General features: G+C 40.9%; 1 protein-coding gene across 4 annotated transcripts; it reads right to left on the reverse strand.

The window, feature by feature from the left end:
- Window positions 1–5,528: 5,528 nt before the first annotated feature.
- Window positions 5,529–122,087, reverse strand: SEMA6A (semaphorin 6A). 4 transcript variants are annotated; one of them, XM_087741524.1, is made up of 20 exons: window positions 121,468–122,087; window positions 70,815–70,952; window positions 68,026–68,143; window positions 62,836–62,896; window positions 61,273–61,335; window positions 60,314–60,415; window positions 57,418–57,508; window positions 54,324–54,443; window positions 53,180–53,268; window positions 52,056–52,273; window positions 49,052–49,183; window positions 46,092–46,247; window positions 44,405–44,581; window positions 43,548–43,688; window positions 43,372–43,452; window positions 41,341–41,399; window positions 39,488–39,508; window positions 39,305–39,355; window positions 32,148–32,312; window positions 5,529–9,627 (listed from the first exon to the last, which is right to left on the reverse strand). In XM_087741524.1, the coding sequence occupies exons 2-20, from the start codon at window positions 70,912–70,914 to the stop codon at window positions 8,438–8,440; spliced, it is 3,135 nt and encodes a 1,044-aa protein (XP_087597650.1). In that variant the 5' UTR covers window positions 70,915–70,952; window positions 121,468–122,087; the 3' UTR covers window positions 5,529–8,437. The 4 variants fall into 4 exon arrangements, with proteins under 4 accessions (XP_087597650.1, XP_087597651.1, XP_087597652.1 ...); XM_087741525.1 differs by lacking the exon at window positions 121,468–122,087 and adding an exon at window positions 119,642–119,957; XM_087741526.1 differs by lacking the exon at window positions 39,305–39,355.
- Window positions 122,088–288,358: the final 166,271 nt, after the last annotated feature.

The raw sequence follows: 288,358 nt of genomic DNA on the forward strand, positions 1-288,358 counted from the left end.
GTAGTCAGGTAAATTCGGACATAGTTATCTCGTTTGGATAAACAGCTAAGTTTTCCCAGTTAGAAACTTTGCGTTTCTGGGGACACATTACTTCCACATAGGGAAGGGCAAAGTGCTTCTCTCAGATGGGAAGATTATTAGGCTTTAATTAAAAGGAAGATCTGGACATGTGTCTGATCTTCCTATAATACACATGTCCAGATCTCTGATTAGCATTGCAGGGTGTTGGTTTCTGCTCTACTCCCACCAATTTATATTGTGTAGTATAGGCTCCATACAGATGAGAAAATACACTGGGTCAGGCATGAGGACTGTCGGAAACTTGGAATATGGCTCTGCGAATTTTCAGTTATTGTTTTTTTCCTTATTCTGAAACCATGGTGCTACGGATGAAAAGGCTTGGTTTTGATAAAAAATTTTCTTTTCTGTTTAAAGAAGACATTTGATTATCAAAGAGAAAAATGTCCTTCAGATTGTGGGTTGCTGTGGTACAGGCTTGTTCTGTTCTTGTGATACCATAAAAAGGTAAAATTGGCCAGCAATACCATACACCACACCAAAAAAAAAAAAAAAAAAAAAAGAGGGTCAGGAGAAACACACACTCGCACACACAAGTCCTTGAACTTCCACAAAGAGATATCACGTTACATTTTGCAGTGTTTCCTAGGAAACCACTTTAGTGTAAAAGGAACTCTTTGTCTCCTGCTCTTTGCAAAATTATTTGAACCACTATATCTCATAAAAGGTTGCTTCACAGGCAATTTAAGCAGCATTAAAAAAAGCTCAATCTGCAGTTTGCTGCACCATCAGAGGCAATACGTTTATCATCAGCCTGAATACTTTAGATTGTATTTGTTGAGAATTGATAAGTTTATGTCATAATATCTAAACGTCAGAGAAATAAAATCTTCTTGTTTTCTTTTTTTTTTTTTTCTTTTCCAACATGGAGTGCCTTTCTCTACACGACAAGGCAGTATTAAAAAAAAAAAAGGGCAGAAATTGTTTTGGGAACCTCTTATCAGTACCTTTTCACTTGCATGTTGGCTGAGGCAAAGATACATTTTTTTTTTTTTTTCCTTTGACCACAGAAGAAGCTGGAACAGGATTTCCGCAAGCACGGTTCTTACTCCCTGGTGTTAGCTATCGTGTGGCTGTGCCCACGTGCTGATGTATGCCACCTGCGAGCCCAAATCCAGCAGATCAGAATGAAGGACTCGTCCACCCTGAATTACTTGTGCCCTTCACTCCCGCAGGCTGAGCTCCTTGGCTGTGCAAGGTGCTGCCTCAAAACAGGGCAGTTTCTCATCTGGTGCCGGGGGTGGCAGTTTTGCCACACCAGGGGCAGCCTGACCTGGCAGCATGACCTCACTGGAGGGTGCAACCATACCAGTCCTGGGCTGCAGATGGGGGGAAAGTGCTCCATGGGGCTGAACGCTAGGGCAGAGCTTGCAGGCCAGAGAAAGAGCTGGGTTTCCACTGAGCTCTTTGCCAGCGACCTTTTGTTATTTATCATCTTCCTTTAAATCCAGCGCTAGACGTCTGCTATTTCATCTTAAGGAGGATGAATGTGAGGGCACGCAGTGCCTCCACCGCTGCCGGCAGGCTGGCCTGTGCTTCCCCTGCACTTTGCTTAAAGAGCTGACCTAATGAGTTTTGTTCCCTCCTGTAGTCCCTGTCATTTATAGTTGTTATAATTTCCTGTCATAGCTACTTTTTTCCTCCCCCCCTTGCAATATTGCAGGGTTCAGCTATATGGCTGATGTGCTCTGACTGCAGCCTGCTAGATTTGTCTTCGTCTTAATATATTATTTATGATGCTATTATTCCTTGCAGCGGACTGCCAGCCACACTCTGCATACAGTTGCTGGTCTTCCAAATGCATCGTGGCCAGCAAAGGAAAACACTGATCTAATTGAATTAACAGTGGTGCTGTTAGCCTTAATAGAGTTTGTCATGAAACACTAAGCAGATGTGACAATGATCTTGGTTAGTCATATTTTTGTCCCTACTCCCAGACACAGTAACTGTTAGCCAGATCAGTGGGGAGGATAATTCTCCTTTGCTGATCAGTAATTGTGCTTACCTTGACATGTGGCAATCGCTTTGGACTGATGGTTGAAATAAGCCAAGGACTTGAATAGCAGAAAGTTTTATATTCTGATAATAAACTTGGCTAATTAAAACAAGATGCAGATGGTACTGCCACCTAGCAATTTTCACCTCACTTACTCTGACTCCAATTATAGCCTTTCCCTACTGACTTACACTGTTTAAATTACAAAGTCAGGGGATAGATGACTGTTTACCTGTTTCTATTCATACAAAGAAGTCTAACACATCATCGTTCTCCTGCACAAGGCATGTGATGATGGTCTTAATACTTACTCTGAAAAGTATCTATCTTCACTCCTTAAAAAAAAAAAGGAAAGAAGTAATAAAAAGACTACTTAGAGACTCATTAGCAGACACACGCATCAGCAGGAAGCATATGAATATTACACACACAATGTGTTTCTCTAACACTTGTTGGTTGGAGCAGGTGCCATACTTCTGGGAAATTAACTTTAATTGGATAAATAGAAAACTGGCCTTAACTAAGCCAGTCCAACCCACTTTCTTAGCTTATTATTTTCTTTAGACACTCTGAAATGCTTGACATTGATCCCTTGGGTGACTTTCGCTTCTTCCCAGGATAAAACACATTTACAAGGAGAGGTTAGACAATTAGTGGGGTAGACAAGAGTACCACTTGAGGTCCTCCACATTGCTTTAAACAAGCTTTATAAGCAAGCTTTAGGGAGCAAGAATCAAGGTCCAGCCCTGGGAGAGAGCCCAGAGTAATCCTGCCATGCTAATTCTGTGACAGAAGAATCATCTGGAATTGCATCCCAGAAATGACTCTGGCCATCAGCTGGACCACTGTTTTTGTTCCTAGTGTTGACGCATTACTGTTCTGGCACTTTATTCTGGCACGCCCTTTCACGCAAAATCAGCCCTGGGTATTGCCATCCTGCTGGCAGTAAAGTGCACTGAACTGCCCATGGTTTTCCTGATTGTCTAAATTTTTTTTCATGTGAGGAACTTTCAGGTGCAAAGTATTCCCTGCTGTAGAAGCTACAGTGGGGTAGGATTTGCAGTTATCTTTGAAACGACACTCCTCTGTAGTTTGAAAAGGTATGCCTATTGGAAGGAGAAGGAAGGAACAGGGTGGTGGACCAGGATTTATTTACAGAGGCCTCTTGTTTTGAGTCATTCAGCTGGGTTCCATTTAGTGTAAAAATATGTACGCAAAATAATGCTGATTGGAAAGGAACTTCCATGCATCCTTGACGACATGCTAAATGAGGTCAACATGAATACCATTATTACGATGAATAAGGTGATGTTAACTTGACTGAAGTGCTCAAAGCACCCCTGCTTTCTCCTGGGCATCTTCTTTGCCCTGTTTCTGTGGTGTGGCACCAGTGGCCCCTGCAGGGGACGGATCTCATGATTCAGGTAGACAGCAGGTGGCTCAGAGGTCTCCTCCCCCATCAAAAGCCACCATACTGGAGGCTGAGGGCACTGCCTCTTCCTGGGGGGGGGAGCTGTGGGTGCTCAATGGATGGACCTTTCCTTGGCTGGGTGCTGCTGTGGGTGCTCAATGGATGGACCTTTCCTTGGCTGGGTGCTGCTGTGGGTGCCTGCACTGCACTTGGCTGGCCAAGACCCCACCAGGTCAGTGGGGTCTGATGCACCCTGTTTCCTTCATTTCCTCTCCTGGTCATTTCTGCACAGCAGTATGGTAAGACAGGTCTCCGTCAGAGACTACGTGCGTGCCAGTGCAGAGATGCACATTGCTCTAAGAGGCTAGGTTCACAGCTTCCTTTGGGCAGCAGTTTGTGGCCACACAAACAGAGCAGTTACAGACCTCATATGGCTCGTGCATCAGGGCATCCCCCTTCTCACCTTCCCCCCTTCATGCCCATGCTTTAAATGGACCTTCCTTTCACTGGCAACAGATGGAGGCAGCCAGTGCCACTGCTAGAGGTGGTCTTGGGTCCCGTCCTCCAGGCAGCAGCCTGCAATTGTTTATAGAGGAATATGAATATTAATGTTAAAATAGAGGTATATCAATCTTTGAATAGCTTCACTAGGCGCTGCTTATATGAAGCATTTCAAACAAACCTGGGCAAACTAACATCACTAAGGACTGGCTGCAGGACTGGAAATGATGCATGTCTCTAAGCTCCTGGAGTGCATTTGCTTTCCCTTTTGCTGTGAGTCTGGGAGCACACAGGTCAAATACAGCAGAGTGCGGAGCACTGTGTGACTGTACAGTGTTCCCCCGTCCCCAGGCTAAGGGTCCCTCAGCATCACTCTGGGCAGCCTGCCAGGTCCCAGCCATGGCAGGCATCATCCCCACATCCATGCTGCACATCTGCATGCCAGCGTGCCTGGCTCAAAGGAAGCCTGCACCTGAGATAAAAAGAGAGATGTGTCTGTGGGCAAGGCACTGGAAAACGACGTTTGCAACACTCTGCTCTTGTGTGTCACTGCTACATCAAAGCCACCACCTTCAGAGCCCTGGTGTCCTTCAGGGCAGAGAGGGGGAGATGGAGCTGTAGAGGGGCCTCCTGCTTTCCACTGAGGAGAGGATGCCAAGGCTTTGTGACTTCTCTTTTTAAATTCATCATATCCCACTCCTTGAGGAAAGCTAGTACTTCACCACTTTCTGCTGAGCCAGTGTCAGGGCTATCCGTGGTGCGAGGTCAGGGACCAGCACATATTGGTAAGGCTCTAGGTCTGGAATGAGGTGTCCTGGCAAGGCAGGAAAGCTGAGTATGACCTGAGCAAGGGTAAATTACTGGATCGGATCCCTCGTTTCTACAGGGTCACACAAAACTTGTGTCACTAAACAAAATCACTAAGCCCACTAATTAACATGACCAAGCGTTCACCTGTACTGTAATGGCTGAGCGTAAGTGAGTGATCCACAGTTACACAAAATCAATGTGGAGAATGCAGGTATGTTTTAATGATTCCCAGGACTAGGGAGATTATATACTCTTTTATCTGTTCACTACCATTTTCTTGCAGAATTAAAGTCTCATGCAACATCCTCTAAAGCAGGCCTATGAAGCACAATAGATTTATGCCTGCTAAAAGAAAACACAGGCTCCTCTGTTATTAATATGTAAAGCCTGGAGATGAAGTCACATCTGTATGATGATCTATTTTGGTGGACCATGCATGCTTAAATCCCAGCCTTGATCTTTTAAACTATCAAGTCTGCCATAAATATTTGATGATGAACAAGCTCATAAAAAGAAAATGCAGAATATGAATAGAGGGAGAGCAAATGTGTGATTCAATTTTTAATTACCATCACCTTATTCTAAAGTCAAGTTCATCTTCTGTGCAAGACAGAAAGTAACAAATTTCTTTCTCACCATAATCTGATCTAAATGATCATCACTGCATTTGCCTGTATTTTTTAAGGAAAAGGATAAGTCATCATAGAAACAAAAGAATCAGGACACAAGAAATAAGGTAGAACAGTCTGGTTTTATTACCATATGTAATCAAGAGCTTTTATTTCCCCTTTTCTCTTCCTTCTTGCTTTCTTTTTCTTTCTTGCTTTCTTTTTTTTTTTTTTTTTTTTTACAACATACATTAAGTTGTGAATCAGATGTTAGGGGGATGTGGAAATGAAGGGAAACTGGTGACATCACAATACTTTACAACTTTACAACAAATGAGAGTCTGAATTTGTTGCATCTACCAGTGTATAGCAAGGGTGGAAAGCAAAGGCACACATAGGTTCATGAACCCCTCGAAACAAAGGGTGGAAAGGAACCGGGAGTGGGAAAGGATGAAAACAGAAGACCCACCGAGTACAAAACGCATGTTTCAAGGTCAACCTGGTAACTGGCGTGGTGTACATCGCGAAGGCAGATCGCTGCACAAGCTGTTGCCATAATTATTCGCCTCTACGTTTTTGGGAGAACGCTTTGTGGGGTAATATAAACGGGACCTGCGCATTTGGTGCACCAGGGGTTTGGAGCTTGGTAAAAAGGTTGCGAGTTGGTTCTTTTTAAAAAAATGACCTTGCTACCTACTGTTTTCAAAGGGGTTTCTGTTTGTTTTTATTAAAACAACAACATTGCTTTGGATACAGAACTATCTACTCCAGTCTGCATAGTTCACTAAGGGTGAACAAAACTGTTTCATAAAAGAAGCCATGATGAAATGAAAGAACATGCAAGCACCCTTGTTACACACTTTGGTCTAGACCATCCAGACTTTATATATACCATCTATAAGCTAATGGACTTAAAATCTGTCTTTTCAGTCATTCAGAAACAAAACCAAAACCCTGAAAAACAAATGGAAGTATAAAATTTTAAAAAACAAATTGAAACAGAAACAACCACCTTACTCAAACAAACTGTTCAGTAGATATATATATATATAAAAAGCTTAGAAGCGATCCCCATCATTTTTCTACAGTATGTTGACACAGTTATTGTAACAGATTAAAAACACGTCTACGTTTTTGCATAAACTGAAAGACTGGAAAGGAACTTACACACCTGCGCGCACACACACACGCACACACCTGTGCGCGCGCACACTCCCACGCTAGCTACATGCACAGTCACACAAAAGAAACAAAGGAAAAAAAAAACCACGTTTTTCCCCTAAGAAGTATATGCAGCATCCTTCTGAAGCAGCAGGTAGCTATAGCAGGAGCCCGCCTGCCTGTCCTAGCTCCGTGTGCCCTGCGTGCTGCGCAACATGCAGCTGGGCTTTCTGCGGGGCTTGGCCCCTCTTGCCGGCGCTTGTCCCCAGCCAGGGGACACACCAGCCCCATGGACAAGGGTGTTGGTCACTTCCCTGCCGCCCCGTGAGAATGATTCCCATGCTGATGTGTGGTAAAGGGGGACCAGGAGGTGTGGGAAGGCAGAACCCCCAGCACGGTGCCTTGGGATCATCGCTGCTCGTGGGTGGTTTTGAGAGAGGACTTGGCACAGCTAGAAAATCAAATCGAAGTGGAGGGTATGGTGCTAGCCTAATTTCTTGAGGGACACGCGGTTATGACAATAACCACCACGTTGTTCTTTGAATGTCTTTACTCCAGTTCTTGAAGGGGCTCAATAAATATTTGCATTACTCAAAGGGGAAAAAGAAAAAGGTTTTACATACTACAGTTCACAAGTATACACAACTGAGGGTGTAAGGCACAAATTTACATGTGGAAGAAAACAGGCTATTCACAGATATATTCCCACGAAAAACCCGTGTGATAAGACCATAATTTATGCATGGTAACAGCCGGCATATTAACTAGTTCACACTGTTTGAGGATTTTGTTTGCCGTCTCACATGCAAGGTGAAATGAGATGGCACATCACAAGCTGGTGCCTTCACAGAAAGTATTAGCTACTGACAAAGCCATGTTGATAGCAATGGTGCACAAATGTGCGGCTTTTAAGAGTTTCTCTTGCAGTTGCGTTAGAAGTTATGAACTTGCGGTATTTGTTTGTTGCTGTCTTAGGTCAGAGGCCCAGCCAGCTAATTAGCTGAGAGACTTAAATAGATATCCCCTTTTTTTTCAGCTAATCAGGCAGTCCAGGCACAAAGTTCAGAATTCCAGCTCCAACTTATCTAACTCAATGAATTCATTGGAAAAATAAAAGAGTTTTAATTACTCCAGTTAATGGGTTTCGCGTTAAATAGGTATAACTTTCAAGATACTTCTGAAGAGCTGCTCACAGATGATATGCAGAAGTCATTTCCTTAGGAAAAACAAAAGTTGAACAATAAATAAGAGGAGTTATTTGCGTTAACAGTCATGTGTTATTCATTAAAAGAGAAGGGTAGCAGAAATCTATGACATAGTTTGCCCAACATGGCATTTAACTGCTGTAACCAAACGGCTGTAACACTGATGGGCATCATCATTTCACAGTACCTGCACATAGTAAACTTCTGCCATTGTTAAGTCAGAGTTAGCTTTATCAATGGATTCTTTTTTTTCTTTTTTTTTCTTTTTTAAATTTGTTTGCTTTTGTAATTATTTGTTTTGTTTTTCAGAGCACTCTTTCCCAGTTCAGGAATGCGCTGTGCAGCTGTGGGGCGGGGTGAAATGTCACAGTCATCTTTCACCTGTGTGCTTTTGGCTCAAAGTTTGTGATGGAGGGTTAGTCTTTTGAGCAAAGAACTGGCGGGTTGTGGGGGAGAGTCCTGCAATTGCAAACCTTCAACCATGGGTTATATGGCTCGGGTTTAAAAAAATATTCCACTTTTCCCAGAGAGCAGAAATGCAACATGTCTTCAGCTTGCAACAACCGGCTTCTCAGAGGAGCGAGTGATAACAGTTGCAGAACACTGGCTTTCAAGGGCAACCTCTGCTTAATTGCTGTCCTCCACCCCCCCCACCCCCCCACTCTGATTATGTACACGCGTCGTTGGGCTTCATGGATGTGGAGAGTGGAGCAAAGGAAGGTTTGGGAGGTACGTCTGGCTTTAGCGAGGGCGTGCGTTTCAACCCCGACCTCGTCAGCGAGTTGTAGGTGGTGAGACTCGGCTGCCGAGATACAGTCACAGCCTGTGCCTGAGCAGCGTGGACTTGTATTGAGTCCACTCGCTGCGGGGCCGGCGGCGGGTTGTCGCCCCGGCCGAAGCTCTGATTGCGGGAAAGGTGGGACGAGTTAGAGGAGTTAGTGTTGTTTCTTTTGAGGGTTGACGTCTGGTGACTTCTCGTGAGCGAGTTTGTAGGGTAGCTTCTCTTGTAGTCCACGTTGTAAGCAGAAGAGTGCATCTCCAGCCGCTTGCTCAAGCCACTCTGTGACAGCGAGGTGCTCGGGGGCCCAAGGGAAGCTTCCCGCTGGGGTACTTTTGGTGGCATGCTGTCGAGATTTTCCACCAGGTTAACCCCGTGGCTGGGGCTTTTGCTACTCAGATGGTCCTTGATAGTTTTGTACTCAAGGGTGGCATTCTGGTCCTCCATAGACATCTGAGCCCCATCGCTCATTTTTGGCTGGTCAACGTACTCATGCTGGTAGCCTTGCTGGGCTATGGGCAGGACCACAACACTGGGAATGTGGCTAGGAGAAGCCCTGAGCGGCAGGTCAGTTGGGATCACGGGCGAGGCCATCGGGGGGATATCTTTTGTGCAGGCATTGATGAGGTTCTGGTTTCTCTCCCATTCCCTGCTGCCACGGCTGGGCTTTCTCTTCTGTTGCAGTGTTGGGGTGGACTCAGGGGTTGGCAGGGCTGCCAGGTCCAGATGGTGCTGGTCAGCTTTGATTAGCATCTTGGCAGTGCTGCCTGGGGTAGCCAGCTTGCCATTGTGCATCAGAGGTGTGAGGATAGCTTCAGGCTTTGGCTCCTTGGACTGAGCGTCCCCAAAGAGGCCACTGAGCTTGGTGACGCTGCTCATGGAGCCACGGCGGGAGTGGGTCAGCTCCTTCTCCTTCCTCTGCACAACAGCCACGTCTCTGCGGCGATGGTCACAGATGCAGTACACTATGATTCCCGAAAAGATGGCCCCCATGACAAAAGCAAGAATAACAGCAATGGCCAACAGGGTGACCGGCACCAGCTGATCGTGACCCTTCAGGTAACTTTCACGAATCACTCCTGTAATAAACAGCATACAGTGGTTAAATAAACTAAGGACGGTGAAAAGCTACTTATCATTAACTACTTTGTTCAAAGGCACACCCTGGGAGGTTTGTTTGTGTTTTACAAGGAGGAGACAGAAACTCTGCAAATACCAGAGAAGTGCACCCCACATTGTTTAAGGCTTCTTTCTCTGCTCCTCATTCTGTTATCTTTGTCATGTGTTTTAAATGTCAGTGTCACATGCCTGAGCTTCAGGAAGATGCTTAAATAACTATGAAAGACAGAGCACAGTGTTGAAATCTATTGAGCCTGCTAGACGACTGTCCTTGCTATTTTAATTTTAAAAGCTCTCTCTTGTTTTGAACAAATGAATAGGTCAACCTCTGTGCTGAAGCCTCTGCTTTCTCAGCTGAAAGCCCTGACTCGGAGAGCCTCATCTTGTGGTCCTGTGCTGTGGTCAGAGATCACTGTCAAATCCTACTTGGCCCTCCAAGCACCTGCTGTCAGAGAAGGCATCTTCGGCAGTGTGTGCCTCCTCCATCTGAAGTACCTAATACAGCATTCATCAATACCCTGATTTTCTGAAGAAAACAGTTTTTTCTGACATAGTTGGGCACCAAGCCAGCAGCACTAATGAAACACAAGCACAGAGCCTCTAGTTGGCTTTTTTTCATTTCTGGTTTTGTTCTTAGTGCTGAACAAGAAGCAGCCACAGCCTGACAAGGAGCTGAAGGAACATCTCTCCCACCTCCTTCTCCAGAGAGGGTCCAAGTGCCAGGGCAGTAAAAGCTCCACATACTCTAAGGAAATGTAATCCTTGTCCTTATTACAGGAGAGACAGCAAGACAAAAAAATGTACCTCCAAGGGCTCTCCTGAGACTTTGTGAAGATACAAAACTTTCATGTCATAAATCAACTCTTTCTAGAATAATGTCTTTTCATGTATTTAGCAGACAAGGTATTAGTGGCCCAGAATTAGAACCAAATGCAAAATATTCCTCAGCAAACTATGTTAAAAGAGCATGGAAAAGTTGCCACTTTCTCACACAAACCTTTGACAAGTATTCTGGCTAGGTATACTATTGCTTCTGTAGTATATATTTTTCTGTTCCCATTTAATTGCAGCATTTAGGTGGACAAGGGACATTTGCTTACAAGATACAAACTTCATATTTAAAAGCAAAACAGCTCTTGAAATCATAAGCCCCTGTGTGTGACATCACAGCTGGTTGCCACGGAAATTATTGTGCTGTGACAAATAGAGGATTATGATTTCATGAGGAGAATAAATAGCAAGAGGGGATGATTGCTTAAGAAAATAAGATCCTGCATTCATATAAATGTCTTAATAGTAAAAAAGGGGAGGAAAGAAAATCTCAGAAAACGATATATAATTAGAAACAATCTTCAAATTAAGTATTTCTAAGAGAACCCTCTTTTAAAGGCCAGCAGCTTTTTAAGAAGCAGATTTGTCTATTCTTTGTCATCAGCACTTAATAAGTGGTGGTAGAACCTACCCCTGTAATTTAAATCCACATACGAAATTGCTGTATATAGACCAGAAGCACAGTCTAATGGTTATGGCACAGTCAGCAGTAACTACATTTCACTGCAAAGGTGTTGGTCTTCTGTGGACCTTACACCTGCTGATATTTACATGCTAGATTCTGCAGCATTTTGAGACCAAATTTATTTACACTTGTAAAACTGTCTGTGGTCATTAACTGGAGAATTGGAAATAGAGAGTCTTAAATGGGTGGGAAGGATGGTCAGGGAAGTATTAAGTCTTATCCAGAAATGCACCGCTGGGCATGAAGTTAAGGAAAGCTTGAACTTAAAAAGCCTGATTTCATGGACACCTTCTATGCACAAACTTCTCAGAGATATGCCCCTTTGAGCACTTAAATCCAATTTTTTTTTTCTTTTTTTGTGAAAAAGATTCAAAATCCCTGATCAGTGCCTACGTAAGGGTGTAAGCACCTACAGTCAAAGCCAGCATGGGTTCATGAAGGGAAAGTCATACCTTACTAACTTAATATCCTTTTATGTATAGACTAAGGGACAAGAGGCTGGAGTGCAGCCATGCTGAAAGGGATCTGGTGTTTTTGGTTGATGGTAAGCTCAATAAGAGTCAACAATGTGCCTTGTTGGCCAAAAGGGCCAATCACATAAAAATATTAGAATGTATACAAAGGAGGGCAACAAAGATGGTGAAAAGGCTACAGGGCATGACTGATGAGGAACGGCTGAAGATACTCGGTTTGCTCATCTTAGAGAAGAGGAGACCTCGCTGATATCTAAAACTTCCTCATGATGGGGAGTGGAGCGGGAAGCGCTGGTCTCTCTCTCAGGTGCCTGGTGATAGGATTTGAGGCAATGGCTTAAAGCTCACATCCATGCCTGACATTTCCTACTGGCTAAGTGAGGTTGTTCTCCACCCTCAGCCTTCTCCTTTAGTCTAAGTCCTACTCTGCAAATGATAGCCTTAAGCACAAACCTGCATCACTGCATACAAAATCAACATGAAATCTTCAGTTCTACATTACCAACGGATATTGAATCATTACTACTCATTTTACAAAATTACCACACAGTTCAGACTGAGTGACCACGTGTGTGCAAGAAAGGGGTAGCTAAAATGATGTTGCTCACGCTGCAGGTGTTTTATCAGCAGAAATTTATGAGGGCCTTAAAACAGCTAGTTCTTCTTGAGTTCAAACTTTCTTGATGTTTATTATGTTTTCTGTACTAGAGTTAAAGGATATTTAACATTAGTGGCTTTGCTCTAGGCAGGCAGATTTTCTCTGGACATAATGTCAGGTTAATGATATAATTTATTTTTTATCATGGATCACATCCATGTGCCTTTAGTTATGCAAGCAATCCCAACAACTTTAACTTAAATGAAACAAGATGGGCAAGATTTGACCCTGCATTAATGTTTATGGAATAGATACAATTAAGTAATGGAAAAGTACAAGGAACGTTCAGCATCCTACTGTAATGACCATGGGGGAGGGAATCTAATATGAAATAGGCTAATAATTACAGTCATTGTCAATCAACATCTCAAGCCCCTAGCATCAGTAGTAACTGCATTCACAGACTGGGATGAATAAGTGAGTGTGTGATTGCAACTATGTCCCCAAAACAAGCCAGTTTGACAGCAAAGAGATAGGACAGTGTTTGTGCCACTTTACAGCCTGCATTGTGCACACTTCCCCTCTCCTGCAGTTCTTAAAAAACAACACAGTCCCCAAGGGTCAGTCCAGCATCATTCATTAGCACTCACTATTCAAAGAATTAAAATAAATGGAGAAAATAATCAGAAGAATGTAGGGCCTACATTTTTGAAAGTCAAGTAAAGTATTTGGACTCCCAGCTTTGAGGAAATATAAGCTGTTGAAAGGTCTTATAGCTATATATTATCTGACATCTTTCTAAGACATTATGTACTGGAAAACTGACTGGGTTGCCTGCATAACATGCTATGGAAACAGACTGTAAAATATGATTGATATAAATACCACTATATTATTTTTATCTTATATTTAATAATAAAACAATTATTCTAAATTAAATACTTTTAAAATATTATGTCTAGCACTTTCTTGTTTGCAATATGTTCTTTCCAAGTGTGAAAACACATTGCTTATTTCAATTTGTGGGGTCTGAACTGCTCATCCATACTCTTGACTGTTTTCTGTAGCATGTGGAGACTTATCACCATGGATAATAAACAACTATTCTTTGCAAAGGGATATTGTTGACAGAATTACCTGTATTAACATTATACTTGTGAGAGGTCTGGTGGTAAAAATAGTAGTAAAACTGAAAAAGCTTCAAAGACATAGACGAGGTTAAATATCTGCACCTTCAAGGATCAGACCTTACGTGTCGCTAATGTCACAAACATGCTGACACTTACCTATCTCCCTGAAGTCTTACAGTTTAGTCAAGCTCTGTCCCTTGCAAATCACGACTGGGCTTACGACTTCAGGGTCTTCCCACATGTGATGTGCTATTATTTCTGGCTACTGAAAGAGCCAGGCTAGTCACCTGATATCCTTCGCTTTTCATGGCCATTCTGATTCCTGCAGACAACCTGATCCTTCCTCCTCCACTAACTTTCTGTAATTTCATCCCATGTCCTTTTGTCTGCATCTCCTAACATCACCATTCATTTTATCAGTCAGTATGCCCTGTACCGTAACAGTCTGGAACATGCAAAATCACCTCTTCTTACTCATCTAATGAGAGAGAAGACCTGATATGGTATTGTATTATTCTGCTATACATAATTCATTCTTTCTTCCAGCAGAGCTTGTAGGTAAGGCACACAGTGTTGGCTGGCTGGTTGGTTAAGAGGACATTAAGAAAAGTGTTTCCAAATCTTCAAAGTGTTTCAATTCTGAAATGAGCTAGTGCTTAGATAAATCATGAGTAGAGTATTGATCTAGCTTGTTCACTAAAGGTAGGTGGGGAAAAAGCAAGGAGATGCTATATTTTATTTCAATAATACATATACTTTTTCTAAAGTTCTGGTAAAGGTGAGAAGCAGACTTGCTGAATGTCTCTGGGTGAAAATAAGAGAGAAAAGAAAAGACCAGAGGTGATAAAATGATACAGATCTACTGTATACGAGATCATCGTAAGCAGAAAGGAGATGAGGCTTCTTCTTTTCACCAATTAACAAAAGTATTCAAAGGTTAGGACTGTACCTCTATATCTGCTAAAAAACAAGTTAAAAAGGAAGGTGAAAGTATTATTGTATGAAAATGCTGATGAAGCTGTTCTGGGCATGTTCTGCTCCTTCTAATGCTAAGAGGAAAGAACTTCCAAGGGCAGAAATGTAATTAGGATGAAATAATCACAAAGTAATAGAGTTCATCATTCTAAAGAATACATGGCATGAGCATAACTAAATAAGAATAATGAATATCAGTACCATAAACTTCAAGAAAGGAGGACAGATAAGAAAAGACATGGAGACTGAAGCATTTACTCCTTTTCCTGCTTCACTTTTCAGCAAAAATCCCCACTCCGATCTGTGATCAGAAACGTAACAAAGTCAGGGAATAAGTGTTGACCAGAACCGAAAAAAAAGAGGTTAAAATATCTAGATAATGTAGATGTTTTCAAGTTGCCTAAAGGAATTTGTCCCTGACTGTTTAAGGAGCTAGTCAAAGCAATTTCTAGACACTGTGCAGTATCTTGGAGAATGCTGGAGGAAGTATGAGCATCAAGAGCTCTGGAAAAGCACAAGCATATTACCTGCCTTTGAGATGAGCCAAAGGGATGACCTAAGAAATGACAGACCTGCCAGTCCAATTTTTAGAATGGGAATGACACTACAACAAGTGATTAAACAATCAATTTTATGAGCATCCAAAGGATGATAAAGTAATTAAAAAAAAAAAAAAAACCAAAGCAAATTTGCCAAGAATAAATTACATTAAACCAGACAAACTTCCTTTTTTGACAGGATTTATGGCTTACTTTTTATGGCGAAACATTAAGTATGATACCCTTTGACTTCTGTAAAGTCTTTGACTTATTTCCTCAGAAGCAAATGAAAGTGAGCTAAAAACCTGCTGAAAAGCTGCAGTTGAAAAGCATTGATCAAAGGTCTACCTGGAAAGAGATCTGAAGTAAGGTGTCTCTCTCAGGAGAAGAGCAATTAACAGGCATCTGCAGAAGGGAGACCTCAACTCCAGAGGCCCAGCAAAAGAGCTGTGTCCTTTTAGCATGTACAGTATAAAAAGAAATATCCCATGACAAAGCCTGAATTTCTTTCTCATCTGTGATCAGGGACAGGGATGGCAGAACATCAAGAAGAGCCCCACAGTCACATTCCTGTAAGTCTAGGTTCTGGCGTATGCTTCGCAGTGAGCATAAACTGAAATTCCGGCTTATAACCCTCACAACTGCTTGACAAATGAAAACAAACAACAAACTACTTCCCAGTTTGAATAGCGTAATGTGAGAATGTTTTAGTGGTACAATAGTCTGGATGCTGCCTTCTGTCACAACCAAGCTGAAGTCAGTGAGACTAACAAGAGCAGGGCAGAGAGCCATACCTGGTCCCATAACTACAAGTTCCTGTGTGTCAATAACCTAGTTACCTGTCACCAAAAATAACGCCTTTCAGTTTAAGCGCTACAGTTAGCCGTAGTGTGGACGCAAAGACACCTCTGTCCCAGAAATGATGTATGGCCGTGAGAGGCGTACCCCGGACCACATGCCATGTGCATCAAGAACGCTCTGTGATCACCTCTGCAGGGAACTGTCATTGTCTAGCTTTCTGAAGTTGCCTGCAACAGATGGTAAAGTAATCACCCAAAATGGTGGCACACACAAAACTGAAACACAGAGGTGGGAAATGAAGAATGATGTTTTGGCAGGAAAGTCAGCGAATAACTATCAGGGAATAAGGTAGTATTTATGTCTAGACCACACATTAACAGCAGGCAGGGAGTGAGTGTGATTGCTCTCTTAAACTTCACCTCTCTAGCTAAATGGGAATGAGCCCATTTCCATCTCCAACACCTACAAAATCACTTGATACTTTCCACAGAACAAGTCATTGTTCCAGAAAGGCACAATGATTTCTTTACTGTTATTTAAGGGGAAAACCTTGCAGTTAAATTCATTCTTCAGTGCAAGCTTCTCTGTCTGATGTACGTCTCCCTCTGTTTAGACTTGCAAGAAATGCTGGTATAGACTCATTATGAATGGAGGTTTTTATGGGCTTCAGAATATCTTTTTTAAATACCACTGAATAGGTTTTCAACATGTGTCTCCAGGTGTTAGAACTGTGTTTACAGGCAGTCTCATGCTGCTAAAAGACTATTTTAGCCTGGAAAATCCCCGCAGGTATTAACAAGCTTTCTTCTTCCTTTTTAACCAGCAATAGGAATAAAAAAAAAATCAGATTAATTTAGACTGGACACCCTGACTTAAAGTGATAGCAAATTCAGGAATGACCAGAGTCTACCACGCATTTCTGAGATCTTATTGTTTTTCTTGAAGGAATAATTTCAAGGTTTGACATAAACCAACCACGTTATAATCCCAATGATTTGATGTTTGCCACTTTATTGGAACTTCTTTGTTGAAAACAGTAAGTAAGCTTTTTCCTTTATCTTTGTTCTGGCTGCCAGGACTTGTTCTGCTGACTCAGTGCAATTCTACCCAGTACTTGTTTTTCTGGACTCTTGGTGTCACCAGCTAGAAAAAACCAGCTCAAACATTCATAGTTAAAGCTGCTGGCAAATGCTTTTTTTTCCCTCCCCTCGCAGTAAAGCTGTATTGTTGATTTGTAAAGGTCTGCAACTGTAAGTTTTGCACAACTGTGCTAAGAAGAGCCATCCACCTCCCCCCAGACTCTGCCCTATGGCTCTCAAAGCCAGTTGCCCAAGCTAGCAGCCTGAGATATCCAGCAAACAAAAAGAGGATGCATGCGCTTGGAGAAAAGAATGAATTGGGTAAAGAAAAAAACCTTGAGTTACAAGAGGCCTGGGGATCATTAGAGGTATGAGGAGAAACTGTACTTCAAAACTAAGAAAAGAAAATCAATATATAATGTGCCTGAAGTAACACGTAACAAAACCTTGAAAAGGATCTAAACAATCAGATCAGCCATAGTGGCCTCTGTCAGGATTTTTTGGCCCTTAATCAGACCTATTTCAGAAGCAATCCCTCCAGGATAGGTTCAGCTATTGATCTCTAAGGGTGGTTTTATTTCTCCTTTCAAATGGTCCAAATTATATCACCTCTCTGCACTTTTTATGAATGACTGTTCACATGACTCTCTATAGAAAAAAGATGGTTGTAACTTACTAAAAGAGGGGAGATCAACAGCTGGCTTTGGTCTCAATGGGAAGATGGAGAATTTTCATTCTTGTATTTTTTTAAGCCAGAAAAATTAACCAAGAAAGGTGAGAAAAATGACTCTGCTATGTCCATATGAGATAACCTGTGAGTCTTGAAGTAATGCTTTCAGAACAGATTTCAATTATCTGTTTTTAGTTCAATTATGAGCCTGCAATCCAATTTTTCTGCATGCCACAGTGGCCATACAAAATCTACACCATGCCCACACTTGTGAATTTTGAGAAATTAGAAACAAGCAGCTCTTTTTTGAAAGGGATTGTTATAGATGGAAATTACAAGATCTGAACCAGCAAATTCATGCTCAGACAACTCCCACCTCCACCGAAACAAAGGGGAAGCAGACCTGAAAAAGACTGGAATAGCAAGCTCTTAGACATTTTTTAATTGTGTTACTTCTAAGCAGTATCTCTGTAAATAAACCAGTTTATTAAGTTTGCATGTATGGGAGAAGGTTTAAGAACCTCCTGGATCTGTAATACAATGATGAAAGTCACTAAAGTCCTGAAGCCAGCCCAATTCTATTTGTCCCAGCAGCTAGGCTCAAGGCCAGCTCTTGCACTAGAAAGTGCTTGACAACCTTTCTCCCACTGGCAGGTGGTATGCAGTGGCTGATCATTTTGAATTTTCCTGATTTCAGTACCTTCCTTCACCTCTCACCCTTTCCCAGTGAGCATTGATAATTTTAGACGCCTCTGTGTGACAGCGAATAAGCAAACATAGCAGGTCCTTCAAAAAAGTAAAACACAGGCATTCATACTAGTTAAAACAAGATGTATAAAATCCAAATGTCAAGGAAAATTAATTCTTTTGTAGCTTGTCTCCGCAGAGGCAAAGTTTATCCTGCTTTGCATCTTAAAACACAGATTTCCTTTAAAATCTACTGCATTTCCTCCAATGACGTAAAAAAAGCTCAGTGCACATTCTGGGACCTTTCTATTATGCCTGGGATGAGCTTAAACATATCCAGCTGCTGTTTATTAGTTTACTTCAGGGGATCTTTCACAGCTGGGTTAAACCAGATTTACATATGTTTGGCTGAATATGAGTCATAGAATCACAGAATCATAGAATCACAGAATCACAGAATAGGTTGGGTTGGAAAGATCATCTAGTTCCAACCCCTCTGCCATGGGCAGGGACACCTTCTGCTAGATCACCATCTAACCTGGCCTTGAACACTTCCAGGGATGGGGCATCCACAACTTCTCTGGGCAACCTGTTCCAGTGCCTCACCACCCTCAGAGTGAAGAATTTCTTTCTTATATCTAATCTAAATTTACCCTCTTTCAGTTTAAAGCTGTTAATCCTTGTCATATCACTATGGTCCCTTGTCCCTCCCCAGCTTTCTTATAACCCCCCGTCAGGTACTGGAAGGCTGCTATAAGGTCTCCCCAGAGCCTTCTCTTCTCCAGGCTGAACAACCCCAACTCTCTCAGCCTGTCTTCATAGGAGAGGTGCTCCAGCCCTCTGATCATCTTTGTGGCCCTCCTCTGGACTCACTCCAACAGGTCCATGTCCTTCTGATGTTGGGGACCCCAGAACTGGACGCAGTACTCCAGATGGGGTCTCACCAGAGCAGAGCAGAGGGGCAGAATCACCTCCCTCGACCTGCTGGCCACCCGTCTTTTGATGAAGCCTAGGATATGGTTGGCTTTCTGGGCTGTAAGCACACATCGCCAGCTCATGTTGAGCTTCTCATCAAACAACACACCCAAGTCCTTCTCCTCAGGGCTGCTCTCAATCCATTGTCCACCCAGCATGATTTCAGGGATCCAGAGAATTACTGTAGCCTGCAAAGTGAATCTCTCATCTTCACAGTTCCCATTTCACTGCATGGAGCTTCTCTGATGGCGCAGAACAAATGCCTTTTTTTTTTTTTTTTTTTTCCGTACTGTGGGCATTATGTATTCTGGGCAGCCCAGTGTCTTTCTGGAAGCAGTTTTTATGAACAGTGTCAAGGAAAGAGAAGCTGTCACTGAGAAATTCTGTGGCTTTTTCTCTCCTTTTTTACAGCCTGTTTTGAACTATGACCTTTCTGCACAACAGGGAAAAGTGAAGTTTGCTGATGTCAACATAAGCAGCTCTGCTTAGCAGGCTGAAGCTCAAAGCAGCCTTACGGAAGAATTGAGGTTAAATTTCAAACACTGCATACGACCTAAAAGCAAAAATTGTTTCCTCATCAGCTCTGATCTTCTTTAAAGACACAAAAATGGAAATGCTAGTTTTGAGCTACTAGTGTGACTGAACATATTACAGCTGAACTAACAACGGAACCACCTATTAAACATCCAAGGTATTTAAATAATAAGACCGTACCCTATATATCCTATTCCCTGAGGTCTCTGGAAATGATTATTAAGCTGCTGAACAACTATGTGACCAAGCCAACAATGTTTACTCATGCACACAGACTGTATTTCTTAGGGATAGTCCCTCTGCCCACAGCTGGGTTGCTGGTGCATGTTAGGAACATGGCTGGACCGCACGTTAGGTCTGCGCTTACAGAGGGAGGATGAAACCTCTTCTGTCCTTAAAATGCAAGCACTGTGTATTTTGTGACAGAAAGCAAACACTGTGGATTAACTCTTTGTTTCTCCTACATTCATGAATACTGCAGGTGTAGTCAAAAGACCTAGTCTTAAGAATAAAAACATGCCCCCAGTGATCAGTAAAAGACAAGACTGCTTCTTCTAGAAATATTTGCAGGACTGGTGCTGTAGGCAAAAAATAGCTTATACATGTCTGATGTTATTTTTATCATTTCCCTCCACATTGCAGTCCCATAGTCTCATCTGCCTTTGAATATATTAAGTGACTGAGGAATTGCGATGAGTTTGAAACACTGGCCGTAACAGTCAGCAAGACTAATTTTACTGCTATTTCTTTTTCTGTATCTCACTGCTCTTCCAATGTAAACACCAGAAGTCTTCTTTCCTCTCAGTTACATTCACTCGAATCCGCAGTATCTCCAGTAAAGCAAGCAGGGTTACTCCAGCCACATCCTGAGGTAAAAGACAGCATTTCCCTGATGGACTTCTTGTCCTGGTGCTGCTATCATCTCTTTCTGACTTACTTCATTTTCTGTCTCCAGGCGTGGCTTCCTTCATGAATTTTTCTGTCTGTCAGTTTTATAGTTCTTTGCATTTTTTGACCTAATTTTTTTTATCGCCTCCCCACCTTACAGGCACTGCATGTACATTTACACTTTGATGCCATCACTTCACTGATGTTTCGTCTGTGTATTTTTTCATGTGCTCAGTGATTACTCCGGCCAGGCTGCTTCCCGGGCTGAGGTGAACCTATAGCTTTGTCTCAGAGGACATACTTTAGCAAGCAGGTGCCCAGCCCAGCTCCAAGAAAGCTGCCCTGGGGCCAGCAGCAATCTAGCCACAGTAGTGTGTGCAAACCAGTGTCTTCTCCGACATACATTCAAAGCCCATCCAGACACCCTCTTGACTGTCCAGCAGCAGGCCAGGCAGATGTACCTGTATATTTGCTCTATCATAGATCTCACAAGTAGCAGTGTTCCTGCTACAACAACTCCCCCAGCCTTCCACTCAGTTCTGGTACTGGATCAAATCTCTGTTTTCTGGATTTATTGTAGTGTTTGTTCAGTTTCTGCTCATGCTCTTTCTTTAAGCCAGTATTTTCCACTGCTGCAGGCAAGCCAGGCAGCTTGCACAGCTAGTTAATCCACATGAAGGTAGGTGCTATAACAAGGAACATGACTGGCTTTTTTCATATCTGTAGACTAATTCTCAAGATATGTTTACTGATCTACAGATATACAAATTTCCATGTGAGAGGTTAAAGCCTCATTTTTTTTCCCTAGCATTGTGAACCTAACAAATTCTATCACAATCTCTCTTCTCTCAGTAATACATATTTACTCTCTTTCTTCCTTTCTAAATACAGTGTAGGTGAGACCAAAGCTTTCGCGGAAGCACAGCTGGTGTTATCAAGTTGTCTTGCCATGAGCAAGTAGAGATAAACTGTATTGTCTTTCCAGGTCTTGATGCTGGGTATATGAAAGTACTCACTGATTTGATATTAGTAATTTAGTTCAATGAGTGAGAACTGCACACTGAGATATACAAATCCCCCTGGGTATGGAAAATCAATTGGTCTTACTGGATGAGTGCCTCAGGGCATTGCCTGTAGCTTGGTCATATTTAGGCAAAAAGCATATAAAGTGCTGCAAGACTGTAAGACCTCTTTAAGACACTGAATAGAGACTAGTGTTTTGTAGAGATAAAGCCGAACGCTATCTACAAAAAAAGAGCAGTGCTCTTTAAGTTCTTTACTATGAGCCGTGATTGCCCAAACCTCTGGGCAGGCCCTGTGGTGAATGCAAGAGGTTCAGTGGGGAGTGCAGGCAGAAGAAGGGACAGAGGGCACTCCTGCTCTGTGCCCTCCTTTGAGAGCCTCTGATTGGGACTCATTCAGCAACGAATACACACGGAGAATTGTTGAACTGTTTGATGGGAGCTATAAGCTGGTGGCAGGAATTAGATTTGTCCAGTGCTGACCACAGGCTCAAAGAAACTACCAACGGCCTTTTCTGCACCACATGACAAGACCACTTCTGTTAGCTTCTTTAAAAACAAGCGGTACTCAGTGTGTACCCAGCATTATGGCTTCTCTCTCACTCACCCAGCTTGCTTCCGAACAGGAATTCAGTATAGTTTTCTGATTTAAAGAATAAGGAAACATCTGGAAAATATGTGCTTCTCAAAATACTTTTGGAATTATTTTATGAAGGCTTTGGTGTGCTGCTGCTCAGGAGGTGTTTCTGTGCACGCTTAAATTCCCTGTCTGTGCTGGTACTGTTTGTGTTTAGTAATTGCAGATCTTTCAGGCTCTCCAAAAAACCCTCTCTGTTTCTTTCTACAAGAACATGACACAGAATAACAGTAGCTTTGTAGGCTTTAAAAATGTGCCTGCTTCTCCCCCCCCCCCCCCTTTTTTAACAGCTGTTCTTTTATTTTCTATCACAATTGTGGGTAAGATGGGATGGAGCATGAACAAGATGGCATATTATTGACAGCATGCAGCTGGTGTTATTTTCCAATTAAAAAAATCCTTGTTGGGCATATGAAAGAACTGTCTAGTTTATGCCCAGTTGTGACAATGCTATCAAGCTGCACCTTCATCTGAGATTTTATTTCACAGAAGATAGCAATCTTTGGTTGCTGATGGGAGAACTACAGTTTAATATCCAGGGCTAACCACTTTGGTAGACGTGGGAGGCTGGAACTGGTCTGGAGGCTATCCACTGGGACTCACTATTTCAGAGTATTACAGGTATTCTTCCCAGCCAACACAAAGTTGGTGATGAATGTGCTGTTAGCCATTTCCAAACGTTTGCTGTATTGCACAGCTGTGCCAGAAATGCCTCTTAATGCTTCCTGAGCAACTTCTCTATAAACTGCCCTGAGCTCTTCTAATGCCAATGGAGCTGTTAAAATCTACTTCAGCAGGGACCCTGACTTACTCTGATCTGCTGGGGCAGGGAGAACTGTCAGACTATCAGCTGGTGGTTAAAGTGCTTATCAGTCACAGCACCAATGCTCAATGTACATGGAGTTGTCTATGTATTTAGTTGCCTAACTGTGACAAGTCTCTTCTGGGTATAAGGGCCTGAGATTTTTCAAAAACTTACAGCTTGGCCAATGAAGTTCCTTTTTCCCTCAGGGGGATGTCAGGATGCACATTTTTGATCTAATGGTAAACTTGCACTATCAGCTTCAAAACTTTCTCAATAAAATGCCCTTAAGACTCTTTTTTTGTAACATGAGAATAACAACATATTTTTCCCTATCCTCTTTCCCAGCTACTGGCACAGAGAATCTTAGAACACATGATTAAAGTCTAGCAAAAGTCACAGCAATGGTAATCGGACACCAGAGACTACAGTGTCTCACTAAATGACTGTTAAAGAGCTCGAAGTAACACCTGCCTAAACACCTGACTAAACTAAGGATATTCATAGAAACGACTACTTTCCAAACGCAATGACATTTGTTATCTGTATTTAATGTTCAATAAAATTAACATGGTAAAACCTAAATTATGCCCTCGCCAGGTTTTTCTTTCTTTAATTAAGTGCATGCTGTTAATCAGTAAGCAGCAGCCCATCCTGATATAAAGAATTAAGCCCACCTTTTTTACAGTCTTAAGGAAAACTAAGAAAAGAAGGAAGAGAGTCTGTCAGGATCCTTCCTACTTACTGAAAGGGATGATGATACTATTCACTAAAAGGTTATCTATATGAGAAGAATGTAGGTGGTGTTTTGTACAGAGGCATGTAATTAAACAGTTCATAGTCCACAGATAGTATTAAAGGTGATCTGAACCAGGACTGTCAATGTTTACGTCGTTGTAAAATTACTACAGGACATCTTACCTATTAATTAATATGATTATTGAAACTAGGCACATCCTATATGAGAAAAATTAATTATTCAAATATCTTTAACAGCATATTGACATTTTAATTGTACACTGGCATTAACTTAACATCAAAAGGCACTTTAAGCATCTTTCAGCTACTAAATTTTCTGCTCTTAAATCCCTCCAAGTTTCAAAGCAGTTTCAGAAATCTGTTATTTAAACAGCTAGGTTGCCCTCCCAATTCAGCATCTTTGTATGGCACAACATCTCCCTATACTCAATATAAATGCCACAAAAATGAAACTTGGTGTTACTTAACATCCAATTATGCTTTGCTATTTCCAGACAGAGCAGTGGCCCTGTGGGGCCAGCATACCCTAAAGTGAATTCCCAGCTCTTGATAAATATGTCAGTGCTACAAGGGTCAAACAAGAGCACGAGGCAGTCTGTGTTCCTCCACCGAGCTGTCCTCACCGGGTGATGTGGATGAATGCAGCTGGGGATCTAGTCCATCACACAGGGCTCTAATGCCCTGAACCCTGAGCAGCTGCCTTGACAAATTAGATGTGCCCTCTTTTATTGAAAAAGGAGATCAAGGTCCTGGGGCAATGACAGTTTTTCCCTGTTTTAGTAAGACAGGCTTCTACTGCTCATTGCAGCCTGGAAATGGATAGCCTGACTTGAAATCTATGCAGGCAAACAACTACAGGTCAAGGATACCTGCTGTTTCCTGCAGCCACATTTGACATTTGATGAGGTCTACTTTAAACTTCACCCTTCTTTTATTTGTAGGGTCCAGTAATTTGGGGACATTCAGAAGGAAAAGCTCTGTTGATAAGTTTTCATAACCTATTAACATTACCTCTGTTGATAGTTTTCAGTTGCACATTGACACAACCTCTTCTACTACCAATGATGTCTTTTTTTGGCTACTAAACAGCAAATTTTTCTTGGTTCTAATCTTGTTACTCATGTTTCCACTTCTGTTAGTTAAATCTGAAATCTGTACTGTTAGCAAAATGTAGAAACAATTTGATTTCTGAAAATTTTAAGTTAGTGCCAGTGCTGAAATATAGGCATTTCTTTAGGTGTGGCACAGGCAGTTGGTGTGTGTTGGATTATACCCCATCCATTATTTTGTTTTCCTCATCCTTGCCTATCTTTTGCAGTGAAAACTGTTCCTCTCTTTATAGTTTCAGGTTACTATAGAAAATCTGTGACTACATGAGCTGGGGCTTTTTATGTAAGGTTTGAAATGAAGATTTAGTCACAGAGAAGACGATACACTAAATCACTGCCCTGTATTCTATTACAATCCTCATTTTTTATTAAAATTGGCTTAAGGATGTGGATCTGTCCAGGGACTTAGTTTCTGTCATCTTTTCCACATGCCTTTTCTCTTCTCCGTCTCTTTGCTCTTGTTCTCATAGAAACTTACAAAAACATAATGAAAACAAGTTTGAAGAAAGTCTGTTGTCAGAAACATCCTTCCAGCATTCTTCTTTCACCAATTTTATATACAATTTCCATTTTATTAATTAGCATCTACTTTTCTACTGCCACTGTTTGAACTTGAGGATGCAATCTGAGATGATTAGCTGTCTCTAGCCCTGGGAGCAGACAGTTCGTACATGCAAGACAGAACAGAGGAAGGATCAGTGTCTTTCCTCTGGACAAGTGTGGTGTGTTCCCTTAATCCTGACTGCACAGCCCTCTGGTGCATGCCACAGGATACCAGTGACTCCAGGATGGTGAAGTCGTCAATCTTCTGGCACGTTTGCTAGTTATTAGCCTGGTCTGGTGACACAGGTATCTGGCCATTAAAAACTCTGCTGAGAAATATGGTCCCATTTAACTGTTAACAGTGGCTTTCTGGTATTTATCCGATACAGAGCTAAAATGGTGCTCCACAGAAGGTATGCCGTGATTAGTCTGTGAGACATTCAGTTCCTGGACAAATTACTCATTAGAGCTATTCTAGACAAATATAAGGTTGTTTGTTTGTTTTAAAAAAAAAAAGATTTTTTTTTAGTATTTCAGCTAAGCAGCTAGTATATGTGACAAACCTAAATAAGCCCTCCTCTAGAAACAGGGATGTTTACAGTAAGCTGATGCTAATTTACCTAAGAACATTTTAGGGAAAAAAATCTATAGGGCTTTGTTTAGCATAGGCTCATCCAACCAACCTCTGTTTAAATCCTAATGGGAAAAGTAAGTAGGTTTTAATCTAGACGTGGATCTATAAAAGTTTAAATGGACTAAGTCCTGTGTCTTCTTGTCTTGTGTAGCTGAAATCCCTTTGTGAAGCACTACAGCTTTGAGTAACCACACCTCTCACTTCAAACCTCAGCCAAATGCTACAGAATTGTAGACAGAATCAGGGCAAATTCCCTACTCCCTTCCTCACCGCACTCTCTTACTAAACTGTGGGCAAAAGTATAGTAAGCGAAGGATCTGGTCCGATTCGATTTTCATTGTTTCCTCAGCACTTGAAACTGTTAGTGAACTGCAAAGTACTTGCAATCTGCTTTATGCTTGCATGTACAATGGTTTGAGACATGGGAAGTAAGAGCAATGTTTGTGTAGCTTCCTCCAGGCATGCATGCTTTGAGTTTATCACTCTTCCCATGTCCCATCCAGGCAGAACTGACTAGGGTGCAACTCCGGCTCCCATTAGCCTAACACATTTTTACAATCAGTCAGTTCCTTCTGACAGTGCCAGGCCGACGATACAGATCAAATACAGAGTATTTGCTTCACCTTTAAAATCCAAGCCCTTCCCCTCAGACCTGCAAACACTGACTCAAAGGGTAAGTTTTGACAAATTTTGTGCCACTTTAAATCCTCTTCTGAATTATTACAAAATGCTAGCAAGATAATAACAACTTCTCCCTGCTTCCTCTGATAAAACACACTTTGAATCTTTCAGATCCTTGCACATATTAGCATATAACAACATTTTTGTGTAAAAACATACTCTGCAAATGTACTTCCTGGTGCAAAACTCAGCCCTCCCATGATGAACACCAGTTGTTTAATTTATGCAAAAAAGAGTCCAAAGCTTTGCTTTGTCACAGATTTTTTTTTTTCTCTCGTTTCATGTCTACTTGTAAAGTATCTTGTTAAATCAGCACTTTACATTCTTTATCATAACTGTACCTGGAGTTTCATATAATTCTGTCTCACTGCAGCAGAATCTGCCTGAACATTTGCAGACTCTCCAGAGACAAGCATTGTCAGCACTTGGCAAATCTTTCAAGTAGTGATAATCACAGTAAAATTTAGTAACGCTGCCACTTGTGTACAATATGAAATACCTTCTGGAGTCAGGTTTTGAAATGAACAGCCCTTGGGCTTCCCGATAGCACAGCCCTCTCCAAACAGAGGAGTTGACTATTGCTAATGAGGTCTAATTCTGTACCAGAGGAAGGGCTGCCGTTATTATGAGTAATAATAATAATAATAATAATAATAATAATAATAATAATAATAAATAATAATAATAAAAATATAGATTCTACTCTATACAATAATAGGTTCTACCAGATACTGTATCTACAGGAACATTCTTGAGATCCAAATACACCAGCAACTCTTAGCTTTCTAAACTCTGTCCATCACATCCCACTTCTAATCAGCTTTTTACCATTGTTACTTGGATATTGACAAAAGGCTTGTTAAGGAATGGAGATACCACGTCATAGTCTTCACTTGTGAAGTGTTGAAATAAGTAAAAATACAAACATTAAGCCCGCTAACAGCAACGCTAGGCTTTTGTCATTCCGTGCCCAGCTCAGCCACGTCCACCTGAATGCTGCAGAGAAGCTGTAGCAGAATCACAAAATTGTAAGCTGAATTTGTGACCAATTTATCAACACTGTGATTAAAAGGCAAGCTCCAGGCATTTAGGGAGCGAGTGAGAGAACTGAGCAGTTGGCTGCATTTGTGCTAATGAACCCAGGACTTGAAAGGCATTTCTGAAGGGAAGCAGGAAGGACAGGAGGCAGCAGAGAAAGGCAGCAAGGTAATGAGGGGCAAGGCCAGCTACTCCTGAAGAAAATCACTTTGTTTTCTTCACATAGGCCTCTCTACGAGCACTACGTGTCTACTCCCCCATTCGTTAGTAGAACAACTACAGAGAGACACAGCGCTACAGCACTACTGGCGTATAGAGGGTAAAGCCTTGGAGCGCTCCACAGGAGGAGCTTCATGACTGCAGAGGGAGGGAGACCAAGTACAATGGCAGCAGGGGGGGAGGTTAGATGGCGAGGTTAGGGAAACTTTCGACAAAGGTGAGAAATACACAATTAAATTAACACTAAAACACAGCAAGAAAGGAAACAAAACATAAACATACTCTAGAACATGTTTTTTTTCTTTTTTTTTTTTCTGGGAAGGAGACGGAGAAGAAGAAAGAGGGGTGCAGTTTGCCCAATCAGAGCTGATTTTTTTTTTTTTTTTGTTCTGCAATAGGAAGGGCAGGTTCCTTAATGGCCAAACTGAAAATGCCAGTGGGATGGCAACACATAGTTCCCTCTCTATGGGTTGCACTACACATTTTCATCTTGGCAAGAAATGTGATGTAGCTCAGAAACAACAATCCCAGAGTATATTTAGCTACTAAAGCTGTGGCACACAAATGTCACATTCCCGTGAGTCAACCCTTTTAAAGAACCCCCTCTTCACGCCCCCACAGATATTCCCCAAGATGCCTGCACTGAATTAAAAGTGAAGCATATGGATGGATGTGACATCATCAAAGCACCCATGTTACAGAAAAGAAAGCAGCAAGTGGATTCTCTACAATTAGTACAATCACTAAGAAGTCATTTGTGAGCACAGGAAAAGAAAGAAAACACTATCCAAAGGATTAGACATAACCAATGAAGAACACCACAAAGCACTTTGCAAAACAAAGAGAAAATGTTAAAAAAGAAAAGAGAATATTTGTTCTCTGTGAACGTGTGAAAGTAAGAGAAATTACAGCAAAAGTGAAAACAAAATCTTGATAAAAGGATAGTAAGCGTAACATTTTCTGATTTAATTTTGTGTAAGAACTCTTTCCTTTGCCCTTTTAAAACAACAAATCAATAGCAATTTTGGAGCCAACCGGCTCTGACTGGGCAAGGCAAGGAGGAACAACAGACAAGTAGATGGTAATGGTAAACAACCATGCGGTCACCTCTGCCGCCATTGTTCTGATTGCGTGTAGACTGCTTCCAGCTTTGTCAATATTCATAATTAGGCACCAAAGAATGCATGATATTTAAATGACCCTGTCAAGTGTTAATAAGGCTCTCTGGTAACCATCGCTCCCTGGGGAGGGCACTATTGAATGTAAGCCACCTCATCAGTCAGTGAATTGAAGCGAAAATTATTAGAATCCAACAGCTACACATTTATTAATGTTTTCACTGCATGCTTTTCTGGAAGCTGCTACCAGCATACAAGATGCTTGTAAGAGCTAGCTTTCCATCTATTAAGCATTGCTTCGCACATGATTTGTGAAGTAGGGACCCACACATAACAAACAGTGCCATTAAAACGCATACACATCTCCACATAAAGGGCCAGATCTTCCACTATGGGTGGTTTCTGATACCGCTCCCCTCTCTGACGCCAGCAGAAGAGCTGGGTTCAAGGATCTCTTCCTTCCTTCCTCATCAAATTTGCTTAATGACATCCCCTCCTCTCAGGGTGGAGGAGAGAAAGATACCACTTACTTTCAGAAGAAGAAACACTGGATTTTCTAAGCAATGTCCTCTCACCTCAAGCATTTTGAATAACAGATGTTACTAAATGACTGGACAGAAAAAGAAAAAAGCCTTATTTTTTGGCTGTCAGCATTATCACTGATTTATTGCTAGGAGGAAAGAGAAGTGCTAGGTAAATCCCATGCCATCTTTAGAAGAGCGTACAGGCTTATCTGCCTTCCCTCCTCTACATACGTTGTACCCAGAAATCACTTTTTCTGAATTGCCCTTCTACGGCTGAAGAGCAAGGGCTGAGGAATTAAAAAAATGAGGTCAATATGTCAAACTGAGCTTAAGCAGGAATTAGGAATCTGAGCTTTCATCTTCAGCACCCTCAGCCCCTTGCACCCTAAGTTACAGTTTTGAGTTTGAGTATTGGAGCTGCCTGAAATTCTTCCTCTGACGAGGCTCAGCAGCCCATGAGTCTGCAAGGTGCAGAGCAGCTCTGTGTTTAACTCACATGTAAGCCTGATCAGGTTCTAGAAACTCATTTTTTTGCTTTAGATTTGCAGTTATTCTCCCAGAATGTCTACAGGATCATGCTCTGAAATAAATTTTTCGAACAGGGGCCACTTCTAAAACCCAGTTGAAGGAAGAAGAGCAAATGGCAGTTTTTCCCTTTTTTATAGGAAAAGCTTATTGCTGGGAGGTGGGAGACAAGTTCACACCCTCTGCCTGAGGGAATTCAAATCTTCATATTCCATTTCCTGTCACCAAGCCTAAAAGCCAAGGCTACTAGATTAATGTTTGCCATGGCATCTCAGGAAATTTTACTGCATCTCCTGCCTAATTTGACCAGCCTCCTCAGCTGGAAAAGCGCTTCAGGCTTCATCTCTGCTGGGCCAGCCAGGTGATGCCCATTGCCTTGATGGCTAGAAACCGTGAAGGCTCTTTGAGGTCAATCCTGAGGAGTTCAGTGAGAAATCCAGGATATCACAGGACTGTGGGAGGCACTCTTTCTGGGGCTGTTGTGCATAACAGGTGCTGAGTTCATAGTCAGGGTCCAGACTGCCACCAGCTGTTCCTGCAGCCCTGCTGAAGACTGTTCTGCAATGATAACGTGCTCATTACCCCCTGCTGAAAGTCTCCACAGCCAATGCAGAGAATTCAAAATTCACTGGGTCAAATGGAAGGGATGGAGTATGATTTAGTAACCTACTAGTTTGGGCAGACAACGCAAAGCAGCAGGTCTGGCATGCCAGTAGCTTCTCCAGGAACAGCTGATGCTTTTGTCTAATGAGTTTTTCATGTAAAATGCATGAACAATAGAGACTGGAATCCACATTTCAATTAATATTTTAAGTGTTTTATATCAAGTATTCATAGCAGAAAGGACTGAAGCTCATGTGTGTTCTTGCCCCTGGTGAGTGCCCTAACCACTCAGCAAGTGAGTTTTGTTCATACCCATCCTCCTCCTGGCCCACTGAGTACTTAATTAGTCCATACAGAGTGAAACATCTTCAACAGAGAAGAGATTGAAAGAAGCGATCTAAGAACACCCTGGAGAAGAATAACAAGGACTCAGATCTCTCTAGGCAGTGGAGCTATTTGAACCTAAGTCCCCTATTTAGAAAGGAACCATTTTAACCTCTTTGAGACACAGACTAAAAGGAGCTGGGAGAATGATGGAGCACCAAGATGGAATGAGGGGGCACTGCCATCCTTACAGTGGAGAAAAGCTTCTCCTTCTCTAAGCACATTCAAGTGGCAAATTTAGGTAATTCTCTGCCTAATTCTGCCTATGTATAGCAAAGGGGGACTGGAGACCAAATGACAGGGCTGTCACTTGTATTAGACCCAAGTGTGCTTCAGCACAGGGCTGAACACTGTGAAATGACACCTAAATCCTAACCTTTTGGTGCTTTAAAAATGCAACACAGAATCTCTCCCCACCAGCAGTCACCTCTGTATCTTTTAAAATACGCTAGCGACCTCCTCAGCCCCCACTCTCAAAGGTATTTGATGCTCAGGTCTCACTGAAGACAGTGGGACTTAGGCCCAGTGGCTATGACTAGTGTCAGTTTTACTTTAATGGTTAAACTAGAGCAGCCTTTCAGTGTCTTTGTCTTTCGTCGCGAGACAGAAATAACGCGAAATTAGCCGAGATCTGCTGCGCTGCCCTGGGAATTCAGACAACAAGGCAATATAAAAGTGCATCCTTAAGAACAATGGGAAGCCACGGATCTTCCTCTGCCAGACAACGGGGGAGATCAAGTTTAAAGAGAGCTAAATCCACACTGTTTCCCTCCTTCCCGTACACATGCACAACACACACTGCAAAGGCATATACTTCTGTTTGTTTTGTGTGGTTTCCTCAGGCAGTGAATTATCTAGGACTGAGTCTGAGATTGGCTGTTTAGTTTCAGGCTTTATGATAAGCTTTTAATTATAGCACAGGAGTTTTATTACATGTTACTATGAGCCAGCTGGAAGCAGTTACACTTTAGTCCTCCCCCCCTCCCTCACCACAGGACGTCATTTCCAAGGCCTTACCCTTCTTGTCTTGATGATTATGGGATGAAACTGCCACATATGGATCTGTATTTTCAGATGAACCAAGCGGATCCTTCCAATCCAGCATGCGTCCCCTAGTATCATAACCCTGTTGAGCGCGAGAGTCAGAAGTGGTGGTGCTTGGGACTAGGGAACTGGAGTGTCCTGTTTACATTATAAATACAGGCAGGGAAGACAAGTCTCATTAGTCACTTACCACGCTACCTCACCACGCTCAGGAATGCACACACTGCTTTTCTTCCATGACAGACGAACGTCTTGTCTTAGGCTGAGCAATGTTTCAAAAGTCCTTCAAAGCATTGCCCCAAGGAAACGGGATTTCAACCTTCCAGATCAGTCAGGCGGCGGGTGTTAAGAGGTGAGCACATGCCCTGGGCTGCTGCTGAGCTCGCAGTTGCATGCTCTTACTCAACAGACTTAAATGCATGTGGAAGAGGGTGAACACACTTTATCGGAGTCAAGCATCCTTTGCTGGATTCAGTACGCATGCCTGACTGACACTGAAGTGTCAGCCCATGCTGTCTGGTACTGGCTTAGTTAAAAAGCAATTTTAAAAGCAATTTTAAAAACAGTTTAAAACGGAACAACTTCTAATACAGCCGAAACTGAAGGGGAATGCCAGCAGAGCTACAAAATGGCAATGTCCGTGGCTTTCTGCCCTGTGCCCTGGGGGGATGAAGGACTGCCCAGCACCGGCGTGCTTGCACCATGGCATCGCCTTCCGGATGGGAAATGTGCAGGTCCCATCAGCTGCTCGCACCCGCTAGCACCCTCGCCATCGGTCCTGTGTGAGCTGATGGTCCAAAATGGCTCTGAGATAAGCATGAAACTGAACATCGTTTCTGCTCAGAGTGACAGTGAAGACGCCTTGCTAAGTGGATCTGCCCAAGAACCCATGACTCCAGCAGCTGCTGCCACAGCCTCCTCTTAGGACAGAGGTCTTGCATGCCCTTTTTCCATTACAACTACTCTAGACTTTGTTACTGCTGTCCTGAATAAGGCTGATGAGCTCCTCACCAATCAAATACACCCCAATATACGGCACGTTCACAGGATATGCCCTGCTGGAAACACCGTACAATTTTAACAGTGGTTTGGCTGGGGCAGAGACGTGTTTGTAGATTCATACATCCTTTTCAGCTAGATGCTGAGAAGTATGTCAGCACCCAAAATTCTTGGAGTGCTTGGAATCTATGGTCTCTGAAAGATGGCTCCAACCTGGACTTCCCAGTGGCCCGGGCTGTTCCCTTGCTGCTGGGGAGGGGGCACCAAAACTCCATCCACACCACAACATTTTGACCTTAAAAACACACGTCTCTGAAAGTTCGCTTTTGGCACATGCAACAAAATGTTACTTTCAGCAGGACTCAAGCAGCTCTGGGCCTGGTTAATTTGATGTGGAGTAACTCTATTTCCCTTCACCTACTTTCCTGAAAGAGCTCATCAAAAGAGGGGTTTTTGAACATGATGAAACACAAACTAACTGAATTGGATTATTCACAGACAGAATGGCAGATAACGCTTTCTCTGCAGATATGGCTGGACAGACTGACAGCAGCCCGTCCTTTCTCCTGCCTCCTTTTTAACAGCCCCGCAAATTAATTTTCCTTCCTTAGATGTGAGTCTCCCTTGGAGAGGAGTCCAATCACCAGGCTACAGACTGCCCTAGCAGGGACCCACTGCCCGCTCCTTCCCTTGATGTTGTTTCACTGCTCAGAAAAATAATTTGAGACTCACTGGGGCAGAGATAGAGCAACACAAGGAGCCCAAATTTAGAGCCTCACAGGGAAGGCACAGAGCTGGGCAGGTAGAGGCCGTGCTTCTGTATGTTATTTTAAACAGTCACTGCATAAGCATTAAGTTTTTGGAAGCTGTATCTCAAAAAGCCTGCTTTAGATGGCTTCTAAAGAAGCACACAGATTGCTGATGAACCTAGGTCCCCAATTTCACTCTAGCAATCAAAAATCTAAATGTTGGCCACCAATGCTCCCGAGCTTTTTGATGCACCCATATGTATTCATTTATCCAGCCCTTTCAGCAGCTTCATAGGGTTGAACTACTGATGAAGTCAGCAAAAAAGCTGCAGCTTCTATTAAGATGCTGCTATGATTTAAAGAAGTCCTGCTGAATATTAATCATCTTAGAGAGGAAGAAAATGTCTGTGCTCCTCCATATATTTTTGAGGAGCCCTTTTGATTTACTGCACAGGATTATATATGGCAGCACTGTGGACTGTTTTTTGCAGAGGACATGGATACAACTAACTCCTGTGACTGGTATGCTTAGCAGGGAAAATTGGTCAGATTCACAGGGTTCTCACCATGGAGCCAACCTTCAGCTACTACAGCTAATCATTAACACAATTTAGCTCTGGACCTCAGGCTGAAGGCTCATACTGACAAGGGCACTATATTAATTTTTACCTTTCATGATAGGAAGTGTGGTTTCCCCCAGTCATCTTTCTTTAACATGTGAATTAGAGGCTGTGTTTTGTTGAAGACAGAGCATTTTATGTCACTCAAATAGAAAAGAGAAGCCAAACATTATCCACTTCTAAAAAGTTTCCATAAGCTACAGCATGGCTGGGAGCATTGATTACCACACAGTTAGATGGATGATGGACTCCAATCCAAATGTGCTGCCTGCTCCACAGCAGTCCTGCAACAGGGCTGCCTCTTTCCAAAAGTCCAGCGATTGAAAACACATGCCCTCCTGAAACAAGAATACACTGGAGCGTGAAAGCTTTCACCTCTATACCATTTTATGTTTGTCAATTCCTGTGCTCGTCCCCAAGAAATAAGAGAAATAATGGGACAGAGAACAGGCCAGAAAATGGAAATTATGAGATTTCCATGTCTTCTTTTCCCTAAGGACTAAACCACAGTGCCAGCATTCATGGGGTTCCAGTCTCCAAGTTAATACCCCATTCAGCAGCCGCAATAATGTGTACAACATTTGGTCAGCCTACAAACAGTGCTGCACCCAACATAATAAAGCAATTAGTCATAGCTTGATAAGGAGGTAAAAGAGAAGAAAATCTTGCCAAGTAGCAATCATATTTTATAGCTGTGTTTGATACGCATTTATATGCCCATATCTCTGTCCAGACACTTGCACTTTAGGTGTGCTTAAAGGGGGAATTCTAAGGAAAAGCCATAAGTATGGCTAAAGAAAAACATTTCTTAATACAGTAATCTAGAGGAAATATATGCCTAAGGGACACATTTTCTGAAAAAAAGATTTCCTGAACCATATGCTGCAAATACATAGAACTTCTTCGTAATGGAAAGCTAAGGCTTTGTGAAGATATTAATGTGTACCAGATGGTCGTTAGGTAGAGAAGGGTTTCACACAAACGCAAGAAATCACTCTATTCACTCTGTTACTAATGCGTTAGTCTAGTACACACTGAGAAACAGCCTTCCACACGTAATTGAGATAAACTTTCTTCCATTTGATTTTGCAGAAGCAAGGCAGGAGCTGATCAGACCTTAATAGCCTGTCCCGCTTGTGTTAGAGCTGTATTCTGCGAACACTTACTACTGGGCAGTGGCTGCTCCTGTAAGCAGAGCAGACACTGTGTCCTGTAAGTGCCTGAACAGCCAGTCCCACTGGGTGAATTTCACCTCTGAGCAGAGTGGCACCACAAATGTATGAGCTAGTTAAGTTTCTCTCATAAACAGAGAAAAGACTGAAGTGGCAGGCAACCCAGTCCTGGCCCTCTCACACGCAGCCATTATTAAACCTTTACAATGTGCTGTATAGTTTGCAACACGTAGTGGGCCTTTTTTTACCATTACACCGTTTTTAGCACTCTGACTGTGTAAATAGGCTTCACTGCAATTTAAAGAGGCTTAGCATATCTGAGATGTGGCCAGTACCTCTATGTTAATATTGGTTAATACCTAAACATCTAAAAAGACAATACTGCCTTTGTTTTAAAACAATCCATCTGAAAAACTGCAGACAGTGCTTTTCAAACTTCTTTGTTTAAATCAAACACGTAAAAACCAAAATAGACACACTTCTAAAAAATCTGTTTTAGGTGCTTCCATTATTTGCAAAAACTTTTCATTTGGAGTGCTGTAATCAAGTAACAGAAGGAGAGTAAAAGCACTCAGTGTCTACAGGCATGGGTAATGATTCAGAAGGGCTGCACTTCTGTAACTACAGCTCGTTCTGAAGTGCACTTGTAAAATATAAGGAGGTTTTTTTCAGGTTTAAAACAAAGACAGGGATTCAATATGTATTTGATAGTTGCTCTAATATGCACAAGTCATTAGGATCTCAGAGGTTAAGATGTCTGCACACTATCCTATTAACAGCTATAGCAACCTAATTAGACAATTAGAGGGAAAGGCTAAATCAATATTACAGAGGGAGAAAGAACTATGGCTACAGGGTAAAATAAGGGCCCAATTCACTAAGAATTGATGTTTCCAAAGGTAATTGAAGCTGCTTACAATTTTGCAGAGGAATCTAGCCTAATCTCCTTGTTTAAATATGTGTCTCTTGCATCATTTCTCTCTGACCTTCTGCAGCCAGACCTTCAGCCTGCTATCTTCTACTTGGGTGTCAAAGGGATGCACTTGAACAGTCACCTGTGTGGACTTTGCACTTTACTTATTTACAACTGATCACATGAAACTGCCCTGGAAAAGGGAGCTCATCTGCCAAATTGAGGAGGAGGCTGATGCCAAGAATACGAAGATTAAGGGCTTGGTTCTCCTTTCATTCATGCTGCTACAGATTGGTAGTAAGTCTGTTAAAGTGAGGTGATTTATAGTGGAGTAAATCAAGGGAATCAGGCATTAAGACTGCTTTTGCAACTGGAGTTTCAGATGCCTTTGGATATATTTAGCCCACTGGATCCAAAAGCACCCTGAGCATTCACTTGTTTGGCATTCTGGTATATCCCAGTGTTCTGAGATTTAATCTATTATTAAACACGATTTACTGATGCATTTAACTGTACTCAATAACATTAAAATGCACCATTTATAAAATTTTAGTTTTCCTTAAGAAAAAAGATGACTCAGAGCATTCACTACAGTTAGCAAACATGAGCATGTTTACTGAGACTGGTTTACTACCTCATGCTGGAATTTTTTACACTCCTCATGTGGCAGATCAATAGAGGAAACTAGCACATTTCCTTTCGTATTTTGCCATGGTAGGTGAAAAGAAACACTGGGTATATCAGAAGGGGTATTTCAACTAAACCCATGAAAGGAAGAGCTGGCTTGCCTAGAGACCACATTATCAGGATGTACCTGAGGAGGGTCAATGAAATTATCTGCAAAGGCAGGGCATTAATGGGAACCAATGTTAATGTTGGCTCACCATTTCTCCATTGCACCTGGCAGCAGGGTCCTACTTGAAGAGCTGGCTTAATTCATGGAGTCCTGTCTTTGGGCTTGACATGCTGGGACAGTAGAATGGACCCCTTTTGTAACCTGTACTCCCTGAGACTGCAGCTTTTTTTCACTTTTCTGCTCACTTGAACCATTTTTATGCTTTCGTGGTCAGATTAAAATATCAGCTTTTCCTGATGTCCCTACTAATATGGTAGCTGATGGGATCCAGAACCACAGCCTCACAGCTATAACTCTGCAGCCGATGAAGGAAGCAGGAAACCTAGGACGTTTCTGGCACATCAGCACTATGCCCAAGGCCATTTTCTTCTTCTTTACATTCAGCAGTACAGATTTTATTATTACTGTTCTTTAGTTACTACTCTGCCTTGGAAATACAGCAATTTTCAAATGAAAGAAAGTACAAGCTGCATATGCAGACGAAACCATGAGTCTTCTATACATTATGAAGTCTCAACTTGTCTTTGATTTTGTACATTCCCTTCACTGGTTTCATTATCATACTTTCAAACAAGTTTCTCCTGCACAGTTTCCATTTCCTGGTAATAAACAACATGGGGAATTCGATTTTATTTTTACAAATGTTGAACAGTATTACTGTGCGTCCAGTTATTTATATTCTGCTGTACTGCGCTGTCATTGGTTCTGCTTTGTACCTACATATTTTGCAGGCATGAGATGAAGGGATCAATTAAATGTTCATCGCAACTGCACACTAACCTCTTGCTACATTCAGCCAAACATATGGTGAATTTGCCCTAGCTCTGATGAACTGCTAGCATTGTACAGCCCGAAAGTAACTTCACAAGCAAGCTCCCATCCCACATGGAAATTTGTCATTTACTTTACTGGGAGCAATACCACACATCCTCTCAGCTTGTGAGTACTTGTCTTTGTTCAGGATATCTGTAAAGAGAAACTATTGCGGTATCAGTCTAGGTTTGAATTTAAAGTGATTATTTATTCTGCAATAATTCCTCACGAAGACATATATTCTGCACTCCAAGTACCAGGGTAATCCACTTCCAAATATATAGAACCAAGTGGCAGAAAGAACTGTAAGCACAGATTAACAGCTGCCTTATGGGAAACTGCTACACTAGGCTTGCAGAAATGCTCCTCTTCAGCTCAGGTCATTTAATTTGTTATGTGAATCCTTTTTTTTTTACAGACCAGGCACCATTCAGGCATTAAGATACTGCAAGCATGGACAACATAAATGGCTCACCCTAGAAGTGACAGGAACTTTCAGGAATCGAGGCATAACCCAGTCTCAACTGCCACGGGTAACAGGTTAATTTTCCTTATGAGAGGTCTTTCTGTAATCCAGGGACAGTTCTGCTCCTTTCCCTAAATTATCTCTGACTGGCTGCTGTAGCAGTCATGACACCAGCCTGGACGCCTCGTGAGTGGGATGTGAGCTGCTATCTTGTTTTTTCTGGCAAACAGATAAGATGCATCACTATACCCAAGTGTTTCTTTGTCTGAGTGTCAGATGAAGCATGCTCTTAATCATGTCTGCTGGCATGCCATTAAAATAGGCCATATCTGACTTTAATTCAATGGAGACAGTTTTGAGGGAGGACTAGAAAAGAAGGATTGAAAATCAAGAGGTATGCCTTAGTCCTAGTTGTGATTAGTGAATCAGGCCCTCAAAAACAAGACAAAACAAGTAAAAAAGGGTAATGGTTATTTGAGTACAGGAACTACTAGCTAACACAAGGATCTGAGGAGAATTTTTAAAAACACCCACGAACTGACCATACACTGTGTCGTAAGACATTTCATGATCAGGTGAAGCAGTTGAAATGTCTATGAACAAAATAAATTGGGAAGAAACATTAAATAAAACAAAAGTATGAAAATACTTAAAAGTTTAGTAAAAAGTGATTCCTCCAAAACGTATTTGCTGTCAGTAAATAATGAAACTAAGAACTTCCTTACCATTCAGGGCTACGAAGGAATCTGAAAAACAAATAACAGGGGAAAAATCATTATTTCTCTCTCGTTTTTTCTTTTTAATAGTTTGCTGCTAGTAACCTTCTATGCTTCAGCTGATATTTATATGTATGTGATTAGCACCCTAAGGACCCAGGCAAAACTAATATTCAGACATACCCGAAAACAATGTCTGGCTTTGAAAGTGTTCATGACCAGCCCTGTGCAAGGGATACCAAATGGGAAGGCCAGTGTCCTCCCTGCCATGGCTTTCTTTGCAAGATCAAGTCCTGATCTAATGCAAGGCACTACAAGTGATACAGCCAGCAACGTAAGTCAATGAGGACAAAACTCACATGACCTAATACCACATGAAGTAATAAGATCAGCTGGGTTAGCAGGGAGTGGAATCTACCCCTGTGCAGTGTCAAGGTTCAATGCATCATTCTGGGCTAAAGAGGGACTTAAGCAGGGTATGGGCTTTGTTGCTCTCTGCACAGGAGCAGATCTCTCTCCATGAGCACAATGTGCTGTTTCTGAATAATTTCCTACCTTTCTTTTATATTTAACTGGTATCAGGTACACTCTGCTCCTCTCTAATGTCTTTGCTCAAGGAGAGCAGAACTGGCTGAAAAGGGCAAAGTTGCACCAGCTGGGAACTGACCTGATTTTGGTGCTAACCCGTTTTATAGGGAGCACAGGAGGGACTATGTGTACACCTTCTTCAAAAAACTTAGAGACAGCCTACATAACCCTGTCTTAGGGCAGAGGCAGAGGGAGGTGTAGCTGAGATGGAGGGCATGCAGAGGCTGAAATCCTTGTACTCCCTCAAGCACAGTGATCACAGTAATAAACGGCTCTTGAACAAGGATGCACAAGGCATAAGAAGGCTCTGGCTTTCTCCAGAGCAGCTGGCCTGCACTGTATCTCATGGCACACCCTAGCCCTCCATTATTTTGTTCTGTATTCCAGAAGTAATGACTCTCTCACTGTATATTACGTTCTCAGCTTCAGCAGTTTTATTGCAGCTACAGGCATCAGTGCAAATTGCACCGAAAAGAATGTGATTCTTGATTTCATAGGGTTTATAAATAATATTTGGGGATCAGAATTAAACCAACCTTGGCAAGAACATTTGGAACAAGAGCTGTCGTGAACACAGATGTTGGTATTCCTGAAGGCTCAGAAATCAGCATGCAAGGTTTCTTTGCATGCAGTGCAAGCTGTGCACTTTTAAGCACCTCAGTGCAAAACGTAAATGTTTAAAGACTGTGTTTAAGCTTCCAACTTATGCTGTCAGTACCTAAGGTTTAACATTAAAATTTCTTAGGCAGGGTCAGTAGTGCCTGACCCTTAATACCACTATGTTGTCTTGTGTGTAAAATCCGTTAAGATTCACAAACTAAGTAGTTCCCACTTCATGATCTGGATCCAAAGCTGAAGATGTATTTCACTGTCTCCCTGTCCTGCATGGGTATGTAGTCCAAGTCACAGCCTACACCAAGAAAGCAAGCCACTTCTGTACATCTACATAAACAACCCAACGACCATGGCTAATAAAGACAATGAACACTCAATTTATTATGTCATTGCTATAATCAATATCCTCTGGAATGGAGGTTTTCTCTCTACACAACTGCTATGAATTCCGGTGTTTGTATATATCACACCAACTGCGCTATTTTCTTTAAATACATTTAAACAACCATTCCTCTTCTGAACCTGCATCACTAGCCGCAGTTGCTATCCCTATTGTGGCTTGCATTGCTACAAAAGAACGCCTGACAGGTAATGGTGATTTGAGGCATTCAGAAGGATGCTGTGACACATGGTAAATAGAGGGTAAAAGCTTTGCTTACTTTGGCAGTCACCCAGGCCATCTGTATTGCCATGTTCTACGTCCTGTTCAAATGCCAGTCTAAATAATAGAAAGAAACAAAACAGTATGAATAACAACAGTCACAGGCACTACCAGAAAGCAATTATCACATGCGCAAGTGAAATAAAGCCCCGCCATGAAACTGGCCATTTCTTTGGAACTTCCAGACAAAGGCTGAAAAATTGCAACATAAACATTCGAGTTATTTGTCATTGCTTAATGATTTCTTGGCTTCTGATGATGTTTTGTCTTTTTATTTTTACTTTTAAAAAATCCACTGCATTGTCAAGGGAGGCAAATAGATTCAATTTTTTGAACTGTTAACTCTATAATATATGACATTATCAGTAGTAATTATGATCCTACCTTAACTTGTCCATATAGCAGACAAGGTCCACTGATACTTTGACATGAGAAGGAAGATAACCAATTGGGTAGGTACTGTGCTGGGGGAAGGCAACCTGCATTTCAACGATCGTTTAGGTACTGTACTGGATGAGGCTGCAAGGCATAAGGTCCAATCCACAGAAGCCACTCCACTGAACTCAAGGGGCTCTACTGAAAAACACTCACAGGCTTTTCTAGCTGCCATGCCCAGTTTATGCTCCTAACCTCTGCCTGTGATTTTGGATAACCAGTGAAGCTGTTCTTCCAAGTTCCTGTATGGTCAAAGGTGAATGTCAAAAGCCTTGGAAAACCACCAACCCAAGCCCTTGTCTACATTAGTTAGGATCCTGCCCTTGAGGCATAATTACCCTTGCAGGCACCTCATTCCCAACTCTGTTCTTAAAACTCCTCCTCAACTGTCACCTAGTCCAGGAGGGCACCTAGCATCTCTGCCTCCTGTTGGCTAGTTTAGAAGTTAACCAGACATCTTCACAGCTCATCTGGATCCCCTTCCTAAGGGCTGTGGGCTGGACAGAGAGTGACCTGCCTTGCTTGCCTCTGTACTGCACCACTGCAAGCTGCACTGCCTCTGCCTTGATGGATCTATTGATAAACACAGAAGCTGCTTTTAAGAGCAAGGTACAGAAGTCCCCTACAGGTTGCCATGGAAGTGCAAAGACTCAAGGCCCTTGGGAATGCTGAGGAAACATGATACGGACACAGGTGCACTTTAACATTATTCTACCAAATGTCCAGTCAGGAATAGTCCACACTCTCAAGGTAAGGCATATACAGACAAATATAGCTATAGCATCCCCAGTGGACAAATAATTTGAATTGAAATAGCAATTTAGGAACAAGACACAAGCACAGGGATGGTAACTTATCCATTATATACTGAAGACCTATACAGAAGCAGGGTTAAGCAGGGCTGGCTGTGGGGCTATGGAGGTTGTGTGATGTTTGTGCTGCACTTCCACCACTAGCTTGAAGAAGCACAGCTGTACCTCAGAGTGAGCAAGCATGAGGTGTGCCAGATGTGGCCAAGAACTGAGAGGTCTGAAGTGGGTCTGCTCCCTGCAAGGAGGCTTTCGTAACCACATTTAAACAAACCTTCACAGACCTTCATTATTATAAAATAATTAAATTCTACTGTTAAGCAAGGGGAGATCCAGCACTTCTCTGAATCTGCTTAAAGCTCTTACTGTGCTCTGTGATTCCTCTTAGTAATGCACAGTAAATTAGAAGGACTGGTTTTGTTTTCAGTGGACAAATTACTTCAGTAATTTAATTTGGATTCTATTGCCTCTTTAATCAGCTGTGATGGCTCCAGTGTGGGCTGCTCCAGACATACCAATCCAGTTCCCTCCTTTCAACAACATGCGGACCTTAGTACAGCTCTTTCATTTTCTTCTTCCTCCTCTTTGAGCAGTTACCAATCAGCTGAGAGGTCACATCAAAAAAATTTGTGAGACATTACAGAGTTGAATGCAAATAAGGTAGAAACAAACACTTCCCACATTTTTCCTTCATTAAGAGCCCCATGTTTCAAGTAGCTCTGCCCAAGACCGCCCGGCACCACTGCCAGAGCTTCACGGCCCATCCAGCCAGAATCCTTACTCACTTGGAGCCAAGGACCAGCTGTGTGCACGTCCCGCTCTCCTTCACCCATCCACAGTAGGGGTCTCTGGACGCTATGCAGGCCCTTGAGAAAGAAGAGCACAAGGTGGCATTCATGAGTGCTCCCGCCTTCCCCACGCCTGGCGCATAGGCTTCTGACAGCCACCAGAAAACACATACTTTTTGCATTTGCCATGACGCTCACAACGTCCCAGGGGAACCTTGATGACACAGGTGGAGAAGGCAACGTACAGGGCGCTGCTGGGCTTGTCAAGCTGCATGCCCACTATCCGTTTGTCCTCCATGCCGTCGTAGCTGCACCTGATTTGAAAAAATGTGAGATAAAGTTATAAATGAGTTCTTCTGGGAAACCAAATGAAGACTTAATGATTCCTCAAGCTGAAAAAAAACCCCCAAAAAACTCCCACAAAAAAACTCTGAGAAAGGTAGAATTGAACAAGCCAAGGAAAAAGAACACACAATAGCCACTAAAATCACTGAGAGACATATAAGTGAGTATTAAAAATGCATGGTACAGGGGAATAAGAAGTGGAGAGAGACGGCACACCAGACAAGCTTTCTGAGGGCCCTTCACTTTTTGTGTTTATTCTTCTCCAGCACTCAAAGTAGTTGAAATTTCTGCATGATTATGGCCCACTTCAAAGCCCCCTTAGGCATATTTGAGGAAGGCTGAAATGTGGGAAATTTCCCTTGGAGCGCAGCTTGCTGGTTGTTGAGTTATTTGGAGAGGAATCAGGTTTTTTATAGGATTAGAAAATTAATCTTCCTTTGCAGAATTTCACTTTTAATTATCCATCAACTGCTGCATAGGATGGGCTATTTTCTACGCATACTGAATAAAAAATATCTTATTGCAATGTAGAGACTGATAAGCAGACATCCCTTCCCCAAACAATTTAAAATTACTCAAAAACTTGGCTTGTCTAACTACTTCCCTTTTCATGGGACAACCTACTCTCTGGGAAATCCAAAGTTCAAAGTTGCCCATACATGAGTACAAAGAATCAGATACACACTTTTCAGGATTGTAAACGTTCATCTCCTCCAGGAAAAGGCTATCATTTAGGAAACCACTGTTTCTTGTCCGTGCCAAGAACTTCAGGATGATTCCCTTCTCTGATCCTAAGAAAACCACAGTGTAGTTCTGATATGGCCCAGCAGCAGAGTCCACAGCAATTTTGGTCAGCCGGTATCTAGAATAACAATACAGCATTTTTCATTTGGGATTAGATTGCCATTTAATTTGCCACTTTTTCCACTTCAGATAACTGCGTGGTAGCCTTCTAGCAACCATATAACATATTTAAGCACTTTTCCTAGCTGAATAACCCTATAAGTCAACGCAGACTGTACCAGTTTGGCTCCTCAAATGGTGGGGAATTTTCCTGTGTTGGTCTGCATGTCCATATGTCCAATGGAAGCTAGGTTAACGGTTAGACTTGATGATCTTAAAGGTCTTTTGCAACCTAAACTAGTTTATGATTCTATGATTCTATGAATAGCTACCAGAAGTGTTTGCAGAAAGCTGAAGGGGTGCTAAGAATCTGGGGCCATTTAGGAATTATCCTTCCAACCAAAAGCACAGTACTAGCCTGGTGACTTCTTGAGGCAGGGAAAGAAAATCCGCACAGTGAAATTTTTGATTAATTTCAAGCTTTGTCACATTAAATGCAGCAATAATGACAACTGATCTACATTCAGCTTTTTTGGCAGGAAAGGCTGTGCGAGTGCAATAGTGAGATGCTAAACACCATTTTACCTCACTAAAAATAACTACACAACCACCAGTAAGTGAGTCCAGTGTTGAGATGATATTGAACCTTAGGATGACACAACTTATTGAAAACGAGTACTGGTAATTTGATACCAGTTATCTGGTACTGGCGATCAAAGGAAAGCGCTCTGCAGAGCTTGCTGCTCTTGTCTTTGGTTGGAGGTACAGAACCTGACATAAAAACCTGACAGAAGATACATTACTAAAACTAAGTCAGACCCTTCCAGAGCTAAACACTGCCTGGCACAAAACTCTACCCTTGTATGGAGGAAGGGAAGAAAATATGGCAAAAGTTAGTCACGTTATTCTGTTCACGGCTTGAGGGTAGATAAGTAGTATAGTGACCACAGCAGAGAGTGAGAATGTACTTTGATAGGAAAGGGATGGTGTATTTGAGGCTTGCTGATTTATGAATCTTTGTTCAAATATCTTCATTGTTATTTTTCTCTTGTTGCCATAGAAAGGATACAGATTATGTAATCACTTCTGCCTGTACACTTCTGTAAACATTAAAACATACCAGTATATATCCCAACAGACATCTTCATATCCTCTGAACATATCCTGGCAGGCATGTTTGTATCCTGTATACATATCCCTGGGCTGTCTGCTGGTCCTTGCCCAAAGTTTTCTACAGAGCTGTCTCAAACACTGACCCATAAGCCAACAGGTGGGTCAACCTTCCCCACACAGCATGTCCTCCAAGATCCCGGTTCAGCACAGAGTAGTTGGAAAGGACTGAGGTTTTTTCCTATCTTGAAAGCTGCTCAGGGAGTTCTGCAGCATTTGCTCAGCGCTGCCATCATTCCTAGCTGGATTCATGCCCAGCACACCAAGGATGTTTACAGAGCTTGAGAGTATTCCGAGCAAGACTATTAGCACAACGTGACAGCTACAATGAGGACAAGAGTCCACCTGGAGGTACGTACCTGACCATTGTTCTTAGGAACCAGGGTCGATTGACAATGGAAGGTACAGCCTCGTCCATCAGTGGATGTGTTTTGATGAAGTTCAGAGTATCATCCGGGAACTCGTTAGAGGTTACATATTTTTCTAATGATGTAGAGCCAGCACAGCAACCAGGCCTAAATAAAACAAGAGCGTAAAGCCAGAATACTTATTTGATGCCTAGCGCAAATCTCCTTTTGTAATGAGGCCCTCAGTGAGATCTGATGTGCATTACAAGGGTTTAAATGGAGGATTGAGAAGTCTGGTGGACTTGTTCTGCCCCTCAGGGGAAGCCTAAAATCCTGCTCTGTCCTCCCCTCTAAAGCACTTAACATGTCACCTAAAAGCAGGAGCATGACACACACAGTTTGTAGTTCATCCAGTCACATGGAACCTAATCACTGCATGTGTGCATTTGGCTTGATGATGCCCACTGGGCACAGGTGCTTTGTGATCTGCAACTTGCCTAGTTGACTGCTCTTTCTTGGAATAAAAGCAGTCCCTAACATACAGAAGGAAGTTGATTTTTTTAGCATGTGTGAAAGAACACTGCTTTCAGTCCTGTCTGGTACAAAGTGGATTATTGGAGAAGACAACCCAGCGAGCATCCATGTAAACATTGGTTTTACCCTTCTTTCAATTTGGATGAGACGATTTAAGTATGGTAGCACATTGAGGACTTTCACTGAAATGTTATCTAATCGTTCTTCAACAACTTAAATGCAAATCTGCTCACCCTGTCCCTAAAATCTACCCTGCTCCTCAGAGGTAACTTCACCTTCCTGCCTGGACAGGTCATCTCGTCATCTCTACACAGGAAGCAGCAAAATGCTTTGCCTGTTATTAATATTTTGTGGGTTATTTTCTCCAACAAAAGGTCCATTTGATCCCATTTCCTAGAGCATTATGATTCTTCAAGCCTTTGAGCCACTGTGAGATGGGAAGATGAAAGACAGACCAACCACCCATAAACACTCTGCAATGTCCAATTTTCATCCATTCTATTGTGGGTAGAGCCACTGACATCAACGGAGTAATGCCAACTTGAACAAAATATAGTGCTGGTCTTATCATATCTGTCACTCAGATTTAGATGAATATTCAAACCTTAGGTAACTAAATGTTATGTAGGAAGGTAGCACAGGACTGGAGGGGACTAGCTGTGTCAGTGAGCCTGGTCCCACATAACTGCACAATGAACACTACATGCACAGACTGTGTGCTCTGCCTTTTTGTATCCAAAATATTTTGGTTGTCTTGTACCGCATACAGAATTAGCAATAGAGGGAGAGAAGGAGAAATCAAGGGCATCGCTGGTCTCCTAGGTCTTTGCAAGGGCACTGATTCATAAGGTGGTATTCCCAGGAACTCTAGCGAGCAGCTTCCTAGCACTGTGGTGCCTAGGGTTTCTGTATATCTAATCTGGAGGCCTATTTCCACCTAAATCCTAATCACATGATTGGATTAATCCTGTTTTAATCTCAAAACCAGTTTAATCAAGTAAACATAAAATCAAGTAAACCCTGCTGCGCACCTCAGCCAAAAAGGCCCCTGAAGGGGTCTGGTATGTTTCTGAGAAATGCTAGGATCAATAGGAGCACTCATGTTTCTGCACCATATTGAGATATCCAAATAAAAATGACCTTATTTCAAAGGCATCTTGTGCCTGTCATGCATTTCAACATGAGTTAGAAGTAATGATTATTTCTATTAAGCAGATTGATGGCCAAATGTTACATGAAACAGCATTCACCAATTCAGTTCTTGTTACCTCCTACTGGCTTAGAAGGAGCAGTATTATCTTCATCATAACTGTTAGCCTGCTATTGGCTCACCCAACAAACTCACAATACAATTTTGTCTTCTTTGTCCTACTGAAAGAGATTTCTCTTTCTCCTTTCCCCCTTCCCTGCCAGGACTCTTTATCTGAGTAAGTTCCAAACAAATGAACTTGGAGCCCTCATGCAGCCTTGCACTACCAAGGCAGCCCATCATGTCAACGAGTTGTTGAAACACTGCAAAAAGGAGAAGAAAATCCAGCAACAGTGCTAGCAGGTGCCCTATTAAGGCTAAGACTGAAAAAAGACACAGAATTCACCAGATTTTCCAGTCACCTCCAGGCTCTTCTCTTGAGTGACAACCTCAGAATAAAGACAGCACGAATACTATACTCAGCAACTCTAAAACATGATGGGCCAACTTTGCATTGAGGTAGAAGCTCAGTTGCCACCACAGAGCTACAGATGTGTTTTTCTTTTGAAGTTACGCAAGATATCACAGGCAATGTAAAACATACATTAAAGTGGTAGAGCTTAACTGAGATAAATGAATTTGCTTTATCTACGTTCATATCATATTCTCAGAGCAAAATGCCACTGGTGTGAATGAGTTAACAAGTGGCTGTCAACAGCAACTTGTACGAAATGGGTGCTTGTAGGAAATACGAAGAGAGTGTAACAGAGGAGCCACATGCAAAGAGGAGGGAAGTGGAAGAAGGGAAAACAGCTCATAGGAGGAATGAGGTAAACTGCATCTCCATTTTGATGGAATGCTGTTTTTTCCTCCCCATGATGTATCCTCTGTGGCACATAAATTGCATGTTAACTGCAAAACAGCAAACCACAGAACTGGTGCAGGCTTTGTAATGAGATATATCCACTACCGAACCAATTTGCAACAGGTGTGTAACTCACACCACTCTTAAGTGATAGATTATTCTGACCAAGTAGATCTGACACTGGCCTGATTTATGTTACGCAAATCTTGTTTAAGTGGAAAAATTCTCACTTGCATACCTTAGATCCAAATGCAACTCAACTTCTATTTTACTGTTACAACATGTATCTTCAATTGTATCTGCACCTTACAAGGCTGTTTAAATTGTCAAAAACGTCTCTGCTGTGTGCAGGAACAGAACAATATCACTATACATGAAACGTACCTGGGCTTGGGCACTCGTTCGTCAGGAACTGGTGTCCATGTGGAATCTGGAGACTTTTGTTCTTTGAATCTCCCAGTAAATACATTGGCAATGTCAAGCATGTCATAGGCACAGACTGCAGAGCCAGGGATGCTGCAAAGTGACATTTCCCAGAAATTGTTACTCATTCTGCAGTTATGCATAAAATCTTGAGTGAAAAACATGCTGTATAGAAGTCTTCCTGTCACAGGCTACTCAATCCTGAACTCTGTAACCTCTGAGTATTGACAGGAAAAGCCAGCCCCATGGAAAAGCCTGAAATATACCAATCAGCAGACAGCTCCTGCCAGTACAATTTCTTTCAAAGCCTCTATAGAAAGAAGTAATTGCAATAATCTTGAAGAAGGGAAAGAATCTGGGAAACCCTGCGTACCACTGGCAATGCATGAGGAGTAATAGCCAGTCTCATTCAGAGCCCATTATTTGGAAATGTAAGCTCTTGTAAGTCACAACATCTCTCGGTATTAATTCTCACAGTCCCTGTCATGCCTCAAAAATACACTGCAGACAGTTCAGAAGTTGGTGTTCATCAAACTGGGAGCATGCTGCAACGTGCCATAGACCTGGCATTTACACATTATTACTCCATCCTCCCACAGCCTGATCTCCACCAATTTTTCCCAACGGAAAGGAGTTAAGTATGCTCAGGAATTTCCTTAACTCAATGAGGTGTAAAGAGCTTATAGAAGCAAATTCAGTTCTATTTTTAGATGATAAAGTTATAAATTTCAACTTTTTTATTATTTGCATGCAACTGCACGATAACGTTTTCTAAATGTAATTATATCCTTCCTACATACTTTCTGAAAGGCTTAGGGGTTTCCCATGGTCAGTCACTTTGAAGCATGAATTATGCATTTATCCACCTTTCATTTTTTTACACATGAACTAGTGTATTCGTGTCTGACTTTCACTGCTTGATTTTATCAGGTAAATAGCATGAACCCAGCTGGCTGAGGCTTTCAATTCTGCTTTTAGCTAGTAGGTTATTACACACCAAAGAAAAAATGTAGGAACTATAATACTGTTAGAGAGAATACAACTAAACTCATAAAGGTATATAAATTGATAGGAAAATAACTGTTTGAATATTAAAAGGTTTCAAAATGCTTGTTACTGAAGGAAACAAAGACTAGGGAGACAGTGTTAGTCTTATTTTGATCTTCACAGATTTTGTTTTCATATGGAAGGAAACTTCAAAGCTCTATATTAATGTGATACTACACAGCAAGAGTTTTAAATGGAGGCACATGTATGTTGATGTAAGAGATTGTCAAGGGTATATTTGGCCACACACAGGACTTCATCCTAAAATGTACATCAAGAACCACTCTAGCTAGAAGATTTTGCACTTTGCTGAATCAAGCCCTGAAGAAAAAAACAGTCCTAAAATCTTGAGGTGTATCATACAGAACTAAAAGCGCTGAGAACTGTGCTCAACACATAACTCCACAGTGATGGAGAGATCGCTGCAGTGAGAAGACTGCAACAGCTTTTACTCTTGAGGATGGCAATTCACATGTCCACAGTGTGATAAAGCTGTACAGGTGGAGTGCTGTGGGTCACAGCCAAGCCACCTCCCAACCACTGGACTACAACCCATCACCAGCTCCTACCCTGGATGACCTCAGGTTAGACTGGGGAATCTCTTCCCCCTCACTCTAGGGGGAAGCTTTGTTGCATAGATCAAAGATATTTGTTGCAGCTTTTCCTCAGCGGAGGAAGAATGAGAGATGCATCCACATCAGAGGTAGGTCTGTTAATGAGGTGTCTCCAAGCCTATGTGCCTTCCCGTCATCCTGAATGTCTGGCAAAAAATGGGGCCTATAAAACAGTACCTTGATTTTAACACCAAGTACTTTTAGGTTTTAAAATGCAGGGTTTAAGGAAAAGTATTATTCCTGACACACCGCAGGAAATACTAGCAGAGCGGGAGGACAATCTCAATTTTGAGATAATCTCAAGATACAACCTATTCTCTGATGCTGAATCTCTGTTCACTTGTTTTTATTAAGCCAGTTTAAAAAGAGATCATCTTAATTTAAGCCTGTATTCCCTATTGGTGGCATAATTATTCCATTCCAGTTCCTATCGTTTTGATGTCAAAAGCAGCGATTATACATTACAGGCCTGGGCTTACTCTCATTTGAAGTCAGTTCTGTGCATGACCTCACTGAGGTCAGGCTTTGGCAAGAGGTGGTGAGTGTACAGCAAAACCAGATGAATTTCAGCAACAAAGTTTCCCTTCCAGCCCAAACATTACTCTGCGAAACAGCCATGTATTTTTTAATTAGAATGCTACTATTTTTTTAAGTTTTCTGGGAGACCTCAATAATTAGATACAGTTACTCCTTGAATAACTTTTGGAGAAAAATGTTATAATGTGTAATGGTAATAAATTCTTTGCAGACGAACTGATGCTTTTGGAAAACCACATGAACAATGAAATACAGGTGTTCTGGGGACTCTGTTCCCCAGCCGGCAGGACAGCATAGGATCCTGGCTTTCCCAGGAGAAAACGCAAGAGTCAGCAGGGATGCATGAAATAGAGGGAATGAGTACTAACGTGGTTCTTGGGGGTTTAGATGTAAATAGGACAGACCAAGTCCTTTCTCTGTGACAAGAAAAACACCCGTATTTTCTCTTTGGAATAACATTCTGCAAGTTACATGCTGCAAAACTTTTTGGTGGCCGGTCTGAATTATTCCCATGTAAAGAAAAGTATGTCCAAGGAATGTGTCCAGATAGTAAATGGCTGAAAGCTGCTCTAAATTATCAGATATAAAATGCAGTAAGCAATACTAGGGTATCTTAAAATGAAACACAAACTATCAGTAAGCACGTGGTACATAATAATTACATTGTATAAGCAATCATTTCTTGTACCTTCATAAAGTAAAAAGAAACTGCAGTGAAAAGCAAAACATAAAGGAAACAGAAGGTAAAAGGTTATTGCGCCTATTACCTATTATATGGAGTGGAGAACGTTGCTAAAACAACATCCCGGCCATTGAAATGGATAACATCTGTAACTGCCTGCAGTATGTTAAAGTAGAAGTGTGAATCGCCAGGAACTGAGCAGTTCAAACGAGCCTTGAGAAAGGAAGTCCACTGTTTCTCCAGCACTCTCTGAGATCCTCCCATGTCATTTTTGCAAACCTGAGCCACCCTTGGGAAAACAACCTGGAAGGAGTAGAGCAAAAATAATGGAGAAAATGAAATGTTTGTTTGAACTAAAAGACTTCATTGGAATTCTGCTTTTAAAACATTTGGAATAACACAGCAAGGTGCTTAATTTAATCCCACATTTCCATAATCAGTGACAAATAAGAAACAGAGAAAAACTCAGTGTTGGAACAGTGTGCTATAAAAGATAAGGCTGTGGCATTTACTATACAGCCATAAATCCTTCAGGAGATCTGTTCTCAATTCATATAAAACTCATTTCCATACAGACTGCTTAGCTTTCTATTTCCCCAAACAAAAGCACATTTTATATTCACAATCCCTGCAACCCACGCTGCCTGCTCTGACTCCTGTGTTTTCAGCACTTAAAAACTATGCAAATCTTGCTGGGCTTTTATTCCTGCCCTCCACCTTTGTGACCTTGGTCAGCTTTTCTGACTGCTTAGTCAGAAAGCTATTGTGAAATTAGCAGAAATGCAGAAAGTGTTTAATTATTCTTTGCAGAACGGCAGAGCACAAAATTCTTGCCCCTGTTTACTCAGCACTCCAATTCAGATTTCTTAAAGAAAAATCTGTCTCTGCTTTGGAATCCATTTTTAACAATTACCTACTATGCTGAACTAACTACATTTGCCTTGTGCTTTTTATGATTCGAGGAAACAGATTCCAGCATACACCATCACTGTAAGAAACCACCCTGTTTCTTTTCAAGACAGTGCAATGTTTCACTCCAACCAACTTTCTGGCTTGAGCAATAGGAATCTTCTCAAAATGATGACCTTGTCATCATGATTTATGGTTCTCATTTCAAGGTCACTCCTAACAGCATTGGTCCAAGAATAGCATATGTTTTCCTCCTCCTGAATCTGACAAAGTCATTCATAGCAATGTTTTTGCCCTTACCTTTCCCATGCTGTTGTACTCCACTGCTATTTCCCGGAAGAAGAAGTAAATGTAATTGCCATAGTCCACTGCCTGGACAAAGTACGGTTCTAGAAAAAAACCCAAGACCTCCTATTTAGGCACAATGTACAGCACATATCATGCAAAGAGAAGCCAAATACATTCACACTAAACAGTCAAAGGTGAAATGCCCGCATTAGGCAAACTCGCTCCATTTTCAGAACTAGCAACATCACCACTGCAGAAGAATCACTGTCTGGGGTCAGGACAGCTGGGGACAAATCTGTGCAACATCACTGCAAGGTAGTTAAGTGTTTGCCGCTAATATGTCTGCCCTACATGGTGTACGAGGAACAGCAAAGAGGCAATATATAATGGTACGCCTGAGGGGTCCAAGCAGTGCTCTTTATGGCATGCAGGCTGTGTGGAGAGAATAACAAACCATGTAACTGTTTCTGCCCACACGTGTCTGTAGCAGCAAGCAAAGTGGGACAGCTAAAGTTGACACCTGGCAAAACATTTCTGTATGTGGAAAAAGACTTCAAACTATGGCTTTGCTCCCTGTTAAAATCACTCCAAATGCTAACTATTTATAATGCCTACGTGAAGCTAAACAGCACCGTTCTTAACAATGAGGGCATTTAGAGCACAGAAATTGCCTAATTCAATGGCAGCTGTACAGTCCCTAAGAACCATAAAAGAAAGGCTTTGTGCAATATTCCCATAATTTTATTTTCATTGATGAATCTTAATGTTACAGGACAAACCCTCTATACTTCATGAAGCCTTGACTGTTACCTAACACAGTCCTGTGGCAGGAATATTTCCAAACACAGCCCAAACACACCGAGCCCTGCAAGTTCCAACATTTACATCCAACAGCTGTAAACTGATGAATTTCAGCTTGGAAAGCTTGCTGGAATACATATTCTGATCTACCATGCTCACAGTTTCTGTCAGGTCCAGTAATTTGGGGTCAGGAGAAGAGGGAAAGAGACAAACAGATCAGTGGAAGTAAGAGATGTAGTTTAGTTCCTTCTTTCTGCCAGAAAGCGTTGGTGAAATGAAATGACAGAGAGGTCTGTCAGGAATCTAAGACTCTCATGAGAGATGCTGCTTTTTTTCATTTTGTTTGTTTATCTACCTTTCAACCACTTTGAGTCATGTTTAACTGTCCGCAGAGTTGGGCTGTCTCCAAGGCTCCGGTATATAACTGCATCTATTGCAAGGAAGTCGGTCACTGTGGCAGAATACAGCTTTCCCTCTGGGGAGGAAGGAAAGAAGAAACAAGAGGGGAGGAGCATTAGAAATAAAATAATTGCTTTCTCTTATCAGTCAAATGAGATGGGGCAAACGAAATCATCACAATCTCCTTAGGAACACTGAAGGGAAAAAGTCCAGCCAGGTAAATGGGGCTGAGCACTGAACAAGCAAGTCACCAGTTTTCAAAATGATAATTTCAGAGAGATGCTGTGGGAGATGAAACCTTATGGAGTGATTCTTCTCCAGTTCAGGTAAGTCATACTGAACTATCCTATCCAGTTTCCTTGCATGTGACTCTGGTTCAGTGCTCATAAATTCTGCCTACATATGTGAGCAAAATAAATATAGGGAAGTCACGACAGAACTGTTAGTTTTAACAGGGAGGGCAAACCAGACAGGTCTTAGGGACTGCCAGCTAATTGACACTTATGCAAATTTCTCCCTTTGAGAGCACTTCTCCTCTGCCAAAGATCACTAGCAAAAAATTAAATAGTGTGCAGGGAGCCCAGGCAAAACAGGGATCCAAAGAGATGAAGGAGGAGTGCCTATCTATATTTCTTTTCTGAAATGTGTTTTAGGCATTTCCTGCATGAATTATGCATTCCTCTCTCTTAAAGAAATGGATGACAAGCAAAAAGAAAGGGTCTACAAAATGGCACCCCAAGGACAATCAATAGATGCAAAACTATCAGGACGCAAAAAGCATGAGCTCCAACAACATCTTTAAATTATATTTGTTGTCTAATCTGTCTGTAGGTCATGGTAACTGTACAGGGCTGTTTCCATGTGTGAGACAAATGATGCAAACACGATGTCTGATAGGAGCACAAGCATCACGGCTCAAGGACAGCAACTTGTGTCTCTGTTGTGTCTACATAAAAATCAGAATGGCCTACATCTCCTTTGACAGAGATTATGTTGGGTGCTGGGCCCTGGAGGCGCTAGCACTGAGGACATACCCAGGACAAAGCAGAGAGGCTTCTACTGGTCAAGATCTCCTCATTGCACTTACAGACAAAGTTTAATTTCAGCTGAAGATTTAAAAATCAGACTGTTTTTTGTTAGTCGGACTGTACTCTTTGTTCTGAGCCCCACAATTCGCATCATTTTTGGCTATTTAAAAATGGGCTTTTTTTCTTAGCAAAACCAGAAAAAATAATTACAAAAACAGCAGATACTAAAACCAATTTTAAAATAGAATAAAAAGCTGAATTGTTTAGATATGGGTGTCTGAACTCATGTTAATACAATCACACATTTATTTTCTTTCCTGCCAAGTTCCTGAAGACCATGTGATCAATTACAATTTGCGCATATCAGCTGTAATAACTACAGGCTGCAAGAAGAGCCATATTCATGTAAGTGCACCCAGCAGACTCAGATGAGCTGGATTAGTGCCCTAAACTGCTCTGAAACTGCTTTTCACTGCACTCTGAAAAGTTATCATGGGTATCAATACGTATGGCATATCAAACAGTGATTTTCTGAAGCTAGCAGATTTACAGAGTATATTCTACAAGAATTCATTTGAACAGTATCGAGTTTACTCTGAATCATCATGAAAGAGTATGATCATTTCTATAGATTTTCCTTTTATTTTCAAATAATGCGAGGACTTCTTCAGTGACAGAGTGGGAGCCATCTTACCAAACTTCAGCTGCATGCAAGGTAAATGTCTACGTTAAGTTGGTCATAAACGCTTTCTTGGCCAGTATAGTGAGAAAGACCCTTCTGAAAGGTGATTCAGGCTGCCCTAAGGATAGGGAATCTGAGACATATGAGATAAATCTTTGTCTGAAGGTGTCTGTCTCTTTCCATGGTTTATGAATTACCTGCTACAATCAGAGAATTTCTATTTTCTGTTCTTTTGACTGTAATTAAGAAATTACATACTACCACCATCATCATCACCATTATTTTTGAAACAAAAGGACCCACCTATTTACACTATAGAGAGTAAAAAAAAAAATTGCAACCTGCTATAAAATCTCTCCTTTGCAAGGCAGATGATGCCACCTCAAACACAGTAGTGCTTAATACAGCCTTTCGGTCACAGACTCAGTTGAGAGTGGCTGGAATACTTGCACTCTCTTAAATCTTCAGAGGAATAGCTAAAGTATTTCCACGTGAGCACCCAGGCTCTGCTTTCTAGCATCACACCTGCTGAAGAGGACTGACATTATCATGGGTGACTTCCATACTATCTTTACCACCTATTTTACAGCCAAATCTAAGAAAAGATCAGTAGGGTTCACACTAAGAGAAGTTCAATAAAGAAACAATTTTAATCAGGAATTCATGAAGAGAGGTACAAAAATACCATTTCACAATCAACAGCCTAAACTTACCCCATTAATAAGCACTGACTTTTTTAAAGTATTGTAGTAGAAATCAGAGTTAACTGTATTCTGCTGCATACAGCATAAACCATTATTAAGAGACAAACTTCTCTCCTTTGTCTACAACAGCTAGTAACACCACATTGAGATGTTTTCTGCTTTAAACAAAATCACCTTCCCTTTCCTTCTAGATCTAGAAAAGGGGACATCACAGCATGTTCCCTAACTTCCTTTTATTATGAAGGTTAACTTAAGCTTGGAGTTGTTAAAGAGCACATCCTGCCCACTCCTCATTAAAGTTCACACAGGCCCTGACTTTCCTTGACTTTTGCAGAAGCCGGATGCAGCCAGAAATGGTGCCTCACACTGGTCTGGCATCATATTATCACGAATTCAGGAAATACTGAAATATCGAACCAGGAAACTGAGGCTTCAGGCAATGCTTATGGTAGTGAAGTTAATCCCAGAGAAGGAAAGGCTTCCATGCTAGTGATTTCCTTATGCCCCTTATTTTTAGTCATTATTCACTCCCTTTGCCACCCTTCAGATTTTGGCATTCTGGACTCAAGAGACACAGTGCTATGGCGAGCCTGCATTGCAGGACAGAAAGCAAAAAGTTTATCTCTGTCACTTTACCTGCGAACAATGCAACGTTGGCATGCTTTGCATCATAGGGACACCTGGCCATTCCACTGAATTCATCTCCCAGGAACTCCAGGGTATCCGTCTGAAAAATGAAAGGTAGCTCCTCAGATGACAGAGAAACAAAACTTCTTACCCAGGATGAGTCTTATCACATTGTTTCTTCTTTTCTGGGCAGGGAAGAAGGTCCTTTCTCTAACTGTGCTCATGACTATAAATTAAGAACCTGACAAAAACCACGGTGTTAAATAAAATCAGTCTGAAGAAAGTGCATCCAATAAATCAGGCATTCTTTTGGAGTTAATCACTCTTACCCCGACACATTTTACAAAAGTCTTCAGTCTATATTTTATCTGTACACAAGCTTCCTGTTGAACTGTAGCAGGCTATGTGGTCTGTGGTTCTGGCAAGGATTCAAAATTTATCCTCAACAGTGATCCAACAGAAGCGCTCTTATACACAGAAAAGACCACAAGCCACAGCAGTCAGAAGAAACAACACTAGGACAATTATCTGTGTGTGCATTTTTCTCCCCAAAGTCCGGAGATCCTTCTGCTCTAGTCTCAACAGTGGTGCTCTCTTCCTTGATTTGCATACTCAGAAGGATGCTCTCCAAGTCTTACTGTATCAGTTGAGTCTGTGTCATGCAGAAATCCTCTTACCATCAGGCAAGAATTAATCTGTGCAGGAACTGCAAAATCTGAGGATTAAGTGTAACTCCTGGGAAACAGATTCACCCCAGGCACTGATAATGATACAAATATTACAGATCAACTTTACGGTAAGTTCAAGAGGGTTTAGTGAGCTATGGGGGAAAGGTACAGCTCTTACCTCTTTAAGATTCTTATACTTCCATATTTTGGGACTAAGAATCTTTCAAGCATATTCAAGTAACTTGAGCAGCTCATACTGTATAAATCATATGCGGTGCAGATTCACAGAGCATGAAAAATAACCCACCCAGTACCATCAACTACTCCAATCAACTTTTAGCTCATATATTATAGCACCCAAGACGTCCAGTGGATGATTTGTCATCATTTGTTTTCTGTCATGTATCACTCCTGTCAAAATCCACTTTGAAGGGAATCAGTTGTGTTTACTCAAGGGCTTTCACGTGATAGTGAGAGGAAACGAGTTACAGTCCTGAGCAACTTTCCTTGCACCAAGCCCCACACCCCAGGCTCATCCCCACTTCCACTGGCAGTGTGGAGGGACAGCCCTGTTTTGTGTTTGGCACATCTTTAGTGCTCTCTCTATATAATGCAGAAATACATGGAGGAAAAGCCAGGGCAGGTGTTGGAGAGACCTTCTGCTGATTCCCAGAGGTATTGTTATCCAGCCCCCGCAGTTCAGCAACAGGTAAGGCAGTCTGCAGAGGCCATGCATCACAGGGAATGAAACACCTGCAGTAAGGGTAAGGAGGGCCATTATATCCCTCACATCAGGATGCCAAGGAAATCTATATTTGTATTAACAGACAGCTTTCTAGCAAGGGGACTGGTTGAGATTTGTTAGCTGCATTAATGACATTGAGAGGTAAAAAGTGACAAACTGTGCTGGAAGACTAAGTACAGCACTGAGACCAAGAAGCTTCATTGCATGCTAGGAGCGGGATGCAAGGAAAGGAAGAAAAGAAGAAATGGCTGTTAACAGAGCAGCTACCTGTACCACAATTACCATGATGCAGGCTTGTATTTTTATTCAAATTTGATTCTTCTTCCACAGACTGAAAGAAAAGACTACGCTGAGCGTCTCTCCTGTGTTTCCTAGCCTATAGCCTTCATGGTCGTTATACAAGGTAAAGCAGCATTGCAGAAAAAACAAAGAAGAGGAGCAGTCACAGTGAATACCCCTAAGGAAGTTGCTTTCCTGGATGTTAATGTCTTTACTCTGTTTTTTACAATAACTCAGAACCCAATGAAATGAATGAGAATTGTGCCATGACTTTGTCAGAAGCAGCATTAGCAAAGCTGAATTTTCTTTTTCCTGAAGTAGGATGAGAATTGACCTGTGGGACATAGCAGTGCCTGGAAAAGGAGAATCTGGCTATCAAGGGCCTAAGTGAATTAATTTCAAAGTTACTCCAGAGACATCCACTGTTGGGGGATATATCAGATTATACTGGTGCAAGCCTGAGAAAACGGGAAATATTTGAATAAATGGGCCCTGTTAAAATGCAGATGATGGGGACACACTATGTCAAAGGAAGAAATTGGGGTCAAAGAACTATGTTGAGTACCCCTGGACCAGCACAGTTTTCTACACTGCTCTAGACAATGTTTTGGCTTTGCAGATCTCCAGCTAGTGAGGAATAGATCACCCTCCCTGTGATCACCTTTCCCTGTGGAGATGGGCTGTCAATCACTTTTACAGCACACCATGCGATAGGATCTCCCCAGCTTCCATATCTGCTGGGTCCCCAACACTGATCCTCCCAGCTTTTTCTGTGGTAAGCCCCCAAGTGTCTTGAGAACCAGCTTTGGGATTGAGAACAGTACAACAGAGACATTTAAAAGATGCTGCCCCAGAAGTAACCCTCAGCATCAGTCTGTGACTTGATGTGGGTGTCAGTGACAAGATGAGGAACTTTCTGAGGAGTGACCACATCCCCAAGCAGGGATCTGAAGGACTCTGCACCTATGGCAGGCAATGCAAAGTGGCAACCAACTCTGATGTCAGGAGTTGCAAAGAAGTAGGTAATCAACCTGAGCAATCCTCAGAAATCCAATCAACATTGAACTCTGTAGCATTGAAGCAAGTCAGGATAAATGTTACAGAGTTAAATGATGCACTGTTGAATGACAACCTCATGCTGTTGCGAGCATAGTCACAATAAATCCAACAGAAAGACAAGGCATAAATGAAATCCCAGAAACACATCACATACCTTGTAGTTCCTGCAAGAAGGGTTGAATGCATTTGTTCCACAGATAAACAATGTATCCTCATTTCTTTTTAGGAGAACCTTAATAAAATTATGACATTCATCCTGAAGAAGAATAATAAAAAGTATTTCAACTACTGCATTTTGGGTGTCTGGTTTTATTTTTATGCCATGATATTTCATTGTCAGGTCTAAAATGAAATTGGCTGGTAGCCACTGTGATATTCTGGGCTTTATTTCAACTATGTTTAACTGACAATGAGCAAGATGCAATTGATTTATATTCTAGTGGTTTAAAAATGGTTACAAAGAACTGAAGATATGATATTCATATTATAGCTCAGATTTTGCTATTGTTCACATAGGTGAATTTTGTTTGAATGCTGTTGCTTTCATCAAGAGTAAAAAATCTGATCTTCTCATCTATATTGCTGTAAGACAGTAGCATCACCAATGCAATGTATTGGCATAAAGCATCTGTAACTAGATGGGGAAGCAGGTGTAAAGAATCAGAGTCTGCATCTAATTCTGATACCACTTGTGCTAGTCATAGGGTAGCACAGTAGGGTAACATTGATGTGAGAAACAGTCCTTCTACAACTGTACACATTCATGCTTTCTGATGCGTTACACAAACTACTCAGTAAATTCCTGCAGGAGGGTAGACGTCAGCATTTAGCTTTTGAGGCAACGGAAAGCAAAATCAGTACACTAAGCATTATGTCCAAAGTCCCCAGTGCTTTAAGTATTTCAGGATATTGCTGTGGCTCCTGTCATAATGTTTTATCACATTAAAAGTAAACCATTTTTGCAAATTAAAGCCTTCAGTAAGTTGATGGAAAAAGAAATTACTGGCAAGAAGTGAATGGCATGATCCATTCCACATCACAGACAGCAGCCCGAGATAATAGTGAAGCAACTAAACTAAAGTGGCAGATGCAGAAGAAAAGAAAATTGCGTACCTTATGTTTTCCCTTCATTCTGCATGTGTCTACATCAGCTTGTCTAGATTTCCATGTCAATTTCTGCAAGGATCAAGAAAGAAATCAATTAGAGCCCAGAGGTTGTTGCATTTGATTTCAGAAGTCCCTTAGGGGAGACTAGCTGTTGAACATATATTTATTGAAAGCTTTCTGCACCCTTTCTCCATGATTAATTCACCACAACAATGAAAAGATCAGTGATGTGGAGCATTCACTTAATTTTGTATTGCCATCTATTCATTAGACTAGAAACCTATTCCATTTTTTTAAAGCCTAAACCAATGGAATTCAGCAATAGGCCAACTTTCAAAAATATGTGCGCTTTTCTTAAAAGTACTAGATGCTCTCTTCTTTTAATTTGATATTGTTCTGCAAACCAGAATAAACATTTACGGGCTATAAACCCTAACTGGATTCTAAATGAAATACGTATTCTGGAAGACGACATTTTAGATTAGCAAAGAAATCAAATTCAGGTAATTCTTATCACTTCAAGTCAGCTAACAGGCTCAGAGAGTCCTCCACTTATCAAGATGCTGCTGACTTTATCTGCTAATACTCTTCCTCCAGAACATATACAGGTAAATCCCAGCCTGGACTTTTTTGCGGTGAGTTTCAGGAGTGGTCAAATGTGGTAGGCCAATTAATTAAAATAAAACTTTATTTAAAAACATATGGCCTAAGATAGTATCACCTTAGACACTATAGCGACAACAGTCCTGACAGTGTTTCCCATCAGTAAACTGAGGCACTCGTGCATTCATGAAGGGCCCCAAGCTCAAAGAGTAATCATGAATGTTTATTTCCATTACAAGCCTGTGCCCTCACTTTTTCACAAGTAATTGGTCATAAGCTCATCTTCAGCATCATTCATAGTTATGACGAAACATTCTCTATTCCTACAGTGGAATTCATCCAATGCCCAAATTTGTATGATCTTCTGCTGGACCAAGGCTGTGTTTGGCACATGTTACACAATGTGTATGCAATGCAAAGGAGCTGAAGGGAGATTATTTCTGGTATGTTTATGTTAATATACAACATGGTAATGCAGACAAAGCTCTTTTAGTTTGAATGTAACTTCCCGTGGAGATAATGTGAGTACATCTACAAAGTGATATTATAATAAGATTTTATTTAGTGAGTATTTGCATGAGTGAATAAAATTTGTGTGCATGAAAATATGTAAATATCACTTGCTTTTTATGATGAAAGTCTCAGTATACTTAATTGGGATAGTATAGCTGTTACAGAAAACTGCTGAATATAAATGAATAGACGTTTGACAGATGTTCCATCAGGGACCTCACTGTATTTCAGTATGGATTGCTTATCAGCCCAGCTAAATCACTTATCAGAAATTCACAGAGGACATGATTGCTATTCTAGCTTTCCCCAAATATGATTAGCAATGCCATCTTACTTGCTTATTACAGTTTTTACAGCAGAGCTGGCAAGTTGTTTGAAACAATGTCATCTTCCTATTTATTTGAAGCTTGTTCTAGTGTCCTTGGTTTCTGGATGATGATAAAAGCTACTTACTTTGCTAAAATAAATTTCTTCTGTATGTGATGTGTCCATATCAACAGTATAAATATGGTCCCTGTAAACAAAGGCAAATGAATGCAAAGTCAAATGGAGTAGTCAGACAGTTCATTTTCTATGAAGAGAGCTATCTATCACAAGATAATCCATAATCCATTCAAAAAAAGATCACAGGTCTTACCAGGGAACATTACTGACAGCATTGCCTGCTTCTCCCAGAAAAGCACTTTCATATATAAATTATCTTCCTTCCCATTAAGAAAAAAAAGAAAAATGCTACAAAACTTCAACGCAAGATTCCTTCCCAAAAGCAATTATTTGAACAAACAAGATTTTGGAAAGGAGATGAGCCTTATATCATTTCTGCTCTATAGGTCCTACAGCAGACGCCACGATCTAGCATGCAGAAGTTTTTGTGTATCCTGAAATCAGTTACAATAGTTCTTAGGCAGCCTTTGCCAGATTCCTGGGCTAGCAGTCACTGTGCCATATTTAGCCATGCAGGGTTAAAAAGAGGTTAATGCTTTTTTTTTTTTTTTTTTTTTTTTTAAATTATGCATCTAACCTCGGATGTGATAATTTGATTGACAATATGGTAGGCAAAAGGCTGACAGCCACAAAAATATTCCCAGAAATCATTCTTCTCTTCACACACTGGTGGCCAAACTAAACTGTAAAATACTCCTCTGAAAAAAGTTCAGATTTCTTGCTTGCATTTACTTTCCTGTTTTCCTGAGAACCTGTCCCTCTCTACAACTAGCTGACAATCTCTCCTTGGAAAGAGGAAATACACTCAGCTACTCGGGTAAGAGGTATTTTTGAACATTCTCCTCTGTGAAAGCTGAGAACAAGGACATCTCTGCATGGAACCTAAAAATCTGAAAAAACCCACAACGCTGTAGTAACCGCCACATCAAATTGGGACTGACCATCTCATTTTTCCTTGAAATAACGTTGGCTTTTTTCAAAATGCAGGAAGCTGTGCAGCTGGTGCATGATCCACAGCATTGGAGGGGTCTGCTGAAAGTAGGATACAGACTGTTTCCATTTTAGAAATCCCTGCTTTCAAGGTTAGCTTCATTTTATTGCATTTTGGGGAAACAGTGCTATTCTCTTAAATAAAGAAAACACAAAACACTGCTATAAAAGGAATAAGCAACGCTTCTCTCATGTGGAAAAAAGAGGCAGCATTGTTGTGGGGAACTGGCTTTTGAAAATCTACTGTCTGCTGCGGCGCTTGAGGCTGTTTGCTTTGTAAGATGCCAAACTGAGGAGTTGTGGGTTTTCTGCTCTTCCAGACTCTGTCAACCGAGAGCTGTCATTTACTTCCAAGATTGGTTTAATGCTTCAGTTTATTATTTGCCTGACTTTATTGGCAGAGCAGTGGTCAGGGTTGGGGCTGGACTAAAATTACCTATTAGCGTGATATCAGCTTCATAGATTACTTCACGGTTCCCTTTTTATGTACATCACTCTTTGTTGCTGTCACTCCTACTATATAAAAGTGGGAACAAAATCTCTTGAATTGCAAATTAGGTGTGGCTGAAGCTCTAAAAACCTTCTTCCAGCACAGCTCTTGATTTTAATCATCAGTCTTTCTTTCCAGTGGTTATGATTTTTCCCTTTTAAACAAGACAATTAGAAAATGCAGTGGTGGTATTCAGAATGAGGCTTGAGTTATTTAGTTCCACTCTCAATAAAGCAGCTTTCAGGGGACTTACTTTCTGGTTCAAGAAACAGTTCAAAGAAAACTCAGATGCTAAGTTACAGGATCATCTGAAAGAGGTTTAGTATCAGGCAAATTACATATCATTTTCTCATGCCTTACTTGAAACATAGTTGCTGCAATGTCAGCAGAGAGTGAAAGAGCTGTCAAATTCAGGGGAGGGCTCCCTAACCACAGACAATGCGGGATTGTCCTTGCCCTCCTTTTCCCACTGCTGCCCAACTCCTACTATCTACTAGCTGTGGTATGTGTACAGCTCGCTGCTAATCAAGTTATTCTAACACAAATTGACTTAATCCTAGAGCTTCCGTTTCTCCCACCTCCAGTCAGCAGAACCGAGTTTTGTTGCCATGGCATAATCTTGTGGAGGAAGGGAATTTAAATAATGCCACCGGCTGTGCATGACCCTTGGCCACTCAGTGCATCGTCTGGAAATGTGTAACTGCAAATGAGGAGGGAGCCATCCCGATGCTTCGTGGGCTCAATAAACGGTTTTGTACGTACCCATGAGGGCTGACAGATAATGTGAAAAAAAGCTGCCACCACACAAGACAATGGGAGGAGGAGACATGGCAAACTTAGAAAAGGGTGTGTGTGCGCGGGTGTGGGTGAGTGTGAGAGAGACAGCAAGGGAGCACCCTTCCCACGAGAAAAAAGAAAACAGAGCTGGTCCTTTGCAGACTGCAAGCCCGATATTCAGACAGCATGGCTTCATGGGCTGCGGCTGAGTTACTGTCATTTGTACTGGCTGGATATCTCTGCCTGATAATATAAAATAAAGCCTTTCCGGATGACACAAAATTTTATTCGGTAATAGCTAATACAGGAGTCACGTATCCCATATGACAAAATAAGCAACTGACAGACAGAAATTTTGTTCTAGGCCAGTCGCTCAGTAATAAAGTGTTAGCGGTTCTCAGAGTTGGTCGTCTCCTGCACAAGGAAACTGTCTGCAAAGTAAATGCTGGATTTTCTAAAACAAGCAAACAAACAATAAAACCCAACCCAAACCCAACAACCCCAAAATAAAAACTCTCAATGTTTAATCATTTGTTTCGATTGATTTTCAGATAATTGGGTACAAATGTAAACTTAGCATTGCTATATTTCAATGTCTAAAAAAACCAGCATGAAAGCAACATCTGATATGATAGCTAAGCGATTTATGTTAGCTACAGTTTTCAATGAATCTTGTTACAAAACTCTTTGAGAAACATCTTTGATTGTGTATACATTTGCTTCAGTCTCTAGATTTCCTACTACCTCTAAAGGACATGCGGTACCGCAGTTATAAACTTTCATTCACACTAGTTATCAAACGATGACTCATTTTCTGAAGTTTATTACTTGAAGATAAAAATGACCTTTGAATTTTAACTTGTATCGCATAGCTTCTCAGCCCAGCAGGGATCTTATTCAGTAACATGTGGAGGGGGAAAACAATACGTCAAAGCATTTTTGAGTTACCATAGGAAAAAAGCGTAAGAAGATTTTTTGGGCTTGTGTAAGTACAAAACAGACCAGGTCTTTATTCTTTTTTGTAGGTCACCAGACCCTAGGAGTATATAAGCACTCTCATCGTAGTAAGCTGTTTTATACAAATATATAACCACATACTATGTAAGAATGCATATTCACATACCAGTACACATACTATCTCCCAAATATTAGCATTCTTTATATAATTTGTGCACACAGTGGTTTCATATCCCAAAATGTTTTCCCAGGTTTTCCTGCTGTAACACCGGTTGCTTGTGCGCTGCGACAGTCTAATCACGTCAATCTCAGTCTGGGAACAAACTATGAATACAGCAGAGCAAAATCCACAAAGCGGATTTACCACCTTCTCACTGCAAATGATTTCCTAATTTAAAGAAAAACAAATAAGGAAAGCAAAGGGAACTCAGCCATGAAAAGGAGGAAATCCTGCCACCACCTTTCAAACCCCTTCAGCCCACTCCCCCGCCCCGCTCGTTATCCCACTAAATGCAGCAAAAATACTAAGCCTGGAGCTCAGGCAAAGCACAGGGAGGCCTTGCTGTAGGGCTGCTCACTCTTTATGCCCTACAACCAATGCCACCGCAGCTCCCCATGGAAAGACGTGTGCTCTTTGCCTGGACTGGATGCAAGGGCTTGGCACAAGTGAGAACCCAGAGCTCTGCCACCCAGACTCCGTACAAACTGGCATACGTGCAAAACCCAAAGAAGATGCGCTTAGCTGGTAAGGCTGCAATGCCTGGGTAGGTCAACAGGTAGAAGCGTGGTCTTCCTGCAGCCAGGGATACAACTATGTAAAAACAGCACTCACTAACTCTGCTGGTGTAACACAACTAATTACTTGGTGCTGAGTGGAGACCAACACGCAGATCTCCACCGCAGGACACATCCGATCACCCAGAAGATGGGGAGTGGTTTGAGTTGTTTGAGAAGGAAGCCAGGCAGCTACCGGAGGCTGCCAAGGGCTTTGACAACAGGGCTGGTGGCGAAAGGCTGCCTATTCAGCAGCTGTTCCCTTTCGCCTCCCAGCCATCCCACCCACCACTTCTCCCATCTGCAGCAACAGCCTGGCTCTCTGTGGCACACGCAGAAGGGTGTGTATTTCTCCAATGGAGAAGGACCAGGAAACCAGCAGGAAGCAAACGGCTACCAGAGGGGCAGCTTGCAGGGAGGTCCCAAACAGTATCTGGGTCCAAGAGCTCCTAAGCTGGACTACCCACCCTTGCTAATCTGTACCCTTCTTGCATTTATCCTACGCCCATCAGGTAATCCCCACTCTAAGATCGTCAATCTCCTTCACTAACAACAGGCAGGGAGAGGAATTGTTAACGTCTGATCTGTGTCACATTGGCAGCTGTATAAATCTGTGTAGCTCCACTGAAGCTGATGGTGCCATGCTGAGCTACGTGAACTGAATGGGTGGCTCTATATGCAATTTTTATAAAAAGGCATGTGCTGCACAGTATAGCTCTCCAAGCTATACATGAGTACATCAAAAGAACAGCAGCAAAACATGTTTGCCTCTTTTTTGTCTTAAGATATTAAAACTATGCCTAAAACAGCCATGTTACAGTTTAATAACTCTTATCCAAACATGCATTTGTGCAACAGCAGAATCATTCTCTAAAATATGTCATTAATGGTGTGCACAAACAAAATTACAGGATGAGGATGGACTCTCCCCTCCATGGGGCTGAAAATTTCTCTGGCAACTTCCCTCTTGTTGGACTCAAAGGAAGGCAGAGGTCTGTAGTCCTGAAAGGACTATCTCAGCACCTCGCAAAACTGAACCTTAGTTGATCGACTAACAGGGTTTCCAATATGCCTTACTAACAGGCTGAAAAGCTCTCTCTTGAGTGTCAGAAAATCCTAAAAATAACCAGCAGAGAACTCAGAGTATCCATCATCTTTTCCTTCTTCCTGAAAGCAGCAAGTGAGGAGCGGCCAAGCAGGGGACTACTGACCTAGCAGCAACGTAGAGGGTCCTGTTCATGACCATGACCAGCTGGATGTCCAGCCGGTGCCTCTGTGTGGTGTTCCGCCCTGGTTTGTGACCCACAAACACTGGATACTGTCTTGTATCTGCAGGAAGGGACAAAAAAACAGGGTCAAAAGAGAATCACAAACTGAAATCATGCTAACATGGAGCACTATGGGGCCCAGCTATGGCCAAAACCTGTGGTTTCTGTTTTGTCCTGGCACTACAGCTTGGGGTTGGAAGGCACGAGCACAGACGGCTGGAGAGTTCTTCAAGGTTATAATCTTCGCAGCGGCGAAGGAAAAAGTCATCACCTTTGTGAAAGACAAAAATTCTGAGTTTTTACAGACCGTCAAGCTGTTCTGGAGCTCTTGGCACATAGGTACACAGCACTTTCTCACAGTTTTTCTTTCACTGCTTGCAGAGCTTAAATGCGTGCTCCTGGCTGCCAGAGGGTGTCTAGCAGGACAAAGCTGTTTCACAGTGGCCCATCAATCACCACAATGACTGGACTGGTATTGGTTAAAGCAAAAGACTTGGCTCTCCTTGGTTCAAACTGCCAGCTCCCTGGGTTTCCTACAGGATTGGACTGTCATCGTAGAACAGCTGCGGGGATTTCTGAGAAACGGTGGGAAGCCACCACTTGAACTTTATAAAATGAAAGTCACTGCATATTATTTTGGCAATCAGTCTGATACTCCAGTTCTTCTGGCAACTGGACAACAATACTGACTGGAAGCCCAATACTGAGCTTATGCTATCAACGAGTCAGCTTCCCCCACTCTATCAGTCAGCAAGAGAATTTATTCACTCTATTCCCACGATTTTTTTGGTGAGACCTCAGCATACATGGGGTGTGCTGCTGCTCCCCAGATGATCTGTGTATACAACCTAAAACAACAGAGAACACTTCTGACCAAGGGGCACCGTGCTGTTAGACTTCATATGTATACATGATCATGACATCTAGATGCACAAACTAGGGAGCTAGTTAAGTAAACAAAATGACACTTAGAAGAAGGAGGAGGAGGATAAACCTCTGATGAGCATCATCATCAATGCAGAACTGCTGCGGGTGCATGTTATACAGAGCTGACTAGCATCTAGCTATGCCTGTGCCTTTTCCCCATCAATATGCTTTTCCAGAAACCTGGAGCTGTTTGAGGGAGTCTGTTTCTTCAGAAACTGAGCAACTGCTGTACTGTTTTCAGCTATTGTCCTCTAAAAGTATTTTCCCTATTAAGCTTGGTCAAAGTATTGATTCACACTATGGTTTCAGCAAAGCACTTGAGAGTACCATGCGTCAGAAAGCCTGGTGATAAAACTGTATATAAACAGACACTTCCCTGCAAATCAGATGCTGAGAACTCTTGGAGAAACAAATTAAGATACCCAGCCAGGATTTATGTTCAGAAGCTTAATCCTTCTGACCGAGTCCTACATGCAAAATGCCAAATTTAACTGTCAAGCTGTTCTCTGTCCTGTACCGTTTCTTCTGTAACCCATGGATCTAGCATGAGCTGGGGGCTTGTACGCTTATGTGCATTTCAGCATGCCGTGCTGCAGAGGAAGAAATTACCCCATGTTCTGTTTCTCCAAAAAGATCAAGACTGGTTATTTCTGCATTAGCAAGGACGATTAGCATCACCCTTCTGGAAGGTGAAAATGTTGGTGCTGTTCACATTAGACATGTTTCAGCAGGGTTTGCTTCAGAGCAGTTCTGCCCTGTTCTTGTATCCCAGATGCCTATTAGCACTTGAAGCACATCAAGTCTGCCCCTGGAGTCTGTGTTTCAGCTTAGTCATACCCAAGACAGACAAGTTTATGGGTGCCAAGGCCACCCCAAAGCACAGTAAGAAAGGACAATCAAGAGATTCACTTGAATTCAAATTCCTGACCCAAAGTAGGCTTAAACATAAGTCTACCCATTGCTGACTCGCCACTCCTTTAGCATACTTTTACAGACCCAGGCGCTAAAGACTTCCTTTTAAACATCTGAACCTTTGGGACTGCAGAAGACTTTTCTCTGCAGTAATCGTAATTGAGTTGAGATAAATGTGAAAGAATCAGTTATGCTAAGCCTGACTTGCACAGAGAAATGCACAGAAAGCTCTTCACCTGTTTAGCCAGCAAATCTCAATACTGAGTTGCAGCTGTCTGTGTTACCCTAGATTTTGGAGAGTTTGCCAATTACTGCTGGTAAGAAAGAAGAGAGATTCTGTTACAAAAGATTCTTTGTCTTGATTTGGTTTTTAGATACATTTCCAGCTTAGCAAAAAATGCCTAATGCTAAAGCAGAATCCATCAGAGCTTAAAGAAGTAAGTTCAATTACTTGTATTAGATCAACAAATTATGTTTTCAGAGCTCATTTACTTTAGTGTGCTATGCTTGATACTCTGAGGTGCTTCACTGGTTATTCAGAACTACATTTTCACAAGTCAGGTGAAGGCCACTTTGATTATGGGGCGGTGGAGGGGAGAAGGCTTCCTTTGCTGCTGGATAGAGCAAGATATTTGGTTTGATTATGCTACTGAAGTGTCTGTGAGAAGAAGAAAGGCTATGGTTTTGGAAGATCAAGCAGTTTACCACCCAGTAGTTGTAAGTCAACATGAAAAAGTCGTGTTCTTATATTAGTATCTGAGAACGTAAATTGGCTGATCTGGGAGACATAAAGAAAAACAACTTTATTCATTGCAACTGTAACAAAATACTGTTGATTTGAAGTACCTTGATCAGTATTAAGCAAATGAATTCCTCTAGCCTCTTATACTTACAGTTGCCATGCGAAATACTGATCGGCTCAGAATCTTCTGGGAAACCAGCCCCAGCAAAGTGTAGCAGTGTGAAATATAGCAGCAAGGCTTCTGACCTCATAGTAGTTCAGCTGGGAGGCTTCACTTCTTCACTTCACCCTGTGGAAGACAAACAAGGGCTTAAGTGCCTTCCATCGATTCAGTTTTAACCACTGCATACAGAAAGCTAAAAAGAGTCAATGGAAAGTAGAGGGAGCTTTCCTTCTCCTCAAGCCTCTCACTGTACCTGAGGACATATGTATGTTTCTAAGCAGAAACTGCCCTACCACGCCAGTTTCCCTTTAGCCCACGCCCCAGCAGTGCCACATCTTGCTTGAGGATAGACTTAAGTATCTGTGAGTTACGAAGAATTTTCTGCCTCAGCTGCTTATATGCAATAAAGAAACTTCATCTCCTGCACTGATCGACAGCTGACAAGAGTTTTTCAGGAAATATTTTGTTTTCCCCTTCTTTGGTTTATATAATTAGATGATGACACGATGATACACACCATAAATAAAAAAACCCCACACTACATTATTCTGGTTAAAAAGAGATTAAGGGTTATACTACAGGACTGATTCATACCCTGCAGAGTTGTGAATCAAGTGAAGAAACACTGAGAGAGCTTGATGGAGCATGCAGAACATGTCATTGGGCTTTACCATAAAAATATGTACCCATAAATTTAGGTGCCATAAAACCAATACTCCAACTTGCGATAAAATAAGGGAGAACAGAACTGTCTAAACCCAGCATTTTTTCCATGTTCCACTGACGCATTCACTCATTCACATTTCATGTACAAAAATATCCCTAAATCTTGAAGATAAAAGGAACCACAGGGGCCTTTGGATACAGTGAAAGAAAACAGCACATAATACAATAAATAGCTCATAATTCCCAGGCAAATTTCACACAGACGTTGATCTGCAGGGGAAATCAGTGTAAAAGTGGGGTTTTCTTTTCATCCCTTCCAGAGTTTCAAACCTTTGATGCTGCCTGCCAAAGATTCCTTTTGAACAAAGCTATTTTACAGTAGTCTGTCAGTCATTCAAGATTTACGGGCAGAAAGTCAAACTTCATAACCTACATAGTCTTTGAAACTTAATTTGGCAAACAAAGTGCTAGCTTGCCCTTCTGCAACACCATTTAATATTAGATACCTATGTCTCCTTTCTCAATGCCAAAAAAAAGCATTAAAAAGTCTTGAGTGTTGTGTTTTCATTTGTAATTTCACAGAGACAGCTGATTCCTCAACTTTTACCCAACTGAAAAATGTCACAATAATTAATTTGTCTTATCAGATATCTGCTTGAAAATAAAATTTCAACTCCTGTAACTGGATTGGAATAGAGACTCTGTTGCAGGGCGATACAGTCCATAAGGACTAATGATTTATTATAGTCTGTGTTTACCTATTATTATTCAAACACACAAATTGGAAACTTGGCTGATTCTCTATTAACAAAATAACTGACAGACCAAGTTAGACTGAGACTAGAAAAAATAAAATTTAATGTAAGGCAATGACTGATACCTTAACTGAACAGTGTCAGGTAGACGGCAAAGGATAAAAATAGTAGGAATAAATGCAACACAATGCAGACACGGTCTGTCTATTACATCTTATGTGAGAATGCATTCTAGAAGATAGTACATACAAGCCTCAAGAGAAGCATTTCCGTCTAGCACTGGTTAGGCCGATAGCTGTGTATGATTACTGACACAGCTGTGTCTGCCTGCAGACACTTTCTTTACCTGTTTCCTCCATTTGTCTCTTTAATCACCTCTTACATTTTCTCTTGACTGTTAGCTCTCTGGGGCAGGAACTGTTTCTTTCTATTTGTTTCCACGCCCAGCGAAACATCATTTGAGGCCCTTAGGAATACCCAAAGTAGAAATAAGCAGAAGTAAATATAACACTTGGAAACACAGTCTCCCTCAAAAGATTTGAATTAGAAGTAAGATATACACATTAAAGGCGTTAATTCCTTTCTCTCTACACAATTTTTCAAAATGTAATTTTGCGGCTTCAAAAATTTTGCCCCTGTAAGTATAATGCAAAGTGACAAAACTAAGTGCCTTATCTTAATACACAAATAGAATTAAATTCTTTCCTTCTTGAAATTGTTACAGTCCAATGCAGAAGTCTCTTCTGAAACGCACACGAGGAGCAACAATTTAATGGGAAGAAACTTATCAAGCAATCCAATTCTTCCACTTAAACCTTATTCATCCACAGTATCAGTCTGCAGGCTGACAATTCAAACCACTTGGCTCACAGTGAGACTCTGGAGCATAAGAATAACTGCTTTCTGCTACTCCCTATCAGCACATCATCCACTATCTAACAATGTGTGTATGCTATGAGGAAAGCATGACGGTACTGCAGACATATCGCTGCCACTCCACTTCAGAGCTTGAAAAACTTTTCCCATGGGTGATTCTGCACCATCATTCCCTACTTCTCATTCAGACATGTGTACTGCTCTGCGTAAATATATACAGGAGACAGCTTCCAGGAAAATGAACAATGCCCAACACGCTTACTTTGTCATTTTATGTACATGTTATCAGGCCAGATCTTTTTTCTTTTACCTGAAAAGAATTAACTGACAAGTGAACTGACATATTGCCTTCTAACAAAGACTAGATTAGTAAGTTTTTAAATATACGAAATTCTTTGTCATTCTTAAGGGTAGCTTCTAGGGAAGAAAAGAAGGAGAAGGGAGAAAAAAAAGCATTATTCTCTGTTGCTCTAGTGCTAACATAGTTGTTCAAATTGATACAAAGTAAATGCAGAATGTCTACTTTGATCTATCACTGATTCAAGTGGACTACACATCTGTATCAATGCTTGTGCCAATAAAGTAACAACGAGTAGGTCTCAAGTTGCATCCAAAGGCAGCTTTTCACTAGGAGGCAATTATTCAAACATAACATTACTTTTGCTGTTCTTACAATGGTGGAAAGAGCCGTACTGTTTCAGTGGAATTTCAGAAAAGTGCTGATTCGAGAAGGTCACGCTTATTTTTAGCACAAATTTCCTTTTCAGCAAATACACAGCTCTGGTTGGGCTCCTGGGAGTGATGCAAATGTTCTCACTTGCAACTGTGCTGAAACTACTTTCTAATCAAAAGTGCTTGCGAACGCAGTGTCTGATGAAGCATGAGTAGCTAGACAGTGATGCCGAGCCAGTACAGGCACTGTCTCCAAATAAAAGGTTTGCAAATGACAATGGAGAGATCTTCAGTCAATGTAGACCACTGCAGTTCAATCTGGCCTGCATTAAGCTATACTGGTTGAGAGAGAACTGGTTCCAGGTCTCCCTGTTCGAAACATGAGTACCGCTCCTGTTGAAGGAAAGTAGTGGTGACAAGAAGAGTGAGTTTTGGTGGTGTTCTTTTATTAGCAGACATGCTAATAAAATATATCCCTGCAAATGTTTAAGAGCATGTTTATAATCTATGTCTAATGCAATGACTTGTAGCCATTGAGTTTGTGGAGTAGATCAGATTTCTTCCAAGCTTCAAAAAAACCCCAACTAATCTGCTTCTTGCATGCTTAAGACCAATGTAAACACAACTTTATGCAAGATACTTTGGTGCTCTGATTCTTCTTTCTGAAGTTTATGGTTTCAAATACCTATGCAAGATGACTTGTTCTGGTTACTTCCGTGTCCTCTCCTTTGTGTCATATTATGATTAAGTATAAATAAACCATATGATCTCTTAATGTATATAGAAATCAAAATCATGCCTTCCTAGATGGAATCTGTTTTTCTGTTTGTACACTGCAGCCCAAAGATGAACCACTTCTAAGTAAGATGTTTGGATACTAGTGCAATATAGTTGCTATTACTATTATATTTACTCACTCAATGCCTATGTATACATATAAATACACATATACATATTCATATTCATATACCTCCCCATAGATGCTCGACATAGGGGCATTTAATTTTGTAAAAATCATGCTGCTGGCATGAAGGAGTTTCTGAAGCTAAGAAAGTAACAATGATTCCAAATAAAGGAGAAAAGTCTGATTTTTCCGTGACAAGTGCCCTCTGCTATGGCTATCCATGGCTATCTGAGCCAACAAGAAGCCACCATGATGAGCTCTGCTTTTTGCTGATATTTTTAGCATTTAGTGAACAACAGTCTGAGTGGAAATGCATATAGAATAGCTGCTTGGCTATGGAAATGATTACACGGCTGCTGCCATAATACCCTAGTAATCAGGTTATTGTATCTACAGCTTGTAAATTTCAGAAAGGTTATACAAATCACATGAAAAATCCTAAATGGAAGAGCTAACTTCCTGGTAAACACCATGAAACTGTAAGGCCAGATTTGATCCGGAGAACAAATTCAACAGCAACAGCAATGACTGCATAGACATATCTATAAATAACTATTGAAAGGGATGCTCTTCCATGTTAGAAAACCTCCCATCTTGTTGCTTTGGCCTCACTGTACATTCAGCTAACCCCAGTGTAACTCCAAGTAAAATCAAAGTATGTAACCTTGTCAGAATTTTCCCATGGCACAGTAAGCCTGCTCAGTAACGGATAGATCTTGTTATATTCATTTATTACAAACCTTCTTTATACCATGATGGGTTGTTTTCATACACGACAGCTGCACTTCGATCCACAAATTATTAAGCTTAATGTGAGAATTACCAGACAAAATTCAATGGTCTGTGTTATGCATGAAGCAAGGCCAGAAAACCTAATGGCCATAAAAAACCATGACTGTCTTAAACAAATTCCTTTGTTTTTACAAACATGTAGAAATAACTTATTCTTCAAAAACACAGGAAGTCTAGTAAGATGGAACGGCATTTAACCAAACAGTGAGGAAACTAAGAACTGAAGCCAGATGAATTTGAACTACTGCATAAGAAAAAATGCATGACCAGAATAAGTAGCAGCCTCTGTGAACTGACCCTGGAAATACTCAGCAAAAAGCCCTCCTCATCACAATCAGCATTTCTTACCCTGGGAAAAACAGAAGGATCATAAAAAAGCAGGGAAGAAACTGATCTGAGTTGCATAACAGAGGTAACAAAAAGATTTGAGATTCTCCTGCAGTAAGAGCTTTACAGGCATGCAAGTGAATCTGAAACTCACATCCTACTTCAGTGTGTCATTGAAAGAGACTTACAGAGCAAAATCTATCTACCCATACATAAAAAAGCACATATTGATCTACACAGCACACGCTTTGCCATGCTGAAGGCAGTGTGCAGAAACCAGTCGGCTGACCTGACTGCTGTTCCCTGCTATGGTACAGATTTGCCATGCGATGCTGGCAAGCATCATTCATCTCCTTTGGCTAAGCCTTGGGAAATCTCTGAGTGGAAGACGATGTCACTGCTATTTACCCCTTTAAATTCACAGTTCCTAGACAGTGAAAGACAAGAGTTCTGTGCAAGTCAGAGAAAGGAATTAGGAATAATGCAATAACAACAAAAAGAGAGGAATACAACCTGCAGGCTGCAGCTCCCAGAAAACGAGGAAAGTTAGGCCAGCGCAGCAGAGCTGTTCAGGAGAGCATCCTTTATCTATGCCTGTTTGGGTGGTGGGCTAGCTGCTGTTCAACCACCTTGTGCGGCTGAACCTGGCAGCAGAAGGGATCATGCAAAATGCCCAGGCTGAGTGGTGCCAGGGGGATCAGACAGATGTGAGTGAACAGAAGCTCAGCGGGTGCTTGGGGAGCTCAAGAGAGAGGAGACACAAGTGGCTATCAGCAAGACACAGAACAGAGTGCCAGACATTACAACTGAATTGGCACGTGGCAGGACAGTGTCTGGGATGGCCAGCTCTTTTGCTCATATTGTCCTTTCTCTACTGATTGCTGCTCAGTCACCTGAATGGTGGTGCAGGTGGCCACAGAGACTTAATGCCAGCTCTGTGCCCATCATCACTACCAACCTCCAACATCTTTTTGTTACCAATGGTGCAGCCATCATTCATCTTTCCTCTCCTGTCCTGCTCCTGTTGTCTCTACAGCTGGCCATTCATTTAATGTGGCCAAAAAAGCACTCTAGCACTCCAGGTAGCTGGCCCTTATGCCAGAGAGGCTGGTGCATGAATGCATTGGGGTAATCACCTGTACTCCTTCAAATCACACAATAACAAGGGGTCACTCCTGAATGCTGGTGGGGGGAGGTAGGCAGCGCCCAAGGGAAGCCCCCACCTCTCCAGCATCCCTGTTGACCCTAAATTACGTGTATGAAGCACACTCCCTCTCATCTTTTGTGTGTATCAAAAAGTTCTCCCTGACCATAAGTGGAATGAATGGGTGCCCTCTGCTATGCATGCTTTACTACCATTTTAATTGGATTCAGTACTGCTTACTCATTGCCCAGCTGCTGTGGGCTGCACGCCAGACGTGACAATTAGGCCCAAGGGAAAGACACCAATGAGAGCGATTTTGCCTCATATAGTAAGCAACAGCATCTACCTTCATTAAAAAGAATAATACAAACTTCATTACTAGATTGGTGAAACGCAGATACATGGACCATGTGGATCTTCCCACTAAAACTTGCAAAAATGCATGTCTAAAATAAAATTTCAGCCGAAATACAAAGTACTTTTCAAGCAAGTTTCAGGGGTACTTGCTTATTTTGTTCAGGTTTGTGCAAACATGAGTCCTTACCAGCTTTCCTCTCTCCTCGTTTGCAACTTTACAAGGCCATACATCACGCACAATAATGTCAGCTATGATATGTAACATCACTACCTCCTGCTTCAGTAAGCGATAAGCTGAAAAGATCTGGACAAACCCCAGGCAGCACTGACGAGCCTCGGCCTGCCGAACGGTAGTAGCAGGTGTCAAGTCAGTAGGCAAAACTCAGCATGCTTAATGCTGGCAACCTGTCTTGTCAAGATCAACATTACTGCTCGATGCAGCGTAGTGCAAAAAGAAAATGTAAAGAACAAATGGAGGCCTAAACAGGAGAAACCTTCTGCTGACCCGAGTGAGACATCCCCGATGACTGCAGCATTAATAGGATGCTGCTGTTCAGAGAGGGAACAGTCAGATGGAAGATGAACATCTCCCAGATGGAATTAGAAGCATCTCAGGCCTATCGATTTTGGTTGTAACCTTTACTGTAAACAGTCCACGGGGGCCTCATCAGCCACCTGTTCAGTGATATTTGCATTGAAATATAGAGCCAACGCAAACGAGAAAATGGCCACAGTTCCTTGCTAAAGCATCTGCTCTGTTCCATCCCTCTGTCTATGCATCACCAGCAGCAGCAAAGGTACAGGTTTTAGAGGAAAGGGTAATGCAGTGGCACTAGCTCTCTCACACAGCACCAGAAACAATGAATGCTCCATTTGTCACGATGTTGATGGTGGCGGTAGTGGTATTATATCATGCAATATTTCACTTTCTAATAATTGCTCAGTTTCATACTGAAATCAGGCCTGCCAAAACTGGGAGGAAAGCCATCTGTGCCTGGAGGATGACTGCCAGAAACATTTGCAATTTTATTTTAGGGTTATAAACCTGCAGAATGGAACAAAGGCAATGCCTAAATAACCCCTTTCACTCACCACCCCCAACCATGCAAAGCAACAGACCTAACTCTGGAACAGCTTGGTCGGTCGTTACAAAGATGTCTTTATTATTTTTAAAAGCCTCACTCATTTAAGAGATAAAAATAGCTCTATTGATTATTTGTGGGACTTCAGCAAACCTCTGTCAAGGTTTTGAATTGATTTAAGAGCTAAATGTAGCAATCACTGCCTTTTGACAGGAGAGAACGCCATCTCTAATATAGACTTTGCTGTTTCATCTCAGCATGCTTAATAGAAAACAGATACACTACCAGCAACACCATTACTCTCCCCAACCCTCACTTTGCCTGGGAAATATCAGTGCCAGTCAACTGACCTTCCATTCTCTCATCTGAGGGATGGAATAAAAATTATGTAGTTGCAGGTGACCCAAAGCTGTAACTGGAAAGAAATGTGACCTCCCTTTGTTTTCCTCTTCTTTTAGATAACAAAGGTGAAATTCGAAGCCTGATATGTTTTCACAACAATATTGACAATTGTCACTGATTAAAAGTTTGACACAGCCCTGCAGACATTGTCTCAGCTGCCGCATGCCTGCTGTAAACATAACATTAGGATCAGGCAGTAATCCTAAAACAATCCCTACAGCTCAGCCAGCTCTTCAGGTCAGATTCCCTCAGATACCATTTGCTTCTGGTGGTACATACTTAAATGGATTGCAGCCCTTCTTCACCCTCTAACCAGGAAAAAAACCTTAATTTCCAATCCTCTTACATCTGTGTAACAAATCAGATCGATACACAAGGGCATAGGTTAACTTTGAAGAAAAAGTTAGGATCCCATAGAACATAACACTGTGTTTAAAGCTCAATGTAATCACAAAAAAATCTCCTTTGCTTTTTTTTAATGTAAGAAACATTCATGCATTTAATACATGGACCCCAACTACAGTTGGTTGGTTTCTTCAGGAAACTTATCGCATTTATTTGAAATGAAAGTGTCCATTTTTTAAGGTGATAAAACAGCAGAAAAATGCAAATCCTCACATTTAAGTCAGCTGTTAAGTAATCAGAGCACAGTGCTTAGCTTTCATGCAATTTGGCCAGTTCTGGCCCTAAATCCATTTATGCAAAAATTGACTCATTAACCTGGCTTCATTTACCTTGAGTGAAACAGCAAGTTTTGTCAGAGTATTTTTTCAAAAGGCACCAACCAACTTTGTCAGGAAGTGGTTTGATACAACATCAAGCTACATCCCTACCCTCAAAATGTGAATGAAATCTACTGTAACACTGCAAATGCTAAGAACAGATATTACCATTTTTGTATTAATTACTCCAGCTGTGGACACTGTACTACGCAAAATTGCTTTACCCTGACAGCCACCTCTGGAGAGCCCACTGCTTGTTCCACACTGCAATAGTCCAGTCATGACAGCAGGAAAACTCAGGCCAAACCTCAGCATTGTATTCTGGGGAAGGCTGCTCAGCACAAGGACATGCAGACACACTGTGGTCAGCCAAGCTGACTCCTACAGGTGGAAAAAAGGGTAAGGCTTTTCCCTCCGAAAATCAGGCAAACTCATCAGGATAAGTTATGTTTGTCCCTGACAGATAAAAAATGCAGGTAAGCAAAGAGTTCCCCGTATGTATTTATAATTTTAGCCCCTAATTTGTTTATGAAATCAGTTTTTTCAGATTTCTCTGCACCTTGCAGAAGAGCATGAAATAGACTACTGCAAAAATGAAAAATGTCCATAAAACAAACATAATCCCTGACGGAAATTTTAAAAATGCCTATGGATAAGCACTAGCAGGTAGGGAAAAAAAGAGAAGACTCCAAGTGCTAAGAAAAAAATCAAATTAACTGGGAACATTGTCTCTCAGCACTTCCTCTGACATCTCTCTCCCTCAGACATCCATCCATTCACATGTGCCCATACACTTATAGACATTCACCCAAATTTAAAAGGCTCAGATATCACAGGAAAGGTTTTTATTAAAACTTTAGAGAAATTTCATAGATCTCTATCTTTCATGATTACTCTTTGTTGCCCAATGTTTTTTGCTGATATTTTTGGAAACCTTAAAGGAGTAGAATAAATTTGACTCTGAGACAGAAAATCTATATAGTTTGCTTTTCCTCTGAGATGAGCACAATGCTTGCAATAATCCAGTTCCTGCAGTTTGCTAGTACTTGCTAGCTGCAAGTGGCAGACTCCTAGCTTTCCTCTGCCTATATTCATGCCCAACAAATTCCCAAATTTTACATCATATATAATCCAAACAGCTTTATGGACAAGTTAATACAAGAAAGTACATTATCCTCAAGAATGCTTTTTGAGTAAAGGGATCACTTCAATATACCAACATGACACATTTTTCACTCTTCTCTTCATTCCACCACTTCAGGGTTATGAAGAAAACAGAAGACAAAGCAAGAAGCCAACAGATACATAAGAAAAATCCGACTTCCAGGACAGTGCTGAGACAAATTATATTGTCTGTTAACCTGGACATAAGGTTAATTACTGTAATTAAATTTATTTTAAGGGAAAATGCTATATGCAGATATCATCAATTAACCTCTGAATATAAAAATCACAATTCCTGTAATTAATAGAACAGTGCAAGATCACTCTAATTACTGGGGGTCTGTTATTGAGAGGAAACATGAACTATCTAATGTGATTTCAAGGGCAAACTTAAAATTGAGGTGGTGTAGGTCAGAAAAAGTAAAAAAAAAAAGATTACAATTACACAGAGATGAGCCCCTGCACCACATACATACACTACTCTCTTCTCCTGACACACATTTACCCACATACTGAAGAATACAAGCATCCTTACACATCTGTTCACACCTGCTTCTTGGCACAGCATGAGGGAATTAGAGCAGCATAGAAAAGGAAGTCAAAGCAGCATTGACAAATGCCTGTAGTACAAGTTACAAAAGCAATAGCTCTGTTATTATGTGCTTTACTTCTTTGGAAAAACTGTGGAGAAAAAGGTTCAGTGTAGCAAGAGAGAACAAGCCCACTGAGCATGACTGCCTGAATGGGGCATGATGGATGAGCTTCCTTGCAGATAGGAAAAGCCTCTAATCTGTTCTCCGGCTCATTGGTAGAGCAAGGCAAAGTCGTTCTCTTCTGCAGGAAATATCCTCTGCCTTTTCGATACCACGTGCAAGGGTTTTGCAAAGGACAATCCAGACTGTCACCCAGATGAGACAGCAGCCTGTTTCCAGGTCTTGTACTAGGGCACGCTCAGCTATGCAGCCCAAAACCCTGCAGCAAGACAAAGACGTTTCTATATTGCTCGCGCTTCCTACGGCTATTTTAGGAATGATTGGCTGCATTCAGGTTCCAACTGCAAATAATGAGATACACGGGAAGAGAAGTCATTTTCACAGCACCAGCACACAGCTAATGACTGATACTGAAAACATCATTACTAATATTCTAGCTAATTTTGTGGAGTAGAAAAAAACCATGCTGTGTGCAACAGACAGAATGGAGGTATCATCCCAGCGATGAAATAACATCCACCAGCACCAGGACGGGAAAACTCTTGCTCTGGTGTTCACTGTGGCTTCAACTGAAATACTAAGGGCTTTCTCAGACAACCAAAGACCTATTCCCAAACCTCCTACTCTTCTCCCCCACCCCCCTGCATTTTAATTCCTTAAAGGTGGGGAATGCAGGAAAAGCAACAGTTCATTAGCTGAGTGCATCTATGTGGACTAAGCAAGATTGCTTGATTAGTAGGCACACACAGTTACAGGTTTTTAACAAGTCTGCCAGGTGTTTTTGAACCCAAATGAACCCTTCCTAGCTTGCCTGACAGAACAGAAATTCCTGTGCAGGAACAGAGAAGACGACAGCGTAGCTGGCAAACTGCTGCTATTTCTTACTCTGCAGTTCTGCTGCTTATGTGATTTATATCAAATGCTGCAGAGAGAGTTTCCTCTAACTTTGGGTTGCCCTCAATAATGTGGACATTCAGCTGATCAGCCGCCAGGAGCTGATCTACAGCCAAGACCCAAATTCCTGCCAGCAGATAGAAGAGGAAAAAAGCACAAAAGACATTAGACCAGAAAATCAAATTACTTTTTAATGAGACTGAAGGCTGCATGCATGGACCATGCTGAACTAACTAGAAAAGCTTGAAGAGATCCAGGTTGGCATTAAGGTGTGACGTTCTCAACTGGACTCCAGTCCAGCAACCCCATGTCAAGCCTTGCCTATGTGTATGAATGATGTCTCACAGATTATGCTTCCTTGCACCACAGAGCAATGACTCTCCAGCTTGCATCACAGTCACACAGTTAGCAGTTAAAACTAAAGGGCATTGGCTTGTTTTTATTTATGCCAGTGGAAACGCTGACACTGACATCTGCTAGATTGTGGCGTACTGATTCCCACCAGACTCCAGAAAGACCTGTAGCTGCTCTACAGCTCATATGATCTGCATCAGCTCATGGGTGATGTTGCTTTACCTATTTATAAACCTTCCACTTAAAAAGAACTGTATATATTCAATACTTTCATCCTCACAAAAGTACACATCCTTACATAAAGACTCAGTTAAATTCTGCTAACTTTATATGGCTTTTGGTCAAAGTCTCCCATCTCATGTGAGGAAATGGAAGTACCACATCCAAATTTAACGTGAAATTTGAGGTTATACTTATTCTTTTAAAAGAAGAAATTCTTCTTTTGGTTTGAATTCTTGCTTTCTTAGAGTAAGCAAATTAGATGCTCTTGGTCATATTCCACACTGTATTTCTTGTTAAAATTTGCCTGTGAGCAATTCAAAACAGAATCTCATGGGTATTCTTCTGTGGTAAACACCGCTACATCAACTTTAAGTAAGAGACTATTCTTTGCACATGCATACCCCTATATTCAACCTGTGCTTGTGCAAAAGTCAATTTTGCAGTGTCTATGGCTATATACATTAATAATTTCTGGTATGCTGAACAACAGGACCAATACTACCTACAACATGGTCTGTGATGGCTCAGTGAAAAAGCTTTTTGGAAGAAGACCTCTCTCAATGACTTGCAGCAACAAAGAAATCTGAAGGACATTCCCTCAGGCTTTTCCCCTCTTCTGACGGAAAAATGTAACTTTGAAAGAAACCACTTAACCTACAAAATCTTTTCTGGAAGCTCTGAGGGACCCTGTAACCTGACATTTGCTTTACCTCAGGGTTGTCAGCAATAGCTTTTCCTAGTCACTAGCCATAGAGGTACATCAGTGGGACAAACAGCCCAGAGCTTCTCCACACTCTCACAAAACTTCCAGCAAGGAGAAAGACCTTTATTTAGTTCACTTACCAGTAAGCTACACTTACTGTACGTGGAGTAAGAAACATGTCCAGCCACAGAACAAATGGCACTCTCGGAACATGCTGAAGAACAATTTTATTTAAAAAAAAAATATTGAAAATTGAGTATGTTCTCACATATTTAAAAAACAGGAAAAAGGTGGAAATTCATTAATAATTTACAATTAACTCATTGAATACCAGTGCCTACCACAACTCCCCTCCTTTATTAAGAGCTAGAAACCAATTTTTTTCCCCTCAGCAAATTACCATACTTTTTTCCCTGCTGTCCTGAAAGTATTACTTTCTGCCCCAGACAGGATGGAACAACCTGCACAGGGTCTGCAGGAAGGAGCATGCAGCCAGGAGGGCCAACACGAACCTCTGAGTAGCAAGACGAAATTCCAACCTGACAATGCTCTACAATAAAGTGCTTTTATGAAGAATGGAATTGGTTTGTGAGACTGAAAACTCTGATGTCTCCCTGGAACAGGCTGTGAGAAACGTTTGTATGCTTCCTTTCTGAATCCCAAGGAGCTCCCCACAATCCCTTCCCTTCCCAGCACTTACATACAGGGACTCTCTCTCATCAAAGGACTTGGCTTTCCTCACGCAAGAACAGATTTGGCTTTCCTTACACCAGAACAGATTACTCCCCTTACTCACACACACCCTTACGTTCCCCAAAAGCTGAGAACGTTATTTCTGCTGCAAGCTCGTGGGGACAGATGGTATCTTCCCTCCTTTTTTGGACAGCTTTAAGAAGATCGCTAGTGCTTCACATAAATAAAAAAGCAGCTCTTCATGATCAAAGGATAACTAAACTTGGCATATACCTCTTAATGTACATTTTAATAAAGCTGACTTGTGACATTACTTCTCTTAGCTGAATGCTGGTAAGCTCTGAAGGCAGGCGTCACATGGAGAAAGCAGGATAGAGAGATGTGGTAGCTTTCTCCCAGGCGTTGGACAATGAAGAAAATGAAGAGGAAGCTGCTTCCTCCTGGAGCTCACCAGGCATGTTCCTTCTTTCTCTGTCATGGAAACAGATCAACTGCTATGCTCTTTCTCAGTCAACAGAGCTAGGCACTGTCTTTTTCCTTGACCCACCAAACCAGGAACGGGGCAGGTTGCCCCTGCTGTGCATTCCCCACTGGCAGAACACAGCCATTCAGAAGAATTTTGCGTGACTGGAAATGCAAATAAGGACAGAAATCTTTTCATCACAACTTCCACTTCAGTCTCTTCTCTTGTTGTGTATGCTTAGCAATGCACAAGACAGAACACATAGGACCAAAGTGCTAAGCCACATGTCCTCCATACGGTCCTCCTGGCTAGATCTCTCTCAGGTAGGATTAATTGTACTGCATGAACCAACACACACAAACTCTATAAAAAACTTTCATTTCCAATATGCTGCTTTCATGGTATTTCTAATGTAAACGCAGACAAAAGGTATGCTCTCTTATATGACAGGCCTGAAATAAAGCAGCTCTAATTAGCAAAACCAGATACAACTTCAGAGTTGTTGTAACATAGTTTTGAATGCGAGGGTAAGAAACCCCTCCTTTGAACTTCTTCAGCAGCAAGCAGTCTTCCACCTTTTCTCCTTCTTATACCCTTTTCTCTTTGACTCTGCAAAACCATGCAGTAGATGAATTGATGATTTCCTACAATAGCAATTTGATTACTGATTACTGCTTTGTCACAAAGCAACCGAACATCATCTACAGTCAACCAATGTCCTGCATCAGTTGAACAAAGTAGTGCACTCAGCAGTCCTGTCCACACTATTACTTCCATTGCTGGCTGGACCCAGCTATAAACTAGAAGACTGTAACCTAGTTTCTGTCCGTCACTGGTGCGATTATAAAGTTTGGGCTACAACCCCTATAACAAAATACTGCTAGGGATTAAAGTAGCGCTACCAACAGAAAGAAAAAAAAAAGTATCTTCACCAGCAGAAGATACTACTGCACTCAAGCTTCTTGTAGTTATTTTTTCTAACTTGTATTTACCCCAAGAATGCTAGGTGGTGTGCAATTTTTAAGAAAAAAAGGCCTTGTCCTGAAAAGTTTACAATCCACATAGACAATGCATGCATATGTGGATAAAGGGTTTTTTTTCAATTTTTACAGGTACAAGAAAAACCGTTTCCACCTACAGTTCTTGATTCAAACACACAAGTCTTCTTTGGCCCTGTTCTTTCCCTAAGCAAACATTTTAGTTACCAAACTGTAAAAATATTGACAGCATTTCTATAGCATAACAGCCTCAGAAATAATTGACTTCCAACATCCCAGATTGTTCAGATCAATGTTTTGGGCTTGAACAAATGCATTCAATTGCTGATCTCCAGTCCAGCACCAAGTCTTTTAAAACTGAACCACTCACACATGCACACACGTGAGATGCATTCCCCAAGATAGATCAGTTATTGCTTGCAGTTTCTGTTTTGGCAGGGACATGGCTTTGGAGCGCAGTTTTGCAGTTCAAGGAGCACAAATATGATTCACCTCACTAGAAATATTCATGTCATAATCATGCATTTGTTTAGTTTTTCCATCGTTACCAACTGGTCAGTCAGAGCTACATTTTTTCCTAGCAAACCTACAAAAGTTACCCAAATAACAAAAGAGTTGTTATCAAAACTTTTTCCTAAACAGCAGACTTTAGAAACACTGATGTTTGAAAAACCCTGGGCAGGGTCTGGGAACAGACTGCAAAATTTACCACTCAGTCTTGGCTCGATACCAAGAGAAATAGTGCCCCACATTTTTTCAGTTGTCTTATGAAAGTTTTCTTTCATTCTGTCTAATCAATCAAGTTAAATTACATTTAATTATTAGACTCCAACAGCTGGGCTTAACCAGAATAATCTAATCATTACAACAAATTCACACTTAAAAGCAAACCTCAGTCACAATGTCTTGGACAAATTGAAGGTTTAACATGCAGTTACCAGATGATACAACTAAAAGAATATGGCTTCACTCAACAGTCATTAAGTTTCAATTCTAGCAGTAATGAAAAGTAAAAGATATTAAAAATTACCTTTCTTCTTTAAAGAAAGAAAGACAGAAATTCAGTACTGAAAGAGGACAGTGTCATGAGCACCAGGGACAAAACCAAAGAACAAGAACAGCCATCTCAGTACATTACGGCTTTTTGTTAAAGCCACGGCCAGATCTGGTACGGTATGACCAGCAGCAGCAATTCCCTTGGGACTGCAATGTTGTGTGAAGCTACACACAAAACACTTCCCTGATGTCTCTCAGGGACTAGAGGAGGCTGAAGGTCTATTTTAGCTAACTATTCTAATCGTCCCATTGCCTGCTCCCAAACCGACACTTACCTTCCCCTCCAACCACATCAGCGGCTAAAAGCGTAACTATGCCCTGCTTTGAAAATCCTGCACTTAATAAAGCTCTGTAAGTTTGATTTCTAACTAGAGGTTTCTAAAAATAAACTTTATAAAGCTTACTAGTCTGTAACTTTTGTATCCAAAAGCAATGAAGGCTCCTGAGACACTCGCAGGTATCTCTGAAAAAAGGAATAAACACTATCACATCTAAGTCTTGCATTGCTTACCATTTACTCCTCCCTCTCCCCTTATTTTGCTGACAGCAAGATGGACAATACATGAAAATTTGATTCTTGGTAAGCTGAGTCATGCAAATTAGCTTAATGAAATAGATGACTTTGTGTATGTCCCTTTGATACTGATTAAGCTCAAGTATCCACTCAGCTAATTACTAAAGCAATACCATGAGAGCTCTTGTAGAGGTGTCATAGCTATACTTTTTTTTTTTAAACACCCTTTAGTCAGCACTTATTTCTATCTGAGATCCCCCTGGCCAGGAAAACAGGCCAGCTTCCAAACAGCAGACAGAAGCAGTTAACAGCTTAAGACACAACTGACGTAACATAAAAATCTGCAGCTACTTCGCACAGCTTGAGCCTCAACATATAAAGGAGATACGCCTTTGTGCCCCCAGTTTTCAAAGCAGATTACCAGTGCACTGCAAGGGGCTGCTTTGACTCTGTAATTATAGCCATCCTAATAATGATCTGTTCGATGGCTGCCTACCGCTGGTGCCCAGACAGTTTAATCACTATGCATTCGGCTGTAGAGAACTAGCTATCCTTCCTGTCATTTGAAACATGGGACATGTTGTGTGAAGGCGGTGTAAATGAGCTTCCCCTGAACTAGCTGGCTAATATACTTTCATCATTTAAAGCCTAAATTATAAAACAGACCAGTAAAAGTGATAATGCATTGCCTCTTATTACAAAAAGATGTTTCACCTCAGCTGCACTAGATGAACAGTCACTCCTTACCAAGCGTATACATATATTATTTATTGAGCACCAGCTGTGTGCTCGGTACTGCACAGACACAGAGAGACGCGCTCCCTGCTCCTGGGAAGCTTTTATACTCTAAAGTAGTGGAGTTTGGCATTCATTCTGCATATAGAAATCCCATTGACTTCACTAAGGGGAGCAGTTGCAGAAGCAGGTATTAAGGCATTTGTACAAGCCAGTATAGTATCAAGTGGTAGGTACAGTGAGAGATGAAATTCAAGCAGTGCTTCTACATGGGCTATGTTCTAGGCCTTGTGGAAACTACTGTGAATACTGACACAGAAGAGGTATGAATATACCTCAGCATATGTGAAGATGCAGAAAGATGATGCAGTGTAACAAGTTCCAACAACCCTTTGTGCTGATGCTGGCTGTGTCTCTCCACACCCCACCGCTGTGTGGTTGCTGTCTTAATCTGTTCTCACACTATGATGCTTTCAAGGCAACACTGACCCAGTAACATCCATCAACAGAGGAACCAATGTCCAATGTCCTCCAGTGCCAGAGATTTGTTAGGACTCCTAGGTAAACACAAGGAGTGGGCCTAATGTGAGAAGGAGGCATGAATCACCACCACAACCACCAAAATGTATTTTATACTTCAGACGAAATCCTACTCTCTGATTCCTACAAAGATTTCCCACACTAAAGAACAGAAGTGGCTGAAGGTGCAGTTATATTTACACACAGTGGATGGAATAACCTGGAAAAGAAATGGGGAAGAGCAAGGCTAAAGTGGGAAAAAAAGGGAGAAGACCTGAGTACAGGCACTGGGAAGCAGTGAACAAAGACTGTGAAAACTGGGAAGCTGGAGGTTCAAACAGGTGAAGCAGGCTAGGGAGAGAGAGCTGTTGTGGCATCTGGGCACAGAGGGAGAAAAATCATCAGTGAGTGGGAGATGGAGCGAAAAATACAAAGATGAGAAGGACATTTCAAAATGAATATAGCTGTAAAAAGACTGTGAGGCAGAAGGACAGATGCAGATATGTGTAAAGGAATCTTTAGAAGTGAAGGAAGGCAATTACAGACAAAGGGAGAAGAAAGGGAAAAGATTCAGAGGAGATTCATAAGAAAATGGAAATAAGGACATCAGCTGGATGAAAGGAATTGAAAGAGTAAGACAACACATCATTACCGCTACCATTGTGTATCACACTCATTTTCATTTGGAGTCCATGCTTGGAAATTGGGTCTCATGGGTGTGTGTTATTTTGTTCCTTTACTAACTCATCAACTTTTTAATCTTAGAGAAATAATTCAAGGAGAGGGAAGGACACAAGGAAGTCTTCTGCGTATTGACTGATGCCATGTATTAAAGGAGGCAATGATGCTGCCCTCCCAGCAGCTGGCTCACAGGAAGGCTGCAGGTCCCAATACTATGGCTACATCCAAACACAGGTTCACAGTTTGTGTCCCATGGGTCACTACTGGAAGAAAAGACAATTCCCCATCACTTCTGTCAGCACCTCTCTGGTCACAAGCCATCTAAATACATTAAAATACATTAAATACATTCCTAAATGCACTCTTCCATGTGAGCAATCACTGTAGTTCTCTCAGAGATGCATTTTAATCATAAATGAAAGGAAAAGTAGCTTTTAGATCATGGGTGGGAAGGCAGGTGGTCCACCAAACAACAATACCACTCTTGTGACCTCCACACTAAAAAAAGCTGGAGACTTGCTGAGCCAAGAGAATTTTTCCTGTGCATGAGAATCGTCCTTATGTTTCAGAGATGAAGGATTTGGAGTCTGGGCCCAGCTCTCTGTGTGTATCCATGTGTGGCTTGATTTATACAGTAATTGTGTCTGTTGCCTGCAGCACAGGGACTTGCTGTAAAAGCACAGGAAAATGTCCTCCTGTAGAGCACTATTGCACACCTCAGTCAGTGGCTGCATCAGAGAGGACTGACAAATGGCCCACAAGGAGGGGAAAAGACTTCTAAGCCTCAAGGTGGAATGGCAGAAGAGCAAGATGGGAACGACAGAGTTGGGGGAGAAGCACAGGCAGCGGGAAGGGAACCTGCAAGAAATAAGAGGGAGCATGGATATATACAGAAAGCCCAACACAACATGTACCTAACTTGCCTCATGGGAGTTGGGTAGATAACTCTAAATGGAATAGACCTCTATTTTCATACAGTTGCAAGGATAAACATCTTTCCCATGAAACCATTATAAATCCCTCATCTTCAGGGTTGATTTAAAAATTGTAACTCAGCTGTTGCAATTTGTATCGGACTGGAATTTGGCAGTCCCAGACATCAAATCAATTCCACATGAGAAGGGGATCTACAATGCTCCATTTTACAGCCTGAAATTGTAATTTCAAAGGTTTTAAATGTTTTCTACACCACTCCAAAGTGAAAAAAAGACTAGGTTAATTTTTAAAATGAGGGATCAGTTCAGCTCTCAGTAGTCAGTGGAAAGATTCCCACTGGATTTAAAGGATCCAGTCAGAAATACAGATGACATGCCTTCAGCATTCTCCCTCTCAAAAACAACCAAAAAAATGAAAAAGCAACAAACAAAGCACAAATATTTAAGGTGAGAACATTTAAGTCCTGAGCATATACAATAGATATTTGACATTGGTATATCACTTACCAGCCTGCCATGCTGTTATCCAACACATTGCTCTTGCTTGCATACATTCATTCATTGATTTCCATGCATTTTTCCATGCATTTTTTTCTAATACTGTCTTATTTTAATGGGGTTACATCTCCCGCACAAGACACACAAGGTTAGTATCCCATATGGCAAAGATCAGGAGCCATGCACTGTTATACTTTCAAACTGTTAAATATATGCAAACTGTGGGTCTGGATCCTGAAAAACGTAGGCAGACAAAACTGCCATTTAATTTAATAAAGTCAATGGGAGTGTAGCCAGCAAGTCAGACCTTACGAAATTAATATTCTGCACTAGCTAGTCTGCTAGTTTATGTTATAGGATGTGTCGGGCACTGCGAAATGCAACATACCAAATTCAGCCTCACACAACCCTACAGCAAGAACGTTCTGTTTATTTATATGGAATCGTTACTACTAAACAAGCACTGGAACCAGTGAAGCCTGGTTGTTAGGAATTTCTGTCCTGATGCTGATGTCTTTAAAAGGACAGAGTTCCCTGCATGCCCTTCACCTCTCTGAAGCCACACTCTTTTACCTGCTTGCCTGGTTTCAGGAGGGACCTCGGAAAACCACTCTCTTGCAGCCTGAGCTAAGTCAACCCAAAAACTCACACGTTACTGGGAGCTGACAACTGCGTATACACAGACAATACAATCACACAAGTCTTGTTTCTTTAGGATGCCAGGCTAAAAATATAGCCATTTGCATTAATTGCTCAGAAGAATTTCAGCCCTGAACTACAGCGGGAATTATACCCCCAGTTGCACAGAGCCAAATTTAGCCCTGGAGGCTGAATGAGGCTGAGCTTATCTCTGACCCCTCTCCCTTCTGTGGATTTCAGACACTTCCTTCACCCTGTCCTCACACAGTTGTTTGTGCTTAATTGGAAACAGTTGAATTTCCTGTTAACTCGTAAGCAAACAAAGCACCCTCTCCACCAGCACTGGGATCACTGCTTGGCTGACTTTAAATAGATGAGGCTGACCAGATACTGACCATCAGTTCAGCAAAGAAAGGGCTGTTGTGCGAGAAAGCCGCATCCCCCCACTGGGGACCCAGGCGGCACCATGCTGCCATCGCCCATCAGAGCCCCACTGTCAGCTTTGGAGAGGTGGGTTTGGAAGACAAGAAACATGGACTTTCATCATGTCAGGAAGACATCATCGTGCAAAAATCCTGGAACAGATGCTGGCGGGTGGACAAAAATTTGTTACTTATTTACAAGGATTTTAGAATGGGAAAGGCGCAGGGGGAGAAAATGCCTCGGCTCTCCATGCAGGGATCTGGCAAATCCCCAAGCCCAATTCTTCCTGAAAAGCTCAGTGAGCCAGTGTTTCCTGCAGGTACTACTTCAGTGTCAACAGCAAGATGTTCTCAGCAGCAGAATAACAGCTGCACAATACAAGCAGCAACTGAATGGTTGAACAGCTCTTTATACAGGCATGGTGTGATAAAAACCTGGTGTTCTTTTGTGCTTCACAAAGCCTCTACTTTGCTGACTCCAAGTTCAAATCTCACGGGCTATTAGGAGAAGGAAGAAGGACAATGCATTAACATGCATGGTACAAAAGAATGCGCTTTATTCTGGAAACCAAGCCTGAGCTAGGAGCTGTGTTACATCCTAAATACCAAGCCAGAAGCTGCTTTCATGTCAATTAGAAGGTATGTATTTTGGCATGCAGGGATCAAGCACTTAGTCACAGTGCAACTCAAGCCTGCTCTTCATGATGAGGCGTAAGTGGAGTATTTTCCCCTAACTAGCTGTGGTCCCCAGTAGGGGCAAACACAGGAGATATAAAGCTGTCACCAACTGGCGGTCTTGCAGCTTATTTTTAAAGGCTGGGAAATGTATGATTTTTCCCAGTTCCCAATCTTTTCTCCCCAAAGAATAAATCATAGCCAAATAAATGAGAGGTGGGAAATTCCCTTTAGAGTGCTGAGTCGAACCCTGTGTTAGCACAGACAGTTAAGCCACTGCTAATTCATTTGAATTGCACTGAAGGAACAAGAAGAGAAACAAAATAAAGTACCAGGAGAGAAAGGCAAAGCAGGAGTGGAGTGGCTGTTCAAAGTGGAAAGCTAGTAGCCAACTGAAATACCAGGTCTCCAAACTTGTTCTTTTTTGGGAGGGTTCTTTAACGTTCTCCGCTTAACATTCAAAGCCCATTTTCTCCAGGAGAGGGATGCCAGGCAGCCATGCCAAATTAAGACTGAGCACTGTATGGGTGGTTCACCGGTAGATACCAGACCACGGTATGTTAGCCCGTCGTTGCTACGCCTTCCCAATCTTCTCTTGAGAATATTTATGACTTTGCTGAGAGTCCCAGGATTGCACCTTTGTTTATTCATCTGCAAATCAGTATCGTAATGCAGTACCTGCCTTACAAGGAAGCTATGAGGCTCCATTAATTCTCGTAATGCGCTTCAAGATAATCAAATAAAGGATGCTAGGCAAGTGCATGGTAACGTTATTGTTCCCTGGAAATTCTCCCTTTTCCTAGTTGGCACAATTCTCCCTTTTCCCTGCTTAATTTTAATCTCTCTTAGCCCTTGGGCCACAGTTTATTGCTCTGTCTCTAAATTGAGGCCAAAAACTCTTTGCAAATAAATTTCCACTAGCAAAGTTGAGTCAGCGTCAGAGTTTTTAGTGTAAACTATGGGAATTAAAACAAGCTATACCAACAGTAACATAAAAATTCAGTTCTCTCATCCCTGCTGCAAAAGCTCTTTATAGAGCTCTCTAAAAGATGACAAAACGTTTGAAGATCAACAATTGGTTTTGTGCCATATGGGCTGAAGGCTAAATATCCCTGTGAACACTTGCACTGATTTGGGGGAAGGGGGGCGGGAGGGGCAGGTGCAGAGCATAGTGAGAAAAAGCCCAGCAGTAAAGGAAAGCTTCAATTAGACACTGGCCTTGCTGAAGCAAATTACTAATTAATTGGAATCAGCTTAGTCTAAAAATCCTGAACTTTTTGGAAGTGAAACCAGACAACGCAGTCCTTCCATCTATCAGTCTTATAAAAACAAGGTGTCCATTTTGAGAAGAAAAAGAACAATGGCAGAGAGATTTCATTTGAAAGCCATGATGTTCTGACTGAATAAATCATACAAGACAGCATACTAAAAATATAGTTGAAGAAACTGCTAAAAAAGAAATTGCCATGGACACAGGAAAGGGTTAATGATTATATACTGACGAAGGTAGTCCTCCCACATAACTTTTGTCTGCCAGTACTCAACACATTATTGTCACTACAGGTTGAAACACTGCAGTAATTCTAGCACGCTTGCTGCTATCTTACATGCGGCTGGGTTTCTAGGACAGGAAAAAGCTCTAAGTTCTGTAAGCCTTAAAGAAGATTGATTTATCCACACAGTAATTCTCCTGTGTAGCTGTACTGCACCCTTGTTTGCATGTTTTTTGTTTTCTATAACCCCCATTACTAAATTAGTGCTCTCTTATTTCAGTGACTTATTTCACTCTGCCAGATTTCATAAAATCCCTTCCATCACAAAAAGAGCATTCAAAAATGTGCAGCAGACCCTATGCTGGCGGACAGCAGAAAGCACTTCTGAAGGCTCAGAGACTCTGAGGACAACCTCAGCCCTCATGGACATTTGTTCACTGACATGGTGCTCCTTTCAGCAGAACAAAACAAAGCACTTTAAACTTCAGTCTACTGAAAAATATGCATCCTGCTAGTCCCAGCAAAGAATACAATGCCAGCAGTAGTGAAAACTATGCAGGGACTCTCACTGTTTAAATTCTGCTCTGCAGGAAAATTCCACGTTAGGTTCCCACTGAAATAAAAGATCCTTACCTAACTGCCACCAGGTTGATTCATACGCAACAATTGTATTGGCTTCGGTGGTGTAATTCCTGACTTTCTCTGCTGTGAGAGTGAAATGAGGTACAACATGCTTTTTACTAGAATTCAATGGACAGCTAGCTAACCTCCACGGTTCTCATTAGAAAGCATACATTTTTAGCCTTTGCAGTGCTTAATAACATGGTGCTTTGCTAAGCCAGCTTTGGGGGCCTTTCCCCCTGAAATAATAAATAATATAATGCATACTGTCTATCGCTCTCACACTCCAATTTATCTGCTATTTTTCTCTTTGCCTAAGGAACTGGAAAGCCTGGTTTACAAATGAGTAAGAAGAATACCTAAGTTCAAGTATAAAGCATTTTTTTTGTCAAGAATCGCACACATGAAGGTCATGGCATTTCCCACATCAAGGAACATTCAGAATACCTTAATTTCACTTTTTTTTCTGACAGGTTTTGGACTTTATTCTTTGCTTCTTAAAAACTTCAGTTATCCAGTTACAAGGCTCCCATCTCAAGACTTTCTGCACTCACATTTGTTGACCCTGCTTGTGATGAATAATCAACATGTTAAAACAAGCTAATAAATCTGAGTTTCCGTAAACCCCACCATTGTGACTAGAGACCTGTTTGAGCCTCAGTGGCATTTCTATTTACTTGAAGATTATAAAAAGTTGTGCAGATGAACCAAGGGGAAAAGCATATGCCTTCACCTTTTAGCAAAACGTTCTTTCAAAGGCAGTGAAGGTGATGACAGGTTTGAGTAAGTGCCAGCTGCAACTGGCGCAACTTTAAAGAGTACCAGAGGGCGTGCTTGTTAATTTTTTCTGGCCAGACCTGAGCAACTGTATCTTGGATACACTCTTTGTTAATGTACTGAAACAACCCCCGTCACTAGGGATTCCAGCTGGACTGCTTCTGGGATCCACTTGCAAGCTGAACCTGGGGCATGAAAGGTGATCTGACTCTTCCCGTTTTTCTCATCCTCCGTTTCTCTTTCCCTTTTGAGAATTTATTTTCAATCGAAGGGTTACCTCCATCTCTACTGTCACCTTTGTCCATCATTAGAACAACAGAACAAACTGCAAGCTATGTACACACCAGAGTTAAAATAAAAATGCTTCAACTACTACAGGCTTTCCAAACCATGAAGCAGTATATACTGCTCTTAGACACAACCCCCCCATGTGTGCGCTAGTACTTCTTCTGAATTTCAGCTTTCAGAACAGGAGAGAAAGCAGCCTTGATCCCGACGTGAGCAAGAAGAGATGGATCTGCACCAGAGGCAGCTCTGACTGCCAGTTCAGAGGGCTGAGAGCACAGACCACTCTGACAGGGAGTAATGAAGGGCACCCCAGCTGTTTCATCCCTGGATAAATCCATACGTGTTCAGAATAGTCTGGCAAGAACCTGGAACAAAATCACAGTTAGTGAGATTTTTTCCACTGACCTCACAAAAACAAGTATTTCTCTCTTGCTGTGAGGTTCACACTCACTCTGATGCCAACAGGAAAGCATCCATTTTTTTATTAAGATGAAGAACAGGAAAGCACCCATTCTTTTAAGATGGAGATGTGTTGGTCTATTTTGTGGTCTGCCTATTTTGTACATAAAGGTTAATAACCTAAACAAAAGTTTAAAAAGGTACAAGTTTTGCAGCTAATCATGTAGACAGACCTGCAGATGACTGATTCCTCTGACGCTCATTCCCAAGCACACACTATAGCTAACACTTTCTGTTGCTGCAAGAACAGGCATTATTAAAAATGATTTAACTACCAAAACAGCTCTGCTAGTGATGATTCTGTTCATATTAGCAGGTTATGTATTGGTCCAAGTATTTTCAATGATACAGAAAAACGAACACAAGTCTTTTCCTTCAATACAGCATTAAATTTTTGGTTGAGTTAGCAGTAGTTGCTTCTCTCTAGAGAAAAATTAAGAACCAGCTGCAGCTGGAACTCCAGCTCAAATCCTGAACCCCATTCACATTTTCTACACATTTGCAAAAATAATGCTTCATCTCCATGCCAGGCTCACTACTTACAAATAAAGTATGTTCATTAATACAACATGGGGATCAGCAAATACAAAGTTGTCTGCTTCTCAAAGATCTCCTAAATCTTAGATGATTCAGGTGTTCCTCAAAGACTGACGGTACAACGTACCAAAGAGCCTGAAGATCAGACTTCCTGAGATGTCACACACTGGAAGACAAGGGCAAACAAACAAGAGGTAAAGAGTCAGAAAGCAAGCAAGAGAAAGAAGAATACAGAGGAGCAGGCACCACTGCAATCTAGATGTTGAGAGAAAGGCAGCTGCAATTACAGAGAAGAAAGGAGAAAGGCTTGAAACATGATCCTTCAGAAGAAGAAAGGATTTGGTTGAACTGCAGTGAAGATCAGAAGCTTGTCAATACTGGGATCCTAAGGAAAGTCAAGACAACTGAAGAAAGATGTGAATTTGAAGTTAATTCTTAAAACATACTAATCTTCCAAAGCATGCAGAGTTAAACTGAGGTAAGGCCACTTCAGAATAAGATCACTCATACAGGGATCAATGCACTTTAATTAAAGCATAGTTGTAGATAATGTGTCTTACCTATGTATGTCCTGGAGAATAAGGACATGGTGACATACAGAAAAGAAGATATGGGAAGATAAAAGACACAGAGAAAAGAAGAGATCTGAAAAAGTTTGGTTGGAAAAAAATGGTAAGACTTTATCCTAGCTGAGCAGATCTCTGACATCCTCATCTGTACTCAGTGCCTCCAAAACCTTTATATGTAGGAGTAATATTTGGCATTGCTGGTAAGTTGTAAAAGTTTATTCTGGAGATTCAGCAAGAGATTACATCCTAGAAGGTTCCTGTAGATGTTGTGAAGATCACATAGCCTGCTAGGGCTAATCAGCTGGATATCCTGTGCGTTACTACAGGAAATAATGAAAGCAGCAAAGGCATTTCAAGTAAGAGAACAGGATATTTCACCTCCCTTGTTCCTGTTATTTAAAAATTTAGCTGAGGCAGTAAGACTACAGGACTTTGACATGCACCGGACTGTTCCTTCACACACGAACCCACTTTCCACCTCAATCCTGCCAGCAGTGGTTTGCAAGTTCCCCTAATTCCTTTCCAGCTACCCATATGGCATCTGCACACACAAGGTGTTGGTTTCCCTTGCTCCTTTCAGACAAAAGCTTTTTGAGATGTTTTTCAACTATAAACTACAAGAGCTCACTGAATAAATAAAATAAAAGTACCTTTTCTTAAGTAACTGTTGTTGAATTCTCCGATAAGGATAAAGCTAGTACAAACAACTGCCTCACGTGGGCTACCTCTTCCCACCGTTTCCCGCCAGCCATGTCTCTGTTTACCCTGGTAGAAGACGGCTCCAGCCTTGTCAATGGAGAATTCAGTCCTGTGGAGTGCAGGTGTTGTACTTCCACAAGGCATGCAAAAATGCTGAGGTCTACTGTAATTAGTTTTCAGATTAAGCCTGGCAGTTTAGTATGTTTTATGTGCAATAAGTAACAAAAATAAAAAAACACGTTCTAAAATTAAAGGGAGTTGAAAAAAAAACAAAACAAAGGTAAGAAATATTTCCTTATCCCTTCTTGTTTCATGATAAAGAACTATCTCTGCTTTTGAACTGCAAGCATGAACAGCACTGTTTTGGCCAGCTCATAGGAGTAGTTTTTTGGTTCAGACCCTTTCAGTGCTGGAACAAGACTTTTTCAGAAAGGGAGTTGTCTGATGTTGGCACAGAGCTGCCAAGCTGTGTCCTTAACTATTGCTTCCCAAAACACCACTGTACAGGAAATAAAGAAGGGAAAGAAGCCATAAACAATGTGTCTTTGCATCCTACCGGTTTCCAGGAATAGTACAGCTGGCCCCTGGCTGTGACACGGTTTTCACACACTTCTCCCCAGCACATCTCCAAGCCAGGCTTTCGTAACTGAGGGCTGCTCTAAAGGCTCATCATGCCACGTGCAGGATTCCCACAGGTTTCTGCCACTCTCAGGGATCTCACAAGCTATTAAAGGCAATGCAAACTTTCTTCTATGGAGTCTGCAGTCAGGGTCTATAGCTTCCCCCCCTCCTTTCAAACCCTGAAAATTACAGTATTGTTACTTCTCCAAAGCTGGAGTTTCAAAGAGCTGCAAATTAGCTATATGAGACTGGGTTGAATAATACCTTCTAACCACTATGAATTCCAGTAGGAAATTCATTCCCACTAACTGACTTTATTTCAAAAGTGTTCATACACTACAATGGTTGGCTGCAAATATGGTTTCTATATGAACTGAAGTACGTTTTTTTAAATGACAAGGAATTATCAAATATTTGGTCTTTCTGTAAGGAAGCGAGATACCACTTAGCATCGATTTAACATATCTACTTTACCTGGAGGCTATATCCTGTTTTTGAAAGCGGGTGAAAAATCTTAATATCCCTAACATCCATAAGCCTACCTGATTCATTTGTGAATGTCACCAGAAAATATTTCTGTTTACAGTTTTTATACTCCTTTTCACTTTCTATACAGAAATACTCAAGTAAATGAGTTAATTTCCTGGAATATTCCACAGGAACAGTAAGTATTACTTTGTGCAAGCTTCACATATACCGATAAGGTAAAACAACAGTGAGCCTACATCAAACAAGGGAGTGAGTTTATTACAAGACCCTGAAAAGGAGAGTTTACTCACCCTGGCAAAGGCCTGTGCTGACAAAGCCATAGGGCTTCTGCGGAAAATCACCAAGCGCCAATTGGTAAACACATTCTGCACATTGAGCCATGATGATGCTCCTCCTGTTTCCACATTCCAGTGCCTGCATAAAGGGGGTTAAAAATGCTGTTCCTTGTCAGTTTGCTCTACAAGAGCACCTAGGTGGTGCAGGCACAGAGCTGCTGCAAATCCATTCACCAGACAGTGAGTGTACTTGGAGCAAATTTACTGGACCAATTCCCAGCTCTTTAGCAGATTTTTTTAATAGGGTCATTGCTAGATGTGCTGGTGACTGTGGAACTACTCTCAGCCTATTCAGAGCGACCTTCACTTTTTCTATTTTTTTTCTTGGTCAGCCCTGATTCAATAGCTTTGGTTCCTACTTTCAAACACAATAAGATTGGCAATCAGATACAAGTTCTGAAAACTCTTCTTTTTTTTTAAAAAAAGGGTTCACTGCAGATGATACGTCTTTTCCCAGTGACAGTCTGATTGCTGATGACAACCTAAATTTCTTGTATAAAGTTCAAGAATCAAACTGCAATGTTACTGCTCTTCATATTATTCATGAGTTGTAAAAAACTATTTCCCAAGAGTCACGCTCTTCCCAATTTCCCTCTCGTGCTGCTCTAGCACTCCTGATTTTTTAAAGTTATCCTTAGTTTCCTCTCAGAAGTACATACTCACTGTCCAAAAGACCCACAGAACTTGAGATGCTTTTTTTATTTTGCATTTAAATATGCAAAGCAGATGCAGATGTCTGCTTGCATTTTTCAACCATCTGCTTTAATAACTACAGGATGGACTCTACACTGACCTTGCTTTCCAGTCCCATAGTCTATGAATAAAGCTGTTTAAAACATGACTTAAATTCAATGGCTGATTTGCAAGAAACCCACCACTACACAGGCCTGGAGTCTGAAGGCACACCATTATTTTCACACGCTGTCTGCTCACATGGAATGTCTCCTTGTTTACTCTGACATACCTGACAATGAATGAACAGTAGCACCAAAGTTTATAAACCATTTATTTCATTATTCATCCACTCATCTTTTGTATTAAGTGGCAGCTGACAAAAACATACACCTTTTTGAAGATAACTTAAGAATAACTAGAAGATTACTTGCCAGCTAATGCAATGACTATTTATACCTTTAAAGAAAAGTCTTCCTGTGTGCCAGCGTTGCTAACTCCTACAACTTTTATCACAAGACTATATAACATTGGGTATTTTCTTTGATGCTCTGGCTTCTGGAATCACGATATTAAATGTATTTCCAGGAGTAAGAGAACTCTTTGGTCTCTCAGTATGTGTTGCAAGCTTCTCTATTTCATCATTTCGAAGGCCTGATCAGTAGAGCTTGGCAACACTGTGTCTCTTCGTATTTCCAGAGACTCCAGAAAAACAGCACTCTCCTATGAGTGTTACGAAAGACTTGGTGACGTATTTTATCGTCACTTGTCAGACCCAGGTTAAGGAATTCAAACCACTGATAAAAATAAGCTTTTCGAGTACCACTTCTTGCAGACAGAGGTGAGCTTGTTCTGGCCCTTGGGCAAAGCTCAGCCCAACCCAGCAGATGCAGGCAAGGGGCAGAGTGGGCTCGGATGGCTGCACCAGATGGGCTGATTCCACCTGATGCCAACGGTCCACGGGGATTTTGCATCAACAGAAGCTGCAGGATCTGGTTAAGGAAAAGATCTGTGGTGCCTATTCTTGCAAGCAAAAAGTACAGATCTGTGGCCTGCCCTTTGAAACCTTCCAGTGCCACCGACTGCACCAGGAAGTCTTGAATATTCAGCAGTTCTGAAAGTCGTGACATCTCCCTTAAGCCTCCATAAATGCAAACAAAGCTAAACCGTATGAGCAATCCCCTGGAGAAAACAAAACATTAAAATCTCTTTATTTGTAAGAGGGGGAAAATTATCAAATGCATCTCAAGTAGAACATTCCCTCTAGCACTAACCTTTATTATTAAGCAAAATAAGAAAACTTATCGCTCCTTAGTATTTCCACTAAAAATACAAAGCAGGCAATTAATATTATACCTCTTTATGTCCCTATATAGAAAATATTTTCTTCTGTTTTGAAAAAACTAGACAATATATTTAGTAGTTAGCATCAAGTCATGATCATTGAAGGGATCAGAATGAAAATAATGATACCCACAGCACTTTTCCTGCCAGTCCAACTCTCCCGTGTACAGCCTGTAAATAGGTCTCTGATAATTAACTCACGTTCCTCTTCTACATAATAGTACAAAGAAAAATTATTTAGCCATATTTCCATTTTACTTTACAATGTCTAGATCAGTTCTCATACATACTGAATATTAATGAACTACCAAGAATAGAGATCATCCTATACAACATACATCTATACTTCAACACCTTTCACCTGAACACAAATTTTAATGTTTGCAAATTTTCATGATCTCTTTTAATACAATCTGTCCCTACTCCCCATTTCTGAACCTGCAGTTTTCTCACACAGAAGACACAAATGTAAGCAGCACTTGTTTCCATTTAATGAGTGTGGCTGAAATGAGCATCTGCCCTGATGGTGGCCACACATTCAACACCACTTACAAGGATTGCCAAAAGGTTACAGAGATCTCTCTCAGGTACTACTTGATACAAATAGACCTGCAGTCCTTTAATTCTTGGGCTTGAAATTAGCACTATGAAGTAACTGTGGGAAGTCACGAATCATTCTGGAAAGTTTGTGAAATTACTGTGTCACCAAGGTGGCATATGGTTATCTCAACGTTTCCTTTATTTTGTTGACTTGACCCCAGCAAAGAGCTGGAGTCATAATATTACTTTTTTTCGTTCAATCTGCATACAAACCTCTACCAGTAACTCTTTTGCTGAACAGCAGACCAAGGCATGTGTCCGAAACTCTCCACACCATCACAACATTAGAATGGACATACTGGCCATTGTGACCAGAATTGCACCTACCCTGGTATCCCATCTTTAGCAACAATCATGAACAAACCTCCAGAGAAGAGCCATGAACAGAAGGCATCACTGAATGCTTGTAGCATTTCACATATTTAAACTGCCTTATGGCTTTGTACCATTTTCCACATATTTTTGTGAATATCCAACTTTAGCGCTTTAGCTACCTACCATCTATCTACAGAGGTGGATGGCAGGGGGGAACCGTAACTAATTAAAAATTATAAACCTTGGAACGACCCAGTCTAGGTTCTTCTAAGCGTGTTAATGTTTTATATTCTGATACCTATGTAAGTCACACAACTAGGAGTCAAGTAGCATGTTTCTCCTCAGAGGTATGGAAATCTCCTGCTCTGCATATTGCAGAGCATTGATGCTTGATAGGGAACAGTGAGTGAGCAGATACAAACCCCCTGGGGGTCCAGCCATCTGCCTCTCACCCTACCAGATCAGAGGATCTCAGCTTTAAACCTATTTCCTACCTCAGCAAAAAAAAATGTGTTTTACCCTTGGCAAATGTACTTCCAGATAGGACACTCTTCATTTGCTAGGTAAAAAGGCAACCCTCCTATTCTGGGCTGGGTTTTCTGTTTGGTTTTGTGGTTGGTTTTTTGTTGTTGTTTGTTTGTTTGTTTGTTTGTTTTGAGTTTTTGTTCGTTTTGTTGGTTTTTTTTTCCTTTAGGAAAATGGCAGCTGCCTGAAACTGTTCAAGATGACTGAAATGGTTAAAGTAATCTTGAGGGAGAATTAGGAAGCAAAGTGCAAGTAAGGTGGTCAAAAGTGTGTAATAAATGCTATTTAACCTCTTGACCATCATTCATCATGGATGTCACTGAACATGTGTGGCATATACAAAAATGTTAATAAATTTCAAAAGGACTTTCCCACATGGCGTTTTTGCTTCTAAATTGTAAGTTTGGTCTGGGTTAAGCTGTACTTTTTAAAAATTATATTGTATTATCTGGCTTAGAAGGAACAAAACAATATTTTACAAACTTTATTTCAATGTTGATAAAGCATAATACAAACTCAGCAATTGCTTACCAAATCTCTTCCCTCAAGACCACCCTGAAACTCTAAACAAGTCAAAAGGGCCACACTGAGAATAAATATCAAAGACATTGCCAGCTTCGTCTTTCTATTTAATTAGCAGACAAGCTCATTAGCAGAGCTGCATAGGAGAGTATGCCTGCAGCCCTTGCTCACATCAAGGATTGCGGAGAAGTAGGTTGCAGTCACACATGCAGAAAGCTGCCCAGCGCTGGCAGCAATAGCAGTATATGGCAGAACTGGGGACAGGGAAGTCTGTCCTTCTAGCAAAGGTGAAACTCTGCAGCACACTGTGCCATAATGTGAAATTTGGCATCTTTGAGGGGAAGCCAAGTGATGGGTTCAAGAAGACAGAGCACGACTGGCAGACCATATCCTTGCTCCATTCACCAGGTATATTTTCTGCATGAGGGAGGAGTGGGTGGGAAAGACAAGCGAAGTCCTCAGCATCTGAACGCTGTCTTGTCCCACAGAGCACTGCTCAGTGAACAAACCAACATAGACACGGGTGGTAAACACACCACCATCAGAAAACATATGCGATATATGTGTGTATGGGAGGGGGTGAGAGTCTGTGCCTAGCCTGCGTGGGGTGTGGGGGGTAATACACAATGCAGTCACGGCAGCCTGCTTCTGGGTTCAAACAGCCTGTCACTAAGCAGCACTGTTTATAACTAAGTTAGATTTTAGTACTTGTTCAGCATGCAGCAACTAATACTCACAAAGTGCTCCAGGAACTGAAAAGACTGTTCGAACTAAAGGCAGTTCATTGCAGCCTCTCCAAGCAGGAGCGTGTCCACCTAATTATTGCTGGGATGTTGTCAAGCACATTTTAGCTTAAAGTACAAACAAAATCTTCATTTACAATAATTTGAGGATTTCTTGGGGGGCTTGAGGAGTCACAGCTGTTACTAATCAAATTTATTTAAGAGAGTAACGTGAAACAGCATGTTTGCGAAAGTTCATAATCACAGCAGAATTAAATCATTTTTACAGAGCATTTATTTGAAAAGTTCTGTACACAAACTTTGAATATGGCAGAGAATATTTCCCTCACAGTTTAGGTTTTATTTCATTCCTGGAAACCGCTATAAAAATCCTGCTCGTTTGCAGCAGGGTTCTTTATTTACACTCGGTTTTAGTTTTAAGACCTGTGACAAACACCAGATTGCTTATGTTCATCACTATGCAGGCAGAGCTGCCACACATACTGCCCTGTCTCCTGGTACTACCCGGCTGGCCGGCATGCTGTACTCCTGGCTCACTCCGGAGCAGCCAGCCCGGCAGGTTTTTCCTCTGCGGACATCCAGGTCCGCAGCTGGAAAAGAGGCTTTGAGTGTCACACATCTCCTGGCACATCAGCAGTTACAGTTACAGCATGACAATCACACCTTAAAATGATGATCCTTGCGCCGATGTTATTCTTTCCCCACTACAAAGACCAACCCTACACTTGTTGCCTGCACAAAGACAAGTCCTGCTCATCTCAGCAAGAGTTTTGGGTCCAGCAGAGACCTGGGGGCATCCTGCCTCCAGAACCACCATCTTCTCCCTTTCCCTTCCCCACTCATAAAATCCCTACCATCAGAAACAGAGGCTGCCATTTTTTTAAAAAGGTATAATATACCAAAATCCAACTTTTATGGATTTTAACCTCTGTGTTGAGCTACGCTTTTGCTTCCCCACTGAGGCTACTGACAATTTTCCTAAACAGTGCCAGGTGCAGGGATTTTTTTTTTAAAGGAAGTTTTACTAGTTCAGTGGAAACTGGCCAAAAGCCATGAACTTGTTTCAGACAGCTGACCAGCCAGCTGCAAAGGGTAATGCCAATGCCCTTCCCTCATGGCTGCAAACACATTGACTCACCGCTGGCCTGGCAGCAAAAAGATCATACAGCCCATGAGCAGCTTCCCTCAAAATGCACATATTGTAAATCCTCCTTCCACCTCTTTGCCCAAGATTTATTACAATAAAATTGCTTACTGTACTTCTTTTCTGTGCCTCTTCTCTCTGCACTGCTGTGTGTCAATCTCTCTTCCCCACAGAAAAAAAAAATGCCTTTCCAAGCCAATCACTCGAGATGTTTGGCAATGATGGAAAACCTTCTTCTTTTCTCTACCAATAGCTTGTGAGAGAAGTCGAAGGAGTCTCGTGAGATTTCCCAGGGGCAAGGAGGAGTGTGTGGTGACAGCGGAGAGTCCCATCTGGGCTTTTTTCCTCCCCCACCTACCAAATTCTGTATGAAGGGTAAGGAAATCAGGCAGAGAGACAAATGATGTCACTTGCATCTCCCCTGTGCCATCTGTTTTTTCCACTCCAAGCTTCCTATATACTTTAGATGGTGACAGCTCATCAGAAAGGAATCGTCCCATGGCATACTGCCAGTTTATAAGGTAGACAGAGCAATGAAATACAGCACTTTCATCCTACCCTCCCCTCCTATACCTCGGCACTTTGGCTATCCCTCTGTACCAGTATGGATATATGCCTACAGCTATTCCCTTATTCCCTCTGTTTCTAGAAACCTTCCATGCCTCAGCCTCGACCTTACAGCTACTTTCCTTGCTCCCTATAACCATTTTTTCCTTAGAAGTTACTCTACATATCTGTGTTTATCCTACCACTTGTGGAGGTAGTTGGGATCCAGCAAGAACAGTATTGTACCACAGCTGTATCTGATCATAATTTCAACGTTTATGGGTTTCTTGTTGACTTAGTCATGATATCATCTTTTCAAAGATAAAGTTTTTGAGAGATTACACATACCAAAAGCACTGATATGCCTCCATTGATTTAACTTCAACTTAATTAACTGGGGAGCACCTATCAAAAACATCTTTCTCTTAATTAAAATATTTTGAGTGACGCTTCAGTCAAAAAAATGTGGTCAAAATAAAGTGATACCTCAACCTGGACCATCTTAATGGTTTTGCTATGGGGGGAAAAAAAAATCTGCAACTTATCCATAGCTTTCTTGCAATCTCTCTCACAAGCTCACAGAGCAGGCATTAACGTGATATACAAACTTTTCCAAATATTATTAACATTGTTAACAACGTTATTAACATTGAAATAGATAAATTCTCTATTGCTTATTCTCCTCCAATGTATCCTTCAGCAGGACAACACAGCTTCCCACCTTTTGCCTGCTGAGTTAATGCTGAAAATATGCATTAGGTATGAAGTACTCGCTTCAAGAAGAGGGTTTCATCTAAAGTGATAAAAAGTAAGGATTTTTCCTGCACTTAAGGGAGACATCTTGCCCTTACTTTTCCATTTAGTCTTGCAGGCTCCAGAAAGATGTTTAACCTTTTTATATCTCACACTATAACATAAAGTTGCAACAGAGTTTAAAGCAGAGAATGACAGCAGTGACTTTAAGACGTCCTAGTGTTTTCTGAGCCAAAGCCATGGCAAAAGACAGCGTCCTTGTTTCACACCTGTTGATGTCAATGGAAATACTGCATATGTTCCTAGGAGATCACAGGTTCCATCACGAGAGTGTAACATAATATTTTACAGAGTATCCCACCTATTTCTTATAAGTTAATCTGTCTAGTTAGTAAGAGCTGCCTTGTCACTCAGTGGCACCTCTGTTTGATCCTAACTGGTTTCACCACAGAGTTGCAGAAACCACCTTTCCTTGTCTGAATTGGCAAGATCTAAGCTGGAGCTGGCAGTGTGTCTACAGAGCCAGGGCTGCTGAGACACCACTCTCGGCAAGATGACTTGGTGCTACAACACATTCTCCATCTCTTTGCACCTTGTGTTGGTCTCACTGAAAAACCCAACGCCCTCTCCAATGTACAATCTCCCTATTTTCCAGGCTATTCAGTGAGTATTGAGATGGGCTTGGGACTGATGACTACAGAGCCTGTGGTTTGTACTGGAAGCTTCCAGTCTTAACTGCTCCAAACCTGAAGCTACTAGCTCACACAAAGTAGAAATCTAAATAAACAAACGCCTGGTCTGAGAAGTCTGGTTTACGAGCAGGTAACAGGTGCAAGTGAAGCAATCAGGCAACATCTTTATTTGCAGATGAATTTCCATGCATCACCAGAGCATTTCCAGCGCATCACCTTCACGATGTACCCACGAAGAGAAAGCTTGGAGCCTTTCATAATTCTTTCAGCACATCTGATTTATTTATGTATGCATTTGAGTTGTTTCTATTCTAAATCTCCAGACATTTTAGCCAAGACACATTTTAAACACACACCACTCACTTTTTTCTTTAAAAAAGTGAGACCTGATCAGATGAGACTGAAGAGCTGAGTGCTTTCTTTGTGAACGTATCACCTTCCTTCTACCCACAATGCCAGCTGCTTGACACCAGCTTTCTACGCAAGGCTTTGCCTAAAACCACCTCCAGGCTTGCAGATTTTTTTTTGCAGGCTGATGTGTGCATTGAGCAGAGGGCAAAGGTGTGAACAGGGGTCAGAAGCATGCATCTATCCATACAGCAATCACAAGATGCAAATACAAACATGCCACCTTTTCAGAAAGGTCTTCCCCAGATGGGAGTCCACTGTACCCCAGCAAAACAAATTTGGGCCAGGCACAAATTTAAAGACACAAGGGAAGTCAAGAGGCCCAAAATCAGCACGTAAACGTAGACATCTTAATCAGCCAGCTGTGCCCTTCTGCTGATTTCTCAGCCTGCGTTGATCTAAAGAGATCAGCAGGAGTGGGAGCAGAATTACTCCAAAACATACAAAACTGTCTCTGTGGGTATCTTGCTTTGAAGTAAAAAAAAACAAACCCACAACTAACAAAAAAACCCCAAACGTGCTAACCCTGGCAAGTTCTTTTTGTTAAGATTTGACCACTTAGGCTTGAGTCCTTAATACAAAAGTAACTCTTGGATGGCTAAAAGAACCACTTCCAAAATCTGCATTTTACCTGTTCCAGATCCATAATATGACTATTGTTAAGAAAACAAGGCTGAAAGATGCTGTGCCTCCAGCAAGACACAAATTAAATGGTTTAAAATGAGCACAGAGTTCACATGGGACTGACCTGAGGCAAAATCCAAATCCAAATCCAAAGGCACACTATTTCGCAAGAAGTTAAAAAAATTGATTGGAAAATTGAAAATGAAAATGGCCTTAGATTTGTGGGTCAAACCCATTTCTAGCACATTTCTAAGTCACTTCTAAAATAAAGAATTACTTGAATTACTATTTCATTACTTTTCTCAACACTGGGACAGCATACAGCTGCTGCGGCCTATTTTTCTGCATCTTGCAAAAACTTTATATAATTTGAAATTCTGGAAGCTCTTTAAACATAAGATAGTATTTACATACTCTTTTGAGCTACAGAAAATATACTTCATATGAGCAAGGGGAAGTGCTAGAACTACTGCCAGAAACTATTTAATAGCTTGAAGCAATTTCTGCCCTCTTGTTTGAACAGGAGAAAAAAAAATATTGTTTAAAGGACATGGAATCTCTTTCTATCTTCCCTTCTCTCTAAAACATCCAACTAATTTGCCTTAATTTAATCTGTGCTTTTAGCCTCCCTTCCCTGTGATTATTAAAGAATTACGCAGTAAGAGAACAGGAGCTCAAGATACACCAAGCAAATGTTAACCTGGGACACTGTTTTGCTAATATGCACAGCCACAGTTTCTGCTCAGTGCAAATTGTATTATTCTGTGTTCAACTGGTTGCACTTGTATAGTTTGATTGTCTTATCTATCCTGTAGGGCTGAGCAAAACAGTGCAACCACTGAAACTAAACATGAATTTATTTTCTGTAAAAGCAGGGCTGAGACATGAAAGCTGTGAAAGAATCTTGTTAGCAATTCCTTGTGTAGGCAGCTTGTCTCACTTTAATCATATGCATTACGGCCTTTACCCATCGCTGAGAATTCACTCCTAGAGCTTTTCTGCACATCAGTTTGGCTAACCCACTTTCTAATGTCTCTGTCTCTGCATAAGAAAGCTGAAAACTATATTGCTTCTTATACTGCAAACAGCAAGACAACACACACACACACACAAAATCAGTGCCTTTGAAGTGCATGGCTTGTGTCCATCATTTCCTGTTTTTGTTCCATGTTTTCCACTACCGTAGCTATCATCTGGACGCCTGAAGCATCTGCACTGAGATTCTGAAACACAAGAGGGCAGGCTACATGCAAAGGAAAAAGCATAGTGCATTTCCCTATTAGGTTTCACAATGTAAACAGCCCAGTTGAACAGGCTGTCGGAAAACTTTGAGAGGTGCATTTCTCACTTTCAGCATAAAAATACGTGACCAAGCTCTCTGTCTGTTTCTCTAGACAGTATTAGACTATTAGTTACAGCTGTACCCCTGCATTTAGAAACTGTGTCAAAAGGTGAAAGGTCTTTTTCTCTTGAAATCTGTAGCAATTTCTAAGGCTGCTATGTAATGGTAAGAAAAGTTACTTGCCCTCTTCCAGGCTTTGACATGCAATGTAGTGAAAATGGAATGGATTCTCTCTCAGTAAACTCCATCCGTTGAAATCTTTAAGGCCCTCGCCCCCCTAAATGTATTTCAGTAAATGTGTTCTGTTCATTCTTACACAACCCTGTTTTTTAAGTGCGGGTAGTTGTTAGAGCAGGCTGTCATACGATGGTTGTCTAGAAGTGGGCAGCGCAGCTGTGCAGTAGCACTCCAGCCCCCTTACTAACACGTTCTCTGCTGGTTTACTGTTGAAAAATTTCCAGTACTAGACTCTTTCATGCTGAAATATCAATTCAATGTACAGATGCCATTACAGTACAATATCTTCTTGGTGGTTTTGATATTAATTTGCTCATCAGTTAAGTTCCTCCAAAAATTTTATATTTCAGTAATTAACAACTCCTACTGAAGTCAGCAAGATTTATGTCACTGATATGAACAAGACCGATGTTAGCTTTTCTAGACAAATCCCACGCCTAGTGAAATAAATATGGACATGCAATCTGAAGCAAAACTGTGCCCTCATTTTTCTGTTTGATGTTAGCAGATCAAAAGTTAGATCCTGCTAACCCATATTTTTGTGCCTTGCCCCAGCTCCTCTACACTTATCTATGTGAGCAATGTAATTGGTTCTGATGACATATTCATGTAAGCTAAGGTGACTTGTTCGAATAGAGGTTTACAGCTGGGAATCCAGATATTTGGATCTTGAGAGCCTGGCACAAAGGAGGAGGTCAGGATTAGTCCTTCTAAAAAAAACAGTGGTGTAAGCATCAGTGTAGGTGCTCCAGGTTTTGAAAAGTTCTTTAAGTTCTTCGTGACAACAATGAATTCTTTCATCTGTTTCAAACTAAACCGGATTACTGACCATTTATGGGGGAAAAAAAAAAGTCTAAAGAACTGCTTTGCTATTCAAGGTAAATCAATGCAAGCATTCTTACAGACCCCTTCTCTGACATTAGCAGTCATTATACAGTCTACATTTTCCACCCTTCTGCAGCACATCACCAGCATTTAGTTGCACCAACATGTTACCAGAAAGGGCCTGGCTGACTTGCCTTTCTCACATAAACAACACTTGAGTTGGGCGCTACTTGGGTTTTTTTAGCAAATTATGTTACTTCCAGGATTTCAACTACACAAGAGCGCTTATGACATAAACACAGATGAACGCAAAACCAGTTGGTCAAAAATGTAAAGGGTGCACCGAAAAGGAATTAGAATTTGTCTGTCAGAGAACTTATTCCATCCCAAACTTTGCGTTTTATTTTTGAAGATTTTCTCTGATAGATACTTTAACACATGTATGTAGCACTCTAAGAAAAAAGTTCTGATGAATCAAAACTGCATTATTCTTGCAGTCAGCTAGTCAGTCACCAGCCTTCATCTCACACCTCCAGGCTATTAGCTCCAGGTTGGCTAAACTTGCCTTTCGGACTACACATGCTGTTGAACAAGAACAGGATCTTTTTTTTTTTTTTTTTTTAATCTTGGGAAAGGAAGTGTTCTGGCAGTATCTCTAGGTCTTATGCTTAGAACAGGATAAAGCAAAAAAGACGACACCACCCTACAAAATGCGCGTCTCGTGACGGAATTAATCAGTGTATCTGAACATGCTGAACTTCCCTACCACAGAATTAAAAGGAAACACCTTGCAGATAATAATGAAAAAGTGTAGTAGATCATGCAAAAATCTTTCCTCTTCCCACGGCAGCTCTTTAAGGATTTGGTTCTTACTATCTTTTTAAACAAAAACAAATTCCTATTCAAATTCAAGAATAATTTCACCGGGTGAGAAAAAAAAGCATCCCAAATAATCATTAGAAAAAAGTTTGTCTTCTTACTTCTCCACAAAATCTGAAGAGACTCTTCTCTTTAATTCCTTTCCATGAACAAAAAAAATTCTGCATATTGCATTTCTATGAAAGAAACTCTTACTGCATTGACACAGTTCTTAAGACATATGTTATATAATCACCTTCCTATAACAGACTACAGCAAAGTTAAAAAAATCAGTCTAAATGTGGTCATTTCTGATTAATATGGTTAGGAAGTTGTAATTGCAGTAAGCTGTAATTGCAAAACCTGTGCATTTGTAATTAATAAGTACCAATTATTCAGAAGCAGAATGGGTTGAACACTATTAGAAGTTTATACACATAGTACCAAATTCTGTTCATACATAAAACTAAATTCAAAAGTTGATTTTAATGCATTATGCCCTTCTTTAATTAGAGAGCTATGACAAAAAGCCCGTACTATAAAGACTATGACCTGAGGTTCAAGATCGCAGTTAAATAACCTGTGATCCTTTCTATACAATAAAAAAGGCATTTTGAATCAAATACTAGGCTTCATTTATCCAAGCTCATGGAGTGAGTACTATTCAAGAAGGATAGTCCCATGGGATTCAACCTCTACTTTGCCATCAGGTGACAGACACTGGGCTGTACCCTGCATGTAAGGCACATGGCGGAAAAGCAGCTCCAGACGGCACAAAGGCATCCCATCCCATCTTCTTCCTTGCTCTGGTGTTTTGGGACAGGATGCAGTAGTATCCTCCTGGCCCGTGCCAATTGCAACCGCAGCATTTCCCATGCAGACCCAGGCGCACGGGCCAGGGATCCGGCCACCCTCCCATCGCTCCTCCCCATCCACCTGCTCCAAAGGACCAGTGGGCAGGGGTGTACTCTGCCCACACGCGGGGACCGGCTGCAGGCACCGGGGAGCTCTGCAGCTGAACGGGAGACAACTTTACTCTCTCTCAGGTCCCTTTGCACGCATGCAGCCCAAGCCAAGTCTTAGTCTTCCAGGAATATGCAAGCAGTAAGACGCTATTCAACATGTGCAAGACTTGCAAAGCAAAATCCATAAAATTGCTATATGGACACAAATATAAAAATTACTTTCCCAGAAATGTTTATTTTCTATCCTTGATGAGATTAGTACATTTGATGCTAAAATTCAGCTGCTTGGGGATGCAGAAGAACTCTTATGACCAACCATAAATAAACTGAAAGAACTATACTGAACTGTAAATGGAGTAAGGGCTTGTTGCCGAGGTGTTCAGTAGAAACTTTTCTTCACTCTCCAACAGAAACAAGACTGGGCCCTATACTGACTATACAATCACTTATCACTCATTTCTCTGTATCTTAGAGGTAAAAAATAAATAATAAGCAACAAAAATAATTAATTAATGTTAATGAAAGCACAAATATACCTTACAGAACTACTTAAATTAATTTCTATACAGAGTAATTCTATACCTAACCTGAAACTAAATGGAGTACAATAAATTCTGAGAAGAAAAACACAACTGAATTTGTACTTCTACAGCTTTTGACCTAAGAAATTTTTTCACTGTAACAATTTTCTTACACAATCACCAGCTCCCTTCCAAAGGGAACTACAAAATGACCAGAGCAATTTTTTTTTTTCTATCAGACTGTCAATCTGCTAGATACATGCACATTGTGAGTTTAACAGGAAAAAGGCTGGGATTAATTTCATGTAAAATACGCATATACAACAGAGTACACAAAAGCCAGACTATAAAACAGAAACTTCCCTACTATGCAAGAATATAAAATTACAAATACAGCTTTTCTGTGCATCTACCAGCAAACAAAGCTTTGTCATCTTTAAAATTAATGTGAAATTTTTTTGCTTTAATTTGTTGATAGGACTCCTGAGGGTGGATTACAAATAACAGGCACGTGTTCTCATTCTGTTTGTTGATCTCACTTGAAAAATTGACAAGATTGGGTAGTAAAGTCCCAAGCTGAAGCTTTAAAACTCATCTTTGAATGCAAGCTAACCATCTGAAAGTAAAAAAGTGGCTAATTTTCCAGATTAGTTCCAATTATACTGAATTCTTTAATCTAAACTGCACAGCTTTTAACATGATTCCTTGCTTGATGTGAATATTCAAGGCTTTTTTTTTTGTGAACAGAAGATATGTATCAAGCTTAACTGTGCAAGAACCAAATTGCTTTATTAGAACTGGAGGGAAATCACTTAATTCTGGAGACACTGTAATGTAAAGTGCAAAAGAAATGGGATTTAAATATCTGCTAAAACATGTGGCTTACTCCTGCTCACACAGAAGTGATGAACATTTTTCCTCAATGGGAAAAGAAAAAGGAGACCATGACGTGCTTAGTGAGAGATGTCTGTGCATTATTTTATATTATGCATAACTGACAAAACAATTAATGTTCAGCACTATAGTGACAAGTCAGTCTTCCAGCTACTTTCCTGTTAGACCTATTTACTACTTTACCATTTTTCTCATTTGTCAAAAAAGCTATTTCTGACTACTCAGCTCCGCATTTCTGAAAGTATGCACGTTTTAATGCTGAATTTGTGAACTGATATTGAAACATTATTAAAAAAAAATACTGCCAGTGCCAACAGAGTGCTGAAAGAGCACTGGTTCTGTCTGAAAAAAAGTTTACTTCCCCTTTTCTACTTTGTAATTCAAGCTGCTCTGCAGCTAACAAAAAGGTACTTATTGTCATTCTATTAAATTTAAGATAACAATAAACATTAACTCAGGCTCAAACATGATGTCATGCTTTATGTAGATAGGTTAAAAGAGAATGTAAAACAAATTACCTGGATTGCTTAGGAAACGCTAAATGCCCTAATTTACCCAACCATTTATCAACAGAACTAATGAAAAGCCTTTCTTGCTATTGCAATGGGTAAAGGTAGCCATTAGTCTCTGAAGTGTACAATTTTACCAGCAAGACAAAACAAAAAGCAAATCTAGGGAGTAAATATCAGCTGGATGTTCACATAACAAGGTCCAGAGAGAGATATCCAGAAGTTTCCTCTTTTAATCCAACTCTGAATAACGTTGGATGCTGTTCTCTGTTCCTTCAGAGCTCTACTACTGCCAAAATAACTGCAAGGCTTGCAAGTCCAAGTATATCTCAAGCCTTTCCCAAGGCACCCCAACACTATCTGAGGCACTGAAACTATGGCAACCGAATAAGAAAGCAGCTTCCATGATTAATAGATGAAGATCCCAGCGACAGTGCCTAGCTAGGCCATAATTCAGGAATGCAGGAGGAATTAGCATAGAATCCATCTCAACCTACCAATAAAAAGTAGATTTCGAAAGGCATCAACAAAACAGCATTTTTTTTCTGCTAAAAAAATATCCTATAGAACTATAAACTGTTCAAATTCTCATTAACATTTCAATGAACGGCTGCCTCGAGTGCAAGTAATGGATAAATGTTCATGAACAATGGTGAAGGAACCAACATAGCAAATTTCCCATCTGACTATCAAAGCCCGACGTAGGAACACTCAATATATAGAACATCTAAGTGAAGCTGAGCAGGCAGAGATAAGAAAGTAGAAATAATGTTTGCTGCAGTCAGGAATATATTTGGACACAGTTTTTCCCATTGTGTTGGGGATTCATATAAAAGGGTACTTTTTCCATTCGCTGAACTGGAACACCCAACCATATCTATTATATACTCTACACATTTTCATTACTAGAAGGCCCTGTGAGTCTGTCAGGGTCATTGCAAAATTGATGAGGGTTAGGAATACCTTTTTTTTAAGTGCATAATCAACCTCCTGCTATTATGTCCAGTAAAACTACTAGTATTATAGTCCTCATCCACGAGATGGTCTCAGACTAGGGTGAAAGGGCATAATAAAAATATCCTTTATTTCTTTCTACTTTCATAAACACTAAGTTTTCACTAAAGACAACTGGCATAGACAACAAAGCATAGGAATGCTTTTTTTTGTCTGTATCACACAAAGGGTATAACCCTGCAGTCAAGGCACGGCTTTACCTGCGGAGGGTGAGGGAGAAGGAGCCAAAGGCTTCCCATACCAAGGACAGCACACATGCTGCCATGTCACACGATGTGCTGCACTGCTGGGCATCTGCCCCATCTTTAACTTCAGCATTGCATGAATGTTGTAAAACTATATTCCTGTATAAAGTTCCTTGGTAGCAGTTTTGTTGGTAGCTAAAAAAAAAAATATGAAAAAAATGGCATGGGGTAGTCCATGATATGTGAATTTCAAGTATCTAGTATAAATACTCTATACAGAAATGCTTATTATTAACAATACTTTTAAAGGAAAGGTCATCACTGAATGTAGTGAATTACCATATGTCTTCACTCTAGAGATACAGCAACTGGCAGTTCTGTTAATAGCTGGTTTATCTACTTCATTTTACATCTCTATTTCAGCCACTAAAGAAACACTCTGGGGCTTGGGGAAAAATTCCTTTCATACAAAAATGACTCTGTATTCACATAGAGCATAGTACACCCCTCCTTTTGGCTGATAAATAGCTACACTTCTATACTGGGAAAGACTTCAAGAGGTTTTGCAGTGAATTACGGGATAATTCATGTTGGGTTTTTCTCGTTTTCTTCTTCCTTTTTTGAAAGCTGTTTTTTTTTTTTAAAAGTGATATCTACTTCCTTTTTTTATTAAACTATAGCTGGAGCTAAACTTTAGATTTCAGAAGGCATAAGTCTGGCAGCCTCATTTACGTTCATCTGGTGCATGAAAGCTGAGAATATGATTATTTTATGGGGGGAGGCATAGATCTCTCATCGCCTTCCCTGTTTCCAGTGGCTGCACTATTAAATGTTAGCAGCCTTTATAAGTCTGAAGCGACAACTGCAAATGCCTCTATGCCTGTCTTTCACTGAACCCCTCCTAAGACTTCCAGAATACCCTGATGTTGTAGGTGCATACCTCTTTTCTTCTATTTTTTTTCTCCCTCAGTTCCCATACTACATTTAATTTTGAATCCTTTTGCATCTTCCAGCTGCTAAAATAGGATAGGCAGGCAAGCAGCTTGGGAACTCCAGAAGACATGCGGGGCATACAGTATGTATAATTATAACACAGTAGGTGGCACTCTTCCCTTTAGATCCTAAAGCAGTGCCTTGGAGCTGTGCTGCCATACTTGACACATTGCAAAAGACCCAAAACCCAAAGCATCGTTCACCATGGACAATTAAAGATCCCTTAACACTATATAAACGTGGACATTCAGTATTTCCATGGCCATAGGTAATAGTTTAGTTGTCTCACAAGACAGCATATAAAGAAAATAAAGACATGTAAACTCTGGTCTGACAGGTTTGCACTTGAACTGGGGAAGTCCACTTCTGCCTTCGCAGACCCTACACATATCTAAGCAGTTCCTCACTCAAGAGGCTGGTGTGACAGGCCAAAAATAAAAATATTCCTACAGAGAGGTGTCAGGCTCAGGCCCAGGCTTTCCCGCAGCTGCTTGTATGTGCCTTTGAACACTGTTCATGGCTGCTGTATGCTGTTGATCAGCAGCCGGACTCCATGCCAGTACTGTCTGTATCTTACTGCCAAAATGATCTCTGTGTATTAGAGCAATCCCGATACACAGAATTAACGAGCATAAAATGCTCAAAGTCACCAGTAAAAAGCATTGCTTATTCCTCTTACTTTTTTGTTGCCCCGTCAAGACAAAGCTTGTCACAATTTGTCAGACGCAACTTGCTCTGTAACACGCAGACTTAACACTGAAGGTCGATCCAGAGCAAATGTACAGGCACCATAGCTTCCTCACCAAGTAGTGATTCCCAACAGAGAACAGTATTTTCAGATTGGGGCCTAAGCATGAAAAAAAGTCCCTTTTTAAGTAATATTTCAGCAACTGCCTTTACTCTCAGAAAATTACTCAGGCAAGCAAGGCTTCGCTGGGTGAGCAAAGCTTACTTGGGTGAATGAGTCCGGGAAGGATAAGGAAGGGCTAAACATTTACCTCCTCAATAAATGAAGAGTAGGAAGTAAAACACTGCAGCATCTGTATCAAATTAGGATAGTGAAAACTTCTATTTTAGTATGGTTCAACTTTTGCCTAGCGTATGCTGCGTCTAATAGAGTTGAATGTTATTTTCCAGAATTTACCCGGTTGTTTGTTTTCAGCACTCTGCTATAGTGTATGGGAATCAGGTACTATACACAAAACATTTGTTTGGGTAGTATAACAATGTGTTCTTGCAAACAAGTTGGATGCGAGGCATGTATTAGCTCAGGTCAATTTAATCCTAAAACATTTTATGTCTCCCCTGCTGTAAACCATGTGAACTCCTTTTATGTGTATTTATGTATGGCTCTTCAAAACAAGATGACAAATTTCCCCTTCCCTTCACAAAACATGCACAAGCAAGTTCACAATCACCTACTTCCTTTTTAATGCAAACAGTTCTAGTCTGGATTTATCACAGGTCATTAATTTGATTTCTCGCCTTTTCTTTTTCTTTTTCTTTTCAAAAATTCAATGAAGGCAACTTCTCATCCTTAGCCGGACCTCAGTCTTAAACTCCAATAACTGTGTTCCTCTATTTAGAAACATTAAGAGTGTACTATGGCTAATATTCACTTTCATCTTCAAGTAGCTAGTCGTGTTTCTCATAGATGTTAGTGCCCAATTATTTTTTGGTTCAAGTAGTATGAGTTCAGTTGATAAGGTTGGTATTGCCATTAAGTAAGAATATACAGTTTTAATGTAGACTAATTGAGAATACATAGAACATCTGTGACCATATGATTCATCTTCCGTGAAAGTATTCACCCATGCTTCAAGCATTTGATTCCTACTACATGAAAAGCAAATGTTGCAAATATACTTCACAGTATTACCTAGTATTTTAAAACTCATTTAGCATTCAGACAGAGACCTCATCTGTGCATTCTGCTCCTGAACTAAACTTCCATGAAAGCCAGAGATTTTCTCCAGTGAAGGGTGGTGGGGAATGGAGATCAATGTTTTTATGCATAGGAAATTGTTTGCCTTTAAAGAAGGTTAGTATATATTCCCTTTGTCTTATAAGAAGCTACCATATTAAAAATGGGTCCCCTTTAAATAAAATTACACCCTAGACAGTGAAACGCCTTGGCAACTGTAGTTTTTTTAAGAGTAACAAACCTTCCTGATCTTACTGAAGCTAGTATTTGCTTCCAACAACGTACGAGGCAATTCCATGAAGAAAGGGGTTTGCTGGAGCAGACCCAAATTTCCTCACAATACACTAGATCAGTCTCATTAAAACAAAACAAAACAAAACAAAACAAAACAAAACAAAACAAAACAAACCCCCAAAAAACAGAAGTTAACCAGAGCAAGATCATTTTGCTTTTCTGGTCTGAAAATAAATGGCAAAGGAAGCCCTGAACATGATAACAGCTGCATAAATCTTACTCTGAGAGAAATGCCACAGACGCCTCAAAATCTCCATGAGTTCTGCAATTAAAAGAGCCTGACTCTGCTGGACTTTCTCACGTTGATGCCAAAGGATCTACCCGCCAAGCAAAGATTACTTGCGTGAGAATGGCTCACTGGATGACACTTAGATTAAATGAATGCAAACCAAAAGCAGTCACTGAACTGATCTTTGCAAAGACAGTAGGAAAATCACGCCTCTAACTACTATCTTTAAGGTTAGCTTAATAATTAAATATCGCTGCTGGATGATACTAAACAAAAGTTAGCAGAATCTATGTCTAATAATAAGCCACCGCATGCAGCCCTGTGACAGAAAATGGTTGTGGAGATTTACAACACCTGCAAGCCGTGCGTGCTCCTTTGGAAGATCACGCGTTCACCTTGCAGAGTCAGAATGAGCGTCTTTTACAATTTATCACAGAGCTGACTACAGCCTTTATTTTTGCCGTTCTATTAGTGAAATAATTTTCTGTCTCCAGCAGCTACAGATCCGCGCTGCACAGACGCTGGCACAAACGCGCATGTTTACAAACTTCAAAAGCAGCAATTAGCTCGGGAGAGGAACGGCAGAACAAATTTCCCTCTAACCAGCGGTCAAGGTTAGAAAAAGAGCCATTCGCCGAAGGAAAACCCACCGGTTACCGCCTTGCGACTCACCCTGGGAAGAGCCAGGCAGGACGGAGGCGGTGGCGGCGGGCAGAAGGGCATCTCCGCTGCGACTGACGGGGCTCCAGCCTCAGCCCCGCTTCCCCCGCCAGCCCCCCACCCGCACGCCGGCCGGAGCCACCCCCGGGAAACGCCCCCCTCGGGCGGGCAGGCAGGCAGGCAGGCAGACAGGCAGCAAGGGGCGGCGGGACGGCCAAGCCCTCGCAAGAAGCAGGTACTTTCTCCACGCGTGATGACGGAGACCTAAACTTTTCGCCGCCCTGCCCGGCGGCGGAGCGCGGGGCGGCGCTGACCCTCCGCCGGCCGCAGGGGCTGCTCGAGCCGCCACCGCCGCCGCCCCCCGCGCCTCGGCTCCCGGTCCCCGGCGCTCCGCACCGCGGCTCCGAGCGCACCTTGCCCTCAGCTGGGAGCCCTCCCTACCCGTGCATATACGGGGACGGGGTGTGTATGTGTGTCGGGGGAAATCCCTCCCCTCCTCAGCATCCCTTCTCCCCAGCAGCATCCCGTCCCCACCTCAGCATCAGCGGCAGGAAAGCTCCCCGCTCCCGGCCCCTGCCCTGCCTCGCCGCGCCCGGCCCGCAGCCCCTCTGGCAGGGCTGCTCCAACAGCAAGTCCGTTGTGCCGGCCGGCCTTGTTATCCCCCCATAGAAAAACTTTCTCTTTTCCGCCGTTTCGCCCGGCTCCCCCGGGGCCGGAGGGAGGAGAAGGGCTGAAGGAGCGGCAGGGCGAGGGCGCGGGCGGAGGGAGAGGAGCCGGGCTGCCCCGCGATGCTCCCCGCCCGCCGGGCCGCCCCGAGGGGTCCAGTCTCCTCCAGGCTCGGCGCCGGGGCCAGCCCGCCTGCCTGCGCTCCCCCGGCGGGGAAAGGCGGCCGGCAGAGCCACCGGCCGGCGGGGCAGAGGCTGGCGGCGCCCGGCAGAAAGGGGCGGGGAGCAGCCCTGCCCGAGAGCCACCCTTCTCCCCGGGGCTGCGGGAGGGCAGCCGGCACCCCGCTCCGCCGGGGACGAGGCGGAGGGGAAGGCGGCCGCTGTCCGCCGGCAGCGGGCGGGGAGGGGAGCCCGCGGCCCCAGCCCACGATCGCGAACAAAGCCCGCGACAGCGCCGGGGGCTGCGCCGTGGAAGAAGTTTCCTCGGTTCCCGGCTCCTTCCCCCAAAACGCAATCCCAGCCTTGAAAAAAAAAAATAAAAATAACAAAAATTAATAAATCAACCGCAACCTAACTACCCCTCACGGAAGAGCGGAGACCGCGGGGTTACGCCTCTGCACGGAGCGCCCACATTGTCCCTGTAACAAAGACCCCCCCCGGCCCAGCCCTGCACGATGCCCGGCGGCCCCGGGGTGCGCGGGCGGCGGCCCCGGCCCCAGCCCCGCCGGCGGCGTCCCGAGGCCGCCCGGCTCCCCCCGGCGCCCCGGCGGGTGCGACCCCCCGCCGCCGGCCCGCTGCCAGCGGGGCTCGGGGCCGGGGAGGCGGAGAGGAGCCCGAGGACCGCGCATGCAAGCCGTGCCAGGGGGCGAGGGAGGAGGGCTAACACCTTAAGCACTTGGGGGGGGGGGGTTAGAAAAAGAACAAAAAAAGAAAAAAAGAAAGGCGAAGCCACGAGATGCCTGGAAAGTGGCAACAGCAGCGCGGCGTGTGCACTTGCAGGCGGCTCTTCTCCTCCTCCCTGGGCGCTGCGAACGCTGTCGAGACAGAAAGCAGCAGCCAGCCTTAAACCACGCACCATCCTCGCTCCTCCCGAGCCTGCCGAGCGACCCGGGAGCCTTCCCTTCCGAGGGCCCCAAAACATCAGAGAGGGATACGGACGGGGGAGTACTGTACCTTTTCGGTGCATGTATCTAGGCAGCTACAGGACAGAACTAGCTGATGTAGTGTCCCATTTAGTAATCCATTTAAGGGGATCTCTCTGGGAAACTGAAGCCACTCTCTCCTTTGCAATCCTTTGTCATTACTACATGTGTGCTTCCCGGGGGATGGAATATTTAATATTTCTACTTTCTGAATTGCAAATGCAATTTGTTCATTTCCAATGATGGGCGAAAAGAGGGGAGGGAACAGGGAGAAGAAGGAAAATAAAAAAAAAAAAGGCGTTAGCAACTCCTCTCCAGACCCAAATTCCACTACGGTTCCACTCCAGTAAGTCCCCTTCAGTCGCGCCTCGGGAGGTAAGTCATTTCGGGGTCTCCTCCTGCTCCCTCTCTACCAAAAGTGCTCCCGGTGTGACGGCTGCTTCAGGAAAACTCCTAGGCTGGAGGCACTCGCCGTGCCACGGCAGGAAAGCGCAGTCGCTCCTCGCCCCGGGCTGCCGGGCATTGGACTGTGCGCGGCGAGGACCGGGGAGCCGCTGTCTCCCGCTGCCTGCCGCTGTCTGCCTGCCGCTGCCTGCCGCTGCCGCTGCCCTGCCTCCCCTCGGCGCCCGCCGCCCGCCGCCCTGCCCCTGGGACGCGGCTCCGCCGGCGGAGGCGGAGACAAAGCCCGGAGTGGACCTCGGCGGGCGGGCGGACGGGCGCGCCCCGCTCCCCGCCCCTCTTTTCGCCCCGCCCCGTCCGCCGCGACGGGCGGGGCACGTGCGCTGCAGCCCCGCCCCGCGGTGGGCGGTGCCTCCGAGGGGGCGGTGCAGGGGCGGGGCCTCGGCGGCGCCGGGCGCGGCGCGGTGGGGCGGGGCGGGGGGTGGCCAGGCCGCGGGCGGGGGCGGCGGGAGCGGGGCCGCCTCCCCTCCCGGTGCTCTCTACCGGCGGCGCTGCTGCCGGCGCCGCCTCCCCGCCGGCGCCGGGGCGGTGCCGCGCGTTACTGGGCTCGTGTCGAGCAGGTGCAAGCGGAGGGGCACCCGCCGCCCCCGTTCCCCGCCCGTCCCCCCGGAGCTGCCGCCGCTTCCAGCCACCACGCCCGTTCCGCGCCCGCGGCGGGGGGGGGGGAGGGAGCGCGAAGCCGGGGATGCGGAGATGCCCGCGAGCGGCCAGAGTAGCCCGGACCGCCCGCGGCGGCGGCGGGGCCAGGGTGCCCGGCGGCCGCCCGCAGCCGCCCGGGGGATGCGCGTCTCTTCCGCGGGCTGCGGGCGCGGCAGCAGGGGCCGCTGCGGAGCCCGGGGCGGCGGCGGCGCTCCGCCTGGCAGAGGGCGCGGGGCCGGGCCGGGCCGGGCCGGGCCGTATCCCCCGGGGCGCATCCCCGGGGGGCGCGCGGCCGCAGCTGGCGGCTGGCGCAGGTCTGGGCTGGCCGCTTGTCTTCTTTTCCCCCTTCCCTCCGCCCAAATCGCGCTTCGGTGGTCGCTGGCTGCGCTAATCCCTGTCTCGCAGCCGATCCGGCCAGGGGCAGGAGCAAGCGGCGCTAATACATTAATCCCCCTCTCCCCGGCCCCGCGCCGAGGCCCCCAGCCGCTGCCGGCGGTAGCCCCCCGGCCCGACCCCGGTGCGCCGGGGCGATTCGGGCGTTGAGTCGGGGACCGCTCCCCGCCCGCCGCGGAGGGGGGCCGAGCCGGCCGCCCCGGCTCCCGCCCCTTCCCCCCCGCCTCGCCGCCGCCACCGCGGCCCCGGGACGGCGGCCCCGGGACGGCGGCCCCGAGAGCGGGAGGCGCTGCGAGGCCGCCGGGCCGCCCCTGGGTCCGCCCCTTCGCGCCCGTGGGGCGCCCCCCGCGCCCCGCTGACCTCTCGGAGCATCGGGGGTCGGACGGACAAGCTGCGGGAGCGGACTACGGTATAAACCCGACAAAATAGCCCAAAGTCGGTGAGCTGGAAATCCGCGTGCACGTTTCTTTGGCGGCGGCATGCAATCCCTCAAGAGTTTTAGCAGTAATTTCCACCCTCTAGATCTCGCTGGAGTAACGCTGCCTCTAGTTATTTCAGTGCGTCGGTATCTGGTTTCCAGAGGATTCATTTACATGTGCAACTGCTTTAACATGATTTATACTTTTTTTCAAACCAGATAAGTGAAAGGACAGGCTGCAACTAGGGGATTTGCTGTCAGGCCACGAAGTGTGGCATTAAAATTAAAATAATTACTTGTTTATGATAGCTGTTTTGCTGCCTTTTATTTTCAGATAATGAAAGGACTCTGAGAAATTGGTTTTGGTTCGGTATTGATTTGGGATCTAAAATTACACATGCATTCATTCAATTTCTAGTTGTTAGATTACAAGGGGAAACATTTATCTATATCAAGGAAAAGTTTCTTCTTTCTTTTCAGACAGTTTAAACTGAACGTATACTTAGGGTAATTTTCTAACCAAAGGAACTGAGACTTAATATATATTTTCTTTCTTTCCCTGAAAATCTAAAACAGAAGCAAGTTCTGCACCAAACAGAATAATTGCTGAGGACAGATAAATTTTAGTGAAAGAAACTTACCCTAGATCTGAAAGCAATTAGAGAAACAGAACTGGTACAAATAATTTCTGGGTACCCAAGCGTGTGTCAGGGGGGTAAACCAGATGAATGTACCTTGATTTGCCAAGACCCCTAACCCCATTTCCACAAAGAGGCCCTTGATCATCTCGTGGTACGTCTTCCTCTGTCAGGAAACGAGAACAGACTGAACGCAGTCTGGATTTGTGGGAAATACCCTTTCAACAATACCAAAGGCTGATATTCAATCATTACATTATGCTCAATCACTACATACGTTCTGAGGTGTTCAAAACTTCCACTGACTTTGTTGTGGGTTTGAACTGTAAGCAGATCTAGATTGGGCCCTTGCTGTGTGCCTCAGATACTTCACAAATATTTCCGCAATACTGAATGGTTTATTTTACACTTGCATTTCTTCATTTATCAAAAAAGGCTCTCTGACAGAGAACATTTCCCCCCCCAATATTTAGGGTTTTGAAAAATAGAGACCAGATTTTTGTATTATGAAAGTTCTGCAAGAAGCAGAAAGCACTAAAAAATCCTATTTTCCAGACACTGGTACTAGCTAAGGCATCAGTTGCTAGAAGTTTTATATTCAGTTTCTTTTACAAAAGTGTTTTCCATTCATTCGCTTTCTTTCCCTGTCTTGAATTTCCAAGCCTGCGCCTAATTTCTTCACTTAAAACACACATTGTAGCCCTTTTTCATTTAGCCCTCTGCCAAATGAAAGTCAGCTCTTCTGTCCTTCATTCCCTTACTGCTCCTTCTGCTCTTAACTTACTAGAATCAATGTGCAAAATCAGACATGTCTTCATGGCTTAAAAAAACCACCCTCTTTTCTTTTACCTGACTCCCTGTTCCCTTTCTTTCTCTGTATCCAATCCAGTAAACTATTCTCCTCATCTTTTCTCTCCCACCAAGTTTTTTAGGCTATTTTTGTGGAACTTTAATATCAATCTCAATTCTCCATGCTGTCAGATTTTCTGAAAACAGAGACACAACCTTATTTGTTTTGCTTAGACTAGTTAACAACTGTGGGCTACTCACACTGGCTTGGGGAAGGGAATTGTTACCCTTATTGATGGGAAAAGACATATTTTTTCACTGGCTGCTTTTTGGCAGCTGCAGAGGTAGAGTGCAGTGGGTTTTCCAGTCAGGAATTCTTGGTGAGGTCTCCATGGAGCTGTGCATTTTAAAAGCCTTATCTGAACAATTCACCCAAGCTACAGAGAAGTTCTCCAACTCACTCCAACCCCTCTTCAGAGCAGGTCTCCACCAAAGATTTGACTTCAGTTGGTATGAAAATGTTACCTGTACCCCTCCTTCCTAATCGCATATGAAATACGTTGACTTGAAGTTCGTGGGACACCTGGCCTGTATGGGAGAAGGGCGGTTGGGTCTCCTTCACTGGCAGCAGCTAACTCTTTCAGTTGGGTTGTGTGAAGCGCGATGCCAATTGGCGTGCTGAGCCCCGCACTGTATACATATGTATTTTCTACTCTACCAACTTCCCAGAGCCATGTGATACCTTTTTTACCTATCCCATTAGATACAGTTTTGAGGAGCTAGGGTACTGCAGGGGTGCAATGGCACCTTGTTGTTGAGCACATCCCCACTCATTATCTTCCCACGTCAGAATAACCTGTGCAACGTTTCCCAGTTTCTGTATCGGTTGTTATAGTTAGATTCAGTTCAGTTCCTTCTTGCCCCTGTTTCAAAGGTTCAAAGTGCAGCAGACTTTTACGTCGACAAGAAACAACACACAAGAGTGGCAGAGCTGAGGATTTTGACAGCTATCTGAGAAGCACTAGGGGGTTTTGCCCCAAGGAAGGTATGAGATGGTTTCGCTGTCCAGGAGGCACTTGAAGGCTGTAATCTTGGGATGGGTTATAACTCCTTTTTCCCCTCTCCCATTTTGGCATCAGAGGAGATGCCTTTACCTCTGGGGATGTACCTCACCACAAATAAAAACAAAATGTTGAATGCAGGGACATCTTAATGCAAAGAATTGTTGACTTGTTTAATCTTACAGCAATAGTGAAAACTCATCAAACTGTAAATATGATTTTTATCAAGACAACGTTATTGAATGCCTGGCAAAGTAACTTCTCTTCCACAGAGAAAAATAAGATCTTTCTTTTAATCACTTCAGAGGAGTTGACCAAACTCAGCTATACTCTGAAAATGTGGTTGAAAGTGGGCAGATTTTTAATCAGCACATAGCTGTTCTTGGGCACAGTACAGCTAAAGGAAAGAAGACTCGTAAAAACCAACACAGACCCAGTTCTCAGTCTCTTAACGTAAATGGCAATGGGTTTTCTACCCAATTAACTCCTGCAGAGTCAGGCTCATAGTTTAAAATTATGAGCCGGAGACATTTTACAGACTGCTGTAAACACATAAAATGAGATTAGATTAAGAACAGGTAGGCCATGAGTTTCCTCCATGGATGTGATTTTTAATGGTTGGTGAATCCCTGCAAAATTCCTTCCGTAACTAAGGACCTTATTAGAAATGCCACATTTTTAGGTTGCTGGATGGCATATATGGATTTGCTTTTCTTAATCACTTTGTTCACATATCTTCCAAATGGATACCCAGATGACCATAGACTGACCTGGGGTGTGCTAAGAAGGGCCACCCAAAGTATTCAGTATGCAGGAAAGTAGTTTGAAATATTCACTGGAAATACTAGGGACTCCACTGAAGGATTTGCCTCTGCCTGGGGACCCAAAGGGAGTCTCTTGGTGCCAATTCTGTGCAGGTTGATCTTTACAACTATGGAGGATTTCGGAAGGCAAACAAGGCTGCAGAACAGATGTTTTATGCAGGAGGCTGCCCTGGTCAGCCCCTGCTGTACTGTGCCAGAAAAATCAGCAGAAATTCATGTTGCGCTCTGAGCAACATTCACATGTCACTGTGTCATCTAGTTCCCAGAAGAGGAGAGTGTTACATGATGGTGAAATAAGCAGAGAATACTGTGGATAGCGGCTGGACCATATGGTGAAGGGAGTGGTTCCCTGTTAAAAAACCAAAACAACAGAGCATGGAAGATCAATATGGGAAAGTGATGTAGAATTTAACAATTGTTAAAACCAACAGAAATTTGCAGAGATTCATTACCAAATTACTCTAAACTCACGTGGGCCAGATCCTCCTCTGGTGTAAATTAACATAATCTTATTGGTTAGTGCATCCATATCGATTTCACCTGCTGATGATATGTTTTGTAAAATCTCACCAGGAAAGGAGCGTATGATAATTTTTAACTAGCCTATAGAGCTCCACAACAGGAATATAACTGATCTGTTGTATTCCATAGGCAGTTGTTTAAGTCACTAGAAAAATTATTTGCTATTGAACTCTATCGGATTTTCCATAAAGGGAAGGTTACTTTCTTCGCACATTAGATGTTGATGATCTCACATGAGTCTCTTCTAGTTAGAGTCTCTGAGAGGAAAATTAATCAGAAACTGTAGAGAGAGCATCTGAAGAGAGTTTTCAGGGTTTCTTTCCCATCAGTTTTATTGTGGGAGAAGACAGTATGGTCATCAGTTACTTCATGGTGGTTTAGTTTCAAGTATTGTGCTCTACATTTTTAGTTCACTATTTCAGAAATTCCACACACACCCCCCCGCCCAGCTTTTCCAGCATTGTGCTTAGATGTTGCATCCTTTTTGAGTACATTGAGGAACTGAACAGAATAAACTATGTCTCTCAGCTGCAGTTTCTCTTTATATGATTAAGGTTTGACACTAACTACTGGGTTGTTTGGACAGCAAGCGAAGAGGTGTAGAGGGACTCTCTGAAAACATGCAGAACATATTTTGATTGGAAAGTTAAGTCAAATTCATACAGTTTTCTTGGGTTAAATCCTCTGTTCTCATCAGGACTCTGTAAAATCAGGGGCTTGATCAAGAGCTGAAGGAAAACAGTGAGAAAAGAGATTTATTTTGGTTTTGCCTGTGTTCTTGCAGTGGATAAATATGGTCCAGAGTGAACCATTGCAGTGGCTCCCAAAAAAAGCAATGAACATTTTGAATCTAGATGGGGGAATTAAGTGTAAAGTTATCATAATTGAAAAGACAGCACTGAAAGAAGTCAATATTATAATAAAAATGTTTTAAATACAATTACAGCATCAAACTTGAGAGAAAGTCCAATTTTAAATAATAAGAAGTGGTTAGTTTAATAAGTCAAAATCATTGCTTTCAGTGTCCCTTCATCTGAATTGAGCCCTTAGGAACACTCAGTAAATGGAATTGCCAGGCAATACAATATTACCAAAGAGAAACCTTTAATGGTTTCAGAATCTGAAAGAAAGAGGCTTTATTCCATCCTCCTCCCCAACACACACACTTTAATTCAGAACATTAAATCTCATCCAGCTGACTTTTTTTTTTTTTTAACCCTCAAATTGATGGCAGTGGGAAGAAAAAAAGGGTCTGCAACTGGCAGACAAAAGAAAGAGGAAGGAGAAGAACAGAGGGGGAAAGAGCAGCCAGGACAAAATGGAAGAGACGAGGAGATTGTGAAGCAGTGTGCAGTGGGGGAAGAGGGAGGGAAACCAGAAAGAAGTGATGGGGGGAAGGAGAAGGAAAGAAAGAGGACCAAAGAGAGAGGAAAGCGAATAGTGTCTGTGTGCAGCAAAAGATTAGTGAGATACAGTAAAGCAATGTAGGAAAAATGGGATTGGTTAAACCTTGACAAATGAGCAACTGATGGAAAATGATCTTTTAGTCAGGTTTTATCCTTTGATCCTGCAAGATTACTGAATTAAAACAACAAGAAATAAGACGCTGAGTTGCTCTAGGTTTACACTTGCTTTTAAACTATATGAATATTTTTACATACTAAAGGAGAAATTAATGTCAAACACATGGCCTGCTAAGATACAGAAGAGTGACTGAAAATGTGTTGAAAGACATGACAAAGTATTTGGGAAGAAAAGAGTGTGTCCTGCTTTTGGCAAAGCAATTTTCATCAGTGTCAGTCACCTCCCCACACAGCCTGATGAGCTATTTGGACCTAATTCTGTGTGGAAAAAGTGACACAGGATAGCCAGGAAATAACAGTGCTCCAGGACACAGGTCGGATGGTGGATCAGTCTAGAAAGGCACCAGGGCAAGCAGTGGCCATCATCCCCGGCTGTGCTGGCTGGAGTTCGGCTCCCCTTGACTCACACCTGTGAGCAAGGCGAAAACAGGAGGCGAGTGGAAGCACATTTCTTTCATGCTCACTGTGCACCTGCCCTCACCAAGGGTGAGTTAATATCCCTGGTGTCTGACAAGGAAGAGCAGAAAATGGTTCCTTTCCAAGGGAGGATGAGGGATGAGCCATCGCTTCGTAGCAGTGTTGCTTTTACGGAACATGGTGGGGAATTGGCAGTGGGGAGTTGATGGAGTCTTTTCAGTGATTTCTGAGTATGCTTTATCTAGCAAAGATGTTCCTCAGGAAGAAGAGCTCAAATGGATATTTTCCTTTGTCTGCTTGTCTGTAAAGGGCTCTCTTTTGCTTTTCCCTGTATTGCATTAGGCCAGGACAAGTAATAATAAGAATGCTGGAGATGCAAATTCAGTAGTCTAGATTTTTTCAGATAACTATCTGTACTCTGGCAATGGTACTTGTATTTAAAGGGGTTTTACTCTACAAGAAGTTGCACGGAAGCTAGTACAGGTAGCTGTGGAGTTAGGCATTTCTGACTGTGTGCTGAGGTTGATGATGACAGCAGCATTACTGCCACCTACAACCCCTCCCTCCCTCCGGGCTGGTTATCGTCTGGAGTTTCCTGGTGATTGTTAGAGCTGAAAAGCATTTGCTAATGAAGCCTGCACTATTACCAAGGAATGAGGGAAGGGGAGTGGAGACTTCCCGTGTTTGCTCATTCCTGGCAATCATTAGCTAGCCCTTACTCCCGGGTGTGACTGTCCCAGGTAAACCACAGCCTAGACATTCCGGCCCTGCCTAAGTGAGTTTCAGTCACTTCGCTGCACCTGATACTAGTGCAGCAAAATTGAGAGGAAGTGAGTGAAAGCCATTTGGAAGATTTGTCACTGATCTAACAGAAAGGGCAAGAGACCACGCAGAAACTGACTCCAAGGAGAAGCCTGTTTGACTCACCGTGAAAGAAAGGTTTCCATTGCTTGGAGACACATACTTGATTTCCGAGTCAAACAATTGTCCTTTCCTTAAACCATCATACCAAACACAGTGTATGAGTGTGTACTTACCATTGCATGTGTGGAAGTTTAGTAGATAAAGAAGGATGCCTCATAGATGGATAAGTGGCAAGGCTACATATAAAGAAGAAGAAATGTGGAAGAAAACATCAACTTGCATGAAATAAACCACAGGCGTCCTCATTTATGTGCCATCAGTGATGAAACTCCCACTAGCTGAAAAATAAATTCACGTATTATTGCCAAGGGTATCATTTATAGCAATGTTCTTGGTGACTAACTCTTTATTTGGGCTGTCCTGAAGACAACATTATTCCTCACTTTTGGCAGGGACTTCCTGTGGATGTTCCTTGGATTGTGCATTCAGCCCTGTGTGGAATATGCATTAGCGTTCACAGAAAATCAGCAGAAAACATATGTGCATTTTAATATCTACTTACATCCTATGTCAAAAACACAAATAAAACTTGATTTAAGAGTATTAAGTTTTTACTTGGGCCTGTATTCTATTGAAATCTTTAATTTGGGTGTTCAGTCGAATAAAAGCCAAAGTAGGTTTATAAATGAGCTATGTTTAATGGGGGCTAAAGTGCTTGGGGTAAAGAAGTGGCCTTACAGAAGACTTCGGGAATTTTGTCACTGACTTTCATGGGACCAGAACATCACCCGAGATGCAAAATCCGTACATTAACCAGTTTGTAACCATGCCTCTGAATTCTGTCAGAACAGAAAATTCAGAAGACTGTAACTGTAAAATAAAATAAATAAAATAAAACAGGCATTAAACTGGAAAGTCTCGTTCAATTCTTGGTCTCACTGGAGTCAATGGCAAAACTGCAGCTGACCTCAGTGTGGTGAGATGCTGATTTTCAAGTCCAAATGCAGATTTTGGCATGGTCTTTGTGTATGTCAGATAAGACATACACAAGCCACCTTTTCCCACAGTCTACTTCAAGCTAATGAAATTAATATCCTATTCCTGCCTCTTGGGAACCAGTCTCACAGTGACTTTACCTGTACTATTTGCTCTCAAAGCAGTGTCCGACACCAACAGATAGATTTTTTTTTATGGTGTTTATGTTGTTCTTTTTTATTTTGTCCTGTCCAGAATTTAAAAATAGGTGAGACTACTGAAAAAGTACTCCTTGGTTACCCTTAAATTTTCCAGCAGTTATAAAACCTTGTAAGTAGGGGGCTTATAATGAAAACTCTACAGTGACCTTAATGATGGTGGCAGATTATAATATGCAGGTTGCATAATGTCTAGTTAATGAACATCAGTAGGATTAGAAAAATGACGAGGGCACTTTTTAAGGTCTCCATGCTGTAATAGATTTATATCACTAATAACAATGAAAGGTGCATAGGAATCTATGGACACTGCCTCTTTCCTCCAGAAATTGGCACCGTCTCTTATTAATTAAATTGAATACAGAACAATATAAATCTCCCAGTGCTTATTCCACTCATTTCATACATACTAATGAGGATGAGCTTCTGAAGTTGGGATCATTTATTCAGCGGTGGGAAAAATAACATCAGGATTCAGACCCCCTGCTGACTTTGCACACTGTTGTGCTAGATTTATATTGGCCTACTAATAAGTAACTGAATACATTAAATGAGGCGCTCGTCACTGCAAGGGTTACAAGGGACTCCTTGTTTTTCTTCCTTCTGTATTCTTTGGTGAGGAGATTAGGGGAGATGGGCCCATTATATAAGTCTCTCCTCTTCGTATTTCATCCACCGGTTCAAAGCCCTCTTTTCCAAACAGAAACTATGCCAAAGCTCTCATCAATCATTAAAAGTCCCGGCAGTTACAAACTCACTGATTTTGATGTGAAGTTCACCAGTCCTGCCTTTTTTTCACATAAGAAAGTGAATCACGCTATGCTTAGCAGTTCAAACTCTACATTGCACAGTATGCATGATTAGTGAAGAGAGAAAATACAGGGCATTGAGCAGCCAAAGAAATGTCCCTTTAGAGCTCCTCTTTGGGAGGAAATACAATGGAACAAGCAAGCTGGATATTCCAGTGCTGCATATATGTCTGCAAAAAAACTGGAGGAGTCCTGTAGATCCACATTTAATTTTGAACTGATAGAGTCAACTTCTCAGCCTTCTAGATTTTGGATGAGAAAACAGTGTGCACTGTGCTGCCAGACAAATGGCTGGTGTTACAAACTTAAAATACAACACTATTACCACACTCTAATGCCCTGTGCACATGTGTAAGTTTGGTAAGGAAGCATTGAAAACAGTACTGTATGACAACTGTCAATAAATGAGGACTTTTAAATTTGACTGCTGTATTTTCTCTGTCCACCAGTTGTTAGAAGACAGGCAAAATTCATCATCTATTTAGATCAGCAGACTGATCCCTTCTACAGCTGAGTTTACAGTGTGACATGGGAAACTCAATTAGCCTTGTTAGCTCAGCTTGTATAACTGCACAGGTTATTAAGTAAGGGTGGCCACCTCTTTGAAATGCCCCAGCTATACTGTTTGGCTGTACACAGGAGTGGGAGGCACTTTTAGTATGTTTTGCAAGCAAACCAATGGAGAGAAGACAAAAATTTCTGAAGAACAGGTAACATATTGGATGCATATTTGTGCAAGTGGGCCTCCTATGTAACCATTGTCTCCAAACTGGCTAAACAATTCATCTTTTTTTGGGCGATGTGCTGCTTTTGGCTGGGATACAGTTAATTTTCGTCATAGTAGCTAGTATGGGGCTATGTTTTGGATTTGCGCTGAAAACAGTGTTGATAACAGGGATGTTTTAGCTACTGCTGAGCAGTGCTTACACAGAGTCAAGGCTTTTTCTGCTCCTCACACCACCCCACCAGAGTGTAGGCTGGGGGTGCACAAGAAGTTGGAAGAGGACACAGCCAGGGCAACTGACCCCAACTGACCAAAGGGATATTCCATACCATATGACGTTATGCTCATCATATAAAGCTGGGGGAAGAAGAAAGAAGGGGAGGACATTCAGAGTAATGGCATTTGTCTTCCCAAGTAACCATCACACGTGATGCAGCCCTGCTTTCCTGGTTATGGCTGAACACCTGCCTGCTGATGGGAAGCAGTGAATGAATTCCTTGTTTTGCTTTGCTTGCATGCTCGGTTTTTGCTTTACCTATTAAACTGTCTTTATCTCAACCCACGAGTTTTCTCACTTTTACTCTTCCCCATCACACCAGGGGGGAGTGAGCAAGTGGCTGTGTGGTGCTTAGTTGCTGGCTGGGATTAAACCATGACAGGTGAGTTGAAGACAGGGTTCCAGTACACAACTAATTGCCCTCAAATTATGTGACTGGAAGATCAGGACTGAATGAATTCAGTGGTGAATGAGGAAATAAAAAACGTAGTGGAGATTAAATACAGTCTATTCCTTATTTGTATTGTGAGTGCAATATATCGGTGAGGCTTTGTAAGATATTTTATTATATGTTCCAGTTGACGCTGCACTGTGCATGACAACCTCTGAAAAAAATAAAAAAAATTCTGTAATCTTTGCATGGCTTTTTCTTTTTTACTTATTTTGTTGTTGTTGTTGTTACTGAAGCTTCTGTGTCCAGTGTTAGAAAAGCAAGGCTATAAAAATCTCCAGAAATAATGAGAATAGGTGGAGGTTCTTCTTTGTATATCATGAAGGAGATCTCAGTAAATTTACTTTCCATTTTTCCATGCTTCTTGCTTGCTACATTTCCTTCCATCCAACAGCTCCAATGGTGACCCATTTTGTGAATGGAGCTACTCTTTCCTTTGAAGTTGTAATTTGTCTTGGAAGGACTACCTAGGAAGCACTCTTTTATTGTTAGACCTTGAAGCAGGGTGGGGATTGTTAGTCACCTCTGAGCATGTGGGTAAATCACAAATAGTACCTTTTACCTTAGGAACTCAATTTTACCTTATAACTTTTTCCTTGAGAAGTGATGCTCTTGCACACATTTTCTTCTTTATGGAACTTAATATTTCAACAACAGTGCTAAATATGATTTATTTATAACATATAGCATGTCAAATGCTAGTGTGTGTAAATAGTAACTATGAAGTAGAACAGCATTTGGAAGAATTAGGTCAAATACAGACAAAAGTAAAAATCATTTTGCTATATTGGTAGGAGAAAGATGTAGAGTTTTTTACATAGAGCAGATCTTATCTCACTGAACTTACCTCCCTTATCTCACTGCTGATTTTTTTTTATCACTACCTCTTAGAATCACAAGTTTTATATGTGTTTAACTATATATAACTATATAGGCACTTGGTAATAAATGACTTTTCAGAACCACAACCTCTTTGTTCTTGCTCCAGTAGCTGTAGGACAAAGTTTTTATAATGCATCAGTTATATGCCCATGAGAAAAGAAATAAAAGAAACTCAAGAAAACTCTGTTACTTAAAGTATGTGTACTGAATATGAAAATAGAACCTTATCATCTTTTAGTTCACCAGTCCTTTCTTTGCAGTCTTAAGAGTCAGTTGCCCTGTGTATTTACTGGAAGTATCTATGAGTGCATCCCCAAAGTATGGGGCAGAGGGAAAGCACCTCATCTGTATGGATGAGGTGGAGATGGAAGTTGCTATGGTGAATCTGTAAGAAGTTGTAGGAGCCTGAAGATCTTCTCTGGATGATATCCAACCCCGGGATGCAAATTTTCCTGGCTGCAGTGTACAGCATTGAGAGTCTAAAATTATGGCAGATACTTAGTACTTTAAGCTACTTCCTTCTCGAATGTCTGATTCCTAGACTTTTGGACCACATCTAAAATTACACCATGCATGCTGAAGATGATAATCCATTCTCTCTTAAAAGAAGGTCCATTAAAACTACATATGTTATCATTAATCACTTACACTTGCAAGTCTTCCACATCTGTGCATTATTTACCTTTTGCATTACAAATATAATGAGAAAAATGACGTGTAGGGATTTGCTCAGCAAAATATCCTATGTCAATGGCACATAATATACATAGGGCAGTCAGATGGAGTCAGATGCAGAAAGGGATGTAGTTATCTAGTGTGCAATTAAGATACCATATTCACACTGTAACCTGTACTTGTGACTCTACTTCTAAAGCAAGGGACTTAACTAGGCACAATGATACTGACTGTTGCCAGTTACCTCTACATTGTTGAAGCTGGGTTTTAATTCACAATGTTTTGCTGGACAAACAAATCACATGAGAGAGGGGTCATACCTAAATATGTAAATTTATAAATGCTGGAATTTTGTGTTTTAGATCAGGACCACTATAAAAGAAGGACTGAGCAGCAAAGCTGGACCCAGATCCAATCCAAATTTCCATAAAAGAATAAACCTATCCAGATAAATAGCTTAGAACAATTTCTGCAACTCAAATATGTTGTAATCATTACCAGATCTGTTTTTATATGGATTTGAATCCATTAAATTCCTTGGCATCATTCCTGATTTTGACCTCTAGTAGTATACATTATTAGTCTCTCATATTGGATAAATGCTCAGTTCTCTCTGCCTCCTTCTATTTTATGTATATACATATATTAAATGACATCCAGGAGATGTCTTCTTATCTGTGGCTGATAGGAATTCTTAATCCATTACAGTGTGACTGAATTCACCTGTTTATTCAAGTAGCGCACAAATGCCACTTTACTGGTTTAGGTCTCCTCCCTTGGCTGCTGTTTTCTGCCCTTGCAACACTCATACACCTCCTGGAAGGATGAGATAGGCAGCTCCTCTCAAAGCCCTCATCTTTTTCCTCCTTTTATTAGCAAGCAGTAAGGTAAGAATGTGCCTGCATGTGTGATCAATAGGCCTTGTGGGAGGTGAGGTGTTAATCTCCATGACGTGTGTTGTCTTAAGCAGCCCTAGGAGCTGGGATGATGGGGCTGTTCCTAACACAGGTCATTTGGATATGACCACAAGGTAAACAGGCTGGACTGACCTCCAGAAAATAATTTTTAACTGCAGCTACTAGTGAAAGACTGACAAAGTTTCAAAGGATTTAGCAACATTTCTGTAGGAAACATTTAAAGGGTCTTGTTAAATCAAACAGTCCCACCTAACTCCAGAGACATTCATGTCCCAGGTCTGCAATGTTTGGTTACACTTCTATTGTTTAGTGTAGAGCCTTAGATCTTCAATTAATATGCAATTCAGTGTTCACTGAGACAATGGCAGGATCTACTCAGCATTTTGGCAGCTTGTGAAACTCAGATAAACTCTAACCTTTGCCAAATACAAAGGATGATAAAAGCAGAAGTTGCTCTTTCCAGCTGAATTAAAATAAACTGCCAATGACTTTGTAGTCCTCATCCTCTTTGCTACTTTACTGTGGTAACCTTCAGCTGGCATTGCATGGTGCCTCTAAAATACCCACTGCAGAATTAATAAACAGAGCTGCAGCAGCAAGCAGAAAGCCAGAGACGTGAGTCTGCCCTCAACCACTTTTCATCCATTAGATTCAAAGCAAAACATATGTTGCTAGATTTCTCTAGGCTGCCCCTGGAAGTAGGTGAGGAGTCCAATCTACCTTAAAATGCCTTTGAGTTCAGTGGGGCAGGATTTCACTGAGGCTGTTAACTGGGCACAGATTGAGACAGCGTCATGAAGATCTTTTCATGTGCATATCTCAGGGCTGAGATGTTGAAAAAGCTAAGTACAAAAACTGTATGAAACCCTGTTTTCCTGTAAAATTATTTGAAAATTAAGAGATCACTGTTTTCTGCAAAGAAGATAAAATGGAAGGATATTCTTTACATGGGAGTCAGTAGACAGTACAGAGGCAGAAAAAAACCAAACAAATGCAAAAACAAAGACCTAAAATATGGTTGAAGGTTTTTGTTTCGCATCGTATGAAAACCTGCGTATGTGATTTGACAGTTTATGACTCTATCTGAAGGCTGAGATCTAGTCCTGTGTAAAACAGGGCAGCATATTTTTGATTACTTTTCTCATTTTACCACACATGGGGGAAAAAAAAGAAGTTCCCATGACATGCTATTTTTAGTCACTCACAAAGTCACAACAGTTCTACATTTCTCCTGCTTAGTGCAAGGTCTGTTTTGTCTCTGAAATATTTTCAGGGAGAATAGGTGTGAAAGGCCCTCATGTGCCTCTTTAAACAGTGTTTTATCTGACTGAAACAATTCAAATGGTAGGGTTTTACCAGCCTGACACATCCAGATTGAAATGTATTAAAGAGAGTATAACACAAACAGCTCCCCTGGCAGATCGAAGAGGGTGATAATCCAGGCAAGCTGCAGAAAGCTGACCTCAGAGAGCCGGGGTGGGCACTGGGCGATTGAGTTTTTAAAAGACCAAGTGATTAACCACGGCTGTACGTGACTGTTCATCCAAAGGTTAACACAATGTGAATTACAGCCTGGGTAAGCAAACCAGGAGGCTGAGGGGTGAAAAGAGGAAAACTTCATATGCTCTGCTTCAAGTCAAGCAGAGTCTCCTTTCATCGGGAGAATTTTTAGTGCAATACATTGGCATTGATGTAGTTGCAGTAGCAGCTTCATCCATCCAGTAGTCTGTGGACTGGTCTGTTCAACACCTTGGGCAAGGCTTGGGTTCAATCCTCTCCTCTGTCTGCCAAGACTTGGAGCTCGGAGGCGCCAGGGGGGTGCTGCTGCCGCTGTGCTGCCGGGCATGTGAGGCTGAATTACTCTCAGCCTCGTTTATGACACTATTCCACTTCACGTGACTGATCTGAAGAGCCATTGCACCGAGACAGCAGTGAGGCTGACAAGATATGAACGGGGAGATTGATCATCCTGGAATAAACTTTGGCGTGTTGATAGAGGCAGTGAGCTGCAAGAGATGTCAGCTGAAATCTCCGTCAGGGGAACAAGGGAGCTGATCTCAGGTGAGCACACATATCACTAGCCCATGAGATGAAAAGGGGCATAGGTAGCATCAGTATCTCTTCCTTGGTTTTCTGAAGCCTACTTTGAAGATTGCTTGCTTTCTTTTTTTTTAAGTCAAAATGATTTAGCAAGTTTGTAGCTAGTTTCAGGACCACTAAGCCAGGGTTATGGCTTAAATAAATGGGCTTGTAACTAGTTTCAAAAGAAAAAGTATATCCGGACATAGTTCCTTTATTGTCTAATTCCTGTTAAGTGATCACATCAGAAATTATGCTACATGGAAACCAGTTTAGACACATAGCTTATACGGAGTTACTTTGCTATAGGGATATGAAGTCAAATGGAGGCATTTATGGAAAAATATTTTAAGATTATTTTTACTCATAGTATGTGTATTAAGTAGCTATTGCACCCCTAGTGATCTTAAAGAAGTACTGGCAGGAAGGGGGATGAAGTTCACATAACATATCCATGATCAGAGGAGACGATACCAGTTAAATCACTGGCCATTTAATTCTGTTCACCTTTCCTCTGTTGATTTGCTGCTTTAATTTCCTACATTTGATTTCTCCAGTGATTTCAAATTAGCTCCTCTTCAACTTAAAAAAAAGGCTAGATTGTCAAGCTTTCAAGTGAGTTTGCTGACCAGAAGAATCTCTTAAGAGGCTCACAGTAAATCCAGTGGAACAGTGCATTTTGTTTAAGTGCTTGTCGTTAAAGGTTGGAGTGCACAGCAGACTTGAAAAGAGTTTGGAAGACTGATTCAAGTGGGAGCATTATTTTTCACATGAGTGCATCAAGAAAGAGCATAAGGGGTTATAAGAAAAAATTGCAACCATGGGAAACAATCGATTCATGTTCTCATCTCTTTTTAATTAACTTGACTTCTTTCTAGTCTTTGTCATTTACACATAGCTAGTAAGGCATACCTTGGGTCCTACTGCTTTGACAATAGAACAAGAAATTTATTTATAGCAGTGATTCTGCCTATATAATAACTGTATCACTGAAACAGGAAAAAAATTCTATGAAGACTTGAACAAGAAGAAAAATAATTCATCTAGAATAAACAGGAAGATATTGCTAGTTGACTGACATGAATGTGTTCGACATCCCCTGAATATCTTTTCCCTTTCTCTTGGTTTACAGTGTCTGAGCACCATCTTTTCAGCTTCTTCCTTAAGAACTCTTCATGACAAAGCTGTGAATTCTCCAGTATAAAGCTTTACTCACAGAACTAGCACAAATCTTCCCATTCAACATCACGCACTTTCACTGATGCTGGTGATTTCTGGCACAAACCTGCATACCCAAGAGACCATAACTCTCTGCATAGCACTGCACAGCACAGCAGAGCACAGCTCATTACTACTGGGGTGACTGGAGGAGCTCAAGCTGTTGCTCTGGTGATTTAAATGGGGTTGCTAGCAGGACAAGCTCAACATATCCTCACAGGCAAGAATTTCCTTCCCCCTCCTCAGTCCACTGGATCTCTGACTACTTTTTTACACCTACCCGATGGTACCGCAAAGCCTGCCTTCTTCTTCAGGCTTGTGGGAGTGACAGATAGAGACAGTAGCAGCTAGAGACAGAACCACATCAAAACTGACACCACAGCCAATGGTTTTCACACCAATGCCTTCAAGCTGCACTTTCTGTCTCCCCAATGGAGCTTCTCATAGATGGCTGCTGCTAATAAGTTGCTTTTCCCCCCCTTACCGCCACTCCTCCTGCACTTTGAACAACTGTCTTTTTCTTCTTTTCTCCCTCCTTTCCCTGTTATTCTCACTCCTTTGCTCTCTTTCTTGTGCTGACCTTCTCTCTAGTGCTCCATGGTGACTAAAGGGGATAAATGTTGCATAACCATACCACTAGGTAGTGTAGGGTACTTCTCTAGCTGCACAAATACACAATCTTCCACTGCAGCACCTCTTATCTACCTTTCTCTGATGGTCTGCTATTGCTGCCTCTAACCTTAAGCCTGGCAGTAACCACAGGGATTAAATGAAAGCCATTCTGTTTAATATGAAAGGCATTAAATATTTCCCTATTAGTAGAGCACCTAGCTCAGTGAAGCCCTACACTTGATGGGAAACACTAAAGCAATTGGTGACTGATGCTATATATTTGTGTATATATTTATATAGTGGCTATTATGGAATTAAAAGATCATTGCTTTGTATCTAGATACATACACTGATTGATGCTTCAGATTATGAAGCTTTACTACATGACAAAACATGCAGAGCTTAAAGACTGCAAAATAGGTGGATTTGTAAATCGAAAGAAATAAAAAAAATTTACCCGAACAGGTTCACAATTCTTCTGCTTTCTGAATAAAGCAATGCAGGATAATACACCTGTCTCTATTTCAGTTTTTAACTGAATTATTTTTCACCATTTTTATCTGAAATAATTCCCTGCTTTGCAGTATTTGATTCCTCCAGTGAGTCAGTCAGTAGAACACAAATGATTCAGTGGGACAGACCCTCATCCAAAAAAATGGGCTACTTTTGCCATGATGCCCTATTCTTTCTTGCTATCCAATGTAGATATATGACATACTGTATATGTCTGTCTAATGTATACTTTGTGCAATCTAAAAACAATTTTCAAAAGCCAATTTGTGTGTTGTAGAGTGGTACTGTAATAGCAGTTGTGATAATGATAAAGCTTGATGTACTAGGAACCCTTATCAGAGATTTTGTCATCATAAAAGAGTCTTAAAAAGAGAGTTACACTGTTATGGGAGACTAATAATGTCTAGGTGCTTGGGAAGTGTTTATGGAGGGTAAGCTACAGCTGGGGACTTACTGAATAGGTGCAGATTTTCAAAAGTCAAATATCTGGAGCTGGTTTTATAGACAATGGCACACCTATTATAAATCTTTTGAAACAGGAGCCTATATACAGCTAAAGCAAGTGTAGAAGGTGTTGAATAAGAGTCAAGAATAAAACTTGCACAAATAGCTCCAATAATGAAGAAGAATATCTGCTGCAGCTTAATCTTTGATTTATGGATATTTTATCTCATCTCTGAAAATTAATTACAGAATCTCCTATAGTGATCTTCAGTTCTCAGATCTAAAATGTAATTTTGTCAGGATATACTTATTGTCAGGGGCAGTTGCCTAAAAGAGAAAAACAGAATGGAGATACATCTGCAACAGAATGGATTATGAAGAGAGAAGGTACTCATAAACCATATACTTCTATATTGCACTTAAAAAAATCTCTCATAACATGATAACCTAATGATTCAGGATCCAAAAATCAGTCATTTTTATTCTCTTCTTCATGAACACGCATTATCTAAAGGATCTAAATATATCTTAAGAAAACCAGTTTTAGCTTCAGATATTATCTTTAAAAGGTAGAGATATTTATATTAAAAAGTCACTGTTTTTTCATATATACAGATGTTTGGGTATTCTGAGGGCTAGAAAAACATACCATAAAAGAACTCCTAAATGAACTCTCTTTTATCTCTGCGGGGTCTTGTGAGCACTGAATTTTAATAATCTCCATCACAACTTTAGTTTGCTGAATACCAATCATACGCATTTCCTATTCCAAGATCCTTATTCGGTTTTACTTACAACCTCATAAATCAAAAAGTCTGAATGATTTTTTTTCCCCTCCTTGGGCTAAGACCAATAAACGGCTTGGCTGTCAACTGTGAAAGGAAAAAATGAGGGACAGGCACTGTGGGTACAGGTGTGAACACAGGAATAAGATGAAGCGGCTCACCCAGAACTTATGAAATATCATGAAATGCTGTAAACTTATGCTGTGGGGTTCATGGGATGAACACCTGCAATTAGCTAAGACAATTGGTGACTATAGCTCTGACCCCGTATTTCAATTCCCTCTGCTAAAAATGCAGGAGATTCACAAATGTTTGTGTAGAAACGAGGTACAGCAATGCATTTGTGGCAGAAAATCTGTCTTTCCCAGTCAAACAACACAAAGAGGCTGCTGTTGCTGTGCCACACATCCCAATGTGAGCTGACCTAACAAAAATATTAGGCTGCAAAGATGCGGCTATGCCTCATATAAGACTGTCCCCCAGAGTCTGCCCGGGCTCCCATACAGATATTTGCTTCCCTGTTAGCTGCTCTCTTTGTGAGCATGTGCGTGCTGAGGACCAGGGAAGACAACGCAGAACAAGTCTTTGCAACAGAGACCTTCACAGAGCACAGGGGAAGGCTTGCTCAAGCATCCTCCCTATTTCAAGGCATGGACCTGTTAGCAAATGCTGACTGCATTTTGTAGTGCATGCATGCATGTACAATACAAAACCTCTGTGGCAACTGTTGTTTTTAAAGATGATTACTGTGGAAACTGAGGAGAAAGACAACTTATTGGCCTGTTTGGAACTAGAAGGAATGTGGATCTTAAAAACCAGAGTAATATGAAGGAGACAGTCTTGCATTCACAGCTCTGCAGACAGCAGCCATGGTATCAGCAAATTGAATAAGGTAGGCAGTCCATAAGGCAGCTTTTACAGTCAGGCAAAACTCCTGACAAGAGACGCAGCACTGCAATTACATAAATACACAGGCGTCATGCCCAAAACTATATATGAATGTGTGACTTTCAATTGCTGTTTGTGAAGATCTTGAACGTAAGTTTAACTTCTGACACCTACTGTTATTTTCAAAATGATGTATTTCTTTTAAAATCAGTTATTTCACAAGCAAGGTCAAAATTACAGGGTTCAAAATCCTCAGGTTTAAAAAGATTAGAAATCTCCTAATTCCCCTGACAGTTCCAGAAAGCATTCTCACTCTCTGCCTAACACTACAGATGGTCTTACCTCTTTATAAGCCTTCCACTGATTCAGCTAGAGAGCTGAACAATACCATGTAAGTAAGCAGATTGCTTCAACAATGAACAAGGAGAAAGGTATTCTCTCAACATTTTCAGCAGGAGACAGCAGCAAAAGCTCCAGATATCTTGCAAAAAACTTTATGCTTCATGCAAAATATCTGAAAACTTCAGTACTTCCAGTTGTATAAGTCAGCTACCCAGACATTTTGAAGTTATCTATCCCCATAATATCTATGCATCTTTTTTTTTTTTTTTTTTTTTCCCGAGGGGTGGGGTGGTGAGGAGAAGGAGAGTAGAAAATCATATTTCTTTTTAAATTTGAGGAGTAAGAAAGTTTCCATCATATACTATGAAACATAAGAGTGAAGTGGTAGGTATTCCTTTAAGTAAGTAAGTAGATTACATGCAACCACCCAACACAATATGTATTACCAATTAACAGCAGAGTGAGACTGTGCCAAAGAAAATCATTGATTTCTCTTTAATTTGCAGCATTACTCTGGTGTACTTGTTGTTTAGGAGACTGTGAGGCCCATAAATTTCCACACATATGGCATTATGCTAGTAAATCCAATGCGCATAAAATAAAATATAAACCCAAAACACTTAAATCAGTAGGCAAAGAGGTTTCACTGAGACAAAGTGGAATAGCAGCAATTTTTTTAGCAGAGTTTGTTCAAAGTTAGCAGACAAAGCCTGTGTGATTTGATATCTGCAGCACTAGTGAAGCTAGTGACAGGAAATGACCAGGTGCTTGACAGTTTCTGTTGGCTGCATCAGGATGTCTTCCTGTAGGATGCAGCTGTTCACCTATTCTTTAGCAAAAGCAGATGGAAAATTCATGTAGCTAATTGGTACTACTGACACGGGAGTCAAAGAAATGTTGTTACTCTTTTTTTTTTTTCCCTTTGACTTCCTTTTCTTTATGCCGAGTATTAACATTCCAGATGGGGAACATTAAATTATGTAGAATTTCAAACAGAAAATGTCTGAAAGTTGATGAAAAATGTCTGTAAAATAAATAAAGGCTGCTGAAATGAAGACACATGTTATCTATTTCTTCAATTAGCAATAAAATCCTTGTGGTATTCTTAAGGAACTGTGGGAGTTCTGACTGAAACATTCATTATTTTTGAGGATACCACTGTTGGATAAAGGGAAAATAAAATCCCTAAACTGAGCTGTGGAAAGATGCCGCTTTGTAGATGCAGAGGTGCTGGTAGTGAAGCTTTATATAAATATACTTAATGAAGTATTTGTAAAATTCTTTCTTGGTAGGACCCTAAGAGATTATTTTAATCTGCTGAGTTGAAAGTAAGACAGATCATTCGATTTCACTTTGAGAGAAAATATGAGTTTATAAAAAATTAAACTTTATAAGTGTACTGTGTCTAGGGCTTATTTATAATGCCTTCCTCAGCTGAAATATGTAGGATCATTAAGAATAGTTCTAGAAATAAAATGATGTGACTTATCTACATTTCCATATGATTTAAATACTCAAAAATATTAATATATATCTTGTTTTCTCACAATGCCTAGAGTTTTGATTTCCTATATATTCCTACAAACAGAAACAGAAATTTGTGGAAAACTTAAGACCCAACAAAGGTGCTGACAACTGAACAATGAAGATAGCAAATTTTAGTGTAAATGCTCCCTTAGCTAAAAATGCTGGAAATTGATAGATGTATGAGATTTCCTTTCTTTAATAAATAACCATTTTTAGCATCATCATTTTTCACTCAAAAGCAAAATATTTCAGTGTACTAGTTGAACTGATAAGACTGGGTTTTCTAGGGCCTCTATGGCTCTCTTCCCTCAGAATAAAGTCAAATGGGATTCAAACAGAAAAAAAATCCTTAATTTTTCTTGTATTTTTCCTTTTACAAAAACCCAGAGGGAAAAATCACACAGCCTCATTTTTCAACAAAGTGCCTGATAAAATTATTAGCTTTACTTACATGCTGTATATTTCTTCTAATTACTTGGAATTGCCATCCAAAACACCGAAGTATCTTAGAAACCATAATTCATTTACAATGTGGGTCTGGATTGTTCCCCTGAGAAACCTGTAATGAAGCGACCTTTCATGTGGATGTGTTTTCTAGTGTTGTTTTTTTTAACCTTGGTAAAAGGGGATCTTAATCACCTCCCCTGCCTTCCCCCACCAAATCTGTTGGAGGTCTCTCTGTAAGAGAGGAGTATAATAACAAGACAGGACAAGGCAATGAATAGGAATGACAGCATTTTTTCCTACTGTTTTCTTGGACTACAGCTATTCCTCAAAAAGTTTTGTACAGCCCAGGCTTATATTACTTTGATATGTTCCTGAGAATAAAGGAATAATTCCGGAGTTACACTCTGAGGAATGAGGGAATGGGAGCAATAAATGGCTGGGAGACCTATAGGCAAATGTACATCTTGTTGGGGATCTATACAGATCTTGGAGAGGGATTTAGTGGCCATTTTTGGCAGGTGGACAAGTCATGTGGTGCAAAAGCCTTGGTGAAGACAGGCTAGCAGAACCACAGGGGCGATTAGCTGGTGTAAAGTCAGAGTCAACTTCTCCAGAATGTTAGTGCAATACTGATAATATTGAAAGTGGTAATGGCTTGGCACAGAGCTTTAGGAGAGCTTTATGTTTCGTTTCAAAGCTTAATCAAACTTGCCTAAATGTCTTTGGATGAGAAACAGGCCTGTAAATTTCTGGAACTTAACTCCACGAAAGATTTTTATCTTTTGCAATATTTTTCTCTTTGCTTTGGCTGAAATGAGAAAAAACAGGGCACTTAAAGAAAGGAAAAGAAAAAAAGTAACCAAAGCAGGGAATCCTGCAAACAAAACAGAGAGAGTGAACTGAGTTCAGTAAAACCAAGCACACTCCCACCCCCTCACAATGGATGGACTTCTGATGAAAGACAGGAATCATCAGCCATCAAACTAGGACTAGTTTTTAACTACACATACATTCAGCCCTATTAAAAAGTGAAAGTTGTCAGAGAAGACAGTCCAAGGATACAAAATACCTGTGCTAGAAGCACAGTATTAGGTCTGGTAGCCTCTCCAATGGCACAGTAATACTTTGAGGGTGTAACCGAAATCTGATCGACATTTTCACAAACTAGTGATGAGTAGCATTACAAAACATAGAAAAAAGATGCCTTCCTTCCTTCCTTCCTTCCTTCCTTCCTTCCTTCCTTCCTTCCTTCCTTCCTTCCTTCCTTCCTTCCTTCCTTCCTTCCTTCCTTCCTTCCTCCCTTCCTCCCTTCCTTCCTTCCTCTGTCTTTCTCTCCTTCTTCCTTCCTTCCTTCCTTCTTTCTCTCTCTCTCTCTTTCTTTTTCTTTCTTTCTTTCTTTCTTTCTTTTTCTTTCTTTTTCTTTCTTTCTTTCTTTCTTTGTTTCTTCTTTCTTTCTTTCTTTCTTTCTTTCTTTCTTTCTTTCTTTCTCTCTCTCTTTCTGTCTTTCTTTCTTTCTTTCTCTCTCTCTTTCTCTCTCTCTTTCTTTCTTTTCTTTCTCTCTTTCTTTTTCTTTTCTTTCTCTCTTGTCTTTCTCTCTCTCTTTCTCGCCCCCCCCCCCAAAAAAAAAACAAACAAAGCCACCAGGAAAGAGCAGCTTGGAAGTGCTATACCACACTGACTGCCTCATTGACTGGCGTGCTGGAAGGCAACGTATCACACCAACCAAACATCCTGCAGTGCACTTTTGGACTGATGTAACTGAATGAACACTCAGAACGTAGGTCACTGTAATGAAATTCCTTTAAGTTATTCATACCTCGCAAACGTGCCATCAGGAATTTAGAGCAGACAGTCTGCCTTATTCTTCCTATTTAGTTGTATTTTACATTAAACGGTCATTTGATAAAATATCTGATGTCAGTACAGCAGGGACTAGAGTCTTAGTATGACAGATGGACACACTTGCACTCACTATCTGTCCCCACTTTACTTTGGCATATTCAATAGCAAGTGGATCAACAGCAGGAAAAACTGACAATAAAAGAATCCCTCTCTTACTGCAGCAGGTGACAGGAGAGGAGGCATGGATCTGGGCAGATAGATAGTTTGGGATCTTCTCAGGTAGAGAAGAGAACCAAAATAGATCTTCCATAAGCAGCAGGAGCAGTGGTATACCCTGCACATCATCTGACATATGTGGGGGCAATGGAACAGCCATGCCTTCTGCACGATCCCGTCTGGAAGATGCTCTCTCACAATGCGGATTGCGTTGAGCTACTCAGCAGACAATAGATCTGGACTGTGGGATGCAGTGGGGCTTGCACATGAGACAGAAAGTGCTGTGTGGTACTGTCAGGTCTTCCCAGTCATTCTGGAAATGAGCATAAGCCGAGGTTTAATTCAGTGTAATACTGAAGAGTTGAGCACTTTCCAGATTTAGGCAACAGCTGAATGATGTTTCTGAGGACTGCGATTTGTATATACGCAGCTAAAGCCTATCTCAGATCCCTAAAGGCTTTTCTGGATCCTGGCTTATGGTCTGCGAGACAGGAAGCATTTCGTACAATAGGGGTTTACACAGCAGAATCCTAATCCGACCAGGATAGTAGGAGGGACTTTGGCAAATGCACAGAATTTCCTCAGTGCCTGCAGCCAACAGCATCACTTGCAGACTATTTTTTATTTGTTCTTTTTTCGAAGAGGAATAGGTAATTTCATATTGTTATTAGGTCTGAAGGAGAGGGAAGACTACAGAGAACATCTAAAAAGTGAAGCTTTGGAATATCACATCAGTTTTCAGTGCAGTAATGTTGGAGAGCTTCTATGGACTAGTTATAAATGAAGCTCAGTCTGTCATAAAACTTAATATGCTCATGCTCAAAGGGAGTTATGCTCTGACACACCTCTGAGATGATTTTCATCCAGCTTGCTTTTAGCACTAGGGGAAGGAATACAGAGTGGATTACTGTTGTAATAAGGTTTTCTTATGGAGAATTACAGATAAATGTGCATTATTAAAATACTTATTAATGTTTTTCTTACACTAAATGCTGTGCATCATATTAGTAATTTTATTTTTATGCTACATGCATATTTTGAAAACTTAAAAGGGAGGAACTTAAACATTGAGGAGCACTCAACTTCAGAGGTCAGTTTAAACTGAAACTGAACTTTCACAACCAGTGCTCTATGCCACTCATTACTACTGAATAATATGAGATTAGTGTGAAAAATGCATCTCTCTCTTCACGTGCATCAGTGATGTTTGGAGGACTCATCTCACAATCACCACAACTAACACCTTAAAAAGCATGAGCACACTGTGGCAAAGGGGAACTTCCAAATAGTTAAGGGATGAATAATTTCACCTGATACCTCGCATTGCATATGCTCTTCCTGGAATGATTCAGAAGCAGCTTCAAGGTTGTTTAAGGAGAATCTTGCAAGGGCGTTAGTTTGAAGCAGGTAGGTGAACATGAAGTAGTTTCTGTTTCATAGGTCTTTGTAAGATGTAATGCATGCACATGGTATTATAGAGAGAAAAACAATTACATAATTGCTGGTAGTAATTTCAAAAGCTGTGCAATCAGTTGCCCTTGAGATATGATATTTTTAGCACATTCCCTTGCACACTATGGGTAGAGGTACAAGGACCTCTGTATTTGATGGACTACTTGGGGCTTTTCTTTGAAAGATATTATTGACATCCCTCACGCCTTAATTAAGGAGTTATCATCAAGAAAGATGCTGAAGTTTCCTGCCTTGTAGTTTTCTATATTTAAGAATTCTTCAACTCTGGAGTTAGGGACAGAAACTGTCTTTGCTAAGATGACTGTTCTTGAACCTTCCTAAACACATGTGCTGCTGAGCAAGTGGGGTTTTATGGATTCTGGAGCAGCCTATAGTAGCGACACTATTGAGCTCTCGTGCTGCCTTCTTGTAGTTCAACCTCATTTTTCATCTGTTTTACTGAAGGGCCTCCATTTGTTTTAAGGTGATAGAAATTTTTCTTTGGCATGTGATATGCAGGGACAGGTGAAGTAGAGATCTTGTAGATCTATGTGATTTAAAAATCTCTTGCATGGTTGTCTATACTTGATGACCAAAACGGTCCTTTCTAGGTTCTGTGTTTCTATGGAAAACCCATGTGGGCATCTTCTTTGATATGCTAAGGTGGGAAATCCTAGCAAGTCCCTTCATGCTCACATAACAAAGTCCATATCCACTGCTTGAAATGCTTATTATGCAACCATCATTCTTCTGGGACAAGACAGAGCTGCCTGAAAGCTTAAATGAAACTGGCACAGACTAGGTGCTTTTCTGCATGTCACCTCTCACTTGCATCTCTTACCTTCAAACCTTTGTCCAACCTCAGTCTGAACTTCTGGATGGAACATTTTTTCTAAGCTTCTGAAGATGTTCAGGTTTCATGCTCCTCTCCCATCCCCATCTTTGGCCTAATTCATGAAGACCTTACTTGTTTTTCTCATGTCAAAGCAGGCCTAACCTATCTGGAAAGATGAAATACACAGATATCACATAACACTGCCCATTTACTTATATTTTCAGCCAGGTTTGGGTTGTTTTGTTTTTTCCATTTAGTATTTGAATTTTACAAAGGGGATGACAGGAGAATATACTAAACAATATTACCTAATACTAAGTCCCATGACAATGTATTTCACCTATATTGAGCTGAACAACAAAACTTGCAAATGCTTCTCCTAATACAAATCTTCAGCAAGAAGTTCTCATGTCATATTTTACTAACCTTTTGCAAGCTCATCTGCAAAGAGAGAGCCCAAAGCTCACTGGAGATCTGTTGGTCTAAGAGATCCCTTGGACCTGCTTGCCAAGCCACAGCCTCAATTAGAAATTAAACTGTTTCAGAGAGGAAATTATATTCCATGTCATTATATCATCTTAAGTTACTAACACAGAAACTCTGCATCTGGCATTTATGAAAAAATCCAAACTTACTGTTTCCACTTTTAGAATTACAACCTATATTTAAAACTAGAAAGTGATATGTCATCAGAAACAATATGCCAATACCTAGTCTGATTTGCTCTTTTAAAATGATTGACAGTTTTTCTTAAAAGCCTTTCAAATTGATCATCCTTTTCATTCTGGAAAAACACAGCTGCTTTCCCACCTTTGAACACACCAGTATTTGACAGGCAGTGGGAATCCACATTTTCAAAGAGGCTTTTACAATCCCTGTCCAAGGCAAAGGCAAATGTTAGTTCCTCTGTAGGATTGTTCCTTATCTTAGTTGGTTTTGCACTTTTTTCCAAAGCTGGCTTGCAGTTACCTACTGTATGTACCTTTAATTCAAGACCATTAAGACCACCTAAGGAGAGGACATATACAGTCCTGCCCCTGAGAACTGTCAGCATTACTAATGTATTAGCATATGTTGATGACCCAGCTGTCTCCCTACTCATCCATAGCAGGCTGTTTCTTGGCTGGCTACGAACTGGCGACTTCCCTTCTAGTCCAGGCTTCACAAGAAATAGCACTAAAAATCAACCCTGCTGCTTTTAAAGACAGACTCTCTTCTGAAGGCTGTCATCATATGCTGCCACTGATGCCAGCAAAGCAAAGCAAAGAGTAAGACTCTAAAATAAATTCAGCTGTTTGCAGGGTCCAGTTATATCTGTAGGCCAAAAGATAGGCAGCTTTTTATACCTGAAAGTCAGGCTTTCAAAGGGATTAAAATTAGAGTCCATGAACGCGGAGACAGACAGTTGCACCTGGACATGCAGATCCTCTTGCGTCTCTGTTTTTCTTGACTCAAACTAGGCAGCTTTTACTTGACAGTGAAACTGAACCCCGAAAATGCTGTTGTTTTCAAGCAGTGGAGAAGGCACCTTCATAGAACTGGCACACAGTACAGCTGTTTCATTTTGGGGTAATGCATTCCCTATTATACTTATTGTTCTGCATTTACTCTATTGCCTGGTACTGTAATACACTGCTCTCAGTATGCTAATGGGATTTCATGGGGCTGCCATCACCAGCTTGATTTGTAACAGGAAGCCAGGACAATAAAGGCTTTGAGAAGATTAATGTGAGAAATGCATGCCTCTGTAGAGGGGCATCAATGCAAAATGAAAAACAACACTGTCTTCCATTGCTTGTTACTGCCATCTCATTTTCACCAGTAAATAACTAGTGCATTTCTCTCCACAATGAACACCAACAAAAGGAAGACAGCCTTTATCAACAATGGGCATACTATAGGAGGGGACAGACAGGGCAGCATTCCTCTTGGGCATTTCATATAGTCACCTGTCATTCCTCACCGCCCCCAAGACTACTGTGTTTAAAGAAGCTCCCTCAAATTTTACCTCACTGAGCATCTCCTGACAACCTGCAACTTTCTATTGAAAGTTCACAATGGGTTAACAAAGGCTCTGGCAGTTTAGGATTAGGTTTTGATGATCTGCTCATTAACGTAATCTAGTGAAGCTATTTTGCCTACTGCCATAGCTTCAATGATAAACTGCATTTGGTAGCACAGAGCACACAACTGTGCTGTTGACTTAAAAACAGCCAGCCAGCAGCAAAGTAAGGTTGCCTCAGGAAATGGCTTCTTAATTTTCACTGGACATACATTATCATTACACACACTGATCAAAAGTCACTGGTTGTTTTCTGAGTCACACAGTGTTCTTGCATTAATTTGGAAATTCAAAGAACTGAAAGAAGATGGGTATTTTTGTTAATTTCTGTCTTCTCTATTTGCATTTCAATTATGTATTATTTCAGGGCAAAAACTACAGCAGGGGATGGAAAAAAAACTGGAAAGAATGATTAATATGAGGTTATTTCCCTTGCTGAAGGTCAGATTAATCTTTTAGGAGCTTTTGGCAGGCCACGCATCAGGTGCCATCTGAAAACATGAAAACAGAACCAGCTGGTATGGCAGGCATGCAGAGGCAGTTCAGAACGTATATGGCCCACAGGGTGCCAGGAAAAAGTTGCATCAATGTGCAGAAACCAACACTATCCTGGACTGGTTACTCAGCAGTTTAGGTAGCCCTGGAGTCTTTTACTCTACCTTCCCCCTTGGAGTCCCACAACTTTAGGGGTGGTTCAACATATGACCGTGGTGCAAACCAATTGATCAGGACCACAACCGCTCCTGCTTATGTCGCTCCACAGCTATCTTCATGCTCTGTTATCTCCAGGTGGTGTGTTACTCACTGCTTCCAAAAGCATTTTTACAGCGCTATTTCTGTGTTAAGTCTACTTGTATTTAGCTTGGGAATTTCTTAGCTCATGTATCTTCTATGCCATTTATCTAATTCTGTCCACATGTGCTGACTTTGGGAAGCTCAAGGAGCCATGCGTTAGCAGAAGGCAGCATTTGTATCTGGTAGGGATCCTCCCAGTTTCCATATATCCAGCGGTGTCAGAATTTATTGACCCAAGACACACAGCTCACAAGCTGGCTCAAGTTTGCTAGAAGGAGGGCTTGACTGTGGTAAGTACAACAGCATTTTTGAACAGTGCCTGTCTGTTTATAAATTAGCATGTAAATAAATAAAAATAATGAGGAACTGGGAGAACATTTCTGCCTCCTGTCACGATAAAGCATGCTGGAAGACTGTTGTGGGTCCATTTGCTATTTCTGGTAACAATGCAGTGTGTTGAGGTGTCACATTTCTCATGCACCCTGGACAAGTATGTATGGTAGCAACACCTGTAATCTACTATAGTAGCTCTGCTATGAAAATAAAAATAAACAGGCTACTTTGTGATATATTTCTTCCCTTAAGTCTGCTAGAGGGGTTCTAAATTGATTTAAGTGTGACTTAGTTAAACTGGATTAAAGTCTACACTCCATTAAAATATAGTCAACTGATGTGCCTTGCAGGAATTTTACTTTATGAACAGGACTATGCTTTAGAGATTACTTTTTCCAAAAGATTGATTTTGTCTCATTTTTTCCTCGTCAGCCTCCTGCAATCTAGATTCAAATGAATGCATGAGCAAATAATTCAAACCTGTGGCTGTTTTGCTGTTCTCCTCCATAGCTCTGATATCTCTGTAGCTTCCCTCCCTTTACTGCATTGGTGTGCAGATGTGCATGACAATTGACTGCCACAGACTTAGGAAACTTTTTGATTTGATGAGGGGGAATAGAGAGGTGACAAAGTTTGCTGACAAAACCAGGTTGCTGAGGGTAGCAATGATGGAGCTACCTGTGCAGAACTGCAGAAGAACTTCATGGGACTTTGTACTTGGGGATTAAAATGGCAGATGAAATTTAACAAGATAAATACAGACTGATGCACACAGGACCTCGCCTTGCTCTCCCTTTCCCCATGAGTTCGTGGGGAAAATATAAAATATATGGTCTGTGAGCTGAATGTAATGAGTCAGGAATGAGATCTTGAGTTTATAACAGTCAGTTTCATGACAGTGTCAGTTTAGTGGTCAAAAGAGCACACTGACTATTGGAAGTTACTAGGAAAGAAGTACGAAAGAATATCCAGAATAGAATTTTACCACTGTATAAATCTATGGTGGGTCCTATAGTTTTTTGCTCTCAAAAAACATTATAGATTAATAAAAAGTCCAGAGAAGGACAAGTCAAGACAATCAGAGGAGGCAGATCTTACACACACAATAGGTAGTTACGTGGTGGAAATTCTTCACTTGTGAAACCTAACATTTCACACAGAGTCAAATGAAAGTTGAACTAGCTGGAATACTTGAAGCTTTCTAAAGATGTTAAAAAACACCTCTGACTCAGGAACCCTAGAAGTTGCAAATTCTGGGAAGCTAGAGGGAATTTAGGGGAAGTCTAACTGTATCCTTGCTTGGCTCTAAAGGCACTTCTCTGGGAAATCACTTTTGACCCATCTTAGAGAAAATGTATTACACTAGAAGTTCTGATCACTCAGGCAGTTCTTATAATCATATGATGTAAAATGCCCTAATAATCCACCTAAAGCCCCTCCAGAGAGGGATGGCACAAAATTAACAGAAAGCCTCAGGCTCCTACATCTCTGGCTGTGATAAGGTTCTGAAAACGTATAGGAAGGAACAGACACAAAGACTGAAATTCAAACTGGTCATAAACCAGTGATAACATCTGAGGTTCTTTAGACAAGAATTTGTCTGAGTGACAAAAGTTGCTTGAATATTGCAGTTCTAGTTTGGAGTTGTGGATCTTCCTTGGAATCTAAATGTTTATCTTTGAAAATATTAAGTCATCCCAGAAGATCAAGCTGACAAGGATTTGTCAAATGCTTGACTTTAAGTGGGGAAAGAAGTATACGATGAAGAAAGAATAACCATGTTGAAAGAAAGAGTTCTGTTTTTTTTTTTAACCATGCACATGAACTCAAGGTTGTGCTCATTTAATTGTCTCGTACTTGCACTTGCAGGGAGCTTTGGTTTTCTGCCCATTTGTTTTCAAGTGTTATTTGATGTATGCCTGGCCAGGAAGTATTAACAAATAGAGCTCCAGTGATTGTGTGTTCCTTTTTTTTTTTAACCACGTATTCATAGGAAAGTTATTTTTAATCTACTAATAATTATTTATGTAGCTTCTATTTTCCTCTGTATATAACATTTTGCTCCAAGACTGCAAAATTTATAATACTGAGGTCCTGAGAAGAATGAATAGTTTGCATAAAACCATGGAGACAATTTAAAGAATTCTTAAAGAACACTTTTCTGCTCCCTTGTCATTTTTTTTAAAGAAACAGAGAATATTTCCCTATATGTTCCTATTTTGACACAGACACGTTCTTCAGTGAACATCTGTCCATGGACATCTCACCATTTTGGAAAGACAATGGCTACAACATCACCAAGACATCAAAGGTTACTTTTGTCCTAGAGTTCCTGGTAGGTTTGAGTATATATATAAAATGTAAATCTAATATAAACATGTCATGTTCTTATGTTAGCTTTTTTTTAGTCTTACTTTTAAAAGATCGAACATCTGGAAACACATCAAACATCTGGAAAAATCAGTGATTCAACCATAGTTCATCCTAATTTGAATATCCAGTTATTTGTGTCAAGATGAAAGCATGAACTATACCCAGTAAAGGGCTTTGATAGCTAAACTAGAACTCGGGTGGAACCGTGACATGAAAATGTAAAAGTGAGGTCCATATACATCCTTCTTTGATTTCAGAGTCCTTGGTGTGCCCAGAGCTCTGCTTCAGAGATCTTCATACAGCTTTCAGTGCAGCTGAGCTCCTTGTTTCTGCCTAATATGACACAGGACTCCACCCAGTTGCTGTCCTCCAAATATATGCGACTGCTTACTGGCAGGATCAGATTCTCATCCAAATGCTGATGTGATCAATTTGTTTGTCTCAGGAGAGAAAGGAGCAGCCACCACTCATTAGATAACAAAAGCAGTCAGCCAACTTGTGGGAGACTTTGGTTCAGTCTTCATTACAGCCTGAGAAAGCTGGCATGTCATTTCCCACTCCTGTGTATCCAAAGCAAGAAGGAAAAACGCTGGTCATCCTCATCGTCCTCCAGTCTTTTTGTCACGAGAGAGGAGGCTGCAACAGCAGAGTGCTGTGCTTGGTGAAACCACAGGGTTCCTGTCTCTGCACAGCACCATGTTATCTCTTCTATAGATGAGGCACTCAGCACTGGAATGAAACTGTGGCACCATGGTGAGAAAGTTTCCATATTATTATAAGAAGTAGGAAACAAGAAGTTACAGGGAGGGGCAGAGTTTGTTCATCCCTCTTGCTTTGCTTTACCTCTCACTAAAACACAAGTATACTTTCACCCACTCACTAGAGCCAGCCTCTGAGCTGACTAAAGCCAGCCTCTGAGATGGAGCATGCAGAGGGGCATGCCTGCAGCCCTGACTCTGGCATCTGCAACTGGATCAGGTGAAGTTTCAGGCACACTGATTTCCTAATCCCTTGCTCAGTTTACTAAATGCTCAGATTGTCCTCCTGAGGAGACTCTGTCTCCCTTGGCAGTATATATGGACCAGAAAGCACCTAATTCAGAATTCTGGATCGCACTCTAGAGCCCTGCATGTTTCATATCATTTATTACATCTAATTGTATGTGGCCTTATTTGGTGATACATCACTCCACATGTCATATAAATTAGTGTTTTCTGAAAGCTCTCAAATGAAATGCAATTGTACAGCAGAGGTACCCTGCTCTGCTATGTGGACAGTGTGTTATCATTGTTGGACATGCATCACAAATGCATGAATTATTATTTTTTTATTAAAACTACATGACATAGCAGTTGTAGTGAAAATTAACTAAAAATAGAAAGATACTATTTGTGTGCCATAATGTAGCAACAGTGTCTCTAATCTACCAAAGGGATCGTTTATACCAAAAGTGTTTGGTTAATCTGCGCTTTTAAAGTCTACAGGTTATTCACATCTATGGAGTTGGCTCTTTCACTTATGTTAGCAAGAATTGAACTCAATTGACATACACAGTTGTAAAGCCAGTAAAAGAGGAAATAAAATAAAGTCCATATACATCTGCATGTACTGCCAAATATATTAGACCTAACGCATGGTTCAGATACAAGGCTGAGTTACTGTGACTACTATGCACCACTGAGCTGTGACAGGTGATTACACCTACGGTTATTTAAAAGGTGAGGTAAAATGTGTTCTCCCTCATGAAAGCTGAAACCTGTTGTGCTATTGCATTTTGCTCCATGTTTGAGACATGGTATGAGTTTGTATGTGATCAGTTTTCCTAATACGAATTATACTTCGTTCAATGTGTTAAGTGAGGGCAACATGGGCTGTGGGCCATCTAGGACCTCATTCCCACAGGGTGCTGGGATAGCTTGTGGGGAAGCTGGACTCATTTTGCAGAAACCTCGGAGCACCTTCTCTTCTTTGCCACTTAGATGGTGCAAGACTGATGTCCAGTATAGCCATCACCTATGGAAGAAATACTGAGGGCATATTAAAGGCAGGGAGAGGTAACTAGAAGGGATGACTGGAAAGTCATTCTCACTTGCTGAGGATAAGTCCATATTCTGAGTAGCTATGGCTCTAGACACAGTGTTCCAGGCTACAGGCAAAAGGAAATGCCAGGCTACCTCTCCGGTGCTAGGCAGGGGTTTAGAGGCTGTATCTTGTTAATAAACAGTCTTTGATACACATACAGTAAGCTGGAATTAGAGAAGCCTCAAACTCTGCAGATATACCATTGTAAATATTAGTTCCTTCTTACTTTGAGAGATATGAGGAATATCACTGTAAGAGGCAAAGCCCAGTAACGTAAAACCCTTCCCAGTATTTCTCTCTTTAACTAATAAAAGGCCTGAAGTGGGACTGCCTGCTCCACACTGGTGTAACAATCAGATGCTGTTTTCTGTTGCAGCTGCTTTCATCCTTGTGAAATGCCGAGCAAATAACTATTTCTGGATGTTATATCTCTTTCTGGACAATCTCCACTCCGTTCATTCAATCCATGTGTGCAGCTGCACGATCAACACAAAGCACTTGTGCATCCATTGCTCCACAGTGTGTCCTGACACTGCCGTGCCTTATGTTAACTGTTTTTTGGGGTGTAATCTGAATTCTTCTAGTAGTGCTGCATAGATTGGTACAGAAGAATTAGAGAGCATTTTGTGATTATGAAATATAATGACAAAAGTAAATCAGCACTTTGGTCCTTGTGCTTTGAAAAAAATCAGTCCTAAAAGGTCAGCAAGTCTTTGGCAGAGGAAGGCTCTTTGTAGAGATAGTTGTGTAGGGCCAGAGTCTACTACTTCTGTTACGCTGAGTGGCATTTTACTGTTTGAGATTGTTGTGTTGTTGGTTTTGACTCGTCTAATACAACAGAAGATAAAGTCATGTGAGAATATGTCCTTTAACACTACTCTCTGTGGTGGGTTGACCCTGGCTGGCCACCAGGTGCCCACCAAGTTGCTCGATCACTCTCCCTCCATCAACAGGACGTGGAGAGAAAATACAAGAAAAAGTTTGTGGGTCAAGATAATGACAGTGAAGTCACTTGCCAATTATCATCACAGGCAAACCAGACTCAACTTGGGGAAATTAGTTTAATTTATTGCCAATTAACTGTAACAGGGTAGGGTAGTGAGAAATAAGAACAAAACTAAAAAACCTTCCCCCACCCCTCCCTTCTTCCCTTCCCAGGCTCAGCTTAACTCCCATGTCTTCTACCTGCTCCCCACAAGAGGTGCAGGGGGTAGGGGAATGGGAGTTGTGGTCAGTTCATAATTCTTCATCTCTGCTGCTCCTTCCTCCTCACGCTCTTCCCTGTGGGGTTCCTGCCATGTGATGCAGTCCTTCACAAACTGCTCCAGAGGGGGTCCTTTCCACAGGCTGCAGTTCTTCAAGAACTCCTCCAGCATGGGTCCTTTCCATGGGGTGCAGTCCTTCAGGAATGGACTGCTCCAGTGTGGGTTTCCCACAGGGTCACAGGTCCCGCCAGCAAATCTGCTCCAGTGTGGGCTTCTCTCCACAGGGTCACAGCTTCTTTCAGGGCACATCCACCTCCTCCAGTGTGGGGTGCCCCAGGGGCTGAAGGTGGATATCTGCTCTGGTGTGGTTCTCTATGGGCTGCAGGGGGACAGCCTGCCTCACCATGGTCTCCACCATAGGCTGCAGGGGAATCTCTGCTCCGGTGCCTGGAGCACCTCCTCGTCCTCCTTCTTCACTGACCTTGGTGTCTGCAGGGCTGTTTCTCTCACATTTTCTCACTCCTCGCTCCCAGCTGCAGTTGCACAGCTTTTTTTAACCCTTCGTTATATATGTTATCACAGAGGCACTACTAGCATCGCTGACAGGCTCAGCTTTGGCCAGTGGCGGGTCTGTCTTGGAGCCAGCTGGAACTGGCTCTGTCCGACATGGGGGCAGCTTCTGGTTTCTTCTCACAGAAGCCACCCCTGCACCACCCCCCACTACCAAAACCTTGCCACATAAACCCAATAGACTCTAACATATAAATACACCATGGAGGTTAAAAGGAAATGCAACAGCATAAAGTCATGCATTATAAATGAAGGATGCCATTTGTCCTACAACAGTGGCTGTCATTTTGCATTTGACAGTGATGACCCAACCTCTGCAGAAACCACTTCTGCACTGAAGTTCAGACCTCACATTTTCCTCAGAGGACAAAAAGAGTGTGCCCTACACATTTTACCAACTTGTTTCACACAGCAGCTGATGTTATGACAGATATTGGCAATACTTCTAAATCATGTAAAAAGAGATGGTCTGTAATCTGTTATCCATTCCAGGAGCCACGCTGTCCCTCCACCACGAAGAATTTCCTCACAGACCTCATTCTGTGCATATATGCAGCACATAATGCATATTCCATATTAGATTTTAGCTCTGTCTAACCAATACATCTGCAAGGATTATGTTTTCTTGCTCCTAGGTAAAACAGTGAATACATTATAGATGGGTCCCATGTCTCAAATCAAGCTCCTACAAGAACTCCAGCAAAACTTGTTTGCTGACTATCATGTTACTGTCTTACTTTCCACCTTCCTAAAGTCACCTAATTGTCATGAATTACCAAATGAACAAATGAATGAATGTAATGTAGAAAGCTTAGCAATTCAATGTGACCGTTGGTTCAGATTCCTTCTTGCTCTTCAGTTCCAGAATTTTTAATACACCATTTCTTGCTTGAACAGAAAGGTTTAATCTCTCTCATACAAGACTCTTGTGACATTTTACAATTTGTGTTTCCCTCCACCCCCCAAAATTTTCCTGTGTGTAATCTGGGTGAAATATTTTTTTCCTTGCTGAATGGCACACACTGCAGAACCAGAAGGATTTGAAATATGTGTTCAGTTATAATTTTAACAACAGTGAGGGTACTCTATTATTTCAAGCCTGGTTTCTGCACAGTATTTGCACTGGTGTAATTGCATAGAGTGGTGATCTGCTGGCATGTTCTCCTACAGATAATGTTATAGCAAGGTATAAAGGTATTTTATATACCTTTAGCTTACTGCTATTTTCTTACAAGACTAAGTTCCATGGTTTTACATACTTTTATATCAAGCTGACTGCAGCTGTCCTCGAGGGCAATGTTGCACTTTAATAGTATGGTTAAACACTACAACTTTTGTCTGTAGACAAACCCTCAGGGCTCAGACAGATGCTAAAGTTACTGCAGCTCAACAAGTTACTGCACATCAGCAGAGCCACAGTAACCGATCATATACATGTGCTTAGTCTGTCCCAAATGTGAGGTAAAATATAAGTGCTTAAACCTCTTGCTGAGTTTCTCTTTTTTCTTACTTATCCAATACTAAAAGTATGATTAACTTCTGTAAAAGCAAGAAACAAATCAGACTGAATCTATAACATAAAGTACATCACTTTTTAAAAAGCTGAAGGGGACAGAAGTTCCATGGGACACAGCTGCTCCATTTAAAAAGAGACACTGGAGGAAAATAACTAGAATAGAAGTTGCCTTTAAAATTAGTTTACTGACCTTTCCCTCCTGACTGTAATCGACTAAAGCCTGGATCTTGGATGCACAGCAGTTACAGCATGAGGATGCTATGACTCCAACCTATACTTTTGGTTAGAGTGTAGACCTCTCATGTGGTGCCTAGGCTTATATGGAGAGACAAATACTTTTTCCCCAGTTTGTTCCCCAACTATGTAAGTCATCAAAGCAATTTTAAAATAAATTGGAACTCTAAAAATGAGCCAACACCATTCCCTCGAGATTAGTGTGACACGCTGAGACTGCTCACTCTGAGCTGGGACTCTGACAGCAGCACTTTGCACGTTAAGAGTTTAGACAGCATAATGTAGAAATCCATGAAGTAAAGCAGTAAAATAGCCTATCTTACAGATCACAACTGCATGTACATCATCCGTCTGTAATGATAGCTTTGGCTAAACTCCATCTGTGTGCTGGGAGTGACACATCAAACACACAGGCTGAGTGTAACCTTGCCCACTCTTTGCAGACAGAAGGGGTACTCTGCTCACATGCAACACATTGAGGAAGGGCCTCCATACAGCGATTTGAAGCAGGGAGCAGGAAAAATTAGCAGCAGTTGAAGCACTAATTGTCTCTGAAACTTAGAATGGTCCTAATGGACCAGTGATTTGGATAAATAAACCACCGTGCTGGTAGTAAGCTGCCCTTAGGCTGGTATCAGACCAACTCTGCTGCTGCAGAATCTGAATGTCCCTTTAGCTGGCCCAAGTGCTACATTAGCCTTTCTTGAACTGAACCAGGAATGTGCTTAGGAGAAAAGACACTTCCACAAAATTATTGTTTTTGCACTGTCTCCCTCTGCTTCCCATTCAATTTTCTGCTTAAAGCCTTCTCAAGCCCTTACTGTCCTGCCCTGTGGTTGCGCTTAAAGGAAACAGTGCAGATCATTACTACCAGTTGCAGTGAAGCCAAAACTGTGGGCTGCAGAGTTTTGGGGTTTTTTTTGTGTCTACTCACCAAGCCTGTTCTACATATTCTAGGAGGATCCTTTAATAAGGTACATTAATTGCTGCTGACAGTCTCAAACTGATATGGGGTAAAAAGTAATGGCACATCTTCAACATACCAGGCTCACTGCTACTGTGCATTCTCAGTATATAGTACAGACATTTCTAGCCAGAGTTTTCAATCAGTTGAGCTTAGTTTTAAAACACTTTAATTTTTCTTCTGTGTTCTTTTTCATATTTATACATTCAGACATTCACAGGTACTAAAGCTTTATAATACATATTCATATGACAACTCCAAACATTATGATGGCTTGTTTAGAAATTGAAAAATGCAGTTTTGAGACTGAATGATCAGTATTATTCAGAAAATGACTTGAAGATGTTATTTGAGGCTGGCACAGCATAGTTGTTATTCTTGCAGAGACATAAGTCTGTTTAATAGCAACATTCAGTACTTCTAATTTTTCTTAAATATCAGGGAACAGTTTCTTGCAATGTAACTGAGCTGGAGTAAAGACAGTAGAGTAAATACAGTAGGATGAAAATGTGATAGAGATATCTATTGCCTATGTGTACAAGTCTGCACAGTTGGAACCAACTATCAAAATCATTTCAAGACTCTCAGGCATGTATTCTGCGATGGAGAACAAAGAAAGTGTCACATGAAGTTAGGCCCTTCCACAGACCACATGAAATATCTTGACAATTAATTTGTGTCAGCATCAGTGTGGAAGCTGAAATGCATTGATATCAAAAGTATAGAAGACTCTATAGTTTGCATAAGAAAAAAACCTGATCATTCTCATATGAGCCTTAACGACTTCAGGCAGGATTGTCACAGATAGGGGAATAGGAATGAATTAATATTCAAAATTACACGGGGGCATGTGGGGATTATTTTACAATAAAAATAATTTCAATCTATTAAAAAATTATAGGCATGAGAAACATTCCAGGCTAATGACGATCATTACTGGGAAAAATGTAGCTGTTGATTTACAGTGAAATCATTTATGTGTAGTATATATTTACTCAGTCTTAATCAACATCACGGTAATCTAAATCATGATTAAATATTAAGGTGAAAGCTTGAGGTCACGGAGGGCTCTGTTATTTTCTGCTTCAAGAACTCAAGGGACAAACAGGGCAAATCATGGCAGATAAAGTCGTGGGCTGCTTCCCTTCTCCCCTCCCTTCCCACATGTCAATATTCCCCCTGGGGACTCTTCCCACAGAAAAACAGCATGGCAGGTGCTCTCCACATTGCTTTTCTGATTGCTGTGATCTCCAAGGCAGCAAGCATCAGGCAGGCCAGGTGGCAGCGCTGAATCCAGCAACCCCCGCCCCAGCTCAGGTGCCCCTTGCCTCTGGGGGTAGGAGAAAAGGAGGAGCTCTTCTGAGGCTTAGGAGGAAGAAACAGATGCTGTTTGCAAAAGGAGAAACCAGAAAGAATTTCCCTGATTTTAAAGACAGGGGAAGCCTTTCTTGCTGGTTGGGTCTTTCAGTGATAATAGAAAGCACAAGCCTAAGGGTGGTAGGAGGAAGAAAACATCCCCCTGTGGAATTACATAGGATAAAAATAAGGGCTTGAATCTGAAACCATGGCTCCTTTTGCCTCTTTTCCTACCTCCCACAGAGAAATGGGTAAAACGCAGTGAGTGTATCAGCTATTGCCACCAGAGAGCTGCCAGATGTCTGCTTTGCAATTGGAAAACAAGGAAAAAAAAAAAAAAACCAGCACAGAGACACGGGGGTGGTGGAATTTGATAGTTAGTATCAGAACCCAAGGAAAATTAGCTAATGTGTGTGTCGGAACAAGAAATCCTCCATTTGTTGCAATTACTCAAAATCTTGGCTTGCCATTGAGAATGCATTTTAGAGCCTGGCGTAATTAAATGGGGAGCAGGAGCCAAAAGGGAAATTGCAAACCCCTGAAAAGGAGAGCTAAGAGACTAAAATCATACCTCATTTACATATTTTGCCATAAATTCAGCAAGTTTATCCAAATTGTATCAGGCCAAATTGATACTGATGTTAAGCAGCAGCAACTTTACTGGCTCAAAAAGTTACTCTGGACTTGTGCTGTAAAACTGAGATCAGAATTTGGCCCAGTGTTTGAAGAGTGCTTTGATCATGCGTAAATTTCCTGGTATTACAGAACTGGAATTTGCTGAAGAGCCTGTGACTGAGCCACCTTTCAGACTACTGTCCCTACAGGGAGGAGCATAGCTTGACTTCACCCCTCTCTTTCACCTGCTTGGTGGCCATCATACTAGCCCCAGGAGTAAAGAGTGACCTTACTTCAGGTCTGCATTGTGCTGACTTTTAATTTTCTCTTCCTGACTCTTAAGCTAGTGCAAGCACTTGGAAGGCGGTGCAGTGCATCTGCATCCAGTCCTGACACTTTGGCTGGGAGAGAGAAGGAGGAGGCTGGGCTCCCCTGTCTACCGGCCAAGGGCTCCCCAGGGCTGCAAGAAGCCTTCGTTCCACTTTGAGTTCTGCATTTAGCAAAGAAGGCTCAGTGGAGAAGAAACCCAGAGAAACTGCAAGTTTGGAGTGTATCTGACCCCAGCTTTGGTTTCATAAATCTGACGCCAAAGCTAGCCAGAGAGCGATCGCTTTACCAGTGCTTAGCCATGAGTTTTGAGGATTCCTCTGAAACTCTCAGAAACATAAAAAAAAATGCCTACCAACTCCTGCAAGCTAAAAGTCTAGCATTTCACATAACTGTGTTTAAAAGTCACACTGAAGGACCAAATTGCAGGGTTGCTACGAAGAACAGCATTCTTTATATTCTTGTGCTGAAAAGGTTAAGAAAAAAAAATCTTAACCAGGTTCTTTGCAATACAAAAGACTCAGTCTTCACCCACTGATGGTTATAGCAGCTGAAAGTTAAAATTAAAGTTTGCTACTGGCATTTTTTTGTTGCTGTTTTCAGTGGTAGGATTTGATTTCTTTCTGGCTTAACAACCGTTCATATTTGTTTATAGAACTGGGAAGGGAAGTAACCTTCCAAATATTATAAATGGTTAACTCATTGCGTAATGTATATTTTCCAGGCCCTCTGCTTGTTGTTGAGTATTGAAGAGACACTACAACTGACAGAGCTGCCTCTTCTTCCAGAAACAAAATGAGTTAGTAAAAGTGAGATAAAAATGGCCCATTTTGTGAGAATCTTAGAAGGAGAGGGGAAGGGACAGACAAGTGGTCTCACCAAAGACTGAGTATAAGCAGAAAGAATAAGATGCATTTTTATGTAACACAATGAAAGCTCTCCAGTCCCACACAGTATTTATTGTTTGTGTTACTACTAGTTAAATGGACTGCTAATTTTTTCTTCTTCTGGGCTGTATCCACTGGATTGTTATTTTTGTTCAGCTGCAGCTTCAGAGCATTTAGTGATTAAATCTCCCCTAAGGATTTGTTTTTGCAAAGCCTAGCAGTCTATGCAGTCTGTCTTTATAGATTTGGTATAATTTGGCTGTGGCTGGGCTAATGGGAGGGATGCTTTCGTGTTGTTATTGTGCACATTAAAGAACATGTATACGATCTCCAGGCTGGGGAATTAGTAGGTGAACCATTTTAGCCAAGGTACAACTATTGTAATAAAATCTTTTGAGCCTGTAGCATTTAGTCTGCAGTCATAAGACAATCGTCTGTTATCAAAAGGAATTACAATGGGGAAAAGCTGGGGAAATAAAAGGGGTTGGAATGTGGTCTAGCATGCATCAACGCCAACATCCACATGTAGGGAGCCTCCATCCCAACATGCAAAAAGCATCATCAGGCTTTCACCCTCACAAGTAGAGGAGAAGGGGATCATGCCTGGTATTTGAGGGTCCCAAAATTATCCCTTCACTGCAGGGCACTCCAGCTAATTAAAGACACATCTGGGGAGTAGGCGGGCAAAGGCAAAAAACAGAAATATGGCAAAGCACCATCTGCACTGTCATTCATAAAAGTAATTTATAAATATACAGAGTACACAACTGCCTGGGACTTGCTGCATACTCGGAGACCCCAAGAGTCCCTCTGCCTCGAGGGACTGCCACAGCTGGGCAGTCAACATCCTTCCTTAAAGTTTCTCCTTGTGCTCAGTCACAAATATCACCTGGTGCTGGTTAAGACAAGAAGCTCTGGGAAGTAGATAGCTACACCTTCCTCTCCTATTAACCCACTCACCTGTGAAAAAAGAAAAGGGCTCCAGCATCATTCAGGTAATTGCAAAAAGCTTCTCCATAATTCAGTTATAATACAACATGTAAGGAAAATGATACTATTTCATTTTAATGTTTAAAATTTCTCAAGTAATAGCTGGGATGAAACAGAATCATCTGTAGGTTAATAACCTAAATCTCTATTAACTACAGCATTTTTCATGGTTCCTTTAACTGGTGCTTGTAATACCCAGTGCTGTTCAGAAGACAGGATGCCTGACTACAGAGAAGAATCCCTGTATAGCTTTCTGTACCATCTCTCTTTCTCAGAACGGTTATGCAGATCTGCTTCTTACTGTCAGATTTTCCACAGAAGCAGTAACTGCAGCATATGAACCCCTTTTTATTTAGATTACGTGAAAACAAAAACATGAAAAAGATACACTATGCAGGACCAGACCTTCATGGATATAAATTGTCATGTCTTTTGCAGGTTCTGTCCCAAACTCTGTGGGATTCACATTAGTTTAGGCAACTCAAGGAAGATAATTTTCTTGGCTTGGTTTTAAATTCCCTGTGGGGTACCTCTCATCTTTGAGCTTATTGATTGGTTGAGTTTGCTGTGACTCCCATCTAAGCTTTACACCTGGGTTTCTTTTCTGTAGAAACATAGCCAGAGGTTTTGAGGACTGAAACAACATACACTTGGGATGAGCATTTGGATGTTGTAGTTTTTAAGTTTCCCTGGAGCCCACAATTAGATTCAGCCTTGCCTTCTCTCAAGTGAGATGCAGACCTTTCCAAGGAGTGATTTAATAGTGCTCTGAATTGCTCTCTGGAAGAGCTGGCTCTCTACAGAAAAACTCAGACTTCTTTGCTGAATGTGTAAAATCAGGTGCTGCTTGGTCATTTCCACTTTCAGTGCTGACAGATTTCAGGCCATCCAGAGTCAGGTAACAAGGACCACTTGACCTGATACCCGGTGAAGGAAAATGACAAAAGCATAAGTGCAAGGAGCAGAGCAGTTCAGATCCCCTGCCATGCTCAGCAGACATCCATCTACACCTGCCAAAGGCTTCACTATGCTCCTGAGAGGAATGTGACTGAACAGGATGGTCAGAAACAGCGTGCGTGTACGCCCGGTCAGACTAGAAGCTGTTGTGTTACCTCAGCAGCCAGGGAAAGGCGTACCTGCGTCGGAAGGAGACATCCTTCCATACTAGCATCTTTTAATTGCTGCCCCAGCTCTGTGATCAAAGGCAACCAAACCTGGCTCCAATGAAGCAGGCTACCACAAGGCTGGTGCTGGCCATGGGCAGACTGTGCAGGTGGTGTGGACAGGACATCCCCTGGGAGACAGCTCTGGCAGCGACAACACAGAGGAGTGGCAATGGCCTTGGTGCCTTCGCAATGACTGCTCCCTACTGCTGAACGTGCTTCCTTCCCCACCAGCCATTCTCCTCCCCTCTCAGGGTGGCATTTAACAATGGCAGGACCGAGCTGCTGCCACTGGACCAAGCCAAGCAGCAGGCTGCTGAGCCCTCTCTTGAAAAACAGGCCCGTGGAAGAGGCAAGAGATGGTGATGATTTTGCCAGCTGTCCCTCTCAAGTTCACAGGTCAGGGAAAAGCAAAGTCTATCCGGTCCGGTAGAGGGCTTGTCTCAATTCCCCCAGAGGAATAAGGGCTCCATTAAATCTGGACAAACTGAGGATCTCTCCAGGGAAGTGATTTTCTGCATGCCAGCAAAATTTGGTTAGCCTATATTGCCAAGAAGACTTGATAAACTGACTGTTTCATGCCTCAGTGCATGGGCTGGGAGAAATGCAGACTGTGGACCAAGGCCCCAGCTGTTCCTGATGGGTTCTGGACCCATCTGGAGGGACAAAGCACCAAAGGTGACAGTGGCAGCTCCTCAAACTTGTAGGTGGAATTGTGTCTGCTCTTTCCCCGTTCTGTCTTCAGGCCAACAGGCTCAAAGCTGGGAAGTCAGGTAGGGGTTGCAGGAAAGCCATGGTGCCCCAACAGCATAATTTCCCTCTTAATTGTGCCCCAACATGTCTTCTGTACCATAAGCTTTGCATCACCAGGGGTTAGTATGAGCTGTTTGGCTGTGGTGGCTAGTGTTGTGACATCCCAGTGCCCTTAAGCATGGTGAAAGGGGCTGGATCATGGCCGGTGGATCATCAAGTCTGAGCAGAACAATGTCTTTTCAGAGGTGGCACAACTGGAATCATTTTCAAGTGTGATGTGGAACTGTGATCAGAACCATTTGTGGTAATTAAAAACCTCTCGGTATATACTTGTGCCATGTTTAGGATATGCTGATGGAATCAATATGAGTTTTTACTGAATTAGAGCTGGTCTCACAGGCAGCATGCAATAGTCCGTGGAAGGTCTGGTCTGAACTCAGTTCACTCCAGTGGTTTTGGATAAGGCTAAAAGAAACTTCCAACCTCTGTAGGCAAGAAGTGAAGAACACCATATTGCATTAATTTTCCACAAATTGCTCAATATGGAATTTGTCTACAGTAGGACAAAAGTCCTTCCTTTTGTGGAAAAAGCTACAGGACCACCAATGAACTCTATTTTACCACTCATGAAAAAATTTAGCACTGCTGTGCCAATCATAGTAGTACAGCTGCCCTAGGCAAACAAGCACGTCCATGTTTACAACTGGCCAGCCTTCTCCCACAGGCTTTAACACTGCTGTGGTGATTCTGAGAATCAGCATCTCACATCCACAGCTCCCATATGAGGAGGAAAAGTCATGGCTCAGTTTACATCTGTATGCCACATCTCTATGGATACCTCTAAAAGCTCCCAGGAGGAAGAAAATACAGATCAAGCATTTCTAATAGAAGAAAGTGACAAAAATATTTAGTTTTCTATCTAAGAAGAAAAACAAAAAAAACCCCACACATCCTTTGCAACTGTAAGTACACCATAAAGAAATAATACCAAGAGACTGAACAAACTGTAAAGTTATAGTTAATGGATCAGATTCCCAGTAATTTGCGCAGTGTCACGGAAGAAGATGATGGAAGTTCTTACTGCATGAGGTGTCTGGTCTCTAAGTCGTTAACAGTGCCAAGGTGGATCATGCACGGTCGCTGTCATGAAAAGGTGCTGATCCAAAGAGCTTGAAAATGAAGTCTTCTGTGGTCTACAGTCCATGGGTAAGGCTGCACACAGCTGCATTGGCGTAACTGGGATACTGAATGGGCACACTGGTCTTCTAAAATGGATGAAGTTGTGGAACTGGGATCCAAGCAGACAGAAAAGGTCATGAGAAGAAAAATACAATGAACAGCTGCCTGCATGTTTTATTAGCCTGGCTTCCTAAAGAAATAAGACTTGCATAACAGTACTGCTTGCCCATTTGTCTTTCTGTCTTGCCCTCAAATAACTTCTGATTCTGTTGGCTTATTTCAACTAAATTTAACAGAGAGGTATCGGCCTTAGATATATTACGTTCCTCCAGGTTTCATGAAAACTGGCAGCTAGACAGCGAAAAGAGAGCTAAATTAGTACTTCCAATGAGGGGAGGGTTTCAGTGTGAATTAAACAATTACCTGCTCTGTTTTGCCTGCCAGCTGGCCGGCCAACATGGCCAAACAACTTCAAGCCATCAGGGAATAATGAATCGGGTTTCTTTTCACTTGGTGTAGAAGAGAAATGGAAAGGAGGCAAGAGGTAGGTGTATGGTGCCCAAGGGGACGTGTGGAAGAAGCAGGAAATGTTAAGGAGGGAATGGGGGAGGGGATACATGGAGGAAGAAGAGGGAGTGTGGGCTGAAGGGGCTCTAGGAACAGAGCTGGGGGACCTGAGGTTACAGAGGTGAGAGAGGGCCATGGTGGAAGGACTGGGAGTTATTGCAGGGCAGGCAAGTACAAACACAGTCTTCCTGAAATCAGGCCTAATTAGTGCTGCCACTCCCAGGATGGCTTGTATATACAAAGCCTGTCATGAATACATTACCAGCCTACTTTCAGAGGTGATGAGCACCCTTAGCTTCTATGGATTTCAGTGGGAGTCATGGGTGCTCAGCATCAATAACTCTCAGGTCCTGTCTATATAACTTTAGTTAAATAAATTTGGAGCAGCTATACCTGCCTGCCCTGCAGCATGAGAATTATTAGATCATTATAGTTTCTTATATCCATCACAGTAAAAGCAGATCTGCAGAGCCTATTAATTTACACACACTAGTAAAAAAAGTAAAAGAAATATACCATATACACTGTCATCCTGATTATCAGAGGTCCACAGACTAGATTGTACTGCTAGATACAATTGAGTACCTATTGTTTCCTTAATTGCTGTAAAATATATGTATAGTTCAAATCAATTAAAAAGAAATGTTTGGGCAAAATCAATAGTGAGTCAGCCACAGCAAGATTTAGCAGCCACAACTGAGCTGAAAGCATTACGGAATCACAAGAGCTGATTCACACCTAACTCAAGTTGTATGTTGGAGTAACTTCACTGACTGAAGCATAAACTAGAGCAACAGAGAGGTAAATAAGGCCAACAGAAAGAATGAGCCTGGCAAGAGACCTCCAGAAAGGACTTATCCTCCATGTTATTGCTAAAATCCCTTGAGGTAGCTGATCAGGCATCCATACTAAGGTTTCTATACTTAATTATTTTGCAACTTCTTTTGGAGACATGCAATCCTGTAACTAACTCAGCAGTTCTAAAATGAAGATGGGCTGGAAAAAAATTGCTCAAGGCTTGGGGACCGTCCTTACAATTTTGTCATCAAATAAGTTTGGGCTTTCCCTGAGCTATTTCTCTCCCTTTCACAGAGTTTGTCTCTCTCTGATTGCATCTAAATGATTCGTGCCAGAGAGGACTTCTCGCAGGGCTTGGGTTCCTGCTGTCGGAAAAGACTGACTTTCATCAAATGTCACACGCATTACCACATATTTCACAGGTACAATATTTCTGTCTTAGAAGACTGACACTCAAACCTGCCTTTACCTTACAGGTTGAATGCTAGGCAGTATAGTATGGTATATCTTAAGGAAAAATATTTCATCATTTTCAGAAAGTCCTGCTAGGGCTACATTTTTCAAAGGGCTTTGAGGGATGAAAACATGAATTATGAACAGCTCTCTGTATACCTCTTTCTCTGATAATTTTAATTGTCCCTGCAATTAAACACACAGAGGAGCAATTTTTCTGATTTACTCTTGTATTTAAATTGCAGGTGCAAATTTCTCCCATGGCTGAATTTTGAAAATGGTCTAGGGCTGAAATTAGATCTGCCCATACTGCTTGATATGCTCGTATTGCATACTTCACAAGAAAAAAGCCTCTGCCTTCAGAAAGTTTACTCATTTGACAAGCTGTGGTGCCTGCTTTTTGGTTGAGAGAATGTTTTTTTTTCCACTGAGTAAGTTTTCCAGCAGTACAGTTCAACACATAGGAAATGCAGCTGGCTAAGAACGAGAATGCATGGGAGCTTTTGTCAAAATATTCATCAACCCACATCACTGTTTCAAAGTTTTTCCTACCAAGACATGTATGTTACGAGATACCAAATACAGAACTGTAATTTATGCTGGAGATTGTTTTGCAGGTAACATAAGGATGCACAATTTTGTCAAGCAGCTTAACTGAAACGCTCTGTGCCACAATTTTTATCAGCATGTCAGTCTGATAACTTTTTACTATATAAACTCTAACATGCTGAAGCAGCAGCAGTGATATTGTGTTCTTCTTTGCTGGTTCTTATTGGTCTCTTAGAATTCGAGAAGACTAAGTCATACGGGACTTTTCAAGGGAGATAAATATTAATATATACATTTTACAGATTAATAAGCTCTAAAAGGTGAAGTGGCATGCCTCAGATGGCAGAGCAGTTGATGGACAAATACGGTAAGAGAACCAGTGAGTCTGTCTACATTATCTTGTGTGACCTGCAGTAGTATGCTGTCTCCATTAAGGGAAAGAAAAACAGACTGAAGAAGTGCAGCTGACTAAAAGCTGCATTATCATCATTTTCTAACTGACTAATGCCCTGGCAGAGCACAGGCCAATCTGGATCTCTATTAAGTTTTCAAAGAAGAGATTGTGATCTTTATTTACGCCCAGTTTAAACTTCTGAAACTCTCATGTATTCTTAGCAGTTCCTGCCTGAGCATAAACAAAATCTGAATCAGCTGTGGAGAGTGCAGCTGCACCAATCTCTTCTAGGTAATTAGGAAGTTGATCAAGAGGCAGTGAGGTGTATCATGGTGTGGATGCCCCCCACAGTATCCTTAAAAAAGCAAATCGATTGTGTCTACCCTGAAGCAGTGCTCTCCTCAGGCCTAGAAACTTTCTAGAGCTGGGCTAAGAACTAGGACTAAGATATCTGTGAGTAACTTTAATTATTAGTTTATTATTTTACTGGGAAGACTGCCACAGAGATACACGTGGACCTACTTGCTGTGCTTGCACGCTGCCCACCAGCCATGAAAACCTGCAATGCTCTCCTTAGAGCACTTTTAGGAAGATGCAAATGCAAGCTGACTTGATTTGCATAGCTCTGAAAAGTGGATTTAAATATACAGGCCAGATTCTTACCTCTCAACAGAGGTACTCTGATTTACACCAGCCAAAGAGCTGGCCCTGAAGGCATGTGCATACATGGGCCTGTTACGCACACACATAACTCGCAGCAAGTTTCTAATTGTATTTGTAATTCCAAATGACTAATTTTACACTCAGATTGCAATTTGAAAATATTCCTGTTGCCGCTTAGTTATCCAAGTCACCCGTTCAGGCAAAAAGAAACAGTATAATGTAATTTATCTAACTAAATGACACATCTTCATTTCTGAATATTTGCAGTGAACTATTGCTGAGTGGGCTTTAGATTAAAAAATGATTCATGGAACACATCAGTAAATACCTTTGCCTGCTTTTGAGAACATAACTCCTTGTAGACAACAGCTGAACAGAAAAGAAGTAATATTAGTGAATTAGTTAAAAATTTTCAATTATACACCCTTGTCTACCAAATACATGCTTATGGAAGATTTAAAAAAATATACCTACTATGGGTCAAAAGTGCTTTAGAACCACATTTTCAAAATTGCTTTAAACTTCTAAGGAGCCTGCAGATAAGGGGCCTGTTTCTGTTTTAAAAAACATCTACGTTCCTACTTTCTATAGAAATCGGATGCTTGTGTGTGTTTGAAGATGTCTTGTGATTTTTATATGCAGTTTTTATCAGTCAGTAAATGGATTACTGAAGTGCTTGTGCTATCCTAAATGTTTTCTCGGTCAATGTCGAATAATAGCACCTTGAGTTGGCTTAGGCTAGAAAGAGCTAGCAGTGCACATGCAGACAATTTATTATGCTGGTAAGTCTTGATTTGTTTATTCACAGCAACTTGTTTGTGTATCTGAGCTCATGTTTTCTTTTCTGAAAAAATGTCTTAGGCACTTCTGAAAACTTTACCTCATGGCCAGGATTTTCAAAGTAGCTCAGCGTTCACAAATGTTTTTCTCATCACGTTAAATACTGAGCTCTTTTGAAAACACAGCCACAGATACCATGCAGGGGCAGTGTTAAGCACTGAATGCTTTTGGAAAATTCAGCTTTCATTTTGATATCTGGCTTTTCTGAGAATGTTGGCATTACTGGGGAAGCTGCGTTCCTGCAAATGTAATCATATTAAGAGGTGTGTCTTAAAATTACTGGGAGGCATCACGACAATTTTGCTTCTGGTTAATGAAAATGTAATCTTTGTAATGTCATGAGGTCATACTGTTCATGATACTATTTTACTGTATGTGTGTGGTTGTGTTAGTCTAAAAGTGATAGATGTTGGTCTCATCACTTTTTTATTGTTTAATTATTTGTGTAATTGAACCAAAGAGCATCTTCTGTTTAATCTGAAGGCCTATTGTTGTTGAGTTACTCATGAATAGTTTTTACATGGATCTCAACAGGATGACTCACAGTAAGTTACTCCCAGCTGTCATAGCACAAGATGTTGGAGGAATTGTACCTAGGGGGATTATATGGTTAGTTGTGGCCTGGATCAGATATGATACCCACCTTCTGAAAACTACAGATTGCATGGAATTTACATAGAATTAGACTAATCCCAAGCAAATTGGCAATTAATTTCATAGGACTTGCAGATATGACAACTCTTGTCTAATTAAAGAGTAAGGGCATCTGCATATGGCACTATACTGCCATATCGCATTTTCATTGAAGTTCAATGATATGTTGTCAGACTTGTTTTCCACACTACCTTCTTTATCTTTTTGAACCTTTTTGGAAACCTTTTCAGTAAATTTTTGTTGTCAGCAGATTTCCAGCACATGAGAGAGAAAAGAAGAAAGGCTCAGGCAGCATGAGGGAGATTCCCATGCACATACCTAAACACCAATCTGAACTTTCAGCCAGGTCAAAACCAAATAAAAATATTTTTCTTATAAATTGATCTCCTAACTTCTGTGGTTACAAAGGAAAGGAGACAGAGAGGAAAAAAGTTGTGTATAATCAGGACTTAAATAGCTAATGGCTGCTGGGTATATTTTGTGTTGCTCTTTTTACCTCTTTGGACTCTAAAGTGAATGATCCATAGAATTCTGTCTTGAAAAAGACTGGCACAAAATACAGAAAAGAAGACTTTCTCCTTGAGCTATTTGCTTATGTTGAATAGAGAGGCATTAATGCAGTTAGACACAACGTACTCGCTGTCACTCCCTGACATCCTGATTATGAAAGGTGTGGTTCTGTGCTGCAGCAGAGGAAGCAACAGAAAACGAAATAATCCTCCTAATTTACTTTGTTAAAGTGGCCAAATGACTTTTAGAGGGTTGCAGAGGAAATAAAAATCTCAGTGTTTTTCTTTAATTAGAAAAGTAGAGAGGTCAGCAAAACACTCCACGGTGGTTATGTTGAACATACATAATAGTATGTTGCCAGCACTTAACAGTAAGCACTGTTGCAAAGACAGACAACCAGGTTTCTTAATTAATGTCTCAATCTTAACCCTGTTGACTGGGGCTCGAACGATGGCTTTGACTCTCCACACAGCTGTATGGGTCTCCACAGCTTGTGCCATGTGCTCTGGCTGCAGCGGGGACTTCAGGCTGGACTGCACGGGGTGTGCAGCAAGCAAAGCAGTTTACAATTCATGAGTGGTGGAATATGTCTTGCTTGCCAAGAAGGCTGTCTTTGTCTGAGATTGCCAAAGGATACTACTGGCTGAAGAGTCACTCTCTGAGTCAGAGGCAAATATTCACTTGAACAATAAAATAAACAAATGATTATAAAATGTATTATCTGTTATAGTGCAGTAAAAGTTACACAGTCTAATTTGCTATTGCATGCCAGTAATTTACGACGTATTACCTCATACTCATGTCATTTCATGAGGTACAGTACTGCAGTGTTACAGGAGAGAAACTGGGGAGAAAAAAAGGCATGAGCTAAGCTGATGAGATGCTGAAACGCCTGTGTTGCTTATATTCCAAAGACCATCTCCTTTTTTCCATGACATTAATGTCTTGGCACATAATTAATGTCTTGAATTATTTTTTTTCAAATGGAAATAAGTATCATAAATATTATTATTCCATAAAATAAAATATAGCCTGAATAATACTGAATTACTGAGCTCTAGAACAACCTGGTGACAATCAAACTGGACCCAACATACACAGCAAAATACTCTGGAGTTTGCTAGGGAATGTCTGAAGAAAGCCCCTGAAATCACTAGAAATATTTCCAGCAAGTACTGTGGATTTTGATTCAAGGCAGAAATTTACAGCAAAATACAATTTTACATTGTCAAATAGATGTCATACTAACATGATCCCTTGAATACTTTCAAAATCCAGTACTTCAGTTTTAGGATGAAATATTAAAAGGAGAGAGAAATGCAGACATACAGACACAGCAAGATGAAAATATTTTTTTCATCTAAGTTTTGAACTTAGGCCTCTTTAAAATACAAGCATGTAAAGGGCATGTTGTCTCACGTGTGCCTGCTGTGAGTTCCAGTTCCATGGACCTCAAGCTATGTTAAATTAAACTGCTCTTAAACTCATATAAAAGAGGTATTCCTGGTAAGCACTAGCTAAATTGTGCAGTGCAGTTCCTCCTAACAAGAACTGTCTTTCTGGTAAGCATTTGTGCAGAGGACAGTACATAATTTATGACTGGGCCCTCGGGCTCAATAATTTGCAGAGCAACATAAGTAGTAGTCAGAAATGCTTTCTAGGCCAAAGGAGATGCAGAAGTGAAGGCTCTTGCTGCTGGAAACTGGTGGACACATTACAGGTTAAAAAAAAGGGAAAGGTAATAATAACTGTTATGAGAGCTGGAAGTGGAAGGTTTTAGCAAGGTGTGGGGTTTTTTTTGTTGTTTTTTTTTTTTTCAAAATAAGAAAGGCCTATTTTACATAGGTCTGAAATCAGCAAAGATGCAGCAAAAACTTGGGTAAGATATAGGAATGCTGGTTTGCTAGTTTGAAAACTCCACAAGCAGAGATTCTGATGTTGGAGCTGGATCAGTGGAAACAACAGAGAAAAGCAAGAGAAAAGATATTCAGTAACTAAGGTTTTATATTAGAGGTAAAATATTAAAATCTTAGTTTCTTGCCTCAACTTCTTAGTCTGTAAAATGGAGATAATGAGACTTGCTCCCACCTCATAAGCAATGCTTGTAAGGTGTTTTCAGGATGAAAAAGTGGTAATATTATATAAGTGCTGAGGATTATTATTATTAGTTTTATTAGATATTATTATCTAACTCATAAAAATAAAAGGGAGTCTTTCCATGAGCTGTGGCTTTCATAAGCCTGAAATGTCTACATTAGTAAAGCAAAGTTAATGGAATCAACTGGAATGAATAATAGTTATATATGCAAAATTCTACCTGCATAAAAATCCTTTGCTCCAAAAATAAAACTCTTTTGCAAGAATAAAGCTTCAGATACATATATTATGAGGGGGGATAGTTGCAAAACCAAGTGCCCTTGCTTTCATGTGTTGAAGTCTGTTTCCCACCCAAGCCATGCTGTGGTTAAACAAAACAAAACAAAAAGTATGTTGGCTTTTACTTGGGTGCAGCTCATTAAAAACCCTTATCCAGCTTTGCCGTCTGTGGTGCCCATAAGCCTTCATAGTTCTTATGAATGCAGGGAAGCCTGGTTTGCAGTGTGCTGTCCCAATATGCTGACTGGCATAAACATCACCTTTGGCCCAACAAATATCTGGTGCCTTTTTAACACCTGAATGTTTTACAACCCTGAAACACCTCTCATGCAAAATAACTGGACAAGAGCCACTGGAGCAAGTGGTTTCAACAGTTCAGGTGGGAATATGATTTCCCCTCCCCCTGTTTCATCTCCTTAACTTTTGCCACTGGGTCTTTTATGATCCTATAACATCTCAGACAGAGATATGAAACTGCTGTGAAAGCTCCTATGTTTGTTTATAAAAACTTATCCAGAAGTAGTAACTAATTACATCAGAAAAAGCTGCAAATTTGTTTGCTTTTCTGAGGTCAGGGCTCATCTTTCTTGTTTTGTTTTCTGTTGTGTTTTTTGTTTTTGTTTTTTTTTTTCCACAGTGAAGGAAAGAAAATCAGGATTGCATTTAATTATCCTGTGACCCCAGGTGGCCTACACTTCTCCATGCCTGTTAGGCACTGAATGCTATCAGAACTGCTTGGCTGAAAGCTGCCTTTTGCATGTTGATGGGCATTGCAAATCCTCCCGCAGAGTTTTCTTTCATGTCAAGACAATATCAAGCACAGCAAAACATTGCCATATGTCCTTCCCTCCACTTCTCCCTATGCTTTGCAGGTTGTATTCTCTTTCTCTGCCACGCGATCAGTTTGCTTCCTTAGTGATGAGTGTGTGTGCGCGCGCACGCGTGTGCATGCACACACACATATGTGTGTGTTCACAATGTCATATTGTGATGAGAGGCAAGGGAAGCACACTGCCTTCGCTCAAGATCCTCCTTTTTAGCTAAAAAGAATAGCCACATCTGCTGCTTTGTCCACAGAGTGCCTACTATAATTGCCAATTCCAGTTCTGATTTATTAATATTTAGATCCTTAGATACAGAAATCCTTCTTTCAGAGCAGATGAGTGACTATTTCCCACCCTTTTTCCCTACTGATTAGCAAGTGTCATAGCATTCTTGTTTCTTGACAGCAAGAATTAATCATGCTACAGAGCCTGATTCTTTGGGGGAAGGAAGTTCCTAAAAGCACCAAGGAAAAGGCGAAGGGAAACAATCTTGGATTGCTTTAGAATATTACTCTTATTAACCTGATCTAATTTTGGACATGAAAATTGTCTATAAACTCTAATTTAGTGTTAGTACTGCAATTACAAAGATTAGAAGGAGGAGAAAAGAAATCCCACTTGGGAGCTTTTAAATGCTTCTATTGGAATTGTGCTGAATTTTTCATTTCTGTCCATTTGATTGAAAATTTAAATCATTTTGCATTTCATGATGTTAGTCTCCTTATAAGATACAGAATTTGACAGTTTATGGTCTCAATCCGCACTGTCTTTAAAGGAAAGGTAGTAAAAATGAAATTAAGGAAAACAGATAAATGCCAAAATCCTGTGATGGTGTATCTTGTAATTATCACATCTGCTGCAAAGCATTTGAAAAATAGCTTTGGAATCCTGCCATGCTGCAAACAACTCACACAATGAAAGGGAGCAGGAGAGTAAAGGACAATTGATAATGAGATTTTTAAATGGACTTTTAACCTTGTAGCAGGAGCTCTTACCCATTCTATCTTTTATTGTAACTCCTTTTTGATTTTCACCTAAAAATATATTTTCCCCTTTCATGATGGTCTCTGATGTCATGTTTGGAAATGTGTCATGGTAACAAATTCATCAGTGACAAAAAGAATGGAGGAAGGGGGTGAGGACTAAAGAGGAAATTAATTCTTGAAGTTCCTGCCTTGGAAAAGCATCAGCTACTACCACTGGAGGCCTTTGTCTTTTCATGCATCTTTTTTCTAAGGGTTATAAACTCACCTGCAAGGTTTCTTAGCATAAGGCACTGTGCCTCTCAAAGCAACTTCATTTGCCTTTTGTTACATGGTGTTTAGAGTTGCTCGTAATAGTGCTGTTTTGTGATTTAGGAACCTGCAACACAGTTCTGTGCTGAAAAGCATATTGGAATCACTAGTTGAAAAGAGCTGGATGTGAACTTGAAGGAAATTTGTGATCTCAGCCCTTGATCTTCAGATTAATTATCTGTGGGGAAGCATGTATTTTTGCAGAAAATTGCATGTTCAGAGCATCACTGCAAAGTATTTTTGTTCACAAATGACTCATCAGTGATTTGGCCTCATGCTTAGAAGTCCTTTCAAAGGAAAAAAATTGATGAGATGATAGTAAAAGTAATAATTAATCCCCCCCCCAAATAATCAGTTGTTTTCCGTAAATTTTTCTACACAGGACCTTTCCTTTGTCTTTTCTAGCGCCACCATTTTGGCACCATTAATACATGAAGAAGTAAAGTACTACTTATTTTTGAGTAAGACTAGGACAATTAAGGCCCTGTGGGGGGCTGAGAAGGAATATAGTTATAGAAGGTCTCAGCAGAAGGGTCACCAAGGCTTATTAGCAATATTCCTAACGTCTCCCATTATGAAAATTTGTTTTCTGACCTCCTGTGCTCAGACATGTTGAATTCATTTCCCATGGGCTGGGAAGAGAATGTCCCTCTGCCAACCCAGAGAAAACCTGGAAGCCTTCTGGGACAATACCTTTGTTCTCCTTGGTAGAGAACAAACAGACTGTGCATGTTCCCCTTTTACTCCTAGTGGTCCCAATAAAAGGTTAGGAGCAGCACCTCCGTCTTCTTTTACTGGTCACACTGAAAGAAAGGAGTGAACCCTACTCCTTTCCCCAAAGTGAGAGGAAGCTATCACAAGCCCTGGAAGATGCGGAATCTGAGTATAGGTAGGTATAGCCTGCTTGTATTGACTAGGGCATTATAAGCCCCACAGAGAAGCAGAACTTCCTTTTCTCCCCATTGGTTAAACTTAGGTACCTTCTTGTTCATGGGGTAGATGCTGCATCTCGGTGTATGTGTCCTTGTAGATTGCCTCTTGCAATGGCTACCTCACTCCACATGTTATTCAGGGGACCCAACCAACCAGCTCAGCATTTAGCAGGGCAGGCATAAAATCTTTTGAGGTCAAAACACAAAATCCATTTCTCTTTGGTTCTGGCACTAAACTTTGATGAGCACCTCAGAAAAACCCATGAAGTAAGCAACTCTTAGAACAGAGCAAGGCTTTTGCATTGTGAGCACCCAGTAGGGCCTGGGGCCAGCCATGGAGCGAGGAGAGGAGAATATGGAAAAGCTGTTAATCAGCTGAGTACTAGTCCATTCATGAACGAGATGAGGACCAAGTGGAAAGCACTGTAAGAACATACAATTAACAAATTTATCATAGTGACCACACAGGTGAGAGACTGACAGCTGGTACTTCTGAACTTTGGATCCTTGACTGTCCAGCACTGAATTCTCTGTTAGTGTAATCTTGGTGGTTTTTTTGTATACACAGCAGTTACACATATGGCCACCCTCCTGCCTTTGGAAATGGAATGGGAAAAAGTAGTGTTAAGTGAAACAGAGAAAACCAAATCCTAGTGTACCATATGGGCTATGGTTCTGCATGTGTTTCCCTCATGCATCCCAGGACACCATTCCGATGAGGAATATCACTGCAAGAATGGTTCCCATGATTCCCTGTCTGGAATGACTGTGACTGTAACAGGTTCATACAGGTTCATGCAGGCACTCACGTTTTTCTTCAGAAACTCTGTAAGGTCCTGTTACATTTCTGACCCAAATCTTTTAATATACATTTTTACTGTACACTTCATCTAAGGCATCTGAAGCTATTACTATTTCATATGTTACTTCAATAATCTGTTGTCAGTCTGTAGCAGATTTCTGGGAAGGAGATTTGGAAAACAACCTACTTCTGTGTTGCGTTGGTCTCTTTCTATTAATATCTTGGCCCATTTTGGCAGTATTTCTAAATATGAATAAAATATTAATCTGCAGATTAAATACTAAGACCTACTTTGAGCTCAGTTGTGCTACAATAAATCAAGTAGGCTGAAGAACTGCTCTGTATCTATACCATGTAATTTAGATCAGAATCTGGCCGGCTCTGATACTCTTCTGTTGGAACCAAAACTACTGTATTTTCTCTGACAGGATAACAATGATGTTCATGGTAAGCTGTCATACATGATTTCAAAGAAATTTTTTTTAAAGCCTTTCTCTTCTCACAAATGAAATAAGAATAAAGACCAGACTTTGCTGCTCTTACAACGTAAGTATCTGAGGAGTATGTGCTCTTCAGCACATGTGGCAGGATCAGAAGTCAACCCAGAAACGAACCTGTGCATGACAGGGTACCATGGCTGCAATGGTGTGAGTGCAGAAGAGTCATAGCTATGAATGAACTGGTTTTGTGCAGAGTTACAGCAGACACAACAGAGCCTCAGCAGTTTCCCTTTACTTAATTACTATTTAACTATTCAATAGAGCACAGATGTGGCAATGTAAGGAGCAGATCTCAATAAAAGCACAAAAAGGGGTATATGATGAAACTCTGCATCTATTAAGCTCTTGAGGTCAGGGTCTGTCTTTATGCTTCACACGTATGCAATGTTTAGTACAAAAGAGCTTCAATCACTGGCTGGGGCCTCCAGGCAGAACAACAACATGAATAATAAATGGTAACAGCAGTCAAGTAGTGTAAGGGTTAATTCCTAGCTCCAACTACTAGACCCAAGGTTGCAAAGTAAAATCAGGAAGTTCCATAGCTGTTGGTGCAGGAGGATTATTTTCTGCCGTAATTGTTGTGGTAATCTTTATTTTTCCTGCTCCTTCAGCTTTTTTATGGGAAATCCTAAAAGCTAGTTCTTTGAAGCTGGAGACTTGGCAGAAAGACAGCAGAAAATGTTGCCCCATTCCCATCCAAGCAGTTTCTCAGGAAACAGCCATAGGAGTCCTTTGTGCTCAAGAAATAACTGAACTTACTACATTAAATCAGAAAGTAAAAATCCTGGAATGAACTATAGACAACTCCCTTGTTGCTTGACTGCTGGGAACACAGAGCACCTGTGTGCTAATGATTATGAATTTATACTGCTAGACTAAAGAGGAGAGGTGGAAGCATGGTCAGTTCATCAATGTGATATGAAACCCATCTTTCCACTTGTCAGGCAGACATCTTTTCTAAATTCTGAGGGTGAAACTGTGTGAGATTTTCAGAAACTACTCTCTCATCTTCTTTTTCCACAAGAGAGGCTTGCTGTAATCACACAGTGACATAAACTGCTCTGAGGAAAACTGGCAATGGCACAGCACTGAAAAAGTGCTTGAAGTTATTTGCTGATAGGAGTGCTCATGTTTCCAAATCTCAGCTCCTGCTCTAACATTAATTACCACAACGTTCTCTTTAATGGGCCCAACAAATAGTGGGAAACAGATGAAAAGTAAAACTGATGCTATGTTTGGTTTTGGAAAACAATCATCATTATTATCATCAGGAAAAACAGTTGAAACTGATCAGGTGAACCAAAAATTTGAATAAAGTAAAAAGTCTTCCTAAAAAGAAGGAGCAGGGATGAAGCTCACAAGTTCTGTAGAGCTGATGTTTTACATCATTGAAGTTATCTGTTCCATGGAGTTGGTCCCTTTTGCCCATCTAGGATGCAAGCCACAGATGCAGGCACCTAAGTATTTTTGAAAACGGGGTAATCTGCCAGAGATGTGTCAGTAAAAAACTGCACCTAGGGCTGCATCTGTGATCTGGCTGGTTACTTTGTAATCCCTCCCAACTGCCCCCAGAGCAATTCAGTTCTGCTGGTCACCGTCTTGTCTCTGCCTTTCCCTTTGTCTCAAAGAGCAGGAAACAGCACCGGTTCTTCCCACTAAAGCCTACCTCCTGCTGACTAAGTACAGCCCCACCTTCATCTGTGTTCCCATACCTATTTCTATTGCCTGAGTATTCCCAAAATGCTAGAGACAGCTAACAGGAATATGGATGGTGAGTTAAGACAAGTTACTCTGGGCGTATATCTCTGAACATGAACTGGCCTGCCGTGCTTGCCATCCTCTGCAAGAAGGAAGGGCCAGAGGTAATGTTCTTTCTCTCTGTGTTGCAATTCATGATGCAAGCTGTTGCTCAGGGAGTAATGTAGTCCCCTGTATGTCTGCACACCAGGCGGGGCTGGCATCTCCCCCCAGCCTCCTGCCTGTCCACAGCAGGTGAGGAGACTTGGCTGGGAAGCGGGGAGCTGTTGGTCAGGGGTGTCGGGGCTGCAAGGAGAGCCTGCAGGGTAGCATCAGCACAGAGCAGTTAACAGCAACCAAGTATTGCCATTTCCTAACCTTTATGAAAATGAGGCTGGTGAGCTGTATGCAATATCCTAAGGACTAAGGATGGTCTCTTGTTGTTGTACCTAAGGGAAGTTCATGGGCACTTCAGGACTCTGACTAGACTAAGTAAGTTCATGTTGTGTTCCCTAATGTGATGGTCTAAATTTTAGTAACAATATAAAGATCTGATGAGCTCATCGGGAATTTGAGGGGGTAGGATGTCTTTGGAAACCCAAAGGACAGGTTAAACACTGAAGACTTAAGGAAACTGTAAACCATTGTCCATTTTTTCCACCATAAAGTCATTAGATTTCAATGAAACAAAATTTTTAGAATAGTTGCATTACTTCCTTAACCCCAAGGAAAACAAGAAATCTAAGCTTTATTGTCCAGCTAGTGGACAGAGGTTTTGCTCACATTTTTCCATTGTCAAGTAAATGTGCCTCTATCTGTGTTTTCTGTGCACCCACACACAATTTCACAATCTTATTTTAAAGGTGTTCTAGATCGCCATCCAAGCTGAAATACCCTAGTATCTGAACTTGTGGCCTCTTCCTACGGGCCAAAGCTCATGTTAAATATCTTGTCTCTGCCTTAAAACAAAGCATTAATCTTGCCAAGTGAAGAAGCTGAATGACTGATCTCCAGTTCCTGTGACCTACCATCACATCAATCACATGTATCATGTCTACATGTATGTGATTCTGAAATTGTACTTGTTTAGCCTCAGTTTCATAACATTTTATATGGCATCAGGAGAATGCACAAGTTTCATTTTAAATAATTTTTGAATAATTATTGAAGCATTTGCCCAACTTTATCAAAAGATTTACTAGGCTGCAAGAAAATAAAGCTGACAATTATTTACATGTAAAAAAATATTTCCTGTTATGTCATAGCACATTTTCCTCACCTAAGATTATGAAACCATCTTGCCTATTAGCATCAGTTATGGAAACTCTGATCAATAAGGATATTTAAGTGCCAACTGCTATTGAAATATGGTTGGACATATGAGCCCACGTTTATTTTCCTTGCACCTATAAAAAAATACAGTTCCTCCAGTGGCAGTCATTGCTTAAGTATTTATTATGAATGTCTCAGCCTTCCTTTTTACAGCTTTTGCTGAAGTCTTTTGGACATGTGAAAGCAGAGCAGAGGAGCCACTGACTTACGATGCAAAACTTTTGTATTTTTAGAACCCAACAGTCTCAACACAGAAGCTAAAATCCAGAGTGGTTTTCTCATTCACAGAGGGTCCCCCCACAGTGCAGACACGAGTCATGTTGGCAGAAGATCACGTGAAGGCTCCCTGTGTGTCTCCTAACTCAATTTGTGTAGATGACTTTCACGGCCTTACACCACAACTGAAGTTACACCACTGGGAAGGGTCATAAAACCTGGGAAACACTGCATATGGTACCATGAGCGAATACTCTTGGAGAACAGACAGACCCCAAAGTCTTGGCTGCTCTGAGAGATACCCTTCCTGTGGAAACGACACCTCTCTGCAATAGGAGTCTTAAGTTACACAGCTAGGAGAGAGAGACACCAAAATCCCTGCTCTCTTGGGCAGCTTAGTCTTTTTCATAAGTTTGCATCCCTCTGAACATCTTCAGCTGCCTCGGTAGCCGAGTCATGACACTGAAGTCCCCTTGCAAAGCGGCCCACTTTGAGAGTGTAAGCAGCCAAGACGCTGTGCTCCATGCTACCTCTTCTGCACTTGCATCAAAAGCCTAATGAGCTGGGTGGCTGGAGGGGACACCTTCACAGCCATCTGTGCAGCTCCGCAAGGATTAATGGAATCAGCCGAGGCAGTGAAAATATCACGACCAAACCTTATGCTTTCATTACTCAGCACTGTGTCATTTAGCCCTAGAAAATGTAAATAAAGGAGAGAGACAGAGAGGAAGGAAATAAATCAGCCAGTGAATAATCCCTTCTATTTTGAGGGCAATAAAGTCTTTCCCCTTCACCTCACTTAACAGGATCGGTTTGGTCCAAATCTTTTTCAAGAATCAGAATAAATTTTTCATGATCATTTTATTTCATCCAGCAAAGCAGAAATATTTCCTTGCTCATTTTTATTTATATCATGCCTTCTCCAAATTTATTTATATCAAGAGATGCACTTCACACATACACCAGGCAGCCATACATGCATCGAATTCTCATGCCTTTCAAGGTACATATTTTGACAGAAAAAATTATTACCTAGCAGGTTAAACCTGTGATGTGAAATTCCTTGAGCCTGCAGATTGTAATTTTGAGATCCATTAATTAAAAAACTACCTTATTTCACAAAATACCCTTTTTCTGGAAAATGCTCCCCTAGTGTTGTCCCTTAGTGTAGAGTTGCTCAACTTGTCTTATTTTTAGACGTTGAATAGCTCTTTATTAAAGCAAATTATGCACTAATATAAGGCAGCAAACAACAGATTAAATGGAAGTATGAATAATCTAAAGTGAATGTGGGGAAAGGCTTGAAAAATGACCCTATTCCTTATGCCAGCTTGGTCTGTGTGTGGTCTCTCTGCTCTATTTCTTTCCTCCTGTTGGTGAGAGGCTCTGACAACCCTTTTAGTGATAAACATCCACATAAACCAGCGTGTCATCATCATGCATAGGCTCCAATTCCTTTCCCATATTGCTGTACTGTGCACCCTGTACAGCAATTTCATTTTGTCATTCTGCGCTGTATCTGATACATAATCCCTTTCTATGGAAGTTTATCAGCCTTTGCAGGCTGATTCCAGGAGCCTTTTGGCAAGTTTTGGTCCTATGCTAGCTCTGATGATATGGTGACACTGTACAAAGCATTTTTCTGGGATCTTCTGACCAACCATAGCTAATTAGGTACACGCTGGAAGAGCATAATGAAATGGCTAATCAAGATGGAATAAAAAAACCCAACCAACCCTCTTTCTCATAGCATCTATCACTGTCACATTTCTTTCAATAACTTGTTCAATGCTTCATATGTAATATTTCTGTTTATTTTACCATAAACATAGAAACTTTTTGCTTGGATTTTTTCACTGGCCATGTCCATTTCCAAGTATGTCTCTATTTATACATAAGAAATGATCAGTAGATGTTCCACTGGCTATACTCTCATTTTCATGTAAATGTAGCTCCCAACTGCCTAAATACATTAATTAAGCTGAGAGCAAACTCAGAAGCCAAAAGCTAGTTAATGAACGTCAGCTTCATTCAATACATGGGAATATTGGAAAAACACTTACAGACATCACAGACTGTCAAAACAGTGACAAAATAAACCTTGGAATCTAGATACATAATCTTTTTCATTAGCAAGAGACTTATTGTTAATGGATACTATCCCCTCAATTTACACCTTCAGGAAAAGACTCTTTTCAAAGCATTTCCCAGTGTCAAATTAATATCTTTGCCTTCTCACGCTTCACATAATTGTCTCAGCCAGTGTTTTAATGCAGGCTTTCAGCTTGCCAAGTCTAGCAGCGACGGAAGTGAGAAAGTCTTAACTTTTCTGACTTTACTCCCATGCCTCACTCTGCAAACCTTTGAATAAAAGAAAACCTGAAATGTCTCCTTACAGAGAATTGATCGACCACAGCTTTACCAAATGGCAACATGTGGATGGTTCTGGGGAGGATGGGGGGGCTGGGACTAGCACAATGAAACAGTTACAATAAAAACTGAATAATGAGGAAACCCTTCTGAGCTTCATAGTACCTAGAGCAAAACAAGGCAAGGAGAAAGCAGACTGCAGCATACCTGAAGAAAGAATAATCCCATTAGGGTGATCTAATGTAACAATGCAGTGTCTCTCCCCAGCAAAAAATTTTGCTCACTGTGAGAAAATATTAAAAAAGCAGTTGTATTCCCTTGGAAGTTTACACAGTGGGTAGGTGTTTTGTGACTGTCTTCATTAATAGTTTTCTTTCTCTCACCTTTGTTTAGCTCTGACATACAAAGAGAGCTTCCTGAAAATTAGCAAATGGTGCATTTTGCTAGAATATTTCAGGCATGATAAATTATATATTTAAGAGTTTACAACAGTCATGTAACAGGGAACCAATCTGTAAGGCTGATTTTGAATTTGTAGGTTCTTGCGTTATAACCAAAAATTTGGTTCATGGGCTAGGTGTACAGCTACCTTATGCTCCAGCAAACTAATGAATTTCCTGTTAAAACAAGACGGAATTTTAATGAAGGAATTACCTGTGCGTTTTTAACCATCTATAGCAGCGAATGGATCAGCCATCGGCTGGCAAGCTAGGAATTCCTCTGTTCTAAGCTTGCCACTGATTTCACAGACAAGCCACAAAAGATCATAGTTTTAAAAACAGAGGCTCACTGGTCTGCATATTTTCAAAACCAGCCTGTGCAGTTCTTGATTTGTGGAAACTAGATACATACTGAATTTGATGATAATTACGGGTTCTCAACAACTTTGATGATTGAGCTATTTGTTTATGTACCATAAATCTGATTACAGAAGTCTAAATATAGGCCTTTAGGTCCAGAAACTCTGGGCTTAGTTTTCCTCTAAAGAATAGTTTTGAAAAAGAAAAAAAGAAATTAAACAAAACAAACACACAAAATCTAGCAGAAATAGAGAAGAAAGCATTAAAAAGAGAGTTGAACTGGAAATAAATGTGTTACTAATGCTGCAAAGAACAATAACTTTCCAGCAGAAAGCGGAATAGGAGCGAGAGATCACAGGTAAACACACCCTGTACATGAGATTCATCAGGTAACGATGATACACATAATTGGAACAATAATAACATCAGTCCAATTCAGGATTCCCTGGCCCGGCCATTTAGTGTCAGACACATTCCAGACATCTCTCAGTGCTGATCACAGCTCTGTATGTTTGCATATGTAATTACTGAATTTGCATTTACATATTACTAAGTACATATGTAATTACATGCAAAACTATGGTTTATACACACAAGTATATTTTAAAGGGGCTCTTGATCGTGTAATTCTTAGTGTGAAATTATAATGGTGGTAACTATGTAGATTTCAAATATTCAGGGAGTTTTGGCCTTTGCAGTCTCTAAGTAAGATAACGACAAACAAAAGATAACGACAAAAAAAACATAACGACATTGTTGCACATGAGCTGAAGGAGATTGTGAATCCCTGACCAAAATCCCCACCAAACCAGAGCATTTATTTTAGGAACTGCATTCACCTGGCAAGAGTAACTGGTACGTGCTCTGCCCTACAGTGTAAATTAATTACATACAAGGTGTTGCAAAGGCATACTGTCCCCTTAAGTGCTTTCTGACTGATGATGGTGTACCTTCCCATCTCTGTGGATCAGCTAGACAGTAAATTGGGTGCATGCTCTATGATCCTGTCTGCTTAGATCTTAGGGCTGCTCAGGTACCAAAGAACAAGCCTATTGCTCTTTCTAAATGGACTGGTGACAGCACCACAATCTTGGCCAAAGTCCCTTTTCCCAATAAAGGCAATTTCTACTGTCTACATCTCTGCATGTGGTAGAGATGTAATTCTAGTGTACACAGTGAGTGCTCAATTCCCCAGAGCAGTTGCATGGCATGCGTTTGCGCACCCAGATCTGACCTTCTGTCCTGTGCCATGCACCGGCAAAATGCCATGTCCATTGATAGTGTGTCTGGGTGGTGTGTCTGCTCTCTTATGCCAAGCAAAGCAAGAACAGAATCAGGTCTCTGATGCCTAAAGCAACAGTGTGGAAAGCACTGCAGTATATAGTATCAAGCCTCTTCTTTTTTAGTCCTTCTACCGTACCACTATATGTGCTTAATATATTAAATAAGAGCAAATATTTAGTGGTCAGAAGAGTGCAGATGGCACTACGTGGATTGGTACTGATGGATTAGTGGTTTTACATGTCAGTATAATAGCCTGACTAAGTAATTAAGTAGAAAGTGATAAATTTTTACCAAGGAGTTTTTAAAGTTGACTTCTGGAGATTTTCTTGAGTCAGTCCATAATAATCTCCACTAGATTATTTCTTTTATGAGAATAATGAACATTTTGATAAGACTGAAACCTGTCCACTTTCCAGTTTTCTCAAGAAACCAGATTCTCCTGGGGAGCATCAAAAGATTATCAAACCAATCTCTGAGCAAACTCCATGTAATTTCACATGATGCCTACACAAAATCAGGATGGTAGTCCTTAGCAAACACATATCCCATGACAAACTTGCTTCTCAGGCCAATCAGGTAGAGGGGAGTTTTAAAAGAGGCCATGAAATAATTAACCATGTTCATCAGGTAACTGTATTACAAAAGTGGTGATAGATTAACAGCTCAAATTTTTGCAGCCCGCATGGGAGTTAGTACATGTCATGCAGTCTCCTCTCTCCTTGCTGAATTGAGTTCAGCACTCTTGCAGTGAGATACAAACTGTGAGTCATTTGGGCTAAATTAACAGAAAATGAATAATAGGGATAAGTAACAATAAAACAATGTTGTCAGTTATTACAACAGTTTGCCTAGAGATGTAGTAGAGTCAAGAGTGGATGCCTTAGCTCAAAAAGGAGCTACAGACTTGATGAAAAATGACTGGATGCTGTAAACCAGTTTATGTCATAGAGAGGCAGTGCTGTCAGGAGAAGCTTCACTAGGTAATCATTTTGCTTCACGTCACCTTGAATTTGATTGATGTCTCAATTTCAGTTCAAGTTAGGTAAATTAGAAGGAATTGGAACCTTTTTAAATACCAGAGATGTGAAGCTAATCCCCATTCCGGGGCTCTAATTGTAATTCTTAAGGTTTTCTTGTAAGTTGCTTGGGAACTTGTATCTCATAAGAAAATCAGTCATGAGATCTATAGTCCCCCAAATACATCCAGAACGACATTTTTCTATTCACAGAATCTTATCAAAGATTCCTCTCCTCTTTGCTCCTAAATACAACTGAAAAGAGGGTGGAAACAGGTGGAAATAGCTGCAAGAGACAGTCCCCTGAGCTAAAGATGATGGTAAGTGCCCACCCTGCCCTTTCCCTCTTCCCTCTGTGCTAAATTTTGCTCTCTGGGTCTGAGGTTCAGTGCCAGAGTATACATTAGCAGCATACTTGTCTTATCCTCTTCTCAGATTTATAAGCTGAAGCCACCACAGAGAAAATGCTTGGATGTTGGCATTTTTTGACTAACCCTGGCACACATCCCTCTTAAAAGGTGATTTGTATTTTACTAATTAATTCATCAGTGGTAAATGTGCTTTAATGACAAATTTTTTGGGTGAGGTTCAGAATCTCATTAGCCTTAATCATATTAACCTAATACAGTTATTTATATCAGGCAGAACAAAGTGCAACACTTCACCACAGGATGTTCTTCTTTAAAGATAATACCAGTGTGGGAATTAAAGAAACCTGTAATACTTCTTGCTCGTTGAGCTGTATGGAATAACATCAGACTAAGACAAATTCACTATCCCTGTTCCTTAAGGGTTTCCATGAAAAAAATTCAGCATGCTGGTGAAGTGGTTTGTGCTTACAATTTCTTAAAGTCAGAGAACATGGACTTTACATACTTATATAAAAATTTATACAAGTCTTTCCACATGGTTGAAGATCCCAAGTAGACAATGCATCTCATAATGTTTAGTTTGTTTGAGTTTGGATCAGATGATCTCCCAGATGTCTGAGTGATATTATGATTTTGGTTTCCCAGATACTAAAAGAAGGCTGGGGTGGGGATAAAGGGAATAAAAGCAAGCTCATTCTAGACAAAAAAGAAGCAAAGCTAACAGGAAACACCCAAGAGCAAACTAAGCTAAGGATTTTGTAAAAGACTGTCTCTCATTAGTAATGGATTCATTGCAATTTGCTCACTCAAACATATAGCAGGCATAAACATATCATTTGTTCTTCATCTGTAATTTGTTCAGAAGCTGCTTCTGAGTTAAACAAGGCTTACTTAATTGTTAACCCTTAAATATCAAAGTTAGGGTACAATTAACCATGTTAATCAGGACTACTCTTAAGAAGTAAATGGCATCTTCAGGTAACCCAGTTTGCAGCAGCTCAGTACTGATACACTGTATAGTGCTATTTGCCACCAAAGCTCATTTTCAAGCCATTAAATCTATGAAGTCCAAAAGATCTGTAACACAAGCGTCTTTTAATGGTCCATCATAGTGATCTCATTTTGTTGGGTGTTGCCAGTAAGCCAGTAAGCTCCAAGTGATTACTCCACTCCCTGAAATGTTTGCAGCTCCTGGGTTTGGCAAGCTTAAGGAGTGAGAGCTGTCTTTGTGGCCTGCTTTTTATTTAGCAGCTGCCATTACACCAAAACTTGCATGTGTGTGCGTGTATTTATGACTTACTGGTAATAAGAACAAAGCATTCATATTGGCAACCTTAGTTACAGACTCAAATCCATCTTTAACCTTCTAAATAAACACCTTAAGCATGGAAAGAAAAACACAAATACATAAGCTTAGCACTGCAGTCACCATTATAATGGAATTTAACGTACCATGGGTGTCTGGCTTTAAACACTTTGGATAGGTCTTTTAATATCAGCAGGGTTTGAAGTACCCAAATTAAGCATTAGACATTCACATTCTTCCTGAAGCTTTGAAAATCTCACTGCTAAGTTTGTAGTCTAATAGTTGTGAGACATCAGGTGCCGGGAGGACAAACACTGTTTAAAAGTTTTGAACTTCTAAAAATTAACTAATCAATTAGGAATAACGCAAAGGTGAACTGCAAATAACCTTCATATGGTGCAGCCTTCCTGGTTACTCTTTCCTTGTTATACATGCATAAATTTTTCATTTTTCCATTTGGAAAAAACCCAAGCCTCTAAAGCAACCCACTTTCTAACCCAAAATCTGTATTGTTCTAACCATTTTTGGAAGAAGGAGGAAGAAAGAGCCTGATTTTTCATAAGGAATACTGAGGTTTACAGTTGTTTGACTCTGTACTGCAGAAAGTGTTTAATATAGTTTTGAATGTGTTGAATGAGATTTTATGAAAGTTTTCCCCGTTAGATCTTCAGCAATGCCTAACGTTTCACCATTTCATTTTTTTAGTATGTTACTAGTGTTCTGTGTTTCATTTCAGCAGGTCAAGAGACAGAGGGATAAGTGACAAGGTAAGTTGACACAAACCTTCAGGCAAGATGATTAAAAAACAGAACAAAATAATGGGCCGGTAAAACTGCATTCAGGACTAATAAAACAGGTCTGTTCTTCAACCCACCACAATTGTCAGAGGTCTAATTATCATCAGAGTCTTTGCTCTTTAGCTAGATTCTGAAACAGATTTGCAGGGAGGATGTTTCTGAGTATTGAACAAGAGAATATTTTGAGTAAGTTAGTTCATCACTGACTCCTAAAGTGATTTTCCACTCATCTTGTCCAAGGCTGCACTCATTCTCATGATGACATATCATGGGAACAAAGTCACGGTGCCTACTGTGCCGGTCATTAAACTAAACTGATGAAAGATGAATTAATGAGGTAAGCTGGAGACTGAGGTCTCCTGCTGCTTTCGTCTTGACCTCCAGAGTTCCCTTCACTCTGAAGGGCAGCAGCACCCAGGTCAGAATGCCCATGTTCTCTAACGTTTGTCATGATTGGAAGGCAACAACTGGTGTGAAATGGGAGTCAATCCAACTGCCATGTGTCAGAGCGGAGGGGAAGGAGAAGGGAGCTTCCCACCCCAAGGACACACTGTATGCAGCCCAGAGCTGCAGGCCAGTGTGCTTACTAAAGGACAGGACAACATCGAAAGCTCAGTTCAGTGGCAAGCTTTCAGGAGACCAAGCAGAAGGTGTACACAGAGCCATGGCTTTCTCTCCTCTCCCCAGCTCCCGCAGGGATCTTCAGCACATTTCAGTTACCTGTTTCTCCCTGTTCCTCTCCCAGAGCCCTTGCTGGGATACAATACCTCTGGCTGGGCTGTCCCCAGCGAAGGATGGCGGCTAATTACTGTACCGTCTCCAGCAATGTAGTGTACGCTGCAGCTCTCTGCAACATGCACACAATGAGGCCATACAGGCTTGGGGGGAGCAGCCCTCTACTTTGTAAAGGGAACTATTCACTGGTTCAGGCAGCAAGCCCCAAAAGTGAGAGGTCTATTTCTGTAGAAATGACAATGCACAGGCAAAGCGAACCTGAACATTAATCTACAGAGTAGCAGCCCTCAGCCATTGACCTTTTATACCCAGCCCTTCATTCCCTTGAGCACAAGAACTGGGCTTCTTTTTTGTGTTTGTTGTGCAAGAATTTGAAGTGAAACAAATGTACTATTGGCCTGCACTGAGGCTTAGAAAAACAGCAGGAGGCTTAGAAACAATGGCAAGCAGCAGCTAAAGCAAGCCACCCCCAGAGCCAAGCTCTTCTGCAACAGCATTCAGAGAAATGGCTGTCCAAGTGCTCAAAAAGGATAGTTATTTAGGAGAAGATAAAGTATTCCACAGAAATATCTGTTCACAGTGCTAACGCTTATTTCTCACAAGCTTTTTCTTGCCTACTATTGTTATTTGTTTTGGTCACAAAGCGAGGGAAATGCAGTTGCTGCATTTTATGTAATAGAGTTTCTTGAAATTCTGGCTTACAGGAGAGCACAGCAAGGAAGATACAAGGCAGCTCAGACACAGTCATTCAAGCATGATTTGCTTTCTTTCTATATGAAGCTTTCTGTGACATGCCATGCCATGCTATGAATGTAGTTTTAATCAGCAGACTGCTGGTAGAGAGAAGCGTAACGAGAATCAGTCCTAGGAGGGCAGCTGTGTTGCTGCCTGCTCGGTGAGCTTGTGCCCACCTGGCGAGTTCCAGCATCTCAAAACTAAAAGGCAGACAGCTGTAACAAGCCCAAGCCCCAGATGACCTGAGTTTGTTTCATGATATGCACTTCTCTGAATCCGGGCTTTGGTGGACAGTCATCAACTGGATGATGAAAGTGTTTCTGAAAGCACACCTGCTTTTTTCCCCTCTCCTTCTGAGCTGGGTGGGTTGTAACAGCAAGGGCGCAGCCCCCTGTGCCACCGGGTTCAATTGCACAAAGCACTCTGATCCAGCCCTGCACCACCTGCCCCAGGCAAACCTGGATGAGCTTGAGTGGGTTGGGCAACAGAGACTTCCTAAGGGCAGCAATGCCAGCTTTCAAGCAGTCTGGGAGTCCTCCAGTACTGCCCCTGCAGGAGTCCTGTTGTCCATCTATGTCACTTTGGTAGTGACAGCTGTGCAATGTGGCATTAGTGAAGAAAAGATTGTAGCCATCCTTTGTGCTTTAGATTAAGTTTCTTTTTAATTTTGCAAACATCCCACTAATCTGTGCTGTGTATCTGACATCATTGCACTTTTCCCAACAGGAAGCGGCCAGAGTGGCTCTGACAAAGGAATCTATGGACATTTCTCCCCTTTCACCCCTACTCCTTTAGAAGGGAAAACCGAAAACATGCCCTTTCTCACCCAATAAACCCTAACAATGGAAAACCTTTCAAAAACAGAAGAACTTAACGGTGCCAACTATATACAGAACTTGTGGTTGATAAGGCTCCATGGTTAAAACATCCAGAGGGATTACGAAGCAAGACCTTTATCACCTCTGGCTGTAAAAACCTAAATTCCCTGCTGGCTCACTAACAGAGTTACTTGGTGATGGGTGGCACTCTCATCCAGAATGTGCCCTACTGCTATCTAATTGCGACTTATAACCTTTGTGAAACATTGCCAGTCTCACTGAGCCCAGCAGCTGAGTAGGATTCAAAAAGTAATTAAACATTTATGTAGATAATTAGACCATCCACAGCTACATTAGATAGGTTAAAACTGTAATTAGGGATAAGTCTTCATGCTTTAAGGAGTGTTAAAGCCGTCTTCTAGCCTCAATTCATCTGATGGTGTGTGTTTACAACAGGTGGGATGGTTGAGGCCCTAGTTTGAAAACCAGTCCTTAATGACTGTGCTGCTGTGTTTCACTCAGGCACTCTCAGCTTGTTTTTCATGATGTGTTTCACAGCTTCTGGCTCCAAGATTGTTATCAATAGTCCAGATGCTGCCTCAAAGCTGAGAGGGAAAAGTAATGAGTCTTTCAGACAGACCGTCCACAATAGGTCAGGTTCTGATCTCAGGCTCACTGACGCAAATTGAAACAACTCAACAGGCTTTAAATCCAAAATTATTTGGCTTTGGAGCCAGGTAGCTGAGAGCTGACTCTGGCTAAAAGCATACAGTCCTCGGGAGAGCTCAGGATCCAGAGCTCGGGGCCGAGAGGACCCTGCTCCACTACAGGACTGCAGAATCCCTCTCCCACAGCTGCCAGCAAAAAGTTTTCTCTTTAGACCCACACTTCTTTGCCATCCTAATGGGCACATTCAGGCTGCATGATAAAGAGTTTTTCTTCATGGGAAAACAGCATTCTGTTTGTGAACTTAGAGGGGATTGTTTGCTACATTTACTGTGGAGGTGAACAGTTCACTGGAGCTTTCATGCTCACCCAAATTCACCCACATGGTATTACACGGATTACTAACAGCGATTCTTATTTTTTTAATTGTGTATGCACAACCCAGGCATTAGACGTTCTGCTATAAATCCGAGGCTGAGCAGAGAGGCGACATTTTTAAATTCATGGTGGGAAAGGTCGGAAAAAGTGGAGCATTTTTCACAGAGAGGATTCAGACCGACTGTAAAACAGAAAAGAAATAAAACTGTTTCCTTTTTTTCCTCCCTCATCTCTGTGTGCTATAAACCTAAGGAAATGCTGAGTCTTATTCATTTTTTTATGGCTTTACAGTTCAATAATTAGGAACCCATTTGACTCTCAAATATGGGGGAAAAATAATTTCTAAACTTGTCACCATTCTTTCCTGTCCTTTGTGTTTGCAGCTAAGGCACACTGCCAGCTTTGTGCCCATGGTTTTTCACACTTTATCAAGAAAGATAAATATGCAGATTTCTATAGAAAGCAAACATGGCTTTTCGTCACACCTGTGTAAATCCAGTTATAACTCCAGAGAGGTAAATAGCGGAACTCCAGCTTTTCACCACCACAAATGACACCAGAAACAGAGTTGTGCAAACCTACTTGAGAGAGAAGTGGTTTATATAGAAGATCATTTGATGTCACCTTTCTTTTCCTCCCCACAACCTACATGTGTGCCTGTCGATTTATAAAGCCAGACAGAAGGAGCAGAGACTGCATGACAGCTCGCAAGGAGACCCTCTGCAGAGACACGTCCAGCTTGGCCAGTGAAATCTATCTGTGTGGCACCTGTTAGTTACACACAGCGGGACTGTCCATCATCCCTTGTGGTAGCTCTGCATTTCCATAGCACACCGCGGTGCAGGCAGAGGAGAAATTACTCTCTAACTATGAGACAGTGAATGAGAAATTTCTGTCCCTGTTTACGCTGTCAGACCACCATCCGGGATGCTGTACATCAGGCGAAGAGGGGGAAGGGAATGTAGTTCATTTCACAGGCAGCTGCCAAAGCTTACTCCTCAAAACAAGCTCTCAAGCATTTATCTTTGCTTTCTACCTTGTAAGATGCAGTAAAAATATTGTTACTGAGTAGACAAATGTTTAAAAAGGAATGCGGAGCACCTCATGCCATTTAAAAGAGAAAATCTCTACATGGTATAAAGAGAGATTGTGGTAAAACAAAGAGCATACAGTGTCCATCCATTTTGTGATCTGAAGCGCAGATCACAAAAGGATAGACAGCAATTTCCACTGCTGAACTGCAGCAAAACATCCTTGGGAATGCTTGGATTGGCTGCTCTAGCGTGAGGAACAGAAGGAAAAAAAGAATATCAAACACATGGAAATATAACAGAAGAAAACATATCCAGGTCTCTGCGGCTTGGAGAACTTTAGCGTAGTATCATAACAATCATGAGGAAATTTGGAAGTGAGACTGCATATGATTTTTTCAGGTTTTTCAGACGGGAGAGGGAGGGCAGAATTCCTCTTGAAGACCTCCACCATGCCCCACCTACATGACCATCCAAACAACCCCAAAATTTTGCCCATCCCACTGAACCATTCTGTCTTCCATCTTACACTGATCTTCACTGGCCTCTATAGCTGAGCCCCTCTGTATCATCTCACACTTCTCCCTGATCATAATGGACTGTGGCTGCAGCTCCTGAGATGAGCAGAGACTTATCCTGCTACTGTGTCATCTCCAAAACAGAACACCAGCTGCTTTTTCTTTTTGTGACCTGACCAAAGAAGCATGAAGAACTGATGACTTCTTGCTCTGTTTTCTATGGCAAGTGAGTCACAGTTTCAATGTCACTTAGATACTCCACTGTAACTGAGTGATTACTCCATCCAAATATTAAGCCATTAAGCCAACACTTGTAACTGCTATGTATATTCTGAGATTCATGTGAGCACTACACTATAAGACTAGACCCCTATTTAAGACCTTAGTATGGTTGCATATCCTGAAGAAAGAAACAGAGGCAGGATGGGGAGTAATGGCATTATTTAGCGGAGAAGGGTGATCTGCCCTGAATTCAAGACAAAGCACCTGTATTTTGAGGCACCGTCTTGTTATCTGTCTTTCATTCACTCTCATGACATCTTTGTTAGGTAGCAATGCATTACTAATATGGGAAATAAAACCAGACTCATCAGGGAAGAACAATGTCCCCATTTAGCATTGGGAACTGAAGCCCAGAAAAATTTATGAAGCTAAGCAATATATATGCCCTTCTGTAGTCTTTTCTTTCAACCTGAAATGATGGTCAGAAGCTGGTCTAGAATAAAAATCCTAAAAGCTGTGGAGGACATTACTGAGAAGGAAAACCTAACCTCAAAGCAGTCTTTCTACTTTTAGCTCTTAGCTAACCCATATCTCATGAGCCAATGCAAACCCAGTTTGTTCAGTTATTTGAAGGAGACTGCATCTGTGTCACTGGGAATGTTAACTTCAATGAAATCTCTGATTTTTTAACAAATAATCAAATAAACAAACAAAATTACTAAAAAGAAATGGATTACCGATGTGATCTTGCTACTGCTAACTGGTAATTGTTAATTGAAGTGTAGCAATTCTATTAATAGCACACATAAAAGATAGCAAAAAGTAATGAAATACAAAAAGCTCTTATGGAAAAAGTAAATGTTATGATCTTCTAAGCTGTTTATTCTGTGACTGCTAAACAAGATGATGTGAAGCTTTCAAGTATGAAAGGAAGCATTCAGCAGGAGCTAAAATGCTATAAATATCCACTCTGTGTGATTCTGATAGGAACTACCAAGTTTTAACCAAAATCTTGAAAAAAGCTACACAAATTTGCAATTATCATTACATGTTCAAAGCATTGCTGGAGGGTTTCAGTGACATGATACCACAAAGGAAGAAGGCATGTGATGTAACTCACACAAAGTTTTCTAAATGTAAATGTTTGTTGATTTTGTTTTTCCTTTGTACCTCCTCTGAGCCATATAAATAGACTACACCTAGAGTGCATCATTAGAATGTCTGTGTGTCTTTTTTATTTAGCTGTTGATTTTAGTTGAAACTATACCAGCTTTGTTCTTGTGGCTTATATTGTCACTAAAATGCCTTGATTAAAATCCAAATTCATATTACGCTCTTGGGCATGGTTTGTTTGAGAAAGCCGAGAACTAAATGAGTGACACCCTTATGAAACCACTTGAATGCTGTGAATTAAAAAGCCTGACTTATGCATTAAGGACGGATGGCTGTTCTCACGGACTTTGTCCAAAGCTCTTACTTTTATGCTGTATGCAGGCTTGAGGATAGGTTAGAAACCAAGACAACAAACATGCTTAAATTATAGGAAAAAATATTTGTAAAATCAAAGTGAAAAAATACTCTGAGAAGTTCAAAAGCTTTTAGCTCTGCAAATTTTTCTCAGTGGAGTTTTACTATTATATTATTGCTGACTCTTCTCATACATGTACTATGCACTTTGCAGGACAGCGAAGGCATGGTCTTTCTCTCAAGGGACTGCAATCTAAAATCCACAAAGTATCAATTAATATGATCACTGAGGGCAGCAGGGCAGGTGTCAGGCATTTGGGCTGAAACTGCAGAATTGGGACCAACTTGAACCTTGCCAGACGCAGTGGAGGGTAAAACAAAAGAACAGAAATCCCTTCCTCCTCCCCTGTCTCCTCCATACACATAGCAGGAAGAAGCTAGGAGCAGCAGAGCATGAGTGAAAACAAAAACAAGATTACATGGTCACTAAGGAGAGGCTAGTGTCACGGAACAAAAACCAGTGTTGGTAAAATGGCGTCTTAATAAGCATTACAACAAAAAAGCGGCAATTTAAAAGATGTACTTGAATGAGGAAAAAGCAACAGTAGGAGAATATTTAGTCAAATTGATAGGTAACATTTTTTCACTTGTACTGGACCATTGTTAATGTGCATGAATGAAGAATCACAATCTACTTACCAGGGATTTTTTTAAAGCAATTACCCTTTAAAAATTGTTAAGATATTTAACAGGATTTTCATATTTGCCTAGTGAAAATGATCTGCCATACTTGTGCTTACTATGTATGTGTTAACCAGGAGCACAAGGGACATCTTTTTCTTTACAGTATCTTTCCAATAATGAAATTAATGCCTAATTGCGTATGATTGACTTTATTGTCCCAAGTTACAGAAGGCAGTAAGGACAGGCACAGCAGACTGATCTCTATCAGTCTCCTCGGTGACTCTGGGCACTCCGAGAATGATGCATGGATAGCCAGCTGTAGCTCAGTTACAGCTCAATTAGATGTCACCATTAATCTTAACTTGGAAAACAGGTTATCAGCTGCAGCAATTTTTAATGGTGAGACTTAATATAAAATACTTTAATTATATTGTGTTCTGTCATATAAACTAATTAGCAACAACACACAGATACACACACACGTAGACAGCATAGAAAGCACAAGAGAATTCACAGTATGTCATTCATGCATATGAAAATACTAGATTTCTGTTCTTCATTTAAGTGTATTTCTCTTTTTTCAGTAGAAGTCACCTGCTGCCCTTTTTCCTCTTGGTTATCAAACCTGCTCTCTGCAAGACAGGCAGTTCAATACCCCTTTTGCCTTAGCTATGCTCTTTGCCTCAGATGCTCTTTCTCAGGGCTGAAAGTAGCAACACATCAAGTCTATGCCTGTATCCACACTCTGTGCGGCTATCATGATTCTGACCCAGCGAAGAACAAACATTTGACATCTGAGAAGCACTTAGTATCACCTATACTTTTGATGACGTGCTGTCTTGGGGATGTGGGGCCTCCTCTCTTCTGCATTGCTCTGTGGTACGCTGCCAGATTCTCCAGTTGTACTCACAGATGCATCGGCCACCTAGAATGTGTTTCCCTGGTGCTGCCAAGGAGAGCAGACTGGAGAAAACTCTGTACACCATTGGGGTTTGAGAGAATTTAGCCAGACACTGGGAAACATTAGGGCTCTGTTAAAAAAGTGTGGGAGATGTGAATGTCACTCAGCCATACTGGTATACCTCAGCTGAAAATAAGTTGAGAAATCCCTCTTCTAGGAGCTGAATTAAATAAGCATAACATTAAAGAACTCACCACATGCCTACAGTGAATGTATACACACACAAGCATATGTGTATATATATATACATATTTGCTCCATAGTGACAGTGTTACAAAATATTTTTGAAACAGTGAAAAAACATATCAAGCCCAACACCCCATTAATGTCACCTCTGACAAATATTTACTATTAAATTCAATAAAGAGATGAATGAGTGAAATTTCCTGTCCTATGTCTTGGTGGAGGTCAAATTACATGATGTAGAAGTCCCATTTAGTCTTAAAATCTATGACTTGACCTCAGTAAGATTAGGGTGACTTACATCACCTGAGGATCTGGCCCTATGCCTTTGTTAGAACTAAGTAAATAATTTGCCACAAGATAATTTTTTAATTTCAGCTCCTTCCTCCCCTCCCCTCATGCTTGTGACAAGTCAGAAGACAGCTTGCTACTTGCTGTGATTTGTTCTGTACTCAGAGGTATTCCTCTTGTGAGTAACTCCTGGGCTGGCCCTAGCATGTTGCATGGTAAGCATTTGCTACTCAGAAGTGGACTGGAGTAGCTGATCATTTAAATCACATGGTGAGTGTAAGTTACGAGCCCTCGGGAGAAGACAGCTCATACATGTTCCACAGAGACTTTTTAGGGCAAGATAGCCATTTCTCAGATGAGCTCATGTGTGCTGTGCATGCCACAGTCCACGGCTACAGCCTGAAGCAGTTGAATTTTCTGCGCGCTTCCTGGGTCTGTCCCCGAGGAGCCAGGGTGGTAGCAGGGCCTATGTTTTGGAGTGGAGGAACGTGTCTCCTGTGCTTTCCCTGCAGATGCCCAGGCATGCATCTTTACATCAAGGAGAAAAAAATGCCACGCCAGCTGGCAGGAGGCTGGAGCAGCCTGGATCAGGACAGGGGCTTTCTTGATGTAGAGACTAGAATCAGCTGGAGAGGGGATAGGGAGCCAGAAATTAAGGGGCAGAGCACTGCAATGAGAGAGGGGCTGATGCAGGACAAGGAACGCCAGGCAGACCTGGCAGAAAAAAGGGACTGACAGGAGGGAGAAAAATGACAGCAGTATGAGGTGACTGAACAGAGGGAGGGACTGGCTGGTTGGGGGCCAGGAGCCTGGGGGAAAGGGGCCTGGGGTGGCAGATGGTCTTAAATTGATCCCTTCTTAAGGCAACTGAGATGGCATTAATGCAAACTTGCTACCCTATATCAAAGTGAGAATGGAGGGTGTGATACCAAAGTGGCCTGGTACACACCTCTGGGAAGGCTGATTCATCGTGAGCAGAAACTAAACAGAAAGCATTAAAGTAGGGGCAAAAGGAAGAAAGTTGTTTGCTAGACTTACACTCTGCACAGGTGTAAATGACCATGTAACGGTTCACAACAGCAAGGAACTGACTCAGAAAGGTCATCGATAGATTAGAAGAACATGTCATTTCCCATTCAAGTGAATTATGTCAATGTGATTTTCTTGATAGTGTCAGTAAAAAAAGTGACAATTTTTTCTTCATCTGCATTCTGCCCACTTTTTTTCCTGCTTCCTTGCCTTGACTTTAGTTCAATGTTTGTATTCTGCTTGCTGTTTCAGCTCGAAGCCTGCAGAAACCTTGATGAAAGAGGTTTGCTCTCTCTGTACGCACCCAGACATGCACCCACAGAGACCACCATGCACACACGCCCTGGGACACAATAGTTTTACGCACAGGATGCTCTGCCTGACGAGGGCAGGTCACACAGCCCTGGGCTTGGCAGCATCAGCTTCACGGGACATTTTAAGGAATAGGTTAGCTGCTATCAGTCAAAGTCAAGTATCCTGGAAAAGGAAATCATAGTCCCTAGCTTTGCATCAGGAAGGAATCTCCCATCCTGAGGAAGAAAGATTAGCTTAACTGTGTGTGCAATTGGTCGGGAACAGCTTCCCAAATTACAATGCATGAAAAGATCCCAATTTAGTACATTATGGGAGTAAAAGGACAGGGCTGCATGCAGATTAAAACTCACATTCATTATTGTTATTAAGTAGTCTAATTTTAGAAAAAAACTATTTTACATGAATCAAAAGCACAGCGATGTTAAAGTACTTTAAGCAGAAATTTGAATAATAAAGGTCATATCTGCGTATGTCTCAGAAATAATAATACAGTGTAATGACAATATGTGATTAAATATGAAAGTATTCTGTGTTGACAGAGCTGGCAGCTGAGTTCATTTTCTTAATATCTTCATTGGATAAACACACATACACACACATACATAACAACAAACCATATACACGTGACCACATTTTACAAGAAAATTTGATGACACTTTCATTCTTGCAATAATTGGTGATCCTGGTAGGTAAGAACCAGGTAGCAAACCTCCATGAATGTGAAAAATCTTAATAAGTTAGAAAATCTTGGGAAAACTGACCTGGAAAAATTTTAAAAAGAAGAAAACAGAAGCAGTGGATAGTATGGAAGCAAATTCAATGCGTGAGGAAATTCCTGTTCAACAAAAATAGGAACACTACACAGAGAAAGAGGACACAATACTTCTTTATATTTTAGTCCAGAAATATATTGAATCTTATCTTTGTAAGAACAATGATTACTAGGCTGTGCTTCCCCGCTGCCAAATCTCTCTTCATTCAAAGATGATTATTTATTTAGGTTAACTAGAAATGAACTGACTGAAGAAAAACTAAAGGCATAAACGGTACCCCATATACAACCTGTGCAGCAGGACTTCCATCTACTCATGCTCCCTTCCCATGAGGAGTAATTCTTCAGAAAAGAGCTAGAAGTGCCCAGGCTAATGTGAATGGGCACACACCATCAGTCAGAGGGTGAGGACATTTCCTCACTAGCCGTCCTTTTTTTTTTTCTCCATCAAGCCCTGTTTTCAGCTAAGATCCTGCCTGCATTAGGAGAGTCCAGAGAGGCCATTGTAGTTCCAGTCCAGCCAGGCTGGCAAGGTCTGGCATAACCAGGCACAACCATGCACATGTGTGACCATGACACCTACTGTATGTATGGCTAGGCCTGGGGGCAGACAAGCTCTTGAGTGAAATCTTCTGGGAAAGAGCTCACTAGCCTGTATTCAAAGATTTTACATAGCCATTAGCTTCCAGAAGAGCAAGAAGCAGCATAAACGATGGATTTATAGCCCTGCCTGCAGTGTGCGTTTTCTGAAGCACCAGCATCCTTATTTCAACAGTGAATTTGCAGGTTCCTGGTGTTATCCTTCAGAGGAATGGGCCCTGGTCACAGAAGCAGGGAATCAGACCCCTTGCCTGACAGCTTACTCTGTTCCCAGTGTGATTATTACACTGCAAAGGCTCAGCACAGCCCTCCTTGGGTTTCGGTCTCTTGCTTGTAAAACATGAGCAATAATCATAACGTGTCCTTCTTTCCACACTTTCCCCCACTCCCTATTCAGGTAGTAATGTCTGCCAAGCAGTGTCTTACACATATTTTTAGAGAAACCAGCACAAAGGGTCCCTGATCTTGGCCACAGCTGTCTTAACATGAAGAAAAATACTAGATTTGTAAAGGTGCTCCCTCAGGTCTATTCACATAAACAGTATGAAAGCAACTCCCAAAGGTATTAAAGGTCAGGAATATTCTCTCTTTCTGCTGGATAAATGACTTCTCAATGTAAGTTCAAAATCTCTCCTATAGTCTCCCTTTCATTACAGAAATTGTCTTTTCTTTCTGCCTAATTAGAGAATGTTAAGACAAGCACTTTAAGATGGAAGGTATATACCTAATGCTTGTAACAGAGCCAATGGCTATTAGGGTTGGCTGATTAAAGAAGCCATAGTTCTCAATGATAAATGGCTTCAAGTCTAAGATAAGGCAAAGACACTTCCAAAGAAATCTTTCATGTCATGGAAGAGGAAGCAAATTTGAGAGTGGACATTAAGGATTGTTATTGGATGCTCTTTATAACCAATGGTACAGGAAATTCATTAGTTGTTTTTTGTCTGTGCTCAGTAAGTTAAATCAGCTGGATCTGATAGGAAAAAGATGCATGGGAGTTTGGCTCAAAATACTAAAACAAAACAAAAAAAAAGGAAGTATTGTTACTACAGACAATGATGTCAGAGTATGCTACCTGCAATGACTGTGTGAAAGCAAAAAGAGAAAAACAAATGCAGTGGCCAAACACTGCACTTGTATTTCATGTAAAGTCATTGAAAATGTGCTTTCTATTACGTTACCTTTGGAAGGAACACATATTTTACATTAAAAAAAAATGAGAAATCGGATTTAAACTAGCCTGTAATTTCAGATGGAAAGAGGGGACAGTCTAATGGTGATGATGACACTGCAAGTTGTAAGAAATTAAAAAAACGGTTCCTATCATAAAAAATAAAAATTCTGAATCTGTGCTGGGCTGGATCAGAAATCCTTCAGAGAGATGAATGAGGAGGGCTACAAAAGGGCCTAGCTCGGAGACTATTTCTTATGATTTCATGCATCATTCATTTTCCCAAGAGAAACAGGTAGGAAATACAGTCCTTTCTGTGAATAACTATATAGGGAGTTAGCTTTTCCTCTACCTTGCATAGTCATTTATACCTTGATAAAGTGTGTCCAGGTCTGTGCACAACACAAAAAAATGCAAGATCTGTGCTCACACTAATGGGAACATTTCATATGTGCTTCGGAAAGGCCCAAACAAAGTGATGCAAGAGATAACCAGATTCTTGCCATGAGAACTTTGCTTCAAGTAGAGAAAAGTCATGTGAACATATTTAATTTCAACCTTGCAGAATAACAATTACAGAAGGACTATTTATCCTACCGGTCCTGGTGTTGTGCCTTCTGCCAGCTGCTTTCGGTGTTTGGGAGTGAGAAGGGCAGGTATGACTAATCTGTTTCTCAGAGCTGCTCCTTCCATAAGTGAATAAAACCCTATTCCCCCAAATTCATCACCAACTATAAGCACACCAGGTTATGAGCTTTCCTTCAAACACCATCTGAAAGAACAAATTCAAGGTGTATCTACCATTTGGGAGAGTTTCTGAGGTGATGAAAGCATTGTTTATTTGAGTCATTTCGAAGTGGAGTGCACTCCTAGCACTGCCACCGGGGTGACCTCTTGCGGGGCCTGGGGGCTGCTGGGCCTCTTCTTCATGGGGTGCTGGGGCCCTCTGGTTGAGTAGTTCCTGCCCTGGCCCAGAGCGGAGGGACCTGCCACCTTCTCCAGCTCCTCGTTGGGATCTAGGGACAGGGATGTCAGGGGAAGTCGGGATCCCCATGAATGGCCAAGGTGCCTCCCGGGGAGCTCCTCCATGGCCTAGCCAGCAGGGCTGCTGCAGGGGGGCTGGACCAAGAGCAGGAGTCCCCACTCTGAGGAGGGAGGACTTCTGGAGGTCCAACTGCCCACTGAAATCAGTATCAACTTAGATAACGTTGCTTAGAGCCTTGTCCAGGTGAGTTCTGAATGTCTTCATATGGTGCATTGGGTGAAACAAAGAAACAATGAATTAGTATTTGCAGGCAGAAAAGGCAGCAGTAGAAAATAAATATTTTGCTTGGTTCATAGTCAGATAGTGCATCTGTGTTAGTACACACTTTGACCAGCTCCATATATATTTTTTTCTGGCTGTAAATGAAAACATTTAAATATGTAGTCAGCTACTGGTATGCACTAATTGTCTAAACCAGCATGTTATTTACCTCAGTATGTCCACATCCTCTATAACCAACTATCTTTATCATCTTTGCTGTGTTTGAGGCTGGTGTTTAGCTAGCTTTTGCATGAGGGGAAAAGTAAAAAAGCTCAATGCCCATCTGGAGTATCTCCTTCAAGTAGCTTATTGTTATAAGAGGCAGTAGGTCACAAGTCCTGGACAAGATTTTCACTGGTGAAAATGGGATGCATTTTGAGGAATTTCAGTCTTGTTTCCCTGGAAAGCTGCCTAGAGAAATGCAGCCACAATGTGTCCCAAACAAATGAAAGCTAAGTATTTTCTGCAAAATTCAACTGATTTATGAATACATCAGTGAATTTTTAATGTTATTAAAGATTCCAGATAAGAGAATTCATTCAATAAATCAGAATCACAAAACGTTTCAAATGGGAACATTTTGGCTCAGAAATGGCTTTGCTTTTGATGAGATTAAGGAGCTTTTGTCTTTCACTTCAGCTGACACTACATTTTATTCATCAAAATCAGAATACATTCCATTTGGACAATATCTAGGCAGTAATGTTTAAAAACAGCACAATACTTCTTTATCAGAACTCCTATAATAAAATACAGTATTGATCTCCTTCAGCATTACATATCTGCTAACATAAAATAGCTACAAGAATTAATTTTCTAGGTTGTCGTCATTTTTAAGCTGATTCTGTCTTTGAGAAAATGATCTCTTTCTTTAGGTAATCATCTCATGATGATTGCTAGGTGGATCTAGCACACCCTAGTAAGACATATTGCTTGGCCAACACTATCCTTTCTGTGACAATTAGAAATAGACCAAAGCAGCAGCAGGCATCCCAACATCATCAAGCTCTATGAAAACTGATTTCTGTATCTGTAATTTATTCTTACTTCTTGTGACAAGTAAGGGATGTCCTGTGTGTTCAACCTGTTACCAGGTGTTGCTCAACGAGATGAAATGCTCACCTGAGCAGAGAGCATAAACAATAAAAATCCATCCCTCTTGAGTTGCCCTTACTCCTCAAATAAAATTATGTGGGATACAGGTGGCACATGGGCCTTATGACCAGCGATGGACTGTATTTCTAAACAAACTGGAAAAAGCCAGAGTTTTCTGAGGAAAAATCTCCATGACTACTTTTTTTTCAGTTTTTATTTTAATGCTGTTTTGTTCCCTGCTGCTTTCACCAAGGAAACAAGACCTATATAACCACACTGCCTTTTTGCTTGCCTGACATCCTCTCCCTCCCCACTGGCAGCTCTGAGTCCATTAGCCAATTTCTATCAAACAGTCAGGCATTTCAGAGTTATCACATGTAAATTACCACAAGTTTTTAGAAAGTCAGTGACTGGATTTTCTCAGTTTGTGCTTGCTTGCTCACTCTTCTCTCTGCCTTTTTCTCATTTTGTTGCACTCTCAATTAGTAAAACAGCCAGTCAACATGCTTAATAGGACAAGTCAGCAAATGCAGATACCTGTAAATTAAGTGTGAGCCTTCCTGTCAATTTGGCAAGCAAACAGGCAGGAGAGTCCTAGCTGGGTGTAATGTGATTCACATCAGGAAAAGGCACAGTAGGACCACTCTGCAGTGAAGAGCAGCTCCAGTGGTTCAGAAAGAACAAGCAAAGATTGAATGAGGAAATTTTCACATTAAACTACTGCATCTCCTACAGGAATTGACTGCACTGTAATATGTATTTAGAAAACAGGTTCTTGTTATTGTGTGGGGATTTGGGGCACTTCTACAGGATCTGCTGTAATAACAGTAGTGATCTGTGACAGCAGAGTTATGGTATTGGCCTCCGGATGGATCCTGCTTTCTGCCCCTCTCTGAGCATGCTGCCCTATGGGCTGCTCCCAGATTGCAGCTGGGGCAAAGATTTCCAGTGCTGGGCTGCTGCCAGCCACTGTCTCCATATGTTTAATAACCATGAGTCAATGAGAAGCTGAGAATGAGTCACAGCAGCAGCAGTGTTGCCATCAGTAAACAGTTGAAGGGCATTCTGGTGATGATGCGGTTTTTGCTCTGCATTTTCAATTGTAAAGAACAAGGAATGAATTCGCCATAATGCTTGCTTGTGGGATTTCACTCCTCATGGTCCTTCCTTGGAAGATCATCCCCTTTCCCCCCCATTTTTTCCATCCTCGATGGAGAGTTTGTTCTGATTTTTAGGGAAGAAGCCAGGTAAACTCCAAGCAGATCCTTGTGGAGTTGACCATAAAGGTGTTCTCTTCCTGCCTGTGAATTGAACACTGTTGTCTTAATATTCCCAAGCAGAAGTAGAGTGAAACTAAGCTAAACTAAACTCTAATTTCCTCATAAGTCTGGTGAACCAGTACATGACTTTGCAGAAAAAAATTACATATATGATCAGCTTGTATTTTTGCGATAAAGGTGACCAATCTTCTTCATATCAGCTGTATCAAAAAAGACAGTGGATCTCACTGTTTCAGCTGAATTTTCTGTTGTGCACCAACAAACCCATACTGATGATGAATACCAACTGTATAAACCCTGCTAGAATGAATATACTGCATAATTTTCCTTGTAGCTTGATTAAAACTAGTAAAAATATTTCTATACCTCACCTACCCTAAAGCACTTTGCAGAATTACTTCCTTTTTTTCCTTTTCCTCTATACATTTTTACTGTGCTTTGCACCTTTGACAACTCAGTTCCCCACAAATTCAAAATGTAACATTATATAGATCTTTTTCAGCAGTTATGGTTTTAGTATTTCCTTTCACTCATAACTGCACTAAAGGCACAAGCATATAGGGCCTTATAGCCCTCCAAATATCCACCTGGAGGAGGTGAAAGTTGGCAGGTTAGCTACCTACACAAAGAGTTGGGCATTGTTTCTGCCTTGTACACCAGTATGTCCCCATGTATTTCTTACCTCGCATGAGAACTGTATAAAGAGTAGGATGGACAGGCTATAATGAGACAAGAAAATCTAGCCTGCAAGAACAGGAAAGCTCCAACACGTTTCAAAGACGGGTGGAAATTCTGATCCTACAGGATTCAGTAACTCTAAAAATATCCTTCACTCAGTACAACAGCAGAGCTTCCTTTCTCTCAGATGAAAGAAAAGGTTTTAAGTTGCTCAGGTAAAAAGAACTATAGTGATGCCTTCCTAATCAGAGATAAATATCAGCTACTTCTGATCTGCTACATTGTCAGCTAAGTAATGACTCATTTTCTGCATTGTTCTCAGTATGTGAAGGACAACAGGAGAGCAAACCTTATCCACAGGCTCCTGTTACACTTGGGCATTTCCTTCAATCAGGGGCAGGCATTATGGAACACAGTTAGTGCATTCACAAATTAAAAGCAGAAACACAGGCAGCAATTACAAAGGCTGTTGATACACCTAACTGATTGTCCCACAGCATTTCAAGGCTGTATGGTCTTGATTGGCTAAGACAGGAGAGCAATGTAATAAGTAGGTCTGTAGGTCAGTTTAGTGCCTGAAAACTAGCTCTCTTTTTAAGGTGGCTTCTTTTCCCTTTATTTATACACATAATTTGCAACTTTTCCCAAGATAGGCAGGATAGGTTTTCTCAGCAACCTTTTGTTGGTTGCCTCTTCTGCTCTTGACTGGACTGTCAGCTATTTCCCACTGCTAGTGCACACATACTTCCCAGCTCATACTCATTCAACTCAGAAAAAGAAAAAACTCAGGATATCTTCTCTGTCTGGGAACAGGGACAACTGGAGGGCCTGTCACTGCTGTTCGCTTTGATGCTTGGAAAAGTCAAGAAAAGAGATTTACTGGGCAGCTGCTATGAGACAAGTTACTTATGGAGCTATGCTACCCATAAAATGCCTTTATGCAGCACTTCTGGCACCTGAATAGGAGATTAGATTTAGGGCTGAAATCCAAGGCAAATCTCTCCATTGCATAGGAATGAAGCAGTAGATATTCCTTGTGGGGATTCTTGAAAAGCTGTTGTCCTTATCAGGTTCCTGCCTATCCTATGAGTGCTTCTTCTAAATGGCACAAGCTAAACCTATAAGGACTATCTGGTATTTTCTGGTAAATGCCAAGGGTTTAAACAATACTTTGCCATGCGTTAGATGGTCTGGTTCCACTCTTTCTCACCTAGCTCACTGGCAAACTATGTCCTTGACTGTTGCTCTTCCTACCTGGGAAGAGAACAGACTTCACAGACCTACTTGATCCTTTCACCTTTTGCTTTAAAATCAGGATGGATGTCATGTGGCCTCCTGAATTACTGTATTTGATTTCAGATTTCCCACTGTTTTGCTTCATTCAAACTCTCTGCACTGAAAACTACATATTACACAGATTTTAGTAATCTGGTATGTGCACTGTCATTCTGCTGTCATATTGCATTATACCCCCTGGTTGTAATGCATACCCTGTATAAGACGAATTTGTGCTGTGGTGTGATCTATTTCAGAGATTCACAGAAAACTAAGCATACCGCTGAATCTTGTCCTGCAAAAGTACGGAGGGTTTAAAACTGTGACTGAAAGCTCTTGCCCATACTGCTAGAGGGGATCGAGTGCACCCTCAGTAAGTTTGCAGATGACACCAAGTTGGGTGGAAGTGTTGATCTGCTGGGGGGTAGGAAGGCCCTGCAGAGGGACCTGGACAGGCTGGATTGTTGGGCCAGGGCCAACTGTATGAGGTTCAACAAGGCTAAGTGCCGAGTCCTGCACTTTGGTCACAACAACCCCATGCAACGCTACAGGCTTGGGGAGGAGTGGCTGGAGAGCTGCCTGGCAGAAAAGGACCTGGGGGTGTTGGTTGACAGCCGCCTGAACATGAGCCAGCAGTGTGCTCAGGTGGCCAAGAGGGCCAATGGCATGCTGGCTTGTATCAGGAATAGTGTGGCCAGCAGGACCAGGGAGGTGTTAGTGCCCCTGTACTCGGCACTGGTGAGGCCGCACCTCGAGCACTGTGTTCAGTTTTGGGCCCCTCACTACCAGAAGGACATCGAGGTGCTGGAGCGTGTCCAGAGGAGGGCAATGAAGTTGGTGAAGGGTCTAGAGCACAAGTCTTGCGAGGAGCGGCTGAGGGAGCTGGGGTTGTTTAGTCTGGAGAAGAGGAGGCTGAGGGGGAGACCTTATTGCTCTCTACAACTACCTGAAAGGAGGTTGTAGCTACGTGAGGGTCAGTCTCTTCTCCCTAGTAATGAGTGATAGGATGAGAGGAAACGGCCTCAAGCTGCGCTAGGGGAGGTTTAGGTTGGATATTAGGAAAAACTTCTTCACCGAAAGGGTGGTCAAGCATTGGAACAAGCTACCCAGGGAAGTGGTTGAGTCTCCATCCCTGCAGGTATTTAAAGAACGGATAGATGTGGTGCTCGAGGACATGGTATAGATGGACTTGGCAGTGCTAGGTGAACGGTTGGACTCGATGATCTTAAGGGTCTGGTCTTTTCCAACCTTGACGATTCTATGATTCTATGATTCTATGATTCTATGAAACTGTTATATTCTGCAGAATAGACCATTTTGAAAAGGCACAGTAATTTTTGAGCCACTGAGTAACTGATGGTTTATATACCACCAATTAGAATATGTATTGCTGGCAAGAAAATGGGTTATGATTATTTATATGCAAACATCCATTTGTTTTTATTTAGAACAGCAAAAAATTATTAAGATAACCGATAGTGAGAGCAAGTAAATTTCCACCCCAATAGCTTTTGTTTTTACCTGAGAAGAAACAGAAAGCAATTTTGATAATGCATGATGTGTCTACTGAAATAATATCCCTGTTCCTGGCTTTCAGTGAGGATTTGCAATTAAATAACTTCAGAGGAAGGTATTAGAAGAAAAAAATAGCCATCATAGTTGCACATTCATTTATTTTGGGAATGCCCAGGATGGTCACAGAGGAAATAATGGCCTTTTCCTGAAAGGCTCTGAGTGCTCTTCCTAAGACCTTTGCTACCTCAGGACTGAGTACTGAGAAAATACCTGAAGATGACCTTTCCAGACAGAAATGATAGTCCTACATAGGTCTAGATAATCTGTTATTCTCCCTTCCTCCCAAAAGACCATGTTTGGCAACTCACAATGTTGGAAGCTATGCATGCAGTTTGGTAGGATGACCAGGTCAGACTGTGAATCAGAGCTGCTGGACATTATATATAAAGGCAAAATTCTAATTTATCAATTTATGCAATTCGAACATGCATTTGTTCCATGAGGACAACTCACTTCGCAGAGGGCTAGTATAGGCCTTACACAATACTGAAGGACATAATTTGAGCTTAAACTCTGTTTCAAGATGAAATTTCTTGCAATACTGCTGTCTTCCTGTGCAAGGCTACAGGGTTGATGTCTGCCAGTGTTCTAATATACCAACTTACATCCAAGAAAAGCTGTGAAAGACTGTATTTAGAAGAAAAAGAAAAATAAGACTTCACTTGCTTTTTGAAATCTAGTATTTTCTTAATATTCAATGAAAGAATCCTATCAATATCAATTCAATTTCATATCATATTAAATTAAGTATCATATCACAGCATACCAATGAAAGAACCAGTTAGTCAAATACTTTTTGAAAATATATTTTTTTGCAATACTTTTCTCATTAAGGTAACAGTTTCCTTGGGAAAATGCAAATAATAATAAAATAGGTGTTCATTAAACATCTGAAAAAAACCCATATCTAAACCTGCCTTCCTTCTAACCCTGTTTGCATATATCATTAGGAACAGCAAAGGCTAGGTATGGACAGGAGACTCATTAGTAATGAAATATGATCAAAACCAAGATTTATTGCAAATGATGTAAAACTTCAGGAAGCCATCTTTAGTGTGTGCAAATTAAGGTCTGCTGTTCTCATGAACTGACAGGACTGTACCATGGAGCAGAAAGGCAGAGGCAGAACTCAAAATAATAGTATCTACCACTGCTCATTCTTACCCTCGTTATAACATGGCCTGGGGCCTGGAGCATGACTTTTTTTTTTTTTTTTTTTCTTCCCAGACCGTAACTAGCTTTGTAGATTTGTACTGTAATGAAAGTGTTTGAAATTGATTTGACTGCTACTGTTATGAAAGTTTCAGATCAAAGAATTAGCATCCACTCAAAATGGGGTTAAAATGTCTTTTCAAAATGGCTTTGAGTAAGAAATATAACCCCCATTAGGCCCATTGATCCCATCATGTTTATTGTGGCTAACTGTAAATCATTCACAAACTACCAGATGGTGCTGGATGAGTTTGCGAATCATTACTTTGAGGAATGTTCTGAGTTCTGATTTAATTTCAATCTCATTCCACAATGTTTTTACATCGCTCCTTCTATCACAGTCATGGGCACCCTCCCATGCTATTTTGTAAAATGAATTTTACTGAATACCATCTAATCTTATTGCCATAGTTACAACCAAGAAATCGAAGATTGCTACACTGAGCTGAAAATAGCTGACTTGATACAAGGAAGGGGACTAATTCTTATGCAAATCTCTGTACTCAAATACAATCTCTTGTTCAAAGAACAATGTGAAGTTTGATCTCTGGAAGCATGGCCTTCTACTGTCTTTCTAGCAACAGTCCGCAAAAAGGGCCGAATGAAATACATAAAAATGATGGGAGAAATACAACTCTGGGGCTGAATGTTTGTCATACATGTTATTTGCTGATAGGAAAAAGAAAATGAGTTAAAGTATCAGAAATACTTATTTTGTTAAAGCCCACAGCTGTTAACAACTGAGCTCCTGCTGGCTGGAACAGCAATCACACAGCCTTCTCCCGCAAGTTCCCTCTGCAAGATAGTTTAAACAAGTAGCAGAAAGGATCTGACTGAAGCTAGCACTTTCAGCATTTGATATGCCGTGTCTTTATGCTTGTAGATTGCTCTGGTTTTTTATATTATGAAAAGAGGATGCAAAAGTTATATCACATATTGCTCCAAATACCCTTGAATCAAGTGGGGGAGTTCCAAGAGATATATGGCCAAAATGTCATATATCTGTGGCATTTGTCCTCTATGCAATGACTTTCTGAGGAGATTCTCTGTGGTGACCCCAGGGTACCAAGAAAAGATCCTGTACCTAGGCTGTGTGCAGGAAGGAGCTGGGGCAGGAGCTCGTACGACAGTAGTAACTCCTGAATCCACCATAGACCCTCTCACCCCAACTCTAGAAGAGGTGGCAACTGTAAATGACCCTTATTACTTTCCCCTGTGCTAGTAAAGAAAACATATGATGGTGAAGAATATATAATGAAAGGAAACAGAGGGAAAAAGAGAGGAGCGTTTAAGAGAAAGGAAAATGCAGAGAGGAAAATTGAATCTGTCTTAGAGAGAAAAGAGAGAGGAAGGGAGAGAAGTCCTAAAGAGATACTACAGTGATACAGAAAACCAAATAATAACAACTAGCTGAAGGCAACCAGAGTTTTCAGAAGAAGAGGGGGAGGGTATAATAAATATATGGGACAAAATAATAATGACAAAAAACCCCAACTTACCAACTGGAAGAAGGAAAATAGATTTTAAGTTGTCCCTACAGTCAGAGTTTAAAATCTATTAGCATTTTCCTATATAGGACACTATGCACTTTTTCTGGATGAAAGAAATCTCATTCTATTGGATGGAATAATCTGACATATTAATAAAGTGCTACAAGTCCTAATATGCTGTTTTGCTGGTGAACAGCCAGGATAGGAAATTTTACACTTAGTCCTTCAAACAGGGGGAGTTGGAGGAATATAAACCTTCCAAGAGGACGTTGCCTCACAAAATCAAGCCCCATCTGTTACAATTACTTCGGTCTTCTACAAGACACTCTGGCCTCTCCATTACTTTTTTGTTCTACTCCTTTCTATTTTTTGATGAGACCACCACCAATCCTCTCCATGCCTCACAAACATAACAGCTGGAAAAGAAGAAACATTTAAGCTGTTCATTTCAAGTTAGCTTGATGCCACCTAAAATAGCAGGGTCTGCACAGTTTAGAATTTAACCTAAATCAGACCTTTGAACATAAAAGAGTTCATACAGGAGCAGCTCTGCCATGCAGAAATGTCTAAGAAACCTTGTGTTACTATTTCCTGCAACATGAAATGATAGACCACCCGCCATCCTGAGAGTATGAACAATAATCACAACTGCAGAGGCGAAGCAGCATTTGGGTAGTTGCTCCACACACATTCCCAATGCAGAGGATAGAGTACAACCAAATGTTGATCTCAACTACCCAGATCCATCCCCACAAGACGCATTTAAAGTAATGACGTTCCTTTTGCTAGAAAGCTTTTTTCTTTGTGCATGGGTAGTGATGGTCATTCTTGCTTACACAAAAAAATGATCAGAGCATTCTAGCATATATTAAGAACTGGGAGAGCAAATATCTCCTGAAAAACTTTTCTGGAGCATAACCCTATGTAATTCTTATTTCAGCTGCTGCTGTCTGGTGCTGCTCAAACCAGTGCAGAGAATACCTGTACTAGCACAGAGGGGAAGAAGTGCTGGTTAAGGCCTTCTCAGTGGTGTGGGCAAAAGTTATATTCTGCTGGTCTGGAGGAAGGACAAAATAGATTTGCTGGTCTAGATGTCACTTTGTTCCCCTCTTGCCTGTTTTGACCTGGACTCTCCACTGCCATTAGTGCCCTGCAGGGACAAAGCAAAGCCTCTGTCCTTCAGCAGTGTAAAGCTTTCTCCTCTGGGAGCATTAGTCCTGGAGAGCTGCAGCCTGCATCACCTGCAGAATCAGAAGCCTTCTTCTCTTGTCTTGCAGGGAGCCATCTCAGCAGTGCCCTGCTTTTCACAGGGTTGGTTGCTCCTGTCAAGCTCCTCTCCTACCTCTTCTCCTCAAACTAGTGGGGGAAAGATGGAAGAAGTGCCTCTTGCTGGAGCAATCTGCTACCCTGAGCAACACCCCCAGGCTAACACTGGCTCTGGCTATTCCTCTCTTCCCATTTTTCTCACCAGCCATGAGACTTAGAAAAAAGGATGAATTTTACCCAGGGGACAGTGACAGAGAGCACTAATAAAAGATGCTTAGAAATGTTGTAGTATTTGATATATGCATTGGAAATTGACTACGACCACTTTAATTTAATGAGAAATTAGCTAAAAGCTCAGGTTCCTGGATATTTACATTAACTGCAGCTAAAACAAACTATAACATGACATTGAAAGTATATCTGCAGAGAAACATCAGCTGTGTTTCCTTAGAGGTTTATTGGCCAAAACAAAAGTTACAAAAATAATATTTTGAAGGTTGCCACAAAATATATCAAATTATACAGAACAGCTGACTAGCATAGTATAATTTGGAAAAAGCTACAGCAGCCAAAGAGAGTAAGGGAGTGGAAGTTTTTACAGCGCTAGGAATCTGTGGAGGCCACAGATTAAGGCAGTTTGCAACTAGTAATTAATAACATGCTATATTATTGGGTTTTATTACACTATAGCCATTCCAATCAGCATTAAAAGTGTGTGCTGAAAAAGAGAAAAAGGGTGTTCTATTCTTGTATAGGGCAGGTTATAAAAAATTCTTCCAATATCATATCCTAAAATGTGCAGTCGAAATGAAATTCCTCCTCTGGCTTCTCTTCCTTTCTTCCTTTTTTTTTAAAAAAAAAAAAAAAAGCAAAGAAGAATCTGTATTTTAATAGATTTTATTTTCTAGATATTGAATGTTTACAATTAAAGAGTGGTGTGTAGTTATTTGTGTCTAACATTTTGGCAATGATTTAGTTCTATAAATATCTACTCATTTGCTTAACCTCTTACAGCCAAGAGTATCTTATTGCAGTAAATGGGGTTATTCAGATACTCGGAAGATAAGCATTTGGGTAAATGTGTGGAGACTCAGGTTAGATATCTATACTCATAAATGACTTAATCCAGAGAAGCTATTTATTTAAGTGGCTTTTTGACCAAGTTAACTGTGGGTGGACTGTCATTTGGAGGCCTCTTTTGGATTTGGCATCTCCTGAAAACACTGGGACATTCTAAACTAAGTAGAGTCAAGGTAGCCTTACGAAAGTTTTTCAGACTCCTAGTATCTTTGGTTGAGAAAATGGAGCTTTGATATTTGGTCATCAGTTCTTCTAGTTATTACTTGCATAGGTAACAAACCTGTATAGCAAACAATGACTCTTCAAGGGTTTAGAAATGAGATGTCTGGTTTCATAGCCAAGATCCATTGCTCAAAGCAACAGATATGCAATACCATAGGCCAGCCGGAGTTGGGAGAGGCCACTGGAGGTCCAGTTCCTCCTCAAAGTGGGACCAACTTCAAAGTTAAATTAAGTTGCTCTGTGCTTCAGTTGTTTCCATGAAATGTTTGGAATCACCTGTAATCGTAGGGTACAGACTTTGTTCAAATGTTTGTTCAAGAGTTTTGTTCAAGTGTTTGTTTGACTGAAAATTCTTTAGAATACATTATTACAGAATCCAATTCCTGCCTGTTTTATGATGTTTCTACAGTTGTGTTTGCTCAAAGGAAAATCCGTTCAGTGACTGTTAGTCTTTGCGGCTTCCTGTGTAAAACAGCTGGATATTTTTGATTGGGCAATACTTACTGTAAGTGGAAGCACTTGGTAGTCTTTGAGGAATGGCTGATATTTTCAATAGAGGCATTTAAGCCCCTTTTGAAATTTTGTGTACAGGTATTGCTGTGTAGGACTTTTAAGCATGCTGAGAATAAAAACAGTTAAAAACCACGGTGTGCAAAATAACTCAAGACAACATTATGTGTAATTGCAATTTTGTTCAGGGAGTTTTACTCAGCTGAGATGGGTTTCTGGTACAAAGTGAGCAAACCACAGCTATTTCATTGTTTCAGTAGCAATACCTGTCCTCCATCTAGTTTGTCTCGAGATTTCATCTTCATTATTGCTAAGGCCAAACACACATATTCATGTAAGGATGTGATCATGAGAAGAAGCTTCAAGATGATCCTGGTAGTAGCTGCTATGTCACACTACTCCTTTTTGTTTTTAGCTGAATTGGACAAGAAGTTCTGAGTTCAGTTCAAGCACCAGTCCACTATCGCTGGCTAATCCATCATGGTGCTATCTTAGCTGTTATACTGGCAAGATAGTTGTCATCTTCTGTAAATAGATTTTGCATCCAGTCATTGTTCTTACTCATTTCAGGGAAGCACTATAGAAACTGACATCCGGCTGTAGCAATGTTCTTTTATTTTGCTTTTTATATAATCAAGTGTCAACTTGCTTTCAGCTAAGAAATTGTCATGGGTTCTAAGTATGTCAAAGATATTTTCTCTTATTTAACAAACCCAGAAGCTTCTTGGTGAATGCCTCAATTTTGTAATAAGTGTGTTCTTTCCTTGCCTGCTGAAATTGTGGTTATCAAATGAGAAGAAAATATCAGAGGGCAGCAATCTGGCAAACTTATGGTGAATTTCTGGTTAAATTTCAAGATGACATGAGAGTCAAGGAAGAGAAAAGATAAAAGTGATAAGAACCACAGCAACAGACAAGTACTTTGCCTCCAGAAATATTCAGAAAACATCAAACGAGCTTTTGGGAGATAGTTGTGGGTTCATAAACAGTTGGTGTTTGTAGGGTTTCTTTAAAAATGGAGGAATTCTTATGGCATTTCAGAAGGGCAGGAGAAAGACAAGACTCAGGGGACCTTTTCTTTGATTATGGGACACCTCACTTGGGGACACTTGCCTTACTGTCTAGCTTTTGTGGATCCCTTCAAAGTACCCAGGCTGTCATGGGTTCACCAACCACATCCTGAAAACACTCTAATTGCTTTGAGAGGTTTTTACAACTAATCTAATTTTTCCAAAGATTTCTTCCTTAAGTGTTCACTGAATTTTTGATGAAAAAAAAAAAAAAAAAGGCTACTTCTAGTCTGAAAGAAGTGCCTGTGGAAGGTTCTTATATTCTAGTAGCAGATCTTTTCAAGGAGGCAAAGTCAAGGGAAGTGTCAAATGCAAAATTTTCTTTTTTTTTTTTTCTAATTGGCTTTTAGTTAATTTTTAATATTTTTTTTTGTGCCATTACGATTTCAACAGATATTTGATGCTTACTATTTTAAAGGTGTTGATTAGTTGCTACTAGGCAAACATAACATTCTTTTCCATTTTCTGTCAAGCAAAACTTCCCAAATACTTTTCTTGTTGTGACTGATTTGTACATACACCTATTTTAAAGATTCATCTTCTTTGAATCTGCAACAAATAATTATGTCAATAAGACTCTTTGAATGTCTCCAGATGGTAAATGCTAAAGAACCTTGGGTAAGGTTGATGTAGCCTTTTTTCTTTTTTTTTTTTTTTTAGTTAATGTGAATATTTGTTGTGTGACATGATATAATCTAAGGCTTGTGGAACATGTCCTATATCATCCATTATGTTCAAGCCATGTCAACTATGCCATGGCACTGCTGTAGATATTAATAGTGTAGCACTATAAATGTCACTACATGCTTTCAATTCTCTGTGATATATTAATTAACAATTTCGAGAAAAGATGAGCAGCTGTGTTGGGGACTGGCTCAAATGCTTATTGATATCCAAAGAAGGAAAAATTGCTATTGATTTGTATGGGTATTGGACAAGAACTTTAATAAATGCTAATGGAAACTGCTAGGTCTGTTAAGATTTGCTTTGCTTGCTTTATATGATCAAAGGGAGATTTTCTCTGCCAGCAATATAAATCCAGGCTTATGTGCACAGTTAGGCACAGGCAGCCTAGATAATGCTATGCTGCCACATGTTTAGGGACTTCAATAGATGAATACAGTGTTGCCAAAAACATACATCTGCCCAAACTGAGAAAGCATGTAAAATGAAGATACACCCACATCAACGAGATGCTGATGAGCAGGAATTTAACTGTGTTGAAACAGTGTTTCACAGGGCAATGGAAAGTGAGAAGTAATTTTATGAAGCCACTTATATTTGCAGTAACATATTTCTGCTCTGCTGTTGTATTACCTACTTCCTGTAAATATGTGTTTACTGCAGTCACTCTACAGTGAAAGAGAAAGGTCACACAATGCACACAACACTTTTTATCCTATTAGTTCTGCTATGGAGATGCAAGAGAGTAAAACAAATCAAAGATACACAATATGAGTGTTTGAAGGGTGTTCAGTGAACTCAGGAGAAAGCAGGTGTTGGTTACAGTGCTATGGCAGGCACATTAGAAACCTTTTGTTTGTGCAATTAACTTGACATCTCCTTGTAGCATGAAATGTGGACAGTTTTTCAAGATTTTGTATTGCTTTACTCTGAAGAGGTGATGAATTATTTGAACAGCAGAGTCACTCACTGAACTTCAAAGTGGCCACAAAATTTTGAAAGGGATATTATGTTTGGTCCTCAAGATTTTAGTCAGTCTCTGTTAGCAGACATCAAGGGACAGTTTATTCAGCTTTGGCCTAAACCTTTCTCTGGAGCATCCAACATTGATCACCGCCAACAGAAGATATACACTGTTAGATGGACCTCAGGGCTGATTTGATATGATAAATGGTGTCCTTTTGTGTATCTGTATTGAACAGGAAACTAGCTAGGTGGAAAAAAGGAAGACAATTTCATGTCTGTAAGAGAGCTGAATGAATATTGCAAAAGAAAAGGTTCTTTAAAGATTCCTTTTCATTTTCTAAGGAATTTAACTCAACCATGTTTATAGTTTTGCGTATCTTACACACATACTGAACAATGTTTGTGAGAAATCTAAGTACATGCATTGAAAAAAAAAAAGTTAAGTATCATCTTTGTCTCTGCATAGATGAAAATTCTGATGCAGGAAGACTGCTCACAGAGCTGTTTCAAATGCTGACACAACAAAGTGCATGCACTTTGACTTACTGGATAAATAAGAATGCTACAATTTATTTGTGACCAGTTAAAAATTGTCAAGACCACTTGTCATCACCAGCAGCATTGAGTTTCTCTGATTCCTTGACTAATTCTAATTCCAACTAATTCTAATTCACATATACTGAAGTGAGATGCTGTATTTTAAACTATGCATAAAATCACACTTTGTATACAGGACTCAGACTAATTTCTGACAGAGAAATAAAGAAGCTGAGAAGGTATTCACTGGGGTAAATACTGAATTTATATAGATTTATTGAAACAATTAAATTGATAAATGATGCTATTTACCACCAGTAAAGGCTCTTTTTCAACAATTCTACTAGGCACAGAAGAACTTTTGGCTTGAAAATATGCATTCCAGCTGGCTGTACTGTTTAAAAGGACATAAGACACTGGAATTCATAGAATCATAGAATCATAGAATGCCCTGAGTTGGAAGGGACCCACAAGGATCATCAAGTCCAACTCCTGTCCCTGCATAAGACAACCCCACAATTCACACTGTATGTCTCAGGGCACTGTCCCAATGCTTCTTGAATATTGTCAGGCTTGGTGCCGTGACTGCCTCCCTGGGAAGCCTGTCCCAGTGCTCCACCACCCTCTGGGTGAAGAACCTTTTCCTAATACCCAACCCAAACCTCCCTTGGCATATCTTCCTGCCTTCCCTAGGGTCCTATCATTGGTCACCAGGGAGAAGAGATCAGTGCCTCCCTCTCCCCTTCCCCCTGTGAGGAAGCTGTAGCCCGTGATGAGGTCTCCACTCAGTCTCCTCTTCTCCAGGATGAACAGACCAAGTGACTTCAGCTGCTCCTTGTATGGCTTCCCCTCTAAACCCCTCACTATCTTTGTGGCTCTCCTCTGGACACTCTCTAGTAGCTTTGTATCCTTTTTGTACTGTGGGGCCCAGAACTGCACACAGGACTCAAGATGAGGTTGCACCAGTGCAGAGTAGAGTGGGACAATCACCTCCCTCGACCGGCTAGCAATACAGGGCTTGATGCATCCCAGGACACGGTTGGCCCTCTTGGCTGCCAGGCCACACTGTTGGCTCATGTTCAACTTGCTGTCATCCAGGACCCCCAGATCCCTCTCCGCAGGGCTGCTCTCCCGCCTCACATTCCCCAGTCTGTATGTAAGGTGTTCATATACATATTCCCTGTATCAGATAAAAGCAATAGTGTTGATAGTAACCTGTTCTACTAGTCTAGTGGGAGCAGCACAGAAATATGAAGGTATAAATGCAGAACTGTTAGACATGTAGAATCAGTAAACTTTGCCTTTTGGTGACTGTATAGAGATTTTGAGCACTATAAGAGCAAATAATGTAGCTGGAGAACTGTACTGTTTGGAAGATGATGACACTAAGACACTGTCACTAATAGATGAAGGAAGCCGTGGTTTCCTACAATACTAGGACAGTAGTTAAAACAATCATTTGCTGTTTCTCTGGTGACTCAATGGTAATGCTGAAGAAATGAAAGAAGTTGTGTCCTACTTGGAAACCTGATGTCCTGGCAGGTAGTTCACCCAAAGAAAAAAAATGCTTTGCTGTCAGCCTACGGAAATGCTTCTCTGACCAATGCAGGTGCAAGTAGTCTACTGATGGCACCACTGAGGTGCTCTTTGTAAGAATTTGAGGGATAGGTAGAAAAAATTTGTTTTTCCTGTCACCATATGGTTTGGGAATTTGTCTCATTAGGAAGAAACTGGCTTAAGCTTCGTAACAATTGTCTTTCAGAAATCCTTCTGACTGATCCAAATGTCAGGGGGTATCTTATCCCTCTTAGGCATTACAATACCTTTGTAGAATAGAGATTAGGAAATTGAGCCCTTGCAGTTTCTCTAGCATAGCTGTTTTGTTCTGTATTTCTTAATCCCTGCCTTTTTTTCACTGTGCTTTTTACAATAAAGAATTTAGTGCTCCATGATGTGAAGAATGACTCCTTTGTCTCTTTTTCTCTGTTTTTTTCTTGGGCTGAGCTGTTCAAATGTGCTTTCATATGTTGACGAGCTCATGGGTTTGATGCCTTAAATAAGGGGAAAAAAAGGAATGGGCTGATGAACTTGATTACACTGAAAAATCAAGAGAGACAATTTAATTTAAAGGTTCCATCATTACAGATTCATTGGAAATACTGCTGATCGTAATGAATTTGTTTAGTATTCATGGGACACTACATAGATTTCCATAGATTATACTCCTGTGAGATATAGCCTCACTTAACCATTGGCTATTCCTACTGAGTGAATTAGAGTAAACAGGTTTATCAAATGGTGAATTCCATCTATTGCCAGGTGTTCAGGGTACAATTGTTATGCTTGACTAGCCAGATATTTAGCTTCTCTCTTCTACAGAAGTGACTGACCTCCTGCATAAACATGTATAATTTACCTCAGGATTACAGCTAATCAGGAGGCTTCTACACACTGCTGCTTTTTTTTTCCCATGGTGTTTGTCTTAGTCATTTTGGCTGTATTAAAAATTATGGGCAAACCTTGCACAAATGTTTAGGGAGTCTTTGTAAGCACTATTAAGTTGTATGCTTACTAAGGTGCTTTCTCTCTCATTTCCACCAAATGGTACCATGAATCTGCAGTACATTGCTGGCCCATTGCACAAACATTCCTTGAAAAGCTCAACATAGCATCTTACAGCAAGTCACGCTCTGATCATTCTGAATCCTTCTGCCTAAGATCATGTGATTTTTCTTTCCTTTTTTTTCCTTTTTTTTTCCTTTTTTTTTTCTTTTTTTTCCCATTAAAAGGTATATGTTCATAGGTGGCTCATATAAGATTTAGTTGTAGAAGCACACTCTTTCAAGAGTCAAAAGTCACAGCATTTTTCTCCCTTGATATGTTTTTCCTTACCTAAAAGCTGTAAGCTCTGAAAAATTCTCTAAGACCATTCCAGTGAGAGACAGAGGTACAGAAGAAGACTAATAGCAGAAAATGGAGAGAGTAACTATAAGTGGCCTAACTGCTGACAGGCCTGCTTTTGCAGTCCTAGGACTGTGGAATATTTACTTCCAAGACCAACTCACTACGTTTTTTGTGGTATACTCCTACTTACAGACAGCAAAGGTTGAATATATAACTTTAAGTCTTTATTCTCTGAGTGTTGGCATTCAAGAAGTATTAAAAAAAGAGCTCTTGTGTGATTTAAGTCCCCTGTTTAAACTATAATGGTGACAATGCTGTGTGTCAAGAACATACTTTTCTATATACTTAGAATACACAAAGTATCTATGTCTATACTCTGCCGCCCACTGCAGCTGAGTGCTCTGCAGAAGAGCTGCAGAGAGAGCGGGAATTCTGTTGCTAACTGTTCTAGTGCTGCCAGCAATAATGCTGCTATTAACAAAGTGTAAGTTAAAATAAGACCACTATTCCAGCTGCAAGTGGTGGCATTGTCAGCCTGCCTGAAACTTATTTCATCAGTGTCTCAACAAGTTAGCTAGATGTCAACTGATTGAGGGTAGAAGACAGGGAGAGATAAAATCCACCTCTTAGAAAAGGAGAGTGAGAATAGCCCAGCTGCTGCAATGGAGGCATTGCCGAGACATGGGCTGTTAAAACCCTGAAACCACATTAATGTCAGTTCTGTGGCTCCTTGCCTTATGTTTCAAGATTCGTCCACCATGACCTAATTTTTTCATGGTACGTGTAAATGAGAAGCACCAGCAGCCTTGCTTAGCTATCCCTGGTGCACTGCAGAGCACAGCAACTATATTGGCTTAGTTTGGCTCTTCCACTGAGTCTCTCTTCCCTTTTTCTACATGTCATTGCAGAGTGCTGTATCATACACACAAAGCATTTCATTAAGCTTGCTCAGTCAGTCAGCAAACATGGATGATGTAGGACAGATGTTCTCCTAGAACAGCTGAAACAAACTTACGTAGCAATGGTAGCATCCTATCACTGTCTCCTTCAAGGAATTAGAAGAGTGAGACAGAGAGTGTGTATTCACTCACTGGCCCCCAGTTTGCACACAATGAACTGTTTAACCATTCACACATTGCTGCTGTAGATGCTCCTGCTGTGAAAGTCAAAGCCTCTGGTAAACATGTGGCTATACAATGCAATGTCAGAGAGGTGGCTTGAGATTAGTAGTCACCAGCATCCACTGAACTTTAACATGTATCTGTCTCATCATGGTTATGACTGATCTCAGCTGAATAGGGATTTTCATGAATACCACGTAGGCAAGATGATACTTGATGGAATACCTGGTATGCTGCTGACTAGAGGGCATGGCTTTGTAGTCCAAATCAGCATTGTTGTGGCCATCCATACCACTTTAATTTTTCCCGCGCAGATTTCTTTTGGTAAGAATTTTTTTTTTTTTTTTTTTTTTTTTTGTGGTGGGAGGGACATCACAGATAACTGTTAAAATGCCAGATTCCACTCTCTGTTTCTGAATATTAAGAATGCCTATGGCATTTTTTTATTAGTGTGAGTTCACCTTGAACTACTGGGCAACTTCAATTACCTGTGCCAGGAGTCTCACATCTAGAGAACAGAATAGTTGAAGTGAGTAATTCAGATTCCCAAACACACATGCTGAAGATGTATGTACAAACAGGATCTGAGTAAGTGACCCATGTGGATCAGAGATATATGTCAACACACAGTTCATCAGGAGCATAAATCCTTATATCCTCAAGAGAAAACTTAGGAAAGTGAAATATCACATCATCCACATAGGAACCCCAACCCCCCTACAACAAAACCACTCACAGAGGAAAAACGTCTTACAGAACTCACATAAACAAGCCAGGATATACATGGATGTATTTTCTTTTCTAGGCCCTAAGTATTGCCTGACATCTCAGGTATAATTCATATTCAGATGTGAACTTTAATACCAAACTCTTAAATATTAGTCCCTTGATGGGCTTGCACAGACTCAATAAGTCCTATATCCCAAAGTCACTTTATTAGTACCATCTTTCTGCATATATTTATGGATTAAGTATTACAGAAGTCTGTAATTAATTTTCAGATCAGTTTTTTCTGATAAAATAAAACAGTAGATTACCTTCGCTTTTTATTACATTTTGTTTACATATAGAGTTATGAAGTAAGGAGTCAGTTTTGTTTGCAGTCAGCATTTACAGCTGACTTTTAATTAACTTCCTTCCATAATTTTTAATATAGTTCTTTTGCTGAATAATATTTCTATTCCACAATGGCTGAAAGTACAGCCAGTACAACATAAAGGAAAAAAAATGGCCCTACATTACTGAACCATTATAGTTGCAGCAGCTCTCTGCCCAGAGACTTTTCAAAGCAGTCAAACAATAAATTCATTAGAATGCCAAAATGGACATCAGGGACCAAACCTTGATCCCACTGAAATCAGTAGCTGATGTACTGAACTGTGCTAGTATTTGGCCCTTAAAACTATTCAAATATCTCTGGTTCAAGCAAAATAACAGACTATTACTGCAAATCTAACCTTCATTAAATTTTCTATGCACTTAGATCTTTGTGTGAATTGGGGAATAAGTTTTGTTTGAACTGAATACAGCTTATATTTGATTTTTAAAGTGATTTTTAGTGTTGTGTTCTCTCCAGATTTCTATTATACTCAGGGAACAAAAATGCAGCTAGTAAACTCCCGTATATATGCATATACTCCCATGGAGACCAGGTAGCCAAGTGGATAACAGCCCTACTTCTTATTTCAAAGGTTGCAGGTTCAACCTGACTGAGCTCTGTTTTAATTAAACTTTCTATTTGCTTCTCCACAAGCTATGATACAAAAAAGTCAACCGTGGTTAAAAAAATGGCTTTTTACACTTACAGTTAGATGGAGTCCATTCCTTTGTGCCTAGCACAGAACAGAAAATATCAGGAACAGTTAGCACAGACATGTCTCTATCTCAGTACAAAACCACACAATTGTTTAACAAAAAAAAGGGGCAACTTTGTAGTTCCTAAATTATATATTTATTGGAAAAAAAGAGTCTTAATATGGGCTCTGTATTTCTGCTTCTCTATTATGGTTTAAAGTACCTATAGGCCAGGAATGCTGAAAGCAGCATGATATACAAAGGAATAATTAATTCATATCTACCTATGAGCTTTGTGATACTAAAGATTGGAATTGCTGAGAACACCATCACTAGTAGGCAGAATAATTGGGTATTTCTAGTACACAACATCTTTGAGAGCAGTTTCAAATGACTTGTGTTTTATGGGATGTTGGAAAAATCACTACATTTGGTCAGACGTGGATACCTGAAACTCTGTGCATCTTACAGTCTTTGGGAAAGAGCTAGGTCTGTGACAGATGACAACAGACAAACAGTGCTATTTGGTCCTGTGGTTAACTTGTTCCAGTAGGGATAAGTGAAGAGTAAGAAGGGTGCCAAACACAGTTAAACCATCATACATGTACAACTTCTATGCATCTTGTCAGGGATACCCAAAATTCAGGTCAACTTTTCAAGCAATTTGCTGGCTTTTACCTGAAGGAATGGTATATAGTACAAAAAGTAGTGCAGCTTAACGTATTTCCTACCTCTGTGTTATTTTAGGAATATGGGTGGACAGGGGAAGTAATTACTTGTGGAAATAAACAAAAGCTATTGGCTTTCACAGATTCATTTCTATGGGCCAAGAAAACAGACTTCATTTTACAAGTAAAGATACAGAGAGAGAAATTTTCCACAGAACAGAATGCTCTGTACTAACAAAGACCAGAAATTACAAGGCGCACACATACATCCTTGCAGAGTATTAGTCAACAGACAGATGTTTTCTGCAGTCTGAGACATGTTCTCAGTGGAGAAAGAAGCCTGTCAAAAATGATAAAGATGCAATGTATTTGCAACTGCACAGGAAAGTGATGTGTTCCTGTACAGAGTGGAGATGAAGCAAATGAATATTATCCAATTCATCGAGAGGATGAGGGCTGATATGGAGTAGAATTAACCTACGTTAGCATTCAGACAGAGTCTGCCTAATATACCTACCACTTCTCTAATTAAAAGAAAACAATCTGACCCAGAATTTACCATGTGCAAAAAAGATTGAACTGATCAGTGAATCAATTTGGCCATCTAATGAGCTCTTTTTAAAAGGGTGGCTAGTTAAAGGGTGAAATCAAATATGCAAAGTTAAAAATAAGAAACTTAAGCCATTGATTGATCTAAAGCCCACAGAATGCAACTGCACTTTTGAGGACACTTGGATGGGGTTTGCATGGCCAGTTCCCCATGTTTCTGAAGGTCAAGGCCTTGTTGATTTTTTTAAGGGAGTTTTATAAGACTCAAAATTAATTAAACCAGTACCTGTGAGTATGTTGGATTATGATTGCTTTTATTGTAATCTATGTGCTACATAAGACTGTATGTTTTTAAATCACTTGATTGTTTTTTAAGTTTTTGAAGTAGTGGTCTTTTAAAATATATCTCATTAAAGAAACAGCAAAGTCTTACAGTTTATATTTACCTTATCAGCTTGAATACAGTACTTTATTCTAGTGATGCATATATCTTGCAACTACGTGAAATATTTTTTTTTACAAGTTAGATGCTTAATGCCAGTTCCCCTTTCACACATTGTAAAATTAGGTCCAAAGCTAAATTATTGTAATCACTAAATATTTTGGGATAATTTAGAAGGAATTAGTCATATTCTTGTTTCTTTCTATATTATTACCCTAATGAAAATTTTCAAAGGGAAGCTCAGATTTGTTTTCTCTGACCTGGCTGGCTAAGTCACTCATTAAGATATGAGGCATTTTAATAATATGGGAATAATCTGAATTTACCATTTATAGTCTGGTCACATGCACTGAAATAAGCTGTAGCAAGGTACAGCTATGCATTGTGAAGGTCTAATAATTGAAGGTCTAAGGTTTGAGAGGTATAATGATTTAAATCAACTGTGCCTGTTTATTTTAAGACAAGCCGGTTACATGGCTTGCTCTGGAAGAGGGGAGCAGGATGAGACCTGACCTCCTGAACAAGTGTAGTGAAGAGGACTAGCAAATGCTCAGTAGGTCTTGCTGTGGAGGAGGGACTGGGTGCATGCTGACCATTTGATCACTGTATGAGCATAAGTCCTTTCCCCCTCTACTTTGTGTTCAAGTAAGGTGAGGACCAGGAACAGGTGACAGGCTAGCAGAATGCAGTATTTCCAACAAGCCATAGAGTGATTTACATGAAAGGTTTTTCTCTTCTAACACATACAATATAGCAATTTGTATATCATATGAATCTTGAAATTTTTATTAGCTAATTGTCTCTATTTCTTGGATGATAAAATTTTACTCTTACAAGAAGTTTTGGCTGTTTGTCTGATGCTTATTAAAGTCAGGACAAGAACATCCACCTGTTTGATTTTTTCCTTGTTTTTAGACTAATTTTCACTGTTAGAGATTACATCCTGAAATCCTATCCATTCTTTAATTTTTCCAGAATTAAATTAGGAACAGAGATGTTTTAAACTGTTTTGAATATTGGAGACCTCAGCTGCTTCAGAGAACTTCACAGGCAGCCATGAAGAGAAGGGCATTTCAAAATGCAGCAGCTACTTCTACCCCAGATACTGGATTCTGCAGTGTTTTATTTTTGTTACTGCCCTCTTCATTTATTGCTTGTTAAGGTCTTGATGCTCTTTCTCAATAAGAAGTGGGGTGCTCACCAGTTTCCCAGGTCAGACTCTCTTAACGATAATGTGCCAAATGTGTGTATCAGGTAGAACTCAAACATGCTGGAAGAGATACCTGCCAGGTCTGGAGGCAGTTCAGAATAGTCTGTCTGCTTGTTCAGGACACCCCTAAGTCAAAAGATAATGGGTTAGGTTAAGTCGTGGTATAAACCATGAGAATAAAAACTGCCAGCACTGGCCCTGCCAATCACAGTAGTTTAGGTTTTAATGCTACTAAAAGCAGGTGACTTTGAAGGGACATTTTTTTTCCCTATGTGTAGGCTTTCATGTTAATCTGAAACATGTGGAGTAATATATTTGTAGTGGTTTTGGCTTCAGACCACTGGACGAAAAGGCAAGGATTTATTGTTTGTTTCTTTGTTTAAACAAAAATCTCCTACCTCTTTTCCCAGCATACAAAACCAAAACAGCGCAGATAACTGTGCTGGACAGTGAGTATATGTGTGCATGCATGGGATGACAGGAAAAATAATTAAATTTAGTTGACAGCATATATTATCATCTGCTTTTTCTACAGTGCTTATTGACTCACACAGTGATTAACTCTAAAACTAGTTTTGAACATATTCCTTTAAGGTACCAGCTTGTTCGCACTTTAGAAATATTAAGGTTCCCCTCGCCTAGCTAAACAATAATCAGTTATGAATGAGGTGCTCATATACATGTTGAAGAAAAAAAAAAAGATTAAAAAAATTTGTCTGATGTTCAGGTCTGATCCAGACTGTCTGGGTTTCATGCAGGTTACACCGGGTGTGCCAGGTTACTGGGTTAGAAAGCAACTCATCAAATGCCTGCTACTAGCAAGGCTGCAGCAGCTGCAGGATGATTCATGCTGGGGCCTGGGGGCGGCTGGGATCTCACATCCTGCAGCTCCCCAGACCCTTCCCTCCCAGACCAGCGGAAGGATGTTTCTCCTGGCACTTCCTTGCCACAGACGCAGCAGGAGCTGGGTGCCCCGCTGGTGGTCTGGGGAGGGCAGAAATATGCTGGCACGGTTTGGGACCAGACAGATCTTTAAACTTTAAGATGAAATCACATTTGCTTTTGTGCTTCAAGACCAAATGTTTGCGAGGGGCAGGAAGCACTAAAGCAGTTTCCACCTCCCTCAGATATCCCTGTTGTCTTTTAACTTAATAAACTGACGTGGCTGACACATAAAATGTTTTGAAGTTGCTTTGGAGAATGGACTCCAGCCCTGTAATGGGTCTTAGGCTGGAAATGAGAAAGTTTCATTGTTAAGGACAGCCAGTGCTCCGTTGCTTTTCTGACCCTGTTGCAAGCACTTGGGAGACAAATGATGTGCTTTACATGAGCATAGCCATGGATTATTTTGTTCATTTCCTGAATGGAAGGGAAATTTAAACCACATTTGGCTTAGAAGGATGAAACTGTTGGTACATCTGGAAATAAAAATGAAGACCACCTCAAAGACCTCCAAAAAAAGTGTGAAGGAAATGAACTTTATCCTATGATGATCAGAAAGGATATCACAGGACATACTGAAGAATTAATGAAACACACTTCAAGAACCAAGACTGCGTGACAGGAGGCTGACTATAATCAGGTTTGCTCAGTAAAATATTAAAGATCATTTCTCCCTACCCATTTACTTTGACTTACTACAGAGCACTTTAGGAAGGGTAAGAGACTAATAGGTACTGAAGAGTCTGTGACTGCAGAGTGCAATAGAGGGTAATAGCATGAAAGTTCTGCAGAGAAAATCTGGTCAGAAAGTGTAAATCAAACAGGGTTGCCCCAGAAACAGGCATTTCAGTAAAGTTGACATCTTTCAAACAGCATTTCATAGATCAGCATTTGTTTTAGAAACAAAATTGTTTTAAAAATATCAAAATGGCATCTTGCACTATTTTATTTATTTTTACTTTGAAAAGGCTTTCAGTAATGTTAAAATATTGCAATGTTTATACAAATATTTTGAGTACTGGAATGTGACCAGAGCTTTTTTACCAAAACAGTTTTCTCTCCCAAATGAACCTCATGGATCATTTCTGAATGTCAACTATTTCTTCCCACTCTGTATTAAGAATTAAAAAGAAAATGTTGGGTGGAAATTCTCTAACAAGTTCTTCTATGTGATTTAGTTGCTGGTCTTAAACGCATTCTTTGTTGTATTTTGTAAATAGACTGTACCCTGCTGCTCATGAACTACCCAGATAGAAGGAGGGCACAGAAAAAGTACCCAGATCAGCAGCAAGGCTTAGTCATGTTCCTCCAGGTCTTAGGTGACCTTGAAGTGGGGCTGAGTCATCAAAACACTTGACTGAAAGCACTAGAGCACACAGCAAGGGCACTGCTTCATTCTTTGACTAGAGTTCAGGCAGCTTCCTCGCTGCTCAGAAGATCAAAGGACAACTGCTTCTCCTTCAGGCATGGTCCTTCCCAAGGCTCACCTGAGACGAGCCAGGCAATCACCAGACCTGCCAGAGGGCTGTGCATTGCCCATGAAGGCAGAACACTCAAAAAATTAACATTAGACTCACCGGAATAACTTGTCCAAAGCTGTCATTATTGTGAATATTAACTGTTTCTTTTTAGCCCCATGTTATAATGATCAGTATATGATGCTGAAATAGACGGATGATAAATCAAAGCCTTAAGTGTGGTGAAATCTCCTGGAAAAGTGAAACAGATTTTTTAAAAAGTAATAAAAATCATCCAGCACAGCACCTGTGGGTTTCACTTTGATAGCTCAGAAACAAGAATATATTTACAATAATCCTTTGAACACACACTGGATTAAGGCTGGGAAAGAAGTGGGTGTTCACACACAAGATTGTAGTATGATTTTTTTTTTTAAGAGTACTTATTGTTTTGAGAACCACCAAACTAGAGAATAATACACAAATCACAGAATCTCTCAGTCATTCAGCCTGGAACAAACACTTAATTCTCCATTACAGGCAGCAGATCTCCAGATTTTTCTAAGTCCTGAGCTGTACTGAAGTATTGGAAGACACTTTTGCTAATCTTTGCTATATCAAAGGTCATTGAGCTACCTCAGGGTTCATTAGGTTATCTTTTAATTGGTGATGGGTGAACTCTGATAGATTTAGAGATCTGAGTGACTCACAAGAGATCTGAAATGGTTAAGGTGCTTTCTGAGCAACTTTGTTGACTGCAAGATATGTAAAGGAGCATTCAATAGGGTGAATTCCATGTGGTAACATTGCTCACAAAAAGAGACACTGTGAAATAGCCATAAAAGTAAATCCTATATATTATTGCTTAATTCCATTATATATTATCATCACACTTTGGTTATTTTGAATTTAGTTTCTGGAAATAGATGAGATTTTAGTCCTTCATTGGTCATTCACTGGCATAAGAGACCTTAGAAGAGAGAAAAAGACATAGAAGATCATTCTAGGAATATTCTTGAATAAAAAAGCTAGTGATAAGAGTGATGTACTTTCAAATTGACTATTTCATGTTGACCTGAACCAGAAACTAATCTTCCTAAACTTGGAGTCTCAGCTCCCTGTGGAAAGGTAAGTAAGGATGAAAATGATGTGAAACAGAGAGAGTGCAGCATGTGAAGGTGATCATGGCGTTCACTGAGCATACTGTATCACAACACAACGCACACCCAGAGGGGTGTGCTGGGTGCAGAAGAGCTCCTGGGCCTCCGCTTCCACCAGCTGCTCCAGCTGGCAGGTCCTGCTCCTGATCTCACAAATGCAGCTGATATATATGGTGAGACACAGCAAAGGACAGCGAGCGAGATGTGGGTCTGGGAGCTGGAGCCTCCTGAGCTGCCATGATGCTGTGGTACAGACTGGCCGGTATATGGACACAGTGTCCCTTCTGTGTTTCAGTTCCAACATCTTCCACAGCAACGGGAAGGAACTACCCAACCGAAACTCCCAGCCTACTATCAGGGCCTCCTGTTATCGCTTGCTGCTGTTACTGACATAGTCTCTACAACCCTGATACTCTTCTGGCAGCCTTGCCGATGACATCTTTAAAAGGGAATCCTTTAGAGAACTGCCTTTTTCATTCTCTACTCCCACTCTCAGCTCTCAGCACTGCCAACATCAACTAGAAGTTATTATTTCTTCCGTAAATCCACAAGTTACTCCTACACTACTCCCATAGTCTTGCAGCTTCTATGACTGCCCAATGCTCCACAGCACTGAGCACTGACCACACAGACCATTCCTTGTGTGGGATGCGAAGCCCACCACGAAGGGCCATGACCTTAGAAAGGAATTGTTTTTGTTTAAGTGCAGCCTTTCATAAGTGGGTTAAGAGTCTAATGGGTAAACGGAGGTCCTGGCTCTGGAGACGCTTTTTAAGATCTTTGAGAAGCCTGTTTATCAGAGCTTGAAAGAAATCTCACTGTGGCCTTACAGTAAATCAAACAATCCCTTTCCCTGTGCTCTCTTTTGTGGTTTGAATCATTTACAATAAGCCTGTTTTCAGTGACAGAAACAGGTGGTTGGGGTGGTGGTGGTTAAAACTCAAAGCTCTTTTGCAGCTTCAGAGGAAATATGGTAAAAGGGCTATGACTGACCTGCACATGAAAATATGAGATAAAACCAAAAGGTGCAGCCCAAGCTGGCTTGTAATCAGCTCGGTCTGATAGTGAGCACAGTCTTCATTTGAAAAGGTGCAAAAAGGTACAAAAAGCCACAAACAGCAACCCAGAATATTGACTGTGTTGCAGCAGCTTCATGCTGACAGACCAGCATGTGGGAACCATAAATCCAAACCTGGAGAGCTCTGTCTGCAAAATCAAATCCTCAGGTGATGCTGGCCTCACACACCGCCTTGCAGAACATCTTTCTTGCAGCTGCTGGGATTGCTGAGGAAAAGACAAATATGGATTGCTTTGGTGGCCTTTGGAGGCCTCTGGGCACTGACACAAAGCAAAGACACGGTGCGCCTTCTGTGTTCTGCTTGGGGCTGTGAGTGAGCAGCCAGGCGGTGACACTGCCTAGGGAAGGTGAGCACAGGCTGGACTGTGCCCAGAATCAATTCCACAAAGTGAATTTTTCTCTTCGGTGCAAGGTATTTGCAAACATTTGGTACTATCAATTCAGGAATGTGAGAATACAAACAACTGTGTCCCAGAACTATGGGAGAGTTGCCTTTGAAAAACTAGCAACAGTGATAATGCTCTATATCTTCCATGACACAGAAAAGGGAGCACATCCCATTCAGTGCCAGGTATCTATATGAGATGCCACATCCATCAGGATACTGAGGACTTCACTTGCATCTTTAATAGCCTTAAAAATGAATCATCTCATTCATGAAACATTCCCAAAACCATATTATGGGCTAGCCCTTGCTCTCCAAATCTTCCTTGAATTCCCCTGAAAGTCCTTTCTTTTCACACCGTAAGCTCTGCAGAAGAAGCAATGCTTGTTTTTGCACTGGCCTTAGTACTAAGTGCCCTGCCTTTAGAAAAGATGTTGGAACGTATATGCAATGTGCCTTTTAGTACGCTCAAACTTCTGATATATTTTAAGTTTGGAGCTACATGACAGAGGTTACCAGCAAATGATCCAGCAAAAAGAAGTGGTGCAAAAGATGAACAAAGTGTTCATAACGCTGGAAGACTTCTACAAGTTTAATGCAGTGCTTCTTGTAAAAGTAGTTCATCCTCAGGAACAACAGCAAGAAAACATGAAGTAGTATAATCCATTAAGCAGTACTTTCATACGTGCATGCCATCATAAGAAAAAGCTGCACAAAAAAGTCAAAGGAATATTTTCTTTTCCAGACTCACATTAAGTTGCTGATAAAGAAATTTGAACTTAAAGGCTGGATTGCACTTTGTCTAGAGAAGCATGCAAGGCAGCACGAACCCTCTGATAAGTCCTAGCATAGGCTAGCTGCACCTCAGGTTTGAGTGTGCAGGAGAAGAACGTGTCACATATCTGCAGACTCCCTCCCAAAGCAAGCAGATGGTTGCCACAGACGGAGAACAAATGGAAACTCAGTTCAATTGACCTCCACAAGCAACTGTGGCAAATCACTTAAATGCTGATGCTGGTGGTTATTGCACATATTTGTCCCAAGCAACAAGCAGGACTCTCATTTTGACTGGGGTGTTAGGGCCAGATGTCTCCCTTCAAATATCCTTTGCCAAAGTCTTAGTCCATCCCTGAAAACTGATGCAAAGAGGACAGACAATGCCTAAGTGAGAGAAATGCTGAAACCGCACCAGAGGGACTGCTGGGCTGGGACTGCATCCTGGGAACTGCGTAAGCCAAGTGGCACAGTGCTACACAGAGTGCAAAGTTTGGGACACTACATCCCTGCCCCACATGAAAAATGTCACAAAGCCTCCAGTGTTTTGGGACATTTACAACTGAAGTTACTAAAAGCTTCTGGTCAGTATTTTGCACGTTTCGAAATAAAGTGTTCAGCAGAGCTGAAATTTATTAATTTTGAAAACTAAGCCATCTGGAGCATTAGCTGCTTTATTACAGCAGAAAGAGTCATGAATGAACAATGTGAAACACTTTCTATTTTCCATTACAGGACTCAAAGTTTGTTTGAGCCATTTTATTCCTTGATAAAAAAAAGAAATATACAAGCAGTCATGTTATGCTATTCCTTCAGCTTTGTTTACTTCTTTTCACAAAGTAAAAAAAAAAAAAAAACAATCAGAAAACCAAATAACAAACCCTTCCATACAAAAAACCCCCTAAACCCTAACTACGCAGTGATAAAGTTCAGTCTCTCTTTAAAAAGCGGCGATGACAACAGTCACCAGATACAGATGAGTGTGGAAGAAAAATAATCGAAGAAAGATGTTTTGTTTCTCAATTTATTATTGCATTTAATGTAATTTTTCCCCACCGGGTTGTAAATCACTTGCTTTTTTGTGATTTCACTCATTCTAATAATTTCTGAACCCAGGGCAAAACCCAACTTGAAACAATGTGGACTTGATGAGTTTACTCTGCTTGAAACAAGGAAGCCTTTGTCCTGCGTGCCCTAGGCAACTTAAATCACAATGCCTCTATCCTCCTTTGCCATGAGACCTTCAGTCAACATTCCCCATGGTTTATGACAACTGAACCAATTAGGCCTGAGGCATTCAAACATGACATTTGAAATAGAGGGTGCATTGACATGTATGAACCCTGTAGTGTGCTGCAGTAGTGTCCTGCAATATAAAGGTACAAAGGTAAATTTAGAAGTTGCTGCTACAACCAATTGTTTTTCACAGCTGCTTTTTCACTCATGCTGTTTTGCAAAAGAGAGTGAAATTTAGAAGTTGCTCTATATAGCGTGAGTTTTCCTGAATTTTTAAGAGGGCAATTTTACCAGACATTTTTACAAATGTCTCTCTTCTCCCACATATGATGCCACAGCGCTAGCTAAAGCACTCTTCCACGGTGTCCCAGGGCATGTCTCAGCCCTGAAGCAGTTCCCTGTTGCATGCTGATAAAGAACGAATGCTGCCTAGCAGGTTTGTCCTGAAGAGAAACTGTCTGATACTGCGGATTCCCACAGCCTGCAATGCCTGCTCCACTGAAATGCAGAAGCCCTAGGTGCTGGTGTGACTAGTCAGGGGTGTTCAAAGTGGACCCTGATATGTTCTGCATTTGTGCCACCCCTCAGTGCATGGGGGTACCAGAAGGAGGGAAGACTGAATTCAGGTACAACCAGCTAGTTAAAGAGGAGGTCACAGAGCAGGAGGAAACACTGTTTCTGCACATAGGATGTCTGGGCATACTTGAAGGTCACTTAACAGACCCTGTGGGAAGGAGGTGGTGATGCTGTTGCCAGCTTCTCCATGCTTGCTGTTCCATGGTCCTTTCTGCCATGTAGTGGTGAGGACTGCCAGTAGATGACACAGCTCTCCTACTGGGAAGGCCACACCTGGATGAATGGTTGCATGTAGATTATCAACAATACCATTTGGGTGGTTACCTTCAGAAACAATAGTTTTCAGAGTGCTAGAAAAACATATTGTGAGATTCTGAGACAGGATGGACCTCTATTAAGCAGTATTAACACAGGACAGGAAAAAACGAACAGCAGCCTACAGTTTTTATCAACTGATGGATTGACAAGAGGTGATGATTGCCCAACATTATAGGTGAAAATGAGACAAAGAAAAAAAACAATAAAAGTTGTTTCAGTGCATATAGCTAATCAGTGATAAAGCAGAACTAAATTACCCATTCCTTATGTTCAGACTGCTAGGTCACAACCTAGCATCATTGATTCTCCAGGAGATGACAAAGAGAGGCAAAACAATCCCTTTGTAATGCTCAAGAGGCTCTTCGGTTTCTTAGGCTGGCAAACAACTGCTGCTAAGCTTTTTTTCAGCATGTGTCATTTTGCTGGATGGTTCCCAAGTGTGAGTAGAAATAGCAGTAACAGCAGTTGAGGTTTATCTGCAGTAGGATTACCAGATTTCCTACTGCAGTTCTTGGAGGCAGAGTGCTCCATTGTGCTCCAGTGGAAGAGATCTGAGACCTGCTCAAGAGAGGGAAGTCTCCACTGCAGCTTCAATTCAACAGCGCTCAGAGTTTTTTGCTAGTGTTGCACAAGCTCTTGCCTTTGCCTTCTCACCTACTCTGCCCTCACGTGCCTCTTTTCCATTATTCTGGCACTGGCAAGGGAGCAGCTTAATCTTCTGGACTGCTGTGCCAAGATGTTCCACCCTTCCTCCTTCCCTTCCACAAGGCTGTGGCCATACACTTACAGTTTTCTGCCTGCAACACCTAGAAAGCCATTTCTTAGACCATCCTGTCTTTTTCTGTTTCTCATCTTCTTAACTTATGAATGCAATTGATTTTTCCACATGTGGAAATATCTTCTTTTTCTTCACAGTTAGGGTTTATAAAGGAAAAATATGTCAGAGCAAAACTGATATTGTATTAAAAAAAAAGGGATGAAGAAGGAGCATTTGCAGAAGAGAGAGCATAATGTCCCTGTGCCCTTTATACTCACACCCATCTCAGCTTTTCCATGGCTCACATGAGATGTTCACTGCAGTAATTTGGGCATCCTTAATGCCCACTGTAGCACACAGGCCCTTCACATGTCCCTTCCTTCCTCCTCCTTGACATGTCAACCAAGTGAGGGGCAGCACTGGTTGTGGCTAGATCCTACTACAAGTAGTCATCCTGGCCAGCAGGCAGCTGCCAGACAAAACGGGATATGGCTGTTTTCCCTACTTTTCTCCCTAAAACTGGTGGTGCCAGTATTAGGGTTAGAATTCTTTGCTTAGCTGTCAAAAATATTAAATGTACAGGAGCTTCATTTCCTTAAGACCTCTCCTGTCTGTCAAATTCAGTGAAAGCTGACCAAAAAGGAATGTTATTGTGAATAGTGGGGATGATGAGAAGCAAAGCAGTCACATGGGCATTCTTTTTTCAGACGAAACAAGCAAACAAACATACAAACTAACACACACACACACACACACACACACACACACACACACACGCACACGCACACTTACATACACTTTTCCAAACTCATTTGACCTCCTGGGGGTTATTTTTAACCTTGCTGCATAGCACCCTCTTCTGTAATTCAGTCACAGTCCCTGCTTTCTGAGTATCAGAGGTGACATTTTATGTATAAATATAATTTAACCCTTTGACATCTGGAAGAAGAAAGTTACATGCAATATGCTAATATGAAGGAAATAACTGGTGCACAAGCAATGGAAGTGAGCTCAACTCAACTAACACCCTTTACACTGTAATTTTATCTAATAGCCAACTACATTTTGGCATTTTATATCTCAAATTGAATGTTGGAAGGAGGAGGTCAACCGTACTTTAATCTCTTAGCAAAACCAATCACTACAGCATAATGACATGAATTTTGGTAAAGTACAACAGAAGAACTGAACCCTGCATTGTATTAAGCTTTACTGACCTTTGGCTTACAACTGCACATTCCCACTCCACTTACTATAGCCGTTTATTCAGATTTTTATTTTTTTTTAAAGTTACTGCTTTTACAAACAGTCTCTGGATGATTGCCTCAAGAGGTTACTCAATTATTTGTAATTCTGATGCAGAAAAGCAATATATTCTGAGGAAGACATACCATTAATTAACATGTCTTCTTCCTTATCACTGCCTTTTTCACATTTTAATCCCATTGTCAAGGATGTTCTCATTCATTAATAACTTGGGCAATTGAGTTTTGCCACAATCTAAGACACAGCATTTGTTGACTGGACTGTAAGAAAGGCTTGTGTGTTATTTCTGCTTGAGCAAGAAACCTCACTTTAATGTGATGTCACATACCCTAATAGTTATTTTTGAGTTTATTTTGAAATACAGCAGTCACCTAGACTTTATTAGTGTTTTTTCTGCCATTGTATGGCCGGTAAAGTAAGTCTAGGATATGTCCATTGCCTCTGTGTTAACTTATTTTTTGCTGTAGGGAATTGCATTATTGATTTTTGCTCCCTCTCCCTAAGTCACAAATCACTTATTTAATTCAAATCTGCAAACGGATTGCTCAGACTAATCAGTCCCAAACCACCAATTCAATCATTGATACTGAGATAAACCTATTGCCCTCGCATGCTGAGCCAAACAATTTGCCAGCTTGCACTTGATAGATGGTTCCCTAAAATATTTATAAAGTTGAAAATGTAACATTTTCATTTCCTATATTATAAACTAACACAATATCAAATGCACCTTCTAACTCCTTAATTCATTTACAATGAGTTCAATGAGGGTACCCTAGAACAACACTTGGACTCAGGTGGACAGTGTCTTCCTCATACTCTGTAAATACGGCACAATAGGCTCAAGCCAAAGAAAATATTAATCAGGATGCTACGATGAACAGACATGGAGAACTTTTTCTTTCCAACATCTTCCTGCTTTTCCCTCTGTCTCTGAACAGTAAAGTTGATCTGAATGTCTGTGTCTGTGTGGCCAGGCAGGGCAAGTGCTCTCAGTGTCCCAGTAATTTACTGTGGGGAAGGGGCTAGCTGTGCTCCCTCCTTTTCTGTGCAACTGTGTTTCCCTGAAGGAGGGGTTTCATCCCCATATACAGCCAGACAAAATCTTTAGAGAGGAGTGGTAAAGGCACCATTTGAAGTCAGGTACGAACATGGGGCTTCTATGCAAATATTATGCAAAGGAATTAATTTCCTCTTCCTTTGGTACTGGTGAAAGTTTTGATCTCTGGAGGAGTAATCCAGAGGAAACTCATGGAAGATACCCTTTTGGCATATTCCATCAATGATGTTTTGGTCTTCCATATGGAGATTAGTATTTCTAAAAGTAGGTTCCAAATAGATAAACATTTTGATTACAGGCAAGACAACAAATGAGTTTTAAACCTATGTTAAGTGATGGCAGAAAAGTGACAACAAAAGAGTCCAGGTGAAAAAATCCCACGCAATGTTAAGTGAGAAGTGACGAATTTCACTAATTAATACCTTAAATTTATCTAGAACATCTTATTACAAGCTCTGAATTCTCTCACTGAGCATTTCTTATGTCTCAAGGCCCAGGGATAATGTCTGATGACCACTGGCACATGAAGATACAACAGTACTAATGAAGCATTTAGAAGGACGACTATTGCCAGGATATTTTAAAGCATTAATAACAGTAAACTGCCCTGATTTTTACGAATTCATTAGGATCGACTGTGTCAGAAATTAGCTACTATAAGGCCATGACTCAGTTCAAGGAACCTTCAATAGTTCCATACCTAATATAAAGAAAGAAGTAAAATTAAAAGCATGAATGATATCTGCTTTTGTAAATGCAGGAACCCAATCTAGTTTTATATATTTTCCAAATGGGGAAAACTAATTCATTTCCATTTGGGAACAATCAACTGCAAATGTTATTAAAAAAATTACAACTGGTTTTGAGTTCTCTAAGCAGAAAAAGTACTTGAAAGCATAAAATTTACTTTAAATGGTTCAAAAATAGGCCAGACTGACTGAAATTAAATTAATGAAAGAATATTTCATCCACATACTAAAACCTTGGTGTCTATTGTCTCCTCTGTATATTTGTGAAGCTTTCAGCAGCATTACTTGGACATAAATGACGAACCATATGCCCTTTCCAGCTTATGTCTTAATGACAATGGTGCTTGCTAGAATGTACAGAGCTGAGCTGATTCCCAAGTTTGAGGTCAGAAACAAATTTTTCTTTCGGGTGTATGGGCCAAAGTTTTCCTTCTCCCCTCCCCTCCCCTCCCCTCCCCTCCCCTCCCCTCCCCTCCCCTCCCCTCCCCTCCCCTCCCCTCCCCTCCCCTCCCCTCCCCTCCCCTCCCCTCCCCTCCCCTCTCCACCCCTCCGCTCCCTTTTCCCTCTCCTTGCTCCTCTCCTTTCTCCTCTCTCCTCTCCTCTCCTCTCCTCTCCTCTCCTCTCCTCTCCTCTCCTCTCCTCTCCTCTCCTCTCCTCTCCTCTCCTCTCCTCTCCTCTCCTCTCCTCTCCTCTCCTCTCCTCTCCTCTCCTCTCCTCTCCTCTCCTCTCCTCTCCTCTCCTCTCCTCTCCTCTCCTCTCCTCTCCTCTCCTCTCCTCTCCTCTCCTCTCCTCTCCTCTCCTCTCCTCTCCTCTCCTCTCCTCTCCTCTCCTCTCCTCTCCTCTTCCTCTCCCCTCCTTTCCCTCCCAATTCTCCTTAGCTTGACTTATCAGATTTCCATTTGTGTATGTCAGTTTATCCCACACAGACAATTTTGCACACATAGAAGACACTTTGGTCTTCCCTGTTTTTCTTCTCCTTTTACTTCGAGTAGGCATTCTGTGTGTGTATCAAAGGAATTGCACTTTAAAGCACTCCTCCAAAGGACAAACCTCAGCCTCAGAAAAACATGAGCAGTTACTGTCTTTGAAATATTAGATTCAGAAAGCTGAAAGGCTTGTGGCATCATGACTTGGTGAGGTAAATGGCATTATTGGTAGCATGACCCTTGAAAAATGAATTACACTCTATCTCCTGCAATCACTACTGCTCTTCTGCCCCTACTTCCTTCCTGGGGAAAGTGGTATGTTAACATCTCCTCCTGTACGGGATGTACTGCAGTCTGGAATACAACCGGAGAATTGCGGTGGAGCTGCTCCCTGCATAAGTTCCTGTGAAAGACCAGGAGGGTAGTCTGTGAACGTCAGAAGGGACAACAAAAAGCCTTTGTGAATGTCCCTGTGGAAGATGATGACCAGGAAACCCTATTCTAATACAAGTTCAGTACCCTGAGCACGAAACACAACCTGCTCCCCTGCCCTGAGCTCAATAAATCTATGTCCTCTCTAAATACTGTTGTGGTTTAACCCCAGCTGGCAACTAAGCACCACACAGCCACTTGCTCACTCCCCCAGCAGCAGGATGGGATAGAGAATTGGAAGGGTAAAAGTGAGAAAACTCATGGGTTGAGATTAAGACAGTTTAATAGGTAAAGCAAAAGCCGTGCATGCAAGCAAAGGAAAACAAGGAATTCGCTCGTTACTTCCCACCAGCAGGCAGGTGTTCAGCCATCCTCAGGAAAGCAGGGCTCCATCACCCATAATGGTTACTTGGGAAGACAAACACCACCACTCTGAATGTCCCTCCTGTTCTTCTTCTTCCTCCAGCTTTATATGCTGAGCATGACGTCATATGGTATGGAATAGCCCTTTGGTCAGTTGGGGTCAGCTGTCCCAGCCACGTCCCTTCCCAACTTCTTGTGCACTCCCAGCCTACTTGCTGGTGGGGTGGGGTGAGAAGCAAAAAAGGCCTTGACTCTGTGCAAGGACTGCTCAGCAGTAACTAAAGCATCTCTGTGTTATCAACACTGTTTTCAGCACAAATCCAAAACATAGCCTCATACTAGCTACTCTGAAGAAAATTAACTCTACCCCAGCCCACACCAGCACTTGTATTGGGTTTGCACGGCAAGGTCTTGGTAGTGGGGAGGCTACAGGGGTGGCTTCTGTGAGAAGCTGCTAGAGGCTTTCCCCCATGTCCGACAGAGCCAATGCCAGCCAGCTCCAAGATGGACTCACCGATGACAGCCAAGGCTGAGCCAGTCAGGGACTGTGGTAGTGCCTCTGGGATAACATATTTAAGAAAGGGGAAAAAATACTGCTGGGGTGGCACAACAGCAACTGGAGGAGAGGAGTGAGAATATGTGAGAGAAACAACTCTGCAGACACCAGTGAAGAAGGAGGGGAAGGAGGTGCTCCAGGCGCTGGAGCAGAGATTCCCCTGCAGCCTGTGGTGAAGACCATGGTGAGGCAGGCTGTCCCCCTGCAGCCCATGGAGGACCCCACACCAGAGCAGCTGGATGCCCAAAGGAGGCTGTGACCCTCTGGGAAGCCTACACTGGAGCAGGCTCCTGGCAGGACCTGTGGACCTGTGGATAGAGGAGCCCATGCTGGAGCAGGTATGCTGGCAGGACTTGTGACCCCACGGGGAACACACACTGGAGCAGTCTGTTCCTCAAGGACTGCACCCCATGGAAAGGACCCATGCTGGAGCAGATCATGAAGAACTGTGGGAAGGACCCATGTTGGAGAAGTTTATGGAGGACTGCCTCCCATGGGAAAGGACCCATGTTGGACAAGTTCATGGAGGACTGTCTCCCATGGGAGGGACCCCACGTTGGAGCAGGGGAAGAGTGTGAGGAAGGAGTGGCAGAAACAATGCATGATGAACTGACCACAACACCCATTCCCCATCCCCCTGTGCTGCTGCGGGGGGAGGAGGTAAAGAAAATCGGGAGTGAAGTTAAGCCCGGGAAATAGGGAGGGGTGGGGGGAGGGTGTTTTTAAGATTGGCTTTATTTCTCATTATTCTATTCTGATTTGATTGGTAATAAATTAAACTAATTTCCCCAAGTTGAGTCTGTTTTGCCCATGATGGTAATTGGTGAGTGATCTCTCCCTGTCCTTATCTTGTATTTTTCTCTCCCTTGTCCAGTTGAGGAGGGGAGTGATAGCGTGGCTTTGGTGGGCACTGGCGTCCAGCCAGGATCAACCCACCACACATGCTGTTTCCACTATGTATGAAACACACCTGACTCCTCAGTACCGTCAAATATATTTTTGGAATATTTCACTTCTATTTAAAACTTTTACTTGATCCTTCATTCTGACTAAAATTTGCAGCATGATATTTATACCAGAGTTTTAATTAGCTCTATTTTTGGGGGGGGACTTATTAAATGGCTCTTTTTATGCATCTTAGTGTTATGTGGCTACTGCAGCTTCTCCCCAGCATGTGATAAAATATGCATCACTAAAGGCCGTAAATTACTTTTTCCACCTACCCTAACAAAATTGCAGCTTGACTTTTTTGCTGCTGATACTCAGAAGGAAACTTTGTTGACCTCTGCTGATGTCAGGAGGAAGAGCTGATGGAGGCAGGGCACTCTGTCTTGTTTGCCTCCCGTTAGTGCTCTTTCAAAAGCTTTTTTTGTTGTAAGTTACATATAAATAAACAATTTATATATGCTTTCATTTCTAAACTATTGCTGACATTTAAGGATGAATTTTATAAGCAGGAAGGGTTATTTTTTCCTTCTCCGGTCTTTGGATATGGTCTTTCACTCTTTTTTACTGAGTGAAATACAAAGTGGTTGAATCAATCCCAAAGACTCCCCAGATTTCCCAAATTTCGAGTTCATGTTCCATTTGCAGTGGTCGTATTTATGTACACATCCTGTCCAGATACCGCCACCGAAAGACAAAAACAAAGGTTTGAAATTTCTCTGTGAAGTCAAAGTTTCTGTATTATTTTTCATGCACAGTGAAATAGCAGTGCTTGGGCCCTCCAGTGACACCACATGTTGCCATCTCACTTAGATAAGTTCATTTGGGATCCCCAGCTTGATGGCCCCCAGTCTGAAGCCAGAGCTTCTTGAGATCTGACACAATTCTTTCTTGCTGACCACAGTTTTCAACAAGATACAAGGGCAATCACTCTGCCTTTATGTAGTTTTTGACAATATAATCCTATGCAGTTTCCCCACTCGTAACATCCTGTCTTCTTCGGTTCACAGGCTGGACTTCAGTCCCTGAATTCATAGGCATCAACCTTGCTTTTTATTATATGCCAGTCAATCTTTGTTCTCAGTGCAGAATCATTATTTTCCTCATAGATTTTTCTATAATTCTCCTCACTACATTATCCAAGAGCTTTATAAGTACTGTCTTTATCCTTATAATCTCCATCAGATTAAGTGTTGTTATTTTCCTCATCTTAGATGGGGAGAGATAGGTCATGGTGAAATCAAACTCTTCAGAAGAGTGCATTAATTGTAGGTGTCCATTTTAAATGAGGGAGGAGCTGACTTTCTCCAAAGGATTAGCCTTGCTAGAGCATGTTACAAGGTGCACAACAGAGATCTCATTGATTTTCCTAGCAGCAGAGAGTGCTCAACATCTCCTTAGTTCCTGGTGGCAAAAATATCTGCGGGTACTCACCATTTCTGCAAGTTATTCCGTACTTGATGGCAGGTGGTCACTAGGGCATCTGTGGCTCAATTTCTCTAGCGAGTCTTTGGAGAAGGTAAGATTTAGCCATTTCACGGCAAATGTGGATGATTTAGTTCTTTCACTCTCTTTGTTTCTCCCTCCACTGAAACAACATGTCCACTAGGAGATAAATGAGGGGTCTGTCCCTGCTGGCCATATCCACTTAGGAGATGTTAATTGAAATTTTAGTGCAGAATTTCTACAAGTGCCCTTGAAAACCTCCTAATCTATTACCACAGGAAGAAGCAAAAAACAGCAGCAAAATTCCATAATTAAAAGACATTTCTACTACTCAGTACTTCAGGGACATACATGAATAAGAAAGCATCCCATTCCAGAAACTTCTGCAGGAATTTTCTTGCCTCCAGTAAAGTAAGAATGAGGCTCATTAAAGACTCCACTTGAGTTTTGCTCCCTCTGCAGCATAATAGATATTGTTATATTGTCTCTGAATGGACAACAGGTTCCTGAGGCTAATACAGTCCTGGTGGAGCATAAAACACAAAGAGGGAAAAGCATTTAGGCCCACTTCTTAGTGTTTCCCATGTTGGTATCTTAAACAGTGAAATCACTGAGTCAACTTTTCTACAGCAAAATAAGAGCTATGCAGAAAATGTTATTATTGTCTGTGCTTGCTAAAAGTGCTGCTGTGTGCCTTTTCCACAATGAGGCAGGAGCTTTGTTTAAACTGTCAAATGCTCAAACGCTCCACTCTTATCTCACAGGAAGAATATGTGGGAGCCCTTCCTAAGAAAAACACCTAAACAAACAAACCCAAAATCCCCCAAAAGTTTCACTACATCTCTGAAGCACTGAGGTACTCTTAAAAACCAGTACTAACGTCCTAAGGTTGCACACTGGATTAGCACTGGGATTTGCTTTTGCTCATAGTGGTATTTGTCTAGTGGCTATAGCAATACATTTAATGATTACAAGGCAGCCCCAAGAAGTTCTCACGATGAATTGCAAAAGATGAATGGAAAATCTGAGAAAGATGGACACTAAAACCAAACAACTAACTCCCAGAAAGAGAAAAATATTTGCATAAATTTGTGGCTCTAAAGAAAGTCTGTGGGACCTGAATTTGCATAATCTAAATGATGAGAAAAGTCAAGGAAACTAAAGAGTGTTTAGACATGTTGGTGCCAGGGCTAGCTCTTAACTTGCACAAATCACTTTGTGAGAAGAAATCCCATGTGCCCTGATCCTGGAGCCAGAAAAAGCACTAAGACAGATTTCCCAGAAGAAAGGGACAAAAGGCTGTAGTCTACTGAGAAACAACAGCAAAAATAAAAGGTTTTGGAGTTCTGTGTAACAGTATCTAGTGGAGTGACTGGACACTGTTCTGTATCAAGGAATGGAAATGCAGACTTTGGTAGCCTCAATCCTTATTGCATGTTTAGGGATCAATAGGTGAAGAGGAGTCTGTTATAGTCATCCCTCTCATAACTTTATTACAACCAAAATGCCCAGGAACTGCTGAATCCTCAGGCTGACAGGAAAACTTGGACAGAGAGATGGAGTTGCACATCTGCCAGAAACAGGAAGGCAGGCAAGATCTGCAACCATGGCAATGTGGGCTTAGATACCTTGACACTCCTCCAGTGGCTCTCTGTCCACTGCCTTCTGCTGCATGCCAAAAACTGAACTGCAGTTTCCCTAGTAGCGCTCTGAAAATGATAGCTGTGCGAGGGAAGGAAGGAAGGAAGGGTCTCTTGAAGGAGAAACAGGCGATGTTTCAGAACTGCAGACATCATCCTCTCTCCTTTGTTTTCTCTTTGATTTCAGGATTTATCTAGTTATAATTATGAAAAAAAGGCAGCACTGATGGTACTTAGTAAAGGGTATCAGAGGCTTAAAAAACCAGAGGGTCATAGAATCATAGAATGGTTTGGGGTAGAAGGGACCTTTAAAGGTCATCTAGTCCAACCCCCCTGCAAAGGGCAGGGACATCTTCAACTAGATCAGGTTGCTCAGAGCCCTGTCCAACCTGACCTTGAATGTTTTCAGGGATGGGGTATCTACCACCTCTCGGGGCAACCTGCTCCAGTGTTTCACCACCCTCGTTGTAAAATATTTCTTCCTTATATCTAGTCTAAATCTACCCTCTTTTAGTTTAAAACCATTATCCCCTGTCCTACTGCAACAGGCCCGGCAAAAAAGTTTGTCCCCATCTTTCTTATAAGCCCACTTTCAGTACTTGAAAAGCTGCAATAAGGTCTCCCGAGAGCCTTCTTTTCTCTAGACTGAATAACCCCACGTCTCAGCCTTTCTTCATAGGAGAGGTGTTTCATGCCTCTGATCATTTTTGTGGCCCTCCTCTGGACCCTCTCCAACAGGTCCATGTCCTTCCTGTGCTGAGGACCCCAGAGCTGGATGCACTACTGCAGGTGGGGTCTCACCAGAGCAGAGTAGAGGGGCAGAATCACCTCCCTTGACCTGCTGGCCATGCTTCTTTTGATGCAGCCCGGGATACGGTTGGCTTTCTGAGCTGTGAGAGCACATTGCTGGCTCATGTCCAGCTTTTCTTTGCAGGGCTGCTCTCAGTCCCTTCATCCCCCAGCCTGTATTGATACTGGGGATTGCCCCGACCCAGGTGCAGGACCTTACACTTGGCCTTGTTGAACCTCATGAGGTTCACATGGGCCCACTTCTCAAGTTTGTCCCTCTGGGTGGCATCCCGTCCCTCAGGTGTTTCAACTGTACCCGTCAGGGTGCTGGGGTCTCTGGGTCTTCTCTACTCCCTTTAAAAATAATTCAATAGCATTACAATTCAAATATACGAAAGAATATATCCTGTCAAGTTTACTCTTTCTGTGAAGCATGTAAATACTTAAACCACCTTACAAATAAACAGTTTGTGTTTTCAAGGTCTTCTCTCTGTTGAAACATATGAATAGACTGCATAATTCAGCAAACAACATGCTCAGCTGCTTTTTAAGATTTAAAGCGTATCCAAGGAATGTTGATACTATCTTTAAACAGAGTGTCCATTTCTGTCAGTATTTCATGTATCGGGTCATGATACGAAATATGTACTGAGGCTTTTTGCCAAGGCTGGTAAACCTATTGTTTACCAGCATAACTCTTATTTTCTGTAGAAAAGTTGACTCAGTGATTTCACTGTTTAAGTTGCCAACATGGGAAACCCTAAGAAGTGGGTCTTTCCCTGTTTGTGTTTTATGCTCCACCAGGGCTACGCAGAGCCTGTGTTTGTTTTCTTTGGTTTGCAGTTACTTGTGTCACATACCAAGTAGTGACAGGAGAGGACTCCATGTTTGCAAAAATAAAACCAACCACTGCCAAGTTGTCTATTAAGAGAGCAATTTACAGAGACAGTGGCATGGCAGCTACCATTCAAAGGTGTGTACGACCTTTCTTCCTGGTCCCATTGACACTTTGAGCACCAGTCACCTTAGTGCCCCTGTTTTCACTGCTTTTAGGAATGTCTACATTTCCCCTTTAATGGCTCGTATTTTATGATGTTTGACAACTTGCTTGTTCCTCACTCAGTACCGAGACCCTCGAAGAAGCCATGGTCCAGGCATCTCTACAGTCTTAATGGGAGTAGGGATATGTTATTGTGTCTTATGTGAAAAGTGGCAGGTCACAATTTATATTAATTGATGACAGCATGTTTCTGAGGAAAAGTCTGCACCGTCCGAAGGAAAGAAACTCACTTGGCAAACAGGAGCTACTATCCTTTCTTCTACAGCTAAGCTTACCCAGATTATAGGGTAAGGGATTACATGGAGGAAGCATTCTTTAAAAGGCCTTATATGAAAAACTGTTTTTAATCAGGTGGAACTGGGTTAACGGAAAGTCTCTTTCCCAGTGATGATTAGTTTAGCATCACATCAAAGTAATCTCTACCATGTACAGCAAATTTGAAAGCTGGAAGACACACCTGTTGGCATTTGCCAAAAGAATTTAAGAGGTGCCTGTGCTTCCAGAGAGGTGTTGAGAAGGGTTTCTTCACAAACAAAACCGAGTAACTACCAAAGGTCATTTTGCAGTCTGGGATAGGAATAGATTTATATCTGTAGACAGGCCTGATTAGAGTGAAAACAGTGGTTATACTTTGTTGTCACAGTTTTAAAAGTTTTATTGAATTTTTTTTTTCAGCAGAAAACTGGTCTTTCTTTTTTTAACAAGCCTGGTAATTACACAACAGATTCAATGGTAAGTCAGTGAATTTTCAGGGCAATAGCCAAAGTTACAAAAACATGAAACCAAGTACTTTTAATCAGGTTTTTAATATGGAAAAAGTAATGTACCACTTACCATAAAACTCTATTTTTATAATCAAGTCTTTTTCATGAAGAAAATAACAGAATTAGAGAGTAGATTGTCTCTCAAATAAAGATAGTTTCTAACCCTAAATTCTTTAAGAAAAAAGGTTAACAAGACAGATAGAGGGTTAAAAGGTTACAGGGTCACATCAACCACCCATTTGAAAGCAGAGAGCAAAATCAGGCTGAAACTAAATTATTTTAGCATACATTAAAGGCAGCTTGCCTTGTCTATTTTATACCTTTAAAATCGATTAATTAGCCTGTGCTAGTAACACATCATTTATTCTGTGCGAGCCAAGGCCACGGGTACATATAATTTGTAGACACAATAAATAATTTGCACTTCCACAGTGTCTTCAATCAGAGGATTTCCAGGTACCTTACAAGCAACTAATGTCTTTATTTCACAATGCCACTGTGAACAAAGCTATTGCTTTTCCTCATTTGACAGATGGAGAAATGAGATGACTTGGGTAAAGCTCACCTCTTTGCATGGGTCACCAGCCTCCACTTGCACCCTTTGTATGGGCTCCCTGAACAGTAGCCAGCTGCACCCTCTTGTCCCAAGGCTAATCAGCACTCAGGATTTGGATGTAGTTCTTGTATAACCCAGTCCAATGCTCTTATCTCCATCATGCTCTTTTTACCAGGTGGCAAACTTTAGACTCCAGAGACCTGTTGAATGTGGACCGACTGGCACATGCATAGAACACAATGAGATAAATGTCATAGTTATCAAGTGTTACCTAGGTGACAATAATTATGTGGCTTTAGTTGAGACACACAGCAGAAGCTAAAATTTTGGCTCTCAGTTTGAAGAATGTTGCAGAATAGTACACATGGTTCAGTGAGAAATCATAAATTACATTCAAATACATCTGAACACCAGGCAGCTTCAAATTTGCTCTTTGGGAACTGAAACCTTTGAGAAAATATTTACTTTGCAAATACAGTTCATTTACAATGTCAGACAAGGTGACTCTTTAACATCATGGCAAACACTAGAAATTCCAGTATAATCACAGCACCTCATTAAATATGAAAACTAACCTTCACGCACAGGCATGTTTTGGGGTTGCCAGCATAGTGAAGGAAATGTTACAGCATCTGACGGGTTCAGTGAGTAGCCCTGGGGATGCAGGGATGTAAAATGACAAGGAGCATCAGGCCTTGTGAAGGGTTGTGAAGAAAGCCATGAAGCTGGGAAAGATAGCAAGATGCAGAAGAGAGAAATAATTTACTGAGAAGCACTGATCCAGGGGACCCCTTATACCATTCCTGAATGAAAAGAACTGAAGTACTTGTTTACAGACCACGACTTTGTTTTGATGGCTTTATGGTGATGTTGACAGTATGGGAATTACTTCCATGTTATTGATATTTAGCTAAGAGAAATATTAATATATATAATATAAATATAATCTTTTCAGACCTTACAAAATCCATGAAGTAGCACAGAAAAAAAATTAAGACATCACGAGTAGCTTCAATTTGCACTATTTTAAGATGATAATTTTTCCATTTCAGAAATTTAAAGAGTACTGTTTAAGCAGCATTAATGACACAACATTCTACTAGGATCAAGATACATCCCTCGTCATCAGCCTAAGCAGAAATATTCTGATATGACTGTCCTTTTCCCAAAGATTCCCTGGTCTCCCATAGCAATCCTGTCCCCACAGGAAAAAAAAAGTCAAATCCAAGTCTTCAGAAACACTGCAGAGTGTGCCACGATGAATAAGGAGAGAACACAATTTTGCCCACAAATGGACAGAAAAAGACAGTCTTGCAAAATGTATATATAGGTTGCACCCTTGAGTTAGTATTCAGAGCCTGTCTGAGCCTGCAAAACATGTCCATCCTCCCCCACGAAAATGTAACCTATTCTTGTCCACAAAGCAAAGATCCAGCCTACAGATTTGGAGACGTAACCAGGAAGATTACTCTAGGTTAACTGCAAATGTAACTGGTTTCTGGCTAAAGAGCTCGTGTGCATTCATTTGTACATATTTGCATATAAGTCATTTATTGGCTTATTCCCCAGCTCTCCAGTCATCTGTAAGAAAAATACAGTAACAGAAATAGCGTACTGTGTATTTGTTTACATTTTCAAGACCTGCTTTGACAGGGCAGTCAGCTAAAACTGCTTTTTCAAGAAAAGTGGAGATTCTCACTTATTTTTCTAGAACTCTTTCACGCAGAGAAAATCAAAGGGAATCTTCTTCAGCATGAGAGTCCAAGTGCATAAGATAAAGTCTACCATCATTACACGGTTCATGCTGCATTAAATATTAATCAGCTACTGTGCTGTCTGTATAAAATAGCAGATAAAAAGTATTTCCTGGTAAAAAGGAAAGAAAGTTAGAGCTCAGACTATATATAGACTGTAACTGTAGATGTTTTCTTGCATGAAAGCTTCCTGGTTAATGCTTTCCTTTACAGTTAGGCATATTTCAAGCCATGCAACATCATATGACACTTTCTCCTCATCGTTCTTGAGAGTGGTCTGTCTTTTTCATACTGCTTTGAACTTTGTTTTAGGGGAGATTATTCAGGCACCAGAACTGTCTACATTCCATACATCGATCTCCATTTTCTGCAGAGCCATGAAAATCACTTTTGTGAAGTATGTTATTTAGGTGCATATTTATTTTTCAATCTTTAATAAAAATGTTTCATTTAGGAAGAAGAGATTAGAAGCATTTTTTTCCTAGAAGTGTTAAAATGGTGCCCTAGAAGCCTGTTTTGCTTCTCGTATTGTTTCTTCTCTTCTTTATTTTTTCATTTTATTACTAAATTTCTTTTTTTTGTTTGTTTGTTGTGAAACTCCACTAAACATGCACGATATCTTTTTATCTCATGAAAACAAACTTCCTAGTTTACCCAAGGTGATAAAGAATATATCAGAGAGTTTACAAGGCTGTAAAACTTTAAAAACTTGAAAATACTCATTGAGGAACTTTAGGTTAGTGCAGAGCTACCAAAGAGAAAGGGTTTAGGGTTTTTAACAGTAAATCCCAGAAAAAAATCTAATACTTCAGAGTTGTCTGGGATCTTTATTAGCAAGCAAATTTTCATGTGTGGTTAAATCTAATAAGCACAAGCACTCTTAACCTCTTTGCATCCTCTGAACAGCATCACAGCAAAAGAAATGAAGAGCATGAAGAAGAAACCATAAGGGCAATGTTTCTATTGTGAATCATTCAAGCTGAGAAGGTGTGAGAGAACAGCTTGAGAAAAAGCAGTGAGAACATGGGTAGCTTTTACTTCTAGAGTAAGTGGGTATAACACCTTATGCTTGGAGGAATCTACCATAGAAATCACCTCCCGAGTGCTGAAGTAAACAGAAGTTACACGTGGAGATCAAAGAATCAGAATCCAGCCTGTACCTGTCGTATTAGCAGACATACAAGTATTGCACAGACACATATATTTTAATGGGCTGTTTCCTGATATTAATGGCAGGTGTCATCAGATGTGGATGTAATGATTATAGCATTGCTATACATGTCCTGTGTGTATTTACAGTATTTGGCCACAAATGCCTGGAAGAATTGTGATACAGTGTTTATGGTATGCAGTATGAAGCTCTACCATTCCCTAGAATAAGCAGAATGAGTATCTCTGTATTAACTGATGATTGTTCTGATTTGCTTTTCAGTCACCCAGGACTCGAGTGGAATGTGCTGAAGGACTGTAGATTTTCTAATTAAAAACCCCATTAGATCATTACCACTTATTTTCATTAAAGCTTGAAATTAATCTTGCAGCAAACTGCCTAGGGACATCAGGTGAGCCGCTGGACGCTTGCTTTTTCCATTCAGTCAGTATTCCAGATGATACAGAGTATTTTCTACAAAGAGGTCAGCACCTGCCATCTCTGCTGGACTTGCTGGGAGCTGATAAACTGCAGACCTAGCTTGGAAATACTCAGCACTTTGCTGGATTCTGCTGTACACATCAAATAAAAAACTGCACTCTTTCTGTGCAACAGAGTTTTCTGATTTACTTCCCATTTAAAGTATGTAGTAACTAAGCAATTGTGGAGTAGATTTCCGCCTTTGAATGAGAACTTGACCATATACTAAGGCAGAATTTGGGTCTGGATTTAAATATAATATATGCAAATGGCATCTGTTCCACAGTATAATGGCACCATTCACATCCTGCTCACCTTATTCATGTTGAAGAGTAACAGCACAAAATGAACAAGCAGTTTTTGCCCCAGTGTTTTCACAATTGCGGTTAAGAAAGTGATTGAACCAAATTAAAACCAGGGATTAGGAGCTCTGTCACTGTAGATTGTTCTCTTCCCTACAGATCTGAGTCAGGGATTTCATTTAAACAACTCCTTCTTCTCCCCCAAAGAGATTAAGGCTCTTTCCCTCTCCTTGTCCTACAGTGGAAAATATTTTCTTGCACTCATAATAATACTTCTAAGAGCCTGTTTCTGGGTTGGTATCACATCTCACTGATTAAAATACTGATGTTCTCTGTGGAGCACCTAGGGAAAGACATAACGAAACTCTAGCTTTGAGCTTACAGTGAGCTTTTGGTTTCAGGTTCAGCCAACGGGAATCGAACTTCTTTGTCACCTCCAAGCTTCACAGTCTAAAGCACACACCTCTCCTGCCACTCTGTCTAGTCAAGGTTTTAAAGAACAAAGTTTAAACTCTAACAGGTGCCATTTAATGTACGTGCTTGTGAAATGGTACTGCCTGCTGTCTGAGGGTCGACACGGGGAATTTCTTCACATATGAATAGATTTCCCAGTCACGCATCAACTTTGTCAGAGTCTTAGGAGAAAAAGAGGAGGAGGAGAAACATTTGCTAAAATATTTGCAATACATCCCCTGATCAGATGGCAACAGCTGCTTGCTATCAAAATGTATCTCTCTCTACTGGGTGTTCATGTTGTGAATACAGAAATGGATTCTGCTTATAATAAAATGAAGACAGTTTCTTCTGAAAATAAGAGCCACAGAAAAACTGATCTCTTCTATTGCACCATGAGTGACACAGAGATGGTCACCATTCCTTTTTGTATTAGAAATAGTGAGTTTTCTTCTCCTAGGACCATGAACCTACCACTGTTATTACAGGATGCACTTGAGTCTCAGGGTACAAAGAAGCCTTGTTCCTCCACATTAGCTCCTACATTTCTCAAGTCTTCCCTTGCCCCTTGGCAGCAAATATCGCTGGATTAACCATGGCACTTTCCATGCAACTCCTGTGTCTGTGTCTGGCAGTAACACACAAAAGAAAACTGTTTCAGAAGAAATGCTGATCTTGGGTAAGAGTCAAAGACTGGGGCTCTTTCTTCCTGTTCCCATGTGTACTTCCAAGTTTGAAGAAAACATGCAACTTTCCCTTGCACCACAAATGCAGAACGCAGGAACTACCTGTGGATGATACTATCTGCACTGGGTTCCTAGGGGAATGATTTCCCTCTGCACATAAAAACTGGGTGTTTAAAGGAGCACTTATATCAGACTGCTAGGGATACTTTTAGGATTGGCAAGTGAGAGATGAATGTACTATAAAGGCAAAACATTTAGTCTTTGGTTCATAGCCAGATTCATCATAGTGGGACTGTTTCTCTGGCCAACTGAAGTTCTGAATGTAAGTTCTAGAGAAAGGCTTTTAGTAGTAGTCAACAGCAAGACAAGAAAGAGGCAATAAACAGGGGTTGAAGAAGACACAGGCACATGCATATCTTATGTAAAAACTGGAATTTGTTTTAGAAATGTTCATATAACTAACACAATCAAGCAGAGAGCTTGTGTTATTGTGTTTTTTGTAACACTGTAAAAATCTGTTCTATTTAAAAATAGAATTATTATGCTGTGTTTCTGTCTTATAAAGATATACCAACCATGAAGAATCTGGCACAATAAGTAGGAACACTTCTGAGGCTGCTGTTAGAGAAAACCAGAGTGGCACATTTTGCCAAGATGCAAGAGAGTAAAGCAAATGAGCAAAGTGAAATGGCAAATTTTTATGTTTGCACTGACTATTCATAAGTACCTGTGATTGTTTGCTGAAGTGCTGAAGAAAATCAGTTTACCTTTAAAAACCCGAGAAATGTCTTCAATCCAATAAGCTCTTGGGAAGGAAAGGCTAATTTTCAACTGTCCTTAACTTATTCATCAACATTAAGCTTCCATACTAAGTGAGCCCAGCCATGCAGAAAGTTAAAAGAAACACATCTCATTGTTATTATTTCAATTTCCAGGTCCAAAGGAGAAATACAAGACATGTTACCTTTGATGTTTTTGAAATATAACTGAAAACTGCTATGGCCACACAGCATGTACTTTGCGGTTTCATGGCACCAGTTCAAAACAGTCTAGGACAACATATTTCTGAACAAAGTCTAATATTCATTCCCCTTCAGTTTTTATGTTTTTAACTCCACTGATAACAGGAGGCAAACTAATGTATGGTAAAGCAGGCATCCTCCATTTACTAGTACAGTGAAGATCCGCTTCTCGTTACAAAGGAAGGCAAAACTCATATTATTTCTGTCTTGCACCTTACATGGCCATGGAACCCAAAAGCCCCATTCCAGAATGGAGTTCCAATGAGGAAGGCCAGAATTACACTTACGCTATTCCATGCTCCAAAGAGCTCACTGTGCAGTAGGAACTTTTATGAACTGGCCTTGATGTTTTGCATCTGCAGCAGGAGAATATGCCATTTGTAGTTTTATGTGCCCTACCATTTTCTGGATCATTGGCTTAGGATTTCTGGACGTGCAGCCTCCCATTTGAAACACCAGCACAAGAGTAAGTAGCGAAACACAAATCCTTCACCTTGTGAAAAGTAAGGTTTCTCATTTTACTGAAAATTAATGGAAAATTCATACTAGTAAAGCTGCTACTTCTGTTGTAATCATACACCAAAGCTGCTCTAAACCCACAAAGACAAACAGCTACAAAATGTTGGATTAAGTAGATTAAGTCCACATTGCATGCACATCAAAGAAGTACACAGCTAAGCATATGGCTATATTGCACATACATGTACATGTTTAGAAAAACCTTAAGACCTGTCTCTTTTTGAATGTCAGATTGAGAAGTCTAAAATAGAGCAGCAAGTGTTTCTAGAAGATAGAAGTGTGCTGTATCAATTCTGCAGCAAAGATGGATTTACAATCTCCAGTGGAAATTGCATTCCACTTTCCTTTTCAAAAGGAAAGATGCTGATTAGAATTTTGGACTTTAAGAGGGAAGTGAATAAAAATAGGGTAGAAAGCAGTACCTAAGTGAAGAAGAGACAGTCCAGGAAAGAGGAAAGGGAAAGGTCTGTTATATGTAAACCTTTTGATAAGGTTTCTTTGTACTCCTGTGCTTCCTGCTCTTCACAGATAGCAGCCATCTTCTTGGAACTAGGACTATCAGTTTATTGGATATATGGACAGTGCACACCATGGGGAGAGCCTCAGTCCCCAGATAAAGTACTAAGCTGTAATAGCGGTTTTATTATCTGGACTACTACCGCTGTCTCTTGAGAAGACTATCTGATTTAAAATCTAGTAGTGAAAGGATAAGACAATGTTCTTTTTAAATTAAATCACGACACAGAAATTTCACCACCACTGTAGCTGGTCTTTTAGGCCTCCCCAGAAGATAAGACTTTTTATTTCCTCTTGAACTATTCTGTTGATGGATTTTGCTTTAATGCACAATGTATCAAAATAACAATTGCCCAGTATTTGGCAGGTGCAAACCAATTTGTTCAGCTTGGAATGCTTGATGACTTTTTATGATGGCTGTGACACTACATTTGTTTGACTAGTGCACTGAACATACAGTAAGAAAGATGCCAAAAGGCAAATTCATGACAAAAGAACTGATCTGAAGAGAAAATCATCAGAGGGCTGTTTGTATTGGTATTCTTTACTGATTGAGCAGTTTGAAAGACTCTGTAACATGAGAGCTATCCAGCCTGTTACAGACTTGTATAAAAGGTTTGCAATATACTGTGTATTTCTGCTCCTCTCTACAAGCTTTTTGCAAAACTGGGACATAAGAAGTTTTTTTTTGAAAACTTAACTATTTTTAAAGTATTTTTAAAATATATATATTTTTTAAACTAGTTGTTTCTCTGACAAAATTTTGTGCTTTTATAAGGTGAACTTCATACCTCCGTAGGCACTTATCAAGTTATTTATATTTTCAGAGAACGTCCTTACTTCTCACTTCACATAGTGCTCCAAGACAGAATTTGTGAGAATTGTATATATGTCAAGAAAGACTAAAATATTGTACAAAAACCTTTGAGAATTCTTGGCCAGCTAGAGTAAACAGATGTAAATTTAAATCAGTGACACATGCCAATTTACACATGAGTCTTTTTGTTCTCAGCTGACTGTCATTCTATTTCTCAAAGGGACTTTACATAAATTTTCCTAATACTGTGTTTAAGTTTCCAGACACATTGACTTGCACATTATTTTAGTACTGCAGTATTTTTTGCCCAGTCTAATTTTGATATCCTAATATCCTATCTTCCATTAAGATTTAAATCCACTTTTGATATTCTGCATCAAAAGTATAATGTCTCACAGCCTCCAAGGGATCCCTCTTTCCTCTAGACACAAAGCCAAAGTTTGCTTCTTGTAACAATTGCCTAAATGCATTCACTGGCATGGCAGCAGGTCTTGATAACAGATGTGGTAACAGCTGGAGAAATCTTTTTTTCGTATTTGAAATTCATGCTTGAGTCTATGTTCAGCCAAATAAATCTCTGGCATTGCAAACATGTAAATTCTTGAGGATGGCTTTGACTGCACTGAAGATATATTTCTGTTTCTCTAATGATGCCTGTTTTCTCTAAGGATTGATAGGCATCAGAGCCTATCCATCCAGCACAAAGCACACGATTTTAAGAACTTTATAAAAAATGAAGTCTACATATGGAACTTCTTCACTGAGGGGTTACATCCCTGTAATGAATTGGCTACCTGAGCTTTCCTTTAGTAAAAGTGGAATTCTCTGCCTTTTCAATGACTTCAGGTAATTCTCAGGAAAGGTGAGAGCACATGAATGCACACAAATCTCTGAAAACCTGAAGGACTTGCCGTTGTTTGCAGGATGGTTAGGAACTGGATGCTATCTCAGGACTTCTCTGAAGAAACCTTAAATTTTATCAAGGTTGAAACACCTCCAGGATATGCAGCAGAGTGTGAGGGGTCCAGGATCTAGGCAAGGGAGACTGAGAGTTTATTTTGTATTTTGGATTTCTCCGCTTTTTCTTCATTAAAAAAATGAGCTGCTTAGAAACCTACAGTGCCTAGTCTTTTATTAAAAGTTCAAAGTGAGTAAAAAGTATTCAGAAAATCCTCACTTAAGACCGTACAAAACTTACACCTAGCTGTTTCTGTTGATGTCATCCCCATTCCAACTCGTTCTTTCAGCCATGCCCTCAAACTTCTGGTTAACTTTAGCAGGTGAAATTCTAGTTTCAGCTTCTTGTTGCACACTACTAAGTCAGGCTGAAGTCTGTAAACATCAACATGTTCTGATGAAACAGGCTCCCTTGTTATGGTTTTTAGTACCTAATCTATACCAGGGCACAGACTAGGAATGTGTGCTGCTGGAACACTACCAGGAGCCAACCAAAAGTCTGCCTGTTTCTTAAAATCATCTATTACTTCACTTCTGAAATACACATGAAAGGAATACCACTGCAAGAACAGCAATTCTGATGCTCCTGTTACAATCAGTATGGAGGAAATTCTGACCTGCCTCCGGTTTCTGCAGGGCCCTGATTTTCTGCAGTAACTCCTCTGATGGCCAAACTTGCTACTTTGCAGTAGATAGGCACTGCATATGGGATCTAGAACCAAGTCTCTAGCAGAAAACGAGGATTCCCTTTGACCAGCTAGTCCCCAAAATCAGTGAGCTTCTGACAGCATAAAGCTTAACCACAGGCAACAGATCTTCAATGGCTTGAAGTCTATATAGAAGAAACTCATGCTGTTTCCCTTCCGCCTGCCACTCTCCTTATTTTATCTGCCCTCCAGGGAATCAGGCATCTGGAATCAATTAGATGAGCCCATATTCTGAAAGGCTCTCCCAATAACTATTAAACACAAATGTGGGATTTCAGGTAGCAGCTGCAGATGTTATGGCTGAGGAAAACAGGAGTTTAACTCTTTGCCTTCTGTTTACCAAGCTGGAGAAATTAATCCCGCTATGAAGTTAACGTAACTACATAGACTTGTATGTAAGCAAATGGATGACTCATTTCAGCCAAGTGTTGAGAGCATGTTTTGTGCTTTCTTTTCCAATGTATTTTGACATCCAAGAGCAAAATGAGACATGAAAGAACTAAAGTTGAAGCACAGCCCTTCTTGGGTCAATGGGGATTTGAATTAGGTAAGGATTTTGCTCCAGTCAGTGTTTTATTGCAATGTATAACTTACCACTATATATTAGGCAGTGTTAGTGAAATGCATATGTGAACTCATAGTTGGGATGGGTCCAATCAAAATAATTATATGAAACTGATGATTTCTGAGATTAACTGTTTACTTTTGTTTTTTACTTCCTGAGACTCAAAGACATACGACATATGCTGAAGCAGCACACAAGGTGACTTAGCATTTCAAGGACAGCTTTCCACTTTCTTATGAATTTTTTTTTTTTTTTTGTATTTTCATGAGAAACATAAAGCACATAAGATCCTGAGGTTTTAACCTTTTGTTTCACTCTCACTTACTCTTCTACCTTCTAAATCCTGAGAGATTCACCAAGTTTTAAGCAAGTATGTGTCTAATTTTTGGGAAATCTTGGATTAGTTTCTAATGAACTTGAAAGTCATTTCAGTGTATTGTAGGTACAGAGTCAGATTTTTTTTTTTTCCCCCCACACAAATTTGAACCCACACTGGTCAGGCTGATTTTTGGATTACCAGTTTGAGCTTCTGTAAATGTAGATCCTTCAACACCCTTATGAAGCACATCACAGAAATTTTTATCTTTGACTTTTTCACTACAGATCAAGAAACTGAGGCACATATATGTCATGACCTATTTACAGATCACAAATATGCTCCTATCATAAATGCAAGAGCTGTAAGCCAAGTTTAACATTTTAACTATTTGATCATGCTTCTTTTCATTCCACTTCTCCTCTGAAATTAATTGCCTAAACTGTGCAAAGTTCATACAGGGTCTGTGACATCAGAGACTTCATATGAAATTTATATTTCTGCAAATAAAGATTGTTTTCAGGAATAAGAACTACCTCCTACATAACCCACTGTTCTCTGAAATATAATAGAAATTGTCCTTTGATCAAGAAGTAAGAATTTAAATCCTGAAGCAAATAAAAAGGGCCATTATAATAGGGCAATTGCCATTAAAATTCTATTGTATTTGAAAAATCAAAGGCTGTATAATTAGACTGAGAACTGTGAAAACTGTAACAGCCATTGTGTGACATTCTACACTGAATGCGCAGTAGTAGTAATCAATACACTCAATGGGATACTGCAATATTGATATTCATTATCACTTTTACCAACAACCAGATTTTTTTCCCAGATTCATGTTTTCAATTCCAGAAAGAAAAAACAGGGGCAAAACCCAGGGCTTTGTGGGAAGGGAAGTATGAAAAATCTATGAGAGGAAATGTATAAGGTGTCATAGATAAAAGAACTCAGGTAACCCTGCATGTGAAGTTCAACAAGAACCCCAATTTAGCTATCTAAACTCATTTGTTATGTAGCAATGTGTATTTGCATTCTTAGAGAGTGACCCTCATATATCTCATATATTCTCACATTATGCATGAGTGATTAAGCTGCAAAATATTTAGTATACTAAAAAAAAATCTTTAACAACTCATAGCCTATATAAATTCTCCAAGTAGAGAGATACTAACTCTGTAACATTTTTCTCATAGCTGTTACTATCATCATTTAAAACACTAGAACTCTTGTAAGAAAAAGTAAATGAAAGAGTCATCTTCAGGCATGTTTGTGAGATGATCTTAACCACTTAGGCAGCAAATAAAACAAGTTAATATGCAAAATGCAAATATCCCGGTTCATGTCTCACTGATGTAAATTTTTTGGCTTCTCTGGAGGTGTGCCTAACTAGGATGACACAGAGCACACATCCAGCATAGTCTGTTCAGCAAATGCAAAGAGACACTCAAAGGAAAAAGAAGGACTCAGTCCAGTTAGTGCTGTGACCTCTTGATCCAGGGGCTGCTAGGAAACTAGCATTAATTAGGGATGGCTGTTCTAATTTGTGACATTAGCAATCAGCCTTGCTGGGCCTGTACAACACTCCAGGATTGCCAGGAACAGAGTTTTTCCAGAAATGGCTCAGGACACAGAAGGCAGAAGCTACCACTTCAGTGATTTAGAGCTCCCTGGTGAATACCTCTCACTCATGGATAACTCCTCTCCTGGCTAGCACCACCAGCTTTGGAGACATAGGGCAACGTAAAGCTTCATCATTGTAGATAAGAACTGAGACCAAACCCCTTAACCTTTTCTTTCTTGGAAAGAATTTATCCTAGAAAACCAACTCTCATTGTTGATAAAATTAAGTCAGAGATGCTCCACATGGCTTACAGAACACTTGTCCAGGGCTTGCTGAGATCTGGGGGATTACATGCTTCCAGCTCTTTCTCATTTTAATGAAATCCAGCAGATTTTTTTGTAAGTAATTTTCTCTTTTTTAAAAACAGCTTGTAAAAATTTTTTTGCCATTTCTAAATGGAAGGTCTGGTCTGTGTGGCCATGTAGGGAAGGAGAAGTGTTGGCAAGACCACTTATATGAAAAGATGGTTAATATCTTAAAAGAGTCTGAAAAGTCCAAATACAAACACTACAGGCCTGCATTTCATAACATGGGACTGCCTTGGGAAACAACAGCTGTGAAGCTAGGCATGTGTCACAGGCTTTTTAACAGCTCCTGGTATTTGAGGTGGCCATAGCAACCTTTAAGGAGTTTGAATGAAGAAGCACAGGTTGCAGAATAAGTGCTTGAAAGGAGATGCATGAAGTCAATCTATGCATACATAGCAAAATGACAGGCACAGCACTAAGTCCAGCTAATACACAAACACTTTAACTTTACAAGTACTGAATCCCTTCAGCTTGTTATCTAAAGCATGGCAGCTGAAACAGCAAATGTACTGTTACAGATTTTATAGGCATAACGTATTTCGATGACATACCTGCCATATTAAAATGTTAATATTCACTGGCACTGGTACTGGGAGGGTCCTTTGGAGCCGTGTGATCTCCAAAGCTACCTGATGAGCATGTTTAAACCAGAACCCTTCAGACTGCAGGGCTGGAGACAGCTTGGGGTCCTACCCAGGGATTCACAAGCAAGTGCTGAGCATCATGTGGCTTTCCAGATGAAAATGCACAGCAAAGAGAAGTGGAGGGGGGAACAGAGGAAGCGAGTGGGAAGAAGGAAAGAATTGGGGTGGAAAAATGCAAAGGCAAGGAGCTGACAAAGTGATGAAACTGGAACCTTTTAAAAACAAAAGAAGCATGACTCAGACCTTTTGTTTGTGTTCCATTTCTGTTCTTCTTGCTACTATTTTCTCCTGCTACATGTTCACTCACAGGCGTCTGTACTGAGTATTTAGTTCCACTCGTGCAGGTTAGCTAATGGAACGCTCTATGGTCTTTTCTGAAGTCCCTATCAGCTCCTTTTTAAGCAGCACTTCCTCTCCAAGGAAGATCCATTTCTAGGAGAATACAAAACACTTAGTATTTGATTACCTTTTTCTAAAGTATTAAAACAGTCTTATGGAAGGTGATCTTCATCGAAACACTGAAAAAAGATTCAAAAGGGTAGGCTCTCTAGGTGACAATAGCCTTGTGGCCTTGACAGTGCTGCTGTGAACCACCCTCAGCAGAAACTCTTTATTCATTCTTTAGTTACTACCGCAATCAGAAGATCTGTCCTTGTTTAGCTGTCATTGGCAGAAAAAATGGGCAGGGGAGAAGGAAAGGCAGTTTTAGCCAACAAAACAGTTTTCTCTTTTCTGGATTTAGGGATACATTAACTTTTACCTGTTCCCTATAGTTCCCAAGGGACCATGCAGAGGTGTGTGGTCCTTCAGTTCCTGACATGCCTGCCCCTCTGTAGCTCCAGTGGGAAGGAGCCAGCACAGCCCTCCCACCTGCCTTTGGACCCAGCCTCCAACGCCTGCTCCAGCAAAGATGCTCCTGGATCACTGCTCTGCAAGCAGCTATGTGAAATGGCATTTACGTGCTGCACAGGGATGGAAGAAAAGGAATGAGAAATCCAGTATCAAACTAAAAATGCTACCAACTACTCCTTGAACCTCTAAGACTTCATTCTCCCCTCTGATGTGGAGAAGGCACAAAAAACACTGATGGTGATAACAATTAATAGACAGGTCAAGCAACAAATGTAGTTGCTTTGCATTATGTTCAACATCTTTACTTTTTGCTATTTTTTTTAATTACAGTTTTAATCACAGATGAGCAGTCTAAAGTGATAACAACTTTGCTTTCTTTTTTTTTTAATTCTGCCTATTAACATACATTTATATTCCCAAAAGTTATCAAGTGGCAGATGATAGTTCTAATTACCTCTTCAATGTGTCATGCTTGTCACATCATGGTTAACTTTTTTTGACGGTTCTGACCTTTTAATCACTTGATCAAGAAAATAAGATGATCCAGGGTGCTTTGGCATCATCTCAGTAACTGCTCTGAAATAGTTTGGGTGACTGCAAGGGTAATTAGAAATATAGTGACAATAACTGCAGAACCCATGAAAAAAATTATAGGTCAGTGCTGGTTCTGTAATGCCATTTCCACAGTGATAAAAGAAATTACTGTTAATTACCAGGTTATTACCATACTTAATTCTGATAATTCTAGGCTATCCAAACAGTGTAGAGAAACACAAATCACATTATTTTGTTCCTCCAGCAAGGTGGCAGTACTGTTCTTGTATCATTCGTTCTAGGAATGCTGTGGTTTTGTTAATGATTTAGATTTACCACCTTGTAGCTGGTATACAGAGATTTAAAAATTTACTTTGAGACATCAACTGTTCTCTTTCAGGGTGATTCATGCATACATACACACATGGTTGCTTGAAAACATTACTTTTAGTGTTGTGGCAGAATTCTTTTTTTCCTTCTTTAGGACCAATCTGACAAAGCAGGAGGTTGTGCTAAGCAGAAGTAGGCTTTACTGACTACAAAACATTATAGCTCAAAAACTCCAGGCACAAAATCTCACCCAGACTACAGCTGGGAAGAAAATATAAAAACTGTAACTCTAGGGGAATATTGGGAAGTAGACCAAAATGAATTCTTTTTCATTAAGACTACTTCAGGAAAACGTCTCTCTCCTGGAAAGTGTTAAAGCACGTGCCCCTTTGATTTCAATGGGAGTTGAGGGAACCTTACACAAACTGAGTTGGCAGACTTTCATCTCGAGGGTGTATTTTAATGTTTTGAAAGTATACATGTATTTTTCTTCTCTTTAGAAACCATATAGATGGGTTTTAAAATACTGATTTGAATTAAAATATAAGGTTAGATCCTGTCTGTGTTTATGTATATAATGGTTTCTCACTGGTTTTTGATAATTTTATAGAAAATGAGAAAAATAAGATTCTTTAAAAATTCATATATCTGTTCTAAAACCTACTGAAGTGAAACCATACTTACTGAAATCCTTAGTTGTTATAGAATCGTGGAACATTTCCCTGGAAAATAACTGGTTTTACTCCTCCAAAAGTCGTTGGAATTTTCCTAGAATAAATGTGAACAAGATGTGATCCTCAGCATTTTTTTCTGTAAAATCAATAACAAATGCCCTTTATGTTTCACAGTGCCAAAGCAGGCATTTCAGCTATTGTCTTCTACACTTTTTGTTACCTTTTCTAAATGCTGAATAGAATATATTTTCTAGTCAGCAGTTTTCCTGTCATCTTGGTAGCTTTCTTCACCAAAAGCTGCTGATAGTCTGGTCTCCCCCTACTCAGCAAAATTTCCTTATTATTCCAGTGCAAATGATAGAGCAGGAACCATTCCACACTGTGCTATTCTCCTCATTCTGCTCTTTCTGTGTGTATGAGCTGAATGATTCCTGAAGCAAGTATGGCAAAGAGCAGGCAGGAAGTGGCCGTCAGGATCTGTTGGTTTGCGGTGCCAAGTGATACAAAGATCAGAGGCAGGACTGACTTCCAATCATCCTCACTCTCACTGTTATTCACTCTATATACTGTTGTCTCTCTTACATTCACGAGTGATTGAATCAAAGGTGCTTTTCACAGTGACTTACAGAGAAAAAAGGCTCAGGTACAGCCAGGATTGGTATAGATCCCATACCACATCTCTTATAGCTCCATGCTTTGACTAATTCAAGCCAAAAAAGTCTTTCCATTCAGTGCAGTAGATTTCAAATTGTGTCCTAAAAGATTTTGTGGCCTCAGGTGGCCAAAGTGTTATAATCTTCTTCAGAAAGCTGTCATCAGGTTGTAAAGGGAGCTATAGCACTAAGATTATTTTTATATGGTGTAATAAAAGGAAAATAAAAGTTAAAATTTATTTGAAGAAGTAAGGCTTGATATTGAAAAAATGATCCGTAGCACAGAGTAATTCCTCTAGTCCCTCACTGTTACTGTTGACCAATGTTTTGTTCTATAGAACCGTAGTTTTTCACTATAAACCTCAGTAATGATTAAAATGAGATAAGCTGCATTACGAATTGCTGTTTTAGCACTAGAACGTAATGACCCTTTGATAGGTGGGATTATGGATCTTAAAAAAAAATTCAAAACCTAAAGCTGTGATACTACAAGAGTTGAATTCTCCCTCTCAGTTCACAGTTTGAACTTTTCCCTGCATTCCATTTTAGAAAATATTAAATAAAGACCTAGTCTTAAAATGTCTGAAAAAATATCATTAAAATGTATTAGCTTGAAAATGAATAACAACAACAAAGACCTAGAAAAATAATTGATCCCTGAGAAATTTCGTGGATGTGTGTTTGGGAACACCAGAAAAGTTAAAAGCTTAGCTAACATACAGTGTAAATTCATTAGAACAAACATTTCGTTATTACAGACTAGAGTTTTGTACACTTCTTGCATTTTACCCAAGGATGGTGTCAGATATCTGAGCTATATCCCTTGGGTAAAATACTGTATCTTCTCTTTTGTAGTGATTTTTAAATAGATGTTTAAAATTCTTTATCATTGTTTGAAAAAAGTAATAAGTAACAAGGAAAGTGTCCTTGCTTATATTCTCTCTCTCTCAGCTAATACCACTGTAGATTAACACAGATTGCACTAAAACAAATGATCCTCACTCTAAGCTGCCACTTGCTGAATAGGTGAGTTGGTGCATATGTCTGCATGCAATTAATTCATAAGCAGACTAAAAATACCCACACAGAGCTTTGAGATGCAATATGTGGAAAGCATCATAAGACACCATAAGAGAGTATATTTCAGTCATGAATGAAGTTAGTCCAGTACCCTTTAAACACACAACCTTAATGTCCACTGCTTCAGTGTGCCAGGCGTGCAGACTGTATTGCAAAAATGTGACAGTTATGCTTCTGTAGCAGCATGATGAGCTGACTTACATGAATTGGAAGATAGTTTCTTCAAGTGTTAGTGCTTCAGTAAACCATGCATTTATTATTTTTCATTACTGAGTTGGTAGTTTAAATAGGTTGGTATTTCAAATGAAGTAAATAATCACTTAGTTGCTAGTTTAAGTTTAAAACATGTTCAAAGGTTTAGTTCAAAAGACACTAAGTTTTGAATAAAATACAGGTACTGTTGAAGTTGGCTGCAAACACTCCGCATCTTCAGTAGGATCAGGAGTGAAGGCTACCCTTTGATTAAAAAACAGACCTTTTTATCTTGACCCCAATGATCTCTATGGGCCTGACCCAGGCAGCTTGTGCTAATTATTCTACATCTTACCTAACTAACATCAGTCATTCTGTCTAAATCACGGAGATAACTTGCACAGGGAAAAAAGGCGCAATTCAGCTTGTTTCCTAAAGCTCTTTTGCCAACTGACTGAAAGAGAAACTATTAAAAATATAAAATTTGAAAATCTAGTTAAAAAACCAAAATGGTTTTATATTTCATTTCCTGGAAATGCCTAGAAAAATATAGCCAGTGTATTATGATTCCATTATCTGGCTAACAATCCATTTTATTGCACAGCAAATGGCCAGAATTTACCTTTCCATACATTCGCAGGTTCTTTTTCAGAATTTATGTCTGATTTATAATCACTCCCATGTGCTTCAATGAAGTTAGATTATTTTTCTAGCTTTAACCAATTTTCAAAACGCTATGCTTGTGTATAAACAGTTTTGCACTTCAATAGAGTTTGGTTTTGTTTTTTCTTTTTTTTTTTTTTTTTGGAGAAAGCAGAGCCTGCGATTAATAGCTGTCAATGAGCGTGTATAATTACATCCTTCCTTATAGCTGAAATGTTTGCAGAACTGGCATAGGCTATTTTGAAGAGTGTGCCTTTTACTCATTAAAATGGTAAAAGTTTATCTGGGCATAGGAGCCATGATTTCTGGGAGAGGAAGCAGGGCCAGTCCTGAATGGCATTACTCATTCAGGAAACCAAATAGGCTTTGGGGGCTATTTGCATGAGAAAGGACTGCTTCTTACATGGGGAAGGTTTATAGAAAGAAACCTACACAGGCTCAACTCCTGACACGTCTGACATGTTGATTAAGGCCTTTTATGAGTAAAGAATTTAGTTTCAACCTCCCACTAACATGTTAGGCGTTATTAGCTGCTCTGCAGTTCTACAAGCAATGTATTGGGAAAAGAGGGGATATTTGCTTTGCTCAGTGTCTTTTCGCAGGGAAAAAGCATGAGGACTATGTAAAAAACAGTCTGCAAGCTCTGCTTCTAATTAAGAGTCCTCTGGTAAAGACAGTGTGTGAAGGCACTGCAAAACCACTACCTGCAGATCCCTTTGGAGCAGCACCAGAACGACTTTACCTTGGCTGTGCTGCAGTGCTGGAAACCAAGTGGCACTGAGCCGGACATGCTGTCCTTTCAGTATTATGAAATAATGCTCCCTCAGTTGGGAGGTGGACATGAGAAGCGTGAAAACAAGGCAGGGATGTCTGAGTCCAAGCAAGGACTTCTGTGTCCAAGCTGAAGTGCGCTTAACGTTTTGTCCAGGGGAAGAGAAGTCTCCTGTGAATCCAAATGTGGGCAATGTGGCCCCAGAGACAGAAACACAACTGAACAGGGCTTGCTGGAGGCAACCTGAAGCTAGCAGGCTAGGAGACAGCTGTGATTTCAACAGATGGTTTGACTTGATCTGTCTGAACCACCTCCAACACAGCCATAAAAGAGGACACACGAGCAGACTACTGTAACAGAGACCAGTCCATCAGGGCTTTTTGGTTATGCCACGAGCCCCGCAGCAGCATGGAAAGGGAAGCTGAAGAAGTGGCTGGTATCCATCCTTGCTCATCTTCTCTCCTCAGGCTACAAGTTTTGTGTTGTGTGGGAGACAGCTCCAGCACAGAGTTTCGCTGTCCTGAGCAGGCACCCTGAAAAACACAGGCACTCTGGTCTGGAGGATAATGTTAAATAAACTCATGGCTAGAAAATACACCTGGGCGTTTTCCCCAGAGCATTTCATCCTAATAAGAAATGGGAGACCCAAGTTTTCAGGAAGGGACTTAGGGAAGAGCAAACAGGATAACAAAGGCTATATGCTTAAATTCTTCTCCCTCAAGAAGTCTGGTGAAAAGGGAGATGTTGTAATGCTCAAGGGCTCTGATACAACTAGGCTGCTACCTTGGGCAGATGGGCCAGAGTAGTCATATTTAAGAAGCCCATGCACAGGTCACTCGTTAATATACAGCTAAGCTAGTTGTATACACAGGCTTATGGCAGCCTTTCCTATCAGAGCAATTTACAACCCTAATGAAAAACGCCAACTGTAACATACTATACATATACAAACTGGAGTTTCAGTGGCCCATTATTCAGTGACATGAAAACTGATGTCTATTGGAATAATGAAAGGCATTTCTTGTAAATGAGGGATAATTTCTGACCTCCAACCTAAAGCCAAGAACCACTTTCAGCAACGGATTGAAAATATGATCTTCTCTACAATATTTGCTAGAAGCAGAAATAAAGAGGCAATGGGATGACAGAGTTTAAGGCCACCAGTTTTTAAAGGAAGACCTGTTTTCTTGGCTTGATTTGAGTTTGTACTGTTGTCAGCAAATATTAACAAGGGGATTCAGGACGTAAGTTTAAATGAAAAGTTGCAAATGGTTGGGTCTCACTGCAGCTTAACAGAAAAATTGTATACTCAAATACTAAAGACTTCTAAATATTGAGCTCTACTGTGCATATCATACGTTGTTTTGGAGCATTGCTTGTTTAGAAAAAAATAGTGATAGATCAGAGAGACTTGAGGAAGCAGGAGAAAATAGATCAGGTGGTCAGATGGAAAAAGGAAGAAATGAAAAGAGCTATATACATAGAATAATGAAATGATGATTAATGACAGTAAGAAGCCAGACAGGACAATATACATACCTGAATTGTGTGGCTTTGTTTTCCTCCTTGAGTCTTTATGGAAAAAAAACCCAACTTTGCAATGGAATCAAGGCCTGAAACTTTACAATAAAATCTTCAATGGGCAGTGGTGCTACAACCTTTGCTACACCGCTTCGGATCCTGCCAACAGGCCATGGCTAACTCATTTGCTTGTGAAGTTACTCTGCAATATGATTCTAATTAACAGTTATCATATTATGAAAAGTGTCAGGGTGTCATAACATAACACTGTTAGCCAATGTCACTGACAGAAGCAACCCTACCTCCCTTCCATCACTGGTTATTATTGCCTCCACACTGTCCTCTCCTCCCAGGGGCAAAAATGTTTGATGTGGTTGGGTGGTAAATGAGATCTAAGAGATGATCCAGATCACAGCGAGATGCCAGCAGAGTAACTGGAGTCATGCCCCGTCATCAGGATCCCTACGCACTGTTTCTTTCAATCCTTCACAGTGTCTAAAAAGCAATGTACCTGTGGCTAATACACCTAGAATTAAATTATGTTTGGAATTTGATTCCCATGCAAACTCGGTAAGATAAAAAGCAATACGCAAGGAAGCAAGCTGCAGTGGGCTAAAAGGATAAAGTGGTAATGATGCAGTGTCTCCTAATAAGGACAGGAGAGTACTATCTTTATTCCAACAGTAAATTTAAGCAAACTTATCAAGGATATGAAAATAAGAAGGTTTACAGCCCTCTAAAAACACATAAAAATATGCCAAGATAAGAAATAACATTTTTTTACCCAGAATATACAGTGAACAGTTTTGAGCCAGAGAAGACACTGTGAGTGGCATCATAGGTTCTGCTAAATCAGAGCCTGAACTCTGCTTTCACTGAAATGGCAACATGAGCAGATCTTCTTTGACCAGTGACCTTCATCTGACTGTGGCCACCCAAATGCACATTGACTTGGACTGAGCAGAATTTAAGAGGAATGTTCACTCGGAAATACTTGAATGCTATCCATTAGGAGGAGAGCATTGTGAAGATGCTTCATATGCTGGAATATTCTTGTTCCAAACAAAATCCAATCTTGTTCTCGGAAATCTTCCAGATGGAGTGAGAGTGCTACATTCAGGCAGCTCTGTACTGTGCCTGCACATCACTGGGCCTGAGAAAAACCCTCTCTATTCCTTCTAGTATTTCTTTGCAAAGCTCTCTACATTCCTTGTGCTGTTTTCCTGCCCTATATGAAAGGATAAGTGCAGGAGAGGGCTGACAATGCTGCTGGCTTGAGCATCAGCCTGCTATCCTCTAAAGCAGGCTGTGGTTTAAGGGAGGGAGTCATGAATCCACACTCAAGACAGTGCCAAAAGCAGAATTTTCTCTTTAAATGAAGAATGCTGAGGCCCCAAGTCATTCTCAGCATACGAAAATATTGATCAGACTGGTTTTATAACCTGCTAGAATGCATACAATGACTTTGACACAAACTGTCATTCTTAGCCTATATGTTTCAGTGAGAGATAAGAACAAATCATAATACATCAGCTCAAGCTGTGAAATTATTCATAGCTTTGAGACTTGCGATACCTGTAGCCAAGTGAATGAATCAAACTCTGAGGACCTGAGTCTGATCTGCTGCTCACCACCACAAACCCTAAGACATTTATGGAGTTACTTAGGAATACAGAAATCTTGAGGGAAGAATTTGGACACAAATGTTTGTAGCTAATGGTTTTGTTTTTAAATTACAAAGTTATAGCTAACTTTTTTGATAAATTCTCTCACACTTTCCTATTTTTTCCTCCACATTTCACAAGCTAAGGAACAGCTGCATGTGCCCCTGAAAAGTGTGGTACTGACAATTTGCTTCTTTCTTTTTTTGAATTGTTATGATCATTGCTAAGTGTCATGAGGTATTTAATCAAGTGCAAATATGGTAGCAGTGACATCTTAACAGGTACAAGTCTTTTTATGCTGGAGCAAGACACTGTTCACACAGATGTGCAGAAACACATAAGCATAAGTAAAGCCACATACATGTTGCAATTCTGCTTTACCTCTGAGGGAATAAATCACTAAATCAATCAGTGGTAGTCTGTGGTTCATGTAAAGCCAGGGAACAAAGAACAAGGGGTTACAACAAAACTAATAGCAAACTTGAATATTTTTGAAAGACTTAGACCCCTAGCATTTCCTATGGAGATTTAATTTTGACATTCCACTGACATGTTTTTCTTTTAAGGTGCTCTACAGCTAAGTAAAGCTCACATGAACATCTGTTCACCACTATAAAAGTTTATAGTGACCTGTGAATTTGAAATTTAAATCAGGTAACATTTCAGGTTATAACTTTTAGATTAAAAAGAAACAGCTCGGCATTGTAAATGAACTAATGTTGGCAGAATGGTTGGAGCATAACTACCTTTTTTTTTACCTTAAAACAAAAAGCATATGGGATTGATGTTAGCCAATGCCATTTTCTCAGGATGCAATTATATACATCTGTTATTGCAATAAAGAAAACAGTTCTTTAGCAACATGCATCTGCTGGCAGAAAATTTTCCAAAATTAATATTAGCATATAAACCTGCTCTTTTACTGATACTTATTCTTTCTATTCCAAATGTCCCTCTCATATTTTTCAGCTACCTCCTGCTATTTTGTTCCATTCTGCTTATGGCTTCTCTGACTAAGAGCCATACGGAACCAAATCCTGTTCGCTCGCACAATGAGCCCCATCTGCTTTACTATGTAGACTTAAGCTATGTCTTCACTGTCAAAAAAGCTTTTTTTTTTTTTTTTTTTTTTTTTTACAATGAGATAACTGGATGCATTAGCTAGCTTTCTGTCAAATCCCAATGGAAATGAAATTTTTGACCATCACATAAGTAGGTGAGGTCAGGCTGTAATGTTAACCTCACCTAGTTACACAGCGGTAGCAAAAAAAATTACTCATGCCTTGTCTCTGTTTGGCTCTTAAATTGAGACATCTAATGTACATTAGTTATTTGGCTGTAAGATAACCACCTGTTTTTGGAAGAGAATTGAAAGAAAAATGGCAAAAACATTATTTTTTTAATATAATTGCAAATTCATTGGTATCATACAGTTCTTAATCTTTGTATCTGCCAAGTTATGAGGTTCAATAAATTGAAAGTGCTTTCCAGCTACCGCTTCCAGATGTGTATTTCAGCTGTGTTCTGACTTCGTGTTGGTGCAGAACAAATGCACAAGAAAGGAAGTCCTGATAAGTGTAGGCCATTAGTATAGAGTACGATGTGGGTCATACCAGTGAAGAGAATTAGAAAGTATTTTATGTTTTTGCGTATACATTTTTCTTTATCCCTTACTTAGCATCTTTCTCATGAATTTGAGTCTCAAGAAGTTGAGCTGCAAGGAGTCTCTGTCGCATGAAAATTACTGTAGGATGTTCCCTGGCTTAATTACTTTGCAGACATATATGTGAAATGTTTACCATGATTTCACATGGGCTGGTTGACTGAACCTTGGGAATAATCTCTCTACCAAAAATTGATGGCATGAAGATGACACCACATAATCCAGAAAATTATTGTATCACCATTTATTAAACACATGTTAGTTCTAAAAAATTTCTTGCTGCTACTCACGCATTGCTCCAGCTCAGGCTAGGCCCTTGCCAGCTAGTAATGTTTCCAAAAGACAAATTTTTCATCTTCAGATGCATTGTTGTTAAATTATATGTTATATGAAGAAACAGCTATACAACAGATAAAATTATTCTGAAATTACTTCGGTCAACATGTCTAGCTGCCATTTTTTAGCCAGCTCCAACTTATCAAAAATTCCACAAATCTTTCAAAGATATTTCTGGTATGTTACAGTAATATAGATGAAAATTCTGCTTTTTCAAAATATGTGATCAAATTAAAAAAAAGGGTTTTTTTTTCCATTCCATACTCTGCTTTTTTCCGAAAAGTCATGCAATATAGCCAGGAGTTGCATTGTGAGCTGAATCCTCTTTCTGATCACTATGTTCTCTGGAAAGTGACATGCCCTCAAAATTATGCAAATTTTTCCCTCTTCCTTGCTCTCTGCTTCTCAACCACAACTTGCCCAAATCAAACTTCCAACTTCACTTTCAGATTTTCTCCTTCCCTTTTTCAAGCTCGCTCTTATACCTTTCATTTCCACACTTGCTCAAGAAAACTTCTGTCACATACTCAAAAAGGAAGAACAAATAATACAGACTTCATCTGGTTTCAAACTTTTCAAAAACAGAACAGCCACAGTTCAGGTGAAGAGCAGCAGCTTATTGCTCCAGCAGAGCACCCAGCAGAGAAGCCTGATGAACAGGACTGTAAAACAGGAGGTTCACTGCACCCACAGATGGAGGCAAAGAGATGCTCTTCTATACCTGTATGTGTCTTCAATATCTGTATGTCTCCAACGCACGCTGAGAATACAATATGAAGAACAGTAGGGCTAAAAGGAAAAGATATCATAAATTTTCATAAGATTTCATAAATTTTGCAGATTAACTGCTTGAAATGATTAGTGATATTGATGGAGTACAAGACAACTGGATATATTTTTATGTATTTCTGCATGGTAGTGGAAGTGATCATTCAGGCTCAGCACACACAGCACACTGAATGTTAACCTGAATGACCCAGAATTATTGCTGTAGCTGGAATAATACAAAAACAACTGCCATGATAAACTGTACAATAATAACATAAATTTAGCCCAGTTGAAAAAAGAGAGTGAATTCCAAAACTGGATGTTATGTTTGCATAGGCATGAGCTCTGTAAAGCTTGGGTTCGTGTGTGTCAACTGCCATATTCTTTAACAGGATGAAATTTGAACTAAAGTAGTTTCAAGGCTGGCGCTGCGGAAAAAGGTGTGCTTAAGTAACAAAACAGCCTCTGAAAAACTGGTGCCAGTTGCAAGAGCTGACAAATGTTCTCAGTTCTTTAAGTGCTAAAAAGAGAAATCCATGTAACGAGAGGAATCCTGGAAAGCCAGAGGCATGGGCAATGTACAGGCTTTGTCTGGACTCTAGAAAGCATGAAGACATATGAGTTCAGCATGGCAGCTTGGCAGGCATCCAAGAGTTGGGGGCAGGGACCAGGGCTGTGTTATCCATACATCATATATTATTTTCATGATGATAAGCTACTTATGTAGGCTATATGGCTGTAAAGACTTAAATTCCCTTTAATTTGCATACAGTAGGGCATTAAGTTTATACAATGTGTACTTGCAGAACAGGATTTCACTCTGCCTGGACTCTCACATTACCACTATGCAAGCATACTGCAATTAGCCTTGAATGACTGAAAGTACCTTTCAAGAGCTCTATATTTTGGTAACAAAGCGGGAAATACCACACAATAACTAATAAGTAGTTTTCCTAACACTTGTTCTGCTAACTTTAATTTGCCACTCCCTGAACAGAGATCAAACAAGAATACTTGCACAGAAAATTGCAGCACAGCTCCCTATATATCACAAAAATGTACACAGGACTTCTCAGCACTTTTTCCATTTGCTAATTCTGTCGTACCACAAGAAGTCTGCAGGTTGTGTATCCCTAATTACATGTTTCTCATATCTATGTAACTTGAAGAAAATTAGACTGAATGTTAAGGTGGAATAATAAGTGATACTGCCTTTTGATAATTGAAGTATTTGATCTAAGAGTCAGAACTGACTCACGTCAAAGTCTTAAGAAAATGTGGACTGGCATTTTCAAATACAAGAGATATAAAGTGTTCCTATATTTGTCTTACTCCTAAGATCATTCTGGTTCCTTATCAGAAGAAAAAACATTATATCACTTGCAGTTGGGAAGAGAGAAGAGGAGGGAAAAGAGGGAGGTTGATGTGTATGATTGGAGAGGCCTAATACATAATTATTGCAGGAGAAATTTCAAGTAATCTAACCTTGTTTGAAGATTTCTTTTTGATCTTGCTTAGTCTCTGTATTAGTTCTGTTTATGTTTATTTCTAGCATTAGCAGCCTAATCCTCCACTTACGCCTGCCTGCAGCACCGAAAGGCACTAAGTTGTACCTTGATAACATGTTGGAATAAAAGCGTCCTACTATGCTACATCTTGACACAGAAAAATACTATGACTGTTGTCCTAAGTCTAGTGTTAGGGCCTGATAAAAAATAATTGCAATAAACGAGTGAGACGGGTGATAGAAAAATCAATATTTTTTTTTTTTAACTGTAGTTTTAATGCAGATGGAGAAGCTTAGTGTGAAATGAAAGGTCATTTGAAATAAAGTTCAGTGACAAGTGGCCGTTCAGGCACACGACAAAAAGTACTAAAAAAAAAGTAGGAAGTATGGACAACTATTTTTGACTACATGAGATATTTCCCAGCTCAAAATAGGAGGGTAATTTATATTCTTGTAAATCTCTGCTAGAAAAGGTAATATTTTTAGATGCTTTTCAGAAACAGTAGACTAGTCCGATAATAAAAGGAACAGCCAACAAAGTACACTGTACATCGCCAGGTTTTAATCAGAGATAACTCAGGCATCCCATGAACATTCTTCAATTTTATTCTAGATGTAAACAGTCTTGTGATTCTGATGAATCTGTTTTTAGTGATCATCAGTGATCCTGTACCAACTCGCAAACACATTCACGGTCACTTACTCCATGGTAATTCTACACAATATACTTACATGTGGATTTGTCACAATTAACTTGTTTCACAGTATCAAACCATAAATGAATGTATAATTTACTCTAGATGTTAGGGCAGCTCCCAGAATTTGGTGGACTGTAAAGATTCATGACAGTGAAATATAAACTATGGAAAATACATTCACAGCCTCAGAGATAAAACAGTGGTGAAATGCCTTAAAAGAAGATTACGTTTGAATCAATGAATACTTGTACATTTCACAGTTGAGGCAACAGACACACAAGGGGCTTAGTTACTCCCAAGAGCAGGAAATGTCCCTCCCTGGTGCTCTGCATGCAACTTCAACCTGATGTACAGGAAACATGATGCTTCCAGTCAATCTCTATTCTCAGCGTTTGCCATGAAAAATTTATTCTTGCTAAACGGTGCAACTCTAAGGTGGGCACAGAAAGCACTGCATATAGGCCAGAGGCTTCTTGTGTTGAAATCGGTGTATATCCTAAGGGAGCAATTCAGCTGCCTACACGTGGTTTCTAGTACCATTTTAAAGTTGCTAGTGGACTCCATTTGGACTTGTGCTGCTGCTCCAGACAGACGGGGGGCTCCTGGTAGTCCTGTGTCATACTATATTACCCTGCAGATGTCTTAGATATCTGAAAGCGTCTAAATTGGCACTAAATGCTTACTTTTTGTTTAGGGACATGAATGACTCTGTAAGTAACTGGAAAGCAAAATGTTTCCAAAGAGCTTTTTCCATTTTGAAATGCAGCGCCCCTGGCAAAGAAAAACAGTCAGCCTCATTCCTGGTATAACTTCATCTCTTTCCCACTTGGATTGTAAAAACTTTGTAAATGGAAAAACTAAGTAAACCAGAGAGGAAGTTATTGCCATGACAAAATATACAAAATGGTATACAAATACAGTGTGAGGAAACAGGAATTCTGCTGCTTTAAGTGCTCTTAGTGAGGTCTTAGTGAAGCTCTGTGAAAAGGCTGTAAAGTTGTTGTACAAAAACCATCTTGAATCATGTGAACTGAATTCAGGAAGTGTCTTGTACTAAAATATATACCTGAAGTTCAGCTGCATTTTACTGCACAGTTGAAAAGCAGGAAGATCAACAAAATAAAGTGCTAGTTACTCTTATGAAAACATAGAGGAAAAAGGACAGATTGTAAAAACACTGAGGATGCTAGCTTCAGACCATCACTCGGGCTATGAAGAAAGTCTAGACGTTCATGTCTCATGGTAATATTGGGGGATTAAATGGACAAAATCTTCCACATCACTTTTAACAACAGGAAGCTACTATCTGAGCATTCTTCCTCACTTATGGGGAGCTGTCAAAGGCATGTTGGATAGACATGGGAGGGTATGAGGATACCCTGGTGTGTCCTGGGGAGCTGCTGCATATAGCTGAGAGAATTCACCACCTTTTCAACTCTCCTGAGTGTGCTTAGTTCAGTGCTGTTTATTTTAGAAGGGTAAAAAGCTAAAAGGTGGAGAAATAAGTTCAATAGAAAAAATTTAGGCAGATGGAGTTATCTCTGCCTCCTAAAGCAGAGGTTTCTGAGAGACTGCTTAGGGTGAGGACAAGAAGACACCTGGGTTTTAGTCCAAAGAACACTTGATATAAAATATTTAAACATGCAGTCACATCATAAAGGTGTACATTTCAGTAGATGCATTTTTAACGTATTTTTAGCGAAATGAGGCAAATACAGAGCTCTGACACTTAAAAATGGCAAAGCCACATATATTGATGATTTTTTGCGACAGTTCCTTTTAGAGAACAACACAAAAGCTACTACTACAGACTTTTTACAGAAGCATGTGTCTGTAAGACAAAATCTTTAGGCAAAAGGCTATGTGACTGTAGACAGCTAGACAAAAACATTAAAATGAATAGTGCATCATTCACAAGATAATCTCAACACACGGGAAATGTTTTACCCTGAAGTACATCGAACAGCTAGATGATAGAATTGCAAAATACCATAGGATTGGACATGTTAACTGGAATGGAAAGAAAAAAAAAAAAGGGGGAAATAAATTTATGAGAAGTACCAGAAGAAACAGAAGTGAATTTATGTAAAAAGTAAAGATATTTAAGCTAGAAAGGAGAAAAAAAAAAAAAAAAAAGACTGAAAACGCCAGGAAAGGGAATTCAGAAGAAAACAATGAATTGTCTATTCCTATCCTGAAGCCTGTACTATCAAACAGCACTAGTAGTTTTTCTTGAAGATGCAGCAAAGGACCAACTCGTAGTTATGGACAGAGCACAAACACATGAAGATCATTCTACCTGAAAACAAACCCAAAAAATCTCCATAGAGGAAGTTTTAAAAAAAAAAAAAAAACTTGCTTCAAGATGCAGGTGAAAAAGTAAAAATGCTGGTATGTCCAAAACTGTCTGAGATTGGTACTGAACTCTATCAATTTGTGTCAGCATTATGATGTCATGTAATCTTGGCTTCTCCATGAGCCCCTTAGAGCCATTTTCAGTCTTCTGAAGTTCCATTAGCAGAAGGTTAAATCTGTATAAATTGAATACTGCTACTGTTATGGGGGAAAGTCCTGACCTCGGTGGTTTCAAAATTTTACACAGAGCTTTGGTAAGGAAATAATCATAACACTGACATATGAAAAGAAGAGACCTCACAGGTGCATATCATCTAAATAATATGAGACAGATAAAGACAAAAGTGGGGTGCCGTGATAACATGATTTCAGGATGCAGAGATGACTGGCACAGATAACAGTTACTAAGTGATGTGCAAGCAGTACATCAAAAGACAGTTTTACAGGGGATAATTAAGAAAACTAACACAGGAAAAAAGCACAAAGGTACTTGCTACTGTGTAACCACCAACTGCTGGTGAAAACATGAAAAGGAACGATTGAAGGATAACTAGTGATTTCCCATGAAAAATTTTGAAACCAAAGACTGAACTCCTCATGTTGGACAAAGAGGAAAGCAGAAAATAATGGGCAGGAAAACATCCCCTGTAGCTGCATTCAAGATGGGCACTTATGGGTAAACACAGCATTTGTCAACAGTAATAAAAAGGAAGGTGGAATAATTGATCCAGGGCTGCAAAGAGCCTGAGATTTTCACATTCACATACATCATGGAAGCAAGAACTTAATGATATTTCTAAGAAGAAAAGAATTGTTTGGAATACTGTGCCTGCGTGATAAATTGCTATACAGAAGCACCAAGAAAGAAAAACTAAACAATAGGAGTGAATGTGAGATATGTTTATGTCATGCTGAGCCTGAGATGAGCGCAAGTTACCATTGTGGAAACATCAAAAAGACTGCCTGAGCTTTTGGTTTGATGGCAAAGAGGCAGGCTGTGAATTGAGAGAGAGGAGAGCTAGAGATGGTGATTGTGTTTGTGCGTCAGGTAAGATGAGGAAGGAGAACTAAAGGGTGGTAGTGAAGACTTTTGTGGAAGGGGAAGAAAGTAATGATGAAGATCAGTAAAAGACTCATTGAATTCGTACTACAGAGGTACACAAACACAGAAAGGGCAGAAGGAGGGAAGCACAGGACTGGCAGATACTTGACGTGTCAAGGAAAGAAGTTAAAAACATTCCCTCTGGGATTTAAGTTGAGAAAAATGATGAAAAAGAATACATAGCAAGTAAGGAAAGAATTACAGATGGTAGGGGTTTAAAGACAAAGAGAGAAGGAAAATCAGATAAAGCATCCATGTTTTCTGGGTGCTTTAAAGATGCTTAACATTGAAGCATCTGTAGTTCATTTTATACTGTGAGTTGAAAGAAAGAGTGCAAAAAGCTGAAGAAGACGCCAAGGGAGAGATGAAACAATAAAAGCATAGCTGATAAAAGATAATGGAACCAGCAGGAAAGAGGGTTAGATGCTAAAACAGGCAAGGCATGGCTTAAAGCAAGAAATCTTTAGCGGGAAAGTGGTAAAAATGGAATAAACACAATAAAAGCTATATATTATATTACTCTGCATTCCTACGTTATTCAAAACCATGTAGTATGCAAAACCAAAGAGGAACAATGGGGTTCGCATCATTCTGGAGACAAGAAGTTAATCAGAGTTACCTGCTCAACTGGTACTACTCCAAACTACGGCCATCCATAATGATAAGCATAAATGAAAGACCTTGCTGTTGTATTGAACAGCCAGGTCAGAACTGTTTGCATGATCTGTACAAATGGTGATCCCTTAAAGCCTCTCTGCTACGCTATATATCATCAATTAATCTTTTCATTTTTCAATCATTATTGTATCACCATAAACACTTGTGTCACTATGAGGATCTGCCATATGGTGTAGCTTTGGCACCAGCTGTTTTTCTGGTTATTAATAGGTAAAGATCTGAAAAGTCTTCCAGTAAGATGCATACAAATGATTTAACAGCTGCTGAAGAAGGGCTAACAAACTTATTCAAATTTGACGTAGTTCTAATTGTTTAAAGGAGTTTTTTTAGAAAACTGATGAATGTTACTGTTAGATCTGCAAAAAAGTAAGCAACCCACTTGTGTCTACCCTTCATGAGGCTCTAAGAAAACTTAAAAAGGGTGCAAGACAAAAGGCTGAGACAGGTGATTCTAACTATCTGTTGGGACATCTTGGTAATCATGAACAGCAGAGTTAGATGATCCAGAGGGAGGACTGGAAAGAGCATTTTATGGATCGCTCTCCTGCTACATGTGGTAGTTTAATACTATTCCATTAGTAAAGTTTACAGACAGAGTTCAGGCCCATTTGGAGCACTCTGCAAAATTCCAGACTCCCTTCCCCCCTCTTTTATTAATGTGTGCTTGTATGTGTGTGTGAGACAGTCACATAACAAAACCAAAGTGCATTTTGACACTGTAGAAAATAAGAAATGGAGAGGAAGAGGTTAAAAGTTAGAAAAATCAGCAGCTATTTTGGTGCTGCAAGTTGACTTAGAAAAAAGCAAACAGTTAAATAGAATCCAATTCAATTCAAACAGACAGTTTTGACATTTAAATGAAATTTCCAAAGCATGTACTGTGGTTAAACAAGGAGTGTGGCTAGCTTCCAGATACATATGCTAATTGTGAGGAAGCAGTTTTATTGATGACAATCAAAGCTGGCAAGAGAATTTTGGGCTCATGAACAGAAGAAAAAGCCAGAGCCCTTTGCATAATCTATGTCATCTTCCCTCTTCATCTAATAACTTTTCCTTTTCTTTCCTTTCCATCTATGTCTTTCTGTAACACTCCCTAACTTTCCTTCTAAATGCTCCTCTCCTTGATTGCATCCTGTCTTTGACTGATTGTTTCAATGTTCCCTTTCCACATCATTTCTCTTCCATCATGCTTCCACTCCAACCTTCATCATTCTCTGATATGCAGATAGACTAGAAAAATACTGCCATAATAATCTTGCAAAGATCAGCTGAATCTCCTTGTAATCCCTGTACTTGATGGAGCTACATATACACATTTAGCAACTGCAGTCAATAGGACAGTTGTCAAAAAGAGGGCACTGATTTTTATTTACATCTGAAGATTTTAGTCTGGTTTTAGGTATTGAATGTTCACAAACTATATGTGACAAATGTTTAATGATTGCTGGTATATGAATCATGCTTTTACCAATGTTACAAATAAGTCTCCAAATGCAGCATAACTAAAGAATCATAGAATCATAGAATCGTCAAGGTTGGAAAAGGCCCTTAAGATCATTGAGTCTAACCGTTCACCTAGCACTGCCAAGTCCATCTATACCATGTCCTCGAGCACCACATCTATCCGTTCTTTAAATACCTCCAGGGATGGAGACTCCACCACTTCCCTGGGTAGCCTGGTCCAATGCTTGACCACCCTTTTGGTGAAGAAGTTTTTCCTAATGTCTAACCTAAACCTCCCCTGGCGCAGCTTGAGGCCGTTTCCTCTCGTCCTATCACTCGTTACTAGGGAGAAGAGACCGACCCCCACCTCACTACAACCTCCTTTCAGGTAGTTGTACAGAGCGATAAGGTCTCCCCTCAGCCTCCTCTTCTCCAGACTAAACAACCCCAGTTCCCTCAGCTGCTCCTCATAAGACTTGTGCTCCAGACCCTTCACCAAGAGAAGTCCTGCAGAGTATTTCTTCTCTTTCTGTTCCTTTCTGTGATGGCTGTCACCAGTTTCTTATTATAAACAGAAGTTCAGTATGTGCCCCTACAATGTAGCAGCTCATTTTAAAAACGAAACAAACCAAGGCAGTGTCCAGAACTGTGTTGCTAGGAGGAGTATGCAATCCAAGATGGGGAAAGCCAGAAGAAAGAGATGAGCCTTTTATCCTACCCTACAGGAGTTAAGACTGGCTCAGATGGATCTCCAGCTGCAGTGAATGCACGTTCAAGGGCTCCCTCAACGGAATGCATCTTGTCCCTGCTAATTCTGCCCACTGAACTGAAAGCCAAATCCTCTTTTCACTGGAAAGAGAGAGGTATTACCAGAAAGAGCTGTAGGGATGTGGATCAGAAACTTGAATTAAATCCCAAACTGACTTAGCAGCAACTAGAGACTTGGGCACAAGAAAAACATTCTCTTTGGTCTGCCCTGGCTTTGAAGTCTTAAGAGTGTCTAGGCAACTCTACAGCAGTAATAGGTGGAGGGTTTTTTAACTGTCTGCTCTGGAAGGGATTAAATCACAATTCTCACTTCTTGGATCTGGAAGAGAGAATAAGGTCTTAGAAATACTTGGTGATGCAGAAACACCAAAAGAGTCAAAAGAAATCCAGAATACTTTGAGATTACACTCCTACTTCACTGAGAAACAAATACACCCTCATACAAAAGGAAAGTCAATATCCATGTAATTTCATCCACTTGCTGGCCAACATCGTCTCATTCAATTTTAGACTGAACACAAGGCAATCAGTTGTGGCCATCCACTCCTCCTCAAAGAAATCAGCAGTAAATGTTTTGACCTCACTCAACAAAGATCAAAGTGCAATATGAAAGTTAACAGCAGACACTGTGTTACTAAATTCTGACATTTTCCTGGATATTTTATAACCTACAAAGTGATGCCAGTTGAATTTCAAGAAAAAAAGTCTCTTTCTGAAAGTGTTGAATTAGTTTTGATGAAGGGTAATGTATAATTTCAATGAAATGAAGGGAGATTTAACTAAAAGAACACATTATAAATAAAACCAGGCAGAAATAGTTTCCAGTATGTCAGTGAATTTAAGGTATTTTATATGTCAGACACTGAAGTTGATGCTGGAGGGACTGTTCAAGAGAAATATATAGCTACCATAATCAACACTTCGAACAAAATAGCCTGATAAGGCATATACTGCTTATTCTAAAGATGACCTTATGTTTCCCTCAGTCTTTTCTTTATGATATCCTGGCACTGTTGCTAAGTTTGTTTTATCTCACAAAATCAGAGAATGATATCATATTGATGCTGTACAATGTGCACGTAGCTTCTGATGCAAATCCATTCTCAAGCCTTTCGATTGAAGAGCAACCTTTCAAAATTGAAGACACTCTCTTTTGATTAGAATCAAACTTTTGAGACTCCAGCTCAATCTGTGATTTTATCTGTACACAATAGCTCTCTCTAGCAAGTTATGTTCAGATATTCATCTCCTTTCCCAATTGCTATTAGAAAATAGTTTCAAAATAAAATTTTCTTCTTCACATTTAATCCGCAGACAACTCTAATTGCTAGGTGGGCTGCAAAGGTACTATTGGCATGTACTTAACCTGTGATCAGCCAAATAATAGCACACAGATTATATGAATACATTATAACTGTTTCAGCTAAAGTCAAATCCTTTAGTTTGTCCGCCATCACCATCAATTTCATAAAGTGCTATTTGAGCACGTTCTCATGTTCTGCTTGTCAGTGTAAAAACTCAAGTGACCCTTTCATGACTATCAAGGCTTGAGAAGATGGGAAATACCAATATACTCCATTAAAATACACAGAGAAAGCTGGAGCATTATTACACAGTTGTCAGTTTAAAAGATAACTGGATTAAATATATAATTAATAAAACAGAAAATGTGCTACAGTCTAGGGGAACGTATTTACACAGGTATACCTATATGACTGATAGAACATATAGAGGAACAACGTAAGTACTGAGTGAGACAGGCCTACATTTAAAATCTGAACATCCATAGTGTAACTTTAGGAGAAAATAAAATTATTAAGTCTGTTAATACAGAAGTATTAAAATATGATGTTGAAAATCTCTGAATACCAAGACATAAAAAGCGAATTTTAAGAATCTTTCTGAAGAATAAGGAAATGCTTCAGAGAGAGAGAGAGAACAAGATATGTATGAATGTATTTTTCCACTCCACTGAAGTTCTACCTATTTAATGGTTACTTGAGAAATTATGATTTACCCAAGGGTAGAAATTGCAAGGTAGGTGAACCAGCCAGGCTATTTCCAGCTGAAAAAAGGAATCATGTTTGTTTCTGACTTGTTCATAATATTTACCTATCGATGCCCCAGCTCAACAAAAAGATGGTTACTTTTTCCATTGTCTGGGTTGGGTCCTGAAGAGTATGAGAACCATGGTATACATTTAATCATTCAAATACACCAGCAAGAAATGCCTAGATACCCAACAACTCTATTCACATGAAAACATTTTAATCTATAAAATGTGGATGATCTTTTCAATCATGCAACATCAACATGAGCTGCATGAGGTCATGACTTGGATCTTCCTGAAACTGATACATGCTTTACCCTGCATATAACTGAACACTGGATCACTACTGCCCAGGAAGTTTCCATATAGCCTACAGCCTTCCTATTTTTGTCTTATTTTCCATTTTTATTAGCAGTTGCTTGATGCTAACTGATCAATTTTGCACTTATTTTTTCTAATTCAATGCATGTCTAGCAAAGATGTATGGCTACATTCAAACCCAAGAGGGTTGATATGGGTCGAATGCACACAATGCATTGAATAAAACAAAGAAAGGTATTACAATCTTTTTGTTGTCTCAAGATGCTGGAAAGATACACACAGAACATAGTTCTTTTTCAGTCATCTAGATTTGTGATAGGTTGTTTTCAGTGTATGTTAACAAAAGTTATTATCTTCTCATACAAATTGTTTTTATTTCTATCCCTAGACTGTCACAACTACCACAGTCTGCCACTGAAGATGGAGAAGTCCTTCACATACATAAAACACTTTTACATTCACATCTGTGTATTTCACATTTTTGTGCTTCTACCTGTTATAGCTACTCTGCTTTCCTAGACTCTACCAGCATTTAGCATGTAATTACTGCATTATTTCATGTGCTTTAATAAAATTGATAACTGGATTGCTAAGAGTTAATATTACCACAGATTCTTTTACATTTTGTTTAGTTGAATTGTGTTTCACTACCTCATTATTCTTCTCAGTATGTTAAAAAATGGGAAGCAATATATTTTAGACTTCCTGGTACCAAATATGGGGAACTCCATATCCAAGTCAGATCCAACCTGGACACCTTCTATTGGTGGTCTACAAAACTGTCCTGCGACAGCATACTTGGCTGGAATACTGTTGGTGTTCTGTGGGAGCCGAATTCTCCTGACAGGTGACATATATCACATACTTTCAGGGGCTTCTGACTGTTTAGTGAAACAAGTCTATGTTCCTGACATCAGGTAACTCTATGACAATATATGGAGATATCATCCTGGGTGGTCCTTTCACAGAAATAAACTCTTGAAATACATTATCTCAATTTGAAGGCAGCTTGCCCTCAGCATCACAGCACAACTTTTGTGATGACCCTCTGAAGGGTCCTGACATGCCAGAATATTGGTTATGACCATCATCCACAGAAGTTGCAGACTAATTGCCTTCCTCTTTGCTTGAAAGATCTCTAGGATTTATATGCCAATCTTTAGCTGCTATTACTAGATTCTCTCTCTCATTATTATGGGACTTTTCTAGCTTTTCAATGCTTAGTCTGGTTTATCATCATCTTTGGAGTTATCTTACCTCAACATACTGAATAACTTGCAAAAGCGCACATGTGGGGCATAGCGCACGAAAAAGAAGAACAGACACAATGTATTCCCACAGCAATTAAAATGGAATTAAATACCTCTCTTCCTCTACAGCTGCATTCCCCAATATATGTAATTTTTGGAAGTGCATTAGAGGGACATCAGGCCCCAGTAATGGTGTTCCCCTTAGCTGCACGGAGACAAGTGTAGCTTAGATGAGAGACATTGCTTAAAATGAGATACAAAGAATTAAATAGTGTACCATTTAACCAAAATAGTATACCTCACAATCAATACACTTCAAGCAAAGAGAACATAGAAATTCCTCTCTAAATTTTACTTTCATACAAAATTAAAAAGAAAAGATTTTATTTTATTTCATTCAGAAAAGTCAGTTGTTCTGTTTTATGTCTAAAGCAGGTAACATCTGTATTTTTCAACAAACTTCTCTCAAGATCAATTAGGTAACAAGTTAGGTAATGCTTCTCGTGTGCAGCACCAACCTACACAACACTAGGCTGATTTTTGCAGCTGCCAGATTAATGAAAAACAAGGACTAATGTGCATAAAAAAATTAATCCTCACATGTCCTTCTCCACAAATATCAATTTATCAACTCTTTGAGGAGTACTGTGGAAAAAGGTGACTGCATTATGTTTATGTCTCTGCAGCTATGAGAGTTCACAGTCAAAATAGTGTACTTCTCTGATGCAATATGTGGTAATGTGTACTGCATAGTTAAAAAAAAAAAACAGTTTCAATAAATATGAGGCTGAGCAAATTAAACATTTTGAGAAGGGAATCCATATAGCCAAAATTATTGCCAGGATTACACCACTGGAACACCATTTTCAGAGAGACAAAAAGAAAAATATCAGCCTAAAGCAGTACATAGGGGTAGCATATACTAAAACGGCAAAACCAGATGAGCAAGAAAGTTGTT

Source organism: Nipponia nippon, unplaced genomic scaffold (genome assembly GCF_047370975.1).
Source record: "Nipponia nippon isolate SJK-2023a ecotype South Korea unplaced genomic scaffold, ASM4737097v1 scaffold_8, whole genome shotgun sequence".
NCBI lineage: Eukaryota > Metazoa > Chordata > Aves > Pelecaniformes > Threskiornithidae > Nipponia > Nipponia nippon.

What these genes read in the sequence shown, in the direction of transcription:
- SEMA6A (XM_087741524.1), bottom strand. Translation starts at nt 70,914, where the DNA reads ATGAGGTCAGAAGCCTTGCTGCTATATTTCACACTGCTACACTTTGCT. An exon ending in GAATGAAGGGAAAACATAAG is followed by an intron (nt 60,416 to 61,272) that starts GTACGCAATTTT and finishes ATTCTTCTTCAG; the next exon opens with GATGAATGTCATAATTTTAT. An exon ending in TTCCTTCGTAGCCCTGAATG is followed by an intron (nt 39,356 to 39,487) that starts GTAAGGAAGTTC and finishes TTTTGTTCATAG; the next exon opens with ACATTTCAACTGCTTCACCT.